This window comes from Nesoenas mayeri (genome assembly GCF_963082525.1).
Source record: "Nesoenas mayeri genome assembly, chromosome: 1".
Taxonomy (NCBI): domain Eukaryota; kingdom Metazoa; phylum Chordata; class Aves; order Columbiformes; family Columbidae; genus Nesoenas; species Nesoenas mayeri.
In genome coordinates, this window is record NC_137541.1 from 57,688,374 (window position 1) to 57,976,731 (window position 288,358).

The 288,358-nt window shown below is 40.3% G+C and overlaps 1 protein-coding gene across 3 annotated transcripts; it reads left to right on the top strand.

Moving 5' to 3' along the window:
* Positions 1 to 23,519: 23,519 nt before the first annotated feature.
* LARGE1 (LARGE xylosyl- and glucuronyltransferase 1) lies at positions 23,520 to 222,671 on the top strand (the record flags this gene model as incomplete). 3 transcript variants are annotated; one of them, XM_080359314.1, is made up of 14 exons in its annotated part: positions 23,520 to 23,625; positions 79,199 to 79,494; positions 86,044 to 86,126; positions 96,238 to 96,361; positions 116,902 to 117,073; positions 159,916 to 160,020; positions 177,344 to 177,456; positions 179,488 to 179,613; positions 189,172 to 189,327; positions 201,016 to 201,179; positions 206,119 to 206,397; positions 212,463 to 212,609; positions 217,890 to 218,085; positions 222,474 to 222,671. In XM_080359314.1, 14 exons carry the CDS (start codon positions 23,520 to 23,522, stop codon positions 222,669 to 222,671), a joined length of 2,265 nt encoding a protein of 754 aa, XP_080215440.1. The 3 variants fall into 3 exon arrangements, with proteins under 3 accessions (XP_080215440.1, XP_080215441.1, XP_080215442.1); XM_080359315.1 differs by lacking the exon at positions 212,463 to 212,609; XM_080359316.1 differs by lacking the exon at positions 189,172 to 189,327.
* Positions 222,672 to 288,358: the final 65,687 nt, after the last annotated feature.

Sequence of the window (288,358 nt, forward strand, 5' to 3'; positions counted from 1 at the left end):
TAGATACATATAGAAGTCATAATGAGGTTAGTTTTTAAACAGTTGCATATGAGGTACATTTTTCTTGGGAAGCCTCATGTTCACGCAACCTCAGATTTGGACTAATGTCCCTGTGCTGTGTCCTTCAGAACAAACATCTGAAAAGTCTTTGGCTTCACCACGTCAGACTGTCATGTCAAGTTGTGTGGTGAGCAGCCTGTCTGGTACGTATCTTCCTGTGAAAACGGAGGCCCCTTGTCACCTTACTAGAATAGGCAGAATGGCTTCAATCCAAGGTAGCAAGAAGGCAAAGTCTTTCCTGGCACTGGAAGGAGACCTACCCCATGTGCAGTGTGGTGTCCAAGTTTCATGTTTCCTTTCCTAAATAGAGCAGATTAAAGGACCCACTGACTGGTTATGTCTTGCACAAGTGGGAAAAGGGAAAAATGACCAGAGGGCTGGAACACCTCTCCAGTGAGGACAGGCTGAGAGCATTGGGGTTGTTCAGCCTGGAGAACAGAAGGCTCCAGGGATACCTTATTGTGGCCTTTCAGAACTTAAAAGGACCCTATAAGAAAGATGGGCACAGACGTTTTAGTGGGGCCTGTTGTGAGGGAATAAGGGGTAATGGTTTCAAACTAAAAGAAGGGACATTCAGGCCAGACATGAGGAGGAAGGTTTTCACAATGAGGGTGGTGAAACACTGTCCCAGGTTGCCCAGAGAGGTGGTAGATGCCCCATCCCTGGAGACATTCAAGGCCAGGCTGGACAGGGCTCTGAGCAACATGATCTAGTTGAAGATGTCCCAGCTCATTGCAGGAGGGTGGACTAGATAACCTTTGAAGGTCCCTTCCAATCCAAACTGTTCTGTGATTCTGTGCTTCTATGATTCTATTCCACAAAAATGCCAGGTTTTACTACAACTTTGGCTAATGGTGAATATTATGAATCTGGTATTTAAGACTATGAAATATGCAGGTCTGGAAGAGGCATAAAAGATGTCAAGACAATCTAATTTCTGGTAATTTAGAAACAGCTGTCTTTGACCCATAAAAGAACTAGTACTGCCCCATGGCATATTTAAACGGCCATGTCTTAGCCACTATTTGCTTCCTTCTCCCCCATCCAAAGCCATTACTGCTCACAAGCCTGAAACATGCCTGATTTTTGTGGAATATTGAATTCTACTTTATGGAAGCAGCGCCTCCCACTAGTATGTCTCAACTTAGATGCTCACAAGCAATGATTCAGAAAGCCTTGTCACCTTAGGAACTGTATATCTCTCTATTGTGGAATGAAGTAGCAGAGAATATTGAAGGTTAGGCAGAGATATGTTGGTTGAGGTATAATATGTGAAGAAAACGTACAATTCTTGCTTACAGAGGATTTATGCAATACCATTAATCACTACACAGCTATTCTCATGGATGTTAAAAATCAAACCGTTATTTGAGATGAAGACAAAACAAACAAACAGGCTAAAAAAACCCAATTCGTATGAATAGGTACAAGTTTTAAATAATGAATAGTATTTCAGATGACTCAGTAAGTGCTATCAGGAGAACTCTGGAATAATCATAGCATAAGAAGCAAACAGAAATTACTTGTATTCATAGGCACTGTTGCTGTGTAATTATCAAACGGCTGAGTCAAAACTAAGCAAGTCTGTCAAAAATTCAGCATGTGTCAGGAAATATTTCCTTGCTAATAAATAACATGGCAAAAATCCCCCCTGAAGAAATTACCAGCTCCTTTGCATATCTGAATGATATATAATGGGAATAAGTGAATACAGAGTCAGCAATTGTGTGAGGAAAGAAGCCACATTACTCCTTTTATTTTTGGCTGTGCCTGGGGTCAGAAGTTCCTTTGTTCTTTCTTTACCTCCCATTACAGCAAACATAGTCTGCTTCATTTCTCTGAAGGCTCTTTTTTCCTGTCCAACTTTTTTTTTTTTCCTTTTATTTAAATAAAATTAGAATGTCTGTCTGTGTTGCAAACTGTGACTGTGTTGGCTCATTATTATTATTATCAACACTTGCATGTTAATGAAATGTTGCCTTATCCTACATTGTAACACTTTTCAAAGGAAAAAACCCTCTTTAAAGAGGCTGAGTGGTGGAGCTGTAATTATTATTGAGTTAAAACATCAAACAGTAATACTTAATGTGCATGCTGTTAAAGAACTAACCATGCATCAAGTATTTACAGTGTATAAGGCTACTTATATAATAACATGCTTTATTTATCAATGCTTTCACAATTCTGTGTACCACTGCTTTTTTCAGATGTGGAAAATTGATTCCCTTTGTTTTGGCTTTCAGCTTTCAAGCTCTTTGGGGCCAGTGTTATTGTTTGCTTAAAAGTTATTACTGTTCCATCAAATGCAATGGAGAATTCATGCATTCGCTGTAGGTGCTTACAGCGGGCAAAAGTTAAATAATAACACACTGAGTGTGTGTATGATGTTATGTTTGTAAGCATGGTTCCTCCCATGGAGAGTACAAACTGGAAGGGTGAGCAGAAATGTTTCTCAGATTGCTGTTAACCAGGGACTGAACTGTAACAAATCCATGGCTGCTTCATGGGCTGCTTCATGGTTGTCGCTCTGTCATTCACCATGACCATATGGAATTTCACAGCGACAGCAGGGGTAGAACTTGGATCTGCATGCATCACAAATCTCGGCCCGTTGCCACTGGAAGAAGGACTCTGCCTGGTTTTGTTATTCGTATATGGGGCTCTACTAGTGGAGACTACCATGTGTGGGAAAAGGGAATTAATTACTGCATTAGTACCAGCAATAACAGTAGAGCTGGTGGCTTTTATTGGCTCTAGGACATTAAGTTGCTTTATCCTTTCCCAGTGGTTCATTTTATAGAAGACAGCAAGAAAAGACTTGCATGACAAGGGTGTTTATACTTGAATGACACATAGCTCTCTTTTCCTGTTTATGAACAGATTTTGCTAATTATTAAAATCCCAGCATGTAGGATGCTTAGGGATAGTTATTTGGTCATGTGGCATATGTTTTCACAAGAGACTATGCAGTAAGCATGCATTTGTGAGTGGGATCATATGATTCAGCATCCTGGAAAAGTATTGAGCTTATTGCTGGGAGCTGAGCATCCTATGACTTTTTTCAGTGCCCTGGCCTGGGACTACAAGTGATCATAATTTTTACAACTAGCGTAACAAATGTAATGTGGAAAATGTATAGAAGGGGAGGGTCATTTTGCTTTTGCAAAACACATTTTTCTTTCTCACACTTATTCTTTCACTAATGCCACTCACATATCCAGATGTGTGGCCAAGTGATGGGGCTAGGATTACTTACAGTGTCAGGAAGGGTAAAAGATGCAAGCTATTAAGTCCTCATCATGTCTGCTGTTTTTTTTCTTGATTGGTGATCACATGGTGGTTTTTGACTGTACCTTTTGTACTCTTTAGGAGTTGACAGTGATTGCAATCTTAGGCTTTTCATCCTGTACCATCTCTGTAAGCCAGTAGGCAATATTGCTGATTTCCCCACTGTCCTTCTGCCTGCCACCTTGTTTGGGTGGTTTATAGCTCTAATCCTGTTCTTTATCTTCCTGACACCTTCTCTTGATAGTATGATTTTGTCCTTTACTTTACAAAACCAGACCTTGAGAAACTGCATACAGAAATACATTTGATAACTGATGTGTTTGGGGGTGCACATCAATAAGTGACATACCTTATACCTTCTTTAACTGTTTCTTTGGGTGCTTTCACAACACATAAATTTCCCTTCATACTTCATTCAAACTATTCTTCATAGTCCTATTACAGATCTCTACACATTTAATTGATTGATTGATGGGAGACAACAACATCTTTTGGTGAAGTGTGAGTTCCATAATTCTTTGAATTCTCTGGTCCTTGAGAAGCAGAGATATATCATAAAGTCTGTAGGTATGTGCTCTGTTTTGCTGTCTCTCAGCCGGAGGAGTCGCTACAGTGTTCCCCTTTCCCCTCTTCTCCCTCTAGTTAGAACATGACTTCAATTATGTAGAGCTTCCAATGAACTGAAGAGTCCATATTGCCTTATGACAAACACTGCACTTGAAGACATTCCTGTATTGTGCATTCTAGGTTTATGTTTTCTGGCCCTTTATTAATTGGAACCTTTGCTTGAAAAATAGGACATTTACACTCCTTGTAAAAGCACTGTGAACTAAGAGAACACTGACTTCATCAGCTTATATTGTAGATAAATGATCTCAGTGACAGAATGTGTGTGTAATACATACATAATAAGCACAGTAGATAATGTATTATATGGAAAAATTAACTTTTTCTTGTAAATAGGTTGGAGGATGTTTGTTTATTTTCCTAAGAGGCATTATCATTATCACTGTGTGGTGAGTTGACCCTGGGTGGATGCCAGGTGCTCTCCAAAGCTGCTCTATCTCTCCCCTCCTCATCTGACCAGCGTAGAGAAAATATGATCAAAGGCTCATGAGTCAAGATAAGGACAGGGAGAGATCACTCACCAGTTACTGTCGTGGACAAAACAGACTCAACTTAGGGAAATTAATTTAATTTATTAGCAACTGAATCAGAATAAGGTAATGAGAAATTAAACTAAATCTTGAAAACACCTTTCCCCCACCCCTGCCTTCTCCTCAGGCTCAACTTCACTCCCAAATTCTCTACCTGCTCCCCCCAGGTGGCACATGGGGACTGGGAATGGAGGTTGTGGTCAGTTCATCACACGTTGTCTCTCCTGCTCCTTCCTCCTCGCACTCCTCCCCTGCTCCAGCATGGGGTCCCTCCCACAGGAGACAGGCCTCCATGAGCTTCTCCAGTGTGGGTCCTTCCCACAGGCTGCAGTTCTTCAGGAACAGGCTGCTCCAGCCTGCGTCCCCCACAGGATCACAAGTCCTGCCAGCAAACCTGTTCCAGCCCGAGCTCCTCTCTCCATGGGGCCACAGGTGCTGCCAGGAGCCTGCTCCAGCGTGGGCTTCCCATGGGGTCACAGCCTCCTTTGGGCATCCACCTGCTCTGGCATGAGGTCCTCCCCAGACTGCAGATGGATCTCTGCTCCACTATGGACCTCCATGGGTTGCAGGGGACAGCGGCCTCACCACAGGCTGCAAGGGAATCTCGGCGCTGGTGCCTGGAGCAGCTTCTCCTTCTCTGACCTTGGTGTCTGCAGAGTTGTTGCTCTCACATATTCTCTCTTCTCCCTCCCAGCTGCTGTTGTGCAGCAGTTCTTTCACCTTAACCACGTTACCCCAGAGGTGCTACCACTGCCACTGATGAGCTCAGCCTTAGCTGGTGGTGGGTCCATCTTGGATCTGGCTGGCATTGGCTCTGTCGGACACAGGGGAGCCTCTAGCAGCATCAAAGCCACCCCTGTAGCCCCCTGTACTACCAAAACCTTGCCATGCAAACCCAAGGCACAGTGCTAGAAAGGTGAATCATCGTATCTACTCTGCAATAACAGCTAGTCTTTTGGAAGTAGCCGGCTCAGTCTTTTACAACCATGTGCTTTTTTGACTTTGTTTTTCTGTTGGGGTTGTGAGTGTGCTGTATCTTTGGTTGGTTTGTGTGAGCTGGTTGTTTGTTTTTCTAAATAAATTTGTGATGATGAAGTGAAACAAATTTTTAATTGGTTTTTAAATAAACAAACAAACAAACAAAAAAACCCAGAGGAGAATCATTGAAAGTTATGTTCCTTTTTATAGAGAATTTTTGTTTCTTGTTAATATATAGGAGTGTTGGTAGATTATTTTTCTTTTCTGTTTACATAACCTTGTATATTATGATTAGTCTTTGCTTTTCCAGGGCTAAGATCACAGCTACCAATTGATGAAACAGCCTTTTACTGGAGCTCAGATAGGGGAAAGGTCTTTCATTTCCTTTCCCAAAGTCTTGGTATTTGCCAAGCAATACAGAGATGATTGAAAGTAGTGTGTGAAAAAAAAAAATACTAAAAAAAAATAAAACGGTAAAAGTTATTTTTAATGCTTCTGTCTTCTTTTTATTGAGAGAAAGGCTGGCTCCTTGGTATGTCCTTTCCCTTCTGGGGCCTATTTTTGCATTTTAATTTAGGTCATAACTTTTTAGAACCTACATATCTGAAGTTAGCTGCTAATTCTAGATGTATTAATTTTAATTCTGAATTTGAGACCCTGTAAGACCTTGTTTTGCAAAAGTACTGAGTACATATAATTTCTGTGAAAGTCTCTAAATCTAGAACTTGTGGCATTTAATATGAAACTGGCATTTTTGTTCATAGAAACATAGAACAGGTCAGGTTGGAAGGGACCTTAAAGGTTATCTAGTCCAACCTTTCGTGGAAAAGGGAGCCTAGATGAGATTATCTAGTGCCCTGTCCAATCATGTCTTCTTGAGTCTTGACAAAAGTGGGTTTATTAAAAGGTAGACAGCCCACAATGATAAACCAGATTTGAAAAATAATATTTAATTTTGGACTTCAGACAGTATTTGCCTCTAGATTACAACCTTTGAAAAAATAGTTCATTTTACACCTCAACTATTATTACCACCTCCTGTTTCTGCAAAGTCAAAGAATGACAAAATAAATAGGCCTTTTTTAAGGTATTATATTTTAGGAATTTGTTAAAGGATAATGGACTGTCTTCATTAAAAACTAATAATATTACATAATTTGAATCTGACTTTCCATCTTTCTTCTGTTTCTTTGGCTTGGATTTTGATTTTTCTGTCGCCTTCCTAAAAGGCAATGGGGTATCTCTCAGCTATTGCTTTCTATCTATGAAGGATTTCAGGGTGAATGATACACACACTGGGTCAAATAACATTTTCATGCTGCCTAAATGTGAGAATGATGAGGGTCTAAACTAATAAGCTTAGTGTCAGGCTTAAGTGTGAGTGGGGGAAACGTTTGAACTGAGTTTGCGCGTAAGGATGTCTCTGATTTGCAGTTGCCAGTTACCAAGGATAGCAGTGATTTTTAACAATGATGTGTGGGCATTACAGAGACGATCTTTTTGACTTGGCAACAGCTTATATGGTCATTCCTGTCAGCTTTGTTAGCATCCTTGTTCCTTTTTCCATCACCCTATTTGGGTATATGAAAGACAGTGATAACCTTATTCTGGAGTTTTATTTACAAAACACCTGTTCAGGCTGTAATCTCCCTTTCTCTAATTCTCTGTAGAGGAAAGTCAGATGCTGTCTCAGGAAAAGTGATGTTAGCTTAAGTGTTTAGGGTTGTATGAGACTTCACTTCTTTCTCCCTCTATGACCACAATCCCAAATCACAGCTCTGTTGCTGTCTCCTAAAACCATGAGACTCTTAACCAAATAAGGTAATTTATGTGTGTAGTTTCATAAGACATAGATTGTGAAAGTCAGCTCCATAACTCATAAGAAGAATCATCTGCTTTCATGTCCGCTAAGCAAAAAAGTGAAAATAAATTGGTTTGTATTAGTTTCATAAATTCTTCCTGCACATAAAGGTGACATACCTGTTTGCGTTCCTCTTCATATGCATAACATGACCAATGTTAACTTAAATCAATCCATGCAAAATTGGAAGGAAAGAAAAAGATTATTGTTCTAATATCTATTTTTAAATATGTAAGAATGTGTGTTGTCAGAGGAAAGGAAATGAGCAGGTAGGTAAAATCCAGGTCTGCGTTGGTTTCTTATTGTAAGTAGATACAAGACCAACAAGAAAAGGTCAGATGTTCATGATCCTTAGGGTAGAGGCTGTAGCCCTACCTGTCCCGCAGCATAGAAATAACGTTTCTTTTGCTTTTCGAATAACATCACGCAGAGCTGCTTCGCAAGTGTTTTCTGTTCTAGAATACTTTTTTTCTTCTGGACTGCAAGTATAGGATAGTGTTGGAGTTTCCTACCTGGGATGGACTTGGACCAGCTTGTGAAAGCTGGAATTTATCCTTCAATACATCTGTACTCTGCTGTGAAAATTGTCATTTCTTTTGGAAATGATGTTTCATTTATTTCCCGGAGCTGTAACTCAGCATTAAATACTGGGCACATGCCAGATCATAGGGCTACAAAACAGAATTTTTAAAAAAGCCTAAGGCCTTCTTATGTTTTAAAATGTTTGAGAGGGAAAAAAAATGTTGTGACTCTTTAGGTGTGACACTGAGAACTTCCTAAAAAAATTATCCCAAAATGGTCATGTCTTCAAATGTTGCTGTAATGAAGAGAAACAAAGGAGAATTATGAAAATGTGTCTTCTCAATTGTTAATTTTCCCCTCCATATGGTGTTTAACTGTGCTGGTAAAGAATGTGTCGGTAAGTGAGAGAGACAGCCTGAGCCTGTAGACTCTCTTGGGTGCTGAACTGGGAGAGAGGGTCTGATCATGGCATGAAGGGTTATGTGGTGATAATGTTTTTCAAGAGGAATAACTTCCAGTTAAGGTGATGCACTTGGTCTTCAGGAACCATTTTTCAGCTCACTTTTCAGACTGAATTGGATTATAGCCAAAGCACTTGATCACTCTGACTTGATCCTCTCTGTACTACAGAAGATCAGGATATTTTCTTTCTGGATATTTTTACATTGCAAGGTCTACAGAATTATAGAATCACTTACGTTGGGAAAGACCTTTAAGATCATTGAGTCCAACCGTAAACCAACACTCCCGTCTCCACCACTAACTCATGTCCGTAAGTGGGGCAAGATACACACTACTTGTCAGACATGATCCCCCCATGGCAAGGCCCATAGGCATAAGTGTACAATAAACTTCTGCACTGTGAGGAGTAAAATTAATGTAGAAATCATGCCATTTTGACTGCGAGTAAGTTCTTGTTTGCACAGTATTACTGTTATTTGCACTATGTGGATAAGCCAGCCACTCATGTCTAGGATTGAGTGGGACTTTTTTTCCAGTGCCTGGCCACTGTATGTTTTTCTGCAACTGGCAAATGTGTGTCATTACTTTTCATTGCCTGGCGTTGTCAGAGAGATTAATTCATTCTCACTCGCCTCTCCTCTTTCCTTGAGGCATCAGGGACGAACCTTCTCTTGCACTCATCTTACTTAACAACGTGACATCTGCTGTCTGACTGTGGCACTGCAGCGCTTCAGTGTGCGCTGCTGAAAAATGCAAGCGCTTTATGGAATTCTATAGCTGACTTTCAAATCGAGCACCCTTTTAGTTGAAACTCATTTATTTTCTTGGAAGCATTTAGAACTACCGCATGAGGATGTGTAATTTCAGTCTGTCTTAGTTAAAAGAATTCTCTGAAGCACTGAAAGATAGCATACATCTAATTCCTTTCATTGCTGCCTTTGAGGAAATAACCGCTTAGAATTGTAGATTTGAGGAAAAAAAGTGTTGACATTAAGTAAGTAATTTATCTTTACCTCCATTGCCTACTGTAAGTGCAAAATCAGGAAAATGCCAAAAATAAGCTACCTTTATCAAGTACCTAATTAGCTGAGCTGTTATGCATCAACATAAGACAAGTTATGAATGGGATGATAAAAAAGGAATTCTTTTATAGCCTAATTTTTAGATGAAAAAAAACCCCTTGCATTTGATCGTGGACGTTGATCTCCCTGACAGCGCCGCAGCCTGTGAATTATTACTCATTAATGCAGCTATACAAAACTGTTTTTTTCAGTTCATATCACATTTTGTGTTGCTTTGGCTTTTTCTGCTGCTCGATGTGGTACAACTTTTTTCGTGTTAGCAAGTACCGATGACCAGCAGGAGTGGGTTTGTAAGAGTGAAATATTTGGTGCTGAGGACCTGATGCACAGGCCGCATTCGTTCAAGGTTTTTCCAATAGACGAGTTACAGTCTTGTCCCCGCAGCATCCTTTAGCATCCACTCTGGAATGCGTCTCCTAAGGATAACCGGTTTGTACTGTCTCAGACTCCTCAATCATGTAGCTCAGCCTAGAGTAAGCAGAATGCTTGGAGAGGTTGTATCAAAAGGGATGAAGGTATTCCTCCCCTCAATTAAAATGCTGATGTAAACTCCATCATTGACTTCATTCTCAGTTGGAGCTGAAACTGCCTGTTTCCCTGCTTTTTTCCTCATTGATTCACCAAAAGGAACGGAGATTGAATTTCTGGGACATATGTCATGGTAACTGTAGGGTTTCAATTGATAATGTTCCTGCTATTAGCATGCTGATTCAACTTTTTTCCCCATTTACTTTTGCATTTTTATACCTCCAAGCCTTTCATATCACTCACACAGTGAAACAATTTTAGATACTTTTATCCAAAATCTCTTAACCTCACAGATGGCACTAAAAACTAAACAGAAAATCCAGAATGTCATTATGAAAAATAAAATAGAAAAATACACAAGATGTGTAGATCTGATTCATTAATCTTTGTTAGTGGCACTTAGACAATATTATTGAGCTACTGTGGTAAAATATTAATGAAGACTGAGGTATTGCTTCGATGAGATACTTTCACTGCAGTGAGGCTTTTTGGATGCTTCTCCTAACTTTTATCATTGAGTTGCTGTTTAACCAGTAAATTCAATTTTCCTTAAATCCTTAAATGTTTACTTTAAAGACCAAAGCGCTCCTGTAGACATGTAAATATTATGACATTTACTTTAGACATCCTGTTCTCTTCATATCAGGCTACATTACAGGAATGTTAGAAATGCTAAAAAAAAAGTTGAGACGTCAGATGAAGGCTGAGAACAGCTAACCCCCCCACTCCGTTCATACTGCTGAAGTATCACAAGTAGTAAAATTATATTCTCCTAAAGAACTTTTTCACTGTTTCACAATTTTTCAAGCCTGATAAAATCCTACTATCATTTCTGTGCAAAAGCCAGTATTGCACAGAGGCCAGAGCCTCCTGGGCGCTTCTGTGTAATTATTTGCTAGCATCACATTAAGTATTAGAAGGATACCACGTACAGTGTTTGATCATATTATTGAGTATAGCTTTGAAGATGGCAAAGAAATACCTAAGGATGTATTGCACATCCAACATTACTTCTGAAGTGGCTTTAGACACTGAAAAGACATGATTCAACGCTATAAAGTTCTGCTTTACTTCATACTACTGGTTTATAATATTAATCTGAAAAGGTCTTAATACGGATTTTTATTTCTGTGTGAATACTTGGTAAGGTCTTCTCAACTGTTAACATATTATAACTGTTAACCTCTACCTTGATCGCATACAAACTACTCCAGGCATCTGTTTATTAAAGTTTATAAGCAGTTTGTCTCCACTATGTGTGTTTGGAAGACAGTGCAAGGTAGAAGACCCAGCTGACCTGTATCTGCCTGAATCAGACTCAGAAATTTCAAGGGCTGCACAACAACAGCATGAATTTGTGACCAATATCCTGTAGTGGCTTGAAGTCTCTTCCAACAGATATGTGCATTTTCAGTAATGCTTACAACAGTAGTGCTAACCCCTACGATTTTCTCAGGAGCCATGAGGAAGTGGCATTTTATGTCAAGTTCAATTCTTGAAGTTCTCATACAACTTCAGTTTTCAATTTTAAAAAGGAAAAGTTACTGTTTTTCATAGTTGCAAGTACAACTTGAGATTTGAACTTTCAAAGCTTTCTAATCTGAAGGTGCTATTTAAGAAAATGAGAAGATCGATGCCGTCTTCCCCTCCTTCAAGCTACCCTATTTCCCCAAAAATAAGATCTACCCCCAAAATAAGCCCTAGCATGTTTTTGAGAGATTTTTGAGGATGGTCAAAATATCAACCCTACTCCAAATATAAGCCTTGGTTACATTTCATAATAAAAGTCAATTTAAATAGTGTCCAGGCAGCTATACAAATAAAAAAAGTAATAATTTTGGAGCAAAAATTAATATAAGACCCCATCTTATTTTCAGGGAAACAGAACTAGTAGGGCCTTTGTTTTCTATTATGAGACACCTGACATTGTCAGGCTGCTAATGCTTGTTGTTAAAATGGTCACTTAGGCAGAAATAAGACATATTACCATAGTTTAAGGGGCATTTTACGGGAACGCCTGTTTCTCTAGCATATTTTTCACTCAGCTATACATTTTTGTAGTCTTCAGCCTTACTGTCCAATTATCTAAAGCTTCAGTTTCTTATTTAAAATGGTACTTATTGTCACTTTCAATATATTTCACTGTGTCTCGTTTTCAAAATCACTTTCTAAAAGTCTTTACCTGTAGAGATGAAATATAATTTTAAGGTCAGCTGTAACAATCATTATTAACAGGTTTCTTTAATCTGTTCAACTCTGTTTGAAAAGTAAAATATTCTTCTAACTACTGTATGTGATTTAAAAACTAATACATTTCACAAGGTTTCAACTGTGAAGCATTAGTGCATTTTCTTACACAATGCTAAAAGAGTACCAAAACATTACAAAATAAAAACAATTAACATGCATGTTTGGTGTTTTATCAAGTTGCAACCCTTCAGGAATAAATTCATTTTCTTTTAAAAATTATCTCATTTTAAAGTAGTTGAATCAAATTAGTGATGATTTTTCTTGGTGGCACTGAAATACAGAGTCTGTGGCATGCACTTCATTGCTAATGCATATTACTGAAAGAAACCCCTGCAAATTTCTTTCTGCTTTCTGAGAGTATGTTTTAGGTTAGGTAAGATACAAGAAATGCAGTTATGGCTAAAGAATCAGCCACTTAGGTCATAATTTACCCTATAATTACAAAATTACGTCTAAATATCAGCAAATGTAAGATTATGCTATTCTTATGACTGTACAAGACATTTTTAGCATATTATAGAAGAGGTAGAAATAGACTTACATCACTGAGTAGTTCTGTCCTTCATCTCCAGCTTTTTCCTTAACACTCTCCAAACATGCATTTGAGATGTCTTCACTTCATGTACAAGATTCTAATAACTGGAATACATTTTAAGTTTCTTCTAATAGCATGGTGTAAAAAAATAGTCACTACAAGGTATGCCTTGACATTTCCAGAAAACAAGGCAGACAAAATAAGTCTTACAGATTTGAAACTTTTTGGACAAACAAGGAAAAGAAATTGAAAACTTCAGAACTTTTAAGACCAAGTTATAAGTTGCCTGTAAAATATGTACCATATGTATTTTATACAATATGTATTTTTTCCAGCAATTAGTGGGGAAAAAAATAATTTTCTATTAAGTTGTGTATCCTAAAGTTAACCTAAGTACTGTGAACTGCAAATGATGAGAAGGTTCAAAGCATTTGATTTGAGCATTTTGTCTACATTTTCAACTATTCTTAATGTAGCTTCATTGGTGTGTTGCAAATAAATAAATTACCTTCTCTTTCAGCTGTGCAGTAATATGCAATCACTGCCAGTATTTTATGTATCTATAGTTTTAATCTTCAGCATAAAAAAAAGACACTCAAGCCCTTTTCAACCATTTAAAAAATCTTTTTCATCAGTTGAAAAAGTACTTAATACAATCTTGTCTCTAAGCAAAACTTGTCCTACCAACATGTATCCCCATAGCTATGGATGAATCTTGGAAAAACAATATTGTTTAATTTGTTGTCCAAATCAACCAATCTGTATGAATCACTGTAGCTTATCATACTGTGTTATATTTTTGCTAATACTATGAACTACTTCTGTTGCTCTTCAAATAACTGCATTGTTATGTCCTATATTTTTGCATCTCTTAGCAACAAAAAAAAAAAATTAAAAAGTTTTATTTTTAGAAGTGTGCTAGAATTGTTTTCACATTTGTTATATTTTTGTTCTATCTTACTGACAGTTCCCTGTGAGCAACTGAGAAGATTCTTCTGTATAAACTGCAGTGATGTGTAGGGATTATTGCTGTCTGCTGCTGTATGCATTGAGGTATATCTTACCTTGTTGGTGAAGTGCTGGCCTTGGGGTCAGTATCACGATCCCAGTCTCTGTACAGGTGTAACTGAGTTGACCCCCTGTAGTTTACGACCATTATATCTACTGTGTACCTGCAGTTTACGTGACCCAGAGACTGTAAATATTGTGCCCCATGTGGTTATGATAAAACATAATGCTTATGATACAAGAACAGGGTAGACCATCTGGAGATAACAAAATAGATGTTATAGCAGTGACATTTATGCTGCCAAAGGCACTGCCTCCAGAGAGCACATCCTGATCCGCAGGCCAAAAGGTGGAGAATGTCCGTCATTCGCAGCACTTGGCCTCTGTAGAGCGGGCTGGCAGCATCTGTGTTGCGTACAACGCTTTGCTTAGATCCCCTTGGAGTTCCAAGACATTGTTATTTTTCTTTCTTTATATGATTCAGAAAAACTGTCACAGGTCACCTGAATCACGACATGATGCAAAGGGTGTGTGTTGTGTTCCATGAGGCATTGTGCGATGGCAGGGCCTAAAGGCAACAAACCTGCCGAAACTGTGTTGGGGGATTGTCGTAGTGCTGAGAGAGCAATATCCTTCACACTGTCTGGAGGGAATGGCCCGTCTAGTGAATATGCTTCAAAACGTGCCCTGATGCTGTGTCAGAAAGACCTAAGTGGCTCACTCTGAAAGCAAGCCCAGGAACCAAGAAATGCATAAAGAACCACATGAAATATTCAGTGAAAATCACACTACAGTTTAAGAAATGTGGGGAGAGAACATAGAAAACCTTAGCCCACTTCCCTTTTTCTGTAGGCAGACCACCCTTCCTCAGATGATAGTTTTTTAAATGAAGAGCAATCCATATCACAGATTGGTCTGGAAGAACAGTATTTTTTGTCCAGAGGATTGGACTATATGACCTCCAGAGGTCCCTTCCAACCTAAACTATTGTATGATTCTATTGAAATGCTAACTCCACACACAGAAAATTTGGATACCTTAGTAAGCACCTTTGTCAGTGTCTCCTCTTGAGGCTAGTTTCTACAGCTTTGTTCAGCTTTGATAACAGCTTTCATACTCTTTTTGTAATTGCATTAAACTCACATGCCTTTCTTGTCTAATATCCACATTAATCCATGTAGTGCCAAATAATAATCCATGAGAAACTTGTATTTATAAATTCCGGTTTATCAAACCCTTTCCCAGTGTTCCAATGTTCAAGAATAGTCCTATGTGAAATAACCTAAATCCGCAGCTACCTTCCCGACTTAAAAAAGTGCCTGGCACCAAATTATTCTGCAAGAGCTTTGCTTCTATGCCAGGTAAAAAGAAGGAGTATGGGGGGGAAACACCTTTCCCATCAACTTGTATAGAACCCACTCAGCCCTGGGAAAGCCTAGGGAGATGGGTAGTCCTTGTAGCCTGCCTGAATGGTGTAACATTTAAGAATAAATTAATACTGGACCTTGGCACACAAGGATTTCAGCAGGAAACTTACTAAAAAAAGCAGCTCACAACTCATGCTGCTATTTAATATTCTGTAGTAGCATCAAAGAAGTATTGAGAATGTATGTACTTAGTAAAGTAGCACTGTAATCATAGTGAAGGATCTTTTTTCTGCTTTCAATCATGGCCATATATATATATATAATATTTTTTTCCTATTTGTTGATTCCTCGATTATTCAAATATGAAATCCTTAGCAATTCTTGGAGTTTTCATTACATCATTTGTTTTATTTTTATATAAATATGATAGAAATATTGGTGGGTTTAGTAATGTTTAAGCAATATGTAGTCATGAGGTGAGAATTTTGGTGCTTATATAAAAATTCAACTTCTTGGGCACTAATTATGAGAGTTCATATTTGTTGTGAATTGATACAGATTGAATTGACCTTAGTGAAGGTATATTGATTTATACTAGATAGCATTTAACCTGGCATTACCCACGTTTCAGTATAATTTTTTTATGTGGATTATTATTCATGCATAGTGGAGTAGATGTTATTTGGAATTTTGGGAGATTTAAATTGAATGGCCACTATAAATCACAGAATCACAGAATGGTTGGGGTTGGGAGGGACCTCTGGAGATCATCTAGTCCAACCCACCTGCTAAAGCAGGGTCACCAGAGCAGATCTCACAAGAATGTGTGCAGGTGGGTCTTGAATGTCTCCAGAGAACAAGACTTCTCAATCTCTTCAAAATAATGGATTTGATTTTGGAAGGGACTTCTGGAGATTGTCTAATCAAACCTCCTGCTCAAAGCAAGATGAACTGAAGAAGGTTGCTCAGGGTCATGTCCAGTTGGGGTTTGAATGTCTCCAAGGGTGAAGGCTCTGCAGCCTCTCTGGCTGTGTCTGGGGAGCCCAGACTTGGACACAACTCCGGGTATTTCTCAGTGGTGATGAGTGGATGGGAAGAATCCAATGGAGAGCTCTGGGCCTTTCTGCTGCTTTCACATACATGGCAATTCCTCTTCCTTGCCTTCCTGACTGGTCCTTCCTAAAAAGCCTATACTCATCCATTAGCTCATTGCTGCAGACAGGTATCTCCTGTGCACATCACTCAATATCCTTTGCTTGCTGACCCAGTCCACTACTTTCACATTTGTTCATCTCCATCCTTGTAACTCGCAATTTAATTCCTCACTGGTTTGGCCTCATCCTATTGGAAAAGACACTTTTGCCCCACGTGGGCAGATGGATAGCAATCCTGCATTCTCAGAGGGTGTGCCATGGTTGTAAAATCAAAATATCTCTTGTCAATACCAGCTGCACAGCCAGTTTTTGACCCCCAGGATCTATCCACTCTTCCTCATCTCCTTCCTCCTCACTGTCAGGATTGAGGAGAAAACCACCCGGGCCCATTTCCCTCTCTCTTTTCATTGTTTTGATTTAATATGAGTATTTCATAAAGAGTGATTTGCAAGTGCTATGCCAACTTCTATTTCCATCTGACAAGTTAAGTAGCTGCGTGTTACAAATCCCCATATAAAACTAACTTGTAGTTTGGGATCTGTGCAGTAAAGGGTTCTTTTTTTATAATAGGACTTTGCTTCATACAGGGACATGGATTCTTTTGTCAGGGAGGAACACTTCAAGCAATAATTGTTTTCTCCTGGGCAAAACTTTCTTATGAATCTTTAATCAATTTTCCTGTTAAAGCAGCTGTGTACACAGAGGATTCTAATGAAGGTAAGCGCTGCTTTTGGATAAGCATCCAAGAGTTTTAGCTGAGAAGCGAAATATTAGCAGCAATATTCTTGAGAGGCGTTATGTGTGTTGTATGATTTAAAGACCATTTTGTTTTCTGTGTGGTGTCATGCACACAATGCCTAAGAAGGGGAATTAATGAATGGACAAACCCAAGACCCTTCAGTATTTGATTATGAAGGAGAAAGATGCCCTGGTACAGAGGCAGGGAGAGCAACGATTCAGCGCCATACTGATATTTTCTTCGAGCCAAGAACAGCTAGCATGTTGTTTTTTCTTTTTCTTCCTGCTATTATTTCAGATGGAGAGGACTGAGTGTGGCAAGTTGTGTCACTTTGTCCTTTTTTTTTAAGCCCGAAATTCAGATATTTACTAATGCTATGGTCTGAGTGTAAACCGTGATTCTGGAGCAGAATTGCTTTGCTACTGAAAGATTCTCTGTCACAGTTATTACTGCTGGTCAGCCATGATCTCCAGAATGTTTATAATTCAATGGCATCGAGATCTCAAATTGTAAAGCTCTCTTAGGATGTGTATGTAGTATCTTGTTAGACTTTTGCTGTACAAACTGACTCGGGCTCTGTTTCACTTTCTTTGAGCTGTGCTGAGTCCTGAAATAAGTTGGGGAGTCAGGAAATAATGTTGCTAAAAGCCATTACAGGTGAGGTGGGTAAAGCAGAGTTTGGACAACTCGTTGAAAAACCACGTCAGTAGCTGCTTTGAAAATAAGTATCATTCTTGAGCTGCAAATGGAATGTGAATAACAGGCAAGATTGATCTTTCTGTCATGATTGTGTTTTGTTGCTGCTGTCTCTTCTAAACGGATAGTTTCCCCCCTCGCTCCTCATATTAACAGTGACATTTTAGTGGAGGCTTAGGGAAAGATTCTTATCCTGTTGGTCTTAAATTGTGTTATTCCTTGATAATATTTTTCAAAGTTTCAGGCTTTCCTTCTTTTGAGCATTCTGGGCTTGAAAGGAAAAAGGAATACCATTAAAAATGCATACATAAATATATATGTATATATGTGTGCATACAAATAAAGGAATACATAGGAACGAAAATTATGAAAGTATATTATTTATTTAGTTCTCTCTGTCTGTGACTACTAGATCTTCATTCCTGTGGAGGCGTTGCTTACAGCTGAAACCTTCTAGAAAGTTTTGATTAACAGTACACTAATAGAATTTTCCTTGAGCCTCGGCACATACTGAGTGAAGATATAAAAGAAGGTGTCAATCCTGTGTGCCCTCTGAGCAGTTAGCACAGTTCCAAGGCAGAATTCATTTGTGCTGTCAACTTATTGGCTATTTTCTCTCTTGTAGATAGGACTATTTTCTTGTAACTAGTTGAGGAAGAGTAAATTGGGTAGCATTTGGAAACTGCTGTAATCTGTTCTTTAAAGTGGTTTCACACAACTTCTGAGCTGGATGCTGAGTCTGAGTTTACTCCAAATCCATCTTTAAAGTCAAGATACTGTAGGATTAAGAAGTCTAATTTGAGGCAAGGTCTCCAATGCCAAGAAAATTCAGAGTTTGAGAACAAAGGAAGCCTGAGATTTGTCTCTGTAGCATGTTCTTCCTTGTGCGAGAAGAAGAAGAGGTTGGTGAGAGATGATGGCATTTTACTTCAAAATGCTATTTCTGTTGTGAGAACTTGAGAAGCAGAGTATATTAACAAAGGGATGTTTATTTAAGTAAAGAGTTACCATCTAATCTTTTATTTCATAGTATTTGGTTTATTCCACACCCTGCCTTTATGGTACCAAAGTTTTCTCTACACGTGACAAAAATCTGTCACATGACAAACAACTTGCATAACTGAAAGACCACAAAGCTGCAAGATAAAAAGCTGACTAGCAAGGAGTGACCTCATTATAACTCCACATTAGCAACGTTTTATAGAAAAACAGACAAATCCTGGCTGAGATACTGCTTTTTTCTTTAGGTTATTTATATTTTAGGTCTGGCAAAAAACTGTGAAAAGTCTCTCATAAGGGACGGATGCTACGTTGACACAGAGCCAAGGGAAAAGCTTTACAGTAGAAATTGTTCATTGACTCTGTGACTGCAAGTGTGGAAAAGCAGAAAGAATAAGATAACATTAAGTCAAGAAACACAGCAAAGCCAAGGCTTGGGATTGGTATACAAACAGCTTTAACTGTATATATTCATTTCAGTGGCTCTGAAAACAAATGGAAGATTACTGGGATAAGATTAACTGTAACAAATGCAAGGAAATGTGTGAAGTAGTTAGAAAAGCTTTTTATAGTAGAGCAGTTAAATCTAGTTAATTGTGTTTGATTTTTGTTTTCATAATTACTTCCATTGTTCCACTGAACTCCTGCTGAATGTCCGACATAGTTGAGCTGTCATGCCGTAATTAAAAAAATAAATGAATAGAAACTGAATAGCAATGTGATTAGTGTTGTGTTACATGCTTTAATACATGTGCTGTTCATACTGGCTGAGAGCTGCTTCACACTTAGCTGAGGAGATAATCCTTGATTTAAAACAAAACAACCACTCTGACAGCGTAGTGTAGTTCATGGAAGCATTTGACCATATGTGAAGGTAACAAGTCATTTCGTTCACTGTTGCCATGTGCTAAGAAGGTCATGTGTAAGTCTTTGTAATGAGGAACTCAATTTATTTCGTAGGCATTGTCCATGCTAGTAGCCTTTTATAGCACCTTTTGCAGTAATCAAGGATGAGCTGGCCTGACGTTGCTGTATTAATGGCTGTTCATCTGTACATGTGCAGTAGGTTTTATAGATTTTGAACTGGGTGCATTGTGGAAGTGGAGAGCATCTGGCTTACTGACAGCAACACATACTTGCATTATTTACATACAGCTAAATTTTTGGTTATTACTTGTTTAATCAAATTTCTAAAATATAGTTATATGATACTCTTGGATTTCATTCATTACATTAAAAATTGAAGACCAAGGCAGAAGAATGTCCTGAAATGCATGCATCTTCTCTGTATCAGTGGCACGAGCAGGAATTCTGATCATGTCTGGAGTGGTAAAACTGAGACCATGTCTCAAATGGCAAACCCCTTACCAGAAACTCTCCCAACCATTCCCTTTCACTCTGGGGCTGATTTTCATCTCCCTTGTTTTGAGATGAATGCATTAAAGGTGGCTAAAGTTGCAGGTGGTCAGTGTGGCTCAGTTGGACCTATCTGAAAATACTAACATTGGGCAACAGATTAAGTGAAGCCACTGGCTATTTTTTGATTGGAGTATCTCACCTATATTGGCTACTTCCTTCCTCAGCCTTTCTTTTTTTCTTCCAACATATTTCATGCTATGTGTTTCTGAGTCATGGTGTCTAGGTATCATAGCTGTTAAGACTGAAAGCTACCAGGAGGAACACTGCACAGATTTGCATAAATGAAGTGAACCATCTCACAGTGTTTGTTATTACTGAAAAGATGAATGTATCTAGCAATCTGACATCCGAAGTAGCTTCATTTTTAGCTTGTACCATGAAAGTGGTTTCTTAGACCTTTCAGGCAGGTGTCAGTGTGATTGAGTAGAACTGTGGCTGGAGGAGCAGTAGATGCTGTACAAGTCTGCCAGGCAGCAGCAAACTCACATGTCAGAAGTGTGTGCGGTGGTACCGTGCTGTGTGCTCAGCCCTTGCTCCAGCGCGTGTTGTCAGTCACTCTCCTCTCATGACCGTATCAATCTGGCACTTGTTGCACTGAAAAGAAAACCAAGTCAAAGAGCTGCAATATCTCCTTTCAGTTTATTTGACTATAGTATGTTAGGTAAAAGTCTTTACGAGTAAAACCAAGAATGACTACATGATTGAGTCCAAAGCTTTTACTTTAAGCTGAGCATCTTCATTACCATTCATGGACCTTTTATACAATTTCTTGTGTAGGATTTGCACATGGTATATTGTGTAGTTTGGAAAAAAAACTCCTCAACAGGTGTGGTGGTTTTATGCACTGAAAATGAATATTTAAGACTCAGAGGAAGCTACTCACAAGTTTGGGCAGATGGGGAGATAGTAGAAATTTCCTTTAAAATAGTTTATGGCTCTTTTCTCTTTTAAAGAACCGTTAAAAGAAATATCTCAGCATTTCCTAGGGTGATCCATCACAAGCTGACTTCTCTGTCTAGGATTTTCCCAAATGTCTTCCTAGTTAGATAAAAGATGTGCATGAATGTGCAGTATGATTTGGCTGTTTTGTTTGAATGATGACAATCTGTAGGAAACTGAATTTGCCACATTCCTGGCTTTCCTTTGTAGCTGAACTGGGAGTTCAGTGTTGCTACTTATATTTTCCTGATTACTTAGGGTACTTTACATTCGTGGGGTAGAAAAGCTGGATTTCATCCTCCATGTTGACCTCTGTTCAGAAGCTTAACTTGCATGGATACATAAAAGAGTATATAGGAAAAATTGAATTATTTCTTGAATATGCAGCCCCAGGATGAACTGATCTTCTAGCAGCACTATGACCCCAGGCTTCAGTGTCTGAGCGTCATTATCCCAGAAACTCTTATCAGTGAACTTGTAATAGCATGATTTCAGAAACATGGAGGGCTGACTCTTACTTCGCTACCTGTGAGTTTTACAGGTGTATTTGATAGGAGCAGTATGTACCTAGTGCATGTTGCATTACAAGATGTGGCCGTTTGGGAATGACCCTGCCTGTGAGTTCATTTTTTCAAAGATTTAGTTTTCCATGCATGGATTTATGTCAGCAGTCCACACCACGATGTTAAAGGAAAAAAAAAATCCTACTTAAAGTAAGTGATTTTGTGCACTTTAAATTATACACACATATAGCAAGTGTAAAACATAGAAGTGAGGGAGATTATCTGTGTTTTTCAAGTAGTCATGTAAAGGAATGTTTTCAGAGCTGTTGTAGAAGCTATGTGATGTAAGGAAAAGAAACAAAATGTAAGCATTATCCAAATACAGTGAATAAAGATAAGAGTTCTCCAGAATTTATCTACCAAATACTTGTCTCTGTCTAACACAGTGACTCTAATACTGCAGTTGTTAATATTAAGTCTGTCCACATATTTTGTGCAAAATCTCTGCGGTGAGGCATTCATTGCGTTGAAAGGCTGACACAATGGAAAGCTTTTTTGTGCTGGCTCTGGACAAATTGTGGTCCATTTTATCAGTTCCAAGGTCAGGAGTATTATCATGTCTCTTAAACTGCAGTGTAGTAAAGTGAGCTCTATTGAATGTTGGAGGAAGAGCTGTAAGTTTACCTGATTACTGCAGCCAGGTATCTGCAGCAGCAGAGTTCTTTGTCTGAACCCATTTCTCTTGTCTATAATTCTCATTTTTGCTGTAATTTGATTTCAGAATTGACTTGCACTGCAATATACATGGAGCTGTAGAGCGCAGACATATTTTCAAGGCACACAGTAGCCATTCATAATATGTCAGTGTAGAAACGCTTTAATTGCTGATTTCAGCTCTAGTGCTAGTCTAAGCATAAGCCAAAGGGCTCTGTTATTAAACACCTTGTACTGCCAGAGTCTGCATTTCTTTCCCTATCATTCTTGCAGATCAATTCTTTTTATCAAATTAGAAAACATAAGCCCTTTCACACAAAACCTGAACTAGATTTGCATGGACTTAATTCCTCCCTTCTCTAACTTCTCTACTCTCACACAAGTGTTTCCTCCCTTTTCTAACAAAAAAGAGCAAAAGATGTGCAATGCTGATGCCTGCACAGGTGTCTAAATATTCATTTTCCCACAAATAAAAATCATCAGATTGTTTTGCCATCTTGACCTTTTTGAAACACAAAACAATTATTTTAAACAAATTAAGATTTTTTTTTTTTCATATAAAAACCGTGGCAATCTCCAGAATTGCCCCTTTTTCTCGTAGCATACAGTCTAAAGCTCCTGAAAAAGCTTTTGGGACTAAGGAGGCTTCCTTGCCCATTTTGCTCTTTCTCTTCTCCCCTTTGATGTAGCAGTTCGTCAGCATTGCTTCTTGATTGGCAAAGTGAGTCATTTTAATAATATCCCTTTGCCCCCAAACTTTACCTTGCAGGCAGCGCATCGATCCACTGGTGTGACTTCTGCTCTTTGGGAGCAGGTGAAGAAATAGGAGTGCCTTCCTCATCTGCTGCAGGGCACCACCACACATAGACATCAAAGAACTCAGAGTCTCTGTAGTGTAAAAGGGTAGTCAAAAACAAATAAGGGTGATGTTTCTGTGTAAGATTAGCGCTTGGTGTGTTTAGGTGATATGCTGGGTTTTATTGACTTACTGTCTTAGCCTGACTTCTAAAACTTGATTTGTTATTAAGCATTCATGGATAATTTTGAAATGGGTGCTACTTTGCAATTGTGGTAACCCTGTTTTTAGCTTTGTTCTTTTAACTCTTTAGGAGCACTGGCACAGTCTAACTTTCTGTAGAGAGATAAGCTGTTAAACCTTTTTTCCTTTCCTTTTCAGGGAATAATATGTGGGAGGCTGTGAACTATTTGCTTCCGACATAGGAACAGCACTGGGTTGGGAATCTGCACTCCTGAGAGAATGCTGGGAATCTGCAGAGGGCGACGGAAATTCCTGGCTGCCTCTCTGACCGTCCTTTTTGTCCCAGCCATTACATGGATTTATCTGTTTGCTGGGAGTTTTGAAGGTAGGAGGGGAATAATGGCTGGGGGAGGGCATGTTGAATGATTTGTTTCGGAGCAGACAAATGTGGATGACACGTCATTGATTTATTTAAATAAATCTGGTTTGTCTTGCATAGAAAGTAGTTCCCAAGGTGCGGATTTCAACAAAGGGCCTTTCTTACATGTTCTTACTGCTGAGGAGGAGGTAATTGCTGGCCATGCTTATTTGATTTTCCTCTCATCTTTGAACTTTAACAAACTGCAGCAAAAAACACCACCTTTCTCATTTCTTCTCTCTGTTTTCTAATTTTTAAAAGTTGATCTATCCTGCGCCCTGTAAGATTTTTTTTTTAATTAAAATTGATGTGTAATTTCAAATCTGCCCTCAGTATTATTTTAATGGGTTTAAAAAGGCATCTGTATGTGTATTGGGAACTCTTTACACAACTCTTTATGGACCTGTGTGTTAGACCTTATATGCATGGATAACATGGGCTACTAAGTCTGATTTTGGGACACGAAGCAGGGGGTGTATCTAGCTACAAGACCATGAAGGACCTAGAATACAAGTCAGGGACATGAGTGCCCAGCATGATTCTTTGCATAGTGGCCTTTGCTGGGTCATCATCACTCATCTTTGGCTTTCTCTTGTCCTGTGGTCCAGTGTGCTGCTGTTCACTGCACCAGGTGGTCCCAAGTTTGTAGGTCCAGTGTGCTCTACAAGGTCTAAATGTAGCAGCAAAGAATTCTGCAAAATGTTTTATGGGCTCCTGGTTTGATCGTATAAATGCCTACATGGCCCAAAGCTGCAAACACAAGAAGCTCTTTTCTTGCCTTAGTGTGAAGATTATTAGTTCTGGCCACTGCCTCTCTGGTTGTTGTCCTCGAGGCTGAACATAGGAAAACAATGAATACCTATGTAAAATCTTGTTATATAAAATCAGTTTGAATGCAGTGGTGGTGGGTTACTGTAGCTGGAATATCTTTCTGTCATATTCTTTCTTCAGGTGGAGATCCTCAAGTCTATAGGTGCATTGACTTGCAGCTGTAGAACTAGCACATTGGGTAATCAGTCTTGGAATAACCACTAATTTGCCTTTTAAATTGTCTATCTGATTAACTTTTTTTCCTGGACTTAAAGGAAGGAGTTCAGCAGTGATACTCCAGTTAGGTAAAGTTAGAAAATGCTGGATTCAGATCTCTTGGTTTTTGTTACTTTGTAGCTTGTCTTTTTTTTTGGCTTGCCTTTTTTTTGCTTGCCTTTTTGTTTGTTTGTTTGTTTTTGTTTGTCTGTTGTGGGTTTTGGTTTGTTTTTTGAGGTGAAACATTTTGTTTGGCAATAGGTGTGTTATATTGGCAAGAGGAAAAAAAACATAGCCTTCATAGTTATCTTAGCACAAGGAAAGGTGTTTCGGCCTTTGAAGCACAAGGAAAGGTGTTTCAGCCTCTAAAAAACAGTTCAAACACCACTTTACAGTCTGATTATTTTAAAAAGGCATTTTTTAAAATGTCAAGCCTCTTTCATGTAGCCTTGGCTGATGAACTTGTGCTTTGTTTCAAAACAAAATTGAATTCCAAGTTAAATTGCAAGTAAGAACATATAAGGATTTTCAGTGTGTGTTACATATATTTCTGAATTAGTTACATGCCAGGTACAAATATTTGCTTATGCAAATTGATTTGCTTATGCAAATTGATTTGGTTACTTAAAATTCTGCGTTAATGGGCAGTAACTCTGTGAGCTCATTTGGAATTAAACACTTACGGGATTCGTGTTAAATTGGAAATGTAAGGGATACTGGCTGCATACTTGAAAACTAATGATCTGGCAGGTAGACCAGTACTGATTTTGTTTGATTTTTAAAAGCTGAGCAAATGCAGGCCTCACCTTTTTGCTTTTAGAAGAATCTTATACTGCGTTGTTGTAATGACTATTACAATTGTCTCCACAATTGATAATGACATGCTCCTTTAAATTCCCTTGTTTGTAGAATCCTTTGTTTTTACAGAGAGCTCAATGGAAATCTTGCAGTTTGCTGCTATGTGGTATTTGAAGTGACTTAAAGCTCTCAGTGTGAGTTAATCTTAAATGCAAACCAGGGAGCAAAGCCTATTAAGAAGCCTTGCACTGGAGCAGGACTGGAAATTATATAAAGTTAGTTACTTTTGTGGTTATTTTTCTGTATCTGTTTTATTTTTATTTTTCTTTCTATTTTTGGATGAGGCATAATTTAATCTTTGTTGGTTAAAAACTGAGGTGACTTAAAATATTTATTTAACCAAATACTAGCTAGCGTTTTCCTTAACTTGTATGTATTATGGGCAGAGAGTTAAAGCAATTTTGGCATTTTATCTGACTTCTTGTTTTGTACTCTGTTATGGTTCACGCAGCTTACTTATGTTTTAAGATCTCTGTGTATAATTGAGTAAAAAATGTCCCACAACAGCATTGTGCCTTGATTTGAAACCAAGTGGAGTGGAGAGTCCTCTCTGTCTTCTGGCACTAGTTTCTTTGATTAGTCACACACAGTGCTAGAAGTTTTCAGTTCATCTGGTTTCAGATTCAAGTAAATGGTTCTTGTTATACTTTTCTCCACAAAGTTAAATTGTCAGTACTTGGTATCTTCACAGACTCAATTATTCAGGGTCAAAAGGACCTCAGGACTTCTCCAGTTAAACTCCTGCTCAAAGCAGGGTGGGCTTTGGGGTCAGGTGTAATTTTTTAGGCCTTTATGCAGTTATATCTTGAAAGCCTCCAAGGACAGAGTCTACATGCCCCCCCTGGGCAACTTGTGCCACTGCTTGACTGTCCTCAGGTGGAAGTGTTTCTCCTCATATCTAGTTTGAACTTCCCTTGCTTCAATTTATCCCTGATGTCACTCATCCCCTCACTGTGTATCGCTGTGAAGAGTCTGGCTCCATCTTCCTCCAACTTGCTAAGTCCCACAGAGCCTTCTCTTCTTCAGGCTGAACAAGCCCAGGGCAAGCATGTCAGCACCTGTATGACTTGATAGCTCTACACTGAACTTCACTGATGTCATTCTTATATTTGGGACCCTAAACTGGACACAGTGTTCCAGACATGGTCTAATGAGTACCAGGTAAAGGAGAATGGTCACTTCCTTCATTCCAGGGCTTTGCTTTGTTCATTCCTCCAGCCTGTCTAGGTCCCCCTGGATGGCACCTTTGCCTGTGAGATGATTGACTATGACTCCCAAGCTTGGTGTCATTTGCAATTGTGCTATGGATGAATTCTGATTTCTCCTTCGAGTCGTTGATAAAAACATTTAAAAGGACTGGCTGCAGAATAGACACTGAGGAACTCTGCCTGTAACTGACTTCCAGTCAGAGCGTGAACAAGTAACCATCACCCTTTGAGCCCAACATTCCAGCTGCTTTTTCATCCATCTCGCAGTCCACCCACATAGACTGTAAAATCCCAACTTGAATACAAGGGTGCTATGGGAGACCGTATTGAAAACTGTGCTAAATTCAAAGGAGATTGCATTTACTGGTCATGTCTTATTTGCAGATCTAGTAATTTAATCATAGAAGCTAGTCGTCTTGGTCAAGCATGATTTACCCTTGGTGAATCCATGCTAATTATTCCCCTGTCAGGCCTGGCAATGTTTCCGTTTGAAAGTACTTACATATAGTAGTGAAATAACCACACAGTCTTTTTTTCACTAGGCTAAAAAGGTTGAGTTGTCTGAGTTGTCACAGCAAAAAATGTGCTCTTTTTTTGGTAGTCTTTTGCAGGTTTTTTTGGTTTGGTTCAGTACCGGTATCTGCAGTGCTGTGTCCTAAAATTACGTGTCCTTGATGTAATTAGGAATTACATTATTCATCCATGTGATTATGTCCAAGAACTTTGCTGGAGCATGGCAATAGGATCACATTTAGAAACCCTTTATAAGCTCTCACTAGTGAATCTGCAATACAAAACATACCCTAATGTATTCAGTTCCCATGTTCTGCTTTTTAAATAGTTTGCAGTCCTTTAGGACAGAATTTTGTTTCATTTTGGGTTTTGTTTCTCTTGTCAGAAACTACAGTGCAGTGTTCTGCTTCACAGCTGTCACTCAGACACTGCCAGACCCTTCCCTTGGAATATTCATTGGAGGTGGCATTACTCAAGCTGTGACAGCAACAGCTACTAAAAGCCTCATTAATCATGTATAAATGTCTATTAAGGTTATGAACTAGAATATTAAAGAGGATTTTGAATGTTGTACAGCCTTTGAACGTACCTGGTTACTGTTGTTGTTTTTAATAATGCACAAGGACAGCATAATTTCAGTTATCAGTTACTTTGAATGAAAAAGCTAATTGTTCCAACATTCGTAAATTACATTCAAAAGGCAAGGTAATAGAGTAGGAAGGGTGGGAGTGCATTTAAAACAGGGAATAGGAAATAATCAAGTAATATATGATGAATTTTCATTAGAAAATAGCAGTTTCAGTAACCAACAGTATCTCCAGAAACAGGATCATTTTCCAAGCTATATGCCGCAGTTTCCTATCCCCTTTACCATGAAGGTCATATGAAATAGAGACTTGGAACTGTAATTTGGCACATGCTCTCTAGATTACTGATTCCTCAATAAAGTGTCCACTGTGGCTGTGTGGCCTCAGCTGATTCACAGTCACCTCTGTTTTAACAGGATGAAAATAGACTTGAATTAACAGTTTCTCTGTGGTGGATCCACTTGAGGTTGAAAACCATAACGTTTCTGTGTAGGGTTCCCGGGTAAAACATATTTCACAGGAGAGGAAGAGTCTCTAGTATAACACTAAGATGAAAACTTGAGAAGTTTCGTGAGATCATGTAGGAAGTCTGTGAGAGAGCAGGAAGTTGGCTCTGTTTTTTCTTAGCTGCAAGGGCAATATTTTAAAAACAGAGCCTGCTTTCTTTCCTGGTGCTTGCTTTCCTGGATTGTCCTCTTTTCAATCAGAGTTGGGCAACTATCATTCTCTGACAGTACGTTTTAGTCCAAGTCATCTGTAGAGACGTGATTGAAGCCAGAGTTGGGCAAACACCTCATAAAATACAATAAAGTGAAATGAAGGAAGGCTGCAAATATTCATCTTGGTATTTAAATGGATTCACTTTGATGCTGTTCACACTCTTTTTTGTGTATGCTTTCCATAAATATTCTAGTGAATATGTTAATTGGGAAGACTGTCTACAGAAACAATGACTATCCAGTTTTAATATTCATGGGAAGCAGATTTTGAAATCATATTTGTGAGTACTTGAATCAGAAAACTGATTCTGGGAGTTCAGCTTTATCCAGTTAAGTGCCAAAAGTTTGTCACATGATCTGTGTGTGTGATGAAAACTGCCTGAATTTTTAATGCTTACAATAAGTTGCTCATAGGAAGAGGCAAACAAATAATTAATTGCTAAAATGTCTATCAGGCACTTGCGACTGATGAGCAAACATCAGAAAACAAGCCCTTCACAGACAATATAATCAGAAAGAGGCAAAAATCTAAAACTGCTTTTTTCAGTACAATTTGCTCAGTTTTCCTGAATTTGATCTGCTGTGTGTCTCAACAGGACTAAACAAGAAAACTTAATCCAGTGTCCATTTAAAGTAGAAGTTTCAACCTCTGTATTGATCGTGGATTTTTAGCAAAGTTCTGAGAAAAGAGGTTCTGAAAGGGTGTCTCTGCATATAATAAGAATGTTACTGTGGTGTGTACCTGAACAGGTTTACAGGAGATGTGTTTTAGTTAAGATTGGCTTCACAGCAACCCCTTCATAAGAGCTACTTCTGTGCACATTTTCATTCTGGAGTAAATGGTGGCGGTGGTTCACTCCTCTCTTAGTATTGTTTTTTTAGGAGATATGCTGAGAATTGTCACTTAAGCACCTCTATCTCAGCTGCAATCAAGATACCTTCCTAACTATGTCTACAGTCGAGATCGTACAACAATAAAATCAGTCATGAGAGTGAAAGACCTCAGGCTTATGCCAGGTTTTGTTTCCTTATCCTGGGAAACTTGTCTTTCTATGAAATCCTTGTGATTTGGGTATACAGAGCACTGGCAAAGTTTGGTTCAAGTTCGCTGTTGATCAGAAGGTCACTGCTGTGAAAGCTGAGTCTGGTTTCTCTGCACATCATCTTTAGCTTGCAAGTCAGCATCCACACAATTAGATTTTGTTCTACAGATCGAGAACCCTTATCTGTCCATCATCTAAGAAAATAAAACTAACAAGTGAATATGAAAAAATAAAATCGTTTTACTCCTCATTATGTAAAGAAACAGTCTGCTTGTGAGCAGTGACTGGAAGTTTGAAGTAGTTTCTGTGGCAAAAGGAGAGAGGTGTAGGACAAAGAATGTGAGCCAAAATGCAACACTGTCATGAGAAGCTTTTGAGGGTTGAAATGTGGAGTTAGTGAGGACCACTTCTTTTTTTTCTTCTACAACCACTCTTTCAATTAGACTGGATTCTTACAATCCTATAATATGATTTTATCCTTAACTAATAAGGTCCTCCGAATAGCTCAACATCTAAATGTTGATGTCAGTGCTGTTTCTTCCATAGCTCGCCAGGCATTCACATCCTCAAAACAAAATTATTGTGTCAGGAAATGCCATGAATCTTGCAACAGCCACTTATTTTGTCAGTGTGTTGTGCCAAATGAAAGCAAGTCCACGTTGCTCTTTTGAACCTCAGTACAGGACATATATATTCTCTTTTGACAGACATATTTTTAAGTATATGCATATTCTTTCGTAAAAGTAAATGAAGACGTAGGCTTACCTTCTTTCCTCTCTACACATTTTTTGATCGGATAGTATATATTGTGTTTCTTAACATGTCTACCAGTTTTGTCTTTACTTTCTTTTTCTACTTGGCTCTGAGTTTGTAACTTCTGACAGAAACACAAAGCTTACAATGAAAAGGAATTATTTGAGCAGAAATAAGTTTCCAGCTTCTTTGGAACAGCAGCTTACGTGGAGTATGATCTGTGGGATTTCTCAAGGTTTTTTTTTCATCTTTGTCTTCCTCATTCTTTGAGCAAACTCCTGGGAAAAATACAGTCTATAAAAGTTGAATTATGTTAAGGTGTACAAATTTCTTCCAAGAAGAAGGAACAGCTGGATGCCTGAATTCTGTCAGGGCTACATGGAAGACTAGAAGTAGGAGAGCTACTTCTGATTATTCCTCTTTATCTGTTTCAAAGGTAGGTACTTGCTAACTTCAGAGTAAAATAATATTTTTCTAAGGAAAAACAGAAAAGCAAGAGGAGCTCAAATGTCTTTTTTCCTTTCTTTTCTTTTTTTTTTAAAAAAAAAAAAAGAAAGGCATGCCAAACCCCTAAGAAGTAGTGCTTTGCTCTTTGAAATAAAATATGTGGTTTATAAGTACACCAGACTTTGTTAGAGTGCTGGAACTAATGTAGCCTGACTTGGGATTGATGTCATGCAGCTGATTGATGTTGAAGTTGCATTTCCCACAATTAGGACATTTATAAAATCTAGCTCCCAGATGGGTCTCCTGGTATCAAAATAAATCTCGAGCTCATACTGCAGTGTATTTCTCAATGGTAAAACATACAGCATCTCTCATCTTTCTCTGTTCCTGACAATTGAGGAGATTCATTACCTCTGACTTCTTTCCCTCTAACAATGTAATCTGCAATTAGCCAATGACCTTTGAGGGCAAACAGGTCAACAAATGTATATGTATGAGATGGAAAAATATACCTAAAATATAAATGTTTTAATCGATTGAAATGAAAATTTAGTAAGTGAAAGTTTCAGCCAACTCAGAACAATTAACTTATGATATTTGACTTCTGTCGAAGTTTTGTGTTTAATATTTCTGAGATTTTGTTCAGATAAGGAAAAAGTTTGAAATCAGACTCTTTCTTGATAGACAGCGAATTGCATCTGTAGTGCCTTCCAGTACTTTTGAAACTCATATTCTGAATATGTATTTAATTGTTTGTAATACCAGAAGAATGAGTCAAGATAAAAATACATTAGAAGAAATACTTTGCACATCATGTATGGTCATTCTTAGGTTCTGCAGCTAATGCTCTAACATGGTTTATGAAAAGCAACTGAGTGTGTGGATTAATATCCTGATATTGGATGGTTGAGTTTTAGGTATGCTTATCTGAGAGAATACCAGTATTGTCAACACATCTCTCTGTTCCCTCTTTACTATTTTCAAATATTTTTCAGTCATGGCAACCATTGAAATGTTCAGCTGAGTAGTTATTTCCTTCCCTTGAAGTTTTTCCTCTCTTGTGTTGCTTTGTCTTCTACAATTCTTGTTTTGAGACTCGAATCTAAGAGATTTTTTTAAATGTATCTAGATATCCTTGGAGAATTGAGTTAAATGCACAGATAACTTCAAAAACCCAGCCTGACAGCAGACATACTGGTTCGCTCGACTTTGTAGATACCAACAATAGGGGGAAAAGTTAATGACCTGGAGAATGATATGTTTTAGTCTGAGATTCACTTCCAGTTTAACAATGTTCAAGCCATTTGAGCTGTCCTGCTGTAATAGTTTTTTCTAATCTGTAGCATGACTGTCCTTCTCCATAGTTCCGTGAAATATGACTCAAAGTCCAGAATGTAAACATGTATGTTTTAAACCTCCCTTTGTTGTTGTTTTTTTTTTTTCCTTTATAATTCTGCTGAATGTCAGAGTTTGAAGAGATCAGTAGTTAGGGAGGAGTACTGAAAGTAGTGAAGTTAAAATTACAAAAAATATTGGGTTAATCACATTTTCCTAAGTTAAATTCACAAACCGTAACAGAACATGCTTCTTTTTTGTACATTTACTTAAATATATGTTAAAGATAACAATTTATGGGTCTGTTTAAAATCTTTACTTTCTAAATTAAGCATTTCATAATGAGCTTGTAACAATAGGTCTATAGCTGCTCTTAAGAACAGATGCACGATCTGCTCTTTGCGTACTCACTCCTGAACTTCTTTATATGCCCAAAGAAATCACCATCACTGACATATAATTTTAGACACAGCTTACAAGACTGGATTTAAGACATTAAGGTCCTGAATTGGAAAACCCCAAAATGTGTCTCTACAAAATAAACCGTTAGTGTGATTGTCGTACAGTCAGACCTGCTGGTGTTGGCTGTAGCTGATCTCTCACAGGTGCTGGTGGGGTACAGACAGACCAGCAGGAGAAACAGAAGAGGCCTGGGCTGCTTGGACACAGTTTTCTAGGCTGTGAAACCAGGGCCCTGCATCTTCACAGCGGTTATTGTTCTTCCCAAATAGATTAAAATTGACTCTCTAGACACAGGATTGAGGTTGTCATGGTGTAGTTTAATATTAAAGAATGCTGCATACCATTTGTGTAATATGTAGTGGATTATTTCTATAGCTGAAATAAAGCCATAGCTAATGAGATAGAAATATTCTTATATGCTGGAAAGGGCTTGAAGAAATTGCTGGAACAAAATGCATATCTATTATGTGATTAAATAGACTAAAACAATAATAATATCCAAAAGTAGTTGTGTTCCTCCCCACCATTTTCTTTTCTTATTTTTCGTATTTTAACATTCCTACTTCCTTGCTTACATGTCAGTACGTCTCTCCTAGGGTAGATGCAGCAGTCTTTTGTTTAACTAGCGTTTCAAAATGGAACTGGCAGACAAATTTGTACCTTCTGCCTAAAATCACATGGAACAGTTACTGATTTTTTGGAGGTTGTGAAGATTTGTAGATTTTTACCATCAGGGAGAATGCTAACAATCAATGTCTCTAATATCTTGCATAGTGCAGGCTTTATTATATTGCGGAGTTGATAAAATAATGCTGGCTGGTAGTTCTGCCTCTGACCCATGCCTTCTAGACACGGCAAAGCTTTTCTTCTAGCCAGATGTCTGAACTTGATTTTAAAGCTGGTGAAGGATTCTAGTACATCTCTGAATAACTTACTCCACCTTGTTCAAAAATACATGCTTTAATCCTTGTCCAGATTTTTCTGGCTTCAAGGCAGGAAGTGAAAGATGAGAAGTAAATGTGAAAAGAAAAAATACAAAGGATCATTTTAACAGTTTCAGGTTTGTGTAAAATAAGTGATCGCGACTATGAGATATTGTAGCACCTAAAGTGGACTGCAAGAAGTATCACCTTGAGAACTACAGATGAGAGTGCTACAGTGCTACCGTTACCAAAATACACAGGTGTTTAAAAAAAGAGATAAAGGATAATTACTAACCTCACCATAGCTAAGAGAAACTAGTTATCAGGATGATCAGAAAAACTAATTTCCAGGCAGATTCTTTTTTGGGCTTCAGGTTACTGTACCTTTTCAGTTGTGCAAAATAACCCTTCAGAAAGGGTCAAATCACAGTTTCAGCTGCAAGTTAAGAATGTTTATCAAATTTAAGAAACAAGATTTATTTGAGCACTAATTTGGCAACCAATTATTCATGAGATGAAGGCTTATAAACTTACACTTTATCAACCTTTTAATCTTGATTCTCCAGATAAAACATAAAATCACTATACAGTGTTTACAAGTTACCTTTGCAGCATTAAGAAATGGAAGATTTCTTTTCCATTATTTTCGTAGCATTATGGCATTCAATATTGTAGAATTGTATTGAACTAATACCACAGCTTTAATATTTACAATCAGTAAATTTCCCGTCTGTCGTTGGATTTAATTTAACCTAACTCTGTTGTTTTGCCTTTTAACGTTAGCAAAAATAGTATTTTCAGGTGAATGGGTGCTATAAAAGTCTGCTTTTTATTCTCTACTAATGAAACTATTATAATGCGTTTCTCAAATGATCTATACTTTCACAGAGGCTTCTTTTGGTCTGAAAATGTAATACAGAGAATGTTTTCTAGGAGTATTAACTGTAGTGGATTTAGCTATTTCAGCTCTTGCTTCAATGCATTACAAACCCAAGGGTTTAAGGTAAAAATCTCAAAAGAAAGGGTACATTTTGTAGACTATTCTTATAGGAACCAAGTATAAAAATCTGTCTGCACAGCTACACATAATTATTGGTTTCCAGGGAACTCCAACTAACTTTTTTTAAAGCTTTGCCAGTATTCACAGAGGTAAGTACATCTGAAAATAACAATTATCTAACGTATTTGAGTTGGTCGAAGGTATTAGTTGCTTGAATGGAGATGTGATGAATTAAGTAGTCTTCCTGTAGAATGCAAATGCCTTTAACTAAATGATTGAAATCTGCTATTTATCTCCTTTAAATTGTACAACTTTGCCCAAGAGCTGCCTCATAGTACCGTGACTTCAGAGCAGCTGATGGTGACTCTCAGCTTCATTCTGATTTTCTTGCTTTAGGAGGTTTAATAGCAAAACCTACCTCAGCTATGTCTGTCTTTTTTTCCCTCTCCCCCGTAATAAACATTCTCATATGCCCCTTTTCAGCTACCATTCTTGCACCTCGGTGATTTGATTTTAATAGCGAAGATGAAGAAGTTTCAGCTCATCAGAGGAGAGATATTAATCATCATCAGGCCCAATGAGAAGTTTAATTTTCTGCTTCTCTTTTTTCACTAAGCTCCGACGGCTGTCACTCGTGCCAGGGTCTGCGGGACATTTAATAATCTCCTTCTGAAGATGTATTTCAGTGTATTTCCTCTGTCAATCTCAGAGAGCTTCATCATTGCAGGCTTTAATTGAAGACCACTGTCAGAAGATAGAGAGAAGAAAATTCTTCCTTCAACAAAGCTAGTTCAGGGACTTGAGGTTTTTATTGTACTCAGCAGAAGATGGATTAAATCAGGATATTGGAAACTATGGGAGTTGTTTTGGTATGTGTCTCACTACCTGTTCCCTTCAAAAATGTCATATCCTTCCTGTGCCCAGCTCCCATTTGTACACATTTATTTATTTGTGCCTTAAAAGTATGTTTAGATTTGTGATGCAATACAGATCTGGAACATGCTGAATCAGGGAATGACAAGAATCTCCATAGAAAACTTCATAAATTACACCAATACAATTATATTGGTCTATATCATTGTCATGGGTAGCATTATTGCAGTGTAAGAATGGCTTTTGCCAGCTCAGTTAAAACAGCTTCCAAAATGATATATGTACCAATAAAAGCAGTCATGTGGGATATTATGCTAGTTGACATAGCAATTGCTATTTAAAATGGCATGTCTTCTTACAGTGGTACAAGCTTATCTTATACAGACGCCCTAAACATAATAAAATTATTTTCTGAGATGATTCTACTGCTGTAACCTGTCAAATCCAATAAGACAGTGAAGTCCTTTCTTTATAGATGCTACTATGCAATTTACACATCCCATCTATTTGGGGGGTTGCTCTGTTGGTTTCTAAGTTGTTTTAAAAGCAGAAACTCTCCACCCTTAGTAAGTTTGCATACAACAGCAAATTGGGTGGGAGTGTTATCTGCTAGAGGGTAGGAAGGCCAGACCAGCTGGATCAATGGGCTGAGGCCAATTGTATGAGGTTCAACAGGGCTAAGAGTCAGGTCCTGCACTTGGGTCACAACAACCCCAGGCAGCGCTACAGGCTCAGGGAAGAGTGGCTGGAAAGCTGCCTATGGAAAAGAATGTGAGGGTGTTGATTGACAGCCAGCTGAACATGAGCCAGCAGTGTGCCCAGAAAGGCCAACAACATCCTGGCTTTTATCAGGAATAGTGTGGCCAGCAGGACTAGGGAAGTGATCCTCCCCCTGTATTCGACACTGGTGAGACCCCACCTCGAATCCTGTGTTCAGTTTTGGGCCCCTCACTACAAGAAAGACATTGAGGTGCTGGAAAGAGTTCAGAGGAGGGCAACGAAGCTGGTGAGGGGTCTGGAGCACAAGTCTGATGAGGAGCGGCTGAGGGAACTGGGGCTGTTTAGCCTGGAGAAAAGGAGGCTGAGGGGAGACCTTATCGCTGTCTGCAACTACCTGAAAGGAGGTTGTAGCATGGAGGGGGTTGGTCTTTTGTCTCAAGTAGCAAGTGATAGGACGAGAGGAAATAGCCTCAAGTTGTGCCAGGGGAGGTTTAGATTTGATATTAGGAAAAATTTCTTCAAGGAAAAGGTTGTCAGGCATTGGAACAGGCTGCCCTGGGAAGTGGTGGAGTGTCGAGGGTTAAGATTGCGGGGTGACAATAAAACCCTGGCAGATGTATTATTAACCCCCCTCTTCCCCCTCCACTTCCCCCTTTTGCCCCTCCCTCTCCCCCCTTTCCACTAAGGAGAGGCGATCGGGAGGAAAAGAAGAACAGAGAGGAGAGAGTTGGAAAAAATTAAAGATGTTTTACTAATGCTACTAATAAGAATAGAGAAAATAATACAAAATATACAAAACCAATCTTGAAAGTCTCAGCAACTGCAGAGCCAGCACCCAAAGTCCTGGCTTAGACTCCACAGCCAACCAGAGCTGGATTCAGTCTCTCACTAGGCCTCAGTTCGCAGAGATGACTAGCAAGGTCCTCTCCTAATGTCGGCCATAAGAACAAGAGGGAAAAAGGGACGAGATCCTCGTGATCTCCCATTTTATATGAAGTATTCACGTGAATGGAATGTTATACACAGTTGGCCAGTTGTTCCTCGTCGCCCCTCTCGCGAGATGTCCATCCATGCTTATCAATAAGTTTTGCATTCCATTGCTAGGTTTTACCAAAACATGTGTCTGGTTCTCCAGGAAAATGCAGTTAATATGAAGGCTTTAGCTGACAGGTAAAATTCACTGAAAGAAAAACTTGTTTTTAACAAAACCAGGACATGGAGTCACCACCCTGGAGGTGTTTAAAAGGTGTTTAGATGAGGTTCTTAGGGACATGGTTTAGTGCTAGAGTTTGGTTAGGTTATGGTTGGACTCGATGATACTGAGTCTCTTCCAACTGAAATGATTCTGTGATTCTATGATTAGGAGCAGCACATTATGGTTTTATAAGTCAAGGAAGAACAGATCAGGCTAAGACAAAGTAACACAGGGAGCTCAAAGCAAAATGGTTAGTCTTCTCTCTGCATCATATAGTCCTCATTTATTAAACAGTGGATTTTTTGTTTGAACAGTGATAGAGCTGATTAAATTGTACACCACATGCTGTGAAAGCACTTAAGTAAAATTTTAACCAATTCATAAATGTGGATGGTACTGTGCCTGTTTTACCAGCTCTAAATGCCTGATTTTGAGTCAGTGTTTCTCCTGTTTGAAAAAAAAAAAAAAAAGACCTCTTCAAATTTGAACAGTCTCAGGTTGAACACCCAAGAACTTTAACCCGAAATCTGTCATTACTTTTTAAAATCTCTGCAGAAAAGATGGCTCCCTAGCCTGATATTTCATTTTACGGGGTGAAGGGAGCCGAGCGGAATTGGTGTATTCCTTTTTGCCAGGAATACTCTTGTATCTGCACTTTTTTTAGCTTCCAAAAAGGCCTTTGTCTATACAGCTCACTTGGGATGAGCCTTGTAACTGCAGCAGGCTTCTAAGTTTTCTAGCCATGGAACCTTCCGGAAAAAATGGCCTTTTTAAAATAACTTTTTTGCGATCAGTAGCCGCTTTTCCACCTTGAAGTCTGAAAACACAATAGGCTGGTAAATCAAAACAAAATGACATTAGCTTAGAAAAAAATGTTGTTACCTGTTGCAATTGCTGCTAGTAAAGAAAGTGCAGAACTACCCTCCCACCCCCTGACAAATCTACAACAATTAGTACTGTTGTACTTTTAATTGGTCTGATAATTTATTTTGCAGGTTGACTCAAGGGAGCTAGTTCTATATAAGACAATCAATGAGAAGGAAAGCATAATGGTATATTTTTGAGGAAAAATGTTTAAAGCATACTGGACTGCAGTCTATGGTGAAGCATGTAATTGCCTTTATTTTTTTAAGGGTAAGGTATTGCCCTTAGAAATAAATTGTTTGGGAAAACATTTGCATATTGAAACAGACTATTATATTATTAATAACTAAGTGATCTTTTACCTTACATATTGAGGAGTCAATTACAAGGAGTAGGAAAATATATATTATTTCGATATTGCTTAGAAATATTCCACAAAGGTCCCAGTGCTTTTATTACGGTTTGACTGCATCGAAGTAATGGAGAAACCTGAGCCATTTCTGAACAGGGAATATTTTAGTGCTAATTATGGTTTGGTTGCACAAAGGTAGCATACTTGATTTAGGAGCTGTGGTGGAATAGAGACTCTGCTTAGAGGCATACAGGAAATTAGAAGTGTCTACTTGTGGAAAGATTATCTGTGGTAATTTTAAGTGATGCTTGTTGGAAGAACCAGATTTTCAGCAGGTGACAGTAGGAATTGCAAAAAGAATGGGTGAAGGTTGGGAGAGCTGTGTTTTTAGTGAGTCTCACAGAAAAGATGTTTTAATGGTGTGGTACAAACTGAGGACGTGAGGGTTTGACTAGGGATGGAGGAGCTAATGAATGAGGGTGAAGAAAGAGACGTGCTCAGATGTTTTTGTCACTTGTAGTAAACAATTTCTTGATAGGAAGCTGAACAGAGTACTGAGAGCTGCTCTTTTGTAATAATCTGAGTGGGGAGAAAAGACAAAGGAAAAGATGTGCATGCCTTGCAAGGAGTGGGATATAGTAAAAAAAATGGATTCATATGGAAAAAAAGAGGTTATTGTCTTGAGGAGCCAGGAGGACACTGAGTTGCATTATGAGAGCATTTGCGATGTTACTAAAAGTAGCCTCACACCAACCTCCTTTTATTTGAGCGTCTCAGCATCACGGAGACATGTATGTTATTATCCATTCCAAACTATTCTTTTAGGTTTTGATCTTTTGAAATCAGAGGGAATTTTTGTGTTTGAAATTCACTCTAAACATGAAAGCTACCAGTTGATCTTGCAAATGGATAATTGATATTTGAGAGTCATCAACCATTCTTTTGTGGATTTAACTGACTCAGTGTTGTAAAGTTTAAGGAAATTGTTAAGAATTGTTAACAGAGAATTTGCTGTCTCAATGAGTAAGGAAAACCTACCTGTTTAGTCCTCTCAATAGCAAATACAGTACTGAATGGAAAACATACTGAAGAGAATAAGTGATCCTGCAGATGAAGCATTTTTGGTGATGGTGGATGGTGCAAGGATTATTTTAAGGCTTAATTTAAGTCTCTCTAGACCTCCCAGCACATTTTTATTATCAGTCTAGCTCAAGAACAGAGGCTTTATATTGTCATCCCCCCAGTAAGACAACTGGTGACTGTGTGGTTAAAAATAATATGAAGAATAAGATAACTGAAAAACAATGACAGGGAATTTGATAAGGAAGTTGTACCCTGCCTCTGTACTCTGATCAACAGTTCAAATGTATCACTAAGTAATCAACTTAAGAAGTAATTAGAATACATAAGTTTTGGGTAATTGTTTTCTATGCATGTATAAAAGGATTAGTACACTTCTGGATGCTGAAACTGAAGAAAAGGAAGAAAAGAGACTGAACTGAAAGAGTCAACATTGTAATTATTTTAAGATGACTGGTTGAATGGGAGATAATGGCTGTGAGACTCCAGATTACAGGCAAAAACCACTTTCCTAGTTAATGCTATTGATTGTCTCCAAAGAAAACAGCAGAGTATTGTTTCCAAGTTGATGAGTTGTCAGCCAAAAATGCAGTAGAAAAAAGTATATAAGGAGGTCTTTGCCCCTTCTTCAGATAGCAAAGGTAGGATAGAAAGGATCAGAACTTCACAAATGCAGTAATACGACACATTTGAAGTATTATTTCTGAAGATGTTTGATGATAAAGAAGTGTATTTTAGCACTGTCCTAAAGCATATGGTGAAAGGTCAAAGCTCTTCCCTGGCTGATTAAAGAAATGTTGATAAATAGTGAAGCTCTCAGGAAGATGAGGACTGCACATCTTTATTCAGTGCTGCAATCTGACTGAACTTCTCATTGCATGCAGGATTGGATTTGATGTGACCATAGCAATTTAAAGTCTTAAAGTGCAACAATGGGAGATTTTGGTGGAGTTTGACAGACGAAACAACAGCTCTGAACATAAGGAGTGTTAAGTGTCCTAACAGATCACAAATGGGAGTTGTGGATTCCCCACCATGAGATGTTTTAAAGCAGAACAGTCCAATGGTAAATTAAGTTCAGTGTTTGTAAGTGTAAAGTAAGGCACCTTGGGAAAGAACAGTCTTAATACACTATAGTGGACTCTTAGGTTGGTGCTCTGGAACTAGATCTTGACATTTAAAAAGTATTCCTAGGAAACCTGAATTTGACACTGGAATGTAGTAGGTACTGTATACATGATAGTAGCCGTAGGCAAAATTTGATAGACCTTGCTAGTTACTAGAAGGGGAGACTTAATTGTATTTTTCCATGCCATTACCAAATTGAGAGCTTTCTAGATGCACAAGGCGAGATAGAGCTTTTCAGATGAACAGATACTATTAATACCAAGACAAATGTTTTTTTATCAGATCAACAATACATTTCGGATGGATATTGGAGGAAAATATCTCTTCATCACATCAGTACACTTCTGGCACAGCCTCTCAGGGGGATTAGTGAAAGACAGAAAGCTCTCACTAGTTCTAAGGCAAAACTCGAGCTGTTTAAGAAAGGGCTTATATGATATAACAGCATGGGATGACTGGGCCTTAGCTCGATAGCTGAAAAGGTCCCTTCTAATCCTGTGTGGTATCTTTGTGAAGATATTCCCTTTTTGCTTCATGGAACCCTCTTGGGTTCCACTGAACAGGCAATAATCTCCTTTGCTAGAGAAGGTGTATTATTTGGAGATTATGTTTTGGCTTCTTCATGGTTTTAAAACACCATTTTTAGGGATTAAAGCAGCAGCAGAGCTGATTATTTAGTGGGTATTACTTGATGAGGCAATGACACTTGCCTTCTTTACTAAGTACTTTTTTATCTACTGATGAAAACCACTATATAGGCTAGGTAATATTATTGTTATTATAATGGAGTGTTGGGGACTAATTAGTCTTACCAACCTTTTTAGGCAAAGAAGTGTTGACGGAGAAAAAGGAATGCTGTTAAGCTTCGGGAGCGCTTCTTATAAGTCTTCTTTTGAGTGACAGTCTCTGTGTAACCTGAACTACTCAGAGCATTTGTGTGGGAAAGTGGATTTCTTTCAAAGTGGGTGGTTAAGGGAATGCAATTTGTAAAGAAACACACAGCATGTATTGGAAAAGCTCTGATCCACCTGTTATTTCTTTGCCTGACACATTGATTTTTCTCCTGCAATACTTCCTGTCCTGAAGGATACAGAACTGTTCTGTAAGATACAGACTTCATCCTGAGAGATGCTGAGAACCTGTAGCTCCCAGTGACTCAGACTTTATTTGTGGAGAGTTAGTGTCCATCATTATCAAACATGAAAAGCCTCTTGGAAGCATTGCACAAGAGGAAAGGTGAGGGTGTGAGAAGGAACACTACAACACACTGACACAGAAGGAGAAATTTTAAAGATGAGTATAGTTGTTATATTTGTATTTGATCAAAATGCAGGGGCAAACAGCCTCGATCCGGTGAAAAAATGCAGTGAGTGTGTTAATATGTGGCTATAATCTCTTTTCATACCGTGCTCAAACCCTGCTCAGTCACAGTGACTGAATGTACTGTGGCTGCCTGGGTCTCTCACATACGGCTTTTCTTAGGTGGAATTGCATCATGTCCTGTTTGTTCCAAGTAGCATTAATAAGATATAGGTCACCTGTCCACTCGTGTAGTTTACATATGTTCTGGTGCTTACTCAAGTCAGGTGGCCCTAAAACCCAGACCCAAGCTCATCCTGCATGTTTTTTTTTGACTCATGGCGCTAAATTTATGTTGTCCAAGTCTATAGGTTTTTAACAGAAAGAGAAGGTAGTCTCTTTGAAGTCTAACTTTATATTATGTATGAAAGTGATTATATTGAATCAACTTTCTTTTGGCCGCACCTCCCTTTCCGTATGCCTTTTCTGTTGCTCATCAAATATTTTTTTTAGCACTTCAAAGCTATTCCATGTATAGGAGAATGAGTTTGAAACTGCTGTGAATTGAATATCGACAGAATTACAAGCAGCATTCTGATAAGCAACTCTTTAATGTTGCTGGAAAGAAGGATTATTTTATTTTTTCTTAATGCAGGTTGAGTTTGGGGTATTTCTAGTTGCTGAAACTGGTCTGTATATAAACCAAATTGCTGAAATGAGAATTGAAGATCAAAAAGCATTTATAAAAGTATGTGCAAGTATGTTTGTGTAAAATATGAAGATGTGTTCCTGTTTGCTTAGTTGCCTTTGAAAGAAGAGGTCACGCCCATTTAAAACTGGGGTAAAGAAAATTTTATTTTAATCATCTGTTTCATTATATTTATAGTATATTCCATATGTAGTTTTTTAGAAAGCTGTTGATGAAATGTAGTCCAGGAGATCCAAATTTGAGACTGGATAAACATAAGTAAGGTATTTATTCACCACGTAGACCTTCAATGACCTTCAAGATATAAATAATTCAATAGACATCTTTTATTATAGTTTTTCAAGATTATGACATTAATATGACAAATTGAATCTTTTATGAAATAAGTATGACTGTAGAAAGATTAAATGAAATCAGTATTTTTGAGAGTTTGAATGTTCACAGGGAAGCCATCCAACCTTTGGGCTTTAATACTCTTGCACTCTAATAAACTGGAGGCTGTCTTCAAAAAAAAAACCCAAACCAAATAATTTCTCTATCATTAACCACACAAAATGAAATAGCTCACTCTTTCTTCTGCTTGACATTTTACATAGGTGGAGATTGCCTGGAAACGCTTGGAAAGAGTACTAGATTTAGAAAAAATAAAAAGGCATCCCATAGTATAGTTATGAAAGAAGAGTGCAGGAGATCCATCAAGGCTGTTACTCAAATAAGCAGAGGAATTTGAGCACCACAACTGTTGTTATCCAGAGAAGTAGTTGAATACCTCTGTGTCTTTCAAGTTTCTTTCTCGTAAGCTAAGAAATATTTCCTAGTTTCATATTTTGATGTAACTAGAGCTGTGCAGGAGAGCTTTTATTTAGTCATCTCATACAGATAGTTGTTCCTGATGTCTGTTGTCCCTGTTTTCTCTGCCCCTAATTCCTTGCTGAAGACTTTTGCTTGAGATGCTATACATATGATTGGCTTCATGGTAGACCATGACAACAACAGTTCATCACATATGGGGGAGAAATCACTTAAGCACTCAGCTGCACTTTTGAAGTTATTGGTTCGCCTTTCTTCCAGTTTGCTCTTTTCCAAAGGACAAAGTGCATGGTCATTCTGACCACCTCAGTTTAGTGGAAAAAATTGAAGGCAATTTCCAAATGTTTTGTTTATTGAGAACTCGTAGTAGTTACTATGGCTTTTATTTCTTTCTTACATTGCTTACTGGTCTGTTTTCAGGTAACAATCTCTCTCCTGATAAATTATAAAGGTAAAATCAACCAAAAACCCCAAAATTCCTCATTAAAACACTTTTCTGTCTGTTCTCCTACTTTAGCCATCTCTGACTGCATCACAGCCTGTCACTCTGCCATGCTCTGTTACTCACTTGTATGCTCATTCATACCCCTGGTTTTTCTTTCATGTTTATGCTTGGTTACTCTCTATCACTTTCAGCCTCACTCGCTCAGAATCCCGTTCCTGTTTCATCTTGCGCTGGTTCACACATCCCTCACGCTCTTACTCTTCCCTCAGTGTTTTCACACCTTGAGCCCTTTTAAGCCTTTTGTGTTGCACTTCTTTTTCGTGCTTCATTTCACTTTGGCTCTGTCACACATGTTCAATTTTCTCTATTTTATCACTGAATTCCTGGGGGTATATTTGCAGTGCTGCCTAGCAGGAATAAGGGCTGCTAGTCTAGTGTTTCTCTAATAGTCTTTATGTTCCTCGTTCAGCACCAATGATGACATGATCAGAAAATCTTACCTCTGCTAGTTCCCCTCCACATGTACATCATTAATTTTATCTCCTTCTTTTTTTTTTAATACATAATCCCATTTGCTTCTTCTCTTTAAAAGTGATTTTCACTAGAAAAACAATTTTATTTTAGAAATACAAAACCAAGCAACGTTGTTCAGCGAAGTTATAATGTGTTCTGTGCAAAAGTCCCAAGGAGCCTGGAAATGGAGCTAAAAGAGGAGAGCATTGCATCCTCCCCGTTACAACAGACAAGGTCCCATATGGCTGAGACATTTCTTTCTGTACATTTCAGAGTGGAGAAGTCATGCAAATCAGTTTTGTGAATCTCACCTGTCTGTTGTTTTCTGATGCTGTATAGTCCAATGTCTAAATACCTGCTTAGCTACACTTAACATAAAAAACCCATTTAGAGCAGTTTCTGTTACTGTACTGAGACTCGTTCTCATATGATATCCTCTTTATGAGAAAATTTCACCTGACCAGCTTAGCTTTCTGTTCCTTTTTTTGTAACATTCTCTTCAGCTGTATAGTTTTTTTGCATCTGGTTCATTTGCACAGGCTTAAATGCTGGTTAGGAGCATTTATGTTTAGGGCTTCCACTGAAGCAAATGTAATTTAAAATCATACAGCCAGGCAGAAGTAACTAGAAGAGTACAAGATTTTCAGATAACTGAAAATTTCTTCACAAATCCATGTCCTGCTTCTTTCTGCATTGCTTTCATAACTTGTTATGTTGCGCTAATGCCTCCCAGAAATTACAGTATTGCTGGAAGATGTTTGTGCGTACAGTTAGCTAGTTGCTAGATGGTTTTAGCATTGTTTCACTCATGCAACTAGGAAGAAACAAGAGGCAAGGCATGAAATAAGAGGCAAGAAGCTCTGTCTCCTGTTCAGTCATTTATGATCACATCCCAGACTTGGCAAGGGCTGGGGAGAAGAGGTGCTGGGAGGGAGATGTTTAGATGTTGTATAGAAGTAAGCAAAGTGATTCATAAATTCTGACAGGGTAGCAAAACTCACAGTAGATCTACGTTGCCTTTAAAACCACAGCTGGAGCGCTGCTGTTGCATATCCAGTATCTTCGCTGCTGTTGGTACTGTGGCAGCACGGATATTTTGGGATTCTGTGTCCAGCAGGAGCTGATACAGCCTCACTGTTGTTAGTGTCTGAACTAGTTAATGGAAACATTTCTGGTATGTCTGCACCCATCATGAAAGTTAAAAACATCATGGTTAGTGTGACAGGAGTGGGGGCAAGAAGGGAGTCTAAGAGTAGAGGGACCGAGAAAACCAGTGGAGGAGAACAGAGGCCTTTCCAAGCGATCCGAGCCACTGATCCATCTGATGATGTCCTGTCTCTCCACCAGCACCTTCTTGCTTCCAGAGAGGCTTGGATCCACTGCTGGTAAGCGCAGAGAGGGCAGATTATCTCCTCTCTCCTAGTTCCTGCTGTCACAAATTTCCAAAGCCTTTGGGCAAAAGATTCAACAGAACTCCCCAATTATTAATTAGTAATTTTGGAGGTGAGTACTGTTAGTAATTATGGGGCATTATTTTGATATCTGTTTGTAGTCAGAGTAAAACTTTGAAAGTCTGAAATGCCATTTGCTTTAGGGGATAAAGAACTAAGTGTTATCAATGGAGTACCTAGAGATCTATCAATTTTTCTACAGTGACTAAAAGAATGATGGGGGTTTAAATAGATCATCAGAATTTCAAGCTCATTTTACTTTGGGAGCAGAGATTGAGAGGGGGAAAGGTGTTATTCCCTGTCACTAATTATTTCCTTTGAGCCTTGAGTTGTTTGAATTGCAGATAAGGGCTCTGTGGCAAATGCCTAACCAGAGCAGAAGTGCATGTTACCTAACGAGTAATGAGCAATTTGGGCGTGATAAATGGCAAGCAAAACTATGCACATATTATGCCACAGCTGTGAACGAGGAAAAACTATGTGCAGGTAGGAAACAACCCTAAATGCACTGTTTGTGAAATGGCAGAAGGACATAGTTTACTCCTAGCTTGAGAACTGGTTCGGGAATTCTCCCTGCCAGCTGCACAGCGGAATGTGAAAGGCAGATGCTTTACTACAGAGCCTGAATTCGGATCCCCCTCCTTCCCGCAGAACCCTGCCAGCTTGCTTCTGTGTCTCTTTCTGGGATGTCAAAGTCAAAAATAGGTATGGTGAGACACCAGGTTGTAGAGTTAGATGACTGATATCTGCATATTTGCAACTAAGGTTTTCACAAGTCAATGTCTGTCAAAATGTAACTTTGTTTGTTGTTTTATTTCCCACTCTGTGGCATCAAATGAGCATAAAACTTCTGGAAGGCAATGAGTTGTCAGAGTACCAGGTGCAAAGGGAGGACACCGAGATACATTTTACCGCATAAATCAAAATCAACCTCTCGGTTTTCTTGAAATTTATCAGAAAAGAAAATTCAGTACTTTTTTTTTTTTAACACTTCCATGCATTTCTTTAATGAATATTTGAAAATCTTTAACCTTCAAGCGTAATTATTCTCTAAATCTTATCCATTCTTTCCATTTTGTAGATATTTTTATTCCTTTAAAAAAAAGAAAAAAACTGATTAATTATAAGAAGATGGATACTCAACTGAGCTTCAGGCTTCTTGGTGAATCCCAGTCTGAAGCTGATAAATGTTATCACTGGCAATTTAAAGAGTTTTTTGTTTTAATTGAGTTTTTAAAAAATGAGGATATGTTAAAAAATTGCAAGACAAGGTGATACATAACTGTCATGAATCAATTAAGCTCACCCATAGTAAAGCTTCATTACATACCCATTTTCAATATCAGAAAAATAAATAAAGATCATATCTCTCTATCTCTGTGGGAGTAGAAAACCCTTCTCTTTTTGCAGTTGGTAAAATAAGAAAATCTAATAGTAAAATCACTAAAATAGGCAGAAAGATAAAAGAATGGATGTTATTGCTCAAACTTTTAAGTATTTTAAAATCTCTCCATTTTTAAAGAGTTGATAGAATCTAATTTAACTGATGATGTCTCTTTAGTGAGGAAAAAAATCATTTGCAGCATTGCCAATCCCAAATGTCCTAATATCATGAGTTCTGGATCACAAAAATCATGATACTGAATTTTTAGTTTTGTTTCTAAAGCAGCTCTGCATCTGTTCTCCTAAAAATAAGTGTCTTCATTAGTTGCCATTTGGATTATGAATTATTAGATCAGAATTTATAAGTAGATATAACAATTTCAAGCTTTGCTTTGGCATTGTATGGAACAACAAATCTACTTGTTATAACAAAGAAAACCAAAACTCTTCTTTGAGCAACAGTCCATATGTGCATTCGCATTAATGGAGATTGTATAATCAAAGCAGTACTTCTAAGGCAGGTACATGGGCTTGTCATCTAGGTAACTGCTGAATTTTCTTTTTTAAGTGGTCATACAGTCCTAAGGAGGATTTGTTGAAGAATTATGACATCTCAAGTAGTACTTGGAATGTGCATCTTGTTTTTCCTGCTCACTGTTTTTACTACGTACATCATGGGAGTGCAGAGTGCTGCCGCTCTCTCTAATTTCAAAATAGAGTCAGGAATCTTTGTTTTTCAGATGAAAGGTCCAGAGAATGGTTGCTCTTAGGAAACTCTGTGATAATCTGCATTGACTGATTGAAGTTCAAAGCACATTTTACTTCAGGACCAGAGGCTCAGAGGGGAAAAAATATTCCCTGTCTCTGTTACTTTCCTTTCAGTCTGGGTTATTTAGACATGAACCAACAACATAAACTCACAGCCCAGAAAGCAAACTATGTCTTGGGCTACATCAAAAGCAGCGTGGCCAGCAGGTTGAGAGAGGTGATTCTGCCCCTCTGCTCTGCTCTGCTGAGACCCCACCTGGAGTGTCCAGCTCTGGAGCCCTCAGCACAGGAGAGACATGAACCTGTTGGAGAGGGGCCAGAGGAGCCACAGAAATGCTCAGAGGGCTGGAACAGCTCTGCTGTGAGGACAGGCTGAGAGAGTTGGGGGTGTTCAGCCTGGAGAAGAGAAGGGTCCAGGGGCACTTTATTGCAACCATTCAGTACTTAACAGAGACCTGTAAGAAAGATGGGGATAGACTTTTTAGTGGGGCCTGTTGTGATAGGACAAGAGGTAATGGTTTTAAACTAAAAGAGGGAGATTTACACTAGATATAAGGAAGAAGTTTTTTACATTGAGGATGGTGAAACATTGGCCCAGGTTGCCCAGAGAGGTGGTAGATGCCCCATCCTTGGAAATGTTAAACGTTGGGATGGACGGGGCTCTGAGCAACCTGATCTAGTTGAAGATCATAGAATCATGGAATCATTTAGGTTGGAAAGGACCCTTTAGACTGTTACTGTTACTGTTTAACCCTATGCTGACAGCTAAACAGTAGACAGCTGCTCTCTCTTGCCTTTCCTTCCCTGGAAGGAATGAAGGGAAAAGGAGGAAAGACTCATGGGTTGAAATAGAAACAGATTTAATAGAACAGTAATAAAGGAAGACTGAATAGTAATCTGAATATAATAAAATATACAAAGCTATACAAATATGAAAAACAACACTTGGCCGCTGGAACACGCAATCCCAACAATGAACGCCAGAGGGTGGACACTGCAAGTACAGTGAGTCCAGTAAAACCGAGACATGATAGTGGGTGTAGGAAATTCAAGGGAATCAGGGACTCGGAGCAAAAGCAGAAACAAGACCCTTCATGGAGGGCAGCCATCAAAGAAGAAAGACCAGTACCCAGCAACTTCCCACTAATATATGTAGCATCATGTCCATGCTATGGAATACGTCATCAATCAACCTGGGTGTCAATCTAGGTGCTGTTCCTTTTTGTTTCCTCATAGCTGCTATCTTGCACCTACAGCTGAACAGCTGAAAAAGTCCTTGGTCCTCTTGGAAATACCCAAGATATCAGTGATTTCTTTCATTCTTTTTGTACCAAATTCCAAACACTGGCAAGATACTGGAAGAAAATATTAGCTCTGTCCCAGGGTGCTATCTCATTATTCTCACACTAAATCCAAAACAAAAGACTATGCTAGCTGCTAAGAAGAAAATATTCTAACTGCGTGGAAAATTACATCGATTTCAGCTGACACAGCAAAAAGATCATCAAGTCCAACTGTAAACCTGACACTTGCAAATGCACCACTAAACCATAAGCATAAGCACCAGATCTGTGGGTCTTTTAAACACTTCCAGGCATGGCAACTCCACAACCTACCTTGGCCTGTTCCAGTGCCTGACAACCCTTTCAGTGAACAAGTTCTTCCTCATGTCCAATCTAAATCTCCCCTGGTGCAACTGGAGGCCATTTCCTCTTGTCCTGTTGCTTGTTCCCTGTGAAAATAAACTGACACCCACTTCCCTACAACCTCCTTTCAGAGAGTAGCAATAATGTCAGATAACGGCAATAAGGTGTCCCCTCAGCCTCCTTTTCTCTAGGCTAAACAGCCCCAGTTCCCTCAGCTGCTCCTCATCAGACTTGTGCTCCAGACTTTGTTGCCCTTCTCTGAACTTGCTCCTGTACAAGGGGACAATTGCTTTCCTACTCCTGCTGGCCACACCGTTTCTGATACAAGCCAGGATGCTGTTGGTCTCTTTGGCTGCCTGGGCATACTACTGGCTCATATTCAGCCGGTTGCCAACCAACACCCCCAGATCCCTCTCTGCCAGGCAGCTTTCCAACCACTCTTCCTTGAGCCTGTAGCGCTGCCTGGGGTTGTTGTGACACAAGTGCAGGACCTGGCACTTGGCCTTGTTGAACCTCATATAACTGGCCTGAGCCCAACGATCCAGCCGGTCCAGATCCCTCTGAAGAGCCTTCCTACCCTCCAGCAGATCAACACTCCCACCCAACTTGATGTCGTCTGCAAGCTTACTAGGGGTGCACTTGCTCCCTTTGTCCAAATCATTGATAAAGAGATTAAACAGAACTGGCCCCAGTACTGAGCTCTGAGGAACACCACTCGTGACCAATCACCAACTGGATTTGGCTCTGTTCACCACAGGTCTTTTGGCCTAGCCATCGAGCCAGTTTTTTACGCAGCAAAGAGTATGCCTGTGTGAGCCATGAGCAGCCAGTTTCTCCACAAGAGTGCTATTGAGGGGAAAGGTGGCAAAGGCTTTACTAAAGTCTGGGTGGGCAACATCCACAGCCTTTCCCTCATCTGCTAAGTGTGTCACCTTGTCATAGAAGGAGATCAGGTTGATCAAGCAGGACCTGCCTTTCATAAACCCGTGCTGACTGGGACTAGTCGCCTCCCATTGCAGGGGAGTTGGACTAGATGATTTTTGGAGGTCCCTTCCAACCCAACCCAAACTATTCTGTCATCCTCTGATTCTATGAACGTCTCATCTGCACTGCAATGTGCACGTAATGATGGTCACGCTGGCATCTCGCAGCTTTGTAGGCTATATGGAACTTGGACATGGATGCTTGTGGCAATTGCCTGCTTGTTTACTTAGCAAAACATTTCAGAAATATCTGTTTCCTCTCTTGATAGGTTGCCTTCCAATTAAAATGCGGCAAAAGAGACACTTGGGGTTATACAGCAGAGAATATGTTAGGTTAGACCTTGTGTGCAGTGGTGGAGTAGGTAGTATAGAGCCTGATCCTGAAAGCAGCAAAAACTTCAATGTGGTTTGTCAACTTTGATGGAAGTCATATATTCATTGAGTCCAAGGCTATTAAGGACCTCTCTGTTATCTGGACTGGTCTTTGTATCACATCATTGTATTTTACCCCAAAATTTGTTGTAGTGAGGCAGACTACTTAGGTTTTACTGCAGTATTGCTTCTGTGAGGCTAAAACCTGTGCTTCAGAAATTTAGTAGTGATTGAAAACATAGAAAATTATCACTCACCATGGGAAGCTTGTGCAATGATTAGTCATGGTCAATGACAAAAATGTGCACCTCATTTCTAATTTGAAATTGTCCAACTACCGTTTCCAGACGCTGATTCTTGCCATGTCATTCTCCACTAGATTAAAGCGATCTTTGGTACCTGCTATTTTCTCCCTGTGAGGGAGCTTACCCAGTTTAATCAACTCACTTCTCAGTTTTCTTTTTTATAAGCTAAACAGATTGATCTCTTTCAATTGTGAGGCATTATCTCTAGTCTTCAGCTCATTTTCTGGCTCTCTTCTGAACCCTCTCCAGATTTTCAACATGCTTTCAAAAATGCACATGACACAAGTCATAGTGGCATGAAGTATCATTCTTGTCAGTACTACACACAGCAGTATTACATGTGTTTATGTCCTCCTACTGTTTACTCCCTCAATTTTGCTTCCAAAGACCTGATTATTTATACCCCCCTTTCTTTTATAGCTTCAGCTCTTGAAGCTTTTTTCCAGGTACTTACCTATCTACTCTGACTTTTAAGTCTCTTCCGTGATCCTTGTTTTCCAAAATTCATGATTCTTTTTTGTAGATATGGCCTGCATTGATTGTTCTCAAAAGTAAACTTTTGCGGTTGGACATACTATTTTGTTTGAGTGGGACAAGATTGCATGTCGTTAGCATTATGCTAAACTATTATCTAGCACTATGCTACACTATTAACTTTGTGTCATATGTAAAGTTGTTTTTTTAGCTCCAATGCATCAAGGAAATGTTAAATAGGAACCAGCAGAGTACTGATTCCTTTGAGATCCCAGCAGATATTCCTGTTTCAGTAATTGACACCCGTTGCTTGTAATCTACTTAGCTAGCTAGTTTTTAGTTCATGAAATAGAATGTGCTTATATTGTATCGTTTCAGCAGAAAAATTTGTTACTAGATCAAACACCTTGCAGATGCCTTAATGTATTACATTTGTACGTAGTCTTTCTTTGCGAGCTTTAAATCTGATCAAAAGATAAAATCAGTTTAATCAGAGCACATCAATATTAAAAAGAAAAGCTGTGTCTCTTTAATTATATTCCTATTAATTAATTTTCTATCTACTGATTTCTGGATTAACTTTTTCATTACTTTGAGTGCACTTAGTGCATTTGGCATCAGTGAAACAGGCCCAAGAGTCATCATGATCATTTTGTTTTCCCTTTTTGAGTACTGGCACAGAATAAATGATCAAGTCAATAAAACAGCCTGTCCCTTCTGATAGGTATTATGTAGTGTTCTTGGCTGTTCCCTGGATAAATTCCCTCCTTTGTTCTTGAGCACACTGTCTTCCCCTGGTTATTTAGTGTGGACCACTGGGTAGAAGATATTCTGGTTTACATTCCTGTTAACAAAAGTCAAGTCTTAAAATTGTCTGCAATGCAACTATTTATATTATGTAAAATCACACTTATTGTGTTAAAAAACTACAGTTATTCTGAAATTTCTAAATGAGGAAAAAGGTTGCATTCACTTCAAGTACATTTAGTTTTGCAAGCACGCAGTTCTTTCCAAGACATCAGTGTGTGATGAGTAGACATATTTCTCCTCTTTTCCTGTCAGCATATTAGCTTCCTTCATTTTTTTTTCAGTTAAGTTTAAAACGCTTTGATTGAGGGAATATCTTTTTAGCTTGAATCGTCCAGCTTCAAGACCCCTTTTGCAATTTTGCCGAAGCCCCATTTTAAGCCTGCTTTAAAGCATCCTGGGCCATGTTTGTACAAAGACGTATTGCATTACCAAGAACCGAATGGGTATATCTTTGCATAATAATTCTACTTTAGTATTACTCGAATGGCACTTCCAACTATGCACCACAGTGAGGCTTCACAAGGGAAAAATTTTGGAAAACCTCTTAAAACTCTGTCTTTCTAGCTCTCCATATATCTATTTTGTTAATGCGTGCCTTTAAATCTTGCAGGTATCACTGAAAACTCAATGGCTGATTTATAATGCCTCTTAAATAAACCACACAAATTTAGAAAGGATAACTGAAAAATATTGAAGCTATGTTACAAAAACTGTTCTTCCTTCCACAATATTAGATTGCATACACCTGGCTTCTCTGCTCACCGTGTTGTGAGAATTCCTTGTAAAAAAATGAAATTGAATACTTTCGTAAGAAAAGGGTGCTACTTACTGCAGTCAAGACATTCTTCCAACACCCCCACTAGCAGGTCTGTCTTTGTTTACCTTGGGACTTGATTTTTTTCGCTGGAATTTAGCTTGTAAAGCCCCTTGTTCTTCTTGTTCCCCACAAACAGGACACCATCTGGACATTGTTATATTTTAATTGCGGAGAGCCTAATATTTTTGTTTATTGGGATTATGGGATTAGTCTGGCTTTTAAATAAAGTGAAACAGACATCTTGTCATTAACATTCTTTGGTTGCAGCCAATAATATAAAGCATAAGGTATGTATTATTCAGTTGATTTTTTGAAACAAAACCTGGCCGTTTCAATGCCGTGAGGTATGGCAGCAGATTATTTCAGAGTTTGGCTTTGGCTGGCTTCGCAAGGGAAGTGTGGTAAATATGCGTTGTTTCACACACTCTAAACCTTTGGATTCTCACATTTCAGAATTCTTCTTTGAAATTTCAGACGTGTCATCCTCCAGGCAGGGGCTAAGGTGCAGTGGAGATCACTGAGCTCTGGGGTGCACATTCTGTAGCCCTGATAGTGCTCTCAGTCATTCACCAAAATCACTGATAAAAGGGATTTTCTAGTATATCAAGCAAAAAGGCACAGTTGCAGTCCTCTGCATGACTCAGGCTACAGGACTTCATGTATAGCCTTTTACAAAAATTTGTTCTTGATTTTAAAATGTACAGAGAGAGAAAACTGGTGGTGATTCTTGCTAGTTATTTCAATGCTTAATTACTTTCTCTGCTCGAAATTTGTACCTTGTTTCTGTGTTCTAGTTTTGAAAATTCACTTATCAGGCACTGGCTCTTGTACTCTTCTCTCACAGTTGGAAGAGTCTTCTTGGAATTAATTTTAGTATTTCTCATAGGCACTTGAGGATATGAGCAAATTGCCTATTATCAGTGCTTTTGTTTATTTGAATAGATCTCTGTCCTTTAGCAGTTCATTCTGAAATACGTTTCTAGCACTTGGGCCTTTCTGCAGCTCTTTGCATAATCCTTCTGTCAAGTCTCTTGTTGAATAAAGATCATTAGAATAGAACAGTTCCATATTCTTCATGTATGTATATTGTATAAACATACATAGGAAAAAAAGTGTCAAGAGTTAAGATGGTCAAAATGTTTTCATTGTAAATGTCCTTTTTAAGAGGTCTACAGGTTTTCAAAGACTGTGACAATTCTGGCTAAGATGTTATGTGTTTGATGCAGACACTATGAAGATTTTTTTAAATTATTTGAGAAAATTGCTTATTTTCCAGGAGAAGACATCACTGTTTTAACCATAACAGGAAGTACTTTAATTCTTTGTCCCCATTTTTTCCTAATTCTGACTTTAAGGAAGTTGCACCTTGAATTGAAGTTTCTAGTACTTCTTTGCCTAGAAGTTTATTCATTTCATGGTGAGGAGGGGACAAATACAAAGGAGTAAATAATAAAAGACTAAGATGCTGTGCAGATTGACAAAGAATAGGGGATAAAACAGTATGTTAACTGCCTTGTTCTGATGCTATTTTTTTGTGAGTGGGTGATTTCAAAAAGGCTTAACTTGAAAAATTCACGTGTACTAGGAATACAACCTTTCACAAGGGCAAGTGACCATGACATTGGAGAAAAAGACACACACTTGAGAAAATGTTCAGTATGAAAATCAGTTGTTGTGCAGGAGCAGCAGTAAATGACCTGCCGCTGTCATTTCAGATGTACTGAGAACGAGAGCTATTTCAGCAGGAGATCAATATGAGTGTTTTGCTTCTATATTGTAAAAAAAAATATATCTAGAATTGAATTTCAGTGCAAAAAAGGGCTTTGGTGTGTTGTTATGATTGTTAATTTAAATGCACAGAAGCCAAGAACTTTAGAGTTACAGCAGCTGTGGGAAACATAAGTTGGTAATGTTTTACATACACTTCAGGGCATAAATTTCTTAGCATAAACAGCAATGCGAAACACTACATATGTGACAGTGAAGAGAGTAATGGATGCTGTGGGAAGCATGTGTGACTTTGAATTTCTGGACTTTAAATTCAAAACCCCAAGACTACACTCACTCACAGCTGTTTTCACACTGAGTATGTAGGGTTTAGAATGAGTTATGTCCTGTCCTAAAATATGAGGCCCTGATTCTGCATAAACTTAAGTGTTTACATAAATTCAGTCATCTAAATACCCACATTACCTGCTGTAACTTCTTCTTAGTGTGGTTAACATGCGTGCAAGATTTTACCAAGCTTAGTTACTGGCATCCTAGAAACAGTGTGAACGAATAAATGAAAATGAACATGTTATGCAAAGTGGAAGCTCGTATGTTTTCAGAATCGCCTGATTCTGGATCTGACAGAGCCCCATCAGCCCCAAGTAAAGCAGAATGGCCTGATGTGGAAGATGTTTGAAATTCTGGTGTGCACACAAGTTGCAATGCTGGTGTTTTTTTCTGGAACTGAGTAAATGTGTCTTGAGCGATGCGCGTTCCCAGGATAACTAATTTGAGTAGCTGTGGTGGTCACCCTTGGAGGTGAAGCTGCAAGGCAAAGCACGAGTCACTGGTCTGTGGTGTGATCAGGGAGGGGACACTGGATTACAGCAAGAGAGCTGTACAAGTCACCTTGTGTGGGTGGAAGGAGAGAAGATCCCGTGGGATTAGAGACTGTCTCTGTAGTCACCAGCAAGTTCTGTTTGTACTGCAAGGTGCAAAGATATACGCTGTCTTCCCAGTGACTTTGAAAGGTAATGTACATTTTCTTACCTCCTTCCCTCTGCCCCTGCTCCTCAAAGCACATTTTCTGTCTCAAGGCAGCTGGATGAAGATTCTTGCTGGTTTTTCAGTTTGGCTTCAGCTTCCTGAACTCCCCATATTGTGCAGCAGAGGAGATCAAGGATTCTCCCTGACTGGATATTTTTGCTTTTTGGTAACAGTTAATACTGGCTAACAATCCAGTTAATTCACTTAATGCTAAGAGTCTTTATGGCCTGTAGATCATGTAGTGCTGATGTCCCTACGATTGTATGTGCGAAGTGGTTATTTGCTCTAGTCATAGTAGTTTATAGTAAAAGGTAATAGGTTTTCTTTTTTTTTGCTCTCTCCTTAACATACCAATCATCCCTTTGCTTCTCAGAGTGTGTGTATTACAAAATAACCTGTGTCCACTTGGTTGATCGATTCTCTGTTAGTGTCAGGCCTGCATATTACTGTGTTCATTTCTGACATAGCGAGTGTGCCAGTTTATAAGTGCACTTAATTGACTTCATTTTCTTCTAATCCATCAAATCAGCCTAACCAGATAGAAATTATTTCTCCTTTTAAAACATATATGGTCTGAGAACAAACGAGTATTTACTTGTGTCTTTTGTGGCCTTTCTGCTGAAGCTTGTTTTGTTGTGAAATCTCTGAGAACACACCAGAGCGGCAAAATATAGGGAACTTAGTTTGGCTGCTTTGCCTGTATTTAGTAAATGTGGTGATTTAAGAAGCATCTGTGACTGCATGTTGCTTTTTTTTTTTTTTTTTTAAATATGTATTTCTTGTGATTTAGTAAAAAACGAAAGAGACAGTATCAGAAAACTGGAAGTTTTACCATTGGTATCAGAGGATTAGGACTTCTTTCAGAAAATATTGATGGGTAGTAAGGAAGAAGGTTTATTTATTTTTGTTTTTAAAACTTTAGGGAATTACTTTTCAGTCTTTCCCTATTTTTAGCAGAGTTAACTGTATTTGTGCACTCATTTAGAACCTGAGATCCTACATAACTCCATTATGGCAGTTGTGAGAGACTGGAGAACATCAGCAAGTATTTTGAAACTCTTGATCTGAGTTTCATGTCAGTGCTTATAATGTCAAGATGCTTCGCAGTTGTTTCTTGTTATGACAGTTCATTATAATCTGGTTCTCCTGAATGATTGACAGTGGTTGACACACGGACTGGATATGTATCTTCCCACTCTTGACTGCATTACAAATTAAAATTTCATGGATTTGTTCCTGAAGAAGCTTAAAAGGGTCTGCATGGTTCAAAAGGTATTGATCAAAATCCTCATTAAAACTTGAGCTAAGTTCACATTATCTGCATAGTTGCCTAGGTTGCCACACCTACATTAAAGAGAGAGATGAACAGCACAGATCGTCTTCTGTCTGGGCAGCCTGACCCCGGTTTCTGATATAGCAGCTAGGAGGAGGAAGACACACTGCCTAAATTCAGCAGACTATGGCTTGCAATCTGAAGTAGCCTGTGACTACCAGTAGCCTTTTTATTACAGCACATCAACAAGTGGTAAGTATCGGAATGGAGGCTGTGCCTGCTGGGCTTTCTAGCACAGTTTTTCTCTGCCTTCACAGCAGCCGACAGGGATGGACAGAGCCAGGAGCGAGATGCATGCTCACCTGCACAGCCACAATTCTGGACGAGGTTTCCCCTCCCACTGTGGCCTCTTCTTTTCTCCTCTGACACGCTGGTGGTACTTTGGCCATGATCTAGCCTTCAGGGATTTAGGAGGAAGAAGCACTGGAGAGAAGCAGTGAAGCTAGCGTTCTGTTTTATAGCGACTGCAGCAGCTGTATGGCAATGTGCTCTGCTTTGGCAGCTGCCAGCGGCAATGCTGTTAGTTGCCAAGACAATTGGCAGCAGATGGCTTTGTCCAATTGTGCCATGAAATTCATTTACACTAAAAAGATAGAGTATTATTGTCCTTGTAGCTGATTCATTACAGGAAAATGAGACTCCTTGTTCTCCGATTTTCTAAGTGGTGAATTTCACAATTACAACTGAGAATCCAAATATTGTGTATCCCCCCTCCACAGCCCACCACCATGACCATGCAAAAAAGTGATAAAAGTTTGGTTGGTTTTTTTCAGTGATTTCAAAGGAAGATTTTCTACATTTCCTATAGCTGCTAAGAGAACTTTTTACAGTGGATTGCAACTGAGGACATTTTGCACCCTCACTTCTGGATGTGGGGGTTTTGTCCAGTTATTTATCCAAGTTGTTATTTTGGCAGCTGACCGCATCATCAAAACAATATTACATTGCAATATCTGAGTAAAAGTATATGACATCTGTGATAACTTTTAAAATAAGTTTTTGCTGCAAAATAGCATGTGCTTAATGGAGTCTCTCTTCTAGCCTTTCTTCTGTACAGCAACCAGAGTTCTCATATAGGGTTGAACTGCTGGTCTTCGCAGAAATTCTTCAGAAAAAACAATAAAAGGAGGACAGTATAGAAGATGTTAATACTCTAAATGCTAGCCTGAGCCTTATGGAATCTGGGATCTCTATGCAGTTCGTAGTTTTGTTTATAAAATAGTTTCATTTAAGTAATAACAAGAAATGCCAGAAAGCCATGCTATTTTTCTGGCAAGAATGATCTTCCTCCCTACCATTCATGCGATTCCCTGAAGCCAGACAAACTATCAGTGTATACCCTTTTTTTTTTCCCCAATATTTGCTTTTTTTTAAAAGAAGTATCTTCACAGATTAATTTGATTTGTGGCCAATCTCTTTTTAACTGAAGTAAAAAATAGTAGTCCTCACACTTCCAAAAGAAAGCTCGAAAAAATATTTCTAAAAGCTCAAAAAATACTTTGCAAAACTTTGAAGCAAAAAGCAAATCCATATCTAATAATTTTATAAGTGCTTGGACTAAATGCTGTTATGTTTAGAAAGCTAAACCAGCTAAACAATTTCTAATGTATTTTTAATTCATGTAAGAATTTCAGTATTAACTTAAAAGCTTAAGCTTGGCCATGCCATTTTGAGAGTCATGGAGGCAATTTATTTTGACTAGGAAGATGTTATTCAGTTTTACTTAAGTAATTTAGTTAGTGAAATAGGCCTACATGACAGGCTCAAAAGTACACAAGAAGTTTAGGAAGATGAGCAAAACCTGTATGTTCTTACAACTAGTGAATGCCATTCTAAAAATCCCACTCTAACTCACAAATTTTAAGTATATGTTAAATTTTAAATTTTATGTTATGTTTTTTGGCTCATAGTGCTTCCACAAGGATAACAGTTCAGTCAGGGATTAAACATTTTCATGGTTCAAGAAGTCTCCTCAGAAGTTTAGGTGGTGTTGTGGTTTAATCCCAGCTGGCAACCAAGGCCCATACAGCCACTCACTCATCCCTCCCTAGTGGGATGCAGGAGGGAGTTGGAAGGGTAAAAGTGAGAAAACTCATGGATCGAGATAAAGGTGGTTAAGTATGTAAAGCAAAATATGCACAGACAAGCAAAGCAGAACAAATAATTCATTCAGCACTTCTCATGGGCAGGCAGGTGTTCAGCCATCTCTAGGTAAGCAGGGCTCCATCCTGTGGAATGGTTACTTGCAAAGACAAATGGCATCACTCTGAACGTGCCCCCGCTTCCTTCTTCTTCCTCCAAAATGATGTCATACGGTACCGAACATCCCCCTGGGCAGCCTGGGTCAGCTGTGCCCCCTCCCAGCCTCCTGTGCACCCGGCAGGGCGTGAGAAGGTAGAAAGTCCCCAACTACTCAGTAACAACCAGAATACGCGTGCACCTCCACCACCACTCTCATTCCAGACCCAAAACACAGCACCGCACCAGCCACTAGGAAGAAAATTAACTCTATCCCAGCCAAAACCAGGACAGGTGTACTGCCTGAAATCCTGAAAAGTCCCCTGAACAGCGATCTGGTTGTTAGTTTGTTACCTAAGCAACAGGGCTTTTAATATAATAATATAAAATCATAAGAGTTTGTTGTGTGGTTTTGTTTGATTGTTTGTTTTAAATTTTCCTAATCTCTACTGGGAAAATGGTACTCTTAGGACCTATTGTATTTGAAGATGATGAAACAAATGAAGAATATTTTAATTTTAATTAGTATGATCTTACTTAAGAAGAAGTTAATGAACTGTTCCTCCAAATATCTTCTTGTTCCATATCCACATGACACATCCACATAAAGATGTTTGCTGTATACGATTTTGTGAGACTGTTTGGTATTCGTCTCTCAAATTTGGTTTAACTGCTGCGTGGTGGCTTTGAAACAGTAGCACGAGAAATTCTGTTCTGATTCTGGAATTTCTGAGCATGGACAGCCCAAGAGTCACTGCGATGAACTGAGCAGCCTGAAACTAGGCTATATTAATCAAAACTCATACTTAAGAGCTGACTGAAATCCTTTGTTCTGTTACCTGCACAAGGCAATCATCACTATGTAGGACAAGGCAGTACCCTCTCTCATTTATTAAAGTAGGAAAGAGAGATCAGAATTCAATTTTGGCAGCATTTTCGTGTTCGATATAATACATGTAAAGCAGAAGTTAACAGCATATTCACAGCCAAATGGTTGCAGTACAACACAGAGATTAGAACTGGACATGGTGAAAGCCTTTAGCAGCAGCCACTGACATACAGAGCATGTTCCAGGTTTGTAGGGTTTTTTCTCCTCCTTTAAACATCCCTTGCATTTCCTGAGGCTTGTCTGCTTACCCAGCATTGGAAGGTACCTGGCTGTCAGAATGGATTTATAATTAGTCTGGGATAGCATTTTCAAAAGAATGTTAAGTCTCATGTTGAAGAGCAAAGTTAATCAGTTAGGACTTTCTTTCTGAAGACATTTAAGCAATTTGAATCAGGATAGATGCCTAAAGCTGCACCTACCTGCATTGTAGACACCTGCCTTTCTTTGAAAATCTGCTTCTCTGAAGTCTCTCAGGCTCCTCAGTGACTATTTCATTTAATGGAATGTGCTTCTAAATCATCTAAGTGATCTTTAAGACCTTATTTTTGTCAAAATGGTAGAAAGACATACAAAAAATGAGATAATAGAATTTCATTGGAAAGTATTAATATAGGTGAGGTTTTTAATTAAATAATACTCATCTTCTTCATCACCTAAATGAAAACAATAATTATGGGTGCTTTTCCATCTCATCATTCTTCTGTCCCCCAGTCAATGCTGGAAATGGGAATGAGAAACATAGAAAAATGAAAATTAGAAAGTTTTTGATTGCTAGACTTTCTTGACATCTGGGGAATAAATCAATTTCAAATTAAGATTAAAAAATAGGTTTGATAGAGCAAGCTGTTCTGGGAAGGAGTTCTCAATCAACTGTTGTAATAATTTTGGCCCATAAGATAAGTGGTAGGATTTACCCTCATCTGAATTATAAAGGGAAGCACTACTGCTTCTTTTACTGAAGTTAGTAATTTTCTTCAAAGAAAGGGCTGGTGGATATGTCACAGCTTATGGAGAATTGCTCTTAAATACATATATCCATTGGTTTAGATTTATTTCTCATACCTCTGAGTGAACATTACAAAAACTTTAGGTACCAGGAACTAGTTTACTAGTTCTGTAGGATTTCAATGTCCCCGGAAACTGGGATAGGTGAATTTATTAAGAGTAATATGTGTGCTCTTTAGATTTCCCTATAATTCAGTAGTCTTAAGAGTGTGTGGTCTCTTTTTTCTTCAACAAATTAACCGAAAGTCTACCATATATGTTTTTACCTAATAACATTTAAATTAAGGTCAGTATCTGCTATGCTTGTCTTTAACTCAATAGATATTTTTGACATCCTCACCTTAACAGCTCCATTTCTGGGGTTTCATTATGCTTTTTTTCTGGTTCATGTGTTCTCTATTCTAAATTGGCTTTGTGCCTCTCTTTTCCTATTTTCATTTTACGAAGCAATATATAAAATGTGACCTCAAGTTACCGATTTTCATGTTTCTCAGAGCAGCGCTTCACTGCTCTCTGCATACTCCATTGCCCTAATAGTTTAAGCTCTTTTTCCTGAAGACATGTATAAGCCCATCATTGTACCGTGCCCTAGGTTCAAAATTCTCCACGCATTGAAATTCAATCAGCAAGACACACTCATTGTGATTTATTCATAGCTTTAATTGATACGGTAGGAGTGGTCAAAAAGGGAACGATTTGCAGTCTGCCCTCTGTGCTACCCGTGTGGCATGGGATGAGTGTATTCATAGACCACTCCAAAGTGCCAATGCCTCACCTGTCCTGACCTGCAACGGTCATGAAAATGTCATGGGTTGTTATTGTATTTTCAGTAATGTTGCAGCTGACCTGATAATAATCACAGTATCACAGTATGTTTGGGATTGGAAGGGACCTCAAAAGATCATCTAGTCCAATCCTCCTGCTGGAGCAGGAACGCCTAGGTGAGGTCGCAAAGGAACATGTCCAGGTGGGTTTTGAATGTCTCCAGAGAAGGAGACTCCACAACCTCCCTGGGCAGCCTGTTCCAGTGCTCTGGCACCCTCACTGAGAAGAAGTTTTTTCTCAAAGATTGAGATAATACCAAATGGAAATTGTTTTCTCTAAAAGCCTTTAACAGATGCACATACAATGTGCATGTGCCAGTCCCATACCTAGCCCAACATCCTGTATGTGACTGTAGTGGATCTGTTTCCCAGAGATGCATAAGTCTCCAGTAGTCAATTTTTCTAATTTTTTTGTGATCTATTTTTAGCTGAGATCACTGACTGTATAAGCCTTAAGAGGCCCTGCAAGTTTTAGTCCCCTGAGCAGAACAAATTTCCGTTTCCAGGTGAGACAGCCGTGCTTAATATGAGTAATAAAAGGTGGGAAATAATATTACCTGGACAAGCAGAACTCTGTCGCCATTGCCACCATCTTTTTGCTGAACTTACCTTTTTGCAAGGATCTGTATGAGTTCTTTAAGCTCTTGTTTTATCACCAACTCATCGCAGCAGCTTCTTTTTGGTGCCTCCTGAAAGTTCTTCAGTAACAAATCAAAACCCACATGCTTCAGATTATAATTCAAACCTCGTGTTTCAGAATAAAGTTGAAAACCTGCTATTGTCAGCAATGATTTATGATTCTCAGTGCCATAAATCAGCTTCACTTCTCCTCATGGATCATATCTTCTAAGACTTCCAAGTGGTGGCTCTGCTGTGGCTATACTGCAACCCTTCCTTCTCTTTCTTGAGCTACAGAAATTTGAGTCTTTTTGAATAAATCTGCCTTTGATCCCGGTGAAGGCTTTGAAAGCAGCCCTGCTCAGGAAAGGTGTGTGCCACTGTTGTTGAAAGGATGTAACGAAAGGCTGATTTCCCTGCAACCACAGTCCATCTGGTTTAAGAAATTTATACTCCCTGCCTGTGCTTCTACTCTTTCTCCTGAGGAACCACTCATTCCCACTGTTCCCTTCTTGCCTAAGTTTGTAACTGCTGTGAGGCTGTGCTAAAAGCAAGATTTCAGTGGTCTGCCTTAGAAATAGCCCATTCTTTATGGTGGTGGGAACAACAGTTTGTCAAAGGCAGAAGTACTTCTGGTATTTCCTAACTTGTCAGTGCTTATATTTAAAAATCCTTGTATTCTTTCCACAAAGAACTGTTACGCATGGCATGGCATGGCATGGCGTTGTATGGTATGGTATGGTATGGTATGGTAATGGTATGGTAATGGTATGGTATGGTATAATTGGCATATGTTTCTAAAAGCTCTTTCCCTCTGAGCACTGTCCCTAGTGTGGAAACAAGAGGTGCATGCATTCTTAGGATTTAATTTGTTCCCTTTCTGGCCAGCGATTTTGCCTGTAGCAATAGCACAAGCTACATCCCTTCTTCTAAAGCGGTAGATGTTTCCTTTCAACCATGCAGCACCAGTTCTGAGCATTGCAGAACATAGTGGTGTTTTCCTTACCATTCTTCTTCACCTATGCATACCTTGAGAATGTGGGTAGATACATATCTGTTAAGGAGAAAATGACTGAACAGTCTGCAGAGCACTAACTTAGCCTGATGAGTTTGATCCATAAATGCATGATTCTTGTCAATAGAGCTACGCAGAAATGAGTTTTCATGAGTAAAAAGAGATTTGTTTTCGCTAAGTTTTCTTACATACTTCTCCTATAAGTAGACTGCCATTAGTAGATTAAAAAATAACTTTTGACTGCTTTGGCATTGTGTTTAAAATCTGTAGCTGTAGTTCTCTGTCATGCCTGTAGCTCAGTGCCAACTTCTTTAGGTTTACTTCAGCAAAGGAAAAGCAAATTGAGAAAGAAAAAAGAAATGTAAACCGAAGTGGGTGTTAACAGCACCTCTGTGGAGTCTACTTTACGGGTTTTATGGTAAAAAAAGTATTTACTGTAATTGTCTTTTGCTGTGGTGGGTATGAAACAGCCAGGACTGAGAAAGAAAACAGCATTCCTGGGGTCACTCAACAGCCTGAAAAACCATCCTACAACAGGTACAGGAACATTTGAACAATAACTGTCTCAGAGGGCACTTGGGGATGGCTAGTAATAGCCTCCAGAATACAAAAACAACTCCCACCTTCTCCAGACCACTGTTTCACTGGGAATTGTGCCCACTTGAGCAAGTACTGCATTTTGCACAATGTCTTAGAATATTTGAGAGTGAAGGCTCAAGCACTTGTGTTTTAGGCTGAATTTATAGATGAATTTCTATCTAATTTAGAGAATCTTCACCTATAGTACATGCTTTATATCTTGAATACTTCTGTCACTTCATCCCCTACTTAATTACTTTCATTCTTCCCTAATTGAGTTTAGGGAAATAACTTTGATAACTCAGACACCATCTGGCATGGGAATATAGATTTCACAAGAAGAAAGCAGCAGTATTATGCTTGAAGTTCAGCTATTTTTTTTCTCTTTTTTTAAAGAGAAATAGTCAAATACAGACATGAAAATATTGTCTTTTCACAATTTTCAAAGAAACATGCACCATACCAAACCTAGTGATGTATAACTACAGAGTGTACGTTAGAATTCCTCACGTATACTCATTCTGTTAAGTAAAATAAATAATAACTTGGCTGTAGCTATGTGATTGAGGCTTGAAATGAGGCTTATTTTCGCATCTTTTGTGTGCAGCTGATAAAAGCCAGTTGGTTAGATTAGATATACCTGGGCTGCTCGAGGCTGAGTTTGGAAGGCATGAATTGATGAAAATCCATTGCATAAGCATTTTACACTGGTTAATCCACAGAGCAGGATCAGCATCAGCCTATTACGAGGGATTACAGTCTGCACAGCCACACAGAGCATGAATATAGAATTTGCAGAAATTTCAAAATGAAGAAGGGAATTGGGGAATGCTGGGCTCTGAAATTAAGGCATTAAGGATCATCAGGACCTGATTAGGACCCAGATCCAAAATGCTTAAACAAGAGAAGCATAAAAATGGGACTAAAATCAAAGAGGGAAAAGGCACAGCTGTGAAATTAAATACATAGTAATTGATATCTAACAGATTTGCAGGTTTATGTTCTTGGCAGAGTTAAACTTCTGCTTTCTAAATGCTATAGAATGATGGAGTGGAATTAATATCACTTTACTTTCATCTGTCTGTTTTTTCCTGGAATATGGACACTTTTTTGACTGCCCAGTATGGAGGAGGAGAAAACCCTCTTATGTGTACTGGCATGATATCAGTGTAAATAACATGCTTTTCAGTACAAAACTTTGCCTGCAGAGCCATCTCAAGATAATTACAACAAAAATAAACAAAAAAACCCACAGTAATTCAAATGATTGATGATAAATACTTCTTAATTTTGTGTATTTATTTTGGTTTTTTGTGTATTTATATGGTTTAACAATGTTCTCTTGGAAGTTGTGCTGAAGATTACCACAGGGTATTTAGTGCTCCTTTAAATGCCCAGCAACACTTACGATTGTCTTTTTAAATGTTCTTCAGGCCAAATTGATGGCTGCACTCGAACTGTCACAAGCTTGTCACAAGTGCTGGCCCTTCCGTTTACCTGTCCCAGCTGCCATGTCTGCTGTTCCAGAATGTGCCCATCAGAGCAAGGCACGAGTCATTTGAACAGTTGCAATAAAAGAACTGGCATTGCTGGTTCAAAATATTTCTAAATCATAATTCACTATATCTAAATTTATAAGTTCTTAAGAGCTTTCTCTCCTGATTTTTTCACGGTAACAAGTCATGGGTGGTTTGTGTTTTTTTGCAAACGAAACAAGCAAAAAGCACTAATATTTTCTCATGTAATCCAAGAGTTGACTTTCCAATAAATACAAAATTTTGCAAGATTTTAAATACAATTTTAAGAACTGGAAATGCTGAACACAGGCAGCAAGTTCTTTGCTCACTCTTCTATCTTGTGTGCTTCTTAATGTTCCAAGTTGGAACAAGATTTAATGACTGTCACAAAACAGTAGAGTAGACTAGACTAGACTAGACGAGACTAGACTAGACTAGATCTATGTGGTCTTTAGATAAGTCTGGAATTTTACTTTCCCTGTTGATTGGATTCAGTCATTCAGGAAAAGAAAGAAAAGCATTGTCTTATTGAATTTACAATAAATATTTGTGTTCATCAAATAAGAAACTAAATCAGTTCCATAGAAGGTGCTAGTATAAGGTGCTAGTGTGAATTTTAAATTCAGACACGATGAAGTTACAGTTTCTCAAACAATGAAATGTTGTCTCTCAAAACATAAGAAATCACATTCAAATGTCCTGCCAAGTGGAATTTTACCGTAAGGGACAAAATATGTATTGTATAGTGGTAGAAATGTAGGATTTTCTTCAGAGGAGCACATGAAGTCAGAGCTGCTATAACTCAAGATCTGTACTATTTTAGTGATAGTTAAGACCAGAAGAAGGCATAATTTAAAAAGTAAACTTGATAGCAATACCACAATAAAGTATTCTTATTCTGTTGTCTTCCTCCATTTTTCGTGGGCAGATGGTCATAATTTAGAAGGGAGAAGCCATGTTTTCTTATTTGCTGTAAGGGTGTTTATTGCAGCAGCCTGTTCTCAGGGAAAAGAAGGGTGAAGTAAGCAATGTCACCCCTCACCATCATCCTGCATCAGTTCTTAACAGCCAGTTCCTGTGTCTAGATTTGTTCAAATGAGTACAGAATATGTAACTAAAAATAAGGGTTAAGGTCCTTCCGTTTTCCTGGAAGAAGATGGGAGCAGATGGGAAGGGGAGCTACTTCTTATATTGTGAGTATTGTGTGGGGGCTGGTTGGTTTGTTTGTTTGTTTGCTGTTGTTGTTTTTTCTTTACCTTGACCTTTAAAGGACTTTTACAGTTGCAACATTTTTTAATGTAGCTGGCCTATTGTGTTTTTCCATGTATGGTTGTTCTTTAGGCATAGAGTGTGTTGGTTTGGGGTTTTTTAATATGAAACCATTTTGGTCAAGTTCCCACCTATTCTGCCTAGACTTCAAGATAATAAAAGTTATTCCAAATGATAAACATTAATAAAACTATAATTACACTAATGGAGATTAATAAATATTTTAATGGAAGTCTATCAACAGAAATAAAGGGCAGACTGTTATTGACCACTATACACAACTCACTTACTCCTAAACACAAGAACTTTTGTAAATGCCTCCATCTTCATCTTTCCTTTACCCCAACATAAAAACTTGTCATAGACATCAATTATTTCATAGTGTGCATCACTGTAGGAAGCCTATGGCCATTGGCCCCGATCACAGGCTACCTAACAAAAGCACCATTAAAAATGCCACACTGTAGTGTTTCATTTGTACTTACTGAAGAGGTCTCCCACAGTATATTCTACTTCTGAGAGGAATTCCTGGAAGTATTGAAAATGTAGAAAACAAGAGTTCTACTTGAGAAAAAAAGAGAAGATATTTATTTAAATACATGTGGATCCTGTGAATACTGAGCACTGCTGCCCTGACTGAATAAAGCAACTTTATTTTAGAATAGAAAATAGGCATGTCAGTGGGGCTTAAGCTCAGTGTTGTTTTACACAAGAATAGGCATATTCTTTAGGATCCTAAACATACATTAAGATGTCTCTGTGCACTGGAGCAAAAATGTGAATTAGTCTCAAAGACATACCTCATCTATCACAAGACAAAATCTTAGTAGGCAGAACATCTAAGTCTTCCTGCCAGTTGATGATATTTAACCTTAATAAACTTGTGGCTGCTCAAAAAATGGAAATTTTCATTTGCTTGCTGCACAGGAAGCTGCAGCAGGTTTGTGATGGGGCACAGGGGATGTGGCCTAAATCCTGACCTACCACAGTACAGCACTGTGTACATTTGTGGTACAACATAAAAATGACGAACACCACCATGCTGCATGCATGCAGAATATCATGAAGTATTAGACCTATGCTTGTTTTCATCAAAGTCATTGAGTTTTGCCTTTGACTCATTTGAAATAGGATTACGTTTCTGATATGCTGTCTGCACTTCTGTAACAAAACAAGAATATCATAGAGTAATTTCCTCATGTTTTATAGGAAATCTAGGTCACTGATTGAAATGAAATCTGTATCTAACTGATAAGATATATCTGTTATAAAATCAATCTTGTACATACTTGTTCTATCTTTGTAGAATGACCATCTCTAATATATTAAAGCTAAATATTTTTGAAAAGGTAAATGTTAAGTAAGTTAATATATAAAAGAGGTTCCATATCACATGTCATTGGAGTCTGGACACCAAAACCAGATTATAGTCCTGGGGTAGATACCTGGCCACACTGAAGCTAATTCTGAAACCACTGTTGATTTCCATGAGATAAAGGTACTACCTTTGTTAGCAGAATTAGAGGTGTATTTTCTGGTTTGTTTGTTTGTTTGAATTTCTTACTCTCTTTTACATGTATTATGGGGTTTTAAGATTTTAAGTAGAAAAGTGTTATTTTATCAAACACTATATATTGGCCAACTGTAATTTTCAGTTCGAAAATGTGGGGAAAGTTAGCAAATGGGAAAATATATTTAGGATTCCACTGAACTGTATGGATAACTCATTGCTCTTTAATGTAGTTACAACTTTTGCAAATAATCAAACTAGTTGTCTTTAGCTAATTTGTGAACTGTTGTTCTAGATTTCTTTTTATGTTATGATTTGTTTTTGTACGTACTGTTTTAAAATGCTGTGTGTTTCATTTCTGATGTCACAGCTGTGATATGTAACCTGCCATCTCCATCGCTGCTGTGATTTTTTTCATCTCCAAGGTGTGTTGGAAAATTTGCTGTGTATAGTACATGACAATCTGTTATGACAGTTTTCTTCATGAGGAGGACAGGAAACTAACTCATGAGTTACTTTATCTCTTGTCATAAGTGAAGATAAACGTAATAACACTGATCAGCCTTCATGTGTTCTGAATGTGCAGTTATTTGCATTTTCCCATCACTGTTCTTCAGGACTGAAGTGGCTGAAATGACAAGTGCAGCAAATGAAAAATGCTGAGAAAGTCTGGGGAAAATAGAAGACTCAATACTGAAAGATATTAATAACTTATACACTGCTATGTCATCAGTGAAATAATGCTGGTGGTATTTCGTAACATCAAATTAACCTAGAATTATAAACTTGCAGTGTTTCTGTCTGCATATGTAATCTTCAGATGCATTTAGAAAGAAGAGAAATAATTGTTTTGAAAATTTGTTCTTTACTACTTGCCTTTATATGTATGTGCTAACATCTGTTGTTTGAAGATTCTTACAGATCTGGTTTCTAGTAAGGAAAAAATGATGTGGTGCAGAACTTGGGGGTTTTTTATTTGCTTACTTATTTATCCTTGAACAATCCTTGATGGTCAGTCAGTATTCAGACAATCTTCTTTTCCAGCAGCCTCAAGCAAAATACCAGTGCACGGTTCTCTGATGGCATCTCTGTGCCAAGGAAGATTAAGGGATATAACAAGCTTTGCAGCAGGTTTCAGCGACACCAGCCAGCCTGAACTAATACTGCAGCATTTCTGTATATTTGCTGAAAATCAACTTTTGAGTTCGCGTGTAACAATGCTACCAAGTGACTTCTAGCAATACACATAAATTTTGCTGTAGCTAAATTTTCAACTATCACTTAAGAGCCCAAATGCTGGCTTTCAGAGGGGCCGACCACTTGCATTCTCTTAGACCTCTGTCTTTCACCCATCTCCCATGTTTAACCAAAGCCAAGCTCAGCCTTTTGCTTTCCTATTCGGTGATGTCTGATAAAAAAGTATTAATGTCTGTTCATAGTAAGCCTGTGATGGACTCTTAAACCAAAGTGCTACAGGAGCTACATGGGGGCAAGTGGTTGTGTTTTGGATTCCATAAAGATCTTCCCAATTCCTTGCCACATTTCCATATCCCTAAAGCAAATGTGCTTATGAACTCCTCTGGTATTAAGCAGATGTGGGCATGCCATGTCTGTCATATATTTATGAAAACATAGGGAAGTGCAAACATAAATGTAATCTACACATTGTGTGTTCTTGATACTACAGTTAGCCAGAGGGGCATGGCTGTGACTGAGGACCAAGAATCACATTCAGGAAATGAAGTTCTGATCTAGAGAAAGTGAGATGAGAAAAAGCTAAACAGAAAACCACATAACAATACTCAATATTCCTTTGGAGGAGGGAGCCACATCTGAGGGTCATTAGGAAGTAATGAGCTGAATCTGTCCACTGGTGTTTTTGCATCTCTTTCAAGCTAACCAGGCTGTCTTGTCACAGAGCAGTTGGTACATGTTTTTCAGATTGAAAGAAAGCTTAGGTAAATTTTTTGAAGAATATGGAAAACTTCGTCTCATGTTATTCTTATTAGAGATGTTTTGCTTGAAATAAGTGGTTGCATTTTTACTGTTATGCAGGATTAGGACTGTTCTTTGCTCGAGCTTGTAGATGTCAGTATGTGTAAGTGCATTTCTTCTGAATGGTTGGCCTGATGAGGGTAAGGAAGGATGTGCAAAGCAGACTCTCTTGCCCAGGTTCCCCACATCCAAGTGCTGTACAATCAGGAAATGCATTATAGCATCCATTGTTGCTTCAGCAGGGAAAGTGTGCTTTACATATGCAAATACTGCTCAGAAGTTTAACTTAATAATTATCAGCTGGAGTCTCTATTGATGAGCAGCTGAGGCTAATCACCAGCAACAGAATCTGAATTAACTACTAGTAGGCTTTGATTGAGCATACTTGTCGCAAGCTTGTGGTTACTGTGGCAATTGTAGAAACCTGTAAGTATTTTTTTAATCTTTTCTAAGCTTATAGATATTTCTTTCTTGTACTTTTCTGTACTCTTAAAAAACACTGTAAAATGCTGTATTTTAGACTTTTCCTATCTCTTCCACGGTGTTTTACTGAGCAGGAGCCAACGTAGAAGAGGTTCAGTCTTTTACATCCCACTGCCATGGATGCTGGTCACAGGGCTGCATACAGATGCAGGGCGGCATTTGGGCACATGCTTTTACCTGAGGGAGCCGTGACCGCTGCCTGTTGTACCAGGGCCTCAGAAGTTACTTTAACACCAAGCTCACACCTCAACATAGAAAAATCTCTGGGCATGTAAGATATCCAAATGGTTAATGAAAAAAGAGATGCAGCTCCTCCATAGGAAATCTTCAAATTAACAGATCCTATTGTTTTCCCTCCCACTCCTACTGTATACCAGGGAAATTCAGCTGGCTACAAATACTTACCCTGCAGATATCATTCATATTCCTTTTCCTGTGTGCTTTATTATTCACATCACACTCCTACAGTCCCGCCGCAGCTTCCCTTCTAATTATTCCCTGCTTGCCCATTCCTGTGAATAACCAGTGGCATTCACCCACATTCTGCCATTTAAGGCAGTTAGTAGTCCATCCTACTGTGGGTTGGATTTCTCATTTTCCAGGAGGTGCCACAATTTATTTAAATGAATCCAGATTGTAACTCTGAAGATTTATAATTGGGTTGCACAAGGTTTCAGCTTGGGGGCACAGAGACCCACTAGGCAGTGGTTTGTCTCTTACTCCGTTGTGAAGGTGGGAGAGGGGAATGCTTCAGGGAAGAGGCAACTGGGGTGGCTCAAACCGGCTCCACAGACTGCTTGAACTGAGCTGGATGCTTTTCACTGCAGGAGGTAAGAAGTGTTGTGTGACCCTTTGGGTCAAGCTAAGCTGTGGGTATGGTGACCTCTAACTGAACACTGATAATGTCTGCGACTGATCTAAAAGGAGTCATTTATTTGTGCCCCCAAGTGATCACTGCTAATTATGATGTGGTTGCTTGTGACAAAGAGTCATTGCTAAGTGATGGCTGGTCATCAGCTCTGTGGAGAAGAAGTGCTTCCACCAAAAATACTATAGGCAGCACCTCTGAGCCTGGATGGGGTGGTTGAGGACAGAAGAGGTATTGGCCCTCTTCTCCTGTTACAGGATTCCCTGCCAGATACTCACTTGTAGAGCATTGTTGTAGGAGTTTACCCTGCAATACCCATTTGGTGTCTGAACATTTCAGTCTTCTGAGCTGTCACATTGGCAGTCTCTACCTGCATGCAAAGCTTCTGAAAGGAAAGAGAATATCCCTCTAGCTTTGTGGAGAGCTTCTTTTTCCCTACTTTGTCCCTCCCTTCCCGAACTGCTACAGAAGCTTAGCCAAAAAATCAGTATCTTTACAGGAATGGGGCTTGGAGAAAATAACAATTCATCAAGAGCACAGATGGCTTATTTAGAACCTAATAGGTATTAAAACATTATTTTCCCCAAGCTTTACTCCTGATATTGATAACGTGTTATCTTTGCCAAGTTCCTCTCTTGATAACATGTTATCTTCGTCAAGCCAAGTCACTGATAAAATCTTATTTTCACTCAGTGCTTACTCTGATAAGACATTATTTTCTTGCATCTCTACTCCCAGTGGAAAGGGGGGAAATGTTATTTTTAGTCCTTTTCTTGAAGAGGGATACATTTTGCCAAGGCAATGCACAACAGGGAAAGCAAGAATCAGAAGACGATGGAAGAAAAGAAAAAAAAAGAAGTAATTGTATTCTAGACAAGGGAATGAACAATTCATTTAAAGACATGCAAGCTCTTGTTTTAAATTTGTGAGTAAGCGAACACTCTTAACAACAGCTAATAAGCTAATATTTCATTTGAAAAAGCAAACTATTAAAAAGAGACACATCCATTTTCAGAAAAGATGTATGATATTACATTTTCTTTCCCTCTTTGTTCCTGCATTCTGTTGCTATATGCTTTTTCTTTACCTAGTCTTTTACTGTTTGCCATCCCTATTATCCCTATTAGGTGTACCAAAATTACATACACTCAGCCAACACATAAACAGCCCTGCATCTCTGCAACGTGATGCCATTATTGACAGTACAATTACAAACTCTTTCCGAGACACAACAACTTCCTCACTTTGTGTTCAGAGCAAATGCAGCAATGTGGTGAGTGGTTCTTAAACCATTCCGTTTAGTTAATTAAAGAGACTGGAAGGTGTGTCATGAACGAGGCAGGAGAGCATGGAAAGAAGGGGGACAGCTTTGTAGTTTATGAAGTCAAATCTGCCCTGGTAAATTGTTTCTGTCTCTATCAATGAGTTCATTACATGATATTCATAAAACAAAGCTATTACAAGGGACTTCTAACTATATTTTTTTTCCTCATTTTCTGGGTTTCCAGCTTGCCAACTCTTGCATTACAGGAATGTTAAGCATATGCAGTTATATATGCAAGAGATGAAGTCTGTTCTCTGAACAAATAAAGTGCAAAATAGGTGCTTATTTGTTGAAAAAACTACATCAGAACCATTTCAATTGTGAATCCAAAACTGATCTTTTCTTTTGGTCTTGATGACTTCAAACTTCTCTGCCCTGCCTTTAAATACAGACTGATAGTATCACCTTTCCCTCAAATGACTTCGGAAAATAAGTCACTGATCCCTGTGCCACATTCAAGAATTCTAATGATAAGCATCATAGATCAATGAGGGAATAAATAAATCTTTTCTCAGAGGATGGCATGAGTGGTCCCAAACTGAATGATGAGATGAAGCAAGCTACTGAACATCTGTAAGCACCATCCATCCTGTGCACACAGTGGTGCCAAGGCTCTTTGGAAACGAAGTGGTGATCATGCAATTAATGATCCTGTTATCAGGCATAAGGGAATGGCAGCAAAGACTGGACAAGGAGACTGTGATTCTCACATTTCCAAACTTCTGAGTGTTTGAATTTTGTGGTGGGCTGATCCTGGGTGGATGCCAGGTGCCCTCCAAAGCTGCTCTATCTCTCCCGGCCTCAACTGTAGAGGGGAGAGAAAATATGACGAAAGGCTTATGGGTCTAGATAAGGACAGGGAGAGATCACTCACCAGTTACTGTCATGGGCAAATCAGACTCAACTTAGGGAAATTAATTTAATTTATTACCGATCAAACCAGAGTGACAAATAAAAACAAATCTTAAAACACCTTCCCCCCACCCCTACCTTCTCCCCAGGCTCAACTTCACTCCCAAATTCTCTTACCTCCTCCCCATGAGTGGCGTGTGGGGATGAGGAATGGGGGTTGTGGTCAGTTCATCACACGTTGTCTCTCCTGCTCCTTCCTTCTCGCACTCCTCCCCTGCTCCAGCATGGGGTCCCTCCCCCAGGAGGCAGGCCTCCATGAACTTCTCCAGTGTGGGTCCTTCCCATGGGCTGCAGTTCTTCAGGAACAGGCTGCTCCAGCCTGTGTCCCCCACAGGGTCACCAGTCCTGCCAGCAAACCTGTTCCAGCCCGAGCTTCTCTCTCCATGGGGCCACAGGTGCTGCCAAGAGCCTGCTCCAGCATGGGCTTCCCATGGGGTCACAGCCTCCTTTGGGCATCCACCTGCTCTGGTGTGGGGTCCTCCCCAGACTGCAGGTGGATCTCTGCTCCACCATGGACCTCCATGGGTTGCAGGGGACAGCGGCCTCACCATGGTCTGCACCACGGGCTGCAGAGGAATCTCTGCTCTGGTGCCTGGAGCAGCTTCTCCTTCTCTGACCTTGGTGTCTACAGAGTTGTTGCTCTCACATATTCTCACTTCTCTCTCCCAGCTGGTGTTGTGCAGCAGCTTTTTCCTCTTCTGAACTATGTTACCCCAGAGGTGCTTTTCCATATCCACTGATTGTAGAGGGCTATTTTGTTCAAGGAAAGGACAGTGGGAAGGCATCTCCCTGTATGACCAGCAGACAATAATGTGATGCTTTAATTAAGGCTGGCCTGCAGTAGAATTGAATGGTTCAAGTTTGAGTTCAGTAAAACATGCTAGCATGGGCTCAAGTACCATTAGCAGCAGTGGAAGTGAACACAGACTTAGCACTTAAAGGATAAGCTGCAGTGCCCAAGTGCAGTTACTATTGCCTAAGTCCAAGGCTGATGGTCGATTGGCATCTTGTATGGAAACAGTCTCTTCTTACTCATGAACAAGTAATTTAGCACATATGTTGTCTGTGCCAAATCCAGAGAAGGGTTTGTGCTTAATACTGATGGGAGCAGCATCTCTGTTAGACCTGAGGAAACTTGCGTGGGCAGTATGGACAGCCGTGGTTGTAATTTCTTGTGCAGTCTCTGTCTAGTGAAGATCAGCCTTCAGTGTTCTTACTGTGACATCTTTCAATGGCACGACTTTCTACCACTGAAACTTGGAACCATAAGCTCATAATTCCCTCACATCAAAGTAGAATGAAGTTCTGCCTTCACAGATCTGGAGTAAATTGCTTAGACTATATTCCACTATTAAGTTGGTTATCTGGGCAAGGTTTTGTACTTCCAGCTGAGATCACACTGCTATGATTCACAAAAAGGCGCTGGAGAAAAAAATGCCTTGGTGAGTATGAGAATAGGCACCTTGGGATGCCTTAGCACCTACTCGTGGAGGCATGTATGTTGTAGTACCAAATTGTTAACAAAAAGGACTTCATTTATAGCTGCCCATATAACCGATACCTACCAGAGCATCCAGCTGAGCAGAAGTGCATAGAGTACTAAGCTGTTAGATGATTAAAGCTGAGCTAGAGCTCCAGAAGAAAAGGGATAGTTTATCTGCTTACATAAAGCTTTTATGTCTCCATAGTCCTGACTGCAGTCTTCTTATTTTTCTTTTCCCTTAGGGTCCATGGGGTTCTCTACAATGGTTTTCAAGGGAAAAAAAGTAATTATGGAATGAACTTCAAATGATTTTGCTCGTGGCCTTAACAGGGGGAAATCCATGAGGGTGGTTGCCTGCTATCCCACTTCTTTCTACAGAATGTTGGCTTTTGGTTAAAATTGTTATACTGCTAGTCCTCAAAGGGTGCAATGATAATATGAATTTTCAACTGTGAACAAATGTGAAATGGAGGAGTGGTGTTTTCTTGTATCTCTAGTCAGACAGACTGAAACATTATCTGTGAGCGGCATAACTTCCTCTTATCTCAGAGGCAGCCTAGAGTTCACTAATCATCAGTTAATTCATTACAAAGGCGTTACATGCCATTAGGCAGGGGATGAATAATAGCTAAACCACATAGAAACCTCTAGACCTTGTGAAGATGCCAAAAACCAAGTAGTTTGCACTTAAGATAGCGAAAGAAATGTAAAAAATTATAGAAAAGGATCCCACAACGTGCTTCATAAATTTGCCTGCCTCAGTTAGTTCCTAACAAAATTTTAAGCATTTGAGTTCAGATCAGGGTCATCTGAGCAACTCAAGGTCCCTGCTTCTGCATTCGTCTTATCCTCTGAATGAGGGTGAATTTTTCCTTCCTACACTATGCTTCTTTCTCCCTTATCCAGCCCTGCAGTTAACCTTTGGCTAAACTTTGTTTCTCTGTAGCTCTTTCCCCAGCAAGCTTCTACCACCACTTGGTCCTTTCCTAGACTGTTACCTTTCCAAGTCTGGTAACTACAAAACTAGGAACTTCGTGTTAATGCTTATCCTTTCTGTTTTTATGCAAGAAAATTCTACTGCTTCAGTCCCTCTCATTTCAAATAAGCTATGCTGGATTGCTTTTTGTAGGCGTTATTTCTTCCAGTGTCTTAAGGTGCTCTGTTTAAGTAAGGCGTAATGAAATCTCTTGCCTTAAACATAGGTGAGTTGAGATATGCAGAAGCATTCAATAATCCGTAGAATTAATAACTTGCATATTGTCAAGTTTTCTGAATTGTTTGACCTACTGTAATGATAAGTCATTGACTGCTGGCAACCATCATGTAATTATTCAGGTTTGTGTTTGGGTTTTGTTTGTGAAATTGTGGAATTTTGTAGGTCATTTTTATTTCTTTGGTATTAGCACATAAAGTCTGAAGTCAAGACCTGACACAGAACAAAAAATATTAAATCTGAGACTGACAGGGCTCAAAAATAGAGCAATAACCCCAAATGAAGAATAAAAAAATAATAGCTTTAGTATTATTTATTGCACCATTCAAAAGTGTACTACCTGCTTCAGAGCACAGCAATGTTCTTTACAGTTGTTCCCTGGGACATCTTTTGTCCCAAAGTCACACAGACCTCGTTATGTGTTATGTTGGTTTATTTTGATTTAGATTAGATAAAAAGTGCCTAGACATTAGCTCAGAGCACTCTGCCAGTTACTTAGAACTATAAAACTCAAGTGCAATGCAGTTTAACTCCTCTACCAAGCAGCTACACACAATCAGAGAACAAGCAATGAGCAGTTCTTTGTAGCAGGGAGATAGTTTTGAGTCAGAGGATGAGAAATGTGCTTGTTAAAGAAAACTGCTAAACAAAAACTACATGGTTTCTCTTTTCTAAACCACTCAAGCTGATGTTTGATAAAGCCAAAGGGACTCTCTATTATTAAATAGCAAACATTTATTTTCATGCATGCAGTTAGAAAGATATTTCAGAGAAATACCTTTAGTATAAGATACCCAGGTATCTCTACTGATAATTATGACACCATGGATAATTCTCACTGTCTTTTTTGCGTTGTTTCAATTTGATTTCAATTGAACATTTTTGTACAGTAGTTTTGCAGCACCTTTGCAGCATTTGTACTCTGTGTATATATAGAGAGCTTTATTGAAATTATATGAAAATACGTCTCCTTTGAAAACACATCAACTGCATCCTTATTTGCTTCCTTAAAATTCAGTAGCAATAATGGACCGGGAAGTGATGGTAGAATGTGGCGCAATTGACCTTTGTTTTAGGTTAATTTATCTTTTTTATACTTTAGATCATTTTTAATGCTGTTTTGAACAAGTAAGATAGATACGTTTTGAAAACGTGAAAACAAAGTGTTTTGTATTTATGGGATATAACTTTTCAGTTGAAGGTGTTGAACTCAACTGTTATTTGTGTTTTGTTTTGTCGTTTGTGTTTTTTTTTTAACTCCCTTGTTGTCTTTTTCAGCCAGGATACTTCCCAGAATTTGACCCACATGTGTATTGAATATTTTTGTCCTTCTGAACCTCTTATTTCTCAGCAATCATTTAATACTGTGTTGCTGAATACATACCAGCTGCTCTTCACATGTGAATCAGCTGGGGCTACTGTTTGGCACAAGATGGTAACCAAAATGCTTGGCTGTGGAGGAAGTGGGGAATAGGAAAATTATTTTGTCTTGCATACATTTCTAAAATACATTTAACTCTATATTAATTGTTTTTGAATGAAATCCTCCTGTTCTTGACTGTCTTCCCAGTCTAGGGACTGGCAGGAAGCCCTACCCAGAACAAAAGAAACACATGCTTATCTTTTAGTGTGGTTTTAAAATTAATAAGACTGGTAGCTCACAGAGCTTCAGCCTTTGTCCAAGTCTACCACACGCTTAAGCATTGCCTTCAAGTGCCAAGTCTGCATAAAACGCAGCTGTATTTCGAACACGTCCCTGCCTCGTGATGCTGACACTAAAGGAAAACGCAACTTGGAGTGTATTCTGACGGGAGCGTTTCGTTTCCCTGTCTTGCAGATGGGAAGCCGGTGTCGCTGTCTCCGCTTGAATCCCAGCCCCACAGCCCTCGGTACGCGGCCTCGAGCCAGCGGGAGAGCCTGGAGATCCGCGTGCGGGAGGTGGAGGAGGAGAACCGCGTCCTGCGCAAGCAGCTCAGCCTGGCGCAGGGCCGCGGCCTCGCGCACCGCCGCGGCAACCACTCCAGAACATACTCCATGGAGGAGGGGACGGGCGACAGCGAGAGCCTGCGCGCTGGCATCGTGGCAGGGAACAGCTCCGAGTGCGGGCAGCAGCCAGCAGTGGAAAAATGTGAGGTAAATAAACAAAAGGAACCTGCCAGAAATGAACTTGGATAGATTTTATCCTTTAGAGACATTGGAGATCCCCATCTCCTTCCCTCTGGAACTTTCTGTTCAGAAACCAGCTTCTTAAAGGACTTCATGGGTGCAGCTCTTCAGATGACTTTGAATTATTGTTTTTTAAAAAACTTTAGAACATTTAATCATCTGAATATCTTTTGAGATATTATTTGATCAGAGTTTTTGGTCTTTGTGTCCCCAAACCTGGTGTGAAAATCAAAGCCTTGTTCCAAGCTGACTTCAGTGCAGCTGTTCTGATAAAGACCTGTGGCAAGCTGACCCCGTGTGTTTCTAAATTAAATGAAAGCGTCACAGTGCTTTGAAAAGCCTTATTCCTTTGTTTGTGCATCTGTACTAGAACAGTTCAGGGTTTACCATTAATTAAATTGTGGCTTATAGAGCCAGCCTGTGCTTTTGAGTCACGTTCAGGAGTATGTCTGGATGCTACTGTGGAACCACCTGCTTTGTGTGAGCTGTGCTCCAGAGCTGTGGTTAGCTGCAGGGAAAAGGAGATCTGTTTCTAAGAAGGTTTTAAGGGGATGTTTTGTTTGGTTTTCCCCATTTTATGCCAGTAGTCATAGCTGGATGTCATCCAGCTATTTAGTTGTGAGATATCTGAATGATGACAGTTCCAAATATGGATAGATCCAAACCAGAAAGACTTGCTTAAAGGCCTTGTGCCAATGCAGCTGAAGATAACAAAAATAATTCCTCCATTTATTTCTACAAAGAGGGTAGTACCGTATCACCTTTTATCTTGCTTTCTGCCACTAGGAAGATAAAAGTTGAAAGAAAATAAGTGGGAGAAAAAAAGGAGGCCTAATTGTCTCTCCAGATAAAGTCTATTTAATGGGCAAATATCAAATATCATTTAAAAATGAATTATTGCTTTCCAGTTGGACATCTTTGTCTGTCAGTGTGGAAGAAGGAACCAACATTATTTTAAGGAGAGGGAAAAGGAGGAGTGTGTTTTTCATTTTCCCTCTTCCCAGTAATGAGGGTCTGATTTTCCTGTCTGTAAGCATTTTGGCATTTCTTTTAATAAGGGAAGGTTCAGGCCATCAATAAGCAAACCTCACTTCGCCTTTATTATCATGCCAAGCAGTGATGAGCTGAATCTCAGATCTTGGTTGTTCAATGTACCAACCAATTTGGGACACAAAAATAGCAGCTTAAAGGAGGAATAGTTTAAGTGGCCCTTCAGTTTATAGTGTGTTTTGCCAATGAATTTACTTGCTCAGTGAGGTTTAGCATTGTGCTGGAGGCAGTGGTTATATAAAATACGAAAACTTACTTCATTTGCTAACCCCGTATCTCACCACACACTATTTTGATAACGAAATAGCTTTTTCTTCTTTTTCTTAAGGAATTCACTCAGTAATTCAGTAACAGTAATGGAAGTTAAAATTAAACTTCCTTATTATCAGATTTGCCAGAGGTCTCATCGCTTATCCTATTACTGTAGATTCTGGTTCCATGTTTGTGTGAATGCTGTCTTGACTGCGTTCACTCTCTGTTTTCAGTGTTTCAGCAGTGTAAACTAAATCTGTTTTAGCCTCTGACCCTGGAATATATCACAGCAAGAGTCAACAACTTGGGTAAAAAGAAACAAGAGTCCCGGGAAGAAGACTGGAGCTCTGCGGGAGACAAAGAGAGCTAGGAGTAGGTTGTTTATTTCATTGAGGCAGTTCTTTGAGATTTACTGAAGATGACATTTCAAAATCTAATTTGGGATGGTCTTTAGCAATGATTAAAACATTTGAAAATGCAGTTACAACAAATGAACATTAAATATCTGATAAAGCATAATCTGTGTGGTAATAATTGTGATCTGTATGAAAAAATAATGGATTTGTTGCATTCCAGCCACCGCTTTCTACTCTATTGCATCGCAGGAGAGCTCTTCTGATATTATAAATTGGACCAGCATTTTTTATTATATTTTCACCTTGTGCCTCCATAAGCCCAGCATTTAGTTTGAATTAAGTGTGCGTTTATAAATATTTTTGAAAGATAATATATATTAGAGAATGGTTAATTAGCAGTATAGCATTCAGTAGGTTAGCAGAGTACTTAACATTTGAAGCATTTTTACAGGCGTATTTGTATTGCTGCTATTTTCAATAGTTTTGCTCGATAGGCTTAAGCAGGTAGTGGTCCACAAAGAACAAGCCCCCACCAACTTAAGCAGTGTAAAACACAGGAAAACCAGATATTACCTGCCTTTGGGAAATATTTGTAACATATTTACACTTTTGTAACAAGCTTTTAGTATCTCTTAACCACATTCAACAATTACTTATGAAGGATTAGGTATCTGCAACGAAAGGCCTGGCTAGTACTACTGGAAAATTAGTGAAGTATGAAATGCTTTACCAAAGATTATTTTTAGCCATACGAACTAATTAGAGTTTGTTAAGCTCATTATTTCACCATTCCAGAAAGTAGCCTGAGGAAGAAAAAAAATAACATCTGTTTATGTAGGCACTTTATACTCCTCATCAGTGTGGGATCTAAGGCCCAGTTCTTCATGTGTTTTTAGATATTTTCTTCCCATTAACATTGACCCAGAATGATCTTAGATGAAATACTGCTTTCAGAAACAGTTTTTTCCTGGTCTGTAGAGGCTGAAGTAATAGTTTCTAAACCATGTTAGCATGCACTTTGGATTATTTAACTCCCTTTCCTAAAGAAGCTTAACTTCCTTAAATGCCCTCCAGTACCTGGGCCTGAGTGTTCCCTAAACTATTTAAAATCAAAAATAGTTTTCTTTGTGTCCCTGATCCCCAGCCTACAGGAAGAACAGCTTGATTCACTTCCACAGTGTTTTGATTAGCTATTCATATCTGTACGGATAAGCAGAGGAAGAATTCATTGAGTCTGGAAAGCAAGATGTATCATCATTTAATCTGTTGCTGCAGCGAGTTCCATTATCTAAAAGCAGCTCCAATGAATGGCCTGTGTCCAGACTTCTTCCCACACCTACTAGTGATGAACATGCCTACCATTCCATTTTAAAAGAGCGTTGTAGGAGGATGGACACTTTAAAGGAGCTCAGTTTAGTCCCACAATGACTTCTGAATATCCTGGCTAGAGTTTGACAATAGGAATTATCACGGATTGTAAACACTGAGGAGCAAGTGTAGCACGTAGAGCCTTGGTGTGAGGCGTTTGGCAGGACGTGCTGAACCAAGCAGACAGGCTGCAACATGTTGTGGAAGTTGGAACATTCTTGGCTTATCTGGGTTCACTTCTGGGTGTTAGCTGCAGTCACTGAGCCTGGAGGTCATGTGGGTCACAGTGGCCACTTCTGGTGGGGTGGGGATACAATCTTCTAGCCCTCTGCAGATAGAAAATGAGGAGTTTCAGAGAGCTGTGGTGCTGCTGACCAGTTCCATAATCTGGAAGCAAATGTTTGCTGTAGCATACTCAGGAGGATGAAAGTTCTTTGAAGCGCTTCCTTCTTCCAGCCACTTTTGCCATATCTTGCCAGGATTTGGCTATAGCCAGCTGCTCTCTATCCAAACATGAATTTGGAACAAGCATGGAGAAAAATGGAAATAAAACTTTTTTAGTTAGGATGCAAACATCTGCAGACAGTTCAGGTTGTTGAGCTCATGTTGACTTATCAGTTTACCCACTATTTTTTTTAACAGTTAAACAATGAGGGAAAGTGAATGAAGCAAAGGAGGAACAGCCTGAGTCTTGCAGCGTGCTGCAGGCAAAAACTTCAATAAAAAAAAGAACTAGGTTTCTATTCTCTTTGAGGATTATTGCTCTTTTCCTATAGCTGATTACAGACAGGCATAGAAGTGATAAATGGTATTAAGCACCACAGAGAGGCTCAGCAGAAGGTACATGTGTCTCTGAACTGGAAAAGGACATTCAGAAGAGCAGCAAGTGCTGTCTCCTCACTGTGCCGTGGCTAAAACAGTGTGCGAGGCAACAGCACCTGCTGAAAGACATCAAAGAAATTATACTTTTAATTCTGAAACAAAGTGACTTAGGAAAAGGAGAATAGACGCAGGAAGTCCTTGACAGAATATACTCTGATTTTGTGGGGATTTGAAAGGTGAAGAGAGAGGCTGTAAGGATAGGTTTTCTGACAAGTAGAGGTAGTATAAAATAATGTTGACAGGAATATGACAGTGCTATTCTGCCAAAACCCATAAAATGTTTGTGTCTGGTCTAGTGTCTTCAGGTGAAGCATTTAAAGCAGACATGAAACCATCCTCAGTTAATTTGATTTGAAGTGGCATTGAAGGGAAGATCTTAGGCCCTCCAAAAGGCTGAGGAAGACCAGGTGGCAACCAGAGAGGAAGCAGAGCATGCTGTGTCAGGAACCTGTGCACCCACAGGAACCCATGGCCCCATAAGCATGGTACAAACCACTGCTGCAATAAAAGTTAATAAGCAGCTTCTGTTCTCCCCTGTTGTTATCACAAGAGAGAAACACAATTTTTGCAAAGTGCTGAGCACGCTCAACACCCGTTGACTTTAACATAAAGTGCTGAATACCTCACAGAGCTGTTGCCATAATATACTGCAATATATTTTCTTTCTGACACCTCTCTGGACAGATAGTTGCCTTATTAATTCAAGTCCTCTTAAAACCTCGGATCTTTAATGTGCTTCAGCTGGTGAGGCATATGAGGGCTGGAGGCAGCTGCAGTGTTCGTGTGGGGGTTGTACAATGGCACAGCTACTTCACAATTATATGATTCAAATTGTGCCCTGTACCAGGCAATGTTAATGGATGGGGCTGTGGCCTCTTTAGATGTGCCCAACACGTGGCACCTCTTGTGTAAATCTGCTTCTGTTACAAGCCAGACTTCAGGAATCTATGACTATGTGTGGAGGCAGAATTCCTTATTTGTTCTCTGTGTAGTGGGCTTTCTGTGGAACATGAGGGCTGTGTGTATGAGACACCAGCTAACCAAGCTTCAAATGGAAGCCAAATGAGGCTTCCCTGCAGTTTCACAGCTGTGTGCCCAATTGCGGCTTTGTGCTGCCAGCATCGTGAGCTCTCCTTTATTTCTGTGACCATTAAGAAACAAAAATACAGAAGCTGGAGTGAAAACTTGCTAAGATTAATTTGCTCTTGTCCACAGGGAATAGCAATAGCTAATTTTAAAACCAGAGAAGAGTAACTTAACAGCATTTTTTAAATTATTACTTACTACCTCAATCATAATGACTAGTAGCCCCTTTTCAATTTTCCCTTTCCTCTTGAAGGCATGAGTAAACCTCTTCCTTATATTAAAAAGGGAGCTAAGAAGGCACAGAATAAGTGATAATTTACCAAGGTTCTGGGGTGGGGAGAATATGTATGTGTGAGGGATTGTATTTAACTTCACATTAACACTGCCCAGTACAGCCCATACTGTTAGTCACAGGCAGGGAAGTGACCACCTGCCTTCACAGCTCATGTCATAGAATCATAGAATTGTTTCGGCTGGAAAAGACCCTCAGGATCATGGGTCCAACCATAACCTAAGACTGACACTACACCATGTCCCTAAGAACCTCATCTAAATGCCTTTTAAACACCTCCAGGGATGGTAACTCCACCACTTCCCTGGGCAGCCTGTTCCAATGCCTGACAACCTTTTACTTGCTAATATCCAATCTACACCTCCCCTGTCAGAACTTGAGGCCATTTCCTCTCATCCTATCACTTGCTACTTGGGATAAGAGACCAACCCCCTCCATGCTACAACCTCCTTTCAGGTAGTTGCAGACAGCGATAAGGTCTCCCCTCAGCCTCCTTTTCTCCAGGCTAAACAGCCCCAGTTCCCTCAGCTGCTCCTCATCAGACTTGTGCTCCAGGCCCCTCACCAGCTTTGTTGCCCTTCTCTGAACTCTCTTCAACACCTCGATGTCCTTCTTATGATGCAGGGCCCAAAATCGAACACAGGATTCAAGGTGCAGCCTCACCAGTGCTGAGTAGAGTGAAACGATCACTTTTCTGATATCCTGTCTTATCGCTGGGATGCATCAAGGCCCTTGTGAAACCAGTCGTCTCACTCATCAATCAGAGCTCACTCTCCCTTTTCTTAGTGGCTGCCCTTAAGACGGAAATAATGCCGAATTTCTAAGAGCGCATCTGCTTCTAATTATCAGAGATAATTTTAAACTTTGGTTCAGAAGGTTAAAGTGTCTGCATGTTTGCATACTCAAAATGTTGTGTGCTGCTAAATGGGTATGTGTGTGTGTACAGATACGCACACATATGCCCTTAGCTAATAAATGCAATTGTATTCAGACATCTGATGTGATTCAGGGATAGTAATGACTTTGGAATGATGATGGTGTTATAACTCAATTAAGATGTTTTTAACAAACTGCCTCAAGTGGGCTGCAAACAGCTGCAAAACACCCACTAAAATCTTTAACAATCGCCACATTAATAATAGCACTGTCATGTGTGTGTTGTCCTTAATGACTGATAAAACACAGGACCAGGCTTTAATTTTGGTTCTTTTTGTTCCTTTTCTCCCACAGACCATCCACGTTGCCATTGTTTGTGCAGGGTACAATGCCAGTCGGGATGTTGTCACACTTGTCAAGTCCGTCTTATTTCACAGGTAAAAGTAGCTTGTTTTTCCGTGTCTATTGTATATCTGACTATGGCTAAATAAGCTCTTTTTACATTTACTCTTACTTCAAAAGAAAGTCAGATTCTCTTCCCTTGCTGCATTTTCTTTGGAAGGAAGGAAGCACGAAATAAATGGCCACCACAAATAGATTCACCTGTGTAAAGATTTTCACAGTAAATTTGAGGGATCAGAGATCCACCTGCCACTCCTGTTGCATTGTGGGAATAATGACAGTATCTATATATATTGTAAAGCATCTGCGCGCTACTGAATAATGTAAAATAATAATAATACTAATAACAGTATTGTATTCATTTAGCCTATTTCTAGCATCAGCATAGGTGTAGATGGTAATTTGAAAACCATACACATAAACACACACTGGTTACTTGACTATCTCAGCTCCCCATTTAGATATTTATTTTTCAAAGTAAACCTGTTACTATAGCCGGTATTATTTCATTAAAGTCAGTTTATTTATTCTGGCTTTAGAAGAGCTACTTGCAGCTCTTCAGAAGGCTTTGCAACCTGGTTTTAGCACATGGAGCGCAGTGAGATCCCCAAATCCAGAGGTATAAATGTGCAATGAAGACAGAACAAGCAAATCCCTTAATAAACAGTAGCTCCAGAAAAAGAGAAATGCTATTAAACTGTATGTGGGCATATGTGTATATCCCTTCTCCAGTTTAGCAGTGTCTCTCATAGAGGTTTTCCAACGGTGTTGCAGAAAGTGGATCAAAACAGGGATGTGAGAGACTCATCAGACTGTTTGACTCAAATAGGACAAATAGACTAATAAAACATATGTAGAGTATAAATTAGAGTTTACTAAGGAAGTGGTTTCAATACGCTGCTTTGTATTGAATGATATTTTATACCAAGGAGGATGACTCTTGTTCATGTCATGTACTAATTGATTTCTTCTTATAGCCTGCTAGAGTGGGGCATTCCAGTCTCCCAGCCTGTTCCTTAGGTTTGCCTCCTATCCTCTGCTGGAACACTTAGTAATCACTCCCTTACAATGGTTTTAGTACACCATTTTAACTATTACCCATTTTTGGTAAGCTTTGCAAAAGAATGTAAATGCTCACCTTGTACAATGTGGAAAAAGATTCAGTAACTATTGTTTTAGAGGCTGGTTAGAGTGCAGGTGGAAAGGGAAAACTTCAAAATCTGAAACCAGCTTTCACTATCAACACATAGCCTTTGCAAGTCTTTCTGGAAGTAGTATGTTCCTGTTAGATGAGGGCTAGGAGCAGGAAAAGCAATGCTAAATAAACTTCACAAAAGCAAAACAACAGTAAAAACATGTGCCATGCTGATAATGTGCATGTGCGGAATTTTTCTGGATGTTAAAATCCTGTTAAATTTTAAAACTCCCATCTATTTCCAGTTAGACTTCTGAATTATTCAGCATAAACTGGCTCTATATTGCAAAGATGTAGGGTGTTTTGTCTAGTTTGATTGTTGTTTCTAAGGGATTTCTTGCAAAAACTTATTTTTATGGTGACGTAAGTTATCCTAGTAGTTAGCATTTCAGGTCTTTTTCTCTCCTACTACTTGCATCCATTTCAAGAATGTTTCCAAATCTGCTGTAAATAATAGGAATCTCACAGCTCAAAGGTTTAAATAGTCTCTTTCTGTGTTACTTAGAGGAAATGTCCCTGTTTTACATAAGCCGCTCATCTGAACAATTAGCAAACTCATAAACAATTCTGCTATATAATGGCAGAATTATGTAATTTGGACGTGTATTTAATTAAAAATATGAAACCAAAGCAAAGGGAAGTAGCACTGGTATTTCTAAGCCTGATGGATTCTGCCCTTGCCAAGAACATATTTGCTGTTTGTCTGGCAGCACTGCTCATCTCACAGGATTTGTCTGGCTCAGCAGAGGTGATGAAGATGAAGTCCAGTATAGTTAATGACACTTTAGTACAGTTAGTTACATTCAAGATAACCTATCTTGCTTGTCTGCTCAAAACATACTTAAAGACAAATCTAAGTCTATTCCTACCTAGAACTAGCTTTTCTCACTAGGCAGTAAATTGTTCACTAGAAAGGGAAGATGTTCTCAAAGAAGAGACAGAGCTTCTTATAAATATTTCTTCTAGAAAACACAGGTTTCTTAAGCATCTGTTGATACCTTGGATACCTGTGCAGAGATCCATGCCTCAGAAATGCTCCTTTCTCAGCTCTTTATCTTTGTAGTGGCAATGGTGAAGAAGGCTAGAGAATAAACAACAAACAAACAGCAAACTCGGCTGAAAATTAATTTAGAGCTGAGTTTCCTTGCATTGGTTGCCATGTGCAAACAATGTTCTCTTGGAGACTGTTAAGCACTTCAGATATTATGATGATCGAAAAGAAGGCTTCCTCTTTTAATTGCTAGGATCTATTTCATTGTAGGGAAGAAGGATGGAGGCAGGCCATGATGCTGCATTAGAAGGAATGAGTTAGGAGTGTTGGAGGTGGTTGGTTCAGATGGCGGAAACTTCATGACATCAGTAGCAAGTTCATCATCTGACTTGAGGGTGATAGGTGAAAACAGTCATCGAAATGTCTCTTCTTCTAACCCATAAATGTGCACCAGGAATGCATCCTAGCTGGTGTCATCCAATAAGCTGAGCAAAACAGACATTTGGAAGGACTATGTTTCCCATGGAGAAGGAGTTTGCTTGTTCTATCCTAAATCTCTGAAGTTAGGCTATGGGTCCTTCATTTGTAGGATCACCACATTCAATCTCTAAATATAGTTTTGCAAGAACAGAATGAACATGCCTCCAAACATACTGTCAGAGATTTTTTTTTCCTATTTTGAAGTTTTTGATGATCAGTGTTGAATGAAACCTGAAACAGCAAGTGCAGAATTTGCCTGTAACAAGACTGTAAGAGAGTCTATTGTATAATTGGAGGTACTTGTGTAGAAATCACAGTTGTTATTATGTAGGCAGGCACAGTGTGGGCTCTCCTTGGGCAGCTGTACCGTTACACCTCAGTCCTGACCTGCAACACCTTGAGTACAATCTACTAGTTAAACAGCTGGCCCCGCAAAGCAACCACACTTAGTACCCTCATCACTTGGTGTTTGTTGTAAGAACATGGGTTTCAGTGAATCTCTCTGTAATTCATGTAGTGTGCTTTTATTAGCATTTCCATCTAGTTTAGTAATTAAAGCATGTTTTAGCTGTGCATTTTGATTCAAAAAGAGGTACCTAAATTCCCTACTTCCATAGGGAATCCCTGCTTCTCTAATAGGAAAATTCTGAGAAAAGGAGGCTTTGTCAGTCTAATCGTTTTCCCTCCGTACATTAACATATTGATTATACCCCTAACTTTGAGCTAGAGTGCTAGATAGAGAGACACGAAACAGCAGGGGTGCTAGGTCGTTAAAAATAAAAACTACAGAATTTTGTATAGGTGAATGTGCAGCAAATCCTGCGTATTGAACATTTATCCTCAGATATAAAAAAGCAAGTTTCTGGTTCTAGTCATACTGTATATATTGTGAGACTTAGGCAAGCTACTTGTTGAAACCACTGGAGAAACCAAACCTGTCTTTGGGTTCCAGAGAGCAGGAAGAGGAGAGGTAAGGAGTGGTGGTGGTTGTTTCCTTACAAGAACACCATAGTTTGGAAAGGCATTTCATTCCCAATGGAAAAAGGAGCTTGATTCCAGTTTTGTCTTTAGAAAACGTATGCTCAAGCCACCAAATCCCAGAAGCTTTTAATACCCAGTTTGACGTAACATGACAGGTCTGTTCTCAGGAGGAGACTGAGCAGAGCTGAGGTACTGCAGGGTTTGCAGACTGTGATAAATATGCATTGGCAGTGATGCACAGAGGAAAGCTTGTGGAATGAGTACTTAGTCGTAGTCTGCAACGTTCCTGCTTTCCTCTCTTGGGCATCTAGTTGCTAATTATGACAGATTTTATACATCTGTTGCAGGAGCAAAAAAATCTTCCTTCTGAGCCAGTTTAACACAGCCAAGCTCATAAAATTGTGTCTTAAATGCAACTTCAGTTTTTCCAAAGCAAAAGACTGAACACTAGAAATTAAAGATACTGGGTCAAATGGGCAAAACAAAGTGAAAGTACTTTTGGAAACAGTGCATATAGTAGTATGCAAAAAGCATCTACACTTCTTTTTTAAAACTGGAGGAGCATCCAGGCTAAAGTGTACTCTACCTTTTCCATAGACATGTTAAACACCATGCTTCATTTGGGAACAAAGAAAGGCCAGATTTCAGAATTATAGCATGGTACTGGCAGTGAGGTCAACCTGAGAATCTGTGAAAAATTAACTTCTCTTTTGTGCCAGCAACCTTTTTCTTTTTTTTCTTTTTCTTTTCTTTTTTTCATATGTCAGTCCCTCTTCTTTGGAGAAGTTACTTCTTTAGCTGTACACTCCATCTATCCAACAGCAACAGTGGTTTAAAAATGGTGATGGCGTTTCGTAGTGTAAACAAAACCAGTCAACTAGACAAATGCTTTCTAATATGAAGCATTGGTCTCTTTGCTTTAAGAAAGCTGCTTATAACCCTAAAGTTAAGCATATGTCTAAGCATTTTTAAAATTAAGATATTAAACTGTGTTATAGATTGCTGTATGAATAATAACTTTTTTGTTAGGACAACTAGCATAAGGGAAGCCAAATGAAGATATAAATTAAATAAAAAGAATGACATGCAATTTCCAAGTAAGAGTCACAAGTCAACACTGGCTGGTAATTAAAGCTTATGTAATCTAATGGCTGTATTCCATGGGGGCCACTTTGCCTTAATGGAGTTAATTTGAGAATGTAAAACCTCTGTCATTGTCTCCAACTTTTCTAACATGTTAGTCTATTTTGTGGGAGATTGTTCTGGCAAAAACTATAAAGCATGAACTGGTTTCTCTGATCCATATAGGTGCATCAGTAATACACACTTCTTTTGTATTTTATAGCTGTCCTAACAATGGAGGCATAATGGAGAAAGCAATGATTTTTAAAAAATCTACACATGAAGTCTCTTATTATTTCCCAAAGCACTTCTATAAGTTAACACAAAACAAGGAGATCCATGAATGCGGCAGCTAGTGCATCTTGTAAGATCTCTCCAATAGTTCAGGGAGCATTTTAATCAATATGGGATGTGAAAGGGTATGAAAAAGCTGTAATGATTTCACATTAAAATTCTCCCTGTATGAGAGGGATGGTCATACGGGCATTAGGAAAAAAAAAATCCCAAGCTGCCTTTTATAATTTCTGTTTGAAGTTCTTGTAACAATTTGTTACAGATATAAAAGGCATTACCTTGTTGTGCTTCCCTTAATAAAGTATAGGGTTTGGAAATAAACCCCTTGGGCTACTGACCTTTTTATATTCTTAGAAAATAAAATTCCTCTGTTGCAAAGAGAGAGCTGTGCAACCAAGCAGCCGCTTTTTGAATTGCTAACAATTGAGCCATGGAATAATACAGAAGGGAAGAGTGAGTCGTGGTTCACTACTCCCTTTTTCAATTGTAGATTTTTGTGTTTAACTCTGTGGCAGTGGCTATTCAAAAAGAATGGGCCACAAATGCTTGAGCAAGCAGATCAAAACTCTGACGAAGAATAAAAAGTTTTGAAATGTAAAAATAAGACATCCTGATAATAAAGAATATACAGAAATGGGTATGTCAGAATGGGCTCCTAAATTCATAGTCCGAATTTTAAAATTACAGACTTCTTTTCATTTTAGTAAATTTTATAGGACCTCAGCAATTCTGAAAATGAAAGCATTCATCTAAGCTCCTATATTTAGGCCTAAGAGCCTATATTTAAGCATTCACTCTTGAAAATCTCAGCCAGAATCTCTTTTAATTCGCTTTTGAGGAAAGCAATTTAGGAAAATAAATATGTGTTCTTTACGTATGATTTACTTTGTCAGATAGTATTCTGATCTTAAGATAAGTGGAAATAATTTAATATATGAAGATTTGCAGTTTTCTAAATAGAGCAGTTAAAACCTTGAGTTTCCACTTGATGGGAAATACCCATATTTTGAAATGGCATTCATCTGCATTAAGACATTAGTGCATCAGCATTTTCCATGTAGCAGAAACTCTGAAAAGTTGTAGTTGGTAAAAATTCAGATGTTCAATATATTTGAGGTAAATGAGACCTTGGGAGAAATTCTCTGGCTGTTTCAATACCTGCTTCTATAGTGAGGCATCTGAAAGACTTGGGACACTAGAAACTTGGACTTCCAAAATTCACATGAATACCAGGAATTTTCCAAAACCTACTTATTTTGTAAGATAAGTTTATCAAAATTGTCACATACTGGTCTATATTTTTCCATCATTGTATATACTGTGACCATTTACAGTATAGTCCTTTCTAGCAGTACAAGATATAACCAACCTCTAGTATGTGTGGTTCTTTCACTCTCCAGACATGCCCAGTGGAAAATCAGTTATATGTGATAACATAGATGTTAAAAATCAACACAACACACAGCTGTGCTTTGAGTTGGTTGGAGAAGTTGAAGTCAAAGGACTTCCACATTTGGAGTGAGAGAAGAGGTTTGCGTTGGTCATCACTTTCTCTGAGACGTGATTCCAGCATCCCTTCACCCCAAGAAAGGTGTCCTGCACTGAAGTCCTCAGGCTCAGGGATTTGGAAGGACCCTGCTGCATCATCTCATTAACTCCCCCTGCTATTGCAGGAAACCACAGCATTGAAATCCTTTTCATACCTTGATCCACCTTCACAACAGAAAGAAGTTGGGTTTTTCTTAAACCAAGAGCATCATATTTTTCCTGTTTCACGCCACTCAACTTCCACTAGCAAACTTCAGTGTCTTCAGCTGCTTCTTAAATTTCTTCAAAGGCCACGCCACCCCTCCTTGTTACCCAGGTGAGGGGCTCTCAAGCCTCCCTCTGGAAGACTTAAGTATCTCCCAGACTTTTAAAATTCTAGCTGCTAAATTCATGTGAACGATTGCTCTCCACATGGCCATCCCTTAACTTATCATAGGAGCAATACAGTTTGATTTCAGTTTTATAAACCTCATATCCCAGAATGTCTCCGTCCTGGAAAAAAGGCCAATCCTTCACAACATCTTGATTGTCACTCCTAATTCTTACAGCCAGTGATTCAGTCATGTTGGCAAATAATTAAGAGGAAAGTTGACACCCCTTTCTCATATCTCTTCAGTAAGATTTCTCATCTTACAGAATCTCTTCTGTATCTTTTACAGTGGATGCTGGGTTGATCTTTAAGCTTCTGAACTTGTTTCAGAAACACTTCAAAGCAATCCAGATCTTTTAGGCTTTGCATATTGCAGACACCAGAAGAAGTAAAAAATGGCATCTGTGTGTATGCTAGTGCTGTTATCTTCAGGTTTTCCATGTTTGAGTTTGTGCTCTGTTGGCTTCTAGCACCATGCTAAACCTCACAGTTCACAAGACTAAAATCTCGTCTGGAGTAAAATTTTCTGTGACTGATGCACATTTAGTTGTAGATGTCAGCAGGTCACTATTCTGTTTCAGGGATATATTTTTGTAAGTGATAATCTTCTGCTATTCCTCTGACACATACTTTCCTTGCAGCTGAATCTTTACCAGAAGGCTAACAACTTGAAAGAGATTTGTGTGTAGGAGTACAACTACTCCTTTTTTCTTTTTCCCCAGTAGGAGCCAAACTGAAGAAAATGTCACCAACTTGTTCCCATTTAAGTTTCATACACTCTGGATTGTCCAGATCTATAAACTTTTACTGAATATTTAGGTGCCTTTGTATCAGATTTTTTTCATTTCAACTAGTGTGTTTCATCTTCAAATATTTTATATTGATTCTGTTTAACTGAATGATGGTTTGGAAGAAGATGTAGCTTTTGTTTTGTTTTAACTGATTTTTTACTCTTCTTATTCTAGTTTGCAATACATAGATAAATGACCCTAAAAAAAAAAAGGAAAAGAGATTACTAAAGAACACCAGCTGGGAAATAGTCCTACCAGATACCAGACTCAGCCCCTGCTAAGCAGAGGGACCTATATGGAATGCCTAAGTTGACGTTCAACACCTATTTGCCTGGAGATATTGCTCTGCCTGTGCCCAAAGCCACTGGTGGTGTGCTTTGTTTCTCCCGGCCTTTTCTCTGCTAATGAAATCTATTTTCTGATCAGTGCTATCTCCCGATTTTTTTCTTGGCAAGGTGCCTGGTTACTGCGGAATCTGCATAAGCCAGGATGTCCTCTTCTTCTCTCCTGCTGGGCTGGTGAAGCAGATGTAATTGCTGTGATCCCTTTAGCTCAGTAATGGGACACTCAGCAGCTGGCAGCCTGCGCCTTTCCCTCTCCCCTCCTCACTCCAGGGCAAGCTGGAGATTGAAAGACCTTTATCATTTTGCAAAGCATGTTGTGGCTTAATGTTTTGGGCATTGTTAAAAGCAGATCAGCTGTGGGTTTATTCTGCCATCGTGATTATCTCATATATAAGGCTTCTAACCAGCCCTTTTCTGCTTTTCCTGTGAGTACGTAATTTCATCCACAGTGCCCTTGAAGCCAATACATCAGCTTCACTGACATCCCTGGGTATTGGTTTGGATCTTAGGTGCAGTATTTCTAACACTGCAAATCCAGCCATACATCACTTCTCACAACAATCTCCCATTTCTGCTGTGAAGTGCACCGTGATACTATGAACCATTATATGTATTTTTGCATGTTCTTATGGACTTTGTTCAATGAGAAAGAACATTACTCACCAAAGCAAGAAGAGTAGCATTAAAGAGAAAGAGACATAATATTCATCAATGCAGGAAATGGAGAAAGAAATGACATTCATCTTTTGGTTAAAGCCCAAAAGTCTAATGGAAGTACATTGGCCTGAACTAACATAGATTACCTTACTTCTCATTCACACAGCAGAATGTAGTAGTATCAGTCATCTTCCATGAGCATCTGAAACTAAATGTTCCTCTTTTTAGATGAAAATATCCATTAACAAGTACACCCATTTACCTTTACAAATTACACAGAGATGAGACTCCACTATTCCAAGAAAGGCTGAGCCAATGCTAAAGCCTAAATGAACTGTCTGTCTTCCAAGTGGCTTTTGCAAACTCTGTCCTTTTCTGTTGACAGGGAAGGTTGCTAAACTAGGGATAAATGTGGAAGACTATAAATTGAGACTAACTTCCACTGATAGGTTTTCATACTTCTGCTACAGAAGTTGAATAAAGATCAGAGTTTGTTGCTTACTATCCCTCAAAGAGAGAAGCAAGGTTAAGGGATTTACACATGGTATTTGTAAAGTCCAAGTTTTCATTATTACAGAAAAATCCATATACTTCATCCAGCCTTGCCACTCTTGCTGATAGTGGCTTCACTGATCTTGTTTTGAAGCTTTTCTCTTAGCCCAAGTCCTATAACTACAGAGGTGAACTCAAATCTGTTTTTTCTGAAGTAAAGTATTTTCTATCTTCCTGCTTTTCTTCAACCCTCCCTCCCTCTTAGCAACAAGGATGTGAGAAGATTTACAGTCTCCATTCTGTTCATTAGGCCAGTAGCTAGAAGTCACTCACGTGAAACATCTAATTTTGGGTTCCCGTAGGACAGCTGTTGATACCCAAATTTGCCTTGTAGAAAAGATGTGTGTAAACTCATTCACCTGGAATTTCACCTAATTCAGATAATGATAATTATTTTTTAACCTTCCCTTCCACTCCCACTTCTCCACCGACAACTGTTCCACAAAGATAAATTACTAGGTTGACCTAGAAACTGAAAGAAATCACTTGAACAGCTCAGGTCCCCAGAGGGGGATTAACTTGGCCTTCTTTTAAGGAGCTGGTAGAAGGGACAAGATCCTTAGCTGTTATTAATCATCACATTCCACTGAAGTCAAAGGAACTGTATTTATTTACAGCCACCCAGAAACTGATCCAGTATTTACATTACTGTAATGTTTATTCAAATTTTGTTTCAACGTTTTGGCCACAAAGCAGGACTCCACTGAACATGCTTTACCTTGACACCTTAGACATAGATAAAGCTTTGCAAGTTGTGATGTTGTCCTTTTATTAGAGGAATTGGAAACCTTTTATCTAACGCATCTCTCTCCCCATATCAGGCGAAACCCACTCCACTTCCACCTCATCGCAGATGCAATTGCCAAACAGATCCTGGCAACTCTATTCCAGACATGGATGGTCCCTGCTGTCCGCATAGACTTCTATGATGCAGATGAGCTCAAGGTAAAGAATGACAAACATAAGTGTTACTCATACAGTTTTAGTTTCATGTCATCCCTTTTTGTGTCATCCCTTTTTTATTCATCTCTCTGCATTGGTGACTTGTGGAAGAACCACTGGCTAAAGTAGTCTCCCTGGCTAAAACTAATTCTAACCCACGTGATTGTAACCCCAGGTACACTTGAGTAGAAGATACTAGATGGCTAAAATGAGTGTAATTTCTTCACCAACATAATATGCGGTTTAGCAGCTTAGAATTTTACCTACTATCAAGAAGATTCTGGTTGCCCAGGTTGAATTGCATCTGATCACATTATGTTTTGCTAAGGATACTTCTTTCTAGTAGCACTTTCTAGTAGCTTGTTCAATAAGCCCAAGTCTGTTACTTGAAACACTCAACTTCCCTGCATTCCTTAGGCATGGGTGTGTACCACCATAAGAACACACACTCTGATGAGTTGCCAATACTACATTTTGAAATAGCTACCTATTTTATCTGCATGCTCTTCCAAAAGGAATGGATATCAAGAAAGGAGAGTTCTATGAAGGAGAGTTCCAAGGGGAAAAAAATCACTCAAAGCATAAAGTAATTATTTTTTCATAGTTATGAAGTTTAAATTAGATCATGAGGCACAGCACTGAGTTTGAGCTGCATGGTTTTTAGCTTTGGAGGTAGAATGAAGTATTCAGATTTTAACATTTGGAGTTGCTGGCAATAATGTGTATGACTTATCAGACTGTTCTGAACAGCACCCCAAACCAAGAAAAAAACAAAAGTTAGCAAATTGCTATGCTAATTAAGATGTAAATTCTAAGCACACCATGTTGCAGAATCTTGAGCACAAAAAGTTGTGGAAAGATAAAAAGGGGGAAAGAAAGAGAGAGAGAAGAGGGAAAAATGTTCCTTTAAAAAGTATTTTGTTTCTAGCTGTTTTTATTGTTTTATTCATCCTTCCACATGAAGCCATAAGCTGTTATTAACCTAATTAGCTAGAAAGCTTCCTTCTGTTCTTTATAACTTCATAGCAAGGAGGAGGTTTGTTCTTGTAAATCCTGTATGTGTCTATATTACATGTACTTTTCTGCAAATTGTAGGGTTTTACAGTGTCAGCCTCTCAGCTGGGCAAGACAGACTTCTTAGTGTTTTCCTTCTGGTCATTGGGGTATGGTCCAATCTAGTTAAGTAAATAATAACCAAGAGAGCTTACTGCAACTTTCTGATTTATAGGCAAAACTCTGGGCACTTATTAGGCTACCAAGCAAAGTCTTCTTTTGTCCCTCCATGTTTACTCAACTTCAGTTTTTAAATGACTGGTGACCTGAAGCGGCACCAGACTGTCTTGCATGTAACACATAAATTCTAGGTTGGCGACCACTTTCATACGGGTTGCAGTCTTCAATACATAAATACATCTTTCCAGGTTCTACCACTCTTCCTCAGAGCTCATCATATTGCATACCAAGCAATTTCACTGATTTCAGTAGCCAAAAAACACGGTATAAAGTAGCACTGAGTATAGGTGAATGTGACAGACACTGCCAAAGGACAGCACAGAGTTGTAAATATAAATGGAGTTTTAAAAAGCCAGGTATGATGCTAGCTCATATCCTGCAAGTTTTAGCAAAGAAAACAGAGGAGCTGTTTACAGACTGCTATGGGAGCTCATCTCATTTGTTCCCTATGTACCCTCCAGAGGGGATTTAATGATTGTTTTGGGTTCATGTATTTCACCTGTACTCTTGGGAGGTATATTATGCTGTCCAGTGTTAGGAAAACAGAGCTGATGCTGGAATGTTTACTAGAAAGTCTACCTTTCTCTAAAGTGAACTATGAATCCAGTATATACTATATTTCAGTTTTAATGACCCTCCATAGTTCTCTATAAAATTGTAATCAATAGCATTTGTTGACATTTAAAAGGGCTTAGACTGAACAATAGCTTGAGAATTTTTTGCTTAGCTTTCATTCACCAATGTTTCATTGCTTTGGAACACATTTTAGCTGCTACAGAAAACATTTCATTTCATGTTTGGTTTTTTCCCTTTGGATAAGTATGAGCTTCCAGCCTCTTACTTCCAATGCAGTAGGAGCTGCCATTTTAGCTTAAGCCCTTAAGTCCTGCTCCTGTTCCTGCTCAAATAGTAGAAGGTAACACATAGTGTTAAATCCTCCATATATAGTATGGATACTTTTTTTGTTTTCAAGTAGCTATTTAGAATTCGGGCAACACTTTCCACTAGAGTATTGTTTTTTTAAAAGGCAGAATTTGGAGACTAAAATATTTGGTGATGTTTCTTAACATATCCTGCAGTTCTTTTTAGCTTAGAGTTAGAACAACCCGTGTCCTAAGGGAAGGTGTAGAAAATAAGGCTCTGAAATAGGTGATGTTTTCTCTCAGGTTTTAGAGGAAAACTGGCCGCTTCATTGCAGGAAAGGGTAGACACAGTGCCACTGATTATCCCAGAATTTCTAGGGCTAGCAAACCAACATATCTACTCTGCCTGCTGCTGTGAAGTAAGCAAGTCAGATGTTCCTTTTAAAATTTAGAGAAGATTTACTTTACCTTTTGCAAGAGAACACAGCTGTTCATGTTCATCCTGCACCAGAAAGAGCCTACGTTCATTCTCTCCCTAGAGGTGGGTGCTGCCAAACTAATGCCAGCCTGCTTGGAAGAGGTATGGAGCACAGGAAGGGATGGCTACAAAGAGCTCTGTCTTTGCTTGAGGTACATGATAGCGGATGGGGCTGAAGAAGAGGAGATTTGGCTGTGGACCTGAGCCAAGATAACAGCATTTCCAGGAAAAGGGTCGGACACAGCTGAGGTGGGAGCTTGCAAGATAAATTTCTTTTAAACAGCCAGTTTGATGATCATAACAGGCACTTCTACTAAAATGCTTTAACCTTCCCCAACATAACTTGTCCTGTCTCCTCATTGCCTCACTAATAACCATGAGGGAGATCTGTGCTTAAAAACTCTCCCTCAACTTAGAAGCTGTTCAGATTGTGAACTGCACTGCCAGTGCAACTCTCTACTATTAACTGAACTTGCTACATGCAGTTAGGAATTAGCAATAAGCATCCTCGAAGTGTGGGCAGCTGATAATGGTGCCAGTAGTCGAACTGTTCTGTAGCTGCAGATTTCATTCTTGTTCTGCTCAGTATGGCCCACACATAGAAGCATGGAATGTCCTGAGTTGGAAGGGACCCACAAGGATCATAGAGTCCAACTCCTGCCCCTGTATACAGTGACCCCACAGTTCACACCATGTGTCTGAGGGCTTGTCCAGTCTCTTCTTGAATACTGTCAGACTTGGGGCCGTGACACCTCCCTGGGGAGCCTGTTCCAGTGCTCCACCACCCTCTGGGTGAAGAACCTTTTCCTAATGTCCAACCTAAGCCTCCCCTGGCACATCTTCCTGCTATTCCCTAGGGTTCTGTTGCCCCAGGACACGGTTAGATCCTCTTGGCTGCCAGGGCACACTGTTGGCTCATGTTCAACTTGCCTTCAACCAGAACTCTCAGATCCTTCTCTGTGGGGCTGCTTTCCATTAACTCTTCCAAATTTATGGGGTCACATATGGCTGTGACTACAAACTGGAGAGTTACTTGGCAATGTAGTTTCACTTTCTATGATCACCTTACCGATGTTATTCAGCTGTGGGAGGGCGGTCTGGACAATTGGGTAGTGAGGTGGACTGCGAACTGGCTGAAGGACAGAAGCCAGAGAGCCGTGGTCAATGAGGCAGAGTCCAGTTGGAGGCCTGTATCTAGTGGAGTGCCTCAGGGGTCAGTACTGGAGCCAGTATTATTCAATATATTCATCAGTTATTTGGATGAGGGAACAGAGTGCACTGTCAGCAAGTTTGCTGATGACACCAAGCTGGGAGGAGTGCCTGACACGCCAGAAGGCTGTGCTGCCATCCAGTGACCTGGACAGGATGAAGAGTTGGGTGGGAAAAATTTAATGAAATTTAACAAGGGGAAGTGTAGAGTCTTGCATCTGGGTAGGAACAACCACAGGTTCCAGTATAAGTTTGGGAATGACTTATTAGAGAGCATCATAGGGGAAAGGGACCTGGGGGTCCTGGTGGGCAGCAGGATGACCATGAGCCAGAACTGTGCCCTTGTGACCAGGAAGGCCAATGGCATCCTGGGGTGTATTACAAGGAGGGTGGTTAGTAGATCGAGAGAGGTCCTCCTTCCCCTCTACTCCGCCCTGGTGAGACCACATCTAGAATATTGTGTGGGGATTGGACTAGATGATCTTTTGAGGTCCCTTCCAATTCCAAACATACTGTGATACTGTGATTCTGTGATTCTTTGAACATTAAATAAAAGAAAAATACATACCTGTGAAACACTGATCTAAAAGACCCATTACAGCTGTGGCTTGCAAATATGAGGCTGCAGGATTTTGTGTTTTTTCAGTTCAGTCTTACACAAAGAAACTCCAGAGCTAACTATTGAAAGTGTGCAACACAAACACTTACCTTCTACACTTCATTATTCATCATGGAATCTCATGTCAGTTCACTCACAGGGAAGTTTAGGCAGTAAACCCATTGTGATCTGCATTGGCCCAGAGCAGAGAGAACAGTTGATACAGCAAAACTGTATGTGTGATGTGTGGAATACAGATGAAGCAAGTTTGTTTTCCCAGGTGTTGTCTGACAGACTGCTACCAATGTCAGGTGAACTGAGGGAAGCAGAAGGTAAAATGAGCATTTGCCTGTTCTGCTGTGCATGAATCTTGATGGCCCACATGAACGTAGTCTTGTCATCACTGGAAAAGCAGAAAAGCCATGTCCTTTAAATAGTTCAGCCCACAAACATGCTGCAATTGTTCTGTGAACCTGAAGCTGGGAATGCTGAATAGGTTTCTGCAGTACATGAGCATTTGACCTGAAAATGGAGTGTGAAAAGCTTCATACTTTGCTGCATATATGAACAATATTCCAGCTTTCACTGTTCTCAGAAACAATAGACCACAAATCTCACTGCCAGTGCTGCCTGAGGTGATTTCATATGAGAAATGTTGATGTAGGCTGCACACTCAGTGAAAATCAGTGGTGTGATCCAGGGAGCAAAACCAAGCTGATATAATGTGTGGCATAAATATTACCTAACTTTAGGCATTTACTTAAGCATGAGATGAGTCACTCCTCAGCCACTTCCATCTGAACTGTGAAGGCAGTTCACTAGGTCTGATGTTGACATCTTTTGTTCCGACAGATGGGTAAGTGCTATGAGATTTAAGCAGGAAAACAAAGTTTAATTCTTTAATTATAATTGTAGTGTAGCTGGGTCTCAGGGGTGTGCCTGTGTGCACTCCCAGTGCACCTAAGGTTCTAATTCCTAGGGTGGTCCAGGAACTCCCAGGCTAGTCATCTGCATAGATGAGATAAAGGGCGGGTTTCAGACAGCAGATCAAGTTGAAACTAGGTGATCAACTGAACTGCTCGCCATCTGCACAAGAAGTATTTGACAGATTGTTATAGGAGCTGTCCCAGTGGGAGTTTCAGGCAGTTCTTGAGATTTCCTAGGCAGTCCGTGCTGTGCCTGGACCAATTTATGCACTTAAATGTGTTGATTAACATCCTGGGTGGTTGTCCCAGAGATTCACAGTTCCTACTGCAAAATTAATCAATTGTGCAAGGGTAAGGCAATCAATAGAAGCAGTTCCTACATGTGTAGATATGATAATGTAGGGCAGTCTTTTGTACACACTTCAAATAGTTGAAAAATGTTTTGCATGTAGGTTAAGGTAATCTATAGCGATGGATTATGCATGTCCTGCAGTGCTCATGTAGGACCATGGGCCAGCTGGTTATAAAAATTTGACAGAATCATGTTTTGGTGAGTATCACCCAGCCCAACTAAGATGCCTCTGCAAGGACCCTTACCATGGAGACTCCACCATCCAGACAGCAACCAAGTGTGCTGTTTGCCAAATGGTATTGGCCATGCAAGAGTAAGCCTAGGCCAATATCCCAGTAATGTTAGCTTTTTTAACATGTGCTCTGTGTCCATGCAACAATTGACACCAAAAGCAAATCAAATGCCGTGATTTTTTTTTGCTTCCAGTGGAAGCTTTTACAATGAATGATGGCGTTGGTGGGGCTGCATGTATCATACATTGACATCTACCAATTTTGGAACTGTATTCAAGCAAATACTTCCAACAGAACTGCAGAACATGGGAGGGAGCTGACTGACAACTGGGAAGATGTAAGATGATATTTGATGAACAGAATATTGGCTTAGTGTTAGTCACATCAGCTGCAGAGGGTAACAGTGGCAGCAGTGTTGATAAAGCCTTGAACAACAAAACTGGTCAGCATTCTCCTGCATTCTACCATCTCCTGATCAAGCAGTTCCACTGGATGTTGCAGAAGCTGCCATCCATAACAATTTGTTTTCCCAGAACTAACTAGTAACCATCACGGATTATCACAGTTAGACTCTATTTGCATCGCACTGCCTGCAGATTTTAAATTGTTCAAGGGCAATGCATGGTTGTTTATTTGTTTAAGTAGTTCGCTGTATGCCTCAGAGGCAGGCATACGACGTTATAAAGCAGACATTACTTTCCTTCCTTCCTTTTCCACTTCATATGCAAGATCTAATTGCTACTAATGCAATACAGGATGTGAAACACAGCATCTGTTTATATTTACATTCATTTATGCAGTGGTAGGTATTCAATTAAAGTGTTTCTACAGTACTGTGGTTTTGGTCAAATACTGTCACGTGTTATGGTGGGGTTGCAATGCTCCTGCATTTCACCAGCTTTTTGTCTTTCCTGTGAACTTCTGTACATGTCAGTGAAGTAATAAGCATGCAGTGCTGTTTCTTTCTGCCTGTTGCCTTTCTCTTTTAAAAAATTATTTCATGTCTGTTTTGTTGGGATTTTTTGTTGGTTTTTAAGAGAAAGTGCAAATTTAAGATTTTGACAACCAAAGCCTTTGATCAAAACATTGTGCAGATTTTCCTAACTTCCAGGGCTTACTTTTAGACTTGAATTTCCCCATAATGATTGAGATCTTGTGTATGTGCTGATGAACATGCAGAATACTGGAGACATGAAGTCTCAGGTGATAAAATATGCTTGTGGTTGTGACACAACGCTACCACGCTAAGAGTAGCGTCTTTTATCCATGGTTTTCAGTACAGATGACAGGTCATTAACAAGCCAGGCCTTGTAAGCCAAGATATTTTCCTTCAGACTGCTTGGGAGGAAATGAGTATCCACCAAGAAACAGATAGCAATTCAAACTCCCTAGCACAGTGGAACCTTTGTGAAGTGATCAGAATCTATCCGTGCAGACTGAGTAGGCTAAGCAATACTTCCTCTGCCCTCCCAGTCCCTCTTCCACACAAAAGAAGCCATGCAACGCTACAAATTAAAAATAACTGTGTTTTCCCTTATTCAGGCCCAGATTATTTTAAAAAGAAAAAAAAAGTAATTTTATGTAAAATCACGCTGGGTCTTCAGTTTCTGCCTATTCCAAACAGGTGGTGATGAAAGAAGTGCTGTGGAGACTGGTGAGGCTGGTCAGAAATTGGTCATGAGAATGGGAGTCATGGTGCCGTTAGTGACTTTCAGCCATTGTTGTCTGCTTCGTGACATCTGGCTTTCATGGACAGCCTCACGTCTGACTTCGTCTGTGGAGGGAGGCAAGATGTGAAAGGTGGAATAGCTATATGCAGATTTTTGTGTCATTGCTCCTTGGATTTACAAATGTTGGCAGTTAATTTAAGATTTGGAACTGTAAGAGTTTGGTGTATCAGGATGAAGCACAGTGTAATGCAAGCAAGTGCAGTATTTCCTGGGCCTCTTCCAAGGGTCCAGGTCCCATGGTGTTACATTGCACAGTGCTTCTGCTGCACAACTGGCTGTTCCAAAAGAAAGCCTCATGCCTGGCTTTATAAACTGCTTATACTTTCCTACTGTTGCTGGTGTTTTGGAGACACTGGAGTTCTTTGTTAATTTTCTAGCTTCTCTGTAAGTATTGTGGGCTTTGCAGCTCCACCTTTTTATTGATTCTAGGGAAAAGCGGTACAGTCACTAAGGACTACCTCCTCCAGAGAGCCAGGGTAAGCTGTTCTTTGTAACATATGCGAAGTGAGGAATAAGAAGCCAGCTCTCTTCTGCTGCCATCACCCACATTTGTGTCATAGTAGCTGACTGTGACATTTCAATAGCAAAGATTCCTGCTTGACGTTCACCTTCTTAAACGTCACTCTGACTGCAGCAACATGTGCTGCACCTCCAGGGATGGCTCTTTTAATAGAGAATGGGAAAAGGATTAAAAACCGCACATGGGATTTTCCAAAAAATATTGGGTTTGACAAAAATTATCCAATGTGCTCTGGGAAAAAAGGAAGTTGAAAACACACAGTGCCTCAAACTGACTGCTACAAATATCGTTTGTGCCCAAGATATTGCTGTATCCCCATTACAGCAACTCCTTTCTAAGAACTTTATCATCCTTCCATGAGAATTGAAAACTTTTTGCTGTCTTAACCTTGTATGGAAATTATTGAATACTTCGATCTGCATAACACAGAATCACAGAATGTTAGGGATTGGAAGGGACCTCGACAGATCATCTAGTCCAATCCCCCTGCCGGAGCAGGAACACCTAAGTATAGGTTGTATATCCTTGGTACTTGCTGTGGAGAGTTAATGGTCATCCTGTGTTCCAGCACAATTTCTTTTCTTGGCACTAACAGATAAAAAGCTTGGAAGACTTGTAATGACTATGTTAATAGCTTTTCACTTGCCCATAAGGACACCTCCCTGTCATAGGGCATTCGATTACTGATAGAAGAGCAGCAGGGACTGTTCCAGGCATTCCTGTTCGGGATTGGTACTCATGTGAGCATCTTATTAAAATGTTTAGTGAGCCTTGCTTTTAGATTTACAGAGACCTAAAGTGTATATATTTGTGTGTCTGATTGATAAGCTGAAGAAAGACAGCAGGCTGGAAGGACTCCAAGAATAACCTTGATTCACCACCAGGGAGCTGGAATTGTTAGAATTCATAATTTGTAAATTGTTTGGCGTTGGCTTGTTCCTGAGAAACAACTGGAATTCAGGGACATGTTGCACAGTAGTTCAGATGTGAGCTCCTTCACAACGGAATCGTCCAGCAGGAAGCATTGGCAGAAAGTATTCTGAAGGACTAGGGCTGATACCGTCATTCTTGTGGTGAAAAATGACCTTCATCTTACCTGGGCACACCTCTTTGTATGACACTTTTTCACAGCACTGGAAATGACGAGCCATGCTGTGTGTCTGACATAACACGAGCACATGGACAGTGAAGTCCCTCATCTCACAGCTCTTCTGAAGCCATCTTAGCCTGAGCAGGGGCTTTCAGACTGATTTGGAGTTTAAGTACCTGTTTCGAAGGAGAGATATAGAATAACATTATTAATTAGGTGCCACTGATAGTACCTCTTTTGGAGTGAACTTAATATGAGAACATTTGAATTTCCACATTGTGAAATTTCTTTTCTCTTAGTGGAGGTATCACTTTTCGGATCAAACTGGCTCAATCTAGTTTAATTTTTTGAGGGTAAGATGATGGTGTCTAGTTCTCACCCTTTCAGCAACAAAGATGAAAACTCAGCAGTGTTTCGATCCCCTGATAATTTTCCTATATACTGTTCTGTTACTTCAGGTTTGACCCCTTTCACAGTTGAATAAATTCCACAATTTTTGGCTGATACAGTTGAAAGCCTTTATAAAATGATTCCAGCTGTATTGTTTTAATGAGCCATTTAGGATCTGCGTTCACCTGTCTATCTGATTGCATTTTTATCTGATGGTCCTTCAGGTGAAACTACAAGATGACGTGGAATGAGGGTGATACTGGTGGCCTTAGCCCTCACACTGACAGTTTCAAGAAGTGTAAGAGATACATGCCTGCTACACGGACACTTCTTCAAACACAACTCATGCAAATTCACTGTTATCTGAAGTATTTGTCCAATACTTAACCAGAACCTGGGCACGAAGCTAGACTGATATCATGAACATCAAGCTCAATATTTCTTGCTTTGGAGGAGCCCAGCTTTCCCAAAAATGTCATTATTTTCTTTTGATTGTTTCTCTAGTTAGTCCTGCATTGTTTGAGAGACGTCTTATCTCTTTCTAGTAACAAAGAAAAATAACACTGTTTTCTCCCTCTTGTTGCATTCAGTTCTTCTTATACTTGGTTATTGTTAATATTGCTTGTTCATAATTGTAATATGTTTTATCCTTTATTATCCTTTTTATCCATTATGTATTCCTAGAGCTCTTTAGTTTCTGGGTGTTTTGATGTATTATAATACTTACCATTGGAGAAAACAACACTGCTTCATGTAATTTTTGTTCTCTTGAAGCAATAATTGCAATATAAGAAGTTCCCACCACCTGGCCTCCAGTCCTGCAGGATGGAGGATGACTTGTTTTCCTGCAAATTCTTTGCTTTTGCTGAAAGCAAGAGAAGTAATAGTTCTTTATGGGATATGGCATTTATTCCACCAGCTGGATGTGTGTTCCACCCATTGCCTCTTGGTGCAGCATTTTCAGCTGTTGACGTTTCACCATTCTTGCTCTGAAAGCAGAAACAGTAAAAGTTTGAGGTCTGGAGAGAGGTGGTTTTACTGGTGAGATGCAAGATAGTAGCTAGTGATTTCTTTCTGAATAGAAGAATGAATTAATTTTTTCTTCTATGTGTTTGCTATGTTTTGACTTCACATTAGGATGTCAGAGGGCTGGCAGGAGCTACATTCCCACATCCTTTCCACAAATCATCGTCTTCTGCAACCTTCATTCCTGCATTGAAGTACATTCTGTTTTGTATTGAATAAAAATAGAATGAGATGGGCAACAAAGATGATTAAGGGAGTGGAACATCTCCCTTATGAGGAAAGGCTGAGGGAGCTGGGGCTCTTTAACTTGGAGAAGAGGAGACTGAGGGGTGACCTCATTAATGTTTACAGATATGTAAAGGGTGAGTGTCACGAGGATGGAGCCAGGCTCTTCTTGGTGACAACCAATAATAGGACAAGGGGTAATGGGTTCGAACTGGAACACAAAAGATTCCACTTAAATTTGAGAAGAAACTTCTTCTCGGTAAGGGTGGCAGAGCACTGGAACAGGCTGCCCAGGGGGGTTGTGGAGTCTCCTGCTCTGGAGACATTCAAAACCCACCTGGACACATTCCCGTGTAACCTCATCTAGGTGTTCCTGCTCCAGCAGGGGGATTGGACTAGATGACCTTTTGAGGTCCCTTCCAATCCCTAACATTCTGTGATTCTGTGATTCTGTGAGATGTTTCAGTCTTAAAAGGGTTAGAAGTCCTTTTCTCAACTTTTTAAAGTTTTGGTTGGGGCTTTTTTTTGCACAAGGTAACTACTATTTTAGACCTGTAGCCTCTTGCCAGACATGACTTGGTGAATAACAGTCAGGGTAACTGTTGTGCTACGTTCTTTCATCATCCTTAAAAATGGACTTTTGGACAGAGTTCCATAAGGAAAAAAATCCCACTTCAGATCTTTGTCACTGAGCTGAGGTTATTGTCTATCTAATATAACATGTCTTTATGCAGGAGATGGTGTTGCTTTTTATTCTGGACAGTGCATCTTGATGACACCTGTTTAATATCTCGAGATCATACAAAATACACATTGTATGCCTCTAGACTTTGACCCCAAGAGCTGCATGGAAATTTGCCAGAACATGTAATGGCTGCAGCTAATGTGCATGTATTTGCATAGCTGCTAAAATTAAAAAGCTGGTAATTGTAATATTTTCATGGATTTGTATCTTCCCTGATGGATTACTACAAAGAGCTTGTTGATTGAGTTCACTAGCAATTAAAGGGAGCAGTTGGTCTTTCTTATCTTTCCTTACAGGTGAAGTGAGAAGGGCATCCACGAGTTGCTTGTGATCACTGGCTATATTCTAGCCAGATCTACCTGTCAGTCAGCTTTTAGCAGAAAGCTCTGGCTTCCTGCCATTTTATCTAGTCCACCTTGTGTGTTTCTTTTCACTCATCCACTGACAGGCTTTATCTTATCTTCTAGGGAAGACTTCCACTTTTGCCTCTGCTGGAGAGGTAGGACTGGGAGGCTGTTGTTTGGTTTATTCTCACTGACCTCTCTCAGGATGGTGTGACCCTTGTATGTTTCCACCCCGACTGCCACACTGAAAACCAGCTGGAGTTGAAGCCAAAAGTCCCAAAGGGACAAGAAACAGCACTAACGGAGACTGGCCAGACTTTCTGTTCTGCAGTCCCATCTTGCACAAATGAATAGAGAAAATAAAAGAGGGCATTCAGCATTTTGGACATAGCAAGGAACAGTGGAGAAAATTTAAAATGCCTCAGATGAGAGTAAAGAAAAGAGACTCAGTGTCAAATGGAAACTGGCCATTTGAGTTTGGTGGGGCTAAGTAAGGAGGGAGGAATGGAAACCTTGTGGAGGAAAACTACCCAAAGACCTAAGGAGGGAGAGTTGATCCTCAAACATGCAGGAGGTGAATCACCATTTGATCATTTCTTTTCTGCTATATGGCTGAATATCCCATTACCTAAATGGCAGAAACAACAACAAAAAAATCATTTTACTTTATGTAACAGCCTGCAGTTTCATCTGTGTAAAGCATGTTGGTTCCAAACACAGAGCACGATTTAACTCTTCGCACCCTCAGTTAATTTTGTTATTAAGGAAGTAGATTTGAAGAAGCATTTTAAAATCAGTTTTTTCCCACCTGTCTGCCCTTTGTGTGTAATTATGTTTTGGTGAGAGATTTGGAAAGAAAGAAGAAAAAAAAAAAAAAGTAAAAAAGTAAAAACAAGCATCAGTCAGGCTCTCTTACAGACTTTGCTACAGAACTGAGAATTAATTTGCAGTTATTCTCCTTTGCTGTATGCTCATGCTGATTTGGGAGTTTTTGTTTGTTCTGCCTTTTTAATATCTAATCTTTATTTCCAGTTGTGGCTTGTTCCACATTTTCTGCATTTACTCTACATTATCCAGGACCCAGAGGTTCAGATAATCATCCATTTCTATCTCAACCTTTTTACTCACTGCTATTTCTATCCAGACTTGTTGCATGTATATGTGGAAGATATCATCTGTTCATAAAGCAAGAGATGAGGCAGAATTCATTAAAGTCACCAGCACTTCTGTGATGGGTAAAAACAACAGCAGCAAAGGCCAGCAGAAAGAGAAAAGTAATTGTAGCAAAAATGTATAAATTCCCATCTCCTGACAGTTGTTTTTCGGTGTGAATTGTTATTAGTTTTTTAAATATTCAGGTACCAGAAATTCTGAATCTAGAAAAGTTACCCAGCTTTGCTGGATTTCTGGTTTCCTTGACAACCATTCATATAAATAGTAAGAACCTATTATGGGGGGAATATCAGTATAATCAAAACGTATTAAAAACCTAGGAAAAAAATTAAATTCAAGGTTGAAGTTACAAGTTATCCAGCAAACATTAACGGAAGAGTCTGGTTTTGATTAAATAAGTCTCTTCTGTTAATGTTTGCTGGACACCTGACAAGGATGGACCAAAGGCAGTGATTTTCTGAAGCTGAAATGCAAGGAGACTCCTTTTGACACTCCTCTGAGGAATGTCTTACAAGTGTCATTCATCTTCCTCCTCCAAGGCCCTTTAGTCACTTAGAATTGGTCTGTCTGGTTCACTTTTGATTCTTTTTTTTAATTATTATGTTTAAAAAATAAATATGGTGTGCTGAATACACACAATTTTAACCTGTTATTCTTCTCCTTTCTCAATGATTTGGTTAATCCAATCTCAGCAACAAGGTATTGATATCATTCTCCTGGAAGCAAGAGAGTGAGAAAGGGGATCAGCCAGGTGTCCCTGCAAAGAGTTTAAATATTGTGAGGTATAGTCAGTGTGAAATGGGAAAATATTTCCTGAAACTAACCCCGACCCGTGCTAGTGCTGCTGGAATTGTGACTCAGTTTTCATGAATGTGAGAAGAGAGATGGCAAAAATTCACAGCAGGATGAAGTTCTCCCTGTGTGAAATTGAAAAACAGTGATGAGTAAAAACCGTGCATCAAGAACAGTTCCTGTCCTGTGCCAGCAATACGATATTGTTTGTTTCCTCTCTCTTTATGCTTTGTATTGCAAAAAAAACCCCAACTTAGTAATATGATGGTCGCTAAAATGGTGACAGTATTTTCCTCGAGTTTCAAAACAACATGAAAGCCCCAGTTCCATGAGCTTTGTTGTAAATAAAGGTCACATGATTTAAAAAAAAATAAAAATCCTGCTACTTCTAGCATTCATAGAAGCAGCAAAGCACTAAACAAGTAGTGAAAAAGCTGTGAAAACAACTTATCAGCTGTGTCTAGGAAGTTATTTATGCAGTCTAAGGAAACAGCAATTTTTGAAGTTAGCTGAATTTCCAGGGCTGTTTTCCCATGCCTGGGCCATTTGTAAGGGCTGCCTGCAGACAGCAGCTGCCAAAGAATTTAGGTGGTCTTCCTCCACAGAGACCCCTCCAGCTCTAAGTTCTTGCACCATGGAGATTGCACTGGTTTTCAGATCAGAGTCAGATACAATTCAGAACAATTCATATATGATTCGTGTAGGCCTATGACACTCTTCATGGTTGTGCTGTGGCCTGGATGTCTTGTTTTTTTTAAAGAACCTGAAGTTAGTTTACCAGCTGACTGATGAGGGGCCTGGAGCATCTTTCTTATGAAGAGAGACTGAGGAAGCTGGGTCTCTTCAGCCTGGAGAGGAAAAGGCTGAGATCTCATCAGTGTTTATAAATATCTTAAGGGTGGGTGTCAAGAAGATGGGACCAGACTCCTTTCAGTGGTGCCCAACGACAGGGTGATGGGCAACGGGCACAGACTGAAGCACAGGAGGTTCTATCTGAATATGAGGAGAAACTTCTTTACTTTGAGGGTGCCAGAGCACTGGAACAGGCTGCCCAGAGAAGTTGTGGAGTCTCCTTCTCTGGAGACATTCAAAACCTACCTGGACACATTCCTGTGTGATCTGCTCTGGTTGAACCTGCTTTAGCAGGTGGGTTGGACAGGGTGATCTCCAGAGGCCCCTTCCAACTCCAACCACTCTGTGATTCTGTGTGATTCTGTGATATAAGCTTCAGGGAGATGGTGCCTATGTTAAAATTGGTGAGAGTAAGCAGATGCTAAATACTTTAGGAAATCCAGATTTCCATCAGGTCATTTATTACAGAGCCTAGTTCATATCTCTCTTTATTTCAATCAGCATATTCTAGATTTCAGATCTTTTTTTTTTGCAGCAAAACCTGTCGGGAAAGCTCTGGGAAAGCAGAATTACCTACATTCGAATTTCCACAGCTTTTTTTCTGACTCTTCCTATTTGCTACTTGCTGTTTCCCCACCACAGTGAATCCGCGGCCATTAAGTCCACGTGGTGGTGGGATTTAGGTCTATTTGATCCTGTTTATTAGCCCACCTCTGACAGGGGTACGTTCAAGTGGCACGTTCTGCCTCCGGGCTGTTCCTCAGCCTGGAGCATCAACCCATCCAGTCTGACCCTCAGGCTCTTGCAAGGTACTGGCTTTAGTGCTATTTTGTGAAGTCAGCTGGGCAGAAAGGGTGTCTTTTATTCAGAGTGGGGATAAGGATATTATGTCATAACTGAGGATTATTTTGATTGATTTTTTTTTTTCCAAGCACATCTAGGATGAGGCAGTGAATGTAGTGAGAAAATCAATAGAGTATTGAAGGTTGCATTTTTCCAGTGTAAAGTGTTTAAGGACATGCTGCTAGGGAAAATGCTTCATCAGCCAAACTTTCCTCATCTTATCATGCTGAACAGGAAGCACTTTTTGCAGCTCAGAGGGTGCTACAGTGCTATTTATTCTGTGGGACAGTGAAGAATTCTGTTAAACGAATGGAAAAATTATTATTTAACAGACAAGAGTGTCTGACAGGAAACTCATGAAGTTTAACAAGGAGCAGTACAAAGTCTTGCACCTGGAAACTACCAGTATATGCGAGGGGCTACACAGCTGGAAAGCAGCTTGGCAGAAAAGGACCTAGAGATCCTGGTGGACACAAGGCTGAACATGGAACAGCGATGTGCCCTTGCAGCAAGGAGGGCCAATGGTAGCCTTGGCTACATTCGGAAAGCAGGCCAAGGGAGGTAATCCTTCTTCTCTACTCAGCACTGGTGAGGCCACACCTGGAGTGCCGGCTCCAGTTCTGGGCTCCTCGATACATGAGAGACATGGACACACTGGAGAGAGTCCAGTGAAGTCCACTAAGATGATTGAGGGACTGAAGCATCTCACATATGAGGAAAGACTGAGAGAGCTGGGGCTGCTTAGCCTGGAGAAGAGGAGGCTCAGGAGGATCTCATCAATGTATATAAATACCTGAAGGGAAGGTGCAAAGAAGACAGAGCCAGGCTCTTCTCAAAGGTACCCATTGACAGGGCAAGGGGCAGTGAGCACAAACTGAAACACAGGAGGTTCCCTCTGAACATCAGGAAAAACTTTTTACTGTGAGGGTGACTGGACACTGGCCCAGGTTGCCCAGGGAGACAGGAGAGTCTCTGTCCTTGGAGATATTCAAAAGCCACCTGGACATAGTCCTGGGAAACCCGCTCTAGGTGGCCCTGCTCGAGCAGGAGGGATTGGACCAAGTGACCTCCAGAGGTCCCTTCCAGCCTCAACCACTCTGTGATGCTGTATGGACTGAAATCTATTCCTCAGGAAAAGTCAGGAGAGATTTTCTTCTGGTAGGGAGGTAGTAAGGTTTGCTTAACTGGGGAAAGGCTGCATTTGGAGGTGAAATGCAGCCTCAGGTTTATATAGCTGTCTAGCAAAAACTCTTGAGTACTTCGTTTAATGTTAATATCATATAAACCCTCCCAATCCAAGAAGCACAAAAAGCCAGGTTGTTAGGTTGTCTGTCGACGTCTGTACTTGAGGGAAGATGGTAAGTAATGACAGAAACGTATACAATCCTACAGAATCCTAGTTTGGCTTTTCTGTGCTTCTATGCTGGCTACTGTTTTTATGCTCCAGTCTGTGTATATATAAAACAGCACCAAGGTAAGACAGCAAATACATTATCTCTTTTCTTGTGCTTCACCTTACCACTCTGTTTATCATAATTTTGTTAATGCACCAGAGAAGGGTGAGTGCAGCAAAATCATATTTGCAAACAAAGTATCTTAGCCTGTAAGACTGATGACCTTTAAGAGCACAAGATTTAAATAGAAATGTACTAATAATTGAATTCAATTAATTGGGCTTTTAGCAAATAGGAAACTGTACCTCATCCTGGCATGTAACTTCAAAATGCATTTTTCTCCTCGCTCAACTAGAGCACCTGCCCTGTTCTGTTCCACACTTAGGCTTATGACTGGCACTCATCCCTGTGCGCTACTCCCCACATCCATCTTTCTAAGAGCTGTTTTGTTTCGCTTTCCTGTTTTACTAACTCTGTTTTTTCTGTTCCTACCATATCTTCTAGGAATATTTGTTCTTTTAAGGCAACTCTGATCTAGCTTTTAAAGTAAATGACCGACAAGCATTCCATATATGGGCCATCTTAGCTATGCTAGAGAAAAAAATGGATAAAAACGTACAGAAAATATTTAGACAATATTTAGATAAATGGTTAAATGTTACCAGTTGTATCAAGGTGGACAGCTTGGAGGTTGCAGAATTTTGCAAGAGTTTGTGCTTAGGCCATCTTAATTATCTCAGACTGACACTTCTTAACTACTAAGCACCTATTCAACCATAGTGTTCTTGTGTTTCTTTTAGTAAGACCATAGGTAATACCCAGAGGGAGTGAGCCTTCGCAGTGCTGGTGTGTAGCATAAGGAGTTTTCCTTGACAAAGAATTTGGAATGGTTACATTATTCATGAATAGCAGAGCAGCAAAGAAATTATGCTGGGTACTAATTAGGACCCCTGTTTATGTCTTAGTCAGCCCTGCATCAGAGAAGATTGCAGATACATTGAACCGATTGGCAGTTCAAATTTCAACATACGCTTAAATCAAACAGGTGCTAGCCAGCTGTGATGAACTGTTTGGAATAGGGACGGCTCCTTTCCTTTTCAAAAGCGATCCTTTCAGACAGCAGGCTTCAGGATGGCGGGCTCTTGGCTCCTGTGTGCCAGATTAGAAGGAGCAGCCACACAAGGATCTCTTCCCTACAGTGATGTTACATGTTGGGAATCTTGAGAGCAAAGAAAGTAATTGCTCCTTGGAGGTGATTCTTACTTTTCCAGCCAGCTTTTACCTTCCCTGCTTGTCTCAGGCTGTCCATGTGACATCGGAGACCCTGCCTTATTAGGCTCATTTACATAAGCATATTAGGAGTTACTCTAGAGCAGAATTGCATTTGCACTAATTAAATGAAGGACATGCCATCCCAAATTAATAACATCGGGATGGGTAATAATAAAAGCAAACTCGAGTCTGTAAAATTACTGTAACTCTTTCAGAATGTCAGTATGACGAGAGAGCTGATCTCCATGGCTGGTCTAGCACAAAGATGTCCAGTGGCAGATTCTGAGGAGGTGGAGTAAATACTGCCTTGCTGACACCTTGATGTGATGCTCCATTCCTAGGGCCATCATGTGGAAGAGCTAGGACCACAAGTAACTAGAGTCTTGAGGCTATGGATTTGAAATTATTTCTGTTGCACAAATAGAAGAAATTTCTGGGGAACATCGAGGTTCATTTTTGTATAACTAGAGACTTAATATTGTCATATATGTGGGAGACAGAAGCTAAATTTCTCTTCTAAGTACCATACAAATGAGAGAGAAAGCAAGCAAGAAAAAATTAAATAAGCATGATGGCTCTTTAGACTCATAAATAAAACCATGCTCCCTGTTACTTCACTCTCTAAGTGCTTTCATAGTGGTTTGTACCAGAGTCCTAGCATTCCTTGCTTGTGCTACTTCTGGCATTCTACAGTGCAAGTCCTATAGAGAGCACAAGTAAATAATACATAAATGCATGTAGGTGACAATGTCAGCCAGTGGCCACATACAAATTATATGTACAGACAAGAGAACACACAAATAGATAACTTAAAAAAAAAATCTTCACACTTCAATTTACACTTGCTGGTTTGGGGTTGTTTTAAGATATCATACTTTTCCTACCTTTCCTCTTAAAAGTTGCATGCTGTTTTAAAGGGAAAAGAGGAGGTCAGCTTACATTGGCCAAGGCCTTGTTACTCTTGTAGCTCTTATTAGCCTTTTTTCAACACTTCTTCCAACACCCAAATGAAGTTTAAGAACCCTTTCTATTACAGGAAGGTTTTCTTGAAGGATTTTGGAGTAAATGAGCTCCTCTGTGCAAAAGCTGTTTCACATAATAAACTTTAGAATGACAGTGAATATATATAAGGCAGTTAAACAGCAAAATAAATCTTCTCAGTTTTATGAATGTGCTTAATTTCTGCCTACTTTCTCCAAAGTATAACGTGCCAGGACAAATCCTAAAATCTGCCTCAGGTCCCCTGTAGACAAAATACTAATTGACATTAATGGGAGCATGACTCAGGGGAAGACTTAAAATCTGAGAGTTGTAGTATATGCTCTTTAAAACATTAAATGAGGAGATTCAGAGAGTGTAGTAGGAACTTTTCAAAAAATTCTATGTCCCACTTTCAGCAGTGACTTCTAAGATTTGAGAATTTGAGTTGCACAGAAAGAAAAAGAAACATAGCTCATGGAATATCCTAGTGCCAGTAGTACAATGAAATATTGAGTTTCTTCTCCCAGCTTATTGTAGAAGCTGTAGAAATGTTCTATTTAGCCCCTACTGAAGAAATGTAAATGTTTGGGTTTGCCTCTTCAATACATAACAAACAAAAAGTGTGGTTAAAAATGTTCTCTCCCTTTCTCCACATTCGAGCATGTCTCTATGTTGTCACTAGTTCTATAGGTAAAGATGTGAGGCTTGTGGAAAATCGGAGTTTTTAAGAATCAATTTTTTTTGCAATTTTCTGGCACTTTTTTCCAAATGACTGGCCCTTTGAAATTCTAACCTCCAAATCTGTAAGAAATAACAGGAAAAAAAGTTATGTTTGTTACTTCTCCTTCAGAGTCAGAAGGTTCTGGGAGTGGCAAACACAGATGTTTTTGTTTCATTTGAAAATAAAAGCAATATATGGTACACCTGAAGTTTTGTTTTAAAAATATATTTCAATTTTGTCGGAATATGTGGATGTCTCAGAACAGATTGTGCCACGTTGGAAAGGCTCAACTGATTTTAATAATATTGTGAAAAGCAGTTGCTTCAAATAACTTTTTTTTTCAAGCTTTCAGAAACTTCAGCATATTTCAGAGCTTCTGATGTTAATTTAAAAGTAGGGGTTGAGATTAATGTTTCCACCTGGCGTTTTATGGTGTTGTATTGCTGATACACCGAGATCTTCCAGTGTTACAGGAAGCTGGTGTCAGGAAGCGTTTCTCCCTCTAATTAAGATTCTTTTTTCTTCCTCTTTCCCGCTTCCCATTTCCTGTCAGTCGGAAGTGTCTTGGATCCCCAACAAACACTACTCTGGGATTTACGGGCTGATGAAGTTGGTTCTGACTAAGACTCTACCTTCCAATCTTGAGCGAGTCATTGTCCTCGACACAGACATAACATTTGCCACTGACATTGCTGAGCTATGGGCCGTCTTTCACAAGTTCAAAGGTATTCTAATGACTTTTTTACTGTCTTTATTTGTGGGGGAGGGAGAATAGTAATGCAAACAGTCCAGTGGGGGTAAAAGGGCTATCTGAGTTTTGTTAAATGTTTTCACTCTTTCGATCTTTGGTGTTTCAATATAATTGTTCTGTTTGTGAGCTCTTTCCTCAACAACGTTCCTTATAGAATGTTTGGCATTTATTATCTGTGCAGTTTGTTTTATTCGTCTAATTATTTGTAACAGGTGAGAGCTTGACAATACATTAGATGATAAAGAATTATGAGGATGCTGCAGCGAGCTACCGTTCAAGCACCTGTTGGTGGTCAATACTTGGAAGAACTTGTTTTATATTACTTTTTATTAATAAAACCTAATTATTACTTGCAGCGTAACTCCTCCATGTTACCACTGGAAATTAATGAAGTTAGGATCATACTTGGATGGTGGAGGAGGATGAAGGGGGCAGATTTAGACAACTGAATAGAAATAGATTACTGCTTGCTCTTCTTAATTAGTTGATCAAGGGCTCTGGATTTGAAGTATCCACCTAAAGGACTTTTCTCTACCTATACCCATTTTCCACAGTTCCTTGAAAAACTCCTTGATAATTTGACCGGAAAAGAATGTATAAGGAGATGATCACAAAAAAGTTCCCCACTACCCAGTCACAAACCAGAGCACTTTCTTGGCTAACACACTGCTAAAACCATTTAGTTCTCCCAGGCTCCACTGTTGCCTGCTTTTGATTTCAGAGTCAGAGACATGCCCGGTTGTTCTTTCTTACCTTCAGAATATGTATTGGAGTGCTGGTAAGTGCAGAGGCATTCCAGTATCCTGGTTTGAAGATTTACAGCCCCATAAAAGTGTAGCCTTGATGCATATCATCAGCTCTCTTAAAATCACCTCAAGCAAAGTCAACCTAAGCAAATGGGACCATTTATTTACAGAAGCGAAAATAAACCGCTCTGTTAGAAAGGTGACAGAAAAAAGAGCACATTTACTGTACTTAGCCCATACTGAAATCCACAAAGCATCTTTGCTTTTCCCAGTACTCAGCTAATGGGCAGGAGCTGTTATCTTCAGCTCTGCAGTCAAGGAGTGTGTTCTAGTGTTTGCTTCTCCGTGTATTTTTTTCCTTTCCCTTACAGAATCATAGACCCATAGAACAGTTTGGGTTGGAAGGACATTCGAAGGTCATCTGGTCCAAACCCCTGCAACTAGATCAGGTTGCTCAAAGCCCCGTCCAGCCTGGCCTTGAATGTCTTCAGGGATGGGGCATCTACCACCTCTCTGGGCAACCTGGGCCAGTGTTTCACCACCCTCATTGTAAGAAATTTCTTCCTTATGTCTAGCCCTTCTCTGGACATATTGATGTCTTCAGCAGACCAGAAGCAGTCACTTTTATACTTAATTGAGCTATTCACAAACTTGCTTCATTAAGGAATATAAAGTTTTTTCCTTCTCTTCAGGTGCTGTTCAAACCTCTTCACCAAGCCTTTCCCTACACTGAACCTTGAGTTTCATATAGACATATACATTGACAACCATAGTTTACAGAAATGTATGCATGGGGAGTAATGCTGTGCTATTGTACTGGCTCACTGCATGCTATTGTCCCATGAATAGTAATATTTTACTGAATATGGTGTATTAGCATAATGTAGCAGGTACAGAAATGTGTATAAACTGAAGTTGGGCATAAAGCACTGTATGGTCAAAGATAGCAAAATCTGAATTGAGACAATGAGGGGGATCATCTCCTTGCTTATATTTTGTGTCATAGTTTCAATGAAGGTCCCTTGCTTTTTACTGGGGAAAGAAATCTAGCATAAAGACTGCTTACAAAGAAAGGGATATGGAGCAGAGTCAGGCCTAAGATGGAAAAAAATACAAATAGAAAATGCAGAAACGTGGAGAAGGATAATTACTGGAAGTCAAAAAGTGGGTATAAGTCAATCTCCATAGATTCAGGCAAGCTTGTTCAACTGATTAGAGCTATGTAAAGCTCTCACTTACACATGGAGACAGAATTCCTGTGCTGTGTCAGCCCTCATAACATTTGTATCACAACTCCCAAAGGTATGATTTTGTAAATGGTCCAATCTGTCTTTTTAATTCCAGCTGACCACCCGCTTCTCCACAAGTTTTTAATCCTGGCAATAACTGATCAGTGTCTACATCTGGGCATCTCCCAGATGGTCATGCACAAAGAAAGAATTAATGGGACAATTCCATAGTCCCAGGAGTTGATCAGTGTGGGAGAGGACTTTGGGAAGGCACACATGCCCAAAACACTGAGCCTAAATGTTGGGAAGGAGGGAGAAATGAAAGTGTCTGAGCGCAAGCTTGTGTCCCAGCCTGTATCAATGGGTGCAGTCCTGTTAGGCAAAGACTCAGTGGACATGAATCATCCTGGAAAGCAGGGGCAAGCAAACCGGAGAGATATTGTTGCTCTTTACTGCTTTGTAAAAGATTGGTTTAAATCATATGGTCAATTTGTCCTCAGTGTCTTTTTATTTCTCTACCAGCATTACAAAAGATTCAAATGATGTCTCATATCATTAGCCCCAAATATTCCTTTAAACGATCTGTTTTTAAACTAATGTTTTGATCTCGTCCTTGTTTCTCCCTCAGAAGCTTCAAGCAAATTAGTGAAGTTTTCTAGTCTGCTTTTTGAAATATTACTTAAACAGAAGAGAAATAGAACTCCCATGAAGAGAAGTTCTGCTCTCTAAAGGAACCTGACATTACACCCAACCCCAGCTTGGAGGACAACTTTAGAACCAGAGGCTCTCTTTCTAGAATTGTAGGAGTAGTGAATATAAACCTGCTTGCACCAGGATGTTGTCTGAGCATATAGAAAAATTTTTCACATCAGTGCAGGAAAGGCAAGAGCTTCCTTCTGTGGGTTGCTGCAGGGCAGCCGATAAGATGGTCCAGCACAGCCTCTTGCAATTTACAGCCACACAGATCAAGAGAGAAGGTCTGTGATTCTTTCTGTGCCCAGGAAGACTTTTCTTCCAAGCAAAAATAGTGACAAAGAGACACCAGTAGCTCAGATTCCTGTTTTTTTTCTAGGACACCAGACTTGGAAGACACTCAGATTCAGGATTGTCTTGCAACATAACCAGGTCCAATTTCCTGTATAGAAAGGCCCATAGCATGTTTTAAATAGCACCTGCCATACCCAGTATCCTTGTTCTGCAAAGGTTCTTCTTCCTGTCGTCTTAAGAGTTGCTGAAAAGATCAGACACTTGCATAGTAACTTAATATTTTAGGTGGTGAAGCTCCTATTACATTCACTCTGTAGATGGAAAAAAGGGAGTAGGATTCCTTTGTAAGTTATTGCTCTTCTGCCCTTTTCTGATAAGCTCTTTGCATACACCCTTACAATAAATGATCCAACTATTCTGTGACTGAGTGCAGAAATTAGGGCTGTATATACGTGATTTTATTTGAAAATCTCTTCTTTGAAGTAGTGACCTTAGGCTTTGGGAGAAATTCACCCCTCTCTTCGGTAGCCTGAAACAGGGTCTCTCAAGCAATGTAACATTTAAAAATTTCTCTGAGCAGTTACTGTGGGTTGTATAATTATTATTCCTTTTATATGCAAGCTTCAATCTCTATGCATAAATATGTCTTTGGGAACTAGTAACTTAAATTTCAGGAGCCAGATCCAGCTTTTCAGCTGGGATTTGGACATTTCTGCTTTAGCCTCATTCTCTCTTGCTCTCCCAAAGATAAGCAGTCTGTTTCTCTAGGACAGATAGATACCTCCAAAATACTGACTTCAAAGGTGTGAGACTGCAGCCAGTCTGGTGAAGATAACCTGTCAGGCATGTTTTCTTTGACGTAGTTGACACTGATTATGTTTTCTATTCATCTTTCACTGGATTTTGACAGTTCTAAACTTGAGAAAGCATCTAGCCTAAGGGCAGAAGAGTGGGACTGTAGATCATATGCGTTCTTGGATGAAGTGCTGCAAAGTGTTTCAGACAGCAAAGATTAGTGTAACCAATATGCTTTTATTGCAGAAATTGTGTGAATTCTTCTGAGAAAAGAGTCAGTCCAAAGCTATGCTCTCTGCCATCTATCTTAAAGTTCTTTTAAAGGCCACATCGGCTAATTGTTTTATTACTCTCCTCACCCAAACTCTTCGTACTAAAATGTGGGTTCTTCTTTCCAAGCTTCTGATTTTTGACTTTAGCTGTATGTTAAATGTGGATTCTCAAGAGCTTTCATTGTAAATGGTATTGTGAATTTATTTGGGACCTGACTGTAACAGTCACCACAATTATCTGTGTTACAGGTTGCAGTTCCAGTCAGGATCACAGCCTCTTTGTGCACATATAAATAGCAACAGACCGTCTTTGTGCTTTACCTGCTGTCAGGTGACAATTCTTGTGTCTGCCTGGTTCCTTTGGGCCATTGCTATGTATGAGTCACAGCTGAGACCCACAAATGAGGCCTGAATAATCCCTGTAGAGATCAGTGTTGAGGGACTCTGTGTTAAGTTCAATGGCACGTTAAGGGCATTATGGTATTTTTAAGTACATGTGGGAGCTCAGATGTTATATTGAACTGTGATGTCCTATTATTACATTTCAGTCTCACGATCTAGATAGCTGATATGACACACATTTTAAGTGCTTTTAAACAACAGAGACTGGATAGTACATAACTAGCGTATTTCAAATAACTACTTGTAGATTAAGTCATCCAGAGAATATAAACTACAATTCGTGTTCATCTGTGCAAGTAAGTCTTCTCTGGAAAGCTGATGAAGGCAGTAAGGTGGAATCACCTACCTCCATTAACCAAGCATCCAAGAAGGAGAAATAGCAAGCTTGATAGGAAGACTGAGATGATTCCCATATTCATACTTTGCATGAATAAATACACATTATGGAAGCTGTTTGCTTTGTGTCAGGAGATCAAACAATGATAAAAATCCATACTGACATCAAAAATACCAGAAAAGGTCAACAGTGATTTTGGTGCAGGATCAAGTGCCCACAGCTGAAAAGGGATTGGCATATAGTCAATCCCAAACTTTAAATTTGCAAACACTCAGTATGTGGGTGATTTGGCATATTGCTCTGCAGAATGCCTGAGGTAACGATGTAGGTTCATGCTATTTTTGCAGCTTCTTCAGGAAAAAGAGCAAATAAAAAAACCAAAAATCACAACCATCACAAAATTCAGCATCTCATGTAGGTGGTTTAGTAATGATATTCCTACAAGAACTATTATGCATAAGGTTGTAATATGAAATGCATGGATAACTTTTTTATTTGAGTGTGAATTTAGTGTGCCAGAAAGTGAGTGCTGATGGCAATGGTGAGAGTCAGGCAGAGTCAGTAGGTGCTGTATAAATTTTCCTGAATTTGACTCTATCAGTGAAGCCTCCTTTTAATAAACTATACCTGTCATAGACCTAGGCTCTTCTGCAAAGATTGCACTTTTTATAGGTATACTCTCATTGTGGTGATGTAAAATATTCAGTTGTTGCCAAGATTAAAAATTAAAATTCATTGTCACCTATGGCTGAAGCCAGGATTTGAGCCACGGAATTCATTCTGGGCAGATTCTGTAGTCCAGTCTGCCAGTTTACACTGAGTAAATCATTAAAGCTTCCATGGATCATTCTGAGACAGGATCTCTGCAGGCTGTAGCACTGTTTGTGTTAAATCCTGCAGAGATCTTTCTGTTCCTTCTGGTCAGTACAATAGGTTTTCTTTTCTTACTAATCAAGAGGAAAGCATTAGCAACGTGCACCTCAGTGTGTGTAAAAATCCATGATATGAGTCAGTCCTTTTGTGAAGGAAACAGGATCACATTGTAGCAGAGTGCAATAATAAAATTGTCAGGAAGCTATTAAAATAGCTTAAATTTTTCTGAATTTTTATAGGTGTCTAAAAAGGCCGAATGGCACTTGTCTTTGCTCATAAAAGGAACATCTGTTAGTTTCTGAAAGATTTGTGTAAGTGTTTAATGGTGAGACTACAGTACATAGCTCATCCTAGGGTTGTTCCACAAATGAAATACATTTTATCTTTGAAAAGGTCCCTGTGGAGACTCTATCTGCTTAAGATTCTCTATTCCTGATTGTTATATCGTGGTGATTTCTTCTTTTCTGCTGCAGAAGCTTTGAAGCTTCACTGATAAAAAATCCTATTTGTTAGCTACAGCTGATAGAAATGTTGGGGTTTGTCATGTTCCTCTGTCTTAGGACGCTGTTGTAATCATCTGTGTGTGAAACTACAGGAGTGAACACTGATTTATCTTGGTGAAGAGCTGAAGAAAGTAAGGATTTAGGATATTCATAAAAAAGACAAGTTTCTAAATGTGACTGGAGGTTAATTTGGCTGGTTTTAATTAGGAGAGGATCAAGCAAAAAGATGGGACTTACTGATTCTTTGGGTCTAGGTAAAAACACTTCTGTCTCTCCATACTTGTCAGATACACTGACTGGCTGGAAGTTTTTTTTTTTCCTTTTCCTTTTTTTTTCCTCTCTCTTTTTTCTTTTTTCCTAATTGCAGTTTGCTTTACTATGATATTCCTTTATCGAGGAGGCACTATGTAAGAAAGTTGACCTCAGTAAATTAGCTCCAGGGGAGAAAGTTTATTGTATGGTCAGCATATGCACATTGTAGTTTATGAGTTTTAATGTGACAAGGGACATAATCAGAAAATTCTGATTATGAATTACTGCCAAAATAGAATGGCTGCAGTTTCTGAAACATCTGTAGTTCTTTTTTAGCTGAATGGTTCTTTGTCTCTTTCTGCCACGAGGCAGAATTATTTAGAGGTGAAAGGCCAACAGTGCACAGAAATTGGGTATAACTCGTGGTGGGGGATAATTATAAAATAAAGTAAAATAAAAGATCTGGGTTCTTTATTTTTTTCATTTTGATTTCCAAGGGATGTCCTTTGGTCACGTTTTCAACCTTTTTCCCATGGGGGCTAGGAATGTTGCAATTAAAAATGAAAGATGAAATTCTTTTGCCATCTTTTGATTCCACAACTGGAGTTTTCAAAATGAAAACCCACAACATAAAACAAGATTTGTACTAAAATCTTGTTGGCAACACTGAAATGGTGAGGACTTCTTTCTGCCTTCTCGACACCAACCTAGTGCATTATTTTTCTCCAGTCTTTGTTAACCTGCCACTCATTCTACAGCTGCCTTTTTGGCTTGGATGCTATTATGCTATTATGCATCAAACACCAAACTAAACATTGTATGACTCACACAATGTTAAAGCAAAATGCAGTTTCTGTCCCCTCTGAGCTCCTTCTTTGGGATTTAAAGAGACTTCAATTCTGTTAATTTCAAGTACTCCAACTGTGGAGAATGGATGTTAGAGCTTTTTGAATTGCCTTGCAAATGTTTATTGAGAGAAATCTGGGCAGAGCACGGCATCAGAGGAGCAAAGTGCATATCCCTGTCACCCTTGACTAGCAGAAGCTGTGACTTTCAGAAGCTAGAAAATCCAGCTCCCAGAGGGTAGATGCTGGAAGAAGGAGCATTTCTGCTTAGTGTGTTTGTTCTTGGCAGAGGAATAGTGCGTTTCTGGGAACACCAGTAGGCTGTGCTGAAATGAAAACCTATGAGAACAGTGGGAGGGAACAAACTGAGGAGGAAAGTAATAAGAACCCCCTCATCCCAGCTAAAGAGGGGAAATGAGTCAGGAGTTTTTGTCCAGTGAGGAATGTTTTGCATTGATGGTTTTCTCCTGCAATCTGTTCACCTTCTTCTGCAATAATAGACATGCTTCTCCCCAGATATATTTAGTAGCTCTGCCCCATCAGCTCACAATTTGTTTAATTTTATGTTTTTCTAGAGGGCTATTAAAATAACCCCAGACTCCAATGTCTGGTTGTCTTCTTGGGTGAAGCACACAAATTAAGTCCTTGTACTACTCCCTTTGGCCAGTCACACTGTGTTCCCTAGGTGACAGTAAAGCAGAGCAAGTGCACGAGCAGCTAGCAAATATGGAAGGAGTGGCAACCTGTCCATCATTCCAATTAATAATGTGTAATGATGGTTCACCTCTGCATCTGTGAAAAAGCCAAGCAGATGAGGTACATGGGTCATTCACCTAACAAATTAAGTTTACTCTAAGGTTTGATAGTACATTACCAAGACTAAAGAAAGAAAGATATTTAATAGATAGGTTTCCGTGCCTAAGGCCCTCATTCTAATCACATGCAATCTATCAAGCATATATGCTTTTCACAGTTCTCTGTGATATGCATTATAATAACTTGATATTCTGTTTTCTCCCTCTCTGAACCAAGCATATTCTCTGAGCTTACCTTGTTGTGCGTTAACAATCCATATTTTTAAGGACCTAAGGCCCTGTTTCCAATTACAAAGCTCTCACGTGAGGTTTCACCTCTTTGGTTTCATGCTGCAAATTATGTCTGTATTACTCTCCTTGGCAGCACATGGATTTACATATAGTAAAGTGGCATAGGGAATATCTGTCTCACAGGCTCAAGCTGGAAGGTAGAATGCGTTAACCAGGGGTCAATGGCATGATTGTCCCATCAGCAGGATGAGTGCATGGTATTGCTCTCTGCACAACCAGGGAAGAGGGAAAGAGTGTACAAAATTAAACCTACTCATTACATAACTGAACTCAGGCTGTGTACAAATGCGCCATGAGCAAAAACTGTGGACAGTTACATGAGCTGAAAGTTAGATGCGTCATTGAAATCCATAGTCAGTCCAGATTTGTGGAAATAGTAGAAACCTCACAGACTTCCTTTTCCCAAGTAATATAGAGAACAGGGGATGTTTGAACCCCTTGAGCCCCTTATTTTGACCCCCAGACTAAAAGAAAGAAGTAGATATGTCTGTAATGGCCCACTTTGCATCTCCCAAGTGCCTTTATTTTACTTAAATCTCAAGTTTGCTTTGCTCCATGTTCTTTGCAGTAATCTTGCTTGCATTCAGCATGGGCCAAGCAGCTCAATAAAATGAAGGAGCTTTTCTCCTGCTGACCCTTTCCTCAAATTAAATCTTTTATGTCTGTTGAGATGCTTCTAACAAGAAGATTTTTGTCCTGGCACTTCAATATACATACCAACAGGTGAGTGATAAACAATAAAACTCAGGGACCAAGTCCATCCACAACTTTTCTGTGTTTTTATATTACTTCCTGAATTTATTTGCAGTGTAATTCGTAGTTTGGGCTTAAGTGTCAAATTTGGTGATCTGTAACACCCTCCATTGCACAAGGGCCTGTCCTGAAAATAATTTGGAACTGAATTACAAAAACCATAGCTGCAGGAAATCCTGTGCGAGTTCATGTCAGTAAAAGGAATGCACATTCAACATTTTCTGGTGAAGACCCAGGGCAATTTGTGTTTCCTTTGCACTGCCTGAATGCTTAAAAGAGTCTCAAGACCTCAGCTGACGCTGTTCCTGCATGGGAATGCCTTGTGTCAGCTGCTTCTGGTCCTCATGGTTCTGGGATTCTTCTGAACTGGGACTGAACATGAAGGCAGAACAGCTTCTTGAGAGCCATTAACTACTGACACAACTAAGTCAAACTCTGAAGCTACTTACATCTGTGTTTGGGGATGTAGTGTTTTTCACTATCTGCTTAGGGACTGGGGAAGCTGTCAGATAAGTGCTGTTCTGTCACACCAAGAGAATTTGTCTGAGGGGAACAGAGGTGAAGGTATATAGCAAAGAAGGTGTTGGAGAGTTAAGTGGTGCTGTTAACCAGTAGGCCATACCTTGAACCATCCCAGGGCTGAGAATGTAGCACGTGCTTTCTGCTTCTGACCCTCTGAGACACGTAGCTTTGAGCAGGACCGGAACCCTACTGTGAAGTGAGCCATCATACTCTTTCTCATACAAAGTTGTCCTTGGCTGACGCGGTGCTACCACTCTTCTGTCATCAATACAAAATATCTGCCAGATTATGCTCATAGCAACTTGCAGAAATGCACATCGCCACTGAAACTGGCTCAGGATCTCCTGAACTTCATTAATTCATGGCATTACCATGTCTTCCTGCACATGTTATGTTTAATAGACGGTAGTGATGTTTCCTTCCTGCATGCTTCAGGATACGATTATTGCAGGTGCCAAGTGGCATTCTGAAGGGCTGTCTACAGGCTTTTTGCCAACCTGCTTCAGAGTCGTATTGGCACCAATTTTTACAGTATTTGGAGATTCAGGCACTTTTCCATACTACTAAGAAACGATGAGCTGAATGTTGCTACTCTGGTTTCCGAAAATCCTGAGAGAGCACATCTCGGCTGGTGTAAACAAGCTTTATAAAACATTGGACTGAACAGGATGACGCTGACTTACATCAGTAAAGAAGTCTAGCTCCTATATTCCCCGATTTACGTAAACATTCCTGCTTTCAACTTACATCTTCTTTTATAGGCTAACTAAAAAAAGATATGACTAGTTGAAGGAGCAGTCTTTAAATACGCTCTCCTTTCAACTCTGGACCCCTGAGATGGGTCACAAGTAAAAAGAGTTGGGTGACCTCAGCCAGGTCTGACGTGCATGAAGGCTGGAGCGCATAAGCGGGACAGCAAAGGGATGTGCTGCTGGGGTACGAGTTTTGAGGCACCTCGGCAGAATTTGAAGATGTTTGCACACTGTCAGTTCCATTCTCACAATCATATAATTCTTTCAAACATAATAATAGGAAGTGGACATTGCTGGTAGGTAAATGAGAAAAGTGTGGAGATGGAAAGTGGGAGTGAATATACAGGATACTGAGCAGGAAAGAAAGAACAGGAAAAGGGAGAAGTGGCAACACATCCCAAGTTAGTAGAAGTTATTTATATTGAAACGTATCTGGGATTAGCTAAAAACGTCACATATATCAGACAATTTCTGTGAAGCTATATAGAAGCAAGTGTATGTATCGAGAAATTTTCTGCATTTCCTTGGCAGCAGCATCTGACTATAAGAAAAAACTTGCCAAGGAAATAATGAAGTAGCATTTAAGAGCTAACCCAGCATTTAATTCAGTGTAATTTTGGCCTGTTCTACCTGTGAGGTGGGTAGTGCAGATATCATCCTCACTTGGCTTCAATCAGCAATTAGTCCTACTGCCACTTGTTTAATTTTTTTTGCTCTATGGTGCAAGATCTCTGCTTGTGGACCAGCACTTCTAGTCCTTGTTTCTAAAAGAGAGTGGTAAGGCTCATTGCCATGAAACCAAGTGGTTTTCTTCCTCTTCCTACAGAGCTTTGATCATTGTAACACCCAGTCTCGTCTTTTTGTGGGGTAGGAGGGTTGAGAATGATTTGTAGAATTTAGAAGAGCAGCGATGAAGCTCCATTCTTGTGATTTTTTTGCTTTGGTTTTATGCTATTGCTTTTAAAGATTTAGTTGCTATAACAACCCAAAGCAGTCCTGTATTACCATAGAAACGTGCTGTTGTGGGTGACAGTTTTTATGAGAAGCCTTTTTTTTTCTCTCCTCTTCACGTAGTGACTTTAACACTGGCCTTTTTACAGGTATATCACAGTGCACTACAGGGGTTCCACAAAGTGTCAGAATGATTTAATAAACAACAAAAATGAGGCATATACTTAAATCCAGGAAGAAAATCTGGGGTCATGGTTGACTGAGAACAGAAAAAGAGTGAAAGTAGATTCTGGTTGCTTAACTTGGAGATCAGAAGTACTGAGCTTAGAGTAGAACTGGCTAATCAGCCCACATGAGTAAACACTCAAACAAAACCACAGCAAAGCAAAAGTTAGGGTTTAGATTATGTACCAGGGAGTCAGTATGAAAACAACTTGTCATGATGGTCATAGTTATCAAAGGATGGGACTGCTTTAATGTTCTCTGCATGGGGCTACTCCTTGAGCCTACCTGGAGGCTGAAGTGCGAGCTGCAGAATGAGGCAGCCCCCTTACAAAGCGCTGCTTCGTGCTGAGAGCTGCTTCCAGCCGCATACTGATAGCTCACCAGCGCCTGGCTCTTGGCTGTGACTCGGCAAGCCCTAAATTGTTTGGGATCTGTCTGTACTGAGGACTTTCCCTCTCCCTGTGTGATGTCTTTAATGGCTGCACTCTGCAAAGTCTCTTGGGTTTGTAAAGGATGGTAATGGAGCTTTTCCTTCCACAAATCTGCATCTCCATCTACTCGTTACTTGGCTCTCCTGGAGCAGTGGAGCGCTGGAGCATATCAGCCCCCTAACTTCTGATAGATTACTGTGCCTCTTCATTACCAAGCTTCAAATTAAAGTCATGGACTGGTCACAGACCATTTACTCCATCCCAGCAAACCATTGTAGTACAGAGTACACAGTTACAGGTTCATGATTTTATGACAAGCCACACAGCTTATTTGGGAAGAGGATACACACGTATAGCCAGACAGCTGTGGAGATTGTTATTGATCAGTATTGTTACTGGTAGGCAAAAGTCTTATCCATTTCCTGTAATCAGTTGCATGAATGGTGAAAAACATTTTCATTCCTGATATGCATGTTTTAAATAATATAAAAGCTTCCAGTTAGGATCTTGCAAGAGTTCCGTTTGCCAAGGTCAAGCAAGGCAGCAGGGAACAACATGAAAGTTCAGATATGTTCAGACCCCTCTGTGAGCCTAGACAAGTCTGCTATTACTTGCTCTCATTTGACCCTCAGTTCTCCAGGCTTCATTCAGAATTTCTCAGCCCTACCTGGGAGTGATGATTAGAAGGAAACAGGATTTCCTTCCTGCTTTCTGAAGGCTTCCCTCTAACCTGTTCAGAGGCTTGAAATCCTAGGGTGCTCCTTATCCTTAATTTTTATGGTATTCAAAATCCCATCCATGGTCTTGAAGTTTCCAGATGAAGCCTATTCCATCTAATCTAATCTAATCAAGATTTGCTGGACAAAACTCCCTCATTGCTCTTCTTCAACTCCTTTCTCTAGTCAAGAAGTTTCAGATGAATAAATCAAAGGTTAAAGTTAAATGTTCCAAATTCTTGCTTCTCCTTTTCCTTTACATCCTGATGACATGTTGGCTTCCACTCCATGAAAAAAACATTGTAGCCGAACTTCAGAGGGACTTTTATATCACCTTGAAATTAATTCCTGTTTCAATTAAATTACTGAAGACCGACGACCATGCAATGTGATTTCTACTCATTAATCTTACTAACTAGCTACATTCAATACAAGTCCAGTCTCTGAACAGTCCTTATTCCTCTAATGCAGAACAGGCTTCCACAGCCTCTACGTTTTGCCAGTCTTGCTGTAAACTTTGTGGTTCATAGTTGGATTTTATGGTTGGATCAGAAGATCTTACTTTTCTTAAGAGCTGGACTATGCACAGATGCTCAAAGCTGCCCTCTTTTCCACTTGTTTAATAGTTAGAAAACTCACTGTTGAGCAGGACGTATGCATGTGTGGGTACTTAAAGAGCAATAATATCAAACTAAATATAAGACATACCCTAAGCTTTTTAAGTTTGCTTCCGCCTTACCCAGTATTAGGCTAAGGCAGCTGTTACCTTTTATATGAGCTTCATTTTCAATGGAGCCCTCTATCAACAAATAATCCTTTCTTCAGTTTCATAGCTGTTTTTTTTTGTACTGTCTTGTCTGAGATTGTTGTGTGAGGTGAGCTCAGGTAAAGAAGCAAGACTGCAGTCCCAGGGAGCGTGTTGGGGATGAATCTAGATCTGAATGTATAACTGTGCAGAGAGGAGGTTTTGTGGAGGTTTCATTTTAAAGTGAAGCAAAGGCAAGGAAAAGCTGCAGGTTGCAGTATGCTCTTTGCCAGCCCTGTAACAAACAAGAAGTTTTCGTAACCCATTGCATTTCTCTGGAAGTATCAGTGTATTGGCAATACAGGACTTATACTCCATGTTAGCCTGACCTAGCCTGTACAGTCAGTACCATTCAAGCGTGGGCAGCAAACACTACACTTGAATATCACTGCATTTCAGTGCCAATAGTTCTTCATGTGCTTCAGGGCTGTTTTGTCATTGCAGATGTGACACCAATGTTTGAGCTGCCTTGGTTTTCACCTTTCTTACGGTTTACAACCCTTTTTCTATCTTCCCCTCAGCATGTGTTTTCTATAGAGTATTGAAAACATTAGCAGCCGACACCTGAGGTTCATCTGCAGTTCCTTGCTGGAACACACTGTCTAAACTGGTGAGGCACACTTCACCAGGTATCTAGGTCTGTACTTAACCTTCCCCTAAAGGTACAGCAACTACTTGATGAAGGCCATTGTTTAGTGATAGAGTAAATAAACTAAAGCACTCGATACTCGATCAAAGTATCATAGACACCTAGCACTAAGTGGTAATCTGGTATAAATTCACTGTTTTGTTTCTGTTCCAAAATGTTAATGGATTAACTATTCTGAGAAACCTTACCCTGGATCAGATACCATCTGTCTTTCCAGAGTAAGCCTAAAGTCAGCACAAACTCCAAATTGTGTGTTCTGGCTAATGCAATAGAAATGTCATTCTGTGCCCACATTTGATTATGTATCAGATTTGCTCTGCTGGGTGAGTCAGTCATGAACAGATCCTGTATACTAATGAACAGAGAGCCATCTCTGGAGTGAGGCTTGGACTAACTTTGTTGAAATATATTGCTCTAGGGTACCTTGCTATGTAAGCTCTGACTTTCACACTGAAGGCAGATGGCAATGCTAATTTCTTGGGATGAAACTTGGAAGGCAGAATCTAAAGTAGAAGAAATTTGATTTTTGTGATCCCGAGCTATGATTAGTCCTAATTTATCCCTTGGTAGAAGAGGAAGATGTTTAATCATTTCTCTAACAATATGTAAGGTCTCCAGGTTGTCAAAATTAAGAACTAAAGATTGGGTTAGAAATCTCTGGAAAGTGTGTTGAGACCTGGAGAGCACCTTTGATTATTTTCATCCTCTTGTGACCAGTGGTTGAAAAAGCAATGATAAACTCTGAAAGAAGCTGCAACTGGAGTTCAAGGCAGAGACAGGAGACCTGTGATTTAAGGCTGAGAGCTTTGAGGGGGGGAAAAAAAACAAGTCACGCTTATGTGTCCACCTCTGCAAAAGTGCACTGAGAATATGCTTCTTAAGATGTCCAAAATAGCTAGTACTTTTTGTTCTACTCTCCAGAGACTTGCCTCTGTCTGGCCTAGCTGTCTGGCAAAACATGAGCTTGTTCCTAGGAGCTTTGTACCTCTGATGCCTTGTTCATTGTGGGTCCATTGTCAAAGGGCAAAGAGGAGGCAAACTCTTCCAGATGAGTCAGGATAAAGTACTGTAACAATTACATTATTAGCCCAAAAGCTTGAAGCACCTTTACAAAATTACTGATACCCATTTCCTGCCTTGCAAGTGGAATTAAGATCTCTCAGCAATATGATGAAAACAATTGAATATTATCCAGCGATTGCCATGAGTGAAGTTGTAAGTAATTAGTACTAATGATACTTATGAGGGAAAACAGGTGTGGTTGAATCATGCTTTCTCCTTGTAAATTCAGAATGTACACAGGCTGAAACTAGTTATTTAATTATATGTTAGGTTTGTTGCGGAGTTTCTTTATTTCTAGTGCTCTTGGTGAGGAAGTACACCGAGATAGCAGGACGTTGCAACCATTTCTCCTGAGATCTCACCAGAAGTTTCAGTGTAATTGTGTAGAATTAATGTACTAAAAAATACCATTTTTCCCCACCAGGGGATCTTGGAAAACTGTGTGGCTTTTTCACTAAAAACCCAGTGCTACTAATGGGAGTTACTTAAGGGAGACATTTATGAGATTAGGCCAAGACCCTTGTCTCATTTACCATAGACTTAATCCAGAGTAACTCCATTACTTTCATGTAAGTTATCCTTGGATTTATATTGGTGAAAATGAGATGAGAATCCAGCTTTTAATTAGAAAACAGTGCATACATGAGATGTACTGTGAGGTGTTTTTTTTTCCCTAAAACAGCAGACTTCAGTGAGCAGCAAAGGTCTCCCAGAAGTAATCTTACCGTCTATGCTCAACATGAAACCAGGAAAGCAGTTGATCCAGATATGTTTGGTTTTTTTTTTTCTGAAAAACGAAAACCCATTAAACTCTTAAAATTCAAGAAAAAAATAAGGAACCAAACTTCTAAAAACTGTGAAATGTAGATAAATTTGGTGATCATGAAAGAGAAGGTGTGATAGCTTTCATGTAGCTCCGAAGAGCATGGGATTTGTCTGCTTATGCCTGAGCTCTAATTTAAGGTTTTCTTGTATTCCATGCACTGTAGCCCATGTCACAGTGGCACGGCGCTGTTCCTGAAATGCTATTGCAGTATCAAGAGTTGTTGATAATTGCTTGGCAAACTGATGTGATTCCTTGGCCATCACAAGATCCAGCTACGGGGTGGCAAGAGAAACAGCGGGATTTGTCTGGCCGTACAACACTGTTACGAGGGCGTCTAGGAGATCCAGTGCTATAGAGGTGTTCTGCTGTGCCTGTCTGCTGTCAGCATTGACCAGGGTTTTTACGCCCCACGTCACTTAAAGTTTAAGCAAGATTCGGCATTAGAGGAAGGAGGATCTAACGCAACCAGTGGCTCAGTGCCAGGGAGCCCCACAAGTGAGAGGAGAACCGAGCAATTCCTGTCTCTCAGTTCCTGTGAAAAGCACAACAAATCATAGCTCTCCATCTTTCTTTTCTTATATACTGCATCCCAACAATTTCCACCCCATTCACTATTTCTCTTCATTTTGGTTTCTATTCCTCAAACTTATTAAATTGTGCTTTTTCCAGGATGATCTCTTTTTCTTATTTGCTCATTCTCTCTGTTATCCCTCTAGGTCTCTCTGTAACGTTTCTAGCCTGTTGTGTGAAATAGCTCTCAATTTAGTGACAGCTACACTGGTAATCACAGTGGTTTTTACCCCACTTTCAGTACTGTTGCTATACAATTGGGCAGCTTCTGCTGAAGAGAATTGGGGAGTTCTAACAGCCTGAGGTATCACACGTCAGGATTTATGGACCTGGCCAGAGCTCCAAATGAGAAGCATGTATGGCACCAGCACATGCTTTTTGTAGCTATGAAATAACTGCAGGATTCTGTTTTTATTTTATATGCCATTTTTTCCTTCCCTTTATTTTTACTTTAAGGTTTAATCCTCTCTTTAAAATTTTCCTGAGTCATGCGTTATTAGTTTCATAGCCAGTTCAGCCATCCCATTACAAATGCTTCTGCTTTTATGCTGAGCATCAGTAGGAAGGATGTACCTCTGACCCACCTCCACTGCTCACTAAGTCAACTGCCTTTGAAGTATGTGTAATAAAGTTTCTCTGATGGTAAAAAGAAAAGCCTTATTAGTTCCAGCCCATATTTGGGATGCACCTCTAATCCATACTCGCAGGTTCTGCTTCTTCCTTTTTAATTATTGATACACCTTACCTGACCCATCCAGTCTTATAGTGGTGAGATTTTTCCTGTTTTCCCAACCTCCATTAACATTGTCACTCCCTCACTCAAAGCCAAGGTCTCATTTACATGAAAGTCTATGAAATGTCTGGCAAAAGACCATAGCAAAAACCAGAATGTCCAAGAGACTGTAGCTCTGATGCTCTCTCACCTGTTTTCCCTTTGGTTACTTTCCCTTCTAAAGTGTTTAGTATGACTTGGACTCTTTGTATACCAGCCTCATTTAATCTGATCTGCGTATGCAGGTATTTCACCTTGCTCTCACTGGGAAGGGACTTAAAAATCTGGTCATCAATGCTTGATCTTGCCTGTCTGTAGTCTAAACAAGGTGAACTGCCACATGCTTTTGCTTCAGACCAAAGACTTGTTTTCACATGATGCCAATCTGGCTTTGCCTAGTGCAGTGCTTTGCATTGGTACAGCGGCTCTGGTGGCTGGAATCTGGGCAGATCCTTACAGCATGCAAGTACTTTTACGGGATTAAACAAAAAAAGGTATTTACAGGCAGCTATCCACTTGTAGCATTTGATATTTTCCCTCTTATTTGACAGAAGGTAAGAGGAATTGGTTAGGTTACCCAGTTGAACAAAATAACATTCTAGTAGCAAGCATGTTAGTTACTCAGGTTTTTTTGTTCTTGCTGAGTGATTTTGGTTTGTGTGTGGTTTTCCTTATGTGTTTGGTTTGTTTTGTTTTTTTAACATGTTAAATTGTATTGAGCCTGGCTAGAATAGAGTTACATTTTCTTCACAGCAACTCATATGGTGGTGTGCTTTAGATTTTTGAGCAAAACAGTACTGATAGCACAATGATGTTCTAGCATTTGCTGAACAGTGTTTGCACAGCACCAAGGCCTTCTGCTTCTCACTGTTCCCCTGCCAGTGAATAAACTGTGAGGTTTGCAGTAGGCTGGGCGGGGACATAACCAAGCAGATGGTCCGAACTGACCAAAGAGATACTCCATACATAGCACATAATGTCACGCTCAGCAACAAAAGAGAAAAGAGGGGGCTTTAGGGGGCTGGCCATCTTTTGCTGAGAAACTGGCTGGGCATTGGTCTGTTGGTCTACCCACCAGAGTTGATGTGTGAGTGCGTTTATGCACTTGTTTTCTTCCCTTCCCTTCCCTTCCCTTCCCTTCCCTTCCCTTCCCTTCCCTTCCCTTCCCTTCCCTTCCCTTCCCTTCCCTTCCCTTCCCTCCCCTCCCCTCCCCTCCCCTCCCCTCCCCTCCCCTCCCCTCCCCTTCCCTTCTCTCCCCTTCCCCTGTTTTTCCACTTATCCTTCACTCACTGAACAATTATTTGTTAGTTTCTTTGTTTGTTTTATCTTCACCCCCAAGTTTTCTTGCTTTCATTCTTCCTTTCCTCTTCCTCCACCCCAGTGGTGGGGATGGGGAGTGAATGACTGACCATGTGGTGCTTATCTGCCAACCAGGGTTAACACACAACACAGGTATAAAAAGCTCTGCCATGTAGCTATCAGCATGGCACCAGAATCTCTTTATGTCTTTTGTATTCTGGCTGGCTGCATGAGTGTTTGATGGCTACCAAAGAAATACCACTTCTGTTGCAAAACCTTGGCATCAGAAAAGATACATATAGCTGTGCCAGAGAAAGTAAAGATGTCATCATAGCCTTCTGTACACAGGAGAAAAGCTCTCATGTGAGAAGAAATATATGGACCTGAAATACTGACTTTGAGAGGTTAGCTCTTGAGATCCACCTTAATGGGGATAGCCTACTGTGGTAAGACCCTCAAAGATCAGAAGACCTACTTAAAAATCATTACATTAAGAAAAGATAAAGTATATGATTCTTGTTTTCTTGTTTGTTGTCTGACTCGTTAACATCACACTTCCTTGCTTTTCATAGCAATCAAAAGAGTGAAAAGCTTACTCTTTAAAAAAAAAAAAAAAAGGCAAGTTTTTCCCATTATAAGTATTTCTAGAATATGCAATACTAATAAACACCCTCAAGATATGCTGGGGCTTCTGCTGCCTATTCCCACAGAGGAAGGAAGATATTGTACTGTAGAAATGTAATTAATTTACAGGTTTTTAATTTTCCAAATTCTTAGGAGTGTTTCCAGCCCCTGCCACAAAGCACAGTGTGTTCAAGCAATTTCACAGTAGTGTCAAAAGTTCTTTGGCAGATATTGCAGGGACATTTTGATCCTTTATAGCCAACTCCATTTAGCAGGGCACAAGTAAGAGCTGTAGATACTACTGATCTTAAAATATCTAAGAGGCAGCATTAAACAACAAAAGCAATAGTATGGTAATAATATAACTCTTTCCCCAAAAAAGGACAGGAATTGGGATTATTAAAATAGGAAATTATTTTTGGAATAGGAGTTATGTGATTTTAGTATATGGGAAGTATGTGATAATATATCAAATGCCTCTGTGAACAGAATCAGCTCAAAAAATAAGAGTAACTGATGTCTGGCATAACCAAGCCTCCACTACTGTGTTTTTGAAAGCTCTTGTTCCCCATTCAATGCTTCATTCCCTTTTTTTAATGTTGTGTAGTAAACTCCATCTAATGATGTCAGTAACTGATCTTTTTATGCTTTTGGAGGAGTCTTTTTTAAGTCTAAACTTGAGAATTTAGCATGGCCATAATGAGGTGATGCCAAAGTAGTAAACCTTGTCTCGTCACAAGAAGTTTGTTGATTGAAATCCTCCCCTAGGATTAAAGTCGAAGCCGGGGCTGGTAGGTCCCTTTACTTCTGGCATGTCCACTCTTCCAATTAATTAGTAAAGTAGGACGTTTTACTGATAGCATTTTTTATCTCTGCTGTTCAAGGAAACAACTTATCTCAGCTGAAACCACCTTCTCCAATGTGCTCCCCCCAAAAAAACCAATGAAAATTACACCCCTGCTTTAAGCTAATATGCAGAGGTATGTGGCATTGGGGGGTAGTTAAAGAGTCAGACGTGCTTGGCCGGTAACTCGTCTTAACCTGCGAGTTTGCCCAGCAGGACATGAGTAACCTGCTGACTTTCCCTGGAAAGGGCTTGGGAAGCTACTGACAAAAGCCAGACATTTAACAGTAAGAAGTGGTGCAAAGGGGGCGCCTCTTTTTCACAATGTTTCCTTTAGCTTTTACCTGCTTTGCTTTGATACTGGTGGATTCAGCACTGGATCTGGGCCTCTAGGAAGAAAATTCCTTTTTCTGATACCCTGTCGAAATCCCTAAATAAAGACTCATTGATAGGGAGAGGGAGCCAGTTTTTCAGAAGCTCTCTTATTAAAATCGGTGTGAGTTGCGGGTGTTCTGGCTCCTTTGAGAATCCAGGCTCTCTGAATAGCATTCACACTCTTTCTTCTTAACAGGTCTCTTATTTTTATTCTTCATACTCCACTTACTCTCTTTCCCTGGGAAGGGAACCCTCGCAGGCCACATGCACCTGAGGAAGAGAAGGAAGGGTGAAAGGTTTAAGATAACCAGCTTGGGAACCATTCTCCCTTTCCCAGTCATTAGAAATGGGTAGAAAGAAGTCTTCCATTGCCAGCCTGCCAAAGCTGTAGCTCCTGGTTCAAGCCTGGACTGTGCTATGATTAATGACATGTGTTTAGCAGTCTCATTTGAGCTTTTAATGGTCTGTTATCCGCATTATGGCTTTAGCATGCACTTCAGCATGATTGATAGCCTATTGGGGAGTAGGAAGCAGGGTAGAGGGCTGCTTTGCGATGTACATGCTGAACAGAGGGAGAAGTGAAAATAGCTTGATAGCTTCTGGAAGTGCTGTGTTAATCCTTTAGGATATGTCTCCATGGGGGCCAACACACGCATGTGTACCTGAGCTAGTTACCTGCACCAGCAAAGTGCTGTGTTGGGCTGATTAGTCCTACTGAGAAGTGGCAAAAATACACAGTGGTAAAATGCTGCATTAACACAGTTGTGTGGCTTCTGCTGCTCAGACAAACTGAGATGTCTCTGCAAGACACTGTGATACCACACAGGTTGATACACATTCCCTTTTCTGTGTATCTCAGCCTTTTCTGAGAGCCGTAACATGCTACTGTTCTTCCCTACATCAGCAGCAGGATAAACACAGCTCCCTCCTGAATCAATCAATTTCCCTTGTCTTAAGTTTAGTGGGAGGATTGCTGACATGCAGATTGGGATGTTGTTTTGCCACTTGTTTTGCCAGCCCATGAGCCTGAAGGGAATATGTTGTAGGTAAGAGAACAACCTTCAGGAGTACCTAGCAAGCATCTACAATTTAAATTTAATGACCTTATTTAGTGAAGTATTTAATCATAGGCTGAAGTGTAAAAGCTCATGAGTAGTCTCATTGACTTCAGCGAGATTGAAAATGATGATGCACTGAGATCCAGCATCGAGTTAGGGCTGATAATGTCTGAGCCTGTCCTAGCTAATAGATTCAGGGCCAAGTGTTGCCCTCCACCAGCATCCCCTTTTATCCCCCTCATTGAACATTATCTGCCAAACGTGGTCTTTCCAACTGCGGAGGAGAAGATGTGATGTACTAACTTCCTATTAGCCCTTTGATGCTGAAATTTAAGCTGAAGTTTAAGATCATTGAGTTTAGCACTGGGAAAAAGATGGAGCAGTCAGCAAAATGTCACAGGTGACCGTGATGAACTGCTGCTCCCCACTGGCATGTGCTCTGGCAGATGATGCATGCCTGAGGCTACAAAGCGCAATGATCCCTAGGGGAAAAAAAAGCTCTTTCCCACAACTCATAAATTCTTAACACTAAAATAGTTTTGTAACTAAGCTTGAGCAGGTTGGAAGTGTTTGTAACGAAAGAGTAGAGCTAAATGGGAACCTCCAGCTTCCTCAGAAACTGAGTTTTAATCTGGCCTCTTTTGCCCAAATTCTGAGCTCTCACATGTCATAAGCTGTTAGTATAATAATTTTGGTTGGTTTTGTAATTAATGTTATGGATCTGTCACCTCTGTGTCCATCTGAACATGCACCTATCAATTTGCTTGTCACCCGTCTACCTATTTGTATTGCGTGAAAGATGTGAGTTTTTTCATCCATTTATTCATCTTCCTTGGAACGTTCATGAATTATTCTGGTCATTTAATGCATCCTAACTCTGCATTTTGTCGGTATCTGTTCTTGGTAGCAATAAATCTGTCAGTTTAATTGCTTTCTCTTTAGCCTCAAACTTTTTCTCATTAAGTCGATGAGTAATCATCTTGTATTATTAAGGATACTAGGGTGGAAAAGTTGTTAGTGCTTCTCTTTGAGCTCTTTTATTTAATAAAATGAACTATCTAAATAATAATCCCTCCCCACTGTTTCTGAAATGGTATTACTTCCTGTTAGGCACATGGGAGCTTCAGCCTGTTTGCTTTTTAATTAAAAGTAAGTTTTCAGCTACCTCTTTCATCATCAGAATTTTCTGTCACCTTGAAATGAAGGCTCTGGCATTGTCTTTTAAATTATTGAGCGCTGGCCAACTGGGGGAGTTCAGTTTAGAGTATACATTAATCTTCTTAACTACTCTCATCAAACTGACTGTCCAGCCTACTATGGTTTCAGTGCTCATGTTTGCTGTCCCTCCTTTGTTTGTCTACCCACCTATACGTATAAAACACGAGTATAATCTTTCTGCCTGCTTGCTAATTACTGAATTATATATTCTTTGTCCTGGCATGTTACAAAACATGTCCCAAGGTCGTGTCTGAGATTAATAAGTTGCCGTAGAGAGCTTTTCCTTTGCCACTTTGGTTAGCAGGACTTGGAGTTGAAAGCAGAATTACTGGGAGAGTTATTTCAGACCCTCTGGGAAAAGGTTATATATCTGTTCTTTTTTTTTTTTTCCTTCAAATTCTCTGATTTGTGAAAGATCTAAAAAATTAATCCTTTGAGCAGAGCTGAACTAATTTGCATTCCTAACAACTATTTAGTCTCTTCTGTTGAAACAAGAAAAAACGTTAGCGATTTATGCACATTAGTGTTGTCAGCGTACTGGCAAAGTTTGTTGCTTGTGAAATGAGTTGTTAAAAATCCATAGCAAGGCTGAGCCTGAGAAGAGCAGTTCCAGCGGGTGGGATGCCGGGACCCGGGCTCTGCTCCCTGGCTCTGCCGCCCTCATCTGCCAGCACCTCCCTGCCTCTGCAGCCCTGGGACCATCTGGGCTGGGACCTGTTTGTGGCAAGGAAAACTATCATCTCCTTCCTCCTTCCCCTTGTTTGTTATGCCTACTCATTACAGATTGAGTATTTGTTATTTGCACAGCACCTAGAACTGCAGAAAACTGGATAAGCTACGCCTGTACAAATGTATTGTCCTCAGGAATCAGTGTTTTCTACACTGAGCCCTTTTTACACTGTGAATTCACAATTCCCTCTGATTTATCTCTCGTTCACTCTCAGTGGAATCATTGTCCAAGATTTACTGTGAATACATGAAGTTATAGCTGTCTGGTTTCATTGTGGTTGCTCAGATACTATCGTGTAGGCTCCTGAGTGATAAGTGACACACACTTGGGAGGGCAAGTATTGTCTTCTGTGAATGTCCAACATACAGCACTACACATGATTCTGGTACTTTTCTTCTTGCAGAGTTTCTTCCCATGAAAGCTTCAAATTACACGTACTCTCACAGCAATCAAGCAGCAATTTACACATTCTGATATGCCATCCTGGTATCATTTAAAAAATAGTGGTTGGATGCCTTTGCGTTGGGGAAAGTTGTTAGTTTTCATTTAGCTTGCTGTTCTAAGGAACTAAACTTGGGCTGCTATGGATTAGAATTCATGAAGCCCAGTTTCCCAAATGGCAAAGCCTCTCCTACAGAGCCAGGTGCTCTATGGAGCGTGCCTTGGCCAGAGGGTGGCTTGCCAGTAATCCTGTTCTTGGTCTGACAGCTTTCCTCACCAACTTGCCCAGAACAGGAAAGTGGGAGGTTGTTAATCAGCAGCAAAGCCAACAGCCGGTGTTTTTATGAGAAAATATATGAAAAATGCTTCATTCTTCTGCAGTATGAATTTGGCAAGCCAAATTCTGGCTTGCTACAAGTTGGAATGGCTCCATTTGATATAAAAGGAGTCATACCTGCTTTCTGTATCTCAATATTGACTCCCTTAAGTCTGTGTAAATGTAGGGTATTCATTCCCTCTTATACCATCTCACACCACTGAATCCACTTTATCAGGAACTACGGCAGTTGCTATTGCTGACATCTAAGACCACTCTGTTCAGTATATTTTATTCAGCTGCCCTTCAAAGCCAGCAGTGCTGTGTTTCAAGGGCTTGATAGTGCTGGTGTTCACTGGAGCACCCTTGACAGGTAGCACCCGAGGACACCGGTGCCCACGCAGCAGAACACACCAAATTTTAATCCAGACCCAGAAACGTGCAATACAGTTTCATTGCTCAAGTGTGGTCTACAGTACAAATTGAAGTTGTCTGAGAAGAGAGCAAATTCCTTGTGCAAAGGAACGAGGACCAGGGATCCTGTAGTGTCAAATCTAGACTGAACTTAGTGATGAAAGCTGCTGCACTGTGCCCATAAAGTGGCATATTCTACTGAATAGTCCACTATAAACAAAATAAAAAAAAAACATTTAATTAAGTTATGTACTGAACTAAGTAAAAGTTATTAATCAATCAGTCAGTGTTCAAAAAAGTAATTGACATATTCTGAAAATCTCTATTACCCACAGTAACCCTAAAAACTTTTTCACAAGCCTCTGTAATTATCAGCTCCCAAGCCAATTTAACTGTACCTTTTGGACTTCGTTCTTAGATTTTGTCTTCCCTTAATTACTGAATAGACTAACCAAAGCAACTCTATATAAAAGAGGACTGGGTTTTTTCTCTCCTTTCCGGTCAAGTATGGCCCATTTAACCAGTCTCATTCAGGAATGTATCTCAATCTGTAACCATGGAAATCATTTGATGTCAACGAATGTGAGATTGTAGAATAAGTTAATATGTCAGGCAGGTAGACTCAGACTAATTACAAAGGAGAAAAATTAAATTTAACACACACATTTATTGACAGTAAGTAATAATGGGAAAGGAAATTAAGCAGCAGCTCATGATTGTTAAGTGGTACAGAAGAAATACATCAACATTTTTATGAAAGCTCTGTAGGTGTTTAAATCATTTTTGGATTATACTGTGGAAACCTTTTAATATGTACAGTATCATATACCTTATAGCTTACTCCAGACTTCCACTCTGTAATCCTTATATAGAAACCAATTCATTTCCATTAGCAGTTCCATATGCTTGTTTTGGGTTTTTTTCCTGCATTGGTACGTGGTACAGTTGCAGGTGTATTCATTGTGTTAGTTTCTCTCTCATTCACAGTGACTTACTGATAGAGTATATCCAGAAATTATTAGAATTATTAAAAGAAGCTGGTTTCTTTGTTACATTGTTCATCTACATATGCACATGGGCATGTGTATAGTTGTGTGATCCAAAGCTCGCTAAAATTACTGAATATTAGATCATGGGTTTTATTGCACATATATTAACCCACACTTTAATTTAATGACTGCTCGTGTAGAACATTTGTTACCTAGTTTTGCTGTTCTTGAGAACAAACAATACATATGCTGTTTCCCAAACAGCAGAGTTGGGAAGAAATAGTAATAAAAAGTTTATAATATTTGTTTTATCTAGCTTTCTTTTCTGGTTCACAAAATTATTTATTTTACCTTCCATTCCGCATAGGGAATGATACAGTTTAACTGGAGGTAGATTTTCCCTCTTAGCTGTCATTTAAAGGGACTCTGACATGGCTTGTTAAACCTGAAGATCAATTCACAGTACTTTGTTATTTGATGCATCTGTAATGATTTTGTACAAATTATTATTTTTTCTACTTCTTGTTATGTCTCGAAAGTAGAAGAAAAAACCCAAAAGGATTGATTTGCTTTCTGCAATAAGACATAGACATCCAGTATGAAAAATGGCAACACCTCTGTCTTCTGAAGGAAGATATTAAGGATTTGCATTAATAACCAATTCAGTTCTTCCCCACTGGGTTTTCTTCCAGCCAAGACAGTAGTCCAAATAACAAGAAATAGCTTGAATTGCTTCCATCCTACTTGATAGTGGCTAGAAAATTAAGTCCAAATCCTTGCATTTTATCTACCAACTAGAGTATTTCATTCAATTCTGCAGCCAAATGGAGGCAAACCAAGCTCAGATGTTCATTTCTCAGAACAGTTTGTTAAATGTGACTTCAAAAAACAGTTTTGTGGAAGCAAAAAAATTTCTCTCTGCCGCAACTCAGCCACGACTTCAGATGTTCTTCATCACAGTCCATAAGGTCCATCTGAGCTCTCCTGTCCTGGGCTAGCTGTGTCTCGCAGGTGCTGATGGGCAATAGGAGAGGCAGAGGATGTTTCGAACCCACTGACCTTAACTGAGCAAGGCTGTCCACAGTGTTGGTTTTCCCTTCTGGCACTGCAGAAAGCAAATCTCAGGAGGAAGAGCTGTGTCTTAAATGTGACGTTTTTTCCCATTTGTTGTTCTCAGGGATCAAAAATTTCTCTGTTACGCACATGATTCTTCTTTTCTTAAATAGCAAGCCTTTCCTTCTCACTATTGTTCATGTAAAACAAAAAGTTTACAATCCCTTTTCTCTCTCAACAGTCCACTAGGAGACTGCTAATATTTAGTAAGAGCTCACTGAACTGACTGACAGCTTCACATTAAGGAGAATTCCTGTGTGTAAACCACTCAGACCACACAGGGGACACTACCTTTCTGGTTTGGAAGCTGTCCGTGTTCCAGTAACACATTTGCATAACATTACAATCATCTTGTTTGGGGGAGAAGAGTATGCAAGGAGATAACAACTTTCAAGGTACGCTGATTTATCCCAGCACTCTTGCCAGTGAGTCACTCCTGTTTTGATCGTTTTGTTTTTTGAACTATAGACTCAAGAATAGATTGTAAGAAGTAAATGAAGGGAAGTTTTTTTCTCTCTTGCAGCAATTTAAAAAATAATTTTCATGTTTCATCTACACAAAGGTGATTTAATTAAATACTTTAATCCTGACCACAGATCGTTTATGTGGTGGCTCAGCGAGAGAAGCCCAGCATTGTCTTGTCATAGAGAATTTACTTAATCCCATCGTACCTGCTTGATAATTACTCCCTCAGATCTGTCCTTGCATTAGCTACAAAATTAGCTTAGAGGACTTGGAAAAGAAGAGGAGGGGAAAAATCCTTCAAATTAGTTAATAATTTATGATTGCTGTTGAGTCAGTCTTTCTGAGGGATGAGCCTTCCCGTCTGTCGCAAAATGAAATAACATTAGTACTTTTTGGATTCTAAAGCTGATCAGAATCTGATAATGACATATAGGAAATCTTGTCTCCACCTCCAAAACAGATAATGATCTCTTTTTAATGCCTTTGTGTCTTAAGTCACATCTTACATAAATCTTCCTTTCCATCAGTGCATGCACATTTCTTTTCTTGCAGCATCGGTCTTATAAGCTTTTCTTTTCCTTTCCATGAAAAGGCAGGAGCCAAGTTCCTCTTCATGTGGCAATAACAAACAGAAGGCTGCCCCAGAATTCAAGTTATGCCTTTGCATAGATTCCTCAGGCAATAAATGGGCTGAGCCTAAGTGACAGAATAAGAGCTTTAAATTTAGTGAGGAAGTCACATCTAGTTCTAGAAGGAAGGAAGCTGGAGTTCTGTGTGTTGTAGAGGGCATGTTTCATTCTTCTACTCTTTGTTGTTGTTGAGTGTGTATGTACCATTGAAAGTGATCCTTGCATTTCTTTTGCCAATTTACAGAGTACTGTTGACAATCTGTATTTTACAGTGGTGAACACAGAGAGAAAATCACACAAATTAGAAATAAAACAATCTTGTGAAAAATAAGTTCATTTCTGGAACCCCTTAGGGCGTGATAGGGAACAAGTGTACGTCCAGGCTAAAAGTGGTGCTAATGAAGTGGGGAGTTAAGAAATGCCCACGGGGCCGCTTAAGTCACTGGAACAGAAGGAGGCTGGAACTGGATGGACTAAAATAAGAGTTAATCAGAGTGCATTTGAAAAAGAATCTGTGAGCAGGTGATTTCACAGGAGTTATTCGGAGCCACCTACGTTATCTTTTCTTTGTGAAGAGTAAAGCCTAAGCAGATCTCTCTGTTTGGGACTACACAATTGGATTTTATGAGTGAGTACAATATTTGTGCACCTCCAGAAAAGCATCCTATAGAAAGATCAGTTTTCCCTTTTAGAAGGGCTGAAGTGGAAGATAAAGTAAGATACTGAAGGGAGATTACACAATTCTACCAGGTTATAGAATCTGTGTTTAGTGCTAACAAAGGATTTACCTTTTCTAGAGATTAGAACAAATGTACTGTAAATATCCTATGTACTGCATGCTTTTGGAGACATAAACTGAAGTCCTGACAATTTTGTTTGGAGTGATTTAAAAAATTATTGCCATCGTGTCTTCAACACTTTTCCATGAGCCGCATTAACAGATTTTATGGGGACTTGTTGTCCATACAGCCATCAGAGGGCCAGTGAAGAGGGGCCGCAGCTAATCCAGATGGCTGTACAAGGAGATGAACTAGGTAGGCAGCAACTCCTGCTATGGGGTGATAATTTCTCAAATTAGTGTGCTTGCTTCTACAGCATTTATGAGGCTGAGGTCCGAATTAATTCTCACAGTGGAAGCCAAGATTTCATCACTAGATTTAACTGAGTTTTACTGTTCTTCCCATATGCAGCCAAAATTGTCATCTGTATCACCCTTTTTTTGACTTATTGCCTTTCTGATCTGCAAATGCATATTAATTTGTTGCTATTTTTCAGTGCTTGAAAGGCAATCCATTTTTAATTTGCTGAAGTATTAAATGTGTTTCTATTGCAATTTGTATTTATTATGGTGCTTGAAAGATCTGCAGCTTGACTGACAAAAAGGTGACATCAGTTTCCACTGTATGGAACTACGAGCCATTAAAGGGTCTGTCTTGTGGTGGATGAGGGATTTCTTTTCTTTCTCCCCAAGGAAGACAGAGTGAAGCTCTTTGTTTTGTAATACCTTTTTTTTTACGTGAAAGAGGCTGATAGTACAGATAGGTTGCAGATAATTTTCTTTATCTTATCTCATATGCTTGTTCCCTTTTTCAAGTACAGTGTATCTTCTAACATCTGTGGTTATGAGAGAGTGAGTTAGCCAAGTCCATTTTGCAGCTTTCAATTTTTATATTGTTTTCCATCTTGTCCCTAGACAGGCAAAGAGGAGAATAAGTAACGGGAAATTTAGTCATATTTGACTTGCAGTTCTTAGCCTTTTGATTACAGAATTCATTGTGATGCAAGATGATAGATTCAAAACTCATAACAGCTTTTTACTGCTTCATAAAAGAAATGTTGCTCACACTTCATGAATTAGTAAAGATTAAGGGGATTAACTGATACCGTAACTTTTTGCCCTTTGCATGCTTTCCTGCAGTGGTTGCACAGCTGGCTTACTGCATTTTGATGGCCTCAGAATTCTTAATACTTACATGCCTTTCTCCCATTTTATTGATGAAATATGGTTTACTTCATCTAGACATTTTCAGTATTTGAGCTGATCCTTCTCTTTAGTATTTTTGAAGGAAAGCTTGCCCCCTAAACCTTGCTATAAAAATCACTGGGGAAAAAAAAAGGGGGGGGGGGGTAGGCAGTTCAGTAAGGCTCAGCTTAACAAAGGGGCACTTGTTTAAATTTAAATCTAGGTGAAGTTTTATCCATGTTAACTAACAAAGCAGCTCACAAAAGTTTTTCCAAGCTGCTGACAGGCACCTTGCTTTTAACCACAAGACACAGTCTGTTCAAGTCCTGCCGCTGTGCCTGCTTACAGATGCTGTCATTTTGGTCAAGCCAGACAACTCCTAGCTATTTTCAGCCTAAATCCATTTTGCATCCTGACCCTCCTGCACCTCACCTTTCAGGAGGTCTAAAGAAATTGACCTCATTAACAGGAACAATACAAAGGAGAGTTTGTAGGGTGCTAGCACTACGTTTTTCATAGTAACATAGGGGAAGGAGCAGACAACCAGGAAAGGGGGGATCTGCTAGCAGGTTCTTCTTTAGCCTGTAAGGATGTGAACCAGCTTTTCCTGTTGCTTAAAAAAATAGCTGTAAAATCTGGCTGCGGACAGCTTCTTGGTGAGGCCATGCTGCTCTGCACCAGGAATACGAAATTAATGAGCTTGGAAAGGGAGGGAGAATAAGCAGGAATGGTCATAACCCAGTCATTCACTGAGGAGGATACTTGTCTCAGAGTGGAAAGTTCCAGATTTGTTTCCGGAAACTGCTTTTACTTTTTGCATTTTCCTCCTCTGGTTCTTTCCAAAGAGAACAAGGTTTGGAGTGCTTTTTCTCACCAGCACTCTTTCAATATTCTCTTAGCCTGTACTGGGTGGATTTGGGAACAGGCAGGTTGTTCTGGGACGCTTTTTGAACTCCCATACAGATTTGCGTTTTCTTCTTTCCAGTGTTTGGCTTTTCCATATGTTTATTTCTGTGGCTAAAAGGAACTCTGAGCTCTTCTTTGCCTCTCACTTGGTGCAACCACTTGTAACTATTGTCACTAAACACATTTCCAAAGTTTCTCTGATTATATTTGCTATTGAGTCTAAAGAGAACAGGCTGAGTTGTATACACATATGTAAGTCCTCTCTGTTTTGCAAGCACAATACAGAATATTTCCTTAAAACTAGATGCCAGAAAGCCTAATAGTTCATGGACTTCTCTTCTGATCATCTCGCTTCCTATAGCAGAAAACAGCAGTCAGCACAAAAGTTGCATCCTAGGCCAACAGAGCTTATCTCAAAGCACCTGCATGAGAGGTTGGAGCGACGCTTTTTCACAGAGGCAGGTGACATGTGAGGCAATCTTCAGTTTCACCAGGGGAAACACCCTTCACCTTCCAGGAAGAGAACCAAAGAGACTTTTCACAACATTAGGACTAGTAGACTTTTGCACTCTTTTTGCTTTTTACCCATATAATGTCAACGTTATCCAGAGACCAAACTCCCAGTAATGAAGTCTGGGTCTCTCCCTATCTGTCTCACTAAATGCCACTTGGAACAAGCGCTTTTTTCCTTTGACAATAAAATCAATGAATGAAATATTAGACGCTTGAACCATATGATGTGCAGAATACATTATGGGAGTTGTTGTGTTTCAGTGGACAGCAAGTCTTGCCCTTTCTTCCCGTTATCATCAACATATCTACTTAATGAAACCTGCACCTTCTACTAGTCTCTCACCTCTTTGTTTTTAGACTTCAACTCTTTTGTAACACTTCAATGACTCTCTGGCTCAGGGCTGTGTAATGAAATGGTGCACTATCTGTGTACTACTGGGCTCACATTTTTCATCTGTTTGTCTCAATTAAAGCCAGACTTACACTAACTAAATAATTAAACAACAGAGAGAGAGAGAAGGAGCTTGGGCTGATTTTCATAACGCTTGTTTTTCTCCCTTTACTCAATTGAGACAGCCTTCATCCTCTTTGCTTTGACGTTCTCTTCAGAACAACAGGACTCAATCAGTGCTAAGCTAATAAACAGGAAAAAAAGTGAAATGACAGTGCTGAGGTGCACTTCAGTTCAACACCCTAAAACCTCCGGAACTACCCACAAAGACTGATGTGCAGAAGACTGAACGGTGTTTGTCCTCTTACTGCTTTTTCCAAGCATTACTGGAGTCTCCATCAGAAGTATTAACCACTTCACCGTCATGCTAGCAAAACATGTAATACATGTAGTACATAGCTGAAAACTGATAACATAAACAGTGCCTAACGCTTACTAGCAATTCATGAGACATGCGGTACTCTTCAACCTTGGAGCTCAAGGTACTGTGTGAGTGGCAGCTTCGTGATTTTATCTTTGTGCCAGTCTTGACTCTGTAGCATTGAACAGAGTTATTACATGCTGGCAAAACTGAGTCAATGCTGTATATGATTTCAAGTTGAGTTTATGAGTAGACACATTTTCAGCAAGAGAACATCTCATCCACTTTGCCCTGTAAATCCAGATGTCTCCAGGGTACAGGTTAAAAGACAGAGAAGGACATAGAGAAAGAATGGTTGTGTTCGAATTTAAGATCAATTCTCCGCACGTTTATTAGATTTTTGCAGTGCTCTGTCTCCTGCTGGCAAGATAACTTGCAACACTGTGTCAAGATAAAATTTTCCATTCTCTTCTGCAGGTTGTACTTTTCTTCTTATATGCACATCTGCTCTTTAGCCAGACTGCAGAATCATGCCCCACTGAGAGAGGATGAAGCTCAATGAAGAGGTGACCCATCTGTGATTGCACAACCAGTCAACATTACAATGAGAAACAGATCCCAAGACTCTTGAGCTCATCACTAAAGCATGAGGCTTCTGGTACAGCCACTGTTTTGTTGTATCAGACAGAAGCATCTCTTATTCTGTAGGCACAAGATGCAAAACAGCAGGTTGTTCTTTGGTATCAGAGCTCTATCGCATTTCCCAAATGGGACTAATGGTGCCTAGTCGTTAAATGTGAGCAAATGTTATCTGTGTCATCTTAGCATCTGAAACTCCTGATGTATAAATAATTCCTAGCTGTAGTGTTTGTGAGCTCTAACCTGTCCTGAAGCCCATAATCAAAAGGATAAGGTGAGCCGTTTACATAAACCTATTGTCAATATAGTCAGGGCCATTAATAGCATTGGCAAGAAGCGCTTGGCAGGTAGCAGCATCTTACAGCAATCGTGGTCTACTGAAGAGACAACTCCTGAATTTTCATCTTGAAAAATTTGCATGAGCTGGTGAAGCCACATAGCCAAAGGGAAATGCAGAGCTTGTTTATTTTTTAACAGAACTGAACCTAGCAAAGGGGAAAAATAATGTCAACATAGTTGGAATTCAACGCCACGTACAATAACTTGGCATCTTTTTTAACATCAAGTGGGTGATTACAGCCTTTTTCTACTCAATATGGCGCTTTTTTCTGGTTTGGGTTGGGTTTTTTGTCACCAAAAGCCAAATCCTTTTTGTTTTGTTCATCTTGGGGTTTTTTTCTGCCACCATTTTTATATTCTGAGACTTCCCTTATGCTCAAAGAAAGTACTTATGATACATACCGATTTCTTGCTTACAAACAATCCTGGTGTGTCCATCGATTTAGAAGATTTGTTCTTTTTAAATAAAAAGGTAGGGGGTTTAATATCTTGCTATTTATATGCGGTAACTGCCGAAAAGGATATGAAGTAGGAAGCTGTGCACAGTTTCTCTAAACAGTCTCCAGAATATTAGAAAGCTCTTACCCTCTGTCTCTAATTCATTGCTGATAAACAACAGTTTACTATTCCAACAACCTCAAACACCAATTACTGAAACCTGATGAAGTGTAGTGAAGCAGCAGTGTTATCTTCACTTTACAGAACAAAAGTGAGGAATGAGCATCCAGCCGCTAACCTCTGCTGCCCTGGTGTGCATCTGAGTTAACTTTGTTCAGTTCACGGAGGCAGCTTAAGGTTTACATCGCTACCGCTGAAAGCCAAGAGGAAAATGAAGAGACATGCCCAGGATCCCAAGTGATGTACTCATAGCAAATCCACAGCAGAGCAGACCACAGCAGTCAAGGATGGGATGAGAAAAGCTCAGCGATTGGTGGCCCCAGTAAGCTGAGAGCTGCTCGGAAAACCAGCTGAGTGGGAATTCCTAAATGCTGACTGGGTGTCAGGGGCACTTCAGGCACTAGGCTGCTTAATACAAGGGTGTCTCTCCTGGCACCTGTTCATGGATCACGCACCTCCCTGGTGACCTTGGAAATGTCACTCCATCACCGTGTGCCTCAGTTTCTCATGTTGTAAGGAGGTCTCACCTTTCCTTTGTACAGCACTACTAATGAAAGGCATTGCGTTAGAGTTAATTGCTGATTACACGTTACAGCATGCTGCTCAGCTCCCCCATACTGAGGTGTGTTTCACCGGTGAAGTTTGTGCCAGCCAAAATGTGCATACCAGGACCTTATCCCCCTTATAAAATTGATACAGTTGCGACAGGCAGAGTCCTAGTGCACAGACAGTTCTTTTCATGCTCTTCACACGTTCCTGCAAGACAGTTTTATTGCATTATCTTTGGCAGCAACAAAGAAAGCATTTTTTGTTCAGTGATCAGGTATTCCTGCATAGCACAGATTCAAATGCTTTTCATAGTTTGTATGTTCCTTAAACACTGAGCATAGTCCTTTAAAAGTTCCTTTTCTCTCAGACCAATGCCTGAATATTAGAACTAGTGGATTGGAACTCACTGTGTTCACTAGGCCATTTTGCTGCTTTCAGCACAACAAGTTTTCAATTTTGTAAGAGTGTGGGGGTTTTATATTGAATAAAATAGAAATTTAAAAGGAGACCATGATGAGCAAGAAGCAATATCGGGGCACACAATCTTTAAGCAGCCATTGGTGTGCCTAAAAAAAAAAATGAGGTGTAGTTAGAGCAAGGAGTACATAAGGAGTACATCTCGCTGACCTCCTGCAGCCTGCTTAGGAGAGAATACCTGTCACCCGAGAAAAGGTTCATGTCAAGTCTCCTCCTGCTGTTAATTAGATGTCAGTTCTGCTGCTGGGACATTTTGTGCTGTAGGCAGTGACATAAAACCAGAGGTGAGGATGGACAGGCTCAGCAGCACGTGAAGCTGGCATGGGCATCCCTTCTGGTCTAGCTTACAGTTTCACAACTGTTTCAGCGGTCAGGCTCCTTCTTCCACAGTCTCCATGGTAGAGCACTTTTCCGGCAACATGTCAGGCATATCCTTTCCTGCCATGCAGAAAACAAACACTTCTGTGCGTGTCCAGATCATAACATCTTCGACTTCTTAAGTTGCTGGCAACTCAGTAGCCCTGTTGTCACGGGCACACGAAGCCTTGCTATTGTCACAGAAAACCTCAAAAAGTATTGTTCCGAAGTGGAAGGTTTTTTCTACACTTACTCTCTTGTGCTCAGCTGCTGAGAATCCATTTCCCTGAAATTCTGTAGATAAAAGTGCTGCAAACATTAATGATAGATTCGCTCACTTTGCTGTAGTTTGCTGGACTCCTCACTGTCCTCTTCATTTTCCAACAAGCTCCTTGGAGGAGAGGAGAAAATGCATTAAAACCTAAGATATTCTCTTCTTTTGATTGATTTCATTCTTTCATCTTTCCTTATGAAGATGAATCACAGGTTTAGCTCTTTACTCCAACCTTTCTCCATTCAATTCTGTGTACTTCATCCTCTTGATCACCTTTTGTGTATGATTGTGCCTTTTGAATCCTCCCTCCTACCACCTATAAAACATTTGTCATGTTTCTTTCTGTACAGACTCTTGCTGAATTATTCTTCTCCTGTGGCCCAAGTTGCTGTAACTTCTTTTGGCCTGGCCACATCACCACCTCAGAGTACATCCAACCGTCAGCTTATACCATTGATTTAGATCCTTATTCCAGAATTGCTAGTCTTCCTTTATTCCTTTCACTAGCTCCTTTCCCCTTCACTGAGTCAACCTGTCCCATCTTGTCTTTCCCTGCCCTTGATGTACTGTATCTGCCTCTGCTTCACTTATCTACCCTCCTTCTTTGTCATGCTTCACTGCCTGTCTCCTTCCTTCCTCTCCTGGCACCAGTGTGCTTTCCAACATGATGCTTCCATGGATCCATCCTCTCCTCTCCTGAGACACTTCTGTGGTACCTCCAGTACCTGTGGTACCTTCAGCTACACGTTGGCCTCCTTGTCTTCCAAGTTGCTCCTTAATAACTGTCCATGCAGTTTCTCTCTGTAAGCAATTAGTCCACTAGGAAGAGCTAATTGCTCTTGGGAAACAGCAACGTATTTGATGCAAATGAGATGTCAAATTAAAACTTAAACATGTGTAGGAGGTCTTTTTCCCCAAAACTTTATTTTTCCACATATAAAATATAAGTTCTTCATGGTAGGGACTGCCTTTTCCTCTACCTGCCTATATACAGAAACACACATGCACATCAGTATGTATTTATACATTTATATATGTGTGTTTATAGGTATACGCAGGTGTATGTGTGCATGCACATATAATGCATATATCATTTATGTATATGCAAACCTGTGAAATAAATGCACAGTAGGGGCTGAAGTGTTCAACTCTATTGAACATAGTGTGTCCTGCACTGTACAGGCATGTAATAAAGTGTCATCCTGTGTTTCTAAGGACAGGGAGGCTTGTGGTACAGTGCACACACGAGATTCCGTGTGGATATTTTACACTGGATTAATCGTAAAATTTCTAAAAACTTTCTAGAGGGAAGTGCTGAGAATTTTTGTGCTAGAAATAGATTTTCAGAGGTAACTCAGAGCATTTGTTGCATGAGAAGACAGAGGGTTTTTTAGGAATGAGAGAGGACATGGCAGTAGAAGAGAGGAGTGAGTCTGGAAGGAGGAAGAAACATGAATTGATATAGACAGTGCCAGAATTGCACAGGGCATTAAGAGTGAGGATGAAAAGCTTGAATTTGACAGTGATGTGAAAAGGTGGATGAGAGATGTGGCAGGAGAAGTGAAAGATTTTAGAAGCCATGTATTTTGTATGAACTGGTGCAAGATCAGCGACTGGAAGGCCATAGAGAAGGGGTTAGTCACTCAGGGAAGGCTTAACATGAAGTGCAACACATTCAGCTGGTATCAATAAGCATAAGCACACTGATCATGCAGATTTACACCAACTAAAAGGACGTATGGCCTCACATATTTCAGAGAGGAGAGGTGTCTTATGCAGATATTTAAAAGATAAAGAGATCAGGAGAAGGGGAGAAGAGGGAAAGGACGTTAATGAAAGATTTTAACTCCAAGTGGTACGGAAAATAACCCAGCTTCATTGTACCACTATAGATTCTGCTAGTCCTGACTATGTTCATCGGACTCGGTACTGGCCAATTTAGAAATGTTCCAGCATTCAGAATATGTACATTTTCCCTCTTCTGTCACCTTTTTATTCTCTATTTCTGTGTCCTGTTTTGGGAGCAGAACACTACAGTTCTGATTCCTGCCAAGCTTGAATCTTAAATTCTTGCTGGGTTCTTCTCCTTTCAGCTTGCACTGAAGACATGCATTGCTCTGGCAGCACTTGGCTGTGGCTCCAGCATTCGTGTCTGTATTAAATTCCTAATGATCTAAACCATGGCTGTTAAAATAGCCCAAAGTAGCAAGTCAGAGTTCTGCTCTGTTCTTCTTTAACAACTTCCACAGTGTAGAAATTGCTTATTTCTTGTGTTTCTTAAGTCTGAAAAATACTTTGCACTTGCTTTTCACTTTGGAAGCCCATACCAAATACAACTAAAAGTTGAGAATGTGACAACCAGAGAGCTGTGCTGAAATGGATCTCTCCTGTGATACCCGCTCACTCTTTGGCCATGGGCGATCAAAAGGTGGCACCCCACCCCTTCCCACCACTCTAACGTGCCTTTTTGCTTTCCCTTTCTGGAAACAGCCTCATGTCTTGAGGACCACAGAAAGTGCAGTCCACCCAGAGTATTTGATGTGGGCCCATTGCTCCTGCTGTGATTGCAGTGGAGCCATGTGGAACTCTCTAAGGCAAAAAGAAAAAAGGGCTTCTACTGAAATATTGTAGCAAAATTCCTCAAGGCAAGAGCTGAGGTTAGGGTCCTTTGTACCAAAGACTCTAGAGAAGACAGGATTCTCTAAAACTGGGAAAAAATCAGGGAAGAATAGGAAAGTATTGTTCACAGACAGCAAGATTGTACTGGGGCACCAAATGAAACTGACACATACCAAACTCAACATAAGTAAAAGCTCATACTTCTTCAAATGTGTGACATGCCACAAGCCACTGGAAGCTGGAGGACCAGTGTTCAGAAGCACCACCATACAGCTGCCCTGTGGTGCTCCTTTGCTAAACAGCTGCTGCTCCCAGCTGCTGGAGACACAAAACTGGGCTGCACAGAGTAGCTGGTGTTGTTATCCCCATTTTTATTAAGGAAGAATCAAGAAAGAGGCTGTTATGTGACCTGTCCAGTGTCACCCAAGAGATCAGAATCAGAGCTAGGAGCTGAGATGAGTTTTGGAGTCCACTTCCATGCTTGAAGTAGAGAATCGTGCTTTCCCCTCCGTTAGTCACCAAAAATCTATGAAGTGAAAACAGAATCAAAGGCATTGAGTTGTCAGGCTCAGAAGTATCTGTTTTTTGCTTTTCCATGGAAACCTCTTCCCAGTGACAGCTAAGCTTTTGCAAGGAGAAAAGCACTTCTCATCATGCAAGAGCTGTCAGGGAGCTATATTGGGCAACAAGCTGTAGCTGTGCAGCTGCCTTCTGGAGGAGCGTCGACCCACAGCCAGGCAGCATACAGCCCCATTCCCGACAATCCAGCTGTAATTCTGCCTGCTCAATAATTTTTCACTGTGGTCATGCCAGAATCATAGCCTTGTTTTCTGTTGTCTGGCTGTTAGTGGTGATGTACGAATAAGTAAGAAAGACAGCTTGATTTTCACAAGCTAACTTTTGCCTGAAGTAACAGGGAGTGAGAGGAGCGCGCTTAATCATAACTGCAGGGCCAGAGCGGAAAACAATGACAGAGCTTTTGCTGCTGTTGATAGTATTTTATTTTAATAACTCTTAGGCAGAAGAAACAGTCAGCTCAGAATGGTGAACATTTCAAATTCATTATGGTCGCCACTGTGTTCTCATCTGCTGGAAGAATAACTCCCATAAGTCTTTTATCAGTGCCTTTAACAACAGGCCATGGTGGCAAGGAACTCTAGTCCCTCCCCTCAGAAAAGCTCAATTCAGGTTTCTGTATGATCAGAGGTGAAATTAAGCTGGTGAAAGTTTCCTCAGACCTGCATGTACCTTGTGGGGAAGAGCGGCCAAGGGAGAGGTCAGGACTGATTGATGGTCAAAGAGCTATGGGCAAGGAGAGCATTCATCATGCCTGCTCAATAGCATGCATTGCTGCGGCCCATGCTTTGTTTTAGAACTTCATAATGTATTTGAAGAAGTAAATAACTAAATGAAATAACTGGTAAGGCTCAGAGACACTGGACAGATATTCTCACAATGATTCATTAATATAAAAAAACCCAGTGAGTTTTGAGTGAAACATTTTTAGTTTTTCAATATTGGAAGGGCAAATCTTATTATTTTATTTTGATTGAACTTTTAGGTACATAGAATAATATGGTATATACTATGCATCTGTGTTGTTTCACATTGATATTATTGAAAATGAGGAGGGGTTGTACATTTAGATGTGGTTATTTTGATATCTTTATATCAAAATATTTGGGGATTTTCTTCCAGAGAATATTTCTGAATTTCTTTTTTTTTTTTAATAGTGATTCAGAATGAAAACATTTTTTGAAACCATCAGTATTTGCTATGCAGCTGAAGTTCTGTTTTCCTGATCACTTCTGCCCTAAGTCAAGATCATAGAGACAATGTAAAGGGACATAAAACTGTGTTCTTCTTTGGCAGAGACAACAGCACTATTGCAGGCTGGGGAAAACAGAAATATAACTAGAGAAGGTACAAAACAATCTTCATAAATTTCTCCAAGGTGGCTTGGAAGACAAGCCATTTTGTCTGTGTGGTAGGTTTTTAGACAGCAGCAAGAGTTACACAAGCCTGACAAGTCACACGCGTTACTCTAGGTCAGTACGTGGACGTGTGTGCATTGCAAAAGCCAACTAAAGTGTGTTAGCCAACACATTTTGCTTCGTATTTGTGACAAGGTAAAAAGACATGAACAGGCAGTTATTCCAGCTCAGTTGATAAACAGTAAGTCATATTATCTGATTCATGTATCTAAGCCTTAAAGCTTACATGGTGTTAATTTCTGCCTTCATCCATGTCATGTATCAAATGTCAAGGAATACTGGTGAGAGCAGGATTTGTTCAGGTACCTTCAAAAATAAAGGGGAAAAGAGGAAGGAAATAATACAGCTGCAATAAATATGTGCGAACATAATTTCCTGAGCCTTTTCAGTTTATCTTAGCATGAGAAATAATAACTGAGAAATAAGTATTTCAGGGATACATTGTTAGAACTGAGATTTTGGACTGGTAGATGGAAAAGGAAAACCATTAACAAGCAGCAAGGTCTGTTCATTTTTTATTATTCATCAGTTTGAAGGCTGTGGCTTGTTGGGAAATGCATGGGGCTAAAATAATGAAAGCAGATTGATGCTCCATGGTAAGGAAGTTCAGTATCTGCTTCTTGCAAATGAAATTCTAACATTTCTTTTGATGTTAGCAGTACCGGCCTGAGAAGTATCTGTGGACTGCTGAGTTGTGAAGTGCATTGTTAGAATATGGGCAGGGTCACTCTCTTCCTACCAGCTGCTTCAATCCATTCCAGCCCAGCTGCACCTGCATTTTTTATTGGTTTGTTTGTTTGGTTTTTTTGTTGGTTGGGTTTAGATTTTGGGTTTGTTTGTGGGGTTTTTTGTTTGTTTTTCTCATCCTTTACTAGACATGGTAGCTTCTTATTTTGATTTATTCTACCTCATTGATAAGGGAGTGCTTATAGACAACAGGCAGTCTTCTCAGCACAGAATCAACAAGTGTTTGTTGAAATTGTGCCCTTCTTCCTTTTTTGGCTAAGACTTATTTCAGCCAGTTGAGATCCCTTTCATATTTCATCACAGTATATGGCCTGTGGCACCTCATGTGCTGTCTAATGTGTTCCATGTGTCTCACAGGTTGAGAGATGCTACAGTTTATTAGTATAAACAAATCATCAGTTGCTTAGGATGCATCTAACTTGTGATTTCCTTCCTTTTGCATTGCACACTGTTAATATTACCATTTTTTAGTAGCACCAATGGGCTGATAAATGCGTGGTGGTCTTTCATATGATCCGTTCAGCTCTCCCACAGATTTTGCACATTCTTAAAAATGAGTTATAGAGTATATTGTGAAAAAAAATGTGAAATATATATAATGTATAATGGAAAAGGAGAGACATCATTAGAAATTTAGGTCTGGGGAGGACTGGCATGTTGTGATTAGGATAGAGTAGGATGATCCTGAACCGTGATGAGGAGTAGACTTGATAATCTCTCAAGGTTATTTCTAGATTGATTTCCGTTCACTCCTTGAATGCTTTTGTAATGTTCTGATTTGTTATATGCATTGGCCACTGTCTGCTGCTCACGCTCTTTGAAACAGCATTTGAGACACGTGGAGTTACTGTTGTTCGGCTGAGTTATAGATACCACAGGAGGGTATTGCAATCGCCTGACCTAGCCTAATGTCTTCCTTGCCAATTATGAAATTGAATTAATCACTTCTGTCTTTATGTCTTGCTTCTCAGCCCAGTCTTGTCTTAGGCCATGCTGATTTTTTAGTAGTACAGCCCTGGTCCTACATAAGCAACATATAATGATCATGTAATGCTTTCACAGCACTGCTGTGACCATACACCCAATTTTATGAGCATAGCTGGTGTTTGAAAATGTGCCTTTAGAGCACAATGCTTTCTCAGAAGGGTGCAAAATAATTTCCAGTCCCAATCTTAGCTCCCTCACTGAGCAGGTCCCTCTGTCAAAACGCCGTTCCCTTTCTTTAACTAGAACCAAATGCAGTTTTACCCTTCCCTACATCCACCATCACCGGAGCACCATTTCAATCACTTCTTTTATTTACATTTTATACAGCGCATTTCAGGATAGATAATTAAGCCCTTACCTATACAAACATTCACTTTTTAGTTGATTTTTAAGCAGTGCAAACCTTCTAGACACATTTGATTTAAAACACATTTTATTCTGGCTGAAGCCAGCTGCTAATCAATGTAAGCTAAACCAAAATAAGCCCATCTAAAACTGAAATCATAATTTCTATGCAGCATTCCACATAGGCTTACCTAAATAACTTTTAAATTACTCTCTTAAATTAAAACAGTGCAACATTCTTATGTAGATGAACTCTTAGAATCCAGTATTTTCCTCAGCAAAAGGGATTTCCTTTGTGACTGAGAAAAAAAGCCCTGAAACTAGTGGGGAGGGGGCATGGGAAGATAATAATTTGTTACACTGAGCCTTGTTCTTCAATTATATTATCTCCATCAGAGTATGAACAGATCTTCATATTAGATGATCAGTTTACCAACACTTATTTCTCACTAGGAGGATTCTCCATCATTGTATTCCAAAATCAAGCAGCATTCAGATTCGTCTGGGTGATATTTTTTTGTCAGCACAACAAAGGTTCCCACAGTGTGTAATTACTCAGAGTAGCCGGGGGAGAAGGAGAGAAACGAGCTGTGCTGAGCTGGCTGTGCCAGGATTGCTGTCTATTACCCAAGCAGGCGGCTTCCTAAGGTCTGAAAGGGAGGCAACATCCAAACTTCTGTCTTCTGTTTCCACTAACTCTCCCTCACCAGATTTCGTGTGTGTTTTCCACTCACTGACTGTCTTTTGTCTCATGATCTTTTCGCAATTTGCTCATTTCCAGGGCAGCAGGTTCTTGGCTTGGTGGAGAACCAGAGTGATTGGTATTTGGGCAACCTTTGGAAGAATCACCGTCCCTGGCCGGCTCTTGGAAGGGGCTATAACACAGGTAGGCCCCGAGTGTTTTCTTTGACTTAGTGTTTGTGTTGAGATGGAATCAGTCTCATCATATAGACAGTATGCGATGTGGCAACTTGCACCTCTCTTCCTAACCTACTGCAAAATTTGTCATTTAAAGCAGTAAAAATGATGCAGTGCGATGCATTTTGGAGTTTCTGGTGCTGTACTAGAGAATCCCTTCCTTCTCTAAATGTTCTCAAGGAGATGGTGTGGCATCCCTTGGGGAAGGACAGAGCTTTTCAGCAGTTTGACACGTCCTCAGCACATTTCCTGCAAGATTCTTCTCCATGATGTAGGCCCAGCAAGAGGGAAAGCATAGGAATTAAGGCTTATTTTCTGTAGAGAGGTAAATAGTGTCACAAAATGTCAGCCCAATAAAGATACAACTCCTGCAGGACAACAACGGTATCGTAATTGTCCTAATAAAATGCAAACTACTGGCCATCAATTTCTGCTGCTGTAACAAAGAAATAAAGGTGCTAGATCAGAGATTTTATTAGGTTACAAGAGACACGTCTTCCTGCTGATTTGTGTTTGGTATACGAGAAAACATACCAGGTGCATAAAGAACACACACACACATCTAAATCATTTCGATCCTTGGTTTCACATGCTGATGCTGTGAGTTAGGCTCCCCCTCTGTTTTTAATAAAAGGGCAGAACAGATGGGGAAGCCTCCATTTAGAAAAGATGCGTCCGTTTAACTAGCCCTGCACAATCAGGAAATTATTCACCATAACAGTGGGTTTGTTTCGTGGAAATACATTGGATTGAATTAAACAGAGTAGCTAGAAAAAGGATTGCACAGGTTGTGGTTGAGTCATCTGTGTTTCTATATTCCTTTGTATATACAGAGGAATAACGCCAGTTTTTTGTGAATTCGTATTTCTGTCTCTGCAAAACATCTCTGATCTGTGAAAATGTTTGAAATAATAGCCTAACAGAAAACAGATAGATACAGATACAGGATTTTGGCAAAAGAGGTTTGTTTCCTGGTTCCCCACTTGCCAGAGCAGAATTGTGTATATAAAGGCTTGGACTGCCTGCTGCCCCAGCCCCCCCACAAAAGCATGAGACAGAGGTAAGTTTAATGGATTTGTCCTGAAACCTGAAAGCTTGTGTTAGACACAGCTAAAGTTGTTGAAGTCAATTCTGTTCATTGTTACACCACAAAAAGTTATCTTTTCTTCTACAGCCTTTTATAGCTACTTTCTTTCTGCCACATTTTTGCTTTTTCCTTTCTGCCATTTTAATGCCGGCAGGGAGAAATGTGTCACAACCACAAAACATTAGAATAACCCAGAAATGTATGGTGGGTAGTATCTAAAATGCAATTATGTAAATAAAAGTGCTGCGAAGCTTTAATATTATAGTGTCTTAACTAGCTGTTCCAAATGTTTTATAGGGATATCAAATGTCAGTATATTGCAAAATTCTTCCACTGAAAGCAAAAATAATTGAATGGCTGCAGTCAGATACATTGCGTGTGTTAATTTTTGGTATGTGTTAATACATACCTACCAGGCCATGCATAATCCTGCCCGTGATTTTAGTTTGCTCACAATTTTTTTCCTCAGACAACTCACCTGTAGTTGTAAAAACTTTTTTTTAAGAAAGAAAACCAGAAGGTAGATGATGAATGGAAGATTGACAAATGATCGTAAGAAGCGGAATGATGTTTTTTCAAGTACATGGAACAAGAAGTCGCGAAGTGAAACTGTGCAACCTCTGAGAAGTAGCAAACAATCTTATTGCCAGAATCAGCATCATTTACTATAATTTTCTTAATTGAATTCATTGTTTGCCTCAGTAATTTAGCAGAGATTGGAGTTATAAGTCTCTCAAGGAAGATGAAATACCAAGTGAAACTGGAGCTTATTTGATGTGTTCAGTAAATTACAATAATTGACACCGAATGCAACACTGTGGCCAAGAAGGATTCAGAAAACTAAAAGGGTGGAGGGGGAACAGGAAAGGGAGGCAATAACTCTAAACACTCATGAAAGACAGTGGGCCAGAAAAGTCTCTGAAATGCAGGAGCTTAAAGTTGTTCTTAGGAACAGTAAAAGGGCCCCCAAAACCATGAAACTTGAATAAGCTATACAGAACTGGATCAGGGGAAGCTCTCAGACAGTCTTTGTTCTTGCTCTTGGGACAGTGTTTACTACAGTCCTAAGACACAATCCTAAGAAAAGGAATTTTTATGTGAGGCTCTTCAGCCAGACCCAGCCCTGGCAGATTTTATACAGAAGCATCCCTCAAAGTCAAAATTCTTCCACTGCTTCATCCTGATTTCTGAAGCAAATAATTTATCTTTCACTCCTACCTTTCTATGTCTGAGCCACTCTGAACAACATACAGGCTGAGGGAGTCCCAGAAGGCAAATACATTAAAGCCAAAGTTGTGTTTGTTCCTTCTCCACTAGCTCTTTAAATCCAGTAAGCATGTGTGTTCTCCTATTCCTGTGTGCCCAGCCAAATCTCCTGATAGCCAGTACAGATTTTCAGGGAAAGATTTAGGTTTTCATCTTTCTTCCTCATTTGCACAGGCAGATAATCCATGATAATATAAACCTAGAAAAAACAAACCAAATTCAAAAGTCAGTTCAGTGACAATTTAACTGGTGTTTAAAATATTCGTAGTAGAACCCTTATTTAAGATAACATTCCCTTCCTCAAGCCATTCTAAACACATTCCTTCTGTACCATAAAGGTACCCAGTTTTTTTCAGTACCGCTTTGGCCAAAACTCAGTAAGCTGCTTAATCAAATACTTTTTTTAATATATCATCCACTCCATTTTGCTTGCTAACACTGAGATTAACTCTTACAGATTCCTCAGATCAGTTAAAGCGCACTTTTCTCTCTGTATAATCTATATTGTCTTTCACTGCCTGAATTGTGCTTTTTTAAGTATTACCTGAGCTGCACTATGATTTTTCTCTTTACAGATTTTAAACTGACAGCTCCAGAATTACACTGTATGGTTTGATGTTCATTTCTGGAGTAACAGTCATCTTAGTCCTCAGAAAAATGCCTTGTCAAAGAAATTCTAAACATAAAAGCTTTTAGTACTTTGTCTGCCTTATGCTTTCCATCATGGTGGAGAATAGCTTTGAAAAGCAGTTTCTGGTGACTGTTATCATGATTTCAGGCCAATTCCTTGGCTGGTGTCAATCACCCCTGGCTTCTCTGGCTTTAGTGCAGCAGGGTTGACTTACATCAGCTGAGATGGACTCCACGCCTTTCAAGTGGAACTTTAGGATGGATCTGTGCGTGTCATTTGGGTGCCAGGAGGGCATTTGTATAAACTTTGGCTCAGGGGATTTCAGACTTCTGGACTTCAAAAACCCATCCTGAAGTTTTGAGGCACACATAAAATACACTGCTTCAGTGCGGCTACGAGATACTGTAAGGAGGTGTCTCAGCAGCCTGAGCTGAAGATTCATCCTCCCACACTGAGAGATGTCACATCACCAGATTTGTGGATTGAGAACAGAAGGGGATGGCTAGCACCCAACCATTACCAGGCTACGTGTGCTCCATGCATTATTACTCCCATGTTTGCAATGACAGAAAGAATGCTAGAATGAATCTCTTTCATTTGGTGTTTCCCTGAAGAAAAGGACCTATGGAAGATGGATTGGAAGTGGGAAGCATATGTTCTGTCATTTTTGCATAATATTTAACAATCATGAATAATAAGGGCTAGCATAGGGCAGACTGTTTATATGAAATTACACTGGATCACAGCTTGTGCTTCTTCATGATGATATTGTGCATCTTCAGTGTGGAAAACAGATTATTAGTAAAGCAGTGCAAAACGAGAGAGTGGGGGGTCATTGAACTGCCTGTGGTCCTGCTCTGGAAACATGATAACCAGTTTCACCTTAGCTTCACAAATTTCTGCTCGTGACATTATGATAATGGATCTGATATTAAGATGAGCTGAGCACTTTTAATTTAATCAGACATTTCTGTTTTTCACAAATCCTCACAATTAATGCTTTAAATAGTTATTCTTGCCTAATTCTGGATAGATTTGTTACCAAAATGCCTTTTTTTTCCCCCTGAAAGTGTCAGAGTTCGATGACACCCATCTGAGTATAGCACTAATTCACAAACTGTGTTCCATAGAGCCTGACTAAAACTAGTGCTTTTCTTCATGATGTAAATAAAAGACTATAGTGGTTGCCTGAGAGAGGAGACTTTTCCTGTTTGTCTCAGTGAATGAATAAGTCAGAGAACTCATGGTTTATAGAACCTTTAAATGCCCATCATCAGGGCCTGACTCAGTTTAGCCATGCTGTTTCTAAAAGCCATTGCAGTATTCCTGCCTCCTACGTAAAACATTAGTCACATTTGGTACTGGAACTGGTATCATTAGGTTTGGTTGTAAGTACAGGAACCTTTACAAACAGATGAAAAGTACATTTTAATGAAAAAAAAAAAAAATGAAAGCCAACACCAATGTCAAAGCAAAAAGTAACACTTTCGTCACCTACTCAGATTCACGCTATACCAGCTTTTTGGAATAGATTACTCCTTCTTTAAGGTATTGTGAGCTCATTCAGCAGATACTGTTATCAGTGCAAACCATACGGCTATGTACGTGCTTTTTAACACACAAAGATGTATTTGAAGTACAGGTATCACACACATTGTACAGGTAGTAGTTTAGGAAGGGCCAACACTTTCTTGCTTTGAGACACAACAGGATATCTCAGTCTGTCTATGTAGATGGTGGGACGGTAAAATGATAATGCTTTTCATGACCAGATCCCTATCTCTGTTGGTTATCATCAGTAGCTTGAACTTAAAAATAAGCTATCTTAAAGCTGACTAGCTTCAAAGAGTATCTTCCTTTCCAGTCTTTCTCATGCAGTTCCTAAAGCATGTGATGTACTGAGAACTTGTTTACAGCGCGGTTGACATTTCTGAAATGTGGGTCAATATGTATTTGATTTTGAAAATGGTGCCTCTAGTTTGAGAGGCCTGTCTGCATAATAATGGCATTGCTACAACTGGATTAGGCTACTGTTCATTGCATTCTCTGGGATACATCCTCTGCTCTTTGGCAATTGAATCTATCAGTCCCTGCAATAACTCTTTGTTTAAAAAAACACACCTGACTTTCTTTGAAACACTGAAAACCTTCATCTCCTAAGAACCCTGCGGTAAAAAACAATGGCATTCAGGCAGCCTGTACCAGAGTCTAGTTTCCATTGTATTGGCATATATAAAAAGGATGTCTTTTTAGTTGATTAAATTGCCCTAGTTTGGGTTTTTTTACTGGTCTGACCTGAGTTCACAATGTTGATCTCCATGTAATGTACCTAAATAGGACATATATATGTACTATTCCAATCTTACGATTTAAAGAATCGTTCTGAAGTGTGGTATTTTTAGCTTGATCAAGACAGTTCTTTATGTGAACATACATAGCTTGATGAGAAATCGTATTGTCCAGCACTCTGAAATGCCCTCTCTTTATTGTAGAGGGACCATCATTAGCGAGTTAAATTTAGATGAAAGACTTGCACATAAAAGCTTAGTAGAGGCATCCAGGTGTCTCAACTGAGAACAAAACCTTCTGTTATATGGCAGGAGAACCCCAGACAAATGCATAGTAGTAGTAAAACCAGTACTTTTTCTTCTAAAGTGCAAGTTCACTTTCCAGATTCTCATTGTGCTTGTAAATGTGATTGTGTAAAGGCAGTTCTTTTTTTGTAGATACAGAAACAGAGGTTTTAGCCATAGTCCCAAAGCAAAGAAAGAGGCATCACAGTTGGGCTCCATCTTTGGACTCTAACAGGTAGCCAGTTGCCTGAAACAGAAAGCAGCAAAGTAAGATGTCTTTCTATACCCTTGTGTCAAAGCTGTCACCTCTAAGAGAGTGCCAACGAAAAACAGCTGAATTTGGACATAGTCAAATCACTCTCCTAGGTGCTATTTGCTGCAGGACTCTCTATGCTCTGATCATTTTAGTATAAGGCAAACTAGGTTCAGGACAAACCTTTTCCCTTTAAAACAATATCAAGACTTTGTACTGCCTGAGTTGGAGGTATTTTGAGAAAGAAGAACCTGCAAAATTGCATGGACACTGAGATGTCAGAAGTAGAAGCAGCTCAATTCTTTCCTTTCCCCATTGTCTTTCTTCTGTCTCTATGTTCAGCTACATTCTGCCTTTAATTGTTCCTGCTGTAGCTCCTCAACCCTCCCTCCTCCACCTGTCTGTATTGAACTGAGCTGAGAGGAGGACAGGAGCACTGCAGTACCATATATATACAGATAGTTCCTACGGTTTTGTTCTCAGGGCCTTAGCAGAGATAGTGAACAGAGAAGCTTTCCCAAATAGGATCATGGAATTATAGGCAATTTAAGTCAGAAAGGATCTCCAGACGTCTTCTAGTCCTCTTCCCACTGAAAGCCAACTCAAGTTGCTCAGGGCCTTTTCCAGTTGAGGTTTTAATATCACCAAGGTTACCTCTCAAGGCAGCCTGTTCCTATATTTGGCTACTGTCTCGGTGAGAAAAGCAAAAATAACAGTAAAAATTTCCTGATTTGTAATTAGAGTTCCTTTGCTGCAATTTGTGTCAGTTACCTCTCATTCTGTCTCTGTGCATCTCTTTGAAGAGTTTGGATCCATTAAGTATCTGTAGACAGCAGAAAGAGATCCCCTTAGTCTGCTCTTCTCCAGGCTGAACAACTCCATTTCTCTCAGCTTCTCATACATGTTCTCCAGGCCTCTGACCATTTTGGTTGCTCTGTGCTGGATTTGCTCCAGCATATCATTGTCTTTATTTAACTGAGACATCCAAAACTGTACTTGAGATGTGATCTTACAAGTGCTGAGTGAAGACTGGTAATCACTTCCCTTGACCTAAGGTGCTAATACAGCCCCAGATGTGGTTGGTCTTCTTTGCCGCAAGGTCACACTGCTGGCTTATGTTCAACTTGCTGTCCACAGAACCCCCTAGGACTTTTCCTGAAAAGCTCGTTTTTATCTATTGACTGTACTGTCCATTCAGGAATAGTCCCACATAGGACTTTTCATTGAATGTTGTAAGTATTCTCTTAACCCACTTGTCAAGCCTGTCGAGGTCCCTCTGAATAGCAGCTCTATCCCCAGGGATACTGGTCAGAGCCCCCAGTTTGATGTCACGTGTGACATTGCTGAAGTTGATGCTCATCTCTAGCTTATCTCTAGCTCATTAATCAGAATGTTAAACAGTATCAGTCCCAGTATCAACTCTTGTGGAATACCACATGTAACTGGATGCCATCTGAATATTTTATTCCTGAACACAACCCTTTGAGCTTGGCAGGCCAACTTACTTTCCATGCACCTTGCAGTCCACCCATGCAAACTATATCTCAGTTTGGCTATGAGGATGCTAAACAGCTAGCTCCATACACATTTTGGACACATTTTCTCCTTAAGAAAATATGTCCCTGTATTTCTGCTGGGAACCTAAACCTGTTCCTCTGCTGCTAGAGCAGAAAAGGCTGTGGCAGAATGATTGACCCTCAGCTGACCTTTGGGTGAAATCATCGCATTAAAGTACATTATGTTTCCTTTCTTTAAAAAATGCTATGGTTTATTTTTAGGCTTGTTCATTCTGTGCCACTTTCCTTTCCCTAATCCATTTCTTAGAATGTTCCAGTTCTCCTGAATCACACCCGGTCAATAAACTGTCCATTAAGTTGTCGGGGAGGGGAAGTTGTCTTATTGCTTATGAATGCAAAACCCCAAATCTGATTGTCATCTAACTCCAAATAAATACATGAGAGGCTGTTCAGCCCCTCAACCACATTTCCTCTGCTGTTGCTAGGACAGTGACTGAACACCAGACCAAGAAAAGCTGTGGCTGGTTCTTATGCGTTCTGCCCATCCCTACAATTAGCCTTGTGGACTACTGTTAGTTTTAGAAGACAGCCAAAATAATTATCACCTATGCAGGGTGCATTTTTCTTCTTCGTATAGTCCAAAGTGGAAACCTTGTAAAATTGTTGACATTTCAGCCACTATTAAATATGATGCTTTTGAGAGGATCAAAACCAAGACAAAACCTACATAATTTAAAGCAATGTTCCCTGTTATCTTTCACTTTTTGTTGCTTTCTGAGGAACAAAGAAATGTAGGTAAGCATCATGGAGAAGGTCCAGGTCTGGTGTAAATGCATGACTCCTGAGTTCTATAGACCTAAGCTCATTTACAGAAGCTAAGGATAAAGAAACAGATTTTTTTTCTTTTGGAAGTGGGTGATTCATTGCTGGAGAGTCCAGGGTGGATTAGTTTTGGAAGATGTACTTGCTTTCCTCCTGGCAAATATTCAGTGAATTCCAGCAAACCTCCTCAGTTTTTATCCATGGAAACAAGCTTTGTGTGATCCCTTTTTCCAAACACGCCTGCACAGGGACCTCCTGCACAGTAATCCTGTACAGTCTGTACTGCTCTGTGATTCCTGTTTTGAGACCTCACTCAAAGTCCAGTTACTCTGGCTTGATGTAGAGTTGTGACACTCACTGGCACTTCTGTGTTTCGAGGCACTGACATGTACGATTGTACACTCAGAAAGAATGAAGAGATGCATGAGAATTAGTCCAGGATGGATAATCAGAGGAACATAAGCTCCAGGTTTAATACGGTTGTCGAAATACTTTGTGTGATCATTGGATGTATAAACAGGGACAGTTCACGTATGAGTACAGGAAGTCGTTTCTATTGGGTATGGGCTTTTTATTCCTGACATGCTGGATATCTACACTGTCAAATAACTTAGCTCCCTAGTTAATTCTTCGCTTAATTCAACAGGGCACAGGAATTACTTAGTACCCTGTCTTTCTCAGGGAGCAACCTGTCTTTTGTCAACAAAAAAGGTGTAATTTTTTGATAGTTAAATCCAGGAAATCTTTCTGGAAGGTTGTATGGATTGGATTACACTCTGTTTGGCATCTCTTTCTGGGTCTTCAGTGCTGCATCAGAAGACTTCACACTCTCTAATATTCCCACACGCCCTGACAGCATTCTCCATTGCACACAACGTAGACCCATGCTAAAAACTCTCCAATCTAGAAGGCTGTAACATGGCTCTCTCATAGTATCAGACACTGAGAAATGCTAAGAAAATAATTTTTATGTCTAAAAACTGAAGAAACTCAAGCAAAGCCCTCAGAGACAAGTACTATGTAGTGTGAATGTGGCTGGCCTGCTCCATAAAGAGCAAGGCCCTGAACAGTGTGTGTACAACCACTCCGTAGGCATAATCTCCACAGGTCAAAGGTGAGTACTTATAAATTAACCAAGTTCAGAGAAAATACTGGAAAATTGCCCATAAAGTTGGGAAAAATGGCTCCAAGAGCTTATCTGGGAGCACATCAAGAGATAGTTTAATCATAACTTATTAGTATCTGCAGGAGAAAATAACATTTCTTAATAGAGGGCTTGCCAATTTAGCAAAAGTTCACCAAGATCAAATGACTGCAAGTTCAAAGACATGTTCAAATTACAAATAATGGAAGTATCCATCATCAGGATAATTGTGCATTGGAATAACTTACCAAAGTGTGATAGATTATCCATTATTGTAAATTTTGAAATCAAGACTGGATGTTTTTCTACAAGTTATGCTCTGGTTAAAGTACAATTGATTTTGAAAAATCCTATGGCCTCTGTTAGGCAAGATCTAAAAGTTATCCTTTCTGACTTTATCACTTAAATACGTATTTAACTGGGACTTTGTATTCCTCTCAATGCAAGTCATCTAGGCACCTAAGCAAATGAAATCACAGATAACCTGCCATGTAAGAACATACTGCCTTTTTAGTATTGGAGAGAGGAAAAGTTCTTTAAAACCTTGTAAAAATTTTCCATATTTCCCCCATATTGCTTTTCTTTTTAAATCTCACATTTCAAAGATGTGTGCCTGACCATCTTTTTATTAGTTTGACTTTTGGCACCTCTGTCATGACTTCCAGACATGTACAGAGATCCACACCAAGTGGCTGTTGGGTGACACTTGTGCATGGCAGTGATGTGAGACACATCTTCGAGACAGCTCTCCTCTGCTCGTTGAGGTTGGTCATTGCCATTGTGCTGCACCAGGTAGAAGCTGAAACCTCCCTCCTCTTTCCCTTTGCTGGTCTGAAGCCAGATGTGTTATCTGAGGTTTACAACTTCTGGATATTTTCTGAGCAAAACTTTCCCAATCTTTTGAATTTCAAGAGGATTCAATGATTTGTCTCCTGTGCTTTTGTTTGTTTATTTGTTTTTTGTTTGGAAGCTATCTCCCTAGTCCACCAACTGAGAAGTTCTTGGAATATTTGCTTTCCTTTGCCTTTAAAATGTAATCTGTGTACCCTATATGCTCACAAGGCTGACGGAGGGCAAAGGCTATAAGAAAATGAAGGAGCTTTTTCACAGATGATTTTCATCTCCTACAACTTTTTGCACAGAGTTTAAGAAACACAGGGATTCGAGTTAAGGTTAATATCCTTACTTTATTCCTTGATGCCCAAAACAAGTAGAGCAGCTGGGAAGAACTTGACCTTCCCTTTCTGATTTTGCTAATATTTTTGCCAGCCAAGTTGTTTTCCATTATAGGATTTAGGAAAACATTATCAGCAATTTGGGCAGGAAAGTGTATGACTTTGCCTTGTTTAGGATCTATGTAAGAGAAGGCCAGTTGCTCCAGGGCCATGTTTTTTCTTTGCTGACCTCTAAGAGACCTGTAGAATTATTACTTCTCTTCACAAGACTCTGGGAGATAAGAGGGGAGGGCACTGCTTGGCCAGATAGTCTTTAAGTAGCAAAGGTTTCCTTACACAAACTTCACATTAAAGTCTTACAGTTCATGACTTCTTTCCTCTAAAACTTCTAGACTCCTGAACCAATAAATTTTTCTGTAGCACCCTTTGGGGCTTTAAGAAAGTTGGAGAAATTCACCCCAAAATTGAAGTCTTTAAAAGAAGATACAAAGAATATTTATATTTTTTTCAAATTGCTTAGAAAGAATAGCATCTCAACAATAGAGAAACAATTAGAAAACCAGGAAATTCTGAGCTATAGTCTCTAGCTCCATAAGAAGTTTGAATCATGCTCCAGTATATGCTTCATCTTAACTGTGCCTAAGGAGAAACAGCATATTTCAGAAGAGGAGAACAAAGCAAATAAGTGTTCCATTTCATTAAATGGTCATCAGGAAGTATAAACAAAATGTGTATAATGCTTCAAGATGAACCGGCCTCCCAACAGAGTGGCTGCGCTGCATTTCAAAATGCACTCTGTCACAGCTTCGCTTTCCATACATGTGCAGAGAAAACAAGGGCTGTTGCATTCTGTCACCGTGCCTGGAGGGTCATCCACTTTATATTTTGAAACAGCTTCTCAGCCCTGTTTGGTTTTCTCAGAGAAAAGCTCAAATGTGGAGTCATCATTTTTTCTCAACCCATTGTATATCCCTGCAAGTTTTTTAACATTGTGAAAGGGTTTTTTGGAGAAAAAGACTGGAGCGTGCGAGTTCATGGTTAAATAATGTATCAGGATACTCCAAAATGTGTTAGAATGACAATCCTTTGGTCATACTCTATTAAAAGCTATAGACATAAGCTATTATACTAATGATACACCTGGTCAAATTATGAGCAGCGGATAGATAGATGGTCTATAAATCAAGTGAAATAAATGCAGTGACTTTCATCCACACAAAGACTTAAAATGAAGGATTTAAAATGTATGCAGTAGTTTGTTGTAGAATTGCAGGTTTAATTCAGTTTTTTAATCCTTAACAGCCATCTACTTATGTTTTTCCATTTGCTTTTGATTCTGTGGGTGGAGAGCAGAGGCCACGATCAGTGGCGTGAAGGTTTGACCCAGTGGATTCCAAATACAGTCCTGAGCAAAACTGGTCATTAGGGCCCTGATCCAGCAAAGGCATAGCCACATTCCTAGTATTACACACTGTGACAACTTTTGTTGCTTGCGGGTACATAAATTTGAATTAAAAGAACATGTGTAAGTACTTGCTAGAGTACTAAGCTGTCAACACTATCATGGTGCTGCTTCTGAGATAGCGGAGCCACAGGCCTCTTACATAGCACCTAAAACTGAACTAAACTTTTTAGTGCCGAATCTATTTCAGAAAACATGATATCTCAATGTTGTTTGTCCAGCCTTTAATGTCTGGGTCAGTTATTTATTGTAGAAATTATTGTGGAAAATCTCCATGTCAGCACTATTTAACATTATTTCTTACAGCATCTAAGACTCAGTGGGTTGGTGTATGGTCTTCAGTATGCTGGTTGGGTATTGTAAAATCCCAGTAGTATTATTTTAAATTCACTATTGCTTTATACTGGATTTTGAAGTGTATCTGCCCTGTCTTTCTCAGCTATTGTAGTGGTATCTTCTTGCTGTCTGTCTAGATGGTTCATTGTTACAAGTTTAGTTTCTGGAAGAATTTTTTAAAACCTGACAAGGATAGGCTCTGAGATGCTGCTCACATCATCTGGCATTGCCTCAACTCTTCACAAAAACATTCTGTTCCACCTGAAAGAAACAGGCAAGGTAATGCTTACAGAAAGTTATCTCTTAGTAGCTACATTTTTGCCTCTTTGCCCAGCACTGAGTACTCTTTCAGCCATCTTAAAAGGGCCATTGTAATAAATCGATGGAGTTTGAAAGCTTGTCCAGTTTCACTATATCTTCCCTAAGTGATCCTGTTCTATCTTAAATTATTGTTTATTATTTTCTACTCTGCTGTATATGCCTCCCTGAATTTCAGGATAAGGCACAGTCTGTGTTCCTGAAGCCAGAGGTGGGGATGTTTCCCAACTGAAGTGTTTTCATCCAAATATGTTAATTCAGAAATTTTGCCCTGTTCTCTCCAAGCTATTTACCAAACCCCATGTTTTTCCTGTTAGTTTTTGGGCATGAGATGTTTTTGTGTGTTCTAAAATTACGTTTTTTGAGACTTTACTTGTTTTGTTTGTTTGCGCAATTCAGAATCTGTCAGATTTTTGTAGTTCAAGCAAGATCTCGTCAAGCAGGGGGAGAAAATGGCATTCAAATAAAAACTGGACTAGGATGTGCTCCTCATATTTAGTAATAAAACATCATTTTTCTAAGAGCTTTTTGAGATATTTGCATCTCTGTATATGCCTGAACTATTTTGTCGGGATAAAGAAAATAGGGTGTTCTGTGGCTGTTTGTTTAATACTCACGGTACATTTGGATTGCCACTTTTCTCTTTTTGTTTATTTGTTGCCAGGATTTACCTTTGTTTTTCCCAGGTAGGTGAGGGCAGGAAAATGCTGCACTCATCAAAAGATGAGAAGTCCCACTGCCTGGGGCCAGATGTTCATAAAATATTCCTTTGATATTTTTTTTTCCTCCACTCTCTTCCTCTCCCAGCACAGCAGCTGAGAGTAGGTCCCTTTTCCCTTGATGTTCAGCTGTATGTCATCTTGAATTTAGTCTGAGATTTCAGTCAATTTGACTCTGAGTGAAGGGGCTCCTGAGGCAAACATTTCCCTTTCCTTATTTCAGACACTTTGCCTGCAGACTAATTGCACAGGTTGGACTTAGTACACGTTACGTTTGCTTTTGGTAACACAATAATATAGAAGTAAAACTGGAGTGTTCTGTTCTGAAGAAAAGGTCGTTTTTCCTCTGCATGAACTATTTGAAAGTTCCCAGCACATATGCTTTTACTTTGCTTTTGGACTAAACACTAATTAAGTGAATACTATTAAATTCTCCTCTTAGAAGATATCTCTTATTCTCACTAATACTAATGAGTAAATATTTAAACTTTCTATACATACTCTCCAGTAGTTATTTCTAAAGCAGCAGAAAATTAGAATTCCACAATGCAAGAAGCCCTGAACAGAAGCTGTACAAAGGTATTAAACCAGAGCCTGTAGGTGAATTAAGATAGAAGTCACACTGAAATTAGTCTTGACATTAAAACATTAAAAGCTTGTGAATATTTTCAATAGCCATGATTGCATCATAATTTAATACATCCTTTCTCACATATATTCCAGTTTTTCCACCCCATCTGCCTCTTTTACTTTCCACTGCTACCATGACAGCCCCTGAGGACAGCATAATCTCTTTATCTGCAATACCTTAATTTGCTCCTAGCATAATAGTGGAATACAAAAAAATTGGACAGTACTACACATGATAAAACATTTCCCCTTTTCTTCCTCGGAGTGGAGACTTAAATTAAGAAAAAATGTTTTATGGTCTATAAATTATAAATACTATGGGTTAGGGCAACCCCCTGTATCAATACAGACCGGGGGATGAAGGGATTGAGAGCAGCCCTGTGGAGAAGGCCTTGGGGGTACTGGTGAGTCCAAGATTGGACATGAGTTGGCAATGTGCACTTGGAGCCCTAAGGCAAATTTGATCTTGGTCTACATAAAAAGGAGTGTGGCCAGCAGGTAAAGGGAAGTGATTCTGCCCCTCTGCTCTGCTCTGCTGAGATCCCACCTGGAGTCCTGTGTCCAGCTCTGGAGCCCTCAGCACAGGAAAGACATGGACCTGTTGGAGAGGGGCCAGAGGAGCCACAGAAATGATCAGAGGGCTGGAACAGCTCTGCTGTGAGGACAGGCTGAGAGAGTTGGGGTTGTTCAGCCTGGAGAAGGGAAGGCTCTGGAGAGACCTTATTGCGGCCTTTCAGTGCTTAGAGGGGGCCTATGAGAAAGATGGGGACAGACTTTTTAGTGGGCCATGTTGCAATAGGACAAGGGGTAATGGTTTTAAACAAAAAGAGGGGGAATTCAGGCCAGACATGAGGAAGACATTTTTTACACTGAAGGTGGTGAAACACTGGTCCAGGTTGCCCAGAGAGGTGGTAGATGCCCCATCCCTGGAGACATTCAAGGCCGGGCTGGATGGGGCTCTGAGCAACCTGATCTAGTTGAAGATGTCCCTGCTCATGGCAGGAGGTTGGACTAGGATGACCTTTGAAGGTCCCTTCCAACTCAGACTGTCCTATGATTCTATGATTAGAGTTAACTGAATCTTACAATTAGTCTTTATTTTTCTTAATAAAGAATCTCCTCAGATGTATTTGACTATTGAAACAAAGCTGACAGTTATTGCCAGCTGGAAAAAATCCAAGTGGATAAGTGGAGCTTATCCTACCCAGTTTATTGTTACAATACAAGGAATCTGCTTCACCTTGATCTAGAATTTCAGACAAAGCACAATGGCTCTCTCAGAAGCTAATGACACACACTGCACACTCCAAGTAGGCTTCAGTTATGCTGGAGTGAAGACAAACACACTGTCAGAAATACGTTGTAGTATCTTGCGACAATACCTCCCTTTCCAACCCAACAGCTGCGAGCAGAAAGGTTGAGTGAAGATGAAAGGGGATCCCTCCAGTACAGGTTCCAGCATCCTTGGGAACCAGATGGACTGAAATGGAAAACAGAACTAAAATAGGCCACAAAATTCACTGCCAAAAGAGGTTTTATTTTTATTCATGGCATTGACAGGTTTTACTAGAAAGAAATTTGCCATGTCATAGAATCTGAAGATAGGAATGACCTGGAGCCTCCTTTGTTCTATCCCAACCATTGCAAGATTTTTCCATGTATATCTTGCTGTTCTTTGTGTAGCCTGATTTTTAAAGACTCATGAAATTAAGCATGTTTTCTGTCATTTTCAGGTTATTTTGCCACAAAGGGTTTAGGAGAATTTTTCTTAAGTATTCAGACTATATTTCCTTTCTTATTTTCATTACTTCTAGTTTTATCATCCTAGACTCCCTCAGGCATCTTTTCCCAGTGCCTGCTTTTTGCCATTTCATATTCTTCTCTGTAGTTCTTACGTTTCTTTACAGTTACCATGTGTTTTTTTTTTTTTTGTAATATCACTTGCAGATGTCATTACTATTCTGTTCACTTCCCTCTTTCACTAATGAAGACGTGAAACAACACAGAACCTATCACTGCTCTTACTAGGCACTTCATGTCAACCTGCCAGGCTGCTGTTTATCAGTACTCTTCCTTTATGGTCCTTCAGTTTGTATTCATCCCCCATGACAGTCCTTTTATCTAAGTTTTTCTGAATTAATTTTTCAAGTAAAATTTTTGGAGACGCTGTAGAAAAGGTTTTGCTGATGCTTCAATCCAGCTTCATTGCTTCTGCCGTTTTCCCTTCTTCTACACAAGGGATTTTGTCCAGACAAAAAAGCAACTGAGGAACAACAATTCATGCTGAGATATCTTTTACCTCTTTGAGTGTAACTTTCTGATCTGAAGATCATGCTCTATGAACACTTGGTGCCTTCATGGCAGGCACTCCCAAAGGCTGGTTTGTAACCAGCACTGATAAACTGTTACTCAGAAAAGTTTTGGGGATTGCCATCTGGTGTGTCAAGTGATTAACCTCTTACTTAGTGGAGGAAAGGCTGAAATTTCATCTTACGCAGTATATGTATTGCATCCTGTGCAGTAAGTATCAGGAGTCAGATTTCACCCCACACACATGCTAAAATGTTTCGTATGAGTGACAAAATTCTCCTTGTCTCAGCGTAATCTTGACTTCAGGCCAGATAGAAATTAATTTAAACAGTGGGATTTTATAAGAAGCAGGTGGCTGTTCACTGTGAAGGTGGCAGAAATGGAATCATACTAAATAAATCTGGATTGTCTCTACCCTTTCCTTAGTAGACAGTGACCTGACAGAATATCTTCTTGGAGCCTGTAGCATTTCAGAATAAGTAGTGGTGAGGGTCACTTCTGATTGTTAGGAGGTTTCTTCTTTCTTTTTTTTTTTTGCAGGATATTATCTAATTCTCTTGGGAATTATAATAAACTTTGGATGGAGTTAACATCTGTCATGTGAATCACCTGTATTAGTTCCTTTTGTAAGGAATAATCCCAGGGCTAATCATGTCATAATGAAATCAAGCTTTAGCAATTGAGGAGGCTACTAGAAATACAACATCATTCTCTTGCTTCTCTTCTTCCCAGTTTCACCCCTCTTGGGCTACTTTAGCCTTCTTTCAAGCCTGTATAATATAGCATTTGTCTGTATGCCACCTCTCAATTTCTTCTCTACAGCTTCAGGGCTTCAGGAAAACTTTCTTAGTGGCATCTTGAACCTGAAGCTCTTTTTAGTCAACGCCATGTGTTAGCACAAAGTCAGGACTCTAGTCTCCACTAACAGATCTCAGCTCACGTCCTTGTTTTAACTGCTGACTCAGCACATAGGCTGGCATATGACAGGAACTTGACTGACATATGACATCATGGCTTCTTTTGTTTTCTGCACTGTGTTTTGCTTCAGGGGTTATCTTGCTGCTTCTCGATAAGTTACGGAAGATGAAATGGGAGCAGATGTGGAGACTCACAGCAGAGCGGGAGTTGATGAGCATGCTGTCCACTTCACTGGCTGACCAGGTGAGTAGGACATTGCAGAGGAGTGGTACAACCAGTACTGCATGGATTGAGGCAGTTAAGAAAGGAAAAGGGGATGACGTGGGAAAAGGGGGAAATATTGTGCCTGTGGTGACCATTTGTTGATTTGTTGCTCTGGGGAAAATGTGGAAGAGAGGAATGGGGATTTACTCAAAAGGTTTTTCTTACTACACTGACTTTTTACCTCCTCTGCATAGATGATTCATTAGATAGACAAATTGAGGTTTTGAGCTTTAATTTTCTGTCCTTCTTTCTTTAACATATAACTTTCTAGACGTTAGAAGTCCAAATATGCTATGTCTTTTCCTACTGGTTGTTATCTAAGAAAACTTTAGTTCTATTATAAGAGCCTCGAGATATCTCTTTACTGTTTCTGACAGATGAGTACAGGCAGTCTTTTAATGTACTCCTTGACACAACACGCCTGTGATGAAAAAGGTCCTGCCACAGATGGGAAAATGAGGCTGAGAGAAGAAACAGTGTGTCTATACACAGAAATGCTTATTTACTCTCTTTGTGCTTCCTGCCAGCTCTCAGTTTTGAATCCAGAAAACCTGTTAATGTGGTACTGGACCTGAACCAGTAAGACTTGCTCAACAGCTTGAATGTATTAACTCAATACAGCATCATATGTAGATATTTCTACTGCTTCTGAGCTACATCTGGCTCATGACCAGTCAACATCAAGACAAGCATGCTGCTTTCTGTACACATGGAGATGTACACTGTATCCTTGCAGGTTGATCTGAAGGCTACTGAAATTCACTAAAATAATTCTTGAAACTTCACTGTATTTTCAAGCAGGTCCTGGTCACTGGCTAATACCTGTATGGGGCAGAATTTTCCAGAGTAGACCAAGGTTGCTTATGTCTTAGCCTAATACCTTAGCCACAAGACTGTCCTCGTAACTTACCTCTCCAACTGGATGGCTGCGTAAAGTCAGAACACATTCTGTCCGTTACGGCGTAGGCTGTTCTGAAAATCTGTCCTATGTACCCTTTCCGTGAAATACCTAGAATACTTGTTGCAACAACAAAGTGCTAGCTAAAATCCCACCTAGTAATTCACTTGAGGCAGCTCAACTGCCAAGATCGCTTTCATCCCCTCTATTGAGAAGTGATGCAGTACTTAGTAACAGCAGGCAGTTTGTCATTGACTGTGAATTACTCTCTCTGGTGACTAGAAGAGGAACCACATCTCTTGTCAGCAGTATAAAATACATGTTTTGAAAATTTTGCTGGAGTCCATTAGCTCTCTGTGTCAAGAGAGCCTGTTCCTCTAGTTCAGATCTACACGTCACCCCTTAGATTGATAGCACCCTCTATGGAAAGAGAATTACAAAACAAGGTTTGAAGAGTTCAGATCACATAACCATTTGCATTTCTACCTGTGAGAGGGAGAAGAACAGTCACCTCACTGTAGAAACACACCCAGCTGTTTCTCTACTCTGCCCTGGTGAGACCACATCTGGAATATTGTGTCCAGTTCTGGGCCCCTCAGTTCCAGAAGGACAGGGAACTGCTGGAGAGAGTCCAGCGCAGGGCAACAAAGATGATTAAGGGAGTGGAGCATCTCCCTTATGAGGAAAGGCTGAGGGGCTGGGTCTCTTTAGCTTGGAGAAGAGGAGACTGAGGGGTGACCTCATTAATGTTTGTAAATGTATAAAGGGTGAGTGTCACGAGGATGGAGCTAGGCTCTTCTCAGTGACAACCAATGATAAGACAAGGGGCAGTGGGTATAAACTGGAACACAGGAGGTTTCATTTGAATTTGGGAAGAAACTTCTTCTCAGTGAGGGTGCCAGATCACTGGAACAGGCTGCCCAGGGGGGTTGTGGAGTCTCCTTCTCTAGAGACATTCAAAACCCACCTGGACACATTCCTGTGTAACCTCATCTGGGTGTTCCTGCTCTGGCGGAGGATTGGACTAGATGATCTTTTGAGGTCCCTTCCAATCACAAACATTCTGTGATTTTGTGTGATTCTGTGAACTGTTCTCTGTTTTTCTCTGCTAGGATATCTTCAATGCAGTCATCAAACAAAATCCCTTCCTTGTCTACCAGCTCCCATGTTTCTGGAATGTGCAGCTCTCGGATCACACCCGTTCTGAGCAGTGCTACAGAGATGTGTCTGACCTGAAGGTATGTTTCACAGGAGGTTGGATGGGTGGTATCCTTTGGGACAGAGAATGCGGGACTGCTGTGACAGAAATATGAAGTCCCTTAAGTAGGAGGGAAACTAACACAGCTTATGGGGACACCCAAGCAGTGGAAGCACATATGACTTGCTCTTGTGAATTTTGACTGCTAGAAAAGTGAAAGGTGGGTGCTGCTTTGGGGTTTGGCAAGGTGTTAGACAAGTGCTTTACCTTCTTATATTCCATACTTCTCACCTATATCATTGCACTTTGCTGCTGAGTTCCTATTGCTGTCCCAGTTCTTAGCTCTTCCTAGCCCAAGAATACAAAGCCTTTTACATACTAGACAAGTTTGAAACTATTTAGTCAACATCATTTAATGGAGTGAAATTCATAAAGAGCTAGAAATACATTAGCTAAAATTTAAAGACCTTGCACAATTCATATTTAGCCTTTGAGTACACTTGACCCAGACATACTGCCACTCGTTTTTTCCAGAATTTGCCCTGGAAAAAAGGCTCAGTAGAAACCTATTAATTTAGTAAAATGAAGCTATAGTATTGATTTAATAGAACATTTTTCATTATCGTCGAGTAGGATATAAAAGTAGGATGGATTTGAACAGGTATGGGTAAATTAACATCAGTTGTGCTATGGTCATTTTGAAAGGCCAGACTCAGATGTAGCATGCAGAGAATTAAGGACTGAAGTTGATTGAGCTTTTACAAGGTGTAGAATAAGACTGGCTAGCTCAACAACAGGCTCCATTAGAGCACGCTAGTGGCATTAGAACGGAGTAAATATTAGTATGGTTTTGACAATTAATTTTAAAATTCAGTTGAGGTTCATCTGCTTAATTTATGTTTTGAGACTGCTTCAGTAAACAGACAAACAAAACCACAAAAAATGTAACCAAATTTTCCCTTTTAACAATTTGTAGTGTAACGTCAGGAGTGTTCAATATGAACACCAGATACTGGATGAATACAGAAAATCAATCGCCCTCAACACACTGATTTTGAAAGCTGCACTTCCCAAAAGACAGCAGATCTGCTATGTGGGTTAACTGACCTGTCAAAGCTGGCCAGCATTTCTTGAATTTCATACATAAAGTATTCACAACCAACTATTCAGGTGTGGTCCATAGAAGACAGCTTTTAAGGTTAGATCAGTATACTGGTCAGTACACACTCTGACCACTAAATGTTTTATGATAGATGTTTGTAGGGCAGGATCCACACAGGGACTTACAGCATTATGGTTTTATGCCTTGTAACAAAGTGCTGGTAGAGATTTTAGTTCTGTGCTTGTGTTGAGAATCATATGTGACAGCAATTGTAAGGTATGAAATAGAAGGAGAGATGTAGTAGCAAACAAAATGTTTTCTAAAAGATGAATTTTGGAAAAACACACCTCCTATCTGGGAGATATCACGGTATTTTTCTGTGAATTAAGGGCTTACGTTAATTCATATAATCCACAGAGACAGTCAGATGGGATTCAGCCCAAGGTTAAGACAAGTACATTTACATGAGAAAAAGACATTGAAGGTAATAACTGAGGATCTAGAGCCTGGTTCAGTTGTGTAAACACAGTTAAAGTCACAATAGATGCTCCCAGATATCGGTATGGGACTGGCAGATACAGCAAAGACCCAGAGGGACCCTGTTGGCAAAGCAGCTGATGGGCAGACAGGGTAACCTTAAGGTCCTTTTGGTGTTGCTATATATCTGCATTTAGGCAACTGAATCATGCTCCGCATGAGTGGTTTTGGAGACTAGTTGAGCTCACCTCAGAGTAGTTATGTGAGGGCTAATCAGGCAAATCACTCTTCGGGCTCCAGTGACTAAATTGACTAATCTCTATCAGATGTGAGATACGTAGCATGTATGTAAACCTACAAGTAAGCATTTAATAGAATTATCTTAAAAAGAAATTAAATCCTTTCTTCATTGTCGATTAACAAATTTATGTTTACAAGTATGACTTAGGCTTGGTTGTTTATTACCATATAGTATATCACACTGTCAGTTCCATTACAGCATATGTAGTTAAGTCTAAGATGCATAATATCCTCCACTGGCTCTCTGGTCTAAGGTATTTAACTCAAGAAGGCATGCAGACATACAAGCAATTTCTTCAGCTGCACTAGACTTATTCACACTGCTAACATTATCCCCTAAATACCAAATCGAGGCTGAAATTCTTGGCTTTGAAAGAGAGGCCAGAGCCTTATCTAGTGCACATAAGCCTCCTGGTTTCATAAAGCTCTTCCCATATTCAGCAGTTTAAAAAACTGGCCCTCAAGCAACACTGTTTAAAATTCTTCATACAATTTTACAAAAAGCATAAAGCAATTGAAGTTGTGAATTTGCATTATGAAAATTAGCAAAATTCTGGTTCTGAAAATAAACTGTCTGGTTTGTTACGTGGTCGTCTCAAAAAAAGTAACAAATGTCATTAGCCCAAGTTAGAAAATGTACTCTTAAAATCACCAAAGTTAGTCAGTTCCATGGCATTTAATATAAATGGTATGACACAACATATTTGGCACATCTTATATTTCATGGTAAGACTGGAATAAGAAACGAGGTATGAGAAACCTCCAGGGTAAGAGGGAGAGAAAGACAGATTGTGAAGTTTGCACTGAAGGATTAAGAAGGATAGCGTAGGAAGGAAGGAAATGCAGGGAGAGATTTAAATTCCAAGGTAAAGCTGGCCTAGTCAAGTATTCCTCAGTCAAATCAGACTGAAAAGGCACTGATGGTTCACGCTGGCTTCAAAGTCCATCAGACTTGAGGATTTGTCATCTTATTATAGGCACAACATTGTGTCAAATAAACTTAGACCCCCAGGGCTGGCTGCTGCTCAGGTGTGTGTGTATATATGTATATATACATACATACATACATACATACTTCTTTGCTGCTCTGTTCACATTCATGCAAACATAGGATGACCAGCATGCTTTTTGCAGGCCTGTGGAGCACTTGAATATTTCATATTGTCTGAAGAGAATTCTAACCACTTTTTTTCCCTTTATAGTCTTCATTAAGTTGCGTTTCTGTGATAGCTGAGCAGTGTATACAAATTTTGGAGGACTCGCATATAAGAAACTTTCAGAGAAGGCATAAGAATAACATAAATATTTGTAACCAAGTTCTGCATTGAATTAATTTTATATCCATCTAGAGCAAGATCAAAATAAGACTATTTTTATTTATCTAAATGTTTACTTACCTCCTGTGTCATACTTTATAGTGCTGGAGGCCACACTGTACACAACTAGACTGAAGGCTGTGGGTTTTGTACTGATATCTGTGGTGTATGGAACCCAAACTTATATAAACAATTACACTTACGGAAATCTTCCTGTCTCCACCCTGAGGACACCTGTTTTAAGGATGCTTTGCATCAGTCAAGAATGTCTTGAAATGAACAATTTTAGTACAAAACAAGAGTGGACTGAGAGGAAGCAGATGCCCTTTAATTCTTTCTGCCAAGTGAGCCAACTGCAGCGTGTAAAGGCCAGAGGTGCTTATTTTTGCATGACATTTGTCACACCTCGGAGAAACACTCAGGCTCTGTTATTGAAGACTGGCCAAAAGATGTGGAAGTGCTAATAGTCATTCTGTGTAGGCATCCACTGTCTGTCTTTCTTATCTCTGCTCCGCACATGGTCCCCAGTAGCCTGCAATGTCAGGGGACAAACATGGAAGCTGCAGGACTGGGTGTTGCTGCTCTTCCAAGCCTGTGGGGATCTGTCTGGAGCTGAGGTTCATTTATGCATTATTTGCTGGGTTGGGCCCTGTGTTTGCTTTCCTTTTTGGTTAATAGTTTGTTCCTGTCTGTAAGGAAATCTCAATTACTATTATTTGGCACAAACCAAATGGCAAGAAAAATCCTATGAAGGAAGTTAATGAGTTGCAATGCCTCTGACAATGAATCATGACCTCATTGAATGAGTCAGTCATGAAGAGAAGTCTGGTTGTCAAGGATACAGATGCTATTTACACAGAGAACCTGGTAATTCACAGTCACAAAAAATCAGATGCTGGACTCTTCAGTGGAGATTTATCAAATTGTTAGAATTTACTCTCCCGCCCCAAAATAGGAAAATGCTTTAAAACTTGTTGATGGCTTTTCAAACTGGTTTTGAACACAGCTTATACTAAATTAGCAGGTAGATAAATAACTAACCTCATAAATTCCCCCTTCTGAGAGTGTGTTACGTGATTCACTGTGTCTTCCCTGGGAATGTCTTCCACACCAGGATGACCTTGTAAGATTGTTCACGAAAGTTTAAACAGCTTCTTGTCTGTAACCCAGATACATCATTTCATATCTGCCTCAAACATGACCTATTGCACTTCTTTGTCTCACAGTCCCTGAGCCACCCCACACTGTCCAAGCCCCCAGCACTGATCTGCAGCACTTCTGGCATTCTGCCACCTTGCACGTTTTAATGCCAACCAAGGAACAGCTACACTGGGAGGAGCAAAGGCTCAGGAGGGTTAAACGTACCCCTCCCTTGAATGAACATCCAAGTCAGTCAGGTGTTTCCACTCTGCCAAAAAGGGAGCACCGTGTGATTACAGAGGTGGTTTTAGGGGTGTTTTTGCAGGCAACAGACCTCTTATTAAATGTTGGTATGGAAGTTGAAGGGAGAACTGCAAATCCTTTTGAGGAAAAATTGAAAAGTACAGGACAAGGATAGTCTGTCATTTTACTGCATTACAGCCTATGCAGTGAGCTGGGGAGCAAAATAATTCCTGGGACCCTAGGCACCAAACCAGGCGGGGCAGGGATTTGAATCCCACATCTAAAAGCAGTGCCTGGACCTCTGGGTTACTGGCTATTCCAGCGTGAATCTCTTCCACTTATGTAGTTCAGAAATACCACTCTGAAACTTCTGTGATGAAATTTTTGGGAAGTATTTTATCATTTCTGAGGAAATTGGTTCTTTTATTAAACCATTCATTTCTGGTAGAACACAGTTTAAAAATAAAGTTTCCAGAGATTGGTAATTGAGACATAAGTTACACATGTGGTGCTTGTTTGCAGTGTAACTTGGGGCATATTTAAACTTTTCAGTAACACGTGCCTGTAAAAAAAAGCCTACTGAGATGGCATTAAAGTGTCATATGTAGGTGGCTTTACTGTGCAGATTTACTGAATGTTTAAATCCCGTTGATTTCAGCGGCAACTGTCTGGTTACCTAAACCAGGAGTCTAGTTTTTAAGCAGGAAGGCTCCCCATCTACAAAATACCACTTTTACTTATTTACTTAAATTGTGAAGTGCTCATGAGTTTAATTAAGAATATCCCTTCAGTGCTTTGCAAAATTAAACTTCTTTAGGCTTAAATTTAAGCTTAATGTATTCTTTTTACCCCTTCAGCCTGGAAAGGAGGTATATAAGTATACAGGATATCCTGTATTCTCTGATTTCATAAGGGTTGAAGCAAAATGAGAAGTTATCAAGATGTATCTTTGGGTAAAAAACGGAAGAGATTGTAGTTAAGGAATCATTTGCCTAAATACTTCTTTTGGAGAGAGAAGATGCTTCAGGGGAAAATGGATAAAGGTACTTATAGAAATGTTGTGTGGAAACTTATTGTTTAGTGGTTTGAACATCAGATTAGAAATGTTTAATCTCCCCAGAGAGGACAATGCAGCTGGTAACCCAAGGAGGCTTGCTGAGATTTTTGTTCCCAGCTTATTTCCATGCAGATAACTGACCTTAGAACCTTTTCCTACACTTCACCACTGTATAACATCCTGTGTTACCTTCCATCTCAGATCCCATTGCCAGTTTACAAAGGTCCAACTGTGTCATAATTTGAGTGCTTTGGGTCGGAACCTGGGGAATAAATAGCAACTATTGCCTCCGTTAGTTTCCCTCACCAGGTCACAAGTGTATGGAAGTATTCTGGGAGGCTGGCTGAGCGTAATCAGTGAGTGGTAACGATTGCTGATTAACTCAGATGGTATTAAGGGAAATGTAGCTAGTGCCAAGATGTTTAATGACAACTAACTGAGTGTTAAATAGATGTGGAATTTTAAGTTCTGCTCTTTCAGTGCTTAAATTGCTAAATGAAGATGAAGGAGCATATTTTTCTTAGTTCTCGTGAGGCCTTGATCAAGAGTGGGAAGGATCCATGTGACAGCCTGAAGGCTTAGCACTGTTCCTGACGTGTCCACCTAGATAACAACACTAGAATTTTGCATGTTCTAGCTGCAGACTCTTCTGTAAGCCAACAGAGCTTTGGTATAACTTAGAAACTAGGAAGGAAAATAGAAAAAGAAATAAACACAGTATTATGGTGCAATTCAGTCTTGGAAAGAGGGTGTTATAGTAATGAGATTTTTAGTTTCTAGATTCACTTTCTCTTTTTAATGTTGAGATAACACTTGCTCAGTTTGGGAATAAAGTGGATTCTAAGTTTGACTTTTTTTTCCCTTCTGATTTCACGGTATTCTATTTCCAACTGATTTTTTTTCTTCTCTAATCAATTCACTGTTGCCTACAATGTAGTTTCTAACACAATGGCCATAGCTTTACCTGTGCAGCCCATTGTCTTCATCGTGTACCTCACCAATGCCTGTGGCCAGCCTATGCAAGGCTGTCTTGGTCTGTACAACTTCTGCTGTGGCAGATGATGCAATAGACTAAATCAGACAGCTACAGTCAGAACTGAAAGTGAATTTGTGGGCTGACAGCAAAAAAAGAATGTGGTCTTTGGAGGCGGTGTTGTATGTCAATGGTTAAGAGTCTTGTCACTTTTTGAAACCTGCTTTTTTGTGCTTTCATATATCACATAATGTTTATCTAATCATGTTACCTTTGAAAAGTGGCCTGCTTTTTTTGCCAGACCTGCTTTGTGGTTTTCCTACCTCAGGTCATCCAGGTGGTTGCACGGTTCCTTGGTGTTCTTTAGCTGCATTGGCCTGTGCTGTCTTCCTTGATTAAAAAATCAGCTTTTCTGGATAGTCACCAGCTCCATTCAGCTTTCTTCACTCCAGGCTCCCCTGACATCTGTACACATGCAGCATCGTGACATGTTTCGTATCTGATCAGATCTGAACTACCAGCGAGGCCCTTGACACTCACCAGCTTTTACGCACACATAAGATTTTGAAGCGCAGCAGCAAAGAGCCTCCCTGCTGACAACTGCAGTTCCCTGGCTTGGACATCATCCCCCACACACTGGGTAGAGGCATCAACACCACAACTTGGCTGCGATGTGACATAGTGTGTGTTGATGGGAAGTTCCTGTGGCAGCGAGGAGCCTGTCCCATAGCAGTCACTGAGCTTATCATCATTTTAGCCACTTCTGTGCTTGTGGTCCCTGTGATGAGTGGTTAGAGGGCTTAACAGAGCGGTAGGATGCTTGTAAAGACATCCAGAAGGAAACCCTCACATAGAGTAGGAGTAATAGGATGAATACACAGAAGATTTTTCTTAGCAAGTATTTTTTGTCCCATTCTCCAGCTTCTCAGCTTTCTTTCATCCACTCTTAAATAAGTGCAAGTTAACAGCAGACAGTTTCTATTCTATGTCTGCTTGTAAAAATGCATACTAGTACCCTGTAAAACTGTTAAGCAGCCCTTTAGGTTCCTTCAGCCCTGTGCTTCTGTTACATGTGCCTGTTGCCCTGAGGTAGGATTCAGTCGTTAAGACTTTTTTTTCATGCATTTAATGCCTTTTGCTGCAGTTAAATGCAATGTATAAAATATGCCAAGTTGTTTTCAGAGAAAGGAGATTTTTGTAGACCTGTTTTTCAGTGGAGGAAATCTGTCATCTTAAGTTTATGTCCTAACCTACCTAAAGCCTTTTTTGTTTCTGTGGTGTTCTGTATTTTCAGCACACATTGCAGAAACATGTTATTGCATGGTTAAGCTATGCTTCCAAACTTATGGACAAATGTAAAACCAGCAAAGAATGCAGCTTTACCTAGGAAAAATATCTACAGCAAATATTTTTGTCCAAATAATTTCTTAGATTTGTACAGTGTGTAGATGCATCATGATATTGATTTAAACTGTTACTATAAGTGGAAAAAGTGATTTGCCAATTTCTGAAATGATCTTTTTCCCCTAGGGTTGCTTTTCTGTAACTGGATGTATGGTTTTCTGACATCCTAGTATTCTCAACAGTGAAATCCCAGGAAGGGATAATGCTTTCCCTGTCAGGAGGTATTTTCATTGGTGTTGGGTTATGTAGAAGAGAGTGCCATTGTTTTTATGTCAGTATAAATATTCTGTGTAGAGACTGTTGCTTGCTGAAGTTAGTACAGGAAGAATTCGGGCTAGGTCCTGCTCTTTTCTCCTCCAGTTCACTCATTCAGCAACAGGTAGTGTGATTTCAGAGGGCCCTCTTGTCCTGTGGAGTTGTTCTGCTGACAGGAAGGAAACTGCATTCATCTCTTCTGGGCTGCTTCTGTTCTACGTGCTGCGCTTCAGCTCCGTGAATTCCCTCCCACAAATGCGATGTTCAGAGCAAACTTACGTTGCGCCCAGCTCAGCAGCTGGCCTTGAGCTCTGTGGCTGTGTGTGAGTGACACGGTGCCTTCGCACAATTCACTTAATGGGTTCAGAGAACCTCCAGAACTCCGAGCTTGGAAATATTCCCAAGGGAGATATTTGTTTAATCTCTTTAGAAGGAATAAAACTGAATACAAAGCTTTTGGTGTTTGTTTGTTTTTTCTTATGCCTAAAATATAGCCTCTATAAAATGAAATCATTCCTGCAAACCACTTTTGTCTCCCTCTTAGTTTTTCCTTATGCCCCTGTTCTCATTCGTACTGGCAGCAGTGCAGAGTCGCCTTGATGTAAATGAGAATCAGGCCCTTTATGTCAGCATTAGAGTTAAATCTAGGGCAGTGTGAGAGTCATCTCCAGTTAGCAGAGGCTAAATACCTGCTAGAAATTGGAATCCAAAGAGTGAAGCATTTTACTGCATCACTGTGTTGTGTAATGTCACTGAGGTCAGTCATGTTTAAATGAAGCAATGGCAAAAAGGAAGTTAGATTAAATTCAGTCTTTTTTTGAAGGGTGTAAATGGGTGTAGGAATTCATTTCAAGCTTTTTCTTCTCTATACCTAACTAGAGAAGAGTCTGCCTGGCCTGAAACAGTGAATCAATTTCATTAGTTGAAACAGTCATGTGGAAATCTGAGATTAATTTTTAATACCTACATCCTTGTGTCCCTTGTCCTGCCACTTTCTGCAACAGAGTCCATAACCTATAAGGTCTGTGATTAGAGTTGTAGCAGCATTTAGGAGGCGCTGCATCACAAACCGCAGCAGCACCTGACTCGGATGTGCAGGTAATCCTATGGAGGAGTTTGAAAGCACATCACCTCTGGAGTATGCAGTTACTTGTGAAAGATGTGGCAAAGCCCTCCTGATAAAAAGACAGAGGTGTGTGTGGTTTGAGGTTGGGTTTTTTTTGTTGTTGTTGTTTTTAAGAGGGCAGCGAACTGAACACACATAAAAAGAGCAGATAAAGCAAATCTGTATTCTAACAGCAGGATGTGTTTTCTCTTTCTTTCCCTCTGAGGTGATTCACTGGAACTCACCGAAGAAGCTGCGAGTGAAAAACAAGCACGTGGAGTTTTTCCGCAATCTCTACCTGACATTCCTGGAATATGATGGGAATTTGCTGAGACGGGAACTCTTTGGCTGCCCCAGCGAGGCAGATGTTAACAGTGAAAATGTAAGTGGGATGCGTAGGGCTTGACAATTTAAAAGGGGGTTCATACAAGGCACAGGCTACGTGAAGACTTGGAGAGTTGGTGGCGCAAGTGGTGTGGTGCGAGGGACTCAGGAGAATTGAGGTCGGTGCTCAGATTCCAGGAGTGACGCTGTGCACATCATTCAGTCTCTCTGTGCCTCAGTTCCTTGCCTGTAAAACGCTTGACTTAATCCTTCCTTTCCTCTGTTTTTTGTGGGGTTTTTTTGTCTACCTTGCCTTTTAAAAATCCCCAACAAATGTAACATCACAAACTGAAAATTAGTATTTGGGCTCTTACTGCCATTAGGCAGTTCTGCACATCTCACCCTTAAACCTAAAACGTTCCAGGGCAAGGGTTTCTTTCTTACTGTGTGTTTGTTCAGCATATGGTGATGTCGATTTTGGCTAGTAGATACTAATACACAAATAATGAAGATGAAATAAAAATTTCAAGACTACTGGTTTTAGGTCTATGAGTTTTTGCCATGCTGTAAGCTATAGAATGGGTTAATACTTCAAGATTCACATAGGCTGTGAGGCTGCATGTTTTTTCTGCACTGCCCCTGACCAAACACAGCAGCATTTATGTGAATCTGCATAAAATTTGCAATCAGAACCTTTCAGATGAAGCAGATCCTTTGGAAATGTTTGAAATCAAGGATGTTTGCATACATATGTTCTTATGTGTTTATGCCTTAGTACATGTAGTACAATATACACAGATGTATATGAACTCCTTGTGTATAATGTGGTCTGTGGAGATTTCTAGACTAAGTATCAATTTTGGCTATGTAGTCTGAATGGGAATAAAAAGGAACCTGTAATATTTTATGTTATCTTCAGGAAAAAAAACATCTAAAATATACAGCATTCTCTCTATAAAAATCAATAAAGCGAAGCCAGTATCATGTACACATTAGCAGTTAAGAGGTAATTGGCAATCAATAGCATTGTTGAGGCTTGTAATGTTTCCATTTAGTCTGTGGATAAAATGACCACAGGAGATGCTGTTTCCAATTCTTTAACTATAGAACTCAGACATTGGATAGATATATTTTAGCCCAAGGCATAGCTTCCCAGATACTTACCCGACCATCCCACTATGTTGTGAAAGGAGTGGGAAATGATGAGAAATGAGATAAACGTTAACTTGGAGAGATTGAAGCAGGGAAGAGAGAGAGAAGCAGCAAGCGCACAGTGAGAGCAAAAGCACATGGAGAAGGAAAATGCTCTGCAAGAGTGACAGGCTTTTAGACAATGAAGTGAACTGAATATGATAAAAGACCACTAAGAATCTGATGGTCAGAGACATCAGGATACGACAGACGGAAGTAGAGGGTAACATAGGAAGGGAAAAAGTGAGCGAGACAACAGAAGAAAGCACACCTTCATCACATGCAGATTAAAATTATACTGGATTCAAAACATGTTGTGTGAGTTCAAAGAGCATGAATGCAGTCACAGACTTGTTGCTGTATTTTCCACAGCTCTGTAAATCTATTCCCTAACACTTAATAAGCAGATTTATTCCAGATGACAAGTTGCTGGGGAGCAGTGCACAGTGAATGCAAGTTCTTGCTGCTGAAAATGGCAGTCCTAAAAGTTTAAAATGGCTCATTTTACTGAATTTTTATCTAGTTGACAGACGCTGGAAATGACTAACTGTTCAAGCCTGTTTCTTATTCCAGACAAGTAGAACACAATATGGTATAGGGTATGGCTTGTCTCTGAAAAGGAAAAGTAACTCATTCTTCCATTTATAAATTAAAAAAAAGAGATACTGGAAAAGAGTGAGCTAGACATACAAAAATACATGAATCCGAATTTGCCATGAAACACCAAAAACTTAACAGCCTTCTGTCAAAACAATTGGATATAGAAAAAAAAAACCTAGCTTCAGATAGCCTAACAGTAGTCACTTTGGAGAAGGTGTTGGTTTCTTATTAGTTCTTATTAGTTACTCTTTATTAATTCTTATTTAGTTACTTATTAATACTTATTTAATTATTTTATTAATTCTTATTAGTTACTCTTTATGTAAGCTCCCTTCTAAACTTGACTCTATCTTGTTTTTATTGTACAATACAATAGGCAAGTTTCAGCTTTGAAGTTATGAGGCTCTAAGAATAGGATTATCATGAACGCCACTCTTTCACTCTCTCTAATGTAGCACATACAGTGTCACAGGTGTCATATTAAAAAACAGTACATTGCTGTGATCTATTGTAGGATAATCTTCCGAAGCAGAGCATCTTGTAAGGTGGGCAGGGAACCACTGTTTGTCATTCCTTCCAGTACAAGAATTAGGGGACACAAGGTGTGGAAAGAACAAGTAGCACGTTCAAAACAAAAATAGACTTTTCACCCACGATGTAATGGAGCTTTGAGCTGGAGGTAATGTTGCTAAAAATCTACATATGCTCAGAAGTGACTCTTCATGGAAAGAAACATCAGTCAGGAGCAGTTAAGCTTTTGGTGCAGCAAGTCCTTGAACCCCAAGTTCGGGACGTGGGGAGCATTCTGACAAAGCATCGCTAAACGCTCTCCCTGCTCTTACCTTCCTCTCCAGCTGCAGACAGGGTGCTGGGCAAGATGGACCTTTAGTCTGACAAGATGCAGCCACACATTTCTGTTAGGATTCCTAAACATATCTATTATATAAAAGGCTATAATTTCTGCAGAGTCAAGTATTTATAAAGTAAGAATTGCTATTGCTATAAAGTAGGAGTAGTTTTTATTGCTAATACTAGCTATCTTAATAGCCATTATTTTTTCCTTTGTTCTCTCAATTGAGACTAGTAGCCCAAAATCACAATTGGGCTTTATTATGCTGGACATTGTATATGGGTAAAAGGTGTTCCTTCAGCTGCCTGTGCTTCTCTGCATGGTGGATCAGTGGATAAAATATCAGAATAGCTCTGATAGTTTTATAATCAGAGAGAATTATTTAAGCACAAAATGCACTAAGCCGTGTTGTGCAAGAAGCAGTGGCTGTGTGTCTGTCACTCACAGTCTGGCTGTATCAGAATCTGCCCTTAAAGTCTTGTTCCAAAATGCCAGCCATTGCTTCTCTATAGTTTAATATTTGTAGTGACGTTTTATTTAAAATGCAATTAAGGAATCTCATTTGTAATGCGAATGTCTGTGAAATGTGAAAAGGAAGTGTGGCAGTGAGTTCCGCTGGGCTGGTTCTATTACTCTAAGGCCCCTTTACATTTCTCATCAGTACTGAGATGGCCTTAATATGAATATAAGTTGTGTATCTTCAGTTTTGAAGGACTTTTTACAGTGCCAGAAATACATAAAGGGGCATTAGTTTAAAAGGTAATCAAACCTTACATTGAACTCCCTCATGTGTATGTTTGCACATACATGTGTCCTTAAATATATGTTTATATGCATGAGGAAGGATTAGCAGGTTTTTTTTTAGTGTTTGCTAAGGAAATATAATACCACAGACTGATGTTTAAGAGGTCTAAAGGCAGTCTTTGGATCTTATACTGCGTAGTCCTGATCTAGTCAGCTGTTGATCTTCAACTGCACCAAGCAACACTGTTATTAGATTCCAAAATGTTACAAATGACAATAACAGAACAGATAACACTCTGAAATGGAAATATTGGAGGAAAAGAAACACAGACGGGGATCATTTTTCTGTTTATGTAAAAATGCTTTTATGTATGTTTATGTGTACCTACATTTTTCATTCTTTCCTTGAAATATTCAAGCTGAAAGACCCGGTGTGTTGCAGGGACAGGCGTGGAGAAGAGCCTGTCACATTCTCCTTGGCATAGACCAGTACTGTAAGTCTCCTTTATTCAGTATGTGCTAAAATGAGATTACACAGAGCAGACTTTACTCTACAAATTTGTATTACAGTCACCCCTTTGCCTTTGTGCAGATTTTGGATGGGAAATTCAGCATATGAACCAAATCCTCCTGTAAATACATCCATTGACTCAAGTGGCCTCTGTAGCACATCCTTAGTCACTCCATCCTACTTATTCCCTGCTATTTCCCCCTTCTCACTCCTTCTTTATTACTTTGATGCAAGGCAGAAGATAATCTTGAATTTTAACATTTCCTTTTGGCTTTTAATACTTATGTCCAGCATTTCATTCTAAAGGACCTACTGTAAAACCTAAAATATTGCAACAAGATATTCTGTGTCCCAACCTATCTCTATAGGTACGCTATGAAATAGATATTACAAGCCTGATTTTAGCACACTGACCCAAACTCAACCTTTTAGCATTCTCATAAAACTTCCTTCCTGCAGACAGCTTCGTGCCAGGTACTTCTGCCAAAGCATTAAATCTGAAGGTTGAATGGGGTGTCCCCTATTAGTGGAGCCTATGTCCTGATCCAAGTCCAGAGCAAGATCAGTAGGAAGTTTTATCACTGATTTTACTTAGTTTAAGAAAAGGACAGTAGACTTATATTAGAGAAGACTTTCAGAATGAAACACAGGAAAAAGTTCTCTGCAGATTTTTATTTTCAGATTTTTCAAATCAGTTTAAAAGAAACAGTGTAAAAAATCTAGTTCTTCCTGAAAATACTTGCTTAGGTGTATACTTACTGAATGTCTTTTTACTTCTTTCCTTTTTTTGTGCAAAAACAGAGGTTCTTAATATTAGCAAATGGCTGTAACGTCCACCATAAAAGCAGGAGATTCTATACCACATAGTAGAAACTCTAATAACAAATTTAGCCATTTTTGAATGTCTCAAGATAGCATGCAAAGGGAGCTTCCAAGCCAGTATCAGGGCACTGGACTTGCATTCAGACTGATGCTTTGACTACCTTTTGCTCTTGCAGAACTTCAGAATACTGCATCATTTGTAAGACTTGGATTTAAAGTTACTATTTGGTCATGACATAGTCTTTCTTTAGTAATAACAGGCAGTAAATGGCAGTTTTGAGGTGAAATCCTGTGGTTTTTTCTATTATTACAACTGTTATTGTTATTAAATGCTGAGCTGGCAGCCCATCCTGTTAGTTGCATGAAAGTTGCCATTGTACCACTTTCAACTGGTTATAATATTGCTAGATAGGCAATCGTATGGACTGGGAATGTTCTTTTTTGGCATACTGATACGTCTCTTTTTTTCTGTTCTCTCATTTTTTGAGGTGAAACATGGGGAAAAGCTTGGGGAGTTTTCCCACAACACAACTTTTGATGACCTCTTCATGGAAATACCCCATACCTCAGAGAAGGAACTAACTTTTGGGCCAGGAACCTGTCTTCTGCCAACCTGGTGAAAACTTAAGCAAACTGTAATGCTGAAAAATCATTGTTTACACATCCACAGTGGTGTTTTCTTTGGCTTTTAAGGAGACTCAGGTCTCTCAAGACTCTTTCTTGGGAGTGTGCATGGATACTTCTGACCAGATTTTATATATCCCAGTGACCAGTTGAGCATGCTGCAGGCAAGGGGCCTGGACAAAAATTGGCTTTTTCTGTGACTGTTTTTTTTGAGACCTCCATGCCAGGTTCTGACTGCACAGTAGAGCAGAGAGCAGACACCTGTTTGGTCTCTGTTCTGGGAGGCATCTGTTGCCCTTACTGATGTCCAGACAGTATGGAGGATAAAAAAATCCAGATTCACATATAAAAGGGATGAAAGCTAGATCAAAGGCAGAAAGAAAAGTTTTCATTGAGGTTCTGGAGAGAGAGTATTTGGAGCAGAAGAAGAAAGGACTGATGGTACCTGTAGGTATAGGGAGCTGGCAGAGTATTGAAGTAAGGACCATGGGACTAGAAACAGAGCTGTGACTGGCTTAGGCTGTGGAACGTGCCACACCAGGAGGAACAGGGCTAGGAACAATCTGGGGAAACAAAAGCAAGGACACCAAGCAAGGCACTGTGCTGCAGGGGAGGTCTGGAAACAGCTCAGGCAAGAAGGTTTGGCAGGGCTTTTGCAGAGGACTACCAAGATCTGACATGTGCAGCTGAGATCAAGAGAAGTTGTACTTCATATTTACAGACCGTTCTAAGGTATTAGGCCTGCCTAAAAATTGAGTTCTTGATGGTGTTGATTAGCCTTCAGAAAAGGAGGCTGAGGGGAGACCTTGTCGTTGTCTACAACTACCTGAAATGAGGTTGTAGCATGGAGGGGGTTGGTCTCTTCTCCCGAGTAACAGGGAGGTTTAGGTCGGACATTAGGAAAAATTTCTTCACAGGGTTGTCAGGCATTGGAACAGGCTGCCCAGGGAAGTGGTGGAGTCACCATCCCTGGACATGTTTAAAAGGCGTTTAGATGAGGTTCTTAGGGACATGGTTTAGTGCTAGAGTTAGGTTATGGTTGGAATTGATGATCCTGAGGGTCTCTTCCAAATGAAATGTTTCTATGATTCTATGTTTTGCAGTCAAAATAAGCCATTACTTCCATTTAGCAAGAGTATTAGCTATTTTTTACGTGCTGCAGCAAAATTCCTCATGCTAGGTAGGCTTGGTCAGACCTAGCAAGGTCCCTCTCTGTCCTAAGCACAGCTTTGTTTCACAGAAGGCTCAGTTTGACCCATAGCAAGTGTACAAATTTTTATGGCATGGGAGGAATAAAGGTTTAATTGATGTGGGATTAGTCTGGCTTTTATTACTAATCATTGGAGAAGCCTGAAGTACTTTATGTAGGTCATCCCAAACTAGACTCCTCCCTACATCATCATCTGCTTTGTTTATGCCACGCTAAAGAAAGCAGTTAATTCATACACTGTCAAAGTGCTAAATTTTGCAATCCAGATTCCCTACTGGTGGGAACTGGGACAGCTACCCAGGAGGAAATGAAACTGCTGCAGTTTATAACCAGATTATAGTTTCATCCTGGGCTGGTGTTATTTTTCATCTCAGTGGCTAAGCTGAGTTGATTTTGTGCTGTGAATCTTACCTGCACACACTGGCAGAAGGAAAGATGATCTGAAAGTTAAAGCTTTTCATCTAAGCTGTTCAATTCCTGTCGTGTTAGCATGATACTGAGTGAGTTAGTGACTTAAGCTTAGTGTCATCTCACTTCACCTTAAACACTTGATGAGAGAGAGATGCCTACATTAGGGCTTTTATCCCCTTCCCCAAGATCTAAATAGCCTCTAGACGCAAAACACTGTTTGTTGGTGGTTTTGTAAAAAGATCGCTAATCCCTAAGAAAATACTTCTGATCCTGGATTTTGGACTGATCTCATCTGAGATGAATTCCTGTAGATTTTGGTGGGAAGTAAATTGTTCCTGTGACATAACAGTTAAAAAAGGCTAAAGCCAATCACAAATTTGCCTTAGGAAGGGAGATAGAAAACAGCACCTCATATGATACAAATGTATTAGTCAGACAATTAGACCTGGTAAATCATGACGATTTATGGTACTGTTGAATACCCTCTGGCCTGCCTGTGCCTCTGGCCAGCCTAGCTTCAAAAATTACTTTTCCTGAGATGAAGTCTGATCACCTGCCACAGCTGGTTGCCCAGAGAAGTAACTTAGCATAGATTTTTTTATGTATTTGTCTCTTTGTCTGGGCACTCTCCATGTCATGGCTGCCATTTTTATTTCTGGAGCAAGTAACATCATGATGCTAATGAAATCACGTCTTGTTTCCCAGTACAGTATTTCCTAAAAGAACATCTACCATGCACAGTCTGCGAAGAATACATTTTTCAACTCATGCTCAGTGGCAAGTAGCCTTAGCATTGAAAATCTTGTAGAAACAGTGAATCTTATGCTAAAGAGGTACTTGCTTATGAGAATACATACTGTCCAAGGTTAAGAAGTCTTTGCTATATTAGGTGTGTTGTTGTAAGTATAATGGAGGGATACATAATGGTGATACCATCTTTTTATCAAATCCAGCTGACACTAAGGTCCTTATTTGGTGGTACACTGTGTTTAAGTAAGCATCTGTTTGCATAGATCTGTCAGCATTCTCATTATAAACCCATATTTTCACAAAGACATAAAGGGAGAGCAAACTTTAAACCAAGCTATAAGTTCTTTGTATGTAAATAATAAATCCACACAATATGCAGGGAGAAATTTCATGTGATGGTGTAACTGAAAAGAATAGGAGGTAGCTCAGAAAGAGATATATTTAAGGATATATATGTGCCTATCTTAGACTACTCCCTGTCTTTTGAATGTCGTACGTCTTTAACGTTTTTCATTTTAAATTTGTGTGCAAAACTGCATATGACTGTGCACAATATGTATCTATAGATTGTATGTGTCTCTCCATAGTAAAGAGGAGACAGATATTTAATGTGTGTGTGATACTGGGGCATGAGTATCTGAATTATATTAGTGGGAGGAACAAAAAAAGTCAGAGAGGGAGGAGGACTCTTAACTTGCACAAAACAGTGGGCTACAAAGATGATTAGGAACCTAGAGCCCCTTTCTTACAAAGAGAGACTGAGAGAGCTGGGTCTGCTCAGCCTGGAGAAGAGAAGCTGAGAGGGGATCTCATCAGTGTTTATAAATATCTCAAGGGTGGGTGTCAAAAGGATGGGACCAGACTCTTCAGTGGTGCCCAACAATGGGATGAGGGGTAATGGGCACAGACTGAAGCACAGGAGGTTCCGTCTAAACATGAGGAGAAACTTCTTTACTTTGAGGGTGCCAGAGCACTGGAACAGGCTGCCCAGAGAGGCTGTGGAGTCTCCTTCTCTGGAGACATTCAAAACCTGCCTGGACACATTCTTGTGCAATCTGCTCTGGTGAAGCTGCTTTAGCAGGGGGGTTGGACTCAATCTCCAGAGGTCCCTTCCAACCCCAACCGTTCTGTGATTCTATAATAAAACTGTGCAGCACCCAGCTCTTGGTCCTGCTAATTTGCCCACACCATACTGTTAGCTTCAGTGAGATGGCTTTTGAGCTTATGGGTTTCACTGGACCAAATCCGGAGTGTCAAGCATGTCCAGCATTGCTTCCAATAGGATTTTTCACATGGATAATCACACGCTATTGTGTTCCAGTGGCTGTTGCCTCACCATTGCAGGATAGGCCCATCCTCAGTGTGGACTGCTTGCCACATATTCAGTGACAATACTACAGGCAATGTCCTGTGTTGGTTATCCTACCCAAAGGAGCACACCTTCACTAAGCTGTGTTTGCCCAGCCTGCAGAGCACAGCTCCTAAGGCTGCCTAGCAGTTCAGGCTCATGATATGGGCAGGCAAGGATTGCATAAGCCTTCCTGCAAAGTGCTGTTGGAGCTGCTTCTCTGGTCCTGCCCAGTGATGCCCACAGCCTCTGCTTGGGCAGCCTGCCTGCACTCAAGTGGGGGTTCTGGGAGCAGAGACTCACCATGCCAATGGTCCTTCTGGGGGCTGCTCTCTCCAAGGGGTACGCACACATCTGTCTCATCTCTTCTCTTGGGTCCCAACACTGCGTAAAGTCCTGAGTCATGGGAAGTGCCAGGGAGAACCTCACAGACTATCAGCATAGCTGCAGGCTCAGAAAAAGCCTGACAAGACAGAGATAAAATCCTGACCCTACAAAATGAAGCAGAAAGAGCAAGATTTCCTGGTCCCTGAAGCAGAAGGGAACTTTTGCTGTTTGCTGCTCGCCTTCACCTCCATCGCCAACTTTGTGACTTGGTGAGTTTCACCACTAAAATACTGCTGAGGCCTCTAAGAAGCTGCATCTTGTCCTCTTCCACCACCTAGGACTCTGTAGTGCACAAAGCCATCATTTAGCCCCACATGTTATTCTTTAGCTCATGATTAAGTGTTTATATCCTCTTACTTTGCAACACAAATGTGATCTCATAATCATTCAGTGACTACTGCTATTGTTTTAACCATTTAAATTTCAATAATTTCCTTGATAATTCTGTTAAGGACATACTGATATATCTTTTCAAAGAAGAAACAGAAAGATACAATGTTCTTTCTGGCCATTGTTGTAAATATTGGGTTTAATTAGAATATTGTTTGAATATGATTTGGAAAACAAAGTACAAGCTCAGCTGAATGATGATTTGTAAAGCAGAATGAGTGAAACTCTAAGAATACGTAAAAGAATTCCTGATTTCTATTCCACCAAAGGAGATCTTGATTTCAATATAAGTTTTACTTGAGTAAAGACTTGTCAAGATTCAGACTGTAGTCTTTCTAATAGCAGTCTCTCTTGAGGGCCGTTTTAAGATCTCTGCAGAACAATAACACAGAAGAATGAGAGCCTGATCCAAAACTCATTGAAATCAAAGGAGGTTATTTCCATTATTCAAAAGAAGATTATAGACTGATGTACAGGAAAATATCAGGAATTATTTCTTCAGACTTCACAGGAAAACATTCAGCTGTAAGCATTATTGTTGATGGCAACCATTATGCTTATAGCTCCAAGAACAACGGCTCTTCTTCTTAACACAGTATTAGAACAAAAAAATACCTCAGTTTTAATATATTTTTTCTTGAAGATGGTGAAACTATTACCTTAAATCATTCTGAACAGGACAAAAAGATTTTAAAATCTAAATGAATGTCTATAATTCAATAATCTGATGCATTAAACAGTTTTGAAGTGCACTGTGATCTTTATAAAAACTTGTAAAAAATTCCTGTATTTTTCTTATTTTCAGATAAATATGTAATTCTTCTTGTAGGATGCTTTTAAGAAATAAAATATAAAAATGATACCTTTATTAATAAACCTACATTTTAGAGCAACACAAATGGAAGTTGACCAGTTAAGACTATATGCAATTTTCATCTTCATTACATTTTGTTGTGCATTTTACAGCAGGTAGGACTGCCTTTCCCTTCTAAGTGAATGCATTTTCAATAATTTAGACAGATATTTGGCTTTAAAATAATGTAGTTCAGGTATGGGATTGGTCAGCTGCATGGACATTTGGTCATTTTTTCTCTTCCTCCTTTCCCCAGAGCTGAACTTATATTCTTTTGAACCTACATCTCTAAGCGACTCAGTATTGGATTGCTTTGAGATGCTCATTTTGACTTTGAAGGGGCTTGATTTCCAAGGGAGCCAAAAACTACCAGTTCTCTGCTAATCTGCCATTCTTTGGATTTCTCAAACTAGATACCCAAAGAATAAATCCCTTAAGAAGTGTAGGCTTAATTCTGGCACCTCTGCAGTTGAAAGATTATTTTCCTTGCAATATTGAACCAGTGCAGGTACGTAAATCTCAAGAGATGGAATACTGGTCAGTTAAAGATGTTACTTTTCCAGCTGTCTTCCCATGCTGCTGTTACGCAGCAGTTGCTGTTCTCCAACAGAGGCAGCAGAATGGGAATTGCTCAGTCCGGTACCTCCAACCTTAATCTTCTGCTCAGTCTTGTCTACTGGAGTTGTATGTCTATGGGTAGTTTTTGAAACTCTGCTTCTAATGAGGAAAAACACTATGCATCATGTTGGAGCATTAACTCCGAAATTTGGGGTTTATTAAATTTGTGATTTTTCACTGTTTCATTGCTAGTCTGGATGTTGAAAGTGTGTAATACAGATAATATATATGATATATAGGTCATAATGCAATGGTCTGTCTGCGTTATCATTTACTTACAAGTGCCTTCTTCTAATCTCTTGCCAAGTGACTTGCAAGAGTGAAGCTTGAGAAAACCCCGCTACTCTCTATATTCCAAGTTCCCAAGCTCCTTGTTCTCTCTGAATTGCTAAAATAATTATGAAGAACTTATCTATATGTCGACTCTTGCCTTACAGCTCCAGAAACAGCTGTCTGAGCTGGATGAGGATGACTTATGCTATGAATTTCGTCGAGAACGTTTCACCGTCCATCGCACTCATTTGTATTTTCTACATTACGAATACGAGCCTGTTTCAGACAATACCGATGTAACTCTGGTGGCTCAGCTGTCAATGGACAGGTAGGGAAAATCTCTTCTTCATCTGGAAGCTTGAGACAATTAGTATTTTCTTGGAGAGAAATCTAACCATTTAATGCTTTAAGGAAAGAAAAAACTCACTTTCTTATAGAAACTTGCATGTCAGCCTGTAAAAACTTCCTTGACTTAAAAGTAGCACATGTAGATACCACACATGTATCCAGACTTCAGCTCTGAAGAGCACACACGAATGTTCACAAGAGGCTGAATACTGGAACTGCAGGGGTTTTTACTTGGCAGAATTGCTAAGTTTGTAATAGGCTTAGACAAGCAGTTGTAGCTGACCAAGTTTTTACACACAGTATTTCCTCATTATATAGTGTTAGTTTTGCTTTCATTGGCATTTTCCTTGCAGAAAATTTCAATCAGTGACTTTTCTTACAGCAAAAATAAAAACTAAACATTTTAGTTTCAAATTGGAAAGTGGAAAATAAACTTTTTTTTTTTAAATGTGCTAGCATGAAATGAAAAATCTCCTTTTGAGAGGAGTCATTGCATTTTTATATAAATGTTGATTTTCAGAATAACATTTCTAGTTTAACTCTTTTTCAACTGTCAGTTCTGATGTAAAGTGGAATTTCACTGATATTTCATTTGAGAAAAAGTGTTCTCTTAAGGACTCTAATAAAAATAAATACACTCCTGTGCTGCATAACATGAGAAAATTTTATGGCAAGTTCCACCTGCACCTTTCTGATCCCCACCATTGCAGTTAGTTGTTATTTTTCAGAAGCTCTGGAAGTGCAGTCTGGAGCTTTGTGAAATTTTAAATTGTTCATCTCCTTTTTCCTCCTGTTTCTCTTTTAGTTACTGCTATCAGAATGGGTTACAAAACAGATCAGAACTCCTTGAATATTAGCCAGAAATGGGTATTTCATTTAGCAGAGCACATACAGAATACAACATGACCCATGAATACCACCACTGCTACACCAGTAGAAGGAAGATCAGCAGTATTCCAGGAGAGGCAGAGGAATTCAGATCAACAAGACGTTTACAGCCTGTTTTAAAAATAAATGCAAACGAATGACGGCTGTTCTGTTTCACTGGTGCCTCAGCATTGCGTCCTGCACATTGTGTTATGATTTGCTATGCACATCAGTGTCTGTTCTATTGATTTTTAATTGAGGAAACATTTCTTAAGTGTTCACAAACCTTTGAGTAAAAAGCTAAAGAAATAAATTAAACCAGACCCTGAGCGAGTGCCACAGTAAATTAGGAAAGCTGGTGTGTGCACATGGTATATTTTCCCCCCAGAATTTAATTCAAAAGGCTGAGCTGGGGCTCAGTGCTGATTCACTGGCACTGATGCAAAGTCTGAGCATCTGTTTCCCTTTCTGGATCCTCACTGGGGCACATGTTTTTATTGATAGACAGAACCACACATTTTTATTCAGGAAGAACAGCCCTCCTGATAACTGTGCAGGAAAAATCTTCCCTGCTTCATTGCTGTGTTACTATAAATTATTGATTTGAGTTGGAAATACTTTCTTTCAGCTAAAATCAATAAATAATATCATACCAAAGAACTGTTTAGCTGCTTTGTTTTCTTTCACATCTTTCACTTACTGCCTTTTTTTTTTTGTATCTTCTTTTAACCACTTTTATTAAACTCCTCAAATATAGCTGTAGATGTTTAAGAATAGTATCTCAGATAGAAGATGGCATGTACATAAACAATGTGCTATACACTACATTTCTGCATCGTTCTTTCAAATGATCATCCAAGAAGAGGAAGGGCAAAAAAGCAGCTCCCAGTGTCTCCAGTCCTGTTGTAGCTGAGACTGGCCTGACTATTTTGACAGGCTGACATTTGGGGAATGGAAGAGACGGATGCAGTTTACGAGCTACCATTAATATCTTCAGATAGAAGCTTTGAGACAGACTTTGTCCAGTGTTGTTCATTATTGGTTAATTGTCACCTTTTATACTGGTGTGACATTTTCTTGAATAAGGGCTTGGTTGCATCACAGGTCAAGGGAGGTTATTGTCCCCCACTACTCTGCCCTGATGAGTCCACATCTGGAGTACTATGTCCAGTTCTGGCCTCCCCAGTTTACGAAGGACAAGGAATTACTGGAGGGAGTCCAGTGTTGGGCTGCAAAGATGATTAGAGGTCTGGAGCAGCTTGGGTCTGTTCAGCTTGGAGAAGAGAACCTGAGAGGGGATCTCATCAATGTTTATAAATATCTCAAGGGTGGGTGTCAAGAGGATGGGACCAGACTCCTTTCAGTGGTGCCCAACAATAGGATGAGGGGCAACAGGCACAGACTGAAGCACAGGAGGTTCCATCTAAACATTAGAAACTTTTTTGCCTTGAGGGTGCCAGAGCCCTGGAACAGGCTGCCCAGAGAGGTTGTGGAGTCTCCTTCTCTGGAGACATTCAGGACCCACCTGGACACATTCCTGTGAGATCTGCTCTGAGTGAACCTGCTTTAGCAGGTGGGTTGGACTGGATGATCTCCAGAGGTCCCTTCCAACCTCAACCATTCTGTGACTGTGGTTTTCATGTATGTATTTTGACTGGGCAGCCTTTTTGAAGGCATGGTATGTACCTGGGTTTCAGAGATCAGAGCAGGAGTTAGAAAAATGTCAGATCAGGACATGGACGAGGAAAGGCATGATTGGCATTACGCTGCTTGAAGTCCGAATGAGATGTAAATAGGTTGAGTATTCTTAAGAAGAAAAGTGAAAACAAATAATCTCACAAAACTATTGAATTTCAGCAGAATTCTGTTAACTGAAACAGACCTTTAAAAAAACTTAACAACTAAATTATGATCTCATTATTATGCAGCACAGGAGTGTATTTATTTTTATTAGAGTCCTTAAGAGAACACTTTCCTCAAGAGTGCTAACAAAACCAAAATAACTTGGTCATGTTGTGCTTAGAAACTCGTAATTCTAAGTTTTATGGTCAAAGGAGGCTATTGTAACAACCTACAGAGAGTAGATTATAGAGCATCACCCAGCAGTCCCCGAATGAAATTCGTGCAAGTGGAGCCTGTCAATAAGAACTATGCACCAAAATGGAGCATTCTAAAAGGAACTAAGCTGTCCAGCTGGAAATTTATACCAGCAAAAGCCAGTTACCATTTAAGTATCATGAAAAGCTTTGCAGGCATTATCAGGTATGCTGTTTAAATAAGTTATATATGCCATTTGTCCACTGCATGGAGTCCTTGAAAGGCATTTGCTGCATTTCTTCCTAGGCAAGCATTCCATTTTTATAATGCTGCCTTAAATCTGAGTGCTGATGAATTTGAGTCTCCTGATTAATAGGTCTTCACTATGTTGGAAAAATGAAAAGGGAAAAACAAACAAACAAGTATTTTTTTCTATTTATTATTTGTACAATAAAAAGCCTAAAGCCTTCACATACTTTTTAGATCTTTTTTATTGATCTGTGCTTCTAATTCGGCTGTATGTTTCAGGCTGATAATAACCTTTGTTTCAATAATAGGTAAAAAGAAAATAATGTACTAGGTGTAGACTAATAAATGTAATATCTCTTATGTAAGAAAAAATGATTGTATCATCTTGGATGTCATCACGATCATTCAGAAATGCAGGAAAAGTTATTAATGTTAAATCAGAATGTGTATTTGCTGGTATATCATTCCTTTCTGCTGCAAAGCTTAGGGAGATATTAGGAGAGGGAAATTATTTTCTCTGATTACAATGATGCAGAAAACTTTTCTTGTGTTCCGTATAAATATTAATAGGAAAAATCTAGTAATGTGGATTTGGAAGGGAGAGAAGATAATCATGTTATGTAGTCTACTCTTCCTAATTTTTCATAGGATATCTGACTAGGCTGTATAGATTCATTTCCCTTGTAACTCAAGAGACTTTGTAATCAGTCCTTGCTTTATTTTTGGATGGCATATCTTAATCTCTAGGCAATTCTCTGTAAATTACCAAAAGTGCTTAAATGATTTTGGCCAGGCGGGTTTGATTTGCGTTTGTATATGAGATCTTTTGTTGTCGTTTTCATCAATAGTATTGTAACTGTTGAAAGTTTTAAAAAATATATATTGATACAACCTGTTTTTAAAATAGTGTAATGAAATTTGAGATACTGCTAATATATATACAAATTAGTACTTTAAATGATGGTTTTGTCTGAAATACTCTTTTGACATTGCACAGTCTCTCCCTCCTTCTCTTCTTAATCCCTACATACAGTAAATCCCATTTCTATCAGTGTGTCATCCTTTTGCCCTTTCCCTGACAGTAAGTTTTTTTTCTAGTCGGTGCAAACGTTCACATAAGTCTGTATTCCCATGACTTTCAACAGCTTTTAAGATCTAAGTAGCTTGCAGAAATTGGAGGAAGGTTTTCCTAAACAGGAGGTAAAATGTTCCATGTGTCGGTACACCTTTCTTCTCCACAAGTGTGTGGAAGAGTGCTGCAGTGTGATAGTGTGTGAGGAAAGCTTGACCTGAAGTGTGAATTAAGCACCAGACCCTGATTAAGATTACGAGACCACTATCCTGTAAGTAGATCCACTTGGACAGATCCTTGCAACTGATCAAAGCTCCCATCAGATTAAATCCCATCGTCCATGTGGGTTTTCCTGCAGCATCAATCCTTAGGCAGAAAGGGTGGTATTGATTTCACCAAGCTTTAGGTATCTGAGTTGTGGGTGTGTGTATCTAAGCCAGGACCACCTTAGGCTCCCTTGCGTTCAGTGGAGAGCAGTAGGCGTAACTAGGGTGCAGTCCATCTGTCCAGCAGTAGACATCAACTTAGATGAGGTGAATTGTGCTATAGAAATATTTATTGCTTTCCACAGCATATAAAGTGACCTCAATCTGTCTCACCTAGAGACAGATATCTATGTTTGATCAGATGAACCCGGACAAAGAGTCCCAGACAGGGAGACAGCCTTTTCTTATTCTCACCCTTCCTCTTTCAGGCTCCAGATGCTTGAAGCCATCTGCAAACACTGGGAAGGTCCAATCAGCCTGGCACTCTACCTTTCTGATGCGGAAGCCCAGCAATTTCTGCGCTATGCCCAGGGCTCAGAAGTACTTATGAGCCGCCACAATGTTGGTTACCATATCGTGTACAAGGAGGGACAGTTCTATCCTGTGAATCTGTTGAGGAACGTGGCCATGAAGCACATCAGCACACCATACATGTTTCTGTCCGACATTGACTTCTTGCCCATGTATGGACTCTACGAGTACCTCAGGTAAATGGGCAGTGGAGGGATTTCCACTGCTGCCCTCATTTTCAGCCCCTCTTCACCCTACCCTTCTCACATATTCCCAAAATAATGCAGTTTGAGCAGATCTGAAAAAGGCAGCTTACAGATGTTTAAGGTGTGACAGTGCACAGCAAGGCACAAAAATGTTTAGGGTAGAGCAAGAGACTGTAACTGGAAATAAAGCAATATAGTTATGAAAGAAAAAAGGTCTAAATGTAAGCCCTGTTAGCCATGAGAATAATTGCTTCAGAGCAGCAGAAAAATCAATTTGAAAATTGAACTGGACTAAGTATTATCAAATGTGCAAGAACATCCTGTATTAGCATAGATGTGAACTGGACAATTCCCCTAAATGTCGCTGATTCTTAATGTCAGTGACAGAAAAAACATGCAAAGCATTACTGAGCTTGTTGTCCCTGTGACACACTCTTAATCCAGTTCCATATCTTGAAAAGAGGGTGATAGTCTAACCAGCTCAAAAGTATGACAGCAATGCCAGAACCCGTCAAGGCAAAATAAATACCATAAGGAAACTGGGAAGAGTAAACCTCAGTGTGTGTCATGTCATAATGAATGGGAGCAGATTGGGCTGAGCAAACTACAGACCTCTGATCCATTAACTGGTTTAATAAAGACCTTTTTCCCCTGCAGAGCCTGGTCATCTGAGGCCAGAGCATAGAGCAAGGAGGACACCCTGTGGCCAGACAGAGGAATTTCAGTTGTTTGGTCCTGACTAGTTTTGCTTTTCATCTTGGTAAAAGTTGATGGAAGTGTTCCAGTGAGGGTCTGTCTGTAGATGATCCCTTTCAGTCCGCAGGCCTGAGGTTTTGCAATGTGAGGAGAAATATGCCTTTCAATATTGTAATCTTATGGAGAAATTCCTTTTTTTCAAGCTTAGCAACTCAGTAAACTCTCTCTCACGTGGAGAATTAATTGCCATTTTCAATTTCTGCATCCATTTATGGGGCCTAATTCAGTATGGCTTTTAAGACACTGGATTTCAGTACTATCCTTGATGGTTTATCCCACCGTATCAGCTTGTTTCCAACTTATGTCAGGGATATTTCTTTTTGACTTACATTATGAGGGCTCAAAAATAATCCTGTCCCTTGCACACATTATCTGTTTCACGGTACGTTTGTTGGTGTTGGCTTTTCTGTTCTTTGATGTTAGTTTTGCATACTCGTACATTTCTTCAGATCGATGCTGCACACAGTAGGAGTAGCAGCTGTTGATACTGGCCTGTAGTACCAAAAAAGCAACTTATTCTTCTGTGCAGCTTCACAGTGCACTGATGGGAGCCAGCACTGAAAGGGAGAAGAGAGAAGACAGAATAGCGTGCCACAATACACTTGACATGCTACAACCAGAGAAATCGTTCTCACATGGTGATAATGTATTGTAGGACTAAAGGTACAGTGACGCCTCCAGTTGGTGCTGTTTCAGGAAAAAAACACAAACAAACAAACAAACAAAAACAAAAACAAAAAAACCACCAAAACAAAACACTCAGATTTGCACTGAAAGCTGTTGCATCCGTGACCTTGTGTTACTCCACATGCCTTTTCTGAGGTCCATACCACCTTAACTCTGACTGTGCCTCTCTCTTGCCTGGGAATATCAAAATTGCTAATCTATTGCTAGCAGCTCTTTAAAAAGGGATTGGATTTTTTTGCATATCTACTAAAGGCTTTTGTTGCTTTTTCAATAATGATTTTTCTGAGCTAAATAGCAGGGAAGTACAGTGATATTATTTTAAATACAGATACCCTGTATCTTTCTGCATTGACTGTTCCCACCACCTCTTCAAGTAGCTGTTTAGTGCTATCTGAGTGGCAGAAATTGTTTGTTAAAAAGATGTACAAACATTTTCGGCTTCATTTCCTCATATAGAACAACCGTAAGCAAATAGGAGTGGTGTGGTGTTTCAGGAATCACTTTGTACAGAATGAGCCAGACAAATCCCTCTCACTTGCCAGTTTGCTGACTTACGTGTGTCATATATTGTGTCTCTATAGACAATATGTTCTCAGAAAGAAAAGAATTTTTAAAAACATTTCAACAAATTGTGAAGGTGGTGTATGTGACAGGTTGTGGCTAGTTTTGAAGAAGCTGAAGGTTACCCGTCCATCTAGGTATTTATTGCTAGCACTTGGATTGGTGCTAATTGAGCTTTTTCACAGCTGCTAAGTAAGACCATTTCAATGCTCCATCAAACCTCTGTTTTGTCCCACCTTCCTCTTCCTGTGAAGTTCAAAAGGAAAGAAGAGTATTATTTAAAGATTGCCTGTTTATGACATTCAGACACTTTTGTGGTCTGTGCTGAGCTGAAGTCTGTTGTCACCCTCACTCATTAGTTACTGAGGTCATCTTGTCATTGCCACACAAGTAAAGGCTCTTCCTGGTTGCTACAAGTGAGGTGTGTGGGTCATCGTAAAGGTTCTTCTGACATAAAATAAGTAGGCAGGCTGCTTATCTACAGTTGTCACAGCTAGCATTAAAGTTCTTCCCCAACAGATTTTTGTAAAAAATGTGCCCTTTGCTTCCAGTGACACATTTAGCATGAATTGGGAGCTGACATCCAAGCTCTATCCACATGTTTTATACCTGTCACCTGCAACATGAGTTGTGACTTGTTTCTGGTGGTTATTCAGCATCTCAGCAAGAGACACACTTGATGTTGTGCCTCTTGATTTTTACTTTTCAGATGTCCCTGTAGGCTATGCATTCATTGCTTTTGCAGAGAGGAAGAATGTTCTAATGAATTTGACAGTGGACTGACAGCTCTCCAGTTCTTAGCGCAAACTCTGTTGACCTCAAACAAACCACTTACCAAGTCCTGATGGTGGAAGCTAATTTGAATTAATGGACTCTTGGGGTTTTTTTCTGAATTCAGTGCTCTAGATTTCTCACCTTTCTGCATCTGAGCTTCTCTGTTCTCCATAAATGGGAATATTACTATCTGCCCACATGAGGGTGGGCAGATTCTTTGTTAATTTTTGGAAAGTACTATGGAAAAGAAAAGATTGATATCAACATGATGAAGTTCATTCAACCTGTGAGGAGCCTCTTGTGATTTAAGATGCATTTCTTCCATGCCTTGCAAAAAATAGGGTTTATTAGTGGCTTAGAAACTTAACCCAATGTTCGCTGTATCAGAACACAAAGATTCCTGGGAAATTGTTTCCTGGACAACACCAGCTAATAGAAGGCTTTTCATGAAACCATATATCCTTGGTTTTGGAAAAAGGACAGATAAAATTGATATTGATATTGAATTGATATTACTGAATCCAAATAACAGCTCACATAAGGATATACAGGAATTAAACAGTTTTCCCAGTCCTAGTTTGCAGAATAACCCAATGTATTCCTTACACTATATTCCATGTATCTTGCAGCACCAACAGTGAAAATTTTCCTATTCCAAGTATCACAGAACCTGTCAACCAGCAAATGGCACCTCCACTCCAAACAGGAGAAAAAGTCACTCCCACAGAAGAGGAAATGTAGATTTGCTTCCAACAGGAAGAGGTTCGGTTTTCAGCTTGTTATCCAAGGAGCAGACAACCAGTCAAGTTAGCAGAAGAAAACTGAAGGTGTTTTTCTTCTCTGCCAAATCTTCCCTGCCTTTATCGCAATTCACATGATTTCTCTTGTCCTTTGTCACTCTGGTTCAACACTTGGATGTCAATACTGATTACTTCTTCCCCTTACATTGTCCTGTACGTCATCAAGTCCACATCGCAGGCAGGCTGTTCCACTCAGGGGTCAGTGCTGCTGACCATCTTGACTGTGTCTCAACTCCCAGGTCAGTTTTGATGAATCCTTCCACTTCGGGCTTAAAAATATGCACCTCACGTGCTCGCATATCTCTTGAAAATATAATATTTCTACAGAGATTATCACTCGAAGTACCTCTACCAGTTGCTGTGTTTGACGGCATCCACTACAAGCATCTTGGTTTTGGATCCCTGCTTCTCTCCACTTACCTAACTTTTCATATTGACCTTTGACAGTGCAAGTGATTTCAGCTCTTATATCAATTTGTTCTCTGACTTTGGTTTTCTTCATAAGGGTGCTGTCATCTGTTCAACAGTTTTGCCATTGACACCTGTATTAATTTTGCAGACACTCACTTTGGTGAGCAGGATTGTCTCCTATTCTTTGACAGTGCCAAGTACAGTAAGACTTTCATTTTTGCCTTAGACTTTTGAGCATAGCAACAGCCATAAATCAAAACTGCTGTTTCCTTGCAGAGACCAAAGCGTGAACGTCACTGCAAATATTACCTGATCCTTCCTAGAACCAAATCCCCAAAGCTGTACCACTGGAAGGCTGATAGATTGCACAGAGTCCAGAAAGCCTGAGATGTTGGACGAGAAACTGTGTTAGTGTGCACTGTTTGCAGAGAAGGTGTGAAGGTATGGAGGGGAAGAAGCATTAAGAGCGTCATGAAGGCTGGATGCTGACACTACTCAATGATTCTGGAAGGTCACGGAGGCTAATTGTGAAGGATTCATCTATTTGCATACAGATACCTTGGCCATTAGCCATGGTGAGGGAGAAGATAGTGAAAAAAGTACAAAAAAGTTGTAATAAGATGCTGTTAAAATCCTTCACTGAGATGTGGCAGGGGTTCTTTAAACAACGCAGACTTTACAGTAAGGTGCTGAGAACAGATTTCTTTTTATAGAACAGGCCTATAGGGTGGTGTGAATTCTCTAAAATTCAGATTTCATTAAATTGCCCTGCTCTTCTTCTTTTTCTCTAATGGCAATATAAATGAATTCTAGGTATTGTGGGCCCAGAAAAAGTGGTTTATTTGCTCCTTCTGTTATTATGACAGTGATCACAATTCCTTCATCTTATAAGACTGTAGAAAGTTTGCTGCTTGTCAACATTGTCCTTGATTGCTTGTTGCAAGAACATAAAAGTCAGGACAGTGAATCCTGTTAAGGGGAACTGACTTTGACAGGGAAAGAGAGGCATATTTCTCGTATGAAATATGAAGATAATGAAAGGAAAATCGAGACAGAGTTATTTCTAATGACAAGCATAGTAAGATTGAGTTTGGGGATGGAAAAGTAACTTATTTTTCTTTGAGTTTTCGTTTGTTGGGAAAGAATAAGCTGAATACCTCTGCCAGGTGGGGCATGAGATTGCTGAGCTCTTGCTCTCCTGCAGCAATTGTCCTAAGACCCCTGTCTGTAGAAGGGCTCTACTGTGCAAAATGTGCACTCACACACACACACACACTTACACACTGAAATGGTTTCAGTACATCCAGTGCACAGCTCTTCTCTGCAGGAAACAGCCTCTTTGCTCTACGCATAGAGTCAAACACAAATGAGCTCCAATCTCAGGGCACTACCATGCACATGATTAACAATACTCAAAAAAATACTGCTAGTATACTATTTTGCTGATTTGCACCATGTCCCATTGCAGTAGATCTGTGCCTTGCTTTGAACAAACACCAACCATCATGGCAACAGTGTTCTTCAACACGAATATCTGGTCCATAGTGATGTGAAGGTAACACTTTACTTGCAGGACACACAGAGCTCTAAAGCCAAGGTGAAAAGCAAGTAAGATGGCACAGCACAGGGAATAGCCAAGCTGAAATGCAACCAGGCTTTCCAGCTCCTCACCTTGTAAAGTCTCACTGAGCCCTGGATAAATCCCATTTTTTAGAACTGCCAGCTCTTTGTCATATATGTATTCTAGTAACACTCAACTATGTTTCTCTTAAAGGAGTGATCAGTTGGCCGTGCTCAGAGTGCTGGTTGAGCTCTGGGCGCGCCTGGACATGCATGGCAGCACTGATCAACCAAACGGCAAGCTCTTTTTGAACTGTGTCGTTCCCCCCACTCTTAGAGCAGCAGGTCAAAAGTAGAGGAAAATATGAAGCACCCCTAGGAAAAAACCTGGGCCATAGTTACATTTACAGGATCAAACTGCCCATACTTCGCTCTTTATTTTGAAAAGCCAAGTGATTTGCTCCATTAATAATTCTCCTGCTTGCATTTGTTGTTTCTTTTTGCCAGGAAGTCTGTCACCCAGCTAGACCTGGCTAACACCAAGAAAGCTCTGATTGTACCTGCTTTTGAGACCCTACGCTACCGCCTCTCCTTCCCCAAGTCAAAAGCAGAGCTGCTATCTATGCTGGACATGGGAACTCTCTTCACATTCAGGTAATGGAAAGTACTTTTGTTGAACCTGTGGTCATTATCTCTAAAGATTGGGGGTTTTTTTAATGTTCTTGTGAATGTTTGATTTTTTCTCTCTCACTCTCAGCTAGCTAGCTTCATTAAGAAAGCTATTGGAATTATTTTTCTCTTTTCATAGAGAGGCAGTGAACAGAAACGTATGTGGATATATTCCATCTGTAAATTCAGCATTTTATCTAGCATTATAGTCCTCTGCTAAAGGACTTCAGTTATTAAATTGCATTTGGTTTATTTTCATCATTTTTTATTGCGCTACAAAATCAAGTGCAACCATTACACTCATATGTGTGTAATTTGCTTTTTGGCTGCCAAATACTATCTGGATAGCTGTGTCCCTTACGTGACCAAAAATAATTTCTCTCTGCTCATTGGTTTGCTTCCTTACTAAGTTACTGAAAAAAGAACCACAGGCTTGTTGTCTTCTCTTTTAAAGTGTGAAACAGATTCTTAAATAGCTAGAGTTTCTCAATGCAGAGGTAAAACTGGGCTCTGACTAGAAGCTGAGAAGTGAAGAACACATAAATTTGGAGCTCTTCTCTGAAGCAGACTCCTTTTGTGGCTGTGAACAAGTCACTTCTATTATCTGCCAGACTCTTCTTCAGTTTTAAAAATGCAGCTACTAGGGGTAGACTGCCTCTTGGGTGTGTGTGGTAAGGTCTGATTAGCAGACATTTGTGCAGCATCACAGTGATGGGAAGAGTACGATATGGCCTTATGATATTGCACAGAGAGGGGGCTTAGGAGACCTGCATTCTCTTCCTGGCTCCGCTACTGCCCTGCTGGGAGGTGGTACGTGAATCAGTTCACTTTCTTATATCTCTGCTCTCCATCTCTGAAACGCAGGTAACAATGTTCACCTCTCCTCTTTATGGTATTTTGAGATCTAGAGATAAAAACCATGAAAAAAACTATGAAAGCGCAAGATATTATCCAGGGCCGATAGAGGTCTGTGTCTTCTTTCCCATCCTTCCTTTACTTAGAGCTTTCCTTGCACTTCTTCCATTCCCTGTATTACACACCTCTCATTGCAGTAGCCACCCTTCCCTCAAGAACCCACATGCACGTGTCAGAGCAGATAGCCCGTATGAGCCTGGAAAACAGGCTGATGCTACCTCTACCAGTGACTGCCTTGAAATAGAAACTTGAGGTCACTGAAGAGCCGTGCCTCTCTCTGGAAAGTTATTTGAGGATATTGATAGGGCAAGTGGCTTTCACTCTCCCATCATTCTTTCACAGTCAAAGCTATACAAATTAAGAAGAGATTTGTTGATAGAAAATAATTGTTTCTTCCATACTTGAACGAAAAAAAAAATCCTTCCACTGGAAAATAGCACCCTCAGGATTTTCAGGTGTTATATTCCACTGACAGTTAAATTTTGAGCTTCCACAGCAGTGGCCTTCCACTACAGATTCCATCTTCAAGCTATAGAGCACGTTGGCATGTTACATATACAGCCAGATTTGCAGATGCTTTCTCAAGTCTCGGTCAGGCAAAAATCTCTTTAACATCAGTGGGAGTTTTGCCAGAGCAAGGTTAAATAAGTGAATGACATGCGGTCCATAGCTGGTGTACATATTAATGTAGGACACGTTTTACAAATGCTTCCCCAGTTTGCTTTGGCTAATTTCATTGCTTACATCTATCAACAGCCACAAAGCACCTGTGACCTGGGCTGAAAATTTCCATCTTCAAGGTGCTTTAATAAGGCTGCAGCATGAGGCTGAGCGGGTGGGAGTGAGTGGGGAGGACGGCTGTGACAGTGATGGCTGCGAGCGCCTGCAGCATCCCCCGCCCCGGGTCCCTCACACCACATGGTAGATTACAATCTTTCCCTCACTGAAATTGCTTTTGTCACCTCTTTCCCAAATGGTGACCTTTTCTACTTTTGGGCGGCTGAGAATTAAAAAAGGGATCTCAATTACATCCCTCAGTCACCACTAGAAGAAAAGGGAAGACGTGAGCATTGATGAGCCGGCAAAGCATGCTGTGGGGAAACCCACCGCGGCAGTGGGTTGCTTTGTGCCAGCTCGGTAGCTTTGTTTGCAGGTGCCGGCTGTAACATCGCCACACAAGGATGTGTCTGCTCGGTGCTTGAGCAATAGCTGATGGATTACAAATGCTCTGCCAGTGCAGCTTTCAGGCTCAAGGAATGCCACAGCTAGTACTCTGTTTCCCCAAAAATAAGACTTACCTCGAAAATAAGCCCTAGCATGATTTTTCAGGATGCTTGAAATATAAGACCTACTCCAAAAATGAGCCCTAGTTACAGTTCATTAAAAAAGTCAATTTAAATAGTGTCCAGGAAGCTATAAATGTAAAAAAGTAATAAGTTTTGGAGGAAAAATTAATATAAGACCCTGTTTTATTTTGGGGAAAACAGAGTAGAGGATGCATAGTATTGAGAAAACATAACCAGCATACTGATTAACTAATCAATTGATTGCACCCACAATCTAGCAAAATGTTTTAAGCATCTGAGAACAGAACTAGGAAAGCTTTTCTTTCACCAAATCATCTTTCTCACTGGAACGGGAAGCTCTGAGAAAGCAGAGAGGAAGAACACTCTGAGAAGAAAAATTATTTCATTTTGCTAACTTTACCAAAGTTTACTATAGTTTTGGAATTTTATGTTAAATAAAAGCAATCAATAATGAAAGTAAGATGAAGCATTTGACCCAAACCAGGGGAATTTGTGCAGTTGTTTTCCGTGAACCGTGGGAAAGAAACTCATCATCATTTTACAGCGATCAAATTATTTAGCTTGGATTTGTCAAAATTGCCAACATAGTGAAAAATAAGTTGTTCACAGTTTCACAAAGTTCTCCTGGGAGTCAGTGGGATTGAGTGTGGCCTTAAAAATCAATGTCTATTTAAATCTTTAGTGAGAAGTGCCTGAGCAGGAAAATTAGATTTATTCATTTGTCCTGTAAGATGGAAGAAACTGTATCACCAACAGTAAAGTCTATTGCAATGACTTACTCTTTATGGTAGCTTCCTCATTATGAACATCCATAATGAAGTCTGCTTATCTTATTTTGCAGTACATTTCATGTGATGATCAGTGATTAGCCAAGACATAGCTCCAGCATGATATGTGTGTGTGCATATATATGTAGGTACAGATATATATGTAACCCTGAACTCACAATTCTTCTTTCCAGTAATTATTTCTTTATAATCAGTGTGTGCGCACCTTATTTCAGCATCCTGTACTCATTTTCTTCTCTGTCCTGACCTTATCCATCCTTTTCTCTTCCTCTTGCCCTCCACTCACATCAGTCACTTTGAAGAGACAGGTGTGATATTATTTTGTTCAGTACAATCAGGTCTGTTCCTTCCTTTCTGTTTTGTTTTGTCTCTCCAATCTCGCTTCCAATTTTCCCTTCATTGTGTTTTCTTCACATTTTCTTTTTTCCTCTTGGTCAGTTCTCCTGAGTCAGAGGATTTGTACCTGAGCTGGTAACTGCTTACACCGCTTTCCCCAAAAAAGATGGAAATAAATTGATGTTTTTATGGTTAGTGTTGTGTTTTCCCTCTGTTTAAATGAATGGGAAAGTGTTACTAGAAGAGCAGCCGCATTTGACTGCTTCTCTGCAGGGATCCCTCAATTAACCAAAGTTTATATGGGGCTTTGAAGATACAAATCACTTCATAAGTGTTTAGTAGTCATTATTATTATTATTATCATAATTAATTTCAAAATGCCGGAGGTAGGATGTTAGGAGAAACAGCATCCTCCACAATCCCATATCATTTTAAACCCCACATTGTGATTGTGCTTTTTTTCCAGCATAGATAGCTGCCTGTTAGTGACTGGGTAGGTTGCCAACTAATTTCCAAAAGAGATCAAGAGAGAGATAGACTTTTTGGAGATGATTCCAAAGGGCATTGAGGATTGTAAGCATCTTCGTGAATCTATCACTGGTTTCTAATACCCTCTAGAGAATTAATTCACTGACAGTTTTTTTAGTGTGGAAGGGCTTTGTTTTTGCAGGTCCCCAAGCCAGATATCTGAAAGTGGTGCAAGCTGATTACAGTTTAGAAATGCAGCTTTCAAAGGGCTGTATGTTACTTGGGACCTCAGTGCTATCCTAATAATTCTGTCCTCCTGCACCACCTCTGAACAAGGAGAGTCAGTGAAGCTGAACACTTCTCTGTTTTTCTGGTTACAAACCATACAGTCAAAATGGAAAGCCCTAAGTTGTGATTTTATGTCCCTGTTTTCAGCAGTGGCTTGCAATATTACAAGAATTTCTGGGATTGAAACATTACCTCAGGTCCTAATTCTGCAAATATATAATGCTCAAATCCCTTTAGGTGAGCACATGAGTCATCCCTGTGAATTCAATGTACCTTACATTACAAACTGGCAGGATGTTTGTTTTGCCCCTTCTGTTACACTTCTGAGAGCGCTGTAATACAGATGGCCTGCTATGCCTTTGTTTTGTTATTTAATCTATGAATCTGCAGAAAGAGCCTGTCTTATTGATTTTTGGAAAGGTGTAAGAAGAGTAAGTGGGCGAGAGAGTCATTGACCCTGGCACTAATGGGGTGGATTCAAGCTGTGCTTGGAAGAGACCTGCTGTGACCTTAACAAGATTACTGAAGTATAAAAGGATCTTTTCCTGTAAATCAAATTGATTACCTTACTCAGGATCACATGGGTACTCCCCACAATGTAGAAAGTACAGAAGAAAGCCTTTATGTAATATTTTACTTATTAATTTAATTATGCTCTTTGGCTCCTGCCATAGTAATAACAGTAATTAATAAAACAGAACATCTTTCCAGAGCTGCAGGTGTCTCTCATACGAATTATAAAAAAAAAGAGATCGTGAATATCACTGTGAGGTAAAAATAGCTGATTTTAGGGACCTTATCTGAGCTACAGAATTTCACACTGATTTTAGAGCACTTGGTTGCCAGGAACGAGATACAGCACTTTGTAGTGCAGATGAACTGTGTACTTTGTAATTGTTTCTCACATTAACGTTAGGTAGTGTTTTCACACTATCCTACACCAGCTAGATGTCTTTAAGCATTGAGCGCAGAGAGGCCCTGCGAAGTGTGCTGGAAACAGTCCTAGAAATTGCCTCTGTTACGTCCTGAAAATGATGATGTGAACTGCAAGCTAATGTCCTTATTTTTGAGCGTTTCGCCTAACAAGTAACATTTTGTTCCCTCGCCAGGATGCGTTCTATCTAATTGCCTCTCCACGTCTGTGCCATTTATGTCTGTTTAAGGTATCACGTCTGGACGAAAGGGCACGCGCCAACCAACTTTGCCAAGTGGCGAACAGCCACCACTCCCTACCGCGTCGAGTGGGAAGCAGACTTTGAGCCATACGTTGTCGTGAGGAAGGACTGCCCGGAGTACGACAGGCGGTTTGTTGGGTTTGGCTGGAACAAAGTAGCTCACATCATGGAGCTGGATGCACAGGTGAGGAGATAACGCCTTCATGTCTCACCCCGGGGCTGGGCAGCAGGGTTGTTAAATGAAATCTGTGTTCTGTTAGAAAGGCTTCAGAGCTCATCCGGCCTTACTGGGCTCTTTAATGAGTGCTTCTTGAGTTGGGAACACTTAGTTTACTACTTCTCAAGCATTAAAAGGAGAACTGAGTCTGAGTAAATTTGTCAGTGCTGAGAGCACTGTTGTCTCGTAGTGGCACAATCACCACACTGCCCACCTCTTGCCCAGGTGTGTTCAAGCGCTGCAGCACTTGTTGCCAGTCACCTACTACTAAGGAATCTCTAGACCTCACTAACTAGAAGTTTTTCAGTTAAATAGAGGTTGCTGAACCCCAAATGCTAATTTAGAATTCAGAAAGCAATCTTAAGCTGAATCCAAGGCAGGCATCTTAAATATATGGCCTGGATTTACAGTGCAGCTCTGCAGAGGCAAGGACTTTACATTTCCAAAGTCTGGCTGTGGGGCAGACTCCAGAGGATCCAGGCACTTGGTCCTTGGGCTGCCTGCCTCTTGGATCTGTGACTTGGGATGGAGATGCTGGGCAGACTGTGCAAGAATTAGGATTCAGAGAGAGCTTGAGAGACCCAGACGGACAGTAGAACTCTCAGAGCTACCAAGGCTCCTACCACCAACCTAGATCTTAGAGACTGGCAGTGGCTGTGGCTCCATGGTGCCTTGGTGCTGCTGCTCACTGAAATGGCAGGGCTTGCATCTCTGCTGTTCTTGGATGTGAAGCTAACTGTGCTAATCAGCATGGTCTAGGTCATGGCATTTCTTTTTATTTTGAGGTCTGGGGTTAGTTCTAGTTTGGTTTCATCTCCAGTTTTTGAACTAGTAGCATTTCAAGCTGACCAAAATCTTTACTGTTTGGTCATCTGTGTCCTCCTGTGCTAGCTTCTGCTATGGATATAGCTGATCCTTCTCTGCCCACGACCGACCAGTTTATGTGAAGCAGAGTAGCACAAGGCATGCAGCAAGTTACTGGGACTTTGTGTCTCTGGGATGTGGGCTACAGTGTATTTGTGTGCAGGCACATACCTGGGAGGGTTATTGGAGGGTTATTTTCTGCTTCTGCTTACAAAACCACATGGTCACCTTGGCTGGCCAACACTTGCCCTCTGCGGAATGGCATTCCCAACAAATTTATACCTATTTAAGTTGAGAAAAAAATTACTACAGACTAGAAAAAAAAAATATCCCTTATATTATTGTTAATAATAATACATTGCTATAGCACTTTAATTTTCCAATGAACTTTCCAAGCACCAATCAATAAGTTGTGGAGAGTGCCAGTGTGATAATTTATTATTTGTTAATCTGAGTAACAAGGCTTATGTTCCCACTGGCAGGTCTCATCTAGCACTCATGATTTAATTCTTCTATTAGAAACATTTGCTGAGCATACAGACTCACAAATGGGAAATGGGAACATTTTTCAAGTTTTATCAGAGCGCAGATATTTTGGTTGGACAATGAGTTCGAACTAACTCTGTGAAAATGTTTTTCTTACTCTTCCAGCCTTAAAAACATTCTCACATTGAGCCGAAGTTTCATTTTCATTTGTAGCAACATGAGTATGGACCATTTCTCCCAGAAAATCAGCCTGGAGGGGATGTGGGATCACACAGCTACCTCCCCTGTGACATTACTCTGCTTTGTGGTGTCCACAGATCAGGTTGCTGCCAGCTGCTTGGCTGGCTTCATTATCAGCAGCTTCTCAATTGAATTATTTCACTGCTCCTCACAACTACAGCATCCATCGAGAGAACTGTTGCAGGCTCCTTACCAAGGGCCTGTGCCACTACCATCCTTCAGAGCAGCACACAGTGTGGAGATAATAATCGTTATTATTCTGGGGACATGCAGATGTCCACTGGGCTGGATCATGTACAAATACATAGATAATGACAGTCTCCATCTGAAGAATTTATAACCTGCAAGGTAGGGACAGAGGTTCCTGCAAGTGCATTGGTTTCTCAGCAGACCTTTACTTATAGTAGATGTGGGCCATTAGGAAAGCTTTCCCTGCTCTCCCAGTCTCTGTGGAACTAGACTGTGAGCAATCCTTTTTTCCGAGACCACAGCCCAGCATCTTTCAAAGGGGCTTATTAGCAGCAGCTTGGTAAGGTTTTGGAAGGCTTTATTTGCCTGAAGACCTTTCGGAGGTATGGGAGCAACACGGTGCTGAACAGTTTACACTGCAGAGCATAGATGGTCCCTGACCTGCAGGATTACAGACTCGAGCTGCAGAGAACAAAGAAGAGATTGTATGAGGGGGATGTATCTTCCTCTGCAGCTTCAGCCTTTAGTTTTAAGGTCCACCAAGACACATTTTGTAGTTTGTAGTTTATCGGCTCTTCTCAATCCATCATGCCAGCCTTTGGTTTTGCATTTTGTTGCCTATTAGTTCTAAGTCTCTTCCAGCAGTTCAGATTATTTTGCTTTTGCTGTACATTTGTCACCCCAAACAGAAGATCAGAGGGGCACATTCCCTTATATGACAGCACTGTAATTCGGCACTAAGATTTACCACTTCAGCACTGTACAGCAGGGAACATGTATTCCCATAATGAGAAGGGAGGAGCCATACAGCTCCATCTGCACCCAGCTGGCCAACACATCCTCCTGTTTTGTAGGTGTCTCCGGGACCACACTGCAGCCTCAGCTGTACCTGGGGCTCACCGATACCACTGCTTGAGTTAGGAAATGGATCCACATTGCATTCTGCTCACTTCTTTCCATTTTGTTTGGGCTTCATTTTGGGCTGTGTTGCCCAAACACTTGGTTTCTGCTAGCACCATAACCCAGAAGTTTTCAGTATTTTCCAGGCTGATCATATCTTGTTAGGTGAGGAAAGATCTATAGGTGAAACACTCACGTTTATTAGCACAAGTGTGTTCTCTCCCATAAATCTCCCTAACAAAATGGTGTTGAAATACTCTGCCTCTGTGCTGCAGATACTCTGTGTCTCTGCACAGACTCCTAAATCTAAAAGTGACTGGACTTTCCAAACCATGGGAAGTTGTGCAGCATTTCTTTTAAAGCCAGCATGCTCTGTGGCTATTCCTTCCCTGCCCACTGTCTTCTGCGGGGATGGTTAATGAGTCAATACAGCAACAACTGTAAGCTGAAACTGTGTGAAGACAATAGGAAATTTGCCTGTGGAGTCTTTGAAGTTTCTTTGTCGTTTGCATCCCATACAAGTAATATTATTTGAAGTTTCATGTGAAAAAAAGAGTTAGTGTCCTAGTAGTTTGCTTGGCTGCAGATAACTGAGGTCCACATCCCTTTTCTGCCTAGTTCCTTGCAGAAGCAGTTATCTGGTTCTTGCACATCCTACACTAGTGACCTTCCAGCTTGTCTAAGAATCAGTCTTTGTCTAATGTTTTTGCTCTAGTGATCACATATTTAATTATAAAAATGGAACAAATCTCACAGGAATCAAGGAGACTTAAATGAAGCATCATTTTAAACAACAAAAATTGTCAAAGAACCTTGTCAGATATAAATAAAGAGAACTAGTGAGATAGTTTTAGAGGAGAGGAGGAATTAGCACAGTATCTCATACTTTCTGAAGGAGAACTTAATTTGCATAAAACCTTCTGAAAACATATGGAATTAGGTCCGTTTTCACACATCGCCCATAAAGGATACCATATTCTCCCCTCATTTCAGGTTTATAAATAGTTTTGGACAGTTTTGTCGCTGTGAGTATCTTAGTATACAGGCAAAGCAGGGCATGTGGTGCAACGGATGCCTTTGTAAAGATAGCTTATTCCAGTAACCCAAGCAAGATAAATTGGAGGAGCAAAAAGATGCATTTGCGTGGATACATGAGACTCATGCTGTGTGCAGTCACAGCTGTACTGCAAACATGGCTTCAGGTATGCCTTTTGTACTGTTGCCCCATCAGTTGGCTTATATGGAGTAAAGAGATATGGATATTAGGAAAACTTTCTTCACTAAAAGGGTTGTCAGGCATTGGAACAGGCTGCACAGGGAAGTGGTTGAATCACCATTCCTGGAGGTGTGAGAAAGACACGTAGATGAGGTTCTTAGGGACATGGTGTAGTGGTGGCAGTGTTTGGTTAATAGTTGATGATCTTGAGGGTCTTTTCCAACCAAACTGATTCTATGACTCTAAAACATTCTAAAAGGGAAAGCTGATCTTTCATAAAACCAAGAAAAAGCAACTTTATTAAAAGAAGGCCTCTTTGGCATATCTGTATGGGTTTGTTGGTTTTGAGACCCTCACTGCACCATCACACAATGGGGCATGTTTGACTGCAGAGATGCGGGCGAGATGCATTGCCAGAGGGCTCGGGAACACCCTCACAGCCGCTCTCTTTCTCCCCCAGGAATACGAGTTCACGGTGCTGCCCAACGCCTACATGATCCACATGCCGCACGCCCCCAGCTTCGACATCACCAAGTTTCGCTCCAACAAGCAATACCGCATCTGTCTCAAGACCCTGAAGGAGGAATTCCAGCAGGATATGTCGCGCCACTACGGCTTCGCAGCCCTCAAGTATCTCACGGCAGAGAACAACAGCTAGCACAGCGGAGCCCGTGCGCGGGACACAGGGACAGCAGAGGGAGGAGCTGCTCAACCTTGGGGGTCTCGTCTTCAAATTTCGAACTGAGAAATACTTTCTGTTTTTATATCGTACCCAGCAGTTCGAACAGTAGGAATTTGAAGTGACGTGTCTTCAGACCATGCCCGTTCCTCCCTTCCCTGAGTACCCCAGGCCTTTCAGCTTTAGCATTCGTGAGGCATCAGGGAGAGGAGCCGGCCACGTGCCCGCCATGCTGCCGGAGATGGAGACCGGGCAGGGGCTGGGAATGCGCTCTGCTCACCCAACTGCAGAGCAAAGACAGACCTTCAGGATATAGGATTTCGTGTTGCTATTTAATAATTTGACATGCTTTTTATCTGTAAAGGAAGATCTTCGGGTCGCTGTCCTGTGAATTTCAAATCTGCACTACTCTAAAAGGGAACTTTCACCTGTGACGTTCCACAGGGGCCCTATTAACATGGATGACCTTGTTAATGCAGGATGAGCCAAAGGTCTGAATTAGGCTTGAAAATGAAGGGGACGCTTATACAATACTGCACTCGAGAGAAGGTGTGTTACTGGTTTAGGTGTGTACATGACACCGGTTGGTCTTTTATTCTCAAAATAGTTGTTTTATCAGGAATTTCCCCTATACCCCACCCTGCCTTTTCCCCAGTCCTAAATGCTGCTCCTTTCCTTGCCAAGGAAATGTCTCCCTTGTGTTTCTTTCCCATCTTCAGTTCTGGCGGTCCAGTAACAAAGATCAGCAGCTCTGCCAGAAAGTGAACAAAACTTGTCGGTATAAGGTCTGTTTTCACCAGAGCATCTTGTTCATGTGTGTCTCTTAAAATAAAGGGCCTGGCTGTAACTCTCTATCTTTTTTAGGCAAGAATTGGATTTTGCCTATAAGGCACGTTGTACAGGGGGATGCTAATTTGTAGGCTCCTTTCAGAGCGTGCCCATCCATGAAGGCACTGGCCCTTGGGCTTTAAGCGGACTTCTTTGCTGAACAGGGATTGTAGACATGGCAACTAGTAGCCTTAGTGCTCACCTGCTGCAAGGTCTCAGAACTACTTCGTTAAAGGAGTTTCTAATTAAAAGGAGCAGAACTGTTAGGAATAAACTCCCTATTCGAGGGGGAAAAAAGAATGTGTTGGGAATCTGAGTGTGAGTGTTTGCTTGAACGTGGGCTGGTCAAGTTCACAGCTTCAGCACACACAGGAGTGTGCTGGAAGGCAGACAGGAAACCTAACAAGCAAAATGCAGAAGACAAGACACTGGACTTTTTACCGTTTTCTTTATTCTTCAGTATTAATGTTGTGTTTACATGGGATGAAGAGATGAGATTTAAGTGCACTACCCCTTGCAGGGCTATCTGTAATTTCTGTTGCAATGTTAGTAGAGAAAGCGGAAACAACTCAGTGAGAAATGCATCTGTCTCCCTACCCCAGATCCCCATTCAACCCCTTGTACCACTGCCTGAGTTGGGAAATGGATGCACATTGCGTTCTGCTCACCTTTTTTCCATTTTGTTTTTCAGCCGTTGGACCTTCTACTTTTCTCCCCACCTCATCCCTCTAGAGCTTGGTTTTATTTCTAGTCTGACATTTTGTGAGAGCTTTCTGCTACGGTGGAAACCACGTGGTTAAACCAGACATTTAAACTACAAATATCAGTTCATCATGCTGTGTATATTTAAGAAAAGCCAAAAAAGGCAACATCTTTAACAAGAAATAAAAAGGGGCGGGAGGCTCTGTGTCATTTTTACTTTTTCCCCTGGGAGCGTTGGCTGCATAAGAATATATCACTGCATAATTTTCAAAGTGCTGTTCTTCTGTTCTTAATGGCTTTATGTAAAGATTTACATAAAAAGTTGGAAAGAGCTGGGAAGAAGTGAAATGGGTTCTCAGTCCTAGCTAAGGTATATTAAAAAAATCTTGATTCCCCAAGTCCCGTATTCCTCACCATTAAGGGCCCAGGACAGTGTGCGTATTTAGAATGAAAAGAACCCTGCAGCACGGAGTCCTGGTGATTAGCTAATGTGCAGAAAGGTGTCAAAGCTGATCCTAAGAGAGGCTAACACTGGTTGTACCTCCATAAAATCTCCAGTCGGAGCTTCAGTGTGGCCACCATTATGTCTCATATGTGTTAAAAACTTTCATCTCCAGGTGTATATTTCTCCTTGGCTTAACAGTGTTGCCCAGGGATGGGCTACATTGCCCTGCAGTAGCGTAACCTGTAGCACGGACCTGGAAGTTGTTCGGGTGTGTCATTGTCAACATGGGCATTATTCTCTCCTCGGTGGCCATGAGATGTGGTGGGGGGCAGGGGGGGAATCATTTGCGACTTGCCTGTCTGCACAGCAAGTCATGGGACCTCCTGGGTAGGCTTAGGTGTGCTGGCTGGTGTCACCAGCTCAAAGATGGTAGTAAGTTCAAAGAGCCCCTTTTTTTCCCTTGTAGACACTGTACTGACTTGTGTCTCTCATGTCATGTTTGCCTATGTGCTTCATAATTTGGGAGGTGGGGAGCTTGGGTTTTTTTTAACACATTTCAGCCAATTTACGTGATAGCAGATGAAGATCACATACCTGTCTGTGACTGCCAGGGCTGCTCCAACACCATGAAAAAAACAAGAACAAAAATCCCCAACTCAGTTATAACACTGTCTTCCAGTCCTCTGCTGTAGTAGGTATTTGCTAGCAACTTTGTTACTTAATTCTCAGTTTTCTCCTGAAGTCTTCAAGAAATATCAGACCAAACCAGTGACTTAATGCCTTTGATTTATTGATTTGTTCCATCAACTTCTCTCTTGAGTCTTCAGCCTATGACCTCTCCTTATCTTTGATATTTGGAAAGTGTGAGTTTCTCATTTAGATATCACTCCAGCACCCTATCTGGTGAAGACTGATGCAAATAAATCATTTAGTTTCTTGGCAATGTCCTTATTGTCTTTAATTGTTTCTTCTATTTACGGTTTGGGGTGGTATACCGGTTATCTCCGGTTTTCTGCTTTTGGTGTACTGAGCAAATGTGTACTTGCAGTTTTAACTTCCTACTATTTGCTCTTTAAATTCCCTCATAGCTTGCTCAAACTCTGTCATAACTATTACATACGTTGGTTCCAGCTTTACAAAGTTTTCATTTCCATTCTCTGAAGATTTTCAATTTGATCTGAATAACTTCTAAAGTTTCCAATTTTGTCATATCAGCATTTCCTTGTCTTCCACTTATCTAAGGGAATATAATACTCCATGGCTATTTATAAGCCCTTTTCATTTTAAATCCAAGGATTTCAGGTTTTCTTTTATTTAGGTCCACTGATTCTTTCTTTAAAAGGAAAAAAGGTTTTTTGTTTTTAATTTTTTGAATAAAATATTTCCCTATGAGGTTTTGGGGGTTTGTATTTTCCTCTTTAACTTTCCTAAATGCTAACCTTTTCCTAGTCAAAGGAACAGAAATAAAATCCTACAAAATTATTTTGTTCTTCTAATTCAGGGTATTATCTTGACACATTTTGTTCTGTGTCTCCCTTTTCCCCCTCCCCTCCAAAACATTGACACATGTGAGTCATTGGAAACTTTTCAGTTCTGTAAGACCCTTCCAGCACCAGAGCCTGAACTGTGTATTTCCGAACACCATCTAACATCCCACCACATTTCAGACATTATTATTATTACACCAAATAATAATCTGCTGGCTGGCACCCCATCCTCCTGGTTTTGTTTTCATGCTGCTCCCTTTGATACAACAGGCTTTGCAAAGTTCAGGTTTTGAGCAAGGCATTTGCCTTTACTTAATGCTTTATTGTAACCTTCTAATATGTTTCCCTGATTTCTCTCTGTTGTCACAGTGTATACCATGCAATGTGTGGCTGTAGTTTCCATCCTATCATTTTTCTGACTAAAAGTCATCTACCATTTGCCTCCCTGGCAGACCTAGAAAATGTCTTTCTGTATCCTAAAGAGTCCTTAGTATCTATCAGAATTTTTTCCAAGTCCTACTTTCAGTAATTCCTTATAGCCTTGCTAGTTTCCTACGTGAGCAATCTGGTTCCCCTTTGCAATTTGCAATTTTTACTCTATTTGTAGTCATCATTTGGGACTCAGTGACATAAAGGAATTAGCAGATGTACCTGCAGTTCTATTGCTTTCGTTAGACTGAATATCAGATCCGCTCAGATTGTTCCTAAAGTACAGATTTTTTTACCTGCTAAGCTTCATGTGGTTTGTTTGTAAATCATAAACTGCATTTTACTACGAGAAGTGGAGGCACTTTGTAGTGTTATTTGCAGTAGCTGTTGCAGCAGAGTAAGCCCTGCGTTGGAGGGAAAAGCACAAAATCCTTGTCAGAATTGTAGCTCCTGTTTCTCTCCGCAGGGCAAAATAAGGCCTTAGCACAGCTGAACAGTTTTATAAATGCTCTGCACAAAACACACTGCACATTATTTTCTAGTAGGTATGATGGTACATCATCCAATTAAATATGAAAAATACATTTTTAATGTTCTCATTTTTATATGCAATTCTATTCAGAAGATAATGCATTTCCTTCTGTATCTTGCCAGTTTCCCCCATTACTCCAGCCTGCCTAATGGCCCCATCTGTTTTTGGCTGAGAAAGATTAATGACCGGCAGCACTGGGAGTCCTGGCAAATCAGCAGAGATATTACTCTTGGGCATTGCAGAAGACATTCCTCCCTGCTCTGCCAGATACCGTACGGGTGTTCCTCAGGTTTCAGTGCAGCAACAGGAGAACACAGCAAGCTCAGCACCTGGGGGGAGCATCATTACTTATGAGCTTCAACAAGGTCTAATACATTAGACAGTGGGAGGGCAAAACAAAAAAGTATCGTTGCTAGCTCAAAAAAATTTCAATTTTAGGAAAAGAAAGCAGCTAAGTTTCTGCAACTCCAGTAAGTGAGACTGGAACAAATAAGTCATTAGTAGACAATGACAGCCAGTAACCTACTATTTCCACTGCACTATTGAACGTGCAGAAGCATTGATAGCCAAATGAAATAATTTTTACAGTAGTAATTCATAATGTGTATTTAAATGGTCTGTGTACATCGAAACACTTAGGTGAATTGGGGATTGTTTGAAGGCTGTTACTTTGGCTCACGGTATAAAATTAGGTTTGGAAAAGCTTCTGGCCGTGGACAGCAAATTATGGCTCAGGAAGTGCTTGCAAACCTGGATTTAGAAATACCTTGCTTTTGTAGGAGTTTGTTTTCATCAGTGGTTATACATTCCCAAAACAAGACACAAAGTCCTTGAGAATTTCAAAAGGAGCTATGGACGTGTCAATTGGCTGGAATATTTTCCTTTTAAAAATACTTGGAGTTTGTTTGCTCTGCAGGGTAGGATTGTTATGATCAGTTGAAAAAATAATCTGGAAATTAGAAAGCCAGCCAAATACGTATTTATGTGATGGATCATGAATGTATTTCTCCAGACATGTTAATGGGTACTGCAATGGAAGTGTTAGCTCATTGAGGGTATCAGCATGCAAAAGATCTGAAAGCCAGGCTAAGAGCTCAGTATCTTATCAGTCTTTCTGTGCTGTAGTTTCCCCTCATAGGATGATAACAGCTTCCTGCCTCCCAGCTAATTACTGTTTCTGTATGGTCAAAATGTCCTAAACCTCTGCAACAAGGATTTATGGGAAGTCGCTGTGCAGGTGACAAAGGCTGTGTTTGAGCTCCATGGTCCATTGTCATGAGATACAAGATTTCAATCCGGAAGAAATAGTTCTGACCTGGGGTTAATTCTCCAATCAGGTGTGCAGACATCACTGTCATCATATATGTTCAAGAAGAAGTCCCCAAACACATAAGACCAAGTAATTCAAGCCAAGCTAAGCCTATTCCTCAGTATTATGGCAACGTAATTCTCTGATTATGGACTTCTGTGAATTTTCAGTATTGACCATTATATGGCAAGACTCCTGCTAAGGCTGAAAAATCAGTCATGTGAAAGTTAGCAGATCTGAAATTCCAAGTTGCTGGTGTAGCTGGTGCTTTACTACTTTCTGTCCTTTGTTACGTATGTAGTAGGACATAGTCTCTACACAACCATTTGCTGGCTTTTTTTTAGAGGACTTCTCTTTCCTTCTGTGCACAGAGAGTATGGCACTCAGAGAATGAAGCAGCTAGGTGATACTTCATTTTACTTTTGCTCTCATTGAGCTTTTTGTAATAGGATAGCTACCTTGATTCTGAGCAAAGCCAGATTTCTTCTTTCTTTTTTTCCAAAGGATAGGTTTAAACTGTGATTTAGGAAAACCACTTTTCCCCCATTCTGAACAGAATGCCTGCAGTTCTATTCTACAGGCTTTTCTTGGTGGAGGGATCCTATGGAGCTGATGGAAATTACACTTGAAGGCCCTGTAGCACTCACCCCCAGCCTATGAATGCTGACAGCTGAACATGCAAGAGTGATGAGTCCCAGCTCTGTCCAACCCTGTCTGCTCCGTCTCTGGTGGCACTCCAAAGGCTATTGGCAATCTAGCAGGTAAGCAGTGAAAAGATTGAGTCATGAATTGGGAGATGGGGCATGGGGGCTTTAAGTAGCCAAATTTCCAGAGGAATGAGAAAAGCCAAAGCATTCTGGGGTCCCTCAGAAGATCAATTTGTAGGATCTGCGGGTTGGACCAAGCTCATTCTGGATCCATGGCCTATCTTATTCAACGCTTGTAACGTGGCCCACCTTTAGTAAATTCCATGGGTTATAAAATTCATGAAAGTCAGCACTGAAATTAAACCATTCTCAGCTCAAGGATGTTTAATTTGTTTTAGCCCACGTTGCTCCTTTGGTGCTCATAAGAAAAGGATAAAAATTTTTAAAAAAAGGACAATATCAGCTCAATAACAGTAGGAGTCTGACTACGTGGCCTTTTTAAATTGCCAGCACTGAGGTCAATGGTTGGGACAAAACTGGAGTCAGCGAGGTCCATAGAATTTCTTCTTTTGATCTGCCAGTGGCTCTGTTGTTCCAGCAATGCTGTAAGGAGAGGAAAAGCTGTCCAACACTGATTGATCCGTGAACTCTCCATCCAGTCGGAACTAAGCACCAGCAGCAGTAAGGAAGCCGCACCACTGTCTGCTTTGAGTTTTTATATGGCAATAGTGAGTTCAGTATTAAATCTATTATTCTGATGATAGACTTTGCTGAGCTTTTATGCACTTTAGATGTATATTTGCTGTGAGTGACAGAGGTCCCTTGGGGTTAGGAAGAGATGGGACTCAGCAGTTTGCTGGTTCAGAATGAGAATGAGAGATATATGTACTTTCCCCTGACACCTTGTCCAGTGTTGAGGGAAAATGCTAATTATATTAGCACCAATTATTCCATCTGGTCTGAGACTCAGTGTTCAGGCTGGGCAGTAAGCTTCTGCTGTCTGCATTGATAAGAAAACAGACAAACAAAAAGAAAACAGATAAACAAAATTATGCTTTCTGTCCATAACATCAGTTAATATTGCCATACATGTTCACATGGCTCATTGGAGGGTTTATGTATTTTACTTTTCACTGTTAGGGTTTACTCAAACAACAGCAAAGGCAATAAAAAAAATATGAGTTCTGTAAAGACTCACAAAAACTAACATTCACGGAGACTCAATGCAAAATATCCACCAGGTTAACCTGCCAGCTTATGTCATGAACACAGAGAATACAGGTGCTGTCATCTTCTCTGATTACACTTCACAGAGCAAAACAAGTGCATGTAATAAAAACAATTCTCTGAATCAGATCACCCAAGACCCAAATATTTTATAACTTTGTTCCTTTAATTTCCACTTTCATATGTCAATTTAGCAGTTTTCAAAACTTTTTTATTTTCTTAAACTGATACAGCTTTCTTCCACATCAAACAGACTTGCGAATGTTACAGCATTTTCTGGGGTGACAAGTAGAACTGAGGGGTCATTCAGATGTCCTCAGCACCACTTTAGTGCAGAGAAAGTCTTTCCTGTAGCCTGGCGGATTTTTCTTTCCTTTGCGCTATCACAGGTTTTATTTCTGTCTTAGCAGTGTCTCTTCCAGTAAGTATGAAAGAGGACTGGCTTGTGCTAGACCACTGACTGAGTTCACTACTCAAGTGATGTTTCTGGCCAGGCACTGGGGCCTCCACCCAAATTTTTTTCTGCAGGGTTTTTTTTTCCAATTTTAATCTTCAGTTCTACACCTGACCAAAAAAAATGCAACAATTTGAAGCTGTAAGAATGGGATCACTGTGCTTTGTTTTATTTTTAGCATATTCATACTGTTCAAACTTTTCTGCCCGCGACGCCTACATATCTTCCAGCAAAACACCATTTTGAGAGGAATAGAGTCATTGCAAGTAATCCAACGAGGCTGAAATCAGCAGCATCTATGAAAATAAGTAGCCTACTCAAGCCATAAGTTTCAGCACAAATTTCTACAATTTACAAATTTGTTACTATTTCTGTAGGGCTCAATTTCAGGATCCTTCCTTAGCCAGCCCATTCTTGGGTTTCCCACTTTTTCTCCACATTCTAAATCTGCTACACTCGTAAATCCACGTTTATACCAGCCATAGGTAGGTGTTGGCAGGTATTTTAAAGACAGTATAGACAGTTTCCATAGTGTTGAGGTCTGGTTATAACTAGTACATAGAAAAAGATATCTCCTTATTGCTGGCTCCCTTAAACCAGCAAGAACTTGTTTAAGAGAAAAACAAATACTTGGATTGCTGTGGGTGAGGAGAGCAAGAGACTTGGGCCTTTAATACTGTTAATGCCAAAATGAGATCAGGTTGCTTAGGACCTGATGTTACTACAGGTTGGTAGTCATGCATGAGATTACAATGGTGATGATGTGTGGCTCTGGAAGAAACAATGACTTTAGAGGACTTGATATAGATAATTTTTTCTGGGGCTGTAGGTTTCACTTTTCCTATTCATTTGAACTATGTTTCACAAAGCCATCTCCTGGTAGCATGGTTCCCAGTGGTCAAGCACTAACTAGTATAACAGGTCTATAAACACTCCCTTTCCTTCCAAACTCACTTATAAATCACATTGGCATCACTTTGTTTCTCCACACTACAGCAGAGGGTCCAAAACCTGAAGGTAGCACTAGAGTGATCTAAATATCCAAGGTACCCTGCAATGCCAGAATCCCTGGGGTTTTAGGTGGCCAGCTGGAAGCATTCAGGCCCAGATGGTCCCCATACAGAAGCCTCAGGTGTACCCCTACCCAAAGTAACATGGGACAAATTTGCGCGAGGGAGCACCAGTTTTAGAGCTGCCATCTACTCATTTAAGACTGCAGGTGTCAAAACCTCCTGGAAGCCAAGCAGTTAAGTGCTACAAGGCCGTATACTCAATATTAGCTGACGAACTTGAAAACAACAATCTATATGATGGAGAAGACATGTGGGCGGATCAGCCATGGGGAGGGAGTGATTTGTGGACTCCAGAGAGTGTGATGTGCATCGTGACAGACAACTTCTGCTAACAGCCAGGGAAACACTTGTTTTCAGCAGAAAGCTGTGGGCTTCATCAGGAGGGTTGAAGTTATTACTCCCAGCATTGGTGGTCAAGTTGTGCGATGTTTATTGCTCTGTATTATCACTGTGTAGCTCTGCCAACAGGGGTGGCAGCACTTGCAGTGTGTCAGGCAGTGCTTTTCTAAAAGTGCAGGTAAGAAATCTGTGAGAGGGAATAAAATAAAATAAAATAAAATAAAATAAAATAAAATAAAATAAAATAAAACAAAACAACAACCAAAAAAACCAAACTCACAGTCAAACACAACAGCCTTTTGCATGTGTTTCTTCTTAAGACTCAGGCCTCATTCCTTTTCTGTCATGACTAAAGTGATTCTACATTCTTCAGGGGAAAAATCGAGATGTCATGACCTTTAGGGTGAACCATGCATGAAACAAGACTTGTAATTTTCTTGCAAGGCTTGTGGCGTTGAAGGGTTTTGAATCTTCATCTTGCCATGCTGTCAGTACATTACCTGGTTGGTTGGCCTTCTGCTTGAACTAATATTCAACTCTTTTGTTTCTTTCCCTGGGTTGGGGAAAGATCCTTAAGTAACATTTCAGGAAAGAAAAATGAGAATATGTTTTTTTTACTTCTGCTGCCCCATCTCCTGAGCGCCTCCCCTTCCAGGGTTAGACTGAGGCAACTTGCATTTAACACAAACCACTTAGTTTATTTGTATGCTTCAGTTCATGTGTAAGTTTTCTGGGTGATAATTTTGTTAAGGAAAATGCTGTTTAGATTTTGTGCGCAAAATAAATGGCTTGTAAATATATTAAAAAAATATATTAATTTTCAGTTGTGCAATAAAATTGTGAAATAATCCTCTCAATTCTTTTCCAATGTCTGACTTGACACATGTTGATTTCAGAAGCATATTGGCTGTTGTTTCTTCAGATGGAAACAAAAAAAAGAGAGGTTGTAGACTGTTTTAATTTGATCTTTAAGCTTTTTATTACTTTTTCATTTTGTATTGTCATTCCCTTGAATTTGGTTTATTCTTCCAACACTGGTTCAGTCAGACACATTAGTACAGAATGTTCCCAGTGAAGACAGGTGAGTCCTTATCTGCTCAGAGTTAATCATATGCTTATCTGCTTTACTTGACCTTGACCTTCTTCCTGCTATTGACTTTCTGTAATCAAAGACAAGACTTTGGCAGATGGGGGGAGCTCATTCAGTTTGTATTTAAGAAGGACAACAAGCAGATGGATACTCTACAGTGAATGGCACCTCACCAACACCATGGAAGCAAACCCAGCTAACAGGTTAGTGTTGCAAATGTTTTATCTGCTGGGCAGACGCATGAATTTTCCATTATACAGGAGTCCTTCTCTTCATAATCAAAAAAAAAAAAGTATGCAAAACCAGAAGGCTTCACTTTTCTATTAATTAACCCTCGCTGATAGGTTTTTCAGCTGCTCAGAGCTGCAGTTGCATCTCCCATAATTCTACTTGCACTAACAAGTAGAACCAGAGGACTACAGCTTTCGCTCCTCTTCGTTTCTTTCTACTTGGTGGCCTGAGGCTTCTCTGCAGAACTTCATTATTGAGAAAGAAGATGGGGGCAACAGTGGGAAAACAGGGCAGCTGCATAATTCTTTGTAGTTTGGTTTGTTTTTTGGGTTTTTTAACCAAAATTCAAAGTAGAGTCCACTATAAAAGTGTGTTTCCTGAGGATGTCAGCACAGAATTCACATTTGTAGGGACATCCTAAAGAATAGGATGTGCCTGGATGTAGAGTATGGAGCCTTTTTTCAAAGATTGAGCTGAATATGAACAAAAAATAGTGTAAGTTGAGAAGTCAGCTGAATTTCTTGGTTTTTTTCAGATCATTACAGAATCAAATGGATTTTATGTGGTACAGGAACAGGCTGGGAGTCCAACAAGAGTTAGAAAGCGTGAGCTTTGGATTCATTATCAGAAACATAAATACTTGGAAACGTGTATATATACATATAAATAGGTAGAAAAAGAATTCACAGAAAAGGAAGATGAAGGGCTGGAAATGTACAAGTGGAATTTTATAAGCTGAATTCTGCAGTCATTGGAAAAAAAAGAGAAAACATGCAGGTGTAACTCCCTTAAATTCCCTGACTTTGCAGAAGGGCAAAGCTGGCTTTCACTGGGAAATGAATGATTGAGCAGGTGCAAGGAGTGAATGGCATTAACTGTGTAAATAGCAGCTGATTTTCAATAACCAGGCTCCTTCTGCCTATGCCATTTCCATATTGCCCACGACCCTTGCTATCCATCCACCTCTGACAAATCAGTAATACAGAACAGAGCTTCCTTTAGGATTTATGTCAAATATTAATGCTCCAGGACAGATGCAGTGGGGCAGATTACAATATATGTTTACCTTGAGGCCAGAAGTTATGTTTCATCAAAAGAAGGCAAGTTGAGCTCCCACGACTGAAGTAGGGATGGAGCATTACCCACTTCTGTACGAACTCTGCTCCAGGCTCTCTGTGTGATTCCCGGTGGTCTTTATGTAATCACATTCACCTCCAAGCTGCATTAAAGAAGAGTTAGCTAGTAATTGTATGGACAAATGTGGTGTGTGTGTGTGTTTGCTGCCTCAGAGTGTGGTATGTAGCTCAAGAGCCAGGTATTGCGGATGTTGATGAGAGTTCTGCCACAGATTTAGCCATTCAAATGATGTGAAATGGAGTTATCTGTCTCCCTAGTTTGTACTTAAGTTTCTGTCTCAGGTTTCCACAAACCAAATCTGGCGACCATTGCTTCACTTCCCTGTATATCACACACAAGCACAGTATACAGGTTGCCTCCTTTCTCCCTCTGCCCAAATTATACCTCGATAATGACTCTCACAAAGTGGTAGTATAAATGACATGCCCTGCACGGTCACTGTGGCTGCAAGGTGCCCAGAGTCTGTGGGGAAAACAAAAAATTAAAATCTAACTCACATGTCAAAATTTAGATTTCATAGCCCAAGTGCTGGGACTTTCTGAAAACTTCAGTCGTGGTGATTTTGTATTTGAATATAAATAAAAGCAGAGTATATTCATACCAAAGCCAAAAAGGGGATGGCAGTTCTACTTACCAAAGTACTGCCTGTGGTGAAACCCATAGCATCAGCTGGTCATTAAATAGCCTTTGTGTACCAAGAGAGAAACAGAATTTTGCTGGCATTCACCCCCCACTTTGGCTCCAAAGCTGGCAATTTCAGGTGGTAAATGGCAACAACTTCTCAGAGCTCTCATTTCAGGCTTTGCTGATACAGCACCTGCATTTATGTTGGGTTGTGATTTTGAAGGTTAATTTTGCAATTATAAGTGCTATACACATTTTTTAAACAAAAGCTGGTATTTTGAAGTGGCCACCAGGGAGAAGAATGAACAACTCTAATGGGTTCAATTTATCCTCTGCTTCAGGGCATAACAACGGTTCTTAGAAGCAATTGTTCCTCTTTCCTGAACTGCATAGGCAAGTGTGAGACATCCATAGACAATTGCCTTTCCTTCATCATGCCCTTGGATTATTCTTTCACTCTGGGACTCACATGTATTAGTATTTGTTGCTGAGAATAGTTCTTTCCTGTTGTTTTCAGGGAGCAGCCCACCTGTTACTGCCCTGTTAGGCTCAGCACTGCTCCTAGAGAGACCTAAGTCCTTGTGCCTTCTTCAGCTGATTAAACCCTTTCTCAGCTCTCGGGGAGCACACGTGCACACCCACATCCTTGCTCATTACCTGCTCAGCTTGAGCAATGTTCGCAGCAAGCAGGAATAAATAAATCAGGAGATCTGTAGTACGGCTACATCTCACTGATGTGTTCTTTCATAATAATCCAGAGGAAGTTTGGGAAGTCAGGTTGGTCTATCATGGTTACCTGGACAAACACTTAAGAAGCTTTAAGGAACAAAGCAACATCCAGAGACTCACAGACAAACGCCTTGTTCAGATTGCAGGCTCATCATAAATGTCTGTTAATTACCCAGAATGTTGTTTGCCTTACATATTTGATAACAGCACTGCAGCGAGTTTAATATCCTGTAACTAATTCTTTGATTAATGTCATATTTCCCTAAATAGGGTGCTTGTCTCCTGGCATGCATGAAACATTAGTTACAAGGGCTCTAGGGGTTGTCCATGTTAAGGCAGTTAGGGTTTTTGGCACTACTTGCCAGGTTGCTCAGTGTGGCTGTAGCTTGGGGGGCAGGCACGAGGGTGTGTGGTAGTCCCCTGTGAGAGCACACAGTCACAACGTGTTGTATGGCAGCTGAGTCACAATGCACTCTGTGATTTAATGTTTGTTTTCCTTTGGCCCGAGGCTGGGGGGATCCGCTATGCTTCAGGCTCGCCAGTAATCCTTTATTGAGAATCCTGTGTGCCTCAAGAAGGTTCATTCTTTTTGAATCACCCGGATGTTCCTATACTGATGTCTTCAGGGGCTTCTGCAAGGAAATTCAATCCTCAAAGGCTCAACTAAGGGAAAGCAAACATGAGGTGATCCACTAACGTGTATCAGTCATCTGGGTTCCAAAATGACTTTAATAGGGGAATAAGCATCACGGCTCAGAAGGCTGTCACCCTGCTCCTTCAAACAGCAGAGACAGCTTTCAAGGACCAGAAATGTCATTTCATAATGACAGCATTTATTTATTTATCTATCAAGATTTTCTTTTTAAGAAAACCAGCACTGCCCATTCTCACGTCTTAAGTAACATTCCCCCTTGGAGCTCAGTTCTTGATTTAGTTATACTGTCTTCAGCCTTTCTTCACTTGTCTTTGTATTTTTTCCATTATACAGTGGCTCTTCAGGTAGTGAGGCTGTGGGTACGGGTAGGCTGGAAGCCTGCAAAACGCAGGATGCTACAAGCATGGGGAGAAGAACTGTTGTGGCAAATTCCTCCTTGCTCTCTAGGTGCTACTGCCCTCATAGAGATGATTTTTGCACAATGTCCCTCCGAGGTGCTGCAGATTGGGAGAGAGTGTGGAGAAATCTCAGGTCATTTTTATGAGGCTCCTTGGTTTCCTTAGGGTTACTCTGAAGGGACACAGCAGAGGCACAAATCTGTGTCACTGTGTCCCCATGCGGTGAACCAGTTAACACAGCATCACTATGCTTTCTGATTCCAGCATAGCAGGGGTATTTGGTACCACATGCTGAAGAGGTTCATGATCAGAGCTTTCTTATCTGACAGAAAATTGCCTTGCTATAGGGACATGTGCCTATACATGGTCTGGTTTAATTTTGTTGTGTTCCTCCTGCAGAGAGGGTAAGTTTATTCTGAGAAAAGAAACAACCCACCAGCTCTGCTCGTGCCAGTTAAGTGCGAGGCATAGGACCTTAACTTTAAATGTCCATTATAATAACAACAAGATGTTTAATTTTCAGCTGGAGATTGTAAAAATCCTTCTGCTCCAGTGCTACACCTGCTGCCCTCAGCTACAACAAAACACATCAGAGGCCTGGCAGCTTATCTGCTCTTTCTAAGAGAGAGAGAAGTCACAGCCCTCACCCTGAGCTGGGTGACTGCTCCCTTCATACGTCTGGCTGTCAGGAAAAGCAGGAACCATGATCTGGGGGCTCCTTTCAGCTCCGTGTCTTGAGTTTGGTGGTTATTTATTGCACCTGGATCTTTGTGAAATGTTTGTTTCATGAGAAACAGATTTACATTGGATGGTTCATTGATTTGATTAAGAACAGTGATTAGTATGGCAGTGAAAACTTGTTAGTCAAAGATTTTTAACCCAGCTGTTCCTGTGAAAAAAAAATAAAAGAAGGGATTTTACTGCTGATTGCAGCACTCAGTACAGTTTGCTTTACAAGCTGTTGCAAAGCTGAAGGCACAGAAGCTAGAGCATTTGGTTATTGAAAAGGAAGATATTTCATCCTGTGTCACACCTCTGCTTGTTTTTGACTAGAAGGGAAGGTGCAGGGCTACGTATGTGTGTGTATTGAGACAAGGTGAGAAATGTGTGACTGGATCCCTCCTTTTGAGGCAGAGCTGTCATGGCAAATTTTCTGGTTGTTGATGGAGGGCAAATGAGGAAACAGCAATTTGCTGGCTGCCAGGACGGCAGTACTGCAACGCCTTTGTAGGTGCTTTCATTCCTGTACCTATCCCAGTTGTGGAGCACAGGAGATGAGATCAAGGTGAGCAGAAAATACTGAAGCTGTACACCAAAGGCTATAATACTTTGTGGCCCCTAAACATCCATTCTCCACGTACATAGAGTCCTGTGGTGTAAAAAAGGGGGCTTAGCCCATTTTAGAACTGAGTTATCTGAAGTAGGTTGAGGCTTGTAAATATGTAACTCAAAAAAAAACCCAAAACAAGCAGCAACAAACAAACAAAACCTGGCTGAATGCCTCAGTTATACTAAAATCTATATTTGACATGGGTGAAGGGATCCTAAATGTTATAATCTCCAAGCCGTTCTACAGAAAAAAACAAGCAAACAAATTAAAAAACTCAGGCTTTACCAATGTGTTAAGTTCCTTCAGCCTGGTTGCTTTTTCTTTACTGTACAGAACTGAAGCAAGGTAAGGAAATAGGAGGAAGGAAACTGTAAGGGGCTGGTCCCACGTCCTCACCAGGCATTTGAGGTGGGAAGTCCCTGTTCCTGTGTGCCAGTTTCTACTGAGATGCTGGTGCAATTAAGTAGTTAATGGATCCTACATCACCTGGAGGCCAGAAACAAGTGGGAGTAATGCTGAGGTCTTTCCTGGCACTGCCCTGTTTAACATCCTTATCAGTGACTTGGAGGAGGTGACAAGGTGCATAGTGGTCATGTTCACAGGTGACACAAAGGTGGCGATGGCAGCTGGGCACATCAATACAATTGTGGGCAGGGTGTCCAAGTGCTGCAGCTGGGAAGGAAGAGCCCGGTGCAGCAACCCAGGCGGTGTGAGCCTGCCTGGGGACAGCTCTGCTGGAAAGACCTCAGGGGCCCTGGTGAGCAGTGAGCTGAGCATGAACCAGCAGCGACCCTGGCAGCAGGGATGGCCACCAGCACCCTGGGCTGTATCAACAGCAGCACAGCCAACAAGGTCAAGGGAATGGATTATCCCACTCTACACAGCACTCATGAAGCCACATCTGAAATACTGCATCCGGTTTGGGGCCTGGACGTCAGTAAACTGGAGTGAGTTCAGGAGAGGCCCTCCAAACTGATTAGGGATCGGAGCTCTTGCTCTGCGAGGAACAGATGAGAAAGCTGGGCTTGCTGAGTCTGGAGAAAGGAAGGCTTTGGGGGGACCTAACCACAGTACCCTTGTTTCTAGAAGGAGGTTATAAAGAAGATGAAGCCACGCTCTTCACAGTAAAGTGTAACCTCTACCAAGGCTATGCAAACTCATCCAACTCATAGAGAAATTCCTGCAACCACCCACCCATTGTAGGCCTGATGTGCTCGAGCACCTGCCTGAATTGCTCCCCTGTTGGGACCTCAGCCCCATCCCTTTCGGGGAACCCAGCAAGCCCAGGCACCCTCCTGCTCTTCCATGTGCTCTCCCTGCACACCAGCCCTCTTGCCCTCACACCTCTTACCTGTGCTCTGCTCCTGTCACTACATAAACCCGTCTGTATTTCCATGACCTGAAGTTCATGGTCATAGGCAGGCAGTATTTTATTATCATTGAATGCATAAAATTCTGGCAACAGTTCAAATCCTGGCTGCTTTACTTTTGGAAGCAGCAGGTGGGAGAGGCAACAGCTTGAAAGAATGACTCAGGACTGTAGCTCCTAGGTGGGTAAGTTAGCACCCACCAGTGTCCTGTACCCTGTCAGTCGAGACTGCAGTTCTGCTTGGCATCTTTCTGAAGGCATTAATGATGTCAAGCTGCATAGTCTAGTGCCAGAGGCTTAACCAGGCATACTCTAAAAATCCAGAGAAATCATGCAGCACAAAACTGCTTATCATCTACCTGCCTCATAGCTGAAAGATGGTGGATAATAACTCAGATAATTGTGCATAGCAAGTGATCCAGGAAAGCTAATTGGACAGGCTGCAAAACTGATTAAAAAAAACCCCCATGTGTCTGTATTCAATGGGTCAAACCGACACCTTACAGGTCCTGATTTCCCCACACCGTGGCAAAGAAGCTGAAAAAGGTCTTGAGATGCTACTGGCAAAAGATTGTGAAGGATGCTCAACAGGGCAAGAACCACCGTAGGTGGAGGTTCTTGCTATCTGTGGCTGAGGACTTAGATCTGATCCAGATGGAGACGACCGACAGGTGAGCTGTATCGGCACAGTCCAGGATAATGGAGTTGGACAGACACAGGGACGAAATCACTGTTAAGCACCTCACACTCAGAGGATTATAATGAAGTGCTGAAGTGAGAAACAAGTCAGTCACCTTAAATGAGCCAGGAGGAGGTGCCAATTGCAAGGAAAATCCTGCAAAGGGAGGCAGAAGCCCCTAATGTGCATGAAACCACCCAGCTTCCATATCTGGTACTGCAGTAGCCTGGAACAATCTCCTATGTTCCTTAGTGTCTGTGCTTAGCAGCACAGAAAATCAAGGCACTCTTGCAATTGCTTTACAATCTGATAACAAGTTGTGTGACACATTCTTGTGATTGATGGTGGTTCTCCCATGGTGGAACAACTTCCAAACTAGTGTCGTGGAGCAGAGCTTTCACTGGGGCTTTATTTCGTACAATAATATTGCTTTTTGGTGGCTTGGATACTGCTCCTACCAGCTGATAGGATCAGTTGAACTCCTCCCCTGAGTATGTGGGACATTATCCTCTGCTGGACATAATCTAATGGTCCTTGGAGACATAACAGCAACTAAGAACATGGCCCATAGTCTCAAATTCTCCAAGTGAAAATGCAGTGCTCTCAGCTCAGCGTCTCTCTTCAATGATTCTCTGTGTGACACGGATGGCTGGAGAAGCAGGTGGAAGGTCCCTCTCATGACTAATGTTGAACAGGAATCAGTGGTTTGCTTAGTGTTATTTTACACTCAAGATGATTGGCAACAACAACAAAAATACAGATGGTAAATCATGTAGAACTTGAGAAGCTGCTGCCCGGAAACTTGATTCTGAAGGGTCAGCAGTTGAATGACGCTAAACTAGTCTGAAAACAGCTGTTCCTTGGGGAGCAGAAAATAATTCTTTTGGGGGAATAAGGAGTGTAATGATTTTTTTTTTTTTAATTATTATTATTTGAAACTTTATTTGCCTGTTTCCTGCTGCATTTTGGGTTGTTTTTTGGTTTTGGTTTCAGCAAAGACAACAGTTTCATCCAGAGGGCCACTCGCTTACAACGTGCATTGTTACCTGCATTCTGTGAGTGAGAGCAAGGGGGAGAAGGACGAAAATCAAGTTATGGTTAATTATAGCAACTGCTCTGCCACTAGAGACTTCTGGAAAATATCATCCACCTTCCTGAGTACCTCATAGCAGTTACAACAGGTTTAACAACCCAAACAAGGTGAAACTCTGTATCAGGTAGAGAGAAATCTCTTGAGGATGCACTGGAAACACTTGAAGGAGGGTAAGTAATATGTCAGACTGACATTATGGTGGGAGATAAGGTTAATCAAGAGACGTTATTAGCAAAGGACCTAAGGACTGAACAGCTGTTCCCCTGGGAGTGTGGATCTGCTTTCTCTCAAGTGACTGGTAACTAGGGAAGCCCAATCTGAAGCACAGAGATGGCCAAATTAACTTCAGAACTTGCTGCACAGTACACAGAAGATAATAATTCATCCACTTCTACTCAGACCAGAAGAAAAAAGTTCTAACTTCAAGCCCTTTCTGAGATTTGTACCTACTAGCAGTCTCATGCCTGGCACCTTTGGAGAGTTCTGTGCCTGGACGAGGGGGATGTTTTTGGGATGAAGTACGCAGGGAAGTTTGTGGTGGAAGCAAAGAGAGAAGACCAAGCTTTGTCAGCCAAATCCTTTGAGAACAACTATCCTGGAGCCCTTTTTTTTTTGTTTGTGGGAATAAGAGAGCACTTAGGGAGGGGCAGGTTTCAAGATGTGTTGACATGTGTCAGTATGCAAGGTCACTGTTTATGGACTGGGCAAATTCCATGGAAGCTTGCTGGGCCTTGTCTCAGTTTCCTCTGCCTGAAAAAGAAAGGGGATTGAGGCTCAGTCTCTCTGCCTATCACTCTCTCGTACATACACTGTGGCACAGGGACAGCACACCTTTTCAGATCACGGTGTCCCAAGCTCTTTATACCATTTACACCCAGGTTGATTTGACTATCTGCAGACACCATAAAGCCGCAGGTACTTTAAGCGCTGATTGCAACGTTTTATGCACATTATTGTGACAATGCTCCGAGGGGATCTAAGTCAGTCGGGATTCTCGATGAGCCAAATGAACTAATTCCTGTCTGTACAGCCAGCCCAAAGAAAATTGTATTACAGCACAGCCGGGTTATTTGGTACAATTGACAGAAATTTTACTCATGCTTGGAATAAAAGAGAAGAATTCTGCAATGGACTTGGCTGAAGGGCATATAAGCCTCAAAGTGTAAATATGCTTTGTGATGCTCTCTAGTGACTTGTATGCCTTGAGTAAGTTGAGGTAAGACGGGATGTGAATCTAAACTGCTCTTGTCCTTCCTGGATAATTTTGTGGGTGGCTCAACGTAATGAACATTTTCTCTCAGATCCAGTGTGATTTCTCAGCCTGCAGAAAGGCTAATACTCTTAAATGAGACAAAAAAAACAACAACAAAAAAAGGAAGATTGTTTAATCCTATGTGAAACAACCTGATGTGATTTCTGCTTCTTTTATCACAGTGGGCTCTATTTTTCTCTCCTGGGAATGCGCATCATTTAAGGAAGCTGAAGAAAAAGTTGTCTTTTGAAGCCTTTTGCTCCAAATGCCGTAGTTAGCTAAATGTCACCTCTAGAAACATTGTAATTCAAGTTAGCGGTCTATGTGGGAATATTTCTGAGAATTTGATTTACTTAAATCTGTCTTTGTGCCCATAATCTCAGAGTCTAGCATTGCCCTTTCAAAATGCCAAATGCAACAGCTTGGATCATTAGCATGCTTTGAATTCTGTTATTTGGGTTGTGCAAATGTGACTCCTATCCTTTCAACAGACACTTTCACGGTGTAGGGAGATCAAGGCAGGGAAGGGGGGGAAGTATTTAAAATACTGTAGGACAATTCTGATGTCGTGTACAGTGTTGTAACTCCAGCGGAACCTAATAGACCTATCCCAAGCTTAATTGACATGAAAAATTTGCCCAGATGTGAGAGTCTTATCATTAAGCCATTTCTCTCCTTGGAAATATAATTTCCCCTGCAATATTTCTTATCAGGCTTCCTTACTACGCATTTAACTTTGAATTGTATCTCTCCTCTAAGAATCTGACTTTCCCCTGCGTGGCTCCATACAGAAATCCTGTTGAGGAGGAAGAAGAGGTAAAGTCTCAGGTCAGAAGAGAAAGAAGAGGCAGCCTCCTTCCTTTTTGCACAGGTCAGGCTACACAACTGCCAGGATTGCAGGGAGATGCTTCATGTAGCTCTGTGGCATTCGTAAACCCTTCTGCCCTCTGCTATCTGGTTTTTTCCTCTTGCTTTCGATCTCTTCTCAATTCTACAGTGTAGTTCGTAATCAAAGTGACACTAATGTGTTGCCACAGCTCTTGCCAGAGAAATTGGTTTTAATCTGAAGGTGTTGAGTTGAGGAAGAGGAAGGGCACAAATGGGGCCCTAGCAGAGATGACAGCAAAATAACACAGTGAGATTAAATGCAACCGAGGAAAAGAGAGGAGAAAGTCTGAATTTTGAAGAAATGGAAGTGCATGTGAGGAAAAAAGCAAAGAGGAAAAGGAGAAAGGACAATCAGACAGGATGAAGGGAGAGGAACAAAATAAGAGATACAGAAATTGAAATGCAGCAATATGAGACACATAACAAAAATGTGAATGAGCAGAAAGAAAAGTAACACCAGAATGAGTTAATCAAAACCGAATTAATAATGCTACCAATCACTGTCAATAACACTACTGTATATTGTGTTGCTTTCCATTAGTGTAAAATATACAACAAGATGGATACTTCCAGTATCATGTTTTATCACACACCTTTAAACAATTTCTTATTGATAGGAAACATCTGGATACATGGCTATTTAGGCTTTTGGCCAACTCCAATCACATCCCCACAAGTGACTCTGTTGCCTTTGTATGTATGTCACCTATATAATCTCATGAAATGACATGTCATAATTGCAGTGTACCTTGTAACACATTCAAACAGAGAAGCTGAATTAAGATTTCACTGATGACCTTAATTTTTACCGTTTCCAGCTTTCAAATGCTTGAGTGTGCAACCTTGATGTTTTAACATAGGGTTTTTAATTCTGCAATTATAAACAATGCTTTGCATTTCTCTGATGTGTTCTGCCTGAGAATTTGACAGTGTTCTATAAACATTTTTGTACTTAGTCATGACAGCAGCCTTTTGAAGTAAGTAACTATTACCATTATTTCAGCTTTTGAAATGAATACATGCAGAGATCATGCTTTACTGAGAGTCACACAGGATATCAGTGAATTGAAAGTGACAGTCTCTAATTTCTACACCCTGACCTATGTTTTGACTTTCATCCACACTTCATTTTCAGACAAAGATGTCCTTCTTAAGATCACAGAATTGCATTTGTGACTCTGCCTAAGGCCACCTCTCATCCACAGTAAGACTGAATGGGATGCTCATTAACCAGTAGCATCCTCCAGTCAGCCTGGGGTTCACTGCAAAGGACCTCATGAATATTTTATAAATAATAAAATGGACTGGAAAAGTTTGGATAATGCAGGTGAGGTCTTTTGTAAAAGCTATCTGAATTACTAATGACAGAGGATCATTAAATTCTTGTTAGCTGAGTTTAAATTTGATCTGCTTGAAATAGTTTCTTATGTGTCCATCAGCAAAGTTCTTCTCTGCATCACGTTGCCTTTTGATAAAGCAGTCTCTGTCTGGTGGTAAGCTAATTACTTGTGTTTTCATCCTGCCTGGTAAACAGATCTCCCCTTGTCCTTATCGCAGTTCATGCCTCACTTGTTTTCTGGTGGAGTGCTTTATTTCTTCTGTCAAGCTACAAAGGCCTCTTCTTCCAAGTCAAGAAATAATAAGAGTTAAAAACAAATCCAGACTGAAATTTGTAGTCCTTCATCTCTGTACAGGCAAAAATACTTCATTAATTCAGGGCAAACAGATCTTCACTCCGCCTGCACTCACTCAGCTTTTCGCTCTGTTCCTCTCCCTGTGGCCTCACATGTTATTTTTACTGGTTCCTAAGAGGTATCTATAGTGTTTCCAGCTCTAAATGCCTTCACAGAACTTTTCCAGACCATCTTCCTTGACTGTATCCCAAAAGAGAAACTTCCTTTTGCCTCAGCCATGATCTTTCTCCTCTTCAGACCCAGCCAGCTTGGTCACGTACCATCCCTGGAACAGAGGACAGTGTTTGAAGCCACTCTGAGCAGCCAGTGATAGTAGCAGCAGCAGCATCAGGAGCAGGGCTGCATGTCCTATGGTTCTGTCTAGCATGAATAACAGGAGTGTGTGCCACCTCAGATCCCAACTGGCAGTGGCCCTGCTCCACATTTACAAATCTCTTGGTGAGAAATGCTCCTCCCTTCTTCTGAAACAGACCTTTCTTGGCATCCTGTCCCTTCCAACATCTTTTTCTCCTCCTTCATGTGAATTGAACTGATGGATAGACTGATAGTGTAAAGCAGCCTTTGCTGAAATAAGGGGTAGATTGAGGTGTAAAACCTGGTGTCAGGATCATATTTCTACCTGTGTGCTTTGGAGTTTCTGACTTTCCTCCACTTGGTGATGAATGTCAGGAGGGGGGAAAAGGAAGCTCACATGCTTTCATTAGGGGAAAAATACTTAAAGTGCAGTAAATTTCTCATATTTCCAACTCATTCTGGAGCACGTTCACCAAGAATTTGTGTTATAGGCCAATAACTCAAATACCTTGCAAAATATGTGCCATTATTCTTCCATTTTTCACCTGAGCTTGTAAGTCAGCCCCATATATCTTTGGCTCACTCTGCAGCACAGATTTCTTCCATGTTCTATTCTGTTCCATTTGCCAATTGAACCCCAGCAGGGAGGAGATGTATGAACATATTTCATCAAAATAATCATGCCCAGAGCCTGGCAATGGCTCTTCACCAAAGGCTGTGTCACAGATACAGCATGCCAAGAGGTGGCATCAGAACTTGTTCTGGTTGTACCCAGCATCTCCCACAGGGCAGCACTGCAACTGCTTCACCACATCAGACACATCAGCCTCTATCATGTTAAACTCATCGCCCACACCCTGTCATTGCTCCAGTGTCCAGGTGCTTCACAACCTGCCTCTTATCCTGAACCCACACAGGGAAGAGGAGAAACATTCCCACCTCTGTTTAATGGTGAGAGAACTGAGATACCACCAGGCTAATTCACTTACTCAGGGAACTCTTTTTGAGGATTAAGGATGACTAGGAAGAGAAGAGGTCCACCTTACAAATAGGAATGAAGATAAGTAGAGGCATTCAATGTGGGTTTTTTTGACTCAGTCTTTAATAATACTGGTAGACCTTGGGTGGCCTGCTCCCCTGAGTTGGAGGACCATGGCTGCAGGAATAGTGACATTAGGAAATATTTATTTACCAATAGGGTGGTCAAACACTGGAACAGGCTTCCTGGAGAGGTAGTTGATGCCCCAAGCCTGCCTGTGTTTAAGAGGCATCCAGGGAATGTCCTTCATAACATGCTTTGACTTTTGATCAACCCTGAAGTGGTCAGGCAGTTGGACTAGATGATCATTGTAGGTCCAGTCCAACTGAACTATGCTATGCTATGCTTATGCTATGCTATGCTATCCTATCCTACTTTTTCATTGTAAGGGTGGCTCACCACTGGAACAGATTGCCTAGAGAGGTTGTAGAGTCCCTACCTTTTGAGATACTCGAAACACAACCAAGCATGGCCCTGAGCAACTTTCTGCTGGAGCAGCAGGGCTGAACAAAGCTGTCTCCGGAGGCTCTTTCCAAATTTAACAGCTCTGTCATTCTGTGCCTCTGTAGGTCATGCAGAGCTCCTGGCCTAGGACCTGACTGCAGGTTTCTTCCATCAGATGTTAGTGGTGAAATAACCTTAAAACTGCTTTCTTTTTCTTAGAAATGGGAGACAGTGGTGCTGTACTTCAGCACAGGCTTTGCTTACTTTAGGCATGTTTTTTGGTTTAGTTTTAGATGAAAGCTTATGGCTGAGTGTATGCACTCATCTATTGATTTTTTAGGAAAGTTGCTGGTTGATTTTTTCTATACTGTTATGGCTAGTGGGGAAATACCGATCTTCACTGGCATGGTGTGCTTCTCTGAGCTTTCTACCTGACACCAGGTCACATGAAGAGGCAGAATTCTCAGTCAGGTCTTCCATATGTTCATCGGCTTTTTAGTAGGTTGTGAACTGAATATTAAGCTAGTTACTGCTGTTCTCTCTTCTATTACCCCAAACCAACACTGTAGTCTTTACTGGGTGCAGTGACTTTTTCAGATGCCTTTTAGCATTTTTCCTTTGTACCAGCTCTCTGATAGACCTGACACAGAGGTGAAACAACTTTGTGACTCAGACACTGAAAAATAAGCGCTCACATTTCCATAGGACTGTACTATCCTGTCTCATCTGATAGCCTTCAGCCAACAGGCAATGCCACTTGATCAGCTGGTTAAATGCTCTTTGCTAAGACTTCACTACCTGAATTGAGCTGTTAAAATGACCAAAGGCTTTCAGACAAAGAGGTTTGATGCCTGTTGTATTTGAGGTTGGTGGGGGCCTTTCCTCTCAGCCTGGTCACCACCCACAGCCCATTTCAGGATCAGCCCTGTCCCATTCTTGCTCTCCAGAGTCATCACTGCTGGTTCCTGCAGCTCCAAGGAAGAGGGGGAGAAGGGCAAGTGAGCCAAAGTCTCACCATATCCAGGGCCTATAGGGACAGCAACTACAGCTAGGGAGACCTCAGTGATTTCCACCTGGACACAGGGGATCTTGACGGCAGCAAGGACATATGGGCAGAGCACTGCCTTCCCCAGCACTGGCAGAGGAGAAGGGTGATATTGCAGCAAACTCTGAGTGAAGGCAGCCACCAGGCAGGCCTGGTACACATGCTCAAACTCCACAGACAGCTACTTAGGAGAGTCCATGGCATCTCTTCACATGACTGTCCTACCTCAGTAGCTGCAACGCTTGCACCTCTTCAGACAGACAGGCTGGTACATCAGCTGTGTGAGTTCACTCTTGAACCCTGACTATGGGGACGCTGGGGAGCTTGAATCTGATGGGATGCTTGCCTACGTGATGCACCCTCCTCAGAGGCAGCAACCAATCCAGCAGCGGTAAATGGGGGAGATGGAAGAGCTACAGGACATATGGGCCAGCTTAGTCCTTTACAGGATATTTGGGCATTGCAGAGTTCTCTTTTTGGGTCTTTAACTTTTTTCCTTTTCCAATTTTGGCATATATGAGGTGAGGATTCTTGTCTACATTGTATTGTGGACATCTCAGAAGGCACAGTAACCTCTACCCATGCCGTTTCTTTGATATACTTCTACTCAGTTTGGATTATTCTTTTGTGGGAGACAGAAAGAGAGTGTGAAAGTAATCCTGTCACCTTTCTGGAAGGGGGCACAGGCAGAATAGGGAGCAAGGTAGTGGGCCCTGGCTTCTGGTTCAGGGTTGCCATGAACAGAAGAGGTCAGCTGGGAAGTCATTCTTACAGTAAATCTTGGGGTTTGAGATGTTTCCCTATCCCACTACAGCTTCACTTTCTGCAGGGCACTTGACACAACTGCAATTTCCCTGCTACCTCCTAATGTATCCCTCATGGATGTAAATGATGGCAGGGATGATAAGGCAATGTGTGTGCATGTCTGTCACAGAAACTTGACAGAGTGTCCTGTTCCTCCTTGCACAGACCCTTATAGGGAGGTCTTTCCATCACCATACAGCTAAGCACATGCATATGTCCTTGGGAGCTGTATTTGATAAGTTTTCCAAGAGACTGTAGTGATGCGGAGAAAGGTTGCTAGCATTGATCTTCTCTCCTGTTGTAGAGGATAATGAAGTGCCCATAAAAAACCAACTGTTTGGGTTTGATTTTTTTTTTCCCTCTCAAATAGGGGATGGTGACTTCTAACATGGGCTGTTCAGCATGGCAAAACTGCTGCTGTTATGGCAATAGAAGGAGCAGCTGACTATCTGCAGAGAGTGGGAAGGTGGAGAGAGGAAAGGAAAATGGCATAAAGGAGGAAAGATCTTGTGTTTAGCAATGAAAGATGGGCAGCACAGAATGCAAGTAGGCACCCACAGTGCCAATGCCTTATGTCAAGAAGGCAAAACTCTGTTGTCCTGCATGGAGTTTACAGTAGAGCTCTTAAGAAGTCCTGGACATACGTCACCAGAGTGTCCCATCGAGCAACACTCCTACCAGGTACAGCTTATCATGGACTCCCTTTGTGGATGTGAGCCTTGCCTTCTGCCCTGGTGAACAGTTGCCTGAGGTAGCGTGCTAAAGCAGTGACAACTGTGTGTATGACGAAGTGTGGGCGGGTTTCATAATGGGAGACAGCAGGGCAGTAACTGGGGCTGTGAGTGAGGTAGAGCTGTGAGACGCAAGGAGAAGCTCTAGAGCATCCCTGTGGAAGTGCTGCAGGGATGCGTGGGGAGCCAGGGTCACCCTATGGATGTGCCTTAGGCCCTTGCACAGGGACAGCCGTCAGTGATGACCAAAGAGCACAATGCAGTTGCTTACTTACATGTCTATAATCTCTCCTCAGTGTTAATGCACGTAGGATGTTGGCCTTTGGTTATAAATGTTCCTAAGAAGGGGCTGACCACAGCCACAGCACTAAAAGCTGATAATTAACAATATTTCACATCCTTCACCCAATCTAATCCTGAGAAGGAGAAACTGATATAATAAAGAAGTATCTACAGAAAGCACTACTGCAAATACATTAGAATTTTATGTGAGGAGAAGTAAGTAACTTTTATTAACATGTACAAAAATTTCATTAAAATGAGACAGCAGGAAATAATAGGCCAATGTTTCAGGCTTTTCTAATTCTGTTGCTCTCTATTCAACTAATACCTGTAGTAGACACTAAAATAAGTTCTTTTTTTCTTTCAAATGAGTAGGTACTCCAATATTTTTTATTTCTGAGATACTTCATGAGCACCTGCATTAAATTCCACACTTATTCTAATTTGGCCAGTACTTAGAGAAATTCAAGTTACATATATGGTCATAATCAGTAATTCCTTAGGTGTATGTGGCTGGAAGGGAACTTCTAGTAGTTCACAGAAGGGATCTTTTTGGTGTGTCTAGAAACTTAAGTAATCTAGATGAACAATACAGTTTTTTCCTAGGGAGGCTAACAGCAAGATGTAAAAATAGCTCAAGGCTTTGCCTCTTCTCTGTTATCTGTTAAGTGTACCTGGACCTAATGGTCTAATCTTTTATTAGTCTTGAATGACAGATTAAATCCTCCCCTGGCTTGTTTGATAGTGTAGACCCAGTACAACACCACACACAAGCAAAGGCAAGAGGGTGGCTGAGTTCCCTGCTACCAGTCACATCAGAGGGCATGTTCTTGCACTGCAATTCAAGTTTTCTTCATTGTGGCAACAAAACCCAATCTAGTGCTGAAGCTGGGCAAGTTTTCCTTTGAGAATGGCATCATGAACCTGTGCATCAGACCCCAGTAAATAACTCCTATGAGTGGATTTGGCCAAGCTGGCATGGATACAGAGAAAAGACTGAAATGTGTCCAAGCCCACCTGGCCACCACAACTCTCCTTCTGCTTTGCTGAGCATGATCTGTGAGTCTCGATGTCGTTTTACTCTTGCTAGCTTGGCAATATGTCACTTCTTGTATTGACTCCTCAAGGCACTTTCAGTCCAGCATCCTGGGTGGGGATAGGCAGGTACAAGCATGATTCAGCCAGATTTTCCCTTTGTCCTCATCTGTAAATGCAGTGCCAAGGGCGATGTGAGGTGTCCACAGGAGCCACCTTGGCCAACACATACCTCCTGGGTCTGTTGAGGGTTTCAAAAGCAGGACTGAAAACATGCCCTGAAATACTGGCTCTGTTTCTTGACTTCCAAAAAAGGCCACAATCATCATTCAGACGTAAGAGTCTGAAGAACACTTTGCTAGGGCCATGTTGTCCAAAAATGGCTGCCCAGAGTTAAGTTTCTCAGAATGTGCTTGGGCATCTAAAAAAGGGTCTCTTTTTTTTTTAAAAAAAAAAAAAAAAGAAAGGTAGAATATCTAACTTGATGCTTTCACAAACCAGGCATGAGAGTGAAAAATAAGTGTTGAAATGACACCTTGGTTTGTAAATCTCTTTTACAGGCTAAGGTGAAAAAATAAATTGAGGTTAACGAGAGGAGTCAGGAAAGTGGAGAAGCAGGAAATTAAACCTTACTGTTCTCAGCACTTATTTGCAGAAAAAATTAATAGCATTTTTGTTTTGTAGTGAACATTTTTCATAAAGGTTCCTAGCAAACATCAGCCACAGATACATTGCTTTATCAGAAAGCTAGCAAGCAATAGCACAAAGAGCACAGATGAGAACACGGAGATGGAAAACTAAGCAAAATGCATTCTGGCTTGTATCTTAGGTACTTATAAGGTATTACCCTGGTAACTAATTATAGACTGTGCAGGAAATAACAGCTATAGTTAAGGTTTCTTGACATTCTTATCTGCATGTCTTCTGTTGCTTTCAACATCAACAGGTTGTTCAAGCTGCTGTTTTCCATGGTGGATATCAGCCTCTGGCTGAATCTGCTCCAGACAGAATCAGCCCAAGAACTTCTACTGTTTTGCAGGAAAAGGATAGGGAAAGCAAGCATGGAACTTCTCCTAAAGAAAGATTTGCAGCTATTTTTTGCAGTCTGTATTTAAGATACACCCCTGTAAAGCTTTATATTATTGCTGACAACCACAGTTTCCAAAAGGGTTCTGCTTTTGATCACAGTTTAATACTAAGAGAGAGCTTGCATCTTAACCACAGTCCAGATATGTGATCCCTGTCAGTGCCAAGGTGAGAACCGTGTTAGGACTTGTCAAGAAGCCAAGGATAGAGCCATGGGCTTCCATCCTATAGTCTGGCTTCATCCTGTCTTGAATTTGGACTCTGTCACCAGGCTCAGCTCTCACACTGGCACCGCCCAGGATCTCCATCCTCCTCCTGCCCTGACCATGCTCTGGTCCTGCACTTGCTGACCAAAATGACTTTCACTGCAGTGCTCCTTGAGGGCTCTGATATGGGGGCCAGTCTAACTCGAAGCACGCCAAAGTGTAGCTGTAGTATTAGTCTGATTGTTCATTGATTTTTGGCAGGTTTATTGACAAAAACCTGATTAACCTGAGAGAGTGCTTTTATAGCAGTATTGGCAGAGGATGCTGGAAAGAAAAAAATTATATTCATTGTTACAGGTGAGGGAATTCCAATAGTTTTTATTTTCCTTGAATAAATATGCCTACAGGATGAAAACTGTCTTTGATGGTAAAAATAGTAACGGAGCTGCTTTCTTCTTTGGAGAGTAAGGGCCAGAGTAACTGTGCTGGTAGCTAACTGTACAAAATATCAGTGCCACAAAAGGGTAAACCACTGATAAGGGAAAAGTGACAGAAAACACTTGGGGACATAGGCAAAAACCAGCTCAGCCCTGTGCTGAGAGGCAAAGGGAGGCAAACACTTACAAGAAAACTCTTAACCCTTTCTCAGATGTAATCATCGCTGAAAGAAGCCGGACATTATTGTCCCTTCATGATATGAAAACCCTACAAGCAAACAAATAGTGTGAAAGTGTCATTGTTTCCAGTATTTTGCAGGGTTATATAATTATAGAGCAATATGTTTCTTCTGCTTAAGAAGCCTTCTATGTAAAATACCCACAGCTATAAAGGCAAATGCAGTGGGAAATAACAAGACTGTTGTGTCGAGTGCTCTGGATGGCAGAAAAACACTTAGCAAAGAAAGAGAGGGAAATACCTGCAATTTTTAGAGCTTTTTTTTTTCATGGTACAATTTAGGATAAGGTCCACTTTATCTTGGATGGACAACAGTTGCATAGAGCTGGATATTACCTTACAATAACCAGAGTCTCACAAAAAGCGATTGAGCCACATCTTGCCTCCAGCCCATTCCCAGGCTCACCTTACCCTTTGGAAATGACCTGAGGAGATGCCAAAATATAGTTTGCCTATGATCTTTGTCTAAATGAGGGCAACCAGATCACTCCTGAACAGTTATTCAATTCTCACAAAAAAACCCCTGGCTGTTGTGACATGGCAATGGGTGTCACCAAAGCGCCTGAGACTTCAGCCAGCACCACCTGGTACCCACCCAGTCCTGTGAGGTGAGAGAGTGGCATCATCCTGGCTCATTCACAGAGAACTGAGGCACAGGGAGTTTCTTATCAAAAAGATTGTTTTATTTGAATGCTGCATTTTTATATATGACAATGCAGCATTTGAGTTTCAGAGTTTTTTTGCAGTGTGTTTTTTTCTGACTGTGCAGCTCAAGGCTGCATTGTGGAGGTTCAAAGCACAGATATCACTGTCTGGCACATGTAGGAAAAAAGCACTTTTTTTCCCCCCTGTTTCACCACATGCAGACTTCTGACAGAATGAAATGCCACAGTTTTATCTGGGGGTACTCAGAGTTAAGCCAGCTGTGCCAGCTATTTTCAGGGCCAATACTCCTCTCTTTGTAGTTTTACAGGGGTGAGATTCTGCTAACAACACAGGTTTGCTCCATATTTCCAGCACAAATAGGAAGCCCCAGCCAGGTTTGAGAGCCCCAGCCCGCCTAACAGTGATGTGACTCAGGATTTTGTGGCTTTCTCGTGGTACCCCAGGAGGCAGGAATAAGCCCCTTCAGTAACCTCTCTGTAGATGCCATGGCTTCCCCGCACAGTTCTGCTGCACTACAGGACCCCACTGCCACAGAGATGTCTCAGTGGCTTTTTCTAACCAGTGCTCTGCTGCCTACCATGACCCTGCCTTTCCCAAGACCCACCACTTTTCTCTAGCCAGCAAACTAGTTTGCCAGCTCCCTATTGCCTCATTACATCCAAGCAGATTCTCCCAAAACATCTTTGTTACTCTCCACTGCTTGCCCTGCTTCGCAGGGATAATAACACAGTTTGTCTAATAATGGATACAACAAAAAGCTTACTGTAATTATTGTATATGGGTACTAGGCGAAGTGCAGCCGTGGCAAACTTGTATTGAAATCAATGCAGTTGTGCCAATGGTGCATTTGTTCCTTTTCCTTCATTTATCTGCCAGAAACCATTGTATGATAAGGTTTGGCATGTGGAAGGTTAAACTAAAGTGTATAAGGAAAAAACAGAGTGGATTCATCAACTGAAGAACAGGTAATTGTTTGGGAATGCAAAGACCTATGTACGTCTCAATGTTTTACTTCAATGCATATGCCTGTTTGGCCTCTGATTTTTCTTAAAAAAAAAAAAAAAGTGAAATACAAGAAAAATAGTCGATGAGCCTGTATTCCATCATTTTACACTGAGGTCTCATGTATTGTTTACCTTTTATTAATTCTAAGAGATAATGCATCTATGTCATAACCAGACCACAGAGAAAGCACCAGTTAATAATGTTATCACTACTACTATCACAGGTCTTTCATAACCCTTTTTATTTATATCTCTTATGATGTTTGGATATTCAGTACAAGTCTGTGAGAGATAATAGCGTAGTTAAAACACCATCTCTGCTTTGGAGACTACCCACAACTTCAGGCTCTCCTTAGCTGATGTGTTTGCAGCTGCTGCCCAGCAGCAAATGTTTTCAGTTTTCAATTTGAAATACTTTGTTTCTAAAATCTGAGGGTTTCCTACTCCTTTAAAAATCCTTGTGAGTCCTTCTGAGTGGGCAAGTGTTACCTCCTGTGTCATGAGTTCTAACTTGGTTAGCCATCTTGCTTAGGCTCAGTGAGAAGAACTTGAACTACAAAGTTCTTGTAGGATATAAAACTGCTTGGGACCAGTGGTAGTTTTGATGTGACAGGGTAGGTGATTACAGGCCTGTGACAAAGGAATTAACCTAATTCATGTCCAAACTCTGGGGAGTTTTCATCCTTCATCATGAAGGATGAGCATCATCGTATGCCTCTGGAAGGTAAGAAAGGTTGAAAACTTATGCTGTGCTATATAAGTATAGCAAATGCTGTGCGAGGACTGTTAGCTAAAAGCTTATGAAGGTAGCTCATTACTCTTTTCCTGAACATCAAAAAATCCTATATTCCCTGTGGGACAAGAATCACTGTGTGTGGTGTTGTGGAATAACTGAAGGTCTTTAAATTCACAGCCGCCTTATCTCCTAATAACTTGTTTGAGTGTATGTAACTAAAGACAGGCTGCAAATGCGAAGTTTTAGGCAAGGTCTGTTTCTTAGTTTGTAGAAGTGTCTGCTTTTTTGGCTTTCTTGAAGAAGGATAGAAAGAGGAATATGAGTAACTGTCAAAGTGGAAAGCTGAGGTAAGGGTAGACTTTAAAAAATTTAAGGAGTTTTTTTCCTTGTACTGACTTTTGCATTAGCCAGCCACATCATATTGGAGCTGTTCCCTCTTTGACAAAGCTACCTGTTTTTGAGGGTCAGCCTTTGCTATATAGACCCTATTTTTTGCAAGCTCTTCTCCTGACAAGGGAGATCTTGGCTCTGGGAACACGACTTTTGGCTCTGGAAGCCCAAATGTCCTGGGACAGAGTCCAGGGGTAACACTCCTATGCTCTGCTCCTCTCAATGAGTATTGTGCACTAAAGTCCTGTTCAGTCTTTTTATGAAGCTTAATTTAGTCTAGAGCCTCTCCAGGAGTCTGGTGACCAACTGGTCATGATGCCTCTTTCTGCAGGGCTGTCTTGCCTTCCCTATATTAAGTTTGCTTTCCTGTCTGGGAGGGAATAATACAAACTGTTTCTGTAAGTCTCACAAGCTGTGACTCAATGAAAAGTGAGTTTTCTGGGCACCACTAGATGGTGCCTCCTGATCACCGTTGCTGGGAAAATAGCAATGCTCATCCAGGAAAACAAGCAGTAAGGAAGGCAATGGATGGATGGATTCTGCAGCTGCTTGAAGGAGTGGAACAGCTCAGCCCCCACCTGGGGATGCGTAGGCAGGTGGTAACTGCGTGCCTGGGTGGGCAGAGCTGTCCCTCAGGAGTCCATGATGGAAAGCCTCTGCAAGCACATCAACATCAGATCAGCAAGCTAAAGTTGGTTTGTTTGGTGTTTGCTTTTTGTTTTGTTTTGTTTTTAAGACACCAAACTGTGGAAGCATTAACCTCTGTGTTATGTGAGCTCCTCCCACAAAGAAAAGATCCGTAGAGGGAAGAGATAACTTTTTACTTCGCATAAACTGTGGTTTCTTTTCTTTCAGCATAGCAGGAATTTCAGTAGCTTATTCTTGCAATAAATCCATGCAATGAGATGACTCACAAGCAGGGAAGTGATCACTGGATCCTGTGGCCTGTTAGTGATCTGAAGGATGTTATTCAGTTAATAAGCCAAGTGTGGAGGAAAAATATCCAAAGGGGCTGGGGTTCAGATACGTTTGCAGTAGCAACATTAGCTAAAACAAAGCAAGCAAAAAAAATTAGGACTACTTCCATATCGGGGGGGGTGAAAAAAAAAATCTGAGCATCTTAAATATCATCATACATATTTTTAAATTTTAAAGTAAAATTCCCTGCACTCATAAGCTTCACTTCTGTCATATGATTAGTTTTTCCTTAAAGACTTAGGGCCTAGAATCTTCCTTTGTTAAAGTACGTAATAAAAATGAGATCATAGTAGCCCAGACTTGTGGCTTAGATGTCTGTTACAAGTCTGGCCTTCTGACTGCACTCAAGTAGACAAATTGGATACTACTGAAAGCAACAATAACAAATGATACAGACCCAGGAGATTGACTCACAAATATATTTACCAGAAGGGACATGATGAGCTCACTTTTCTACTGTCACTGTCCCCTGGTCCTCTGTTGCAGCATTGCCAGCTCACATTGTCTTCAGTAGCAGAGGAACCAAGGGGTGGATGAGACCACAGGAGGGGAAGAGCTGCATTGCTCTCTGCTTTGTTGTTCCCATCAGGTCTGTGTCAGCCTGAGGGCTGGTGTAGTGTCAAAAATCTCTGTTCTGAAATGCTCAGGGCTGGATTCTGGCTTGTGTAAGTCTAGGGTTACCTACATCAATGAACTTATTCAAGAACTATGAATGAAGTCAGATTGGTGTCTGTTGCTTGGCTGAATAACAAGTATACCTGTAAAAAAGGTACATATTCAACTGTGTTCTCACTGCACCAGGGTTCAGCTATATTCTTGATCTTGACTTTTTTTTTCCCCTCTTACTCCAGTGCTTACTCTTCTGCTATTGTAACCATATTGCTAAAATAAGCATATTTTTGGCTAGGGGATGAAAGCCTGAGTTCCAAGACATGTCATTCTCTGCCACCATGTTTCAATGCTGTGGTTTATGCCAAGGCTAGTGGGGAGGAGAAGCCAGGTCTAGAAGCCCTTAAGGGAAGTAGTATGAATTCCAGCAGTGTGAATGCAAAGATGGGAAGCTCCTATGTTTAGCTTGGGTTCTTCTTGGCCATAAAACATTTTCCGTAATATATTTTTCATGAACTCCAGGTGGATCTTTGAAATCCCATCCAGAATACTATGATTCTAATGAAAAGCAAGATACTGTGTAGCACGTTGGAAACATGTGATACAGAAACAAGTAAATCTCTGAAAATCAATTGGCTTGGGTAGTAAGAGGCAACTCTGCAATTAACAAGTCAGTAAAATTATAATGTGTAAAATAGTAGTCCTATCACCCTTGAGTACTTTTATTTCCTCACTTCACGGTGCCTGCATTTCAAAAAGGGTAATTGATAGTGGGAGAGGTCTGGAAAGGTTTAGAAAATATTTATGAAGAAAATGTATGTAGCAAAATTCACACTTAGTTTGCTTATATGTAAGATTATTAATGTACTATGGGAGTCTACATAGCACTGAGTTCACTGCTAGATGGCTCTCTAACATTAGAAAGCTCTCATACACAGTGGCTGGCACCTGAAGTGAGACAAAGTCTCACTAAAAATTGAGTCCTAGCTCCCAACAGCGAGGATAATTGGTTAATGGGATGACTAATTGCAGGGAGGACATGAGGACTCTGTGACTTAAATCTTGATTAAAAACCTGGCTCTCATCCTCAAAATGCTTTATATCCCAAAGGTGGGTTATGGGCTCAATGCAGAAATTTCAACAGAAGTTTTAAATCTGTTCTGTGGAGGATAGACTTCAGTCTCTTAAAGCAATTATCGAAGAAGGATTTCCAAGTTGGTAAGAAGTACAAATGTATGGACTACTTATTAGGAATACGGGATTTTTTTTCTTGTGACACGAGTGAGGCTGAGAGCAAACAAATGAGCTTTGCACAGTGACACCAGTCACTAGAAGGCCTGTGCGCATCGGTGTTCACTGGAGGTGAATATTGCAGAGAAGGCAGCGCAAGATTTTTGCTGTGTATTGCTTATTTTACTATTGCATAATCTGCTATGAGAGGTCAGTGTGAGATCCCTGATGTGGATTTACAGGGCTGAGCTACCTGTGGCTCTGGTCTTTCATAAAACATGAAGTACTAAATGGAGTTGCTGTCATCTGTGGTCTTAAATTACGGCTTGCTAGTATTCTTCTCTCTCCATTACAGTGCCAAGTATTATCTTGGGAGTTCACTGGTTTGGATACCTCTCCATGGTAGGATGCTTAAATTTGTCCATATACCTTGTTGATGCCCAGTCTTATATGACTAGTCAGTGATCTCTTTTCTTACTTTTTGGAGTTCAAAGCCCCTTGCTTGCCTCAGGTACATATTTGTAGCTGAGTTTGCACCCCTGTGATTATAAATAAATGTAGTGTCATAGCCCAGAGAAGCTGTATTGTCTCACAAGTAATGGTGAGATTTACTGGTAAGCCTTTGCTGTATAGCTGCTTCCCTCAGACTAGAAAAGGAAGCAGTGTCTCTTGCAGAGCTGTTGTGGCTGGGAAAGTCAGCTGGAGAGAAAGGGAACCATCATCAGTCTATGTCTCTTTGTGGGGCACCTTTCAAGATTTCCTGAAAAACTGACTTCTCAGCTGTACTGGTGACACTTTAGAGCAGCTTTTCTCTGTGTGCAGGTCAGGGCTCTGTCTGGCTTGCTTGAAGAGACTTACTGTGTTTCTCCAGTACATCCTCTGTTACATTCTCTGTGGTTAAACCAGACAATATCTGTAGGGGAGTTTGGGGTCTATGAATGTATATCCATGTAGGGTGATACTCTGAAGAACACCAGGTTCAGAGAAGAATGGAAGGGTAGACTTTGAAAGGTGCAAGTCTTGCTTTCTGTTAACTTGTGACTACATGGCGCTTCCATCAAATATGGCCCTATAATTCTTCCACAAGGACTCTGGTCAGTGGACATAAGCAAGAGACACCATGTCAAAGCGTCCTTCCAGACTTCTTTAAAATATGTACTCACAAAACAGCCTCTGAGTTCTTAAATTTGCAGCTGTACTACCTCGATTGCCCTCTGTGATTTTTCAGAGACCTGAGTAGCTCCTCCAGCTGTGCATGGTCAGAGGAGCACAGCTGTCAGTGTTCCTTGAAAGACATAGCCAAGAGATGCAGCTGTCTGCTGAAGTTGCTCCAAACACTAGCTGGAGTCTTTGGAGAAACTGAGATTCCCTGGCCCTTCAGTTAAGCAGAAGTGAGTACAAAATGCCTGTTGTGATGCCGTAACCACTATGTAAGATGGATTTTGTCAGTACTGCTGTGTCCTGCAGGATAACAGATACAATGACCAGCCACCTGAGATGCAAACTTCAGTGCTTCCTCCTGCTGATGGTTGAAAATTTACCTCAATCATATTTCTAAGCCTCTGCAGCTTCCAAATGATATAAGCCTTATCTGTTCTTTCACAGGAACACTCAATGGATTTTCATATTTAAATCTTGCACACACACTCTTCATTGAGTTTATGAACAAGCCCAGCTTCTGAAGCATTTGTAGACTTCATCCATCTGCAAAAACACCTCCTTGCAGAGACTCTGCTGGCTCCATGGTATGAATAATGCAGAATTGCTCTGTTGAAGCTGGCTTCATTGTCAGTTTAAGCTGAACATGAATAATTGAACACATTTTCTTTTCAGGGACAAGAACAGCTGCCATCTAAGCTGTTTAACCCCATTTGCCTTCTCACGTTTCTCCTTAAACTTGCTAAAGCCCCTGTGCTTAGCCATGCCATATAGGAATGCATCAAATTTGTTTGGGGTTTTTCACTTGCTTGAGGTTATGTCACAAATAATCTGCTATGCTCATTAAGCAGGCCTAAATGAGGACTACTTACAAATATTGCATGTATACCATTTGTCTCCAGCTTTAACCCTTTGGTTGCTTGGCCTGCTGCACGACTCTACTGGGACTTCAACAGCAGGGTGCTGGGCAGCTAGTAACTGCCTTCACAAAGCCAAACGTTCAGCAATGAGGAGTATCATTAAGATGTGTCAAGAGATTAAATATTTGAGCAGTTGGTGTGGAAACTATGGAAGTAATAGATTTTCAGTTAAGCCTTCAAAGCCATAACTGACTTCCCCATGGAGCATGGGGACTGTTAGTCCCATGAGGTAAGGGAAGGAAACCTGTGATGTCTATTCCCTGTGTATTTTTTTTTTAAATGGTACATGTCACTTTGAAATCAAGGAAGCTGGCCTGTCAAGCTGAACCTGTCTATTCATTGAGAAATTTAGTGTTTATAATGATCTATCCTTAAACTAGGATAGTTTAAAAAAGCTAGTTCAAGCAACCCATTTACTGAAAGCAGTAAACTAGATGAGCAAAAGGCATTTAAGAAGTTAGTGGGAGAAATAAAAATTAAACATGAGCACTTCGGTCCTAACCTCTAAGTAGTAAACAAACTAGAAGAGACATGGGCAATTTGCCTTTTCAGCAGCTGTGCCAGTGAGGCAGAGAGATAAGTGTAATTCAGCTGTGCATGTTGCAGGTCCAAAAGCGGTTTGCAGGCTGGCATGTCTCTCTTCAACTCTTGCTGAAAGGTCCTTCTTTTTTTTTTCTTTTTTCTTTTTTCTTTTTTCTTTTTTTTTTTGTTTTGTTTTGTTTTTTGTTTTGTTTTAAAGTGGTAGTAGGCAATATAGAAATGCGTTTTTGTTTGCCTTCTGGAAGTGCTCAAGTTGTTACTTTCTAGTGAATGAGTTGGTGGGAGCTGAATGAAGCAGCAGAAAATCATCTTACAAGATATAAAAGATGTATTCCCAAAGCACAGGAGATGCAGTGATTCTTATGAGGCAGGGTATGAGGAAAGTTCTTCCCATGGCTGTTTCCTTGGGGTTTTTTTAGTATGAGGTTATGCTTTTTTTGACATATCATGTCTGTTTCCACTCTTCAACTTTGGTTCGTGTTTAACAGATTTAGTCCAGTTCAGCTGAGAGGAAGCCTCCTGAAGCCATTGCTGTTGCTGCAGGTTGGATAATGTTTGGTACACTTCGCAGTTCAATGATCTTTTCCATTCGATGGTAAAATCTCATAAGGCCTGATGTGATAAGAAGGATCAGAGGTGACAGTTGGGCTTCTCAGTGAGAGAAATTCTCAAGTTTGGCATGTGGTCTTTCAGACAAAGTAATATTAAAAATGTCACATTGGTTTTGTACAGCCTGCGTGTGGCTTGGTGTTTGGTTGCCTGTCCTTGACCATACAGCAGATTTGAAGATGCAACCATTGCTAATGTGTGGTAGCTACAGTTGCTAGGAGAAGATGGCACAACCTGAAAGGATAAATCTCCAGTGATATTCTGAAGGTGTTCAAGTCACCTCTGATCTTTCTGATTGGATGAGAATAATGTTTAACAGCAAGAAAACTTTAGTATTTCTTATGGCAAGCCTCTGTACTTCTTTCTTTTTGCATCCTTCTAGACTTAGCGCTGTGCTCTAGTAGGGAGGCAGCAGTGTGTAGTGGGAGCAGGCTAATGCTATGCTTGTTACCCAAGTGAAATAATCTGTTTGCAACTGAGCTTATTCCTTCAAAAGAAAGTCCTGTCAAGAGTCATGAATGCAGTAACAGGGTATATCACCTCACAGGCCTCTCAGACACAAAGGGTAGGCTCTGAGAGGTAATGTAGAAAGGAAACGGGGCTCTAACATGGGATGTGGCATGAGCAGGCTTTCTATTTCCAAAGTTGTCTTTTAAAGCTGTCTATGGTATATATGGAAGGGGACACGAAGTGAACAGCAGGACCTCCAGATCTGCCACAATGAGACCTGCAATGAACTGCTTAGTATCAGCTGCTGGGCTCCCACATACTGATCTGACACCACTCTTCAATGGCAGGGTATATTTCAGGAGGGGATGATGATGCTAAGTAGTCTCTTCACCCTGATTACTGCCTGGACCACCACTTGAAGTATGGACACTTGTCCAGAAAGAGTTTGATAAGAGCTCAGCTTCAAGTCCTAAGACCAGACAGAATCCTTGTATCACTTAGTCTGAAATCCCATTTCTTACAGGCTGTCCGGCTTCACCACTCTAAGCTCAGACTACCCACTGAATGACCATGGTAACTACTGAAAACAGTTTTTATCAGCTCCTTTGAGCTACTCAGCTCCATAACCAATAGGTTTTACACTTAGATTTGGGGACAGGATTATCAGGGAACTCCTTTACTTATCCTTGCTCTTAGCAGCTGCTCCATGAGGCTGTTTTCCATCTGGAAGGGTTGGCCTGAAAGGATGAGGACATTTTTGAAGGCCATAACTCCAATGTTTCATTTCTCCCCTTGCACCACTCTCTGAAAATTGATGGAACGAAGTCTGCAGATGTGTTTAAATACGTGCTTTAATGGAAAGCGCATGAGCACTCCGTGGCAGGAAAGAGGCTTTGCTAATGAAGTCTTTCACACTGATCCAAGTCTGAGTCAAAGAGTTTGCCATGTGCACAATTTTTGTCAAAGTTGATGGAAGTCATCTAGAAACAGCAGAAACCAGGCTGCTGAAAACCCCAAAATATAACATTACCTGTTTCTTATTCATAAGGAGGGTGAGGCAGAGAAGTTTTGTACTGAAATTATTATTAACCTGATTGTGTGGCTCCTAATGACAGCTGCCTCCAGCTACAGCAAATATCTGCATTCTCGTGACATACAGCAGCTCCTTCATCATGGCAGTAGCAAGCTCTGACTGTGATAGTGTTGGTAGGAAGGAAGCAGCTTGTGAAATCTGCTCAGTGCTAATTTAATGAGGTGCAGCTCAGTAGTGTGGTACAGACCTTCAATCACAGTGAAAGGCAAGGAATTCCCTGAAGGCAAGCTGGAGGAGTTTGACTCTTACAACGACTTCCAGCTAGAAGATTAATCTTCTCTGATGGGTTCCGTGGAGATAAATGAACCAAAATGAGTAAACATATATAGCCTATTTGGTAACACATTTATCAATAGTTCTGATTTCTATTGCAAACCTGATGAGAGAAAGACTAGTATCTGTCTTTCACCTTGCTCCCATTTTCGTGTCTGACACTACTCAGTGGTGCTGAAGTATCTTGTCCAGGGTGGGGAGAGAGAAGTTATCAATTCTCTTCTTGTCATTCTTTTGAAAAGATCAGAATTACTCCTGATGGAGGTATTTAAATAGTTGCTTTAGTTAAAGTATGTAGGTTGTTCATTTGTAGCTGCTCTGCCTGAGTGCATCTGTAGAACACTGATCTCTTCCACTCTCTCTGATCTAGTAGCAGCCCTGGATGTAGGCATACTCTCCTCTTCCCCTTCCCAACAAGACCCAGGTCCACATACCCAACTTCTCCCTGGCTATCTTGGCTCTGGTATACGTGAAGTAAACAACAGCTCTGCATCCATTGTGATGTCCTGGAGTATTTGCTGACCTGGCCTTGCCTGGCCTGTCCCACCAGCGGTAGGCAAAATGCATTCAGCCTACAAATAGTGTCTAAAAATGTGATATTGCATGACATGCCATATTCATCTTTGTCATTAATAGTTAATATTTGTATTCCTGTAGTACCAGATAACCACCCAGAACTGTAAATATGCAGTCAATGTGACAGGACAGTGTAAGCTGAGGAGAGGAGTTGATGTGCCTCTGGCCTCCAAGGGTGAAGCTTAGCTGGCTCCAGAAGCCAACTGCCCAAAGCCAAAGTTGTACCCCAAAGTCTATTACTTTGTAGGGTGCTCTGTGGAAAACTCAGGCAGGTAACTGTGTGTTCTGCCCTCTTACTGTGCTTAGAGGGGTTCTCACTGCTTGAAGATGTATACTTCAGGTAATCAGGCTGATGTTTTATTTCTCCTCCAGGAATTCTGTGTGGCAACTGATGAAGGCAGAAAGGAGAGGACACAGAATTTGATCCCTCATTTGCAGGGAACAGAAGCACACAGCAACTTGGAAACATTAGTAGAAAATGAGTCTAACCTTCTACTGTCCTCAAAGACTTTATATTTTGTTTAGTTACAGCAAATTTTGCGCTCACATGAAGTAGTCTGGGTATAGCTCACACCTAGCTGATGTATCGTAAACCAAATTAAACTGATCTGAATGTTCTAGATGATCTGACTGATCTAGAACTTCAGCCATTCATTTGGAGATCCCTTTGGTTTAATATTTCTTAGTCCTTGCTCTTATTTTTAAGTTTTGGTTAATGTATCATTTCAGAGAGCATACCGTATGTGATGTTTCCTCACCTAGCTATGGGAGTTTAGCATGCGGATCTCAGTCTGTTGAACACTTTTGCACAGCCCCTCTAATGAGATAAAGTAATTAAATTCCTCATAGTAATTAAATTAGGCCAGGATTCGGTCTCTTAGTCAAAATGGTACCCTATCAATGTCCACAGAGTCCGTCAGAATGCACTAATGCAGTATTTTCTTCAGTTTCTTATTAATAATATTATTAAACGTGCTGAAACATTTCTGCCCCATATCATATTTCAGAATAACAGAAGTTTAGAAAATATTGAGTGAAAATACAGCAAATATTCCAGCCTTCACCCTGTGGGAATAATTGTCTAGTCAGTGGAACTGATTTTTCTGTTTAGAATTGAAATGTAGCCAACTTCCCTTGAGCTCTTTGCAATTTAAATTAATATATGTGTGTTTGTGTGTGTGTGTGTGTGTGCCCCCACATGAGCTCTATTTTTCTATGTTCTGGGCAACTTACTAGTGACGTTTCTGTGAAGATAATATTAGTCTCTCTACATATAGCTCTAAAATGGAACACTAACACATTCTACTGTGATAGCTCTGTTTTCGCTCTCAAGGAAGGTAAAAATGCATATACCTGAATTAAAAATTCAGTGTGTGTTTTATTAGATCTTCCTGACCCAAAGTTCCTCAAGGTTTTGTATGCAACTGTTGCTAATCTTCCCTAAAAGTCTTGCAAATAAACAGATGTGGAAATTTTTTTCAAACTGCCCCTGTTTGTGGCATAACACTGTTGGTAAGCACTGCGCTAAGACTAGACAAAAAGGCATACACAACAGCAGCATGAACTGATTTCCTGAGCAATGTAAATGTCTTCACTGATGGTGGTCCCTGCAGGAAATATAGCTCTTCTCAAGTGTGGTGAAGTCCTTTTGGAGAATGCCCAGACTAGCTGCACTAATGAAACTCAAACCTGCACTGTAGATATTAGCAAAGCTGTCAAGATTTCTTGCCAACTAAATTATAGTAAAATGCTGTTGGACTGAAGACATTTGTCAGATCTCTGATCCCATTTGCTTAATTACAATATTTGACCATATTGCTTTACAGGTTAATAAAAAGGAATGTAGTCAGAAGAGTTACGTCTTTTAGTACTATTTCGAACTGCAGTTCTTTACTTGAGCAGATGCCAGATTATTGTGATATGTTGCAATAAACAATGAGGAGGATATTCTTGTGGCTAGACTGATGTGATCAGTTCAGCAGACACCCTCAATGAATATGTTTTTCTGTTTTAATAGGTATCTTCATTAGTCTGTTCAAGAGCTTGAAGCATTTTTGTGGTTTAAATTCAGGCTGCAAATCACCCATTCTATGCAATTTTCTAAGTATATAAGCTGGTACTTGCACTGAAATTTTAACTGTTTATCTCTAGTGAATAAGCTGAGTTTTCTAAACAAGAGACAGACTGCCAAAAGAACTGGGGCTTCAGTTTTCATGAGACATGCTGTCGGAAAAAAAAAAAAAAGAAAAGAAAAAAGAACGAAAAAAAAAGATACCTAGGAAATTCTAGAGCATTTCAGTGTACCCTTTACCTCTTTTCCTTAGAATCCATTGAGTCTTATGACTTAGATTGTCTCCAATCCATTGACTTAAATTTGAGAAGAAACTTCTTCATGGTGAGGGTGCCAGAGTACTGGAACAGGCTGCCCAGGGAGGTTGTGGAGTCTCCTACTCTGGAGACATTAAAAACCTGCCTGGACACCTTCCTGTGTAACCTCATCCGGGTGTTCCTGCTCTGGCAGGGGGATTGGACTAGATGATCTTTCAAGGTCCCTTCCAATCCCTAACATTCTGTGATTCTGTGTGAGTTTATCATATTAGTTGCTTTCCTTTTTATTTTTTAAACTCACATGCTATCACCATGTACTATTAATATTATGCAGTGCTGTCACCAGTTGTAGAACTAGTAAATCTATGACTATGCATATCTCAGTTTCTCAGTTGTTGGTGAGGTTTTTTTGTTGTGGTGGGTTTTTTTTGTTTGTTTGTTGTTTTGTTGATTTTTTTTCCCCTAGTTTTGTTGTTATTGTTGTTGTTTTTCTTCGTATTGCTTATCCTTGAGTGGATTTGAGATGCTGGAAACAGCATACAGTTGTAGTGGCTAAGACGTATTACTCATCTCACTGCCTCTACATTATATCTACCACAGGGTCTTACTAAACCTGTCAGTAGTGCAGGTAACTTGGAGACTGTGTTCATATTGCATCTACTTTTTCTCTGTGTACTTACTCCCTAACGTCCTTATTGTTAGTGTCAAATCTCTAGGACTTCTTGGAGTCTTTCTGATCAAGAAAGCCTCACAGGTTGCTCTTTCTTGGGCAGAAGGACCACTTGGTTCACAGGTGTGCTCATCCATAGGAAGGCGTCTGCTCTCCAGGGACCATGGACTCACCTTCATTCCTCTGTCCAAGGTACTGAGTCAGAAGTTGCTTTTTGAGTCATTACCTGAAATGGAACCAAATCTTCACTTTGTTTCGCTTGGATTTGGGAGTCCTCTGCTCCATGAATATTTAAGATGTTGAGAGAATGATATCAAAGGTCTTTAAAAACTGCAGTTTTCTGTAGCGTGAGCTTTCTTCAAGGCTAAAACATCTGAATTTGAGGTTCAGTGCTGCAGGTAAATGCAACTAATAGGGCTTTAAACCTATTTCTCAAGAGTTTGCTCATTGCTAGTGTAAGATAGGTGGAGAGTCCCTGTAAGATAACTACATTTTTATGGTCTTCAGCAAGGATGAAACCCTACCATGTGAAAGAATCAGTATGTGAGTTTCAAAGCTGGTTATAAAAATGGCATAGAGGACTTCAGAGAGAACTTCAAACAAAATTATAACAAGCCCCTTTAATGCTTTTTTTTCTTGGCATTTCATCATATCCAAAACCCTTTATTCATTGAAAACTTTAACAGGAAAAGCAGGTATTCTGCATCAAATTGTTCCAAAAGAAAATTCTGGATATTTTAATGGTAATTTTTTTCTGGAGAGCGTCTGAATTTATTTAAAGTCTAGAGGTTCCTTCTGGAAGTGGCAAAAGAGGTGTTTCATGACAACATATCTTTTCAGTGGAGTGAGTGTCTTGGCTAAATTTATCTAGTGAGGCACACTAAAGAGTTCCTAACCTGAGGAGTGTTGTTATTCCTTTTGACTGGGAATATGTCAAAGCTAGATCCTGAATCAATTATCAATTATTGGCCATCCAGTCTATACAGTTGGAAGGACTGTTTGCAGAGGCTGAGCAAAGCTCTTTAAAGTAACATGCATGAGTTGATTCTGATCCAAGAGAAAAAGCAGCATATATGTCATATTAAAACTGACTTAATGCAAGTTCCGTACATTTGTCACTTCTTCTGATCTCAGCCTACAGAATTAATCAGGCATTTAGCATCAGTGAAAAGGAATTTGCTGTAGAATATATCTGTATATTTTAATTAAAAAATAGGGAATGTAGCTTTTCCTCTTCCCTGAATATCATGGATAGAGGGGGTGGGGATAATATCCTTTATTCTTCCAGCCAGTTTTTATTTTACAGTTGAGGCTGCATCACATATCTCGTGCCAACTACATGCTGTGCTAATATAATTTACCAAGCACACAATGCTAAGAAAGAACAACACAATCCAAAGAAAATCAGCTCCTATCTAGTTTCTGCAAAAGGACTTGCAAAGCACTGTCTATTTCAAAATGAAATTAAAAGTCATTTAGTTTTGTTCCTTCAAGCAACAAATTAATTACTGGAGAAGGAGGCAGTTGCACAACAGGATTACCCTTTGCTTCTGTAGACAGCAAAGCAGCAAATCAGGGTGACAGAAATGTGCTGTGAGGAAAATGGTAGGGGAAGCAGTAGATGACGATTTTTCCTACCAATGCATTTGCATCAGAGTAATCTCATAATTCTGTATTGTTGGCTGGAATTATTAATACATCACACAGAATATTGGCCTGGGGTATGTTCATTGCTTCTCTCCATAAGAGAGATGGGGAATTGCATCAGACACATACTGGTGTAAGAGCACACTTCCTGTGTGGTCCCTTCTTACTTCATTACTAGACCTGAATACTTCAAAGAAAGCCATGCAATTTGCATAGTGTGTTTCATACACTGTGCTTCAAGGGAAGAGGTTTTTAGCCTATTTCTAGTTGGGAGGTCATCTTATTAAGTAAAGAATGGAAAATAATAGCTGCTGTAATTTTAGCCTTCCTAGTGTTAGAAAGACTGCTGTGTCAGGGCTTGAACCAAGTCTGTTGGAGCCTTGCAGAACCTACTTGTGTAGCTGGGGCACTGGAAGACCTTTAAGGTGTAATAAATGACTTGTTCAACCTGATATTTTCTCACAGTGAGCTACATGGGTTAACCAGGATTTATATGGATTTTTTTTTTTTTTTTTTTTTTTAACATAACTGTAAAATAATTGGGACCATCGGGTCAATGAGGTCTTGTTTTCTAGTGAGAGCAGTGTCTGTTAAATACCCACACATCCTACATGTGCAGTACAAATGGCACATGACAACTGTTGGGGAATACTTAATTTACCTCATCTTTTGTGCCCAGCTAACACTGCATGTTGTCTTCTAGTACATGACGAACTGCTTTTCTATTACAGTACTTTAGAATTAATGTATCCAGATGGCTCAGAACAGTAGGAGTCAGCCTTATAGAGACTTTCTCAGGGTAGGATCAGGAGAGTAGAGTTATCTGTATACATGCCCGAATAACCAACAGCCAAGATGTTCTTTCTTGCAAGATGTTTTCTCTCCATGGGAGAGTGGATCTAGTGACCTAGTAAGGGCAACACTACCTCCATCAGAGAACAAGATGGTCAGGGAAGAGATGGCTGCTGCCTAGGCAGGCTGTGTTCCCTTCCAGCCACATCCTGCTAACCAAGTGTTGGTAGTGTACTAGAGCACTTCCCTGATGGTACTGAAATATGCCTTCAATTCAGACACAGTGCTGTGGCTTTGACTTAACATTCAGTAGTCTCTAGCCAGACATATAGACTTCTGTAAGGATGGTCTCCCTGCTCAGGTCTGTCCTATAAAGACAAATCTTCACTGTTTCCCCACCTGCGAAGGGGAAAAAGGGCATACAATTATTGTCCTCCTTTTTTTTTTAATAATATTGCCTGGGTCCATTTCAGTCTCCAAACCTAAATGTGTTAAATGTTTTAGACTAATTTAAGTATCTGTAGAACTTGTTAAATCATAGAATCATTCAGGTCCGTAAAGACCTTTAGGATCATCGAGTCTAATGTGTATACCTGAATGCTTACTTCCCATCAGTGTATGTATGACTAAGTCTTGGCTAAATCTCATCATTTTCAGCAAACTTCTAGGCATGTTTTAAAATCTTTACATGACTGTTAGAAAACCCAGAAATATCAGCTTGTTACATACATATCAGCTGGTAGTCCACCTTCCAGTTCTTTCCTGGGCTGTGGATTAGACATTTGGTACACAGCAACAGGGACTCTCTGAATGGCATGTCAAAACTGACGGCTGCCTGGCAGCCTGCAATAATCTCTGCTCTGGAAAAATTACCAACTGTTCCGCCCTGCTGACATGAAAAATACGTCCTTTCAGCTTTGACAGCTATACACTGGAGCTGCCCTGATGTCAGGCAGGTTCAGAATCAAGAGCTGGTGGCAGGACAGAACTGATAGCGGTGGCAACCACCTTGCCATCTGTCATTTCGGATGTAAACCCTCTCAGTTTGGTGTCAGCCCTGTGTGATGCTAGACTCCACAGCCAAAGAGCAGAATTCGACTGGCTTCATTCTGTATGTCCAAGAGGTTGTTTCAAAGCTCTTTCCCAGCACAAATATCAAGTGGCACACAGAGTATTCAGTAGAGTTGGTCCAGAAATAGAGCTTTCATCTCCGGAAAGCTTATATATTTCAAAACTAGCTTTTCCTCTGGTCCACAGAGACAGAAACGTACTGAATGAAAACACTTTTTGAAAGTCTTCAAATTGGAGATGCTGAATTCTTTTGATCAGAAATTACGTCTTTCATTCTGACAAAGAAAAATGAAAGGGTTGACATCTCAAATCTTCCCAAATACAAGATTGAAAACCTGTACCTTCAGACTCTTATGAGAATTCGCTTTAGTTTTTAAGCAACACTGTTGCTTCTATTCAGGCTTTGCCCTAAATTTCTATTGTTAAAACTCTCCAAGTTCTTAATGTTTTGTCATATTGCATGTGAAAACTGAGAAAAAATTTAGGATCAAGTTTAAGACTGTTGCTAGGAAGAAGCAGAAAAACTTTGTTGGTGGTTTATGGCCTGTGAAGTAGATTGAGGGGGCAGGGGGATTTCTTTTGGCATGTGCTGTAAGCAACATCATGCGGTGTCTCTTATTTAAGTGATAAGCCCTGTGCAGGAGTCCTTGTGTGTATACAGGATTGGGAGAGCAGGTTACTGATAGTACAGAGGCGAGGAAAGGTGCAAACAGCACGACAGTCCATACAGAATAATTATTTGTTATCACTCTAAAAGCGAAAATAAAACAAATTCAAACAACCATTCCTTGTTGCTAGAACAAACTAAAATAAGCTCCCACTGGGTCAAGCCCCAACAATTCCTGAGACAGTGTGCTGACAGATCAGTGTAAAGTCTTCAGCTTCTAAGTCACAATAAGAAAGACCAAATTTATTGAGGAACAGAATAAATCTTGGAGGCAAGGGGGGTGGAAAAAAATCCCATGTGATGTATACTGATCAGTGTCAACATTGTTCTCTAATGGGATGGTCTCTGTAATCTAGTCAAACAGGCTTAGTACATTTCTTTTATATTAACTCGGTTGGGTCTCATTATTTCTGCTTACAAAAATATCTCGAACGCAAATGTAAGAGCATCTTCCATGCTTGCACACTGCATTTGCAATTTCCTTATTACACCCACACATTTTTTTCCTTTTTTTCTAATATGGGCTGTGATGCAGTTTGCAGGCTTGGGAATGAATGTCATGCAAAAGCTTAGGTGCTCATCAAAATTGCTTTCTGAACCACAGCGGAACTTCAGTTTTGCCAAATCCCTCTTCTGGTATGCTGGAAGCACTCCAAATAAAAGGACTAATCTGTTTTCACAAACAATTCTCATGCTGAATGGCAAAATGACATTGCATTGCAGGAATTGTTAATGAAAGAGCTTTGCACAACACAAAGAGAAGCAAGTATTTTGTGTGTTCTGCTTGGCCTAGCCTTGACTGCATCCACACAACAAAGCTGATCCAGAGATGTGAGGAATAGTGAGGTTTGAAGTTGTGGCACCTTCATGCCTGGAAGCTTGCCTAGGGAAATCTCAGCATCTGAAATCAGGCAGGAGGCTGTTTGGATAATGATGTGAGTTGGTTCATGACAAACAGAATATCTGTTTCATTAACCAGTAACAAAACTGCTAAAGCATCCCTGATCACTGCTGTGACCCAGGATAAACATTTGGTAAATTTGAAACTATTAACATTTAAAGAAACAGTGGGTGAGAACCAATGTGGCTATGCCCAGGGCTGTGTGGCTCCCAGCAAGCTCTGCTGCCTGAAGAGGAGATGCACAAGATTTAAGGAACACAAAATGTTCCATTCATTGTGAGTGGTGGGTGGAATAGCAGTTCAATTCCCGAGGAAGAGAACTGCAGTACTTGGAAAACTACGTGGAAAAGGATACTGACCAGCAGCCTGAGCTGCATGAACTAGGTTCTGTAACTCACAGGATCAAACATCTGGGTCACTGTATATCATGTGCTTAGCCTACCTGTTCTTCTGCTAGATTTTGCCTTGCTTTTTGTTTTTCTGTCCATCTCAGGGCCTGGGAGAGGCAGGAACTTCCACAATTTCATCTGGTCATTTAAATCCTTCTGCCAGGCTATGTAAAGACTAATTGTGTCACTGGCATGGGAGAGATGGCATTCAATAAGAAGGAACTGAGATTTTGCCCAACATCCCTGCCCATCTGACTTCCTCATTCTCACTTACCAGGAGCTGAGAGACGTGGCCTCTGAGCTGTCAAGAAATTGCTCTGCTTGGCAAATCAATCAAGCCTCACAAAACAATTACAGAAAATTTGAAGAAGGAAAAACAAACAAATCAAACGAAAAAACACACGTGACTTAGCAACAGTTGGGAGTTGAGAAGGAGTAAATCCAAGTCATAAAGTATAGCAAGGGGGTGGCATGGAGATGCCCAGAAGGTTTTTTCTGCATTCTGGTATTACAAATGGCAAATGCTAATAGGACTGGAGAGCATTGATCTGGGTACTAATGTGACTGGGCTTGAATGCTTGGAATAAGCATACAGCAAGTGTCTCAGGGTGGTTTCCCGAGGCCCTGCTCTGTCAACACAACTTAAACTGCTCAGAGGAGCTTCCTGGTTGACTCTGAAAATTGTTGATATTTTAGCATGTCTTTATTGCAGTAAAGAGCTTTACATGTTTCCAGGTTTCTGTTAGTAATAGCACTGCACAAAAAAACTTCATTGTCCCATGGCCAAATTCCTAATTCAACAGAACACTGTTATGCTCTGAAGTGTTTGGCCAAGTCTCAACTTCAACTGGGCTGGATGGGCATGAATCTAAAGCAGGAGCTCAGGAAATTGAACTCCTCCTTGATTGACTGATCATTGTATGACTGATAGACTAAAAACATGACTGAGCTGAGTTTGTGCTTTTCTCTTGAATCTTGAAAGATTATTCAGTTTGTCCTTCTTACAGCTACCTTCTTGGAATGCGCCTTTTCTGCTGTAGCGTGAAGAGAAGAGTTATTTATTGGCTTAATGGCAAAAGCCGCATCTCAGATGCAAATGACAGGGCCCCAATCACAGAGAAGTTGATTAGTAGGTACATTATAGCCACAATAGTCTAAGTTTTGTGGAGATGAAGAACCTATCCTAGAAGGGAGGTATGTGCACTACAAGTTTCGTATGATAGAACTAGGGAATGTTTTAATTCTTCCTTTTTTTGCTCTGGTTACCAAAGCTTTTGTCTGAGACATGTAAATGAAAGCACATCTCAAATTTCCTTTGTCTGTGTTACATTTACAGTTCAGCATCACTGATGACAAATGCAAGCAAAGTGGCATTTGTGTTGGTAAGAGATTTAATTAAATGGGTTCTGATGTCTGAAGACAGTACCTTAAATTACTTTGTCATGTGGGGTTTCTTTCTTTCACTCCTGTTTGGCTTCTTCTCTGCAAGACATGCCTTGATAAACTGGTAAATTGCTGCTTGGAAGCCCATTTGCTCCGCTGCTCATTCTCCTGATGTATTGAAATGAAACAGAGCTTTTGCTTTAGTGTGCTAAACATCAGACAGGTTCTCTCTCATGAGCTTTCTTCCACTGCAACTCAGTTGATTTACAACTGTTACCTTGATTTACAGCCTGAGAGAGAAGCTTTTGAAACTGCAGAGTAAAATCTAGCTTTGGTTGATTTGTCCATTCTTTCTGAATAGTTGTTTTCAGTTCCATGTCGTTTTCTGCAAGGTCATGTCAGTTCAGGCTTCCTGAAAAACAGCAAAAACTCTGAAAGTCTGGCAATGCTTGTGTAGCAGTCAAAGACAGCATTGCTACTTCAATTACAACAGCACAGACCCAAGTGGCCTTTTTTGACTTATTTCTCTGTGCTGTTCTTGGGGTACCCATTGAATGTCAATATAAATAAATATAAATCAATATAAATCAATATAAATCAAAAGGTGCATTTTGTTATTGTTTCAGAACCTACTAGGCAAAATTTTGATTGAAAGACTTCATGTAAAGCATTGCTGTTCTTTATTAATGGTGCTACATCAGTAGGTTTGCTGATAATGTTCCTAGTAAGGGTTTGTCAGCTAGAGCTGGTCAGACTGCAAGGGCTGAGTAAATGTATGTGTATTCACATCTGCATTTTATTTTGGTGATGGTGATAACTGTGACAGAAACTTTACCAATGACAATTGCAGCCACATTGCAGTGGCAACATTTTGGCACACTAATTAAAAGGTTACTTGGGCCAGCAAAACTGAGATGCCTCTGTGGGTACTTGTAGCATAATTACATCTGATCTAATAAAGTATACATGTCCAGGACTGTCCCTGGGTACTGAGGCCAACTGGCATGGAATAGCCTATTTCTGTGACAGTAAATACTGCTGGTCTACAAAAGAGCATGGCTTGTACAGGCTGCCTATGGGGAACACTCGCAGCAATGCCCTCATCACTGAACCAGGTATAGGGGTGGTTGTTGAGTGTCCTAGTGTAGTTTGCAAGCAAGGTATACATACAGATGTCCTCCCCTCAGGTCAGAAAGTTCCTGAACATGTCCCATTTACCTCATTACAACTGACCTGCAGTGCCTGAATATGGAAGATTTGCAGAGGACTACTGATGCTTCTGCTACAGACTTGAAAATAGTGCTCCCAAATGCTTGTGACTGTATGGAGCTGCAGCTATTTCTTGAGATGAAAAAGCTGCATTCATTTCGATAAATGATATCCTATGTATTGTTTTCTCAGCCTAATTAAAATTTTAAAACAAGACAAGGAAGAAGCATGATGTGATGTAAGTGGCATAAATACACACTGAAAACCAAATGGTTGTTGCCCAAAATATATCCTGCTGAAGTGAAGAACAAAGAATAGGGGACGCTAGGAAACAGGCTCTGGAATACCTTGCTTTCTGCTGCAGTTGGCATTATTCCTCCTTTGTATGACAAAACCTAGTGTCTGTATAAGCTAGCACACTCCCAGCAAGTGAGAAATTCACTCCCCCTACCATCTGCTCTCCTGCATGAACAATTAGGAGGAGGAAACGGGCCCTGCTCTAGAAGAGTGAAAAACAGAGAGCAGGCTAATGAGGGGAGAAAATATCCCATGGGAGCTGGCGGCAGGCTGGGAGGAGGGAGAAGGGGGGAGATGGATTTCCAGCCTTAGGCAAGTGCAGCGTGTGGTGAGTGGGGCTGTTCGCAAACAACCAGCAGTGCATGGAGTGGCAGAGCTGCGAGGGAAGGGAGCAGAAAACACTGTCCTCCCAAACACGCTTGGGCGAGCGCTGCTGGGTACACTGGGGCTCTTTGGGCTGTCACTGAAGCCTGTGGCTTGTAAGTGATCTTTGAGGTGTTTTGCATCAGCCAAGCAGCAGGGCTAATGATGTGATCCCTTTCAGATGAAACCTCCTCTCAAAGTGCATTGTTCATATCCTCTGAGTATCTTGATCTTGCATTTGTATTATCCTTTTGAAGTTAACAGTCTCATGTCATCCTTTATTTCTTAGAACAAGAGATTTGCACTCCACGTAGCCTCGTGGGATATCCAGAAACGAGTACCAAATATGTGCCCCACAACATGACTCCCTATCTAACACTGGCTGTTCACACAGGGGGAAATGTTAGCAGCATTGCAGGAAATCTTAGTGTCCACCTGTAGCTCTGGTTTATATTCTGTGGGTTCACAGCTAAATGAAGAACTGTTATCGCCCACATCTCTTACTGAATGCAATGCCATATTTCTTTTGAGGAAACCTGGAACCACAGAAGTACAAGTAAGACCACAAATGCTCATCTCATGCTTCCAGTGAAAAGATTTGCAGATCATCTGATAGGTAATTAAAGAAGGCAGTTGCTATCCCAACATTTGACTCAGCAAAATTCTTCAAGCTAGCTAATCCAGCAAGTTTATAGTTGTTCATTTAATACCATGTACTCAGTATTGTGGCTTTTTCCCAGTAAACCTCTAAATGAAACTGTGGAAGATGGCACTGAGTCACTTCTTCCTGGTCATCAGCAAGGGCAGGTCATCAGCACAGCTACCAAGCCTTGTTGCTGCTATTGTATGCAGTACATTCTATGCATAGTACATACCATGTAATACTATGTTCTGATCTCAGAGCTGTGGCAACAGGCAGTACATGCAAGACTGAAAATGTTGGGCTGTGGGTACGATTGCTGTTATCGCTTCTTTGAGTGGAGACATTTTGATTTGATTGGAGGTAAGAGTGATGAATACCAGGACATTTACATGTGCAGGATGCAGTTCCCTGCTGCTTTGCCTCTAGGAGGTGTTCAAATATGTCCTGCAAAAGAACCTCAGCTCCATTTGTGCATACATGGGCATACAAATGTCTGTATTCATATTTCATCTCGTAGTAATGACATTTTCACCACTTCCCTCAGTTGGGTAACTTCTGTAAATATTTAAACACACAGATGCCCCGCCCATATTCGTACACACATTTTTATAACATACCATCTGAAAGCCCTGTTTCAGAGGGAAAGGTTTCATAGTTTTTTGTGTATCTTTTTTTAATCCCAACCTTGTGGCAAAATTTCCCCTTAAGTCTCTGGCTGCCTTTTCACAGTGTGACATATCTGTCTCAGAATAAGCTGCTCAGTTTTGTATACCTGTCCACTCACTCTTGCTAGCCATGGTTCATTCATCTTTATTTTTATTTTGCTCCCTCCATGTATGGTTGAAGCATTTGTTTATTAAAAGGAAAGATTTCCAGAAGTCCCCTGAATGTTATTCCTTTCTTCTGTAATAACAACTCCAGTTGCATTTCTTATATTTTTGTTCGGTAGTGATGGAGCCTTTTTTTTTTTCCCATCATCAAAGCAGAGTATGTGTATTTTATCTCCTCTCACCTTTACCTCACTCTTGTGGTTCCTGCTGATTATTTGAACTTTTATTTCATGCAGTAATTAATGTGTTGTAATAAATTAATTCTTGGCTTGTTTTCCTCCTCCACTAATGAAGGAAATTCTTTGTAGTTCAGAAAGGTTATGTGTCTGACAGATTTCACACAACTCATTGAAAAGGAGCTTTAAAGACTGTAAACAAATCAACTCTCAACCCAAACAAAACAGAAAGGAATATGGGAAAGCATGATGGTTCTACTTGCATATGAATCTCTTTTGCACAGTAGGCTATTTTTTTTTTCATAACTCACATTCCCAAGATTTGGCTTTTTCTTTATTTCATACTTGTGATGTATGTACTAGAAACAGAGAGGTTTAACTCAGGGTAAGAGCTGCTCTGCGTTCATCTTCTGTATCCTGGGTATTGTGCAGTTTTACAAAATAAAAGTGTGTTGGTTTTCTCTCCTTCCTTCAAGCAGAAGGTGTTTTGTTCTGTTTTTCTCCTTAACAATTGGCAATACATAATCTAGGACAGTATCTGCCTGTCTAGTGACCACAGTGAACTTCCTTGTATCATAATGGTTTGAAAGCCTAGAGGACTTAAAGGCATGTCAGGAGTCATTAAAATGTAGAAGCTTCATCCACCCACAGTGGTTCCTGTTGCTCTTTTTAACTTTCACTACAGTAAAGAATCCTTGGGTATTTTCTTTCTCTCTAATTAAAGCAGGCAGAAGACTCCTCTGTGAGGTTCTGTGTCTGTTGAATTTCACACATTGCTTTATTTGAGTAAACAGACCCCATAAATATGTATGGAGAAGAAGTCCCAGCACAAATAAATTGTTGCAGCTCTTTTCAGAAAATATAATTTTTTCTGAGTCTTTTACTGGTAGTGCTTAGCATGTAGTTGCACTGGGGGTGTATTGCCAGGTGGTTTTGAACTTTTGCTCCAAGTCCAATGTTGAATAATGGAATGTGCACAAATTGCCCAGCAATGTTCACAAGGAAAGGGCAGGTGCTATTGCTACAACATTTGGGGCTCTTGGTATTTTATTCCCTTTTCTGTGGGGTCTCTTAGAACCTATTGAACCAGAAAAGAGAAAAGAAGCTTATGTGGAAAACAATATTTGACTGCTGTGTCTAAGGGCAGCTGGGAAAGTGTACTGGGTCTGGAAAGTATAGAAATCGTTAATCTGTCCAGATACGCTCAATCCAGAAATGAAAGGAACCAGAGAGAAAAATATACCTAATATATAAATTTAATACCCATGAAAATGAGAGAGACATCCATCTTTTTATCATTGTGTCATTCTGTCAGGATGTCATCTAGGCAGCAGCAGAAGTAGAAACAATTAAGAAATAGAGAAGACCCCATGGTAGAGACCTGTGCAAAGTCTGTCTGAGTTTTAGATATGACAGTGTTCTCCTCGGGGTTTGGGAGACAGGATTACCATGTGGTTTTGCTTAAGTACATTTGTGGGACTGTACTAGAGAAAACCAATGAAAACAGGCAACATTGCCTATCACATGCTTTATAGACATAACATAAAGTACATTTTTTACTACTAAGGCTGTAAACAGTCTTAATCTATACCACAGTTCCTAAAGCCAGATCTCCTGCCTTAGGAGAATGTGGATGCGTACTTGCATGGCACAGGGCACTGTGCTGCAGACACCAGAGTTGTGGCTACAGCAGAAGGACTGGGACCAGGAAGACCTGAGCTGCACTGGTGTGCTCCTCTGCCCTAGTGGGCTGACCCTGCACCTCACACAGTAACACAGCTGGGATGGATGTGGACCTGAGCTCCTGTGGGCACCCTCACATGGTGCTGGGTGCTACATAGACATACCCTAAGAAATGTTATAGGTAACTACTTTATTCAGTCCCAGAAAATTATCCCCAAAGAACAGGCTATTTTCAAAATTACCCTGTAGTCATATTTTTTATGATACCAAAGGTACTGAGTGAGAATGGCGGTCAAAGAATGCCATCCTGCTCTGTCATTTGGTCTTTGCAATTCGCTCTGGTGATGTAGCATATGACCAGCTTTCTCTCAAATTCATTCCAGACCTCTGCTGTTGTCTCCTTCCCCTTTAACATGCTTTGAGAAAGGCATTTAGCTATCAATGTTAGGGAACATGCTTGTGGTTTGGGTCTCTTATCAGTTAGTGAGTAATTCTAAATTAAAACGTGAGTTTTCTGTTAATGTTTTATGTGGTTTCATTTTACAGCCTTGTGAGTATCTTCTCAATTGGTTCCCATACCCTTGGGAAGTAAGCTGTATTTAAATACAGTGCTTTCTTGCCCACTGCAGACTGCTATTTGAAATGCTCTCCTAGGATGTGTGAACTCATGAAAGAATTTATTCTCTGAGGTTTCTTCCACACAATCACCCCAAGCGAAAGGAGCCTGCATGGCTACAGTAGAGTCCTTCCACATCACCTGCCCTCCACCCTGATGGTTCATTGTTCCCCTTCCTGAACAACTCCCCTCTCACCCTCCTCCTTCTGCCCCCTTCTCATTCCTCCTGCCTCAACTGCCTGTTGCAATATCCTGGGCTTTGTGATAATGTCAAATATGCTGTGCCTGATGCTGCTGTACAATAATACGTCACTGAGGTCTCTGCGTCATGCAGAAAAATGTGTCTTGTGCATCCAGCCTATCCACCTCTTTCAAGAATATACTTTCATATCTTCGTAGAATCATAGAATGTCCTCAGCTGGAAGGGACCCATAAGGATCACTCAGTCCAACTCCTGTCCCTGCCTATGAAAACCGCACAGTTTGAACCATGTGTCTGAGGGCTTGTCCAGTCTCTTCTTGAACACTGTCAGGCTTGGGGCCATGATACCTCCCAGGGGAGCCTGTTCCAGTGCTCCACCACCCTCTGGGGGAAGAATTTAGTTGCCAGAATTCATAATCCTATCCATACCTTTACCCTAATAGCAGGGGTACTTTGACATTTAAAGAAACTGAAATGAGCACATAATCAAAACATGTGTTTGTTTTCTACCTTTAGGTGCTAAATTTAAGGGTCTTTAAAAGGAGGAAAGGGACAATGCAGGAAAAAATTATTCCTAAATCCCAGTTTCCTTAATCACCCCAAACTTAATTTCTCCTACAAGAACTGCAAAGCTACTATTGAGATTTTGTAATGGAGCACTGCTCTGGACTTCAAACCTCAGCAGAGAAGGCAGCAAGCCAAACTGTCACCTTAGGGGATAATGGACCCTTGGATTCTATGTGCCAGCGGAAAAAAAAACCCAACCAACCAAACAAAAAAACCCAGAAGGTCAAAAGTTAACTACCTGTATTGCACTGCTAGAGAACCCAAGGAGAAATCTCCTTCCTATGGCTGATGTGAGCTGTACATTCAAAGTCTGGATGCAGTTGTTTAGGAAGGCCCAGAGAACAACAGCAGAACCCAGAATAGGACCTTTGTAGTCATGAAATTTTCCCATTACTAGTAGAGCTTAAGCTTGATTGTGGTATATGGGAAGAGTGAAAGGAAAAACATTTCTTCTTTCAGCTGAGGGCAACATGTGTGTGGTTATGACTGGATAATTTAGATCAGTAGTAATTAATTGTCTGTGGGTCATTCAGAAATAACAAGTAGCTACTCAGAAAGGCAGGAGGGAAGGATTGTTCTTAGGGAAACTGTGAAAATTCATTCCAAATTCCCAAGATATTTGGGATACATGGTTAAGAGTATATGGTCCTAAACTATGACTTCAGAGTCTGTAGTGAATGTTAATAAGTTGAATGGCCTCATGGTACAGCCTTTATTGTTTTAGGCAGAATGCTAGATAATAAAAATGGAAAACCTTGCTTTGAAAAGATGGCCTGTCTGGCTTATGGGTAAAAATCAGATTTTGTTGTGCAGTAATAGGTCTCAAAAGTATGCCTGAAATACTGAAAAGCACTGAGAGTTCAGTGTGATTATAGGAATCAAAAAGTAATATTAAATTTGCTGAAAGTTTCTTTTCTTCCATTCTCTATCTTGTTAGGTTCAGTCCTATGCAGGATGAGACTTTGTAAATTAAGCTTGTTTTGAAAGTAAAGTCACAGATGTGGGTGTCTAATCTTCCAGCTATTTTTTATCTGACTTTTTACCTGTGTTTAGTTGATGCCACCATTTTTTAAACTGAATTGTATTTTGAAATACTAATGATGTCATTTCAGGGTGTAGGTGTTCTTTTTTGCAACTCCAAACATCAGATCCCTGAGGAGTTGGATATATCTGGGAGAATTAGACAGCCTGTCCCACACCAAGTTGGCCAAAGGACTTCATGGAGTCCAGTGTAGGGCTTTCCATTTCACTTTCTAGTGGCTGAACTCATCCCTCATCTGAAAATGCCTGAGTTTTCATAAGCAAACAGATTTCTGGTCAAAAATGTTGTGTTTCTTTTGCGTTTGCTCTGTGGGACGTGCTGTTAAGTCAGTGCTGCGAACATATGGCTATGGCCAGCTACAGCAGTGATCCTCAGAGACATTGCAACAAATACATGGGATTACTGGTATTGTGAAATCTCCAGCTGCACAAGCTGGTGATTTCTATGCTTGAGCTCCTTAATATATTGTTCTGTGAAATTGATGGAGAACAGATGAGCCCCAGAAAAAGCTCAAAAGCAAGCTTGGAGTCTGAAGGCATTTATTTTTGTTATTATGGATATACATCACTTTTCCCACAACCAGTGTCCATGCAAAGCAATGTTTCACAGAGAGATGTTGCCTCTGAAGCCAAGGCCACTTTGCCCTTGAGTATTTTCTAGGAAAAAACCCAAACCCACATGGTATCCTATCGGGTGGTTTCCTCCAACATGCTCTCTGGTCCTTTTTGTAGTTGCCTGGCAACAGGGAAGGGAGAAGGAGGAGGATGTAAGAGCATGGAGGCACCTGAAGAAGCAGATTATCTGTAGCAAGCCAATTGGCCAAATCAGCTCTTGGTTCTCTTGAACTACTCCATTGCAATAGATCATCTGCACTGGCCTTTTTCAGGTGGTTGTCTGCTGAAGGTGGGGATGATGCTGCTGCTTTAATTTTAAATGAGTCTCATGCTAATACGAATCCTTTGTCATTACCATAACTATTCTTCTTGAGTGGGAATAAGTGAGATAAGAAACAGGATTTGGTCAGTGCACAGAATTTAACCTGTGGTGTCTTCACTGTGCTGTGTAATTGAGCTGCACTCCTTAAAGGAAGCCAAAGAAGAATTCAGCTCAACTGTCCCTTCTGAACATGATGTTTAACCTCAAATTTGTCAAAAGTGCTCTGAAAGATGAAGTAGGTTTATCCAATTCAAGAAACCAAACAAAGAAAAAAACAGAAGTTACCATGTCCAGTTAAATATATCCAGTGTAGGATTTGTAGTTTGGATGAAAATAATCTTAGAAAGTAACGGGGATGCAAGAGAGTATTCAAAGCTGTGCTCTGTGAGTTACAAGCTACTGATATGAATCACAACTTCTGACGAGTGTCTTGTCCATTGGCCGTGCATTCAGTCTTTGGCCCAATGTTTACAAGAGTCTTTGTACCTTTTTGATTGAACAATTTATTTAGGAGGTATAATGATATTCTCTCTTCTGAACAGCTGATAAACTCTTGTTGCAGTTACTTTCTGTCCTGGGGAGGACCTAGATGTGAGTCTTTAATTTGCATTTTTTGGGTTTGGACCCTCTGTTTCAGGCATCTTAAATGAATGCCCTAACTTTTAGGATATTGCTTATATTGACATGGAATTAGAGGATATCTCTCTCTTTTCTAACCTTTGGGAGGGAGAAAACTGTCCTATCAATAAGCAAGAATAATCTTTTCACCTTGGAAACTCCTACAGCCTAGGAAGAGTGTTTTGCAAAATATGGCAAAAGGTGATTTGGTGAATCACAGAATGTTAGGGATTGGAAGGGACCTGCAAAGATCATCTAGTCCAATCCTCCTGCCAGAGCAGGAACATCTAGATGAGGTTACACAGGAATGTGTTCAGGCAGGTTCTGAATGTCTCCAGAGTAGGAGACTCCACAACTCCCCTGGGCAGCCTGTTCCAGTGTACAGTTACCCTTACTGAGAAAAAGTTTCTTCTCAAATTGAAGTGGAACCTCTTGTGTTTCAGTTTGAACCCATTACCCCTTGTCCTACTGTTGGTTATCACTGAGAAGATCCTGGCTCCATCCTCATGACACTCACCCTTTATATACTTGTAAACACTAATAAGGTCACCCCTCAGTCTCCTCTTCTCCAAGCTAAAGAGACCCAGCTCCCTCAGCCTTTCCTCATAAGGGAGATGCTCCACTCCCTTAATCAGCTTTGTTGCCCTGCGCTGGACTCTCTCCAGCAGTTCCCTGTCCTTCTTGAGCTGAGGGGCTCAGAACTGGACACAATATTCCAGATGCGGTCTCACCAGGGCAGAGTAGAGGAGAAGGAGAACCTCTCTCAACCCACTAACCACCCCTCTTCTAATAGACCCCAGGATGCCATTGGCCTTCCTGGCCACAAGGGCACAGTGCTGGCTCATGGTCATCCTGCTGCCCACCAGGACCCTTTCCCCTATGCTGCTCCCTAATAGGTCATTCCCCAACTTATACTGGAACTTGGGGTTGTTCCTACACAGATGCAAGACTCTACACTTTACCTTGTTATATTTCATTAAATTTTTCCCTGCCCAACTCTCCAGCCTGTCCAGATCCCGTTGGATGGCAGCACAGCCTTCTGGCATGTCAGCCACTCCTCCCAGCTTCGTGTCATCAGCAAACTTGCTGATAGTACACTCTATTCCCTCATCCAAATCATTGATGAATATATTGAATAATACAGGCCCCAGTACTGACCCTTGAGGCACTCCACTAGATACAGGCCTCCAACTGGACTCTGCCCCATTGACCATGGCTCTCTGGCTTCTTCTCTTCAGCCAGTTTGCAGTCCACCTCACTACCTGGTCATCCAGACCGCACTCCCTCAATTTAGCTGTGAGGATGCTGTGGGAGACTGTCAAATGCTTTACTGAAGTCAAGGTAGACCACATCCACCGCTCTGCCATCATCCATCCACTTCGTTATGTCCTCATAAAAGGCAATGAGGTTGGTCAAACATGACTTCCCCTTGGTGAAGCCATGTTGACTGCCCCTAAGATAAAGGGGTACTTATATTTTGAAAACGAATTCTTGTTATGAGTGGGTTTTTTTCCACAATTTCTTGAACTTTTGTATCCCTGTAGTAGATGTGCTTTTGCCTTGGCAACTATCCTATTTGGAGTATAACAGTCACAACAGTACAATCATATATCTATCCCTAAATTTCTCAATTGCTTCTCGTTTCAATCTGCAAACACAGTTCCTCTCTTCTGGGGATGAAGAGGGAGAAACTTTCACAGTTTGCTCCATATGTTTGCATGTTTAATTTTCTCCAGTTTTGAATATGCTCCCACTTAAGTGTTCCTACTTTCCAAAAAGGGCTTATGCCAGTGAGGCATCGTTTCAAAGGAGCACACCAAAGCTTCCAATGGCAATAAATTACCTCATCAATAATAATTGTGAGGAAGGAGAGATCTTCCAGGTAAACTACAAAGCTTTCTGAAATTTTTCCAAAAAAATCCATTCTTTGTTTTCAGCCAAAAATACCTCAGCTATTGCAATTGAGAAACAAAAGACTTCATTGAAAAATTTCTACTGAAATAGTGATCTTCCTCTATGGCTTGTAACCAAAAAAATGTTCAGCTGAAAAAAGAAAAATTACAGAGAACCAGATACGGTGGAAAATATTCAATGATCCTACCAGGGATTTAATTCCTGCAAAAGACTCTTAGTACCTTATCTTTCATTTGCTCAGTCTGTCAGCTTCCTCTTGACACCTTTCATCCTGCTGTTTGTTTTGCCATTTTGTTCTCTTATTTAATTCATTTCTGGGGGTTGGTGGAAGACTTTGCTCAGTGTATTCCAACTTTTAGAGGGCTTCCACGAGCCGTGACTGGAACTCTGCTTCCTTCTCTCCATCCCTGTCTGCCCCGTGAAACTTGTCATTCACCTTCACTGCACCACAAAGTCATGATCTGCCTTTTGATTCAGTGCTTATCTGTGAAGGAGCCTGATGTCACTTCTCCCACCTCGCCTCATGTGTGTTCATGTACTACTTCTGCCCCTTCTGTGATTGCTCTATGGGGATCTCAGCTGAGCACCTCTCACCCAGAAGAAAATTCACATTAGTGCTGGGAGAGTTGGCTTGTGCCCTCTTAAGCCAAAGCTTTGCTCCCAATTATTAAACCCTTTGTCAGGGAGGCTTTGATTCTAGGAATTAACTTGAAAGGGTTTTGATAACCAAGGGCCATATTCATGATGCTGAGCTCTCCACTGAAGAGCTCCCTGCCTAGCATCTCCTGAATTTTGAGCAGATTCTGTAGTTGTCATGGCAACAGCCTAATTTGCCCTTTTTTTTTTTTTTTTTTTTTGGTACTTTAAGTAAGCATCATGTAAAAACTCTTCAATAAATGATGCTAAAACATCCTGAGTTTTGGTAATGACATTGGGCAACTCGCCATGTGGCTTAATTTAATTGCTCTGAAGCTATCACCAAGTGCATAATTCAAGGTTTCCTTTAACACAAAGGCTCTTAAATGTTTGGCTGGCTGCAAGGGAAAGAGGAGGGGAAAGAGGAAAAGAGCAGCTGCTATTCTTCGAAAGTGAAGCATCTTCAGGAGCAGGAGGGCAGTTTTGTCCCTTTTAGTGGCAGAGAAATACATAACAGACAAAGGAAAAACTTGGTCAAGACTCTTTTTTTTTTCCTCTGCTTAGAATCTCAGGGGTGCCAACTCATTGTCACCAGGGGTTACATCAGCCTTGCGGTTGCCTTCAAAAGGCTGAATATAATTTTAGGACTGTATAAATGTAACTAGTCCTACATTTATACAGTCCTAAAATTGCATTTGGCCCTTTGAAGGCAACCGTGAGGCTGATGTGGCCCCTGGTGAAAATGAGTTTGACACCCTGGCTTAGATCACCTTGAACTTGGCAGGAAAAGCAAAAGCATCCACCATTACTGTGCCCTGTTCTTCTAGGGAAGGCAGTATGACTCTTCATCCTGCATTGGGGCTTTGACAGAGGTAGACAGCCCAGCAATTAAGAAGGTGGCAATAGCTGTGGTCCCAGCTGCCTGCCGGTCCTGCACTATGAAGGCAGTGCCTAAAGACAGACATTAGGAAATATGCTGGTCTTTCACTGGTGGTCTGCCTTTGTAGCTTAGGCTGGTCCCTGGGCTTTACTTCAACCTCGTGTCCTCACTGCCTGCAGAAGCAGAGCTGAGGGCTGCCCAGCCAGACGGTCCTGGGAAATGAGCCAAACCAAGAGCTGGTGTAGGAGTTGCTTGAAGGAGTTTGGGCTCCAGTGCAGATTTGAACCTCACGTTATGATGACAGTAGGTATATAGACTCTGCTGAGTAAATATTAGCACAGAGGAAGCAGAGTGCAAAGGGTGTTCTTGGGCTCTGAGGGACACAGGCTCCTATAAGAGAAGAAAAATGTCTTGTTCATCCTATTTGTTTTCCAATTAGAGTGGAATTATATGACTGTTTGTAAAAACTCTGCCTGTGGACATGTATTGGCAATAGCTTTCAATATTTCTGTGAATGGTTATTAAAAAGCCCTGCTGGTTGCTTGGTCTGATCTGGAGGTGGGAAAGGTTGTCCCATTGAGCTCCTCCACTTCCAGCATCCTTCCCATAAAAGAAAACCTCTTCAGGCAAATGATGTGGTCTGAGGCTTGATATAGATAGTGGTGACCCTATTAAGGAAAGCTGCAGTGCTCTGTAACTCTTGAACAAAGCATCACCTGAGGAAAAAGAGCAGTGTTTATTTTGGGAAAACTAATTATTGGGGGAAAAAAAATAGGAGTAGTTAGTTATAAATTTCTGGTCAGAAAAAAAAAAAAATAAACCATAGAACAGCTTAGTCATCTGGTCTGGGGGAAAACTGCCACGTTGGTGTGTGTTTTTGATGTAGGGATTCAAACTCCCACTGCAGGCATGTGAAATCACAGTCCCTGGGCAATGCATATATGAGGCTTTCTCTTTCAGGAACCATGTACTTGCATCCCTTTGGTGTCTGAACTGACGGGGTGACAGCGCAGTTGCTGAATGGAAGATATCATGATACAAGGCAGACTCTCCCATTTCCTTGTGATCTCCTTGTCTGTTACTTCCTTTTGCAGAATGGTTTTATTCTTTTCCCAGGTCTTACATTCGGGAAATAAGCAAAGTGTTTGTTGTGCTGCAGTAATTGCTTTCCCTGGACAGCAATCCTTGCATCCACTGAGATGGTAATGACCATTCACCAGGGAAATACTGTATTGTGTGCTGGGGATGGATGTACAACAATAAAAAGGGAATGCCATGGTTTTGCGGGGAGGAGGACAAGAAGGACAGAATGGGAAATACAAGTGTGTCCTTTTCAGAAGAGTGACAGATTCTGGTTTCTTTACCCATTTGTCTTTGATAAATGCCTGCCAACGGGGGTGAAGTCTGTGATACTGGAGCCTGCACATCATTGTTGTTTTACTAAATTATTCATTCTGTTCCTGTGATAATATAGTTACAAGGAGGAGCCTAATTGAATTTACTGTCTGGCTTTGACCAATAGGGTGATAAGGATCCAGCAGAATGGGATGACGGTGAATCCTGCTGGTGTGCTGTGAATGTGAAGCAGGAGGGACTGGCAGTTTGTGTGCAGGAGGGAAAGCGAATCCATCCAGGGCCCCTGGATTAGCAGACTCAGGAAAGGTAAGGGAGCAAGTGAGAATGGGTTTTGCCA